We start from the raw sequence: 288,358 nt of genomic DNA, 5'->3' as shown, positions 1-288,358 counted from the left end.
TCAACTATGAGATAATCAAGTTTTCCTTCCAGTCGCCCAGGCTGTGATTCTAAGAGAATGCTCCTAAGTGTGATTCTAACATAATTGTTTGGCAGCCTTCTTACTTTCAGTCTATCCAGGTCACCTTTCCGCCTTTCTGGGCCTACTTGGTGTCACCTGAACAGAGAAGTCATGAGTAGAATCTGGGGACAGATAAAAGGGAAGAAATATGTGTGTGTGGTGACGAGGAGGGGGAATTCAAATATGGCTAAGTGCCTATTAACATATCAAAGAGGACGCTGGCCTGCTAGGCTCTCCCAGCATCCCTCAGTCTCTACCTGCTACAGGGCACTCCAGCTGGTATACCCTCATCCCTAACCCCTAACCTGAACGCTCCAGCCCAAGCATTGGGCTGGGCTTCCCTCCCCCCAGCTCCTTTGATCCTTGTATAACCCAACCATTTTGGCCCTGACAGTCTTTTGGCCCAGCCCCCCTCTGTAGGTTATCAGTTTCTCTCCTGTTCCCCATCTCCTCATGTGGCCCAGTTCAGTCTGGTCACGTTCACTCTGGACTCTCCCAGGTGTCCCTGCCTCTGACTATGCTCTCCCTTTTATCCACAGTAATTGTTCTCCTCCACCATACCTAGAAACAGTCACGTCCTTCTTTATTTCTTTTTTTCATTCAAATATTACCTGTATTCATTCTCCTATGCTATTGTTTTTTAAGCATTACTAACGTTTTTTGCTAAAATCTCAATTGTCACTATATAAATAATATATATAATATAGAATATATGTATGTGTGTGGATTAGGAAATACACGAAAGCAAATGAAATAAACAAAAACAACCTCTCTTCCTCATCCAGGCAGCCGTCATTTTTGTTTTGGTGTGTTCTTTAAGTGTGTATACACAAAAGCCCAGAGCTCCGCCATACTTGCCTAAGTTTTCCTTTCTCTTCTTTGATAAGCACACTTTCAGGAACACACTTGAGACCATTCTGGTGTCCCCCCCTTACTCCATGTTTCCACTCCGTGTTCCTTAACCCAAGCCTGTGCTCAGCCAAGTCTCCAACCAAGAGTCCATTTTCTCTCTAGCGGGGCTCATCTGGAAGGCCTGGTTATAGCACACAGGGCATAACCTTCTTGCAGAAGCTTCTTGAGCGCGGTTGATGCTTCCCCAGCAAACGTCGGACTTCCTGGTGCTAAGATTTCAGGTGTTACAGAGTTGAGTGCATTACACCTTTCCCTTCTTGAGTCACAATTACTAGCATTAATGCAAAGACCTTGTTTCCATACATTCTTTTCTATAGGACCCACACTCCCTTTGGTCTCCCAGAGTCACATCCCTCCCAGTCTATCCAATTTCTGTCCTGGAGTCTGTGTTGGGTGCTTCCTGTTACCCTCCAGCTTTCTCTGTTTCTCTTTACCCAGTTCTGGCTCCCAGGGGTGGGGTGGGGATGGGGGGAAGGGTTAGCTCTGTAGGGCGTGTGTACACCAAAGTGCAGGCTGGCCCTCTGTCTTCTGATTGGAGGTAGCATTATCAGGAGAGTCAGAAGAGGTGGAAAGAGAAGCAAGAGCATTGTCTCCTGGATGCCCTCACAGGTGGGAAGTAAGCCCTCTGAAGGGCAAGTGACTGCTTCGCTGCCTGTCTTCCTCAGGAAGCTGTCTCTAGGTGGCTCTCCATCGAATCTGGCTCCACCAATCAGGGCACAGGTGGTCACATGACTGCTGTAGCTCTTGGCACCTCCTCCCCATCGTCAAGCTCGCTGCTTGGCCCTATTGGCAACTTTGAAATTAGTCTTTTTATTCATTCCTCAGGTACTCAATTCTGTGCTCATTTTCCCCCTCAGGGACTGTGAGAGATAATAGGTATTGCACGCAGGAATCCTTATACTGAACATTTCTGTGTGCATCTACTTAACAAATGGGTTTTCACTGTCCTCCAAGTAAGGTCCTATGCCTGCGAATGTCCTGACACCGTGTTTCTGTGGTCTGCGTTGCTACGTAGACTCCAGGTTATGGCTTCCAAATGCAGCACACTGCTGCTCGACCTCATCCCTCTTTTCAACCCCACAGCCCTAGTGAGACCCTAGTCAGATCCCGTTTTCTGACATCACACTCGGTACCAGGGAGATCAGATGCTTTTTAATCCCACTTTTAATTTCCTTTTGAGCCTGAGTTCTAAATGTATTATGCCCAGCATGTTAATATCACTAGCGAACCATGTTTCGTGCACCACTCATACCTCCTAGTCCATAGTATGACCCTAACTTCATAAGAGATGCTTTTAAGTTGTATGGTTTAAGTCTGCAATGTCCCCCAAAGGGTCTTATTGTGAATGCCCAGTCCCCAGCCAGAGGTGCTATTTGTACGGAGGTGGTAGGACCTTGAGATGACATGTCCTGGCATCAAGAAGCAGGCCACTCAGTAGAGATAGATACTGAAGGCTACAGCTACTCTGCCTCCAGTCCCATGCCGGCTCCTTGATCAGCAAGGTGGGCGGAGCCTCTGCCGCACGTCCGTCTCTATCAGGGCTACAATACCACCGTGCACTAACATCTGAAACTGTAAGCCCAAAGACATCTCTTACCCAAACTTGCTTCCATTGGGTCCTTTGACACGGGAGGCTATGTTTTTTCATGGCTTTCTTTACCACCAGAACCATAGATTGCATACTAAAGTCCATAACGAGAATTAGATACTCCCTCAGCAACAGAGTACTGCATACATGCTGGGCTCTCCTCTAGGCCTCACTGAGCTTTAGCATACTCAACAGTATGTTGAGCCAGCTTGGACCAGCCTGCAAGAGCTGATTATTAAATTTTCAGGGACTTGGCAAGCTGCTTATGAGCAGCAGTTATTAAAAACTATATTATGTAAGCTCACAATTAAATCACATTAAAAAACAAATGCAGTAAAAGCTCATCAGTTGCTAATTACTTCACTGCCCTTAACTGTTGTCTAGGCTCCGATAACCTCCTGCGTCTGTGCTGTGGGGATGCTGGATAAACGGTGCCCATTTCTTCCCAACTCGGCATTCAGAGACACTGCGACCGACACTACCTTGAAATCGGCTGCTCTAGCAGCATCTGTACTGTGGAAAGGAGCACACTCTGCATGTTGAGTTCTGTCCTAAGAGGCGAGAGTGATCATGGCATCCTCACACCACCCCTACGGACTGACATGGTTATAGATGAAAAAGACAAGGCTTGGAGGAGATAGATAGTCCAATCTAACCCAACAGCAAAAGGTAGAGAGAAGACTGCCACTCTTAACTCATTAAACTCCCCAAAAGATACAGGCTACAGCCACTAGTCCTGGCGATCCCTCGAGCGGGACTAATGGCTGCTTTCCAGAGTGACACTGTTTGGAGATAATAGAACCTCCTAGAAGTAAGACATTTTTGGAGGTTCCTAGATCACTGGTGGGGAGAGACACATGTGGTAGTCCTCATGTGACTCTTTGGTTACTACCATGTGACCCCTCCGGAGAAGGCTGTTACTAAATAATTAACCTGGCCTAACAGACGCCATTTCTCTCTCTTCTGGCTGCAGATATGCTGGTTGCTACTACCTGAGTTCCAGCCATGATTGCACCACCTGAGTCCCACCACTTGCCACCCCCATGCTGCGGACACTTGGGTTTTGACCTTCTAAAACTGTAAACTAAGGAAACATTTTCCCGTCACAAAGTTGTCTACCTTGTGATAGTGAGGGAACACCCACAAATCTACCTGCAGGAACGCACCATAGAGCAGTCAGTGCAGGGACAGTAATCAGACAGTGGTTGTGGGTGTTCTGACCTTCGTGAAGACAAGGAAACTAAGCGCAGAGGGGTCGGTGTTATTGGTGCAAAATTACATAGTTAATCAGGAGAAAGTCAGTTCATTAACGCCAACACTTCTGTCCCCACAGCCAGCACACTGACCACATTCAGATCCTTTGAGGAAGTGGACTGGCCAGGACAGAGCCAACCATCGTCTCCACGGTCTCCATTTCCACCTCTCCATCCCCTCTCCCCTCTCTCTTGCCACAGGATAGTTTAGGCCCCATTCTCCCAAGGCTTACTCTGTTTCTCTCCTTCTGCTTTGGTTTGCTCATTCCCAAATTTACATGTCCTCCATTTAAGGACCTGCCCAGGCTTACAATGACTGTGTACCAGAAAACGCCAGCTTCCCAGGAGATAGCATCTTACTGGGACAGCTTGGGTTACTCAGCTGCCCTGGCTCAATCAATGAGCCCAGCGAGGTTGCTAGGCACGTACCCATGGGGACAAGATGAGACACTGAGGGTGTGTGGACTGCAATACCCTGAATGTACTACAGCCTTCCAGTGGAACCCTACAATATGAGCACAAGTACAGAATTAATGACTCCCTCGGTCTCAGGATGAACAGCACATTCACACTTAGTCATTTAACACAGTGACACTCCAAAGGGCATCTCATCATCCTCACACTCCCTTACTGAGAGAGATCCAAGGCACAGAGAGGTTTAGACACTTGCCCATTGATCAGCAGTCATCCCTCAGCATCCACAGAGAATGAGTTCCAGTCCATCCTGCAGATACACAAATCCCCGGGCTCCGAGTTCTTGCATGAAATTGCACATTGCTTGCATATGACCTACACGCATCCTTCCATACGTCTAACCATCTCCAGAGTAGCTATCCTATTGGTTTGAATGTTGTTTAAATGGCCATCATGTTGTTTCGGGAATAACGACAAGGGAAGAAGGGTGTATAAGTTTAGCCTGCATATATTTCTCTCCAAATACATTTGACCCACTGTTAATTGATTCTTAGGATTCTGAGGCTGCAGATAATAGATAACAGGGTGGATTTAGCAAGTGGCATGGCCTGAAGTCCAGCCTCAGCTGGCCAGCCTCTAATCTACTCTGTTCTCTGCCTATACCTGACTGTCCAGATGATGAGCTGCTATGAAGACCAAATCAGAGTTCTGTAAACTCCACTTAAAATGAATGCGTTCCTGTGTGTCTGTGTCATCTTTTATGATGAAATTAGCGCGGGAGCTGCATATAAAAGCAGACTAGACATGTGCTAGGTCAGCTGTCTTTCTAGCCTTCTCCAACATTCCTCCCAGAAAAGTCACCTTACACCGTCTCCCCGGGAGAACTGTATTGAACCTAAACATGACATTTAGAAGAGGCGATAATCTTCTGTTGGTGGTTCTTGTTTATGCACATATTCACACACACATAATTAAAATAAAATAAAACTTCTTGTTGCTGAACTTGGTGGGGAGGCTGAGGCAGGAGGATTGTAAATTTGAGGCCAACCTGGGCTACACAGTAAGACTTCTCACAAAAACAACAAACAAAACCCCATCACATTCAAAGTCAAGTCCTAGCGGTTTTGGCGGTACTCATCAGGCTCCTAATAGACCTGACCTGTTCTTTCAACCTTAGACTAGCAACTCCCTGCAGTCAGTTCTCTGCTCAGCCATGCTTAGATTCCCTCACTCCAGACCCCTACCTTCCCCGGCAGGGCAAGCCCTGTTCATCCCTTAGGAATCAGCTGTCCTCCTGGAGGTCTTCTCAGAGATCCGCTCCCCTCCCTCCCTGCTTCCGGATTTCCCCCATCCTTTCTTTGCCCCTGCATTTTTGCCGGGCTCTAACAAACATCTGGGACAAAGCCCAGCACCAAGATCCTCACCGGAAGTTCACCGAACATGTGTGCGCATGCGTGCGTGCGTGCGTGCATGCGTGCGTGCGTGTATATGTAATTAAGATGTATTTTATATGTGTCTTGGGGGGTGGAGATGTGTAGTGCCTGTATGCTGCAGTGAGCATGTGGCAATCAGAGGGCAACTTTCAGGAAAGCCAACTCTCCTTCTGCCGTGTGAGTCCCCAGGATCAAACGCAGTTCATCAGCCATGGTAGCACGTACCTTTCCTCATGAGCCATGGTAGGCTGGTGTGTTTTATCTTTAATCCCTAATTATTTTTATTAAAACATCTTGGAGTAATTTTTAAAAACAAATAAATATACCAGAAAAAAAATCGCTTGTAATTCTTCAACACATATAAATACAAGTTTCTTCCCATTTTTCAATGTACAAAAAAAAAAAAAAATTAGGGCAATGGGGATAAGGGTAAGGGGTGTGTGTGTGTGTGTGTGTGTGTGTCCCACTTCTCCACAACTCTGCTGGCTAAGTGACCATCACGATGACCTGCTGGCTTGAGCTCCCTTTTTTAAAGCCAAGAGTGGAGCTGAACAGAGAAGCCCTGGTGTGTTCTCAAAGTTAGTTGTCCTTCCCCACCCCCATGTTCTGGCTCACGTGGACACCAGCACAGAGCCTTACACATGCATCAGAGATCCTGCCTTAAAGAACAAGAGGAGCTGACACTCTTCAATAAGAAGCCTCCAGCGAAGGGTGTGTAGCTCCCTTCTGGGAAAAGGAAGTTTACTTTTACTTTTTCTGGGGCAGGGTTTAAGGAAATGCCCCAGCATCACTTGTCCTGATGACTGGGCTCTGAGTTCTGCACTTTTGAGAGTACGGGTGGAGTTGAGCTTAAGCAAGAGGGGTGTGTGTGTGTGTGTGTGTGTGTGATGTGTACATGTATTGTGTGTGTGTGTGTGTGTGTATGTGTGTGGGTGTGTGTGTGTGTGTGTGTGTGTGTTGGTGTGGTTGTGTGTGTGTTGTGTGGGTACAGAGTACCCTCCCAGCCAAACAACTGCCATCTTGGCAGTTCAGCTGAACCCACTTACAACAGATCATCCCACTGGGCTTGTGAACATCTCCTCATAGAGAGGTAGGGAGAATCACAAGGCCCTCATCTGTGTATCTAGCCATTCCCTGCCCCCCATTGCAGGCAATTCTGCTCTACCTGCCTGTGGTAGGGATAAACATCCACACTCCAGTCAGTAACCCCTCACATATGCTCTGGAGGATGCCCAATGTGGATGAAATCGTTCCTCAACTGTTGAAACCGTAGGAAGAAGGAGAGACAGAGGCCATCTACTTCTGGCAAGGAATTCTAGCAACAGGCACAGTTGACACCCCACATAGAAGGAGTTTGGTTCAACCTGACTTAACATCTCCCATTATTAACCTCAGAGGCTGACCACATTCCAATTAGAGCAGCTTTCTAAATGACGCTGCCTTTATACATGCTCCCCCATCCCCTGATGTTCTGAACAATTTGAAATAAGAGGGCTGTGCTGGTGGAGATCAAACGACAGAGCCAGATTAAATAGTCCAACCTGGGCTTGTGACAAGAGTGGGCTTCCTCCCTACTGGCCAAAGCGGCCTGACTCAACCCCTGGTTCTCAGCCCTGGTCTCCCCAGAAGACTTTATGACGTAGAGGAGCAGGGCAGAATTGATCAGGACAGAATGAGGCAGTAACTGAATTCTAAATGAGAGACAGAGGTCTGGAAATGATAGATAGATAGATAGATAGATAGATAGATAGATAGATAGATAGATAGATGATTGATAGATAGGTGATTGATAGATGCTTAATAGAAGATAGACCTTATGAGTGTGAATAATAAAGATATCTTTCTACCATTGTATCCTGTTCTCCCCCCCCCCTCTCTCTGTATGTGCGTGTGTGTTTTTATTACTCTAAAACTTCCTAACCAGGTAATTCACTCCTCCTCCCTAGAGAATCTTGAGCACAGAACAAGAAGGAAGCCAGAAGTGTTACATGCATTGATGTCCCCTCTTGTGTTATATGCATTGATGTCCCCTCTTGTGTTACATGCATTGATGTCCCCTCTTGTGGAAACACAAAGCAAGGGAAAAGGAGGTTCCATATTTGAGCTATTGTGCTAGGAATTTTAAGGGTTTTAATAATCACTAAACCTGTAAGTGTATTGGCCTGAACTGAGAAGAATAAAGTGTACAATGACATTCATACAGCTAGTGGTACAGCCAGGGTTTTAAAAATGCAGACTTGTATCTGAACCTATATCCCTTTCTCTTTACATCACAACACTGTGCCCTCCTACCTGCCTCTATGAACCCAAGCATTTATAAGCACAGCCTGCCTTGTCTTAGATCCCTGCTAACAAAAGCATACAGCCAATTCAGGAGAACTGGACACAGGCATCATAACACACACACACACACACACACACACACACACACACACACACACAGTTAAAATAATAGTTTTAAGATATCTCTCTTGGTGATCAAGCAGGTCCCAGGCTTTCTTTAAGCTGGGCAGCTTTGGAGCCTCAGTTTCCTCTTTGGCCTCATCCCGTGCAGCTTCCCACATCCTATGGACCACTGTCTTTTTCCCAAACACACCTCTTGGGTCCTGTGTCTACTTCACTATCCTCAGTAGTCCCTTATCCCGGAATGTCCTTTCCTCCACGATGTCCCCAAATACCCAAAGAAGCCCAGAACCTGTGGCCTGTGGTAGTTTGAATATGCTTGGCCCGGTGAGGGGAACTTATCAGAGGAAGAATGTCACTGTGGGCATGGGCTTTAAGACCCTTATCATAGCTTCCTGGAAGCCAGTCTTCTCCTAGCAGCTTTCAGATGAAGATGTAGAACTCTCAGCTCCTCCAGCACCATGCCTGTTTGGATGCTGCCATGCTTCTGCCTTGGTAATAATGGACTGAACCTCTGAACCTGCAAGTCAGCCCCAATTAAATGTCCTTTATAAGACCTGCCTTGGTCATGGTGTCTGTTCACAGCAGTAAAACCCTAAGACACAGCCTCAACTCATATTAGAAGATAAGTAAAAGTTGGCCAAGTCTAAGTTTTATTTGATTTTTAAGATCAAGATCTCACCCACCTCTCCCCTTCTTGCCACTCTCTTAGCTTGACCTCATAGCCCAGGCGGAAGAGAGGTTTGTCTCTCCCATTAAATTGCAAACATTTTGTGGGACGGTGTACAGATGACGCAGAGCTGAGCGGTTAGTAAACAGAAGTAAAAGTGAAGATCAGGTTGGGTCAGGTAGGTATTACTATCTCTGTTTTAATAATTCATCTTAGGCTCTAATTCCCGGAGGCCTTTGTGAATCAGACAGGAAGGTTGAGCAATCTGGGGTTCAGCTACCCTGGGCCCAAGGCAACCCCAGGTCCTGCACTGTAGCTGAGCTGCCAAGCCAGAGCTCTCCTTCGCTTTTCAGAAAGCATTTGTTTCACAGATTCTAAGTGCACATTTAAATATGTCAGAAAGCGAAGTGTATTTTCTTTAGTCTTTCTTGTTGTTGTTTGTGTGTTTTTGTTTTGTTCTGTTTTCAAGACAGGGTTTCTATATGCAGCCCTGGCTATCCTGAAACTCTTTTTTTGTAGACCACGATGGCCTCAAACTCACAGAGATCCAACTGCCTCTGCCTCTCAAGTGCTGGGATTAAAGACATGCGCCACCATGTGCTGGTAATGTATTTTATAACCAATACATCCTTAGATTTGTGTGAACACATCATTAGCCATAACTAGAAAAGAAGAAAACACACATGGTCAGTTCACTCTCTCTCACTAATAATCAAGAAATGCAAATTAGAGTGTTAGTGAGGGAGTAGGGCCATCCTATTATATGTGACAAAGATCCCATTCCAGAAATGTCCTGTGATTAGAGGCAAAAGAAATGTGATTCCTTACAAGATCAGTGAATTGCTGCACTGGTGAAAACTTAGGGGAATGGGTATTTGAAAACTTTTGACGCATCGAAAGGACCAAAACTATTCTCCTCATCTGACCTATTATTCTACTTGTATGAAGTTATCCAGGAACAGATGCCTGGTTGTACTTCAGAATTCTCTGCAAGCATTTTCTCAGAAGCCTCATCGATAGGAAGAGGACTGTGAGCCAACAGCATTCGGCAAGCTTTTGATTAAATAAGCGAAGGGTGATTTCATGATGTTGAACAATAAACGAGACAGTTGACAATCACAAGTAATTATAAACGTGCGTCTCGGTGTGTGTACAAGAATGGACATTTGCAAGACTTTGCTTTAATAAGGAACCTCAAATTCATTCCGATTCCATTTTCCCTTCAGAACAATTCCAGACTGAAAGGCACCGTGGTGCAAATGAGGAAGACTGAAGTTAAGAAAATTGCAGGTGCTCTGTTTTCCCAACCGAGCTAACATCTACAAACAGGTGAGCCCACTGTTACTGTTCCGCTCTCCAAGCCAGACTGTTCTGAAATTCTAACTATCACAATTTCTAAGTTTCAAAAATCAATACAAAACAACTCTGTGCATCACCCAGATCTTCCAATTTTATTACATTTATTTATTTACTTACTTGTGGGGATCGTGTACGTCACAGCACGGCGTGGAGGTCAGAGGTCAGATTTGGTTCTCTGATTGCACTCACATGGGTCCAAGAGATCAAACTGGGGTCATTCAGCTTGGCAGACAGCACCTTCATCCACTGAGCCATCCCGCTGGCCCTCAGTTTCCTCAGCTTTCTTTGCTATTGCTCTCACATACACAGCCCCACTCTCCCTCTTTGTGCTTGCAGGCCTTAGCTTCTTTTCCTATTGCTGTGATAAAAATACTCTGGCAAAACCAATTTAAAGGATAAAGGACTTATCTGGACACACAGGTCAGAGTACAGTCCATCAGCATGAGGAACCAGGAGCTAGAAGCAGCTGGTCTTACATGACATCTACCATCAGGAAGAGAAGGAGGCATGTTTGTTGGTGCTCAGTTCACTCCCTCCATGTTAGGCCACCCAGGATCCCTGGCTGGGGAATCAGTTCCTATAATCAGGAAGCCCAGAGGCTCACCTGCTGGACAATTCTGCATTCAGACAAGTTGGCAGTGAACACTGCCGATCACATAGTTACCTCTATGATCCGTTGGAGTTAAGTGATTGGAAGCATGGCCTTTTAGCCTTTACGGTTTCATAAGCATTTCTTTCTTTAAAATTACACTTATATGTGTATGGGGGGGGGGTCAAAGGACAGAGTATATGGTAAAGTAAAAATTAAATTATATGGTAAAATGGATTTAAGTGAGAGTAGAGCTGTTTCTCTCCCACCATGTGTGACCCAGAAATCTAACTCATGTTAGCAGTCTTAGCAGCAAGCTCCCTTCTCTTCTGAACCATTGTAAGAACCCAGTATGGATGTCTTCTCTCTTTCCTTTTCTTTTTTTCTTCCTTCCTTTTTTCCCTCCTTCCTTTCTTTCTCCTTCTCTCTCTTTCTTTCTTTATTCCTTTTGTTTTTGTTTTTTTTGGTTTGGTTGTTTTTGGTTTTCTTTTCTTTTTTTTTTTTTCTATTTTTCGGAGCTGGGGACCGAACCCAGGGCCTTGTGCTTGCTAGGCAAGCGCTCTACCACTGAGCTAAATCCCCAACCCCTGTTTTTGGTTTTCTGAGACAAGAGTTTCTCTGTATAACAGCCCTAACTGTCGCTTTGTAGACCAGGCTAGCCTCACACTCACAGCAATCCACCTGCCTCTGCCTCCTGAGTGCTGGGATTAAAGGCTTGTGCCACTGTGCCTGGCACAAGAGTCCAGTATAGATTTCTTAAGAACTGGCCAGTTGCCTCAAAGTAGGGACCGTGGCTTAAGTGAAAGCATTTCTTTAATTTGCTAGTGTTTCTTAATCTGCAAGGACCCATCAGCCTTTCTGGATGCGAATGACTTCCAAGGGCAAGGCCCATTATCTCACAGGCCGCTGCTCAGGTGATTTTCCCCATACTCTGCTTCTGTTCAAACATTTGGAGCTGACGTCACCTAGGTAACACGGAACCCTTCTCAGGGCATCCCATCCGGAGATGCACTGTGCTGTCTGCCCTTAGTAAACCCTCGTGCTGTGCCTACGTGTCTATGTGGGGAGGGGAAAGAGTAATTTAAGACTCCATAAGTTTCCTGTCCCTTACTAGACCTTTTCCCTCCTACTAGCATTCAATGATGAACCTTGCTTCCATCAGTTGCACTATGCAATGGCGTATCTGTTTCCCACGTAGTCTAATTTCCAGCGGAATCATCTCTCCCTGCCTTCTGTTTGTCAGTTATAAGAAAAATCTCCATGCATCTGGGTTTCTTCCTGAAACAGACGCTGGAATCTTCCTTTCACACCACAGGCCCTAGCTTATTATCATCCACATTTATCCCAGTGCTCAGAGTTGTCCTAGGTTGGCCACGGGGTTCCCTCCAGCTGGCTTCTGTGCCTTTCTGAAATCCTCCCTAAGCCCTTCTTCCCCTTGTCATGTTGCTTTGGCACAAGCAGACATTCCAGACTTATCAGCCATTTCTCCACGGGGACTGTGGTGGCCTGTGCTGGCTCATGACATTCGGGAGCTGAGCTCTGGGCTGCAGAGGCGTCTCATTTTTCTTCTCGGTTATCTGTGTCTTCTTTTTCAAAATAATCAAACTCACATGCCTTCACAGTACACCAGAGCTCAAGAGTAGAAAAACAACTCGGGGAGGGTGGGCTGTCACAGATCCCCCAAGGAGCCAAAATTCCTTGGCCTAGGAAGAAAAAAAAAATTCATTTGCCAACTTTTCAAAAGCCGGAGGAAGTGGCTCTCAAATACAGGGTGGCCCGGGAACTTCCTGGGGTGGGATGGGGGGTCAGTGGGAGCTGTCCTTCATCCTCAAAGGGCAAGGAGGCCTGGATAGGGTTCGTATGCCGGGTAGGAACAGCAGGCCCAGTGTAAAGACCTAGAGGGATGCCTCACAGAGACCACAAGGCCCTAACCCACTGCCAACAGGGGAAGATAGGGCCCCAAACCCAACCACTGACCCAACTGATACCTGACAAGCAGGCCAGCATCCTCTCCCGTCCCTCCTTCCAAAATGCCCACCTACCCTTGCCCTGGGAACCAAACTGACCTATAAGAGAGAAGGACCTGCCTAGGGGCTGCAGATACTCATGTCTCCTTAACTATTGTGATAAATCTGCTCAACCATATGGCCTACTTCTCTCTTTTGCCCAGAGCAACTGCTAGGACCTTTGCCTCCGCTCCTAAAGGAGCCTTGCCTGCCCTCAGAAGCCTCATGGAGGACCTGAGTGACGCTGCCTCAGAGCGGTCTGAGAAGAATTTTGGGCAGCAGCAGCTTTGGAGGAAACGATCTCAGTTCCGGGAGGGGTTGCTAAGGAAGCCTGCCCTCACTGTACCTTTCGAGAACTGCCTTGTGGTGAGTGAATTCTGCACATCCTCATTTTTTTTTTCATCTAAAACTTTTTCTTAAGGGTTGGGGATAGAGCTGGGCGGTAGAGCACTTGCTTACCAAGACCCTGGGTTCGGTTCTCAACTCAGGAAAAAAAAAACAAAACAGCCAAACAACAACAGCAGCATGCTTTTCTTATTATAGAAACTTTATCTGATGTGGAAATCATATCGCTTTTTATGAAACTTGCACTGCATAAGGGTACCTGAACTCCCAGTGGGATCTGATCTCGTAGCCGTGACTCCTTGCTTCTGTGTGAGCTCTGGAGGAGAGTGTTGTGGTGGTTCATTCCTGTTGCCTTTCTTCTAAAACAACCTGTGTGACAAAGTTCACTATGTACCAGAAAGGCAGGGAGAAGGGGACAGGCAGGGGAAAGAAGGTGATGAGCTAGGCAGATAGCTCAGTTAGTAAGTGTACATTGCACAAACACGAGGACTTGAGTCTAATCCTCCCTAAATAAAACCACTCTAATTGGACAGTTCCAGATGGTGAGAGACTCTGTCAGGGGGCTGGTGAGAGATAGACAGTCCCTAAGGAATGACACTTGAGGCTGACCTCTGGCCTCTACATGCATACACACACACACACACACACACGCGCGCGCGCGCGCGCACACACACATGCACACACATACGTACCTGTCAGAGGTATAACTGAGGCTGACTAAGGCCACTGCTGGTAAAAGGATGTTGGGACACAGCGACTTGCTTTGAGACAGAACTTAGTGATTAAGATGTAGTTCAGCGATGCACTGCTGCTTTAGCCTGGTGTAAGGCTCTAGGCTGTCTAGACCCTTGGTAATTTCCACAGAGCACAAGTGAGCACTTTCCCAGCTGCCCCAGGCACTAACACCCACTTTCCTCTTCACTGTCTACGATAGCATATATTTGTATACTAGCTTTCATTTTGTATCTTCAGTCTTGACTTTGCCTCAACCATTCCAGAACAGCACAGAGGAGCGTGTATCCCTGATTACTCTACACAGACCTGGCAGCATGAGACACACAGTAGGCACTTGTTGGGTCAGAGGAAGAGATGGAAGGGGAGGGGAAAGGAGTTTTCCCCTTTTGAAAGCTCATATTCATCTCTAAGGCTTTGCTTTCGACCCTTACAGCCGGCATATTAGATTAAGGGTACTGCCCTCCTTCCCTCGATGCCTCTTCAGGGCATTCTCTCTTCCTCTTTTCTCAGTTGCTCGTGTTGTCTTCTTTTTCCTGCCCCATATAAAATGCCGAGTGCCCAGTAGATGCCTCACATCATCCTGGGCCCTAGGAATACAAGCAGGACTTGGGTACAGGGTCTTGATGACCCCCCCCCAAAAGAGAGTCATGACCCAGCAAAGTGCTTCCTCTCCATCTAAGCCTGTTCTGTCTTGACCTGGCACTGTGCAACATGCTCACAAAAGCACTTAGAAGATGGCTCCAGGTTGAGCACGATGTGTGTGATGTAAAAGTAACTTTCATTCGCCTGATGTGATTGATGTCTAGGATGTTTACTGCTGAATAAACTCACCCTTTCTAGTTCCGTTTTAACTCTGGCTGGCCAGTTCAACTAAGCTGTTCTGGCCCAAACTCCTCTGCAAGCTGACTGATTCAATCTGACTTCTCCCAGCTTCTCACTGAATTGCTCTGCTTGGCCTCAAACTAACTGGCAATCTGATCTAATCCTCTGGCTCCTTATTCTCTGGCTTGTTCTCTCAGCAACCTGTCTCTACAAACTGTCACTGTGGACACTGCCTCTGAACTCCACAAACTCCACTCCACTGTGCTGCCCACTAACTTACTGACTCAACAGAACTGACTGACAAGGACTCAGCAATCTGCATGCCTCTGCCTGCTGGGTGCTGGGACTAAAGGGCTGTGCCACCACCCCTGGACTTAAGCTCATCTTTACTTGAAATTTGTTCTATGCCAGGCTGTCCTTGAACTCAGATCTGCTTCCATTTATCTCCTAGGATTAAAGGCAAATCTGCATTCCATCTGGATCACACAGACCTAGACGGTCTTTGGATGTGATCTCTTGCTGTAGCAGTCATTTTGCTGGATTAAAATTCCTCTACAGTGTGGTGGGATTGTGTGATAGTTCCTAACCTAGAATGGGCTACTTAATATAGAAGACAGCCATTTGAAATCATTGTGGCAAAGTCACTAACGCTGCTCTGGGTAAAAGGATGACATAGATGAAAATGGAAGGAGGGAGGATCCCTGCCCTTCTGCAAGATGAAATGTGAAAATACTTCTCTAGGAGTGCAGGAGAGGGGAGGGTGGAGACCAGCAGAGACTGGTATTTCTCAGTTGGTGCTCCACATGTCATTTCCTCATAACTAAAAATGTTTCATAAGCGATGAATTAATATTTCAGAATTATACATAATGTCTGGCTCAAGGAAAAAAACAACCCCAAAGCAATAATGTGAGCTTTCTATGCACACATGGGAAACATCTTTGTGAGACTCTGCATAGACACATTACAAACAGAATAGCAGGGAATTGTGATTGGGATATTACTGGGTATTAGAGTTCTTGCCCAGCATGGTCAGGGGCCTGGGTTTCATTACCAGATTTGCACATAAAAAATAATGGGGTATCTCTGGGAAAATGGAATGAACACTCCCGATGTAGGAAAACAATAAAAATATTAGCTTTAGCTGCAATGTTCAGAGAGACTTGGGTTCTCAAATATGACGTCAATGGTTGAACTTGTTCTTTTAAGATTTAAACTTTACTAAATTATAATTATACATTGCTTAATATTACACCATATGACCAAGTACCATTTCCCTTAATCTTTCCCCTAGAGGCAACATCATTTTTCCCCAAACATGTAACAATTCTAAATAATTCTATAGGAACCTCCTTTTTACAAATCTCTGTGCTGGTCTTTAGTGATTTCCTCTAGTGAATTCCCATAGTTCCTGGACATCAGTCATCAACTAACACACTTTTCTGAGCTCTACCTGCTGGTGTCTGGGCCGCCCGACCCACATAGCAACCAGAAACCAGAGTCATTGGTCATTGGCTTGGTAAATCATCACTTGGTACATTTGGTACAGAACCATTTAGTTTCAATGAGTATTTCTCTGTTATTAGCAGAGTTCATTTTAATTATTTTCGTGTGCGTGTGCGTGTGTGTGTGTGCACGTGCACGTGCTCGTATATGCATTGGTGAGTATGTAGAGGTCAAAGGACAACTTCCTGGAATTGGCTCTCTCATTCCACTGTGTGGGGCTCAGGGATTGAACTTAGACCATCAGGCTTGGTGACAATTGCCTTTGTCCACTGAGTCACCTCTTTGAAACTGAGGAAGGCTGTCATTGAAAGGAAGACTCACTTATGGGAGGAAAATAATAGAAAGACATGTTAAATGTAGATCTCCCCCACCCCCCACTGGAGGTTTTCTTTTTTCCACTGTTCAGGGCAGAAGGAAGCTTAGAAAAAGCATTCCGGGCCCAGCAGGAAGCAGGATATCAGATGTGACACTGGCCATGAGTCAGCCCAAAGCTCATAAAGTTAATCTTCCTCCCAAGCAGCCCTTGCTCCAGCACATGCCGGCCCCCACCCCACATCCGCACTGACTCCCGTCAGCCCGGGAAGCCCACCCCATCTTCTCAAGCCTGTCCCATCTTCTGTACTCCGCTCCTCTTCTACTCAACAGATTCATTGTCACTCTGAAAATACAACCGAGTCCTGGCTTAATCCCACCACTAACCCCCTCCCCCGCCTTAAGCTGTTATTTTCATTTAGAAATACATACATAAGCTGCTGGGTGTAGGTACTGAGCAACTGGACTCTTGTCCTCTGGAAGAGGAGCAAGTGCTCTTAACCACTGAGCCATCTCTCTAGCCCTAAACATGTTTTGTTTTGTTTTGTTTTTTCTTGCACTAGTGACTAAAACTTGGGCATGCATGGGCAAGTGCACATCTCAGCTGTGTCTCAGCCCCTGAAATACCCTCTCCACTTCATCGCCACATTCTTCTTCCACTTTCGACTACTCCAGAGGCCAACTCTCCATGAGCCGTGTTTTTTTTTCTCAACCCCTAAAATTTAAGTGTGTCCCCGTTCTTTTAAGGTGCTTGTGGACTGAGTTCAGTTCCCTCTGACCTCTATCGGGTAGATCACAGCTACCCATGACCCCCAGCTCCAGAGGACTCAAATGCCTCTGGCTTCCTTGAGGACCTACCGCACACCCACACCCACATACAGTTACACACCCAGTTACAGAATTCAAAACAATACAAATACATCTTTAAACTTCTATTTGTTCCCAAAGCACACATTGAGGGCTAAGGATCAAACCATGGTTTATTGATGTGATGGCTAATTTTAGGCACCAGCTTGACTGGACTGACAGATGCCCAGGTAGATGCCAAAACACTATTTGTAGATGTGTCTGTGAGATTGTTTCTAGACAAGGTTTCCTTATTTGTTGAAACAGGGTCTCCTATAGCCAATACTAGCTTTGAACTCAGAGAGTAGCTGAGTTTGGTCTTGCGCTTCTGAACCCCTTGTCTCCATTTTCTAAAGGGTGGGATTATGGGAGTATACAACACACCCTGCTAAGATGCCCATTTGAATCCATATACTGGTAAAGATCTCCCTTCAGCAAAGTGGGTAGGCACTGTCCATTCTACTGAGAGTTTAGAGCAAAGAAGTGGCAGAGATTTTCTCGCTCTATGTGTTGAGTAATCTGTCTTCCGCTGCCTGCCAACATCAGTGGTCTTGGTTCTGTGGCCAGTGAGCTCAGCCTGGAACTTTTTTCTCTTTGTTTTTGTCACTCTATGGAGTCCTGACTGTCCTAGATTTCTATGTGCTGACCAGGCTGGCCTCAAACTCACAGAGAACCTCCTGCCTCTGCCTCCTATGTGCTAGACTGGAACTTAACTATGTGTTCTCTGTTTCTCAGCTTCCAGGCTTAGATTAAAGCTACATTTATAGCTTTCAAGTGCTTCTAGCTGAGGATGACAGATCATGGGGCTTCTCACACTTCACAGTCATGTGAGCCTCTCTCATAAATCTCTGTTTCTCTGGGAACCCTCAATAATACAGCAGCCTCCTCCCTTTCTCACATGTGCACTGTGGACATGAAATTAAGGCAACAGACTGTCTATACCAGTGAGTCTCAACCTTCCCAATGCTGACCTTTTTTTTTTTAAATTTTTTAATTGATTTTTATTTATATGAGTACATTGTTGCTGTCTTCATACACACCAGAAGAGGGCACCAGATCTCATTCCAGATGGTTGTGAGCCACCATGTGGTTGCTGGGAATTGAACTCAGGACCTCTGGAAGAACAAGTCAGTGCTCTTAACCACTGAGCTATTTCTCCAGCCCCAATGCTGACCTTTTAATACAGTCCTTCATGTTCTAGTGACCCCCCAAGCATAAAATTATTTTGTTGCTACTTCACAACTGTAATTTTGCTACTGTTAAAAATCATAACATAATTATCTGATATGCAATCCCCAAAGGGGTCATAACCTATAGGTTGAGAACTGCTTCTATCTTACAATATCTCCTAACACACACACACACACACACACACACACACACACACACCACACACACACCACACACACACACACACACCACACACACACACACCACACACACAACCACACACACACACATGCACACACACACACACACACACACACCCGCACACACACACACACATGTACACACACAAGCACACACACATGCATAAACACACATATGCACACACAAATACACACACACATATGCACAAAAACACACACACACAAAAACACACACACACACCACACACCACCACACAACACCACACACACACACACACACACACACACACACACACACCACACACACACACACACACACACACACACACACACACACACACACACACACACACACGGGACATTAAACTAAACAAATCACATAATGTGTCCACATATCTTGATGCAGTAGAATGTCAAAAATGTTTCTTCCTCATCTAATCCTGTCTTACAGTATACTGTAAATCCAGTGCTCTATTTCTATAAAAATTACTATATTCAATACTATTTCTAAGCGCAAAGTACTGATTAGAAACTGGGAAGATAGTTTAGTTAGCAAAGCATTTGCCTTAGAAGCATGAGACTTGAGCTAAAGTTTCAGAACATAAAAATGCCAGACATAGTGGAACATGCTGTGATCTCAGCACTGGAGAGCCTGAGACAGGTAAATCCCTAAGGCTCACTGGTCTCAGTCAGTCTAGCCTAACTGGTGAGTTCTAGACCAGTGAGAACTGACTTTATCTTAAAAAAAGCTGGATCTCTGGCTCTGCTACCATGCACTCCCCTATACACCTGCACCCCTACACACACACACACACACACACACACAAACACACACTTACACACATGCACACATGCACATACATAACACTCACAAGAACACACACTCACATACACATACTCACACACACACTCACATATACACATATACACATGGACACAGACACCCACACATGCACACACACAAACACACACTCACAAACATGCACACACACATACACATACACTCAGAAGAACACACACTCACATACACATACTCACACACACACTCACATATACACATATACACATGGACACAGACACACACCCACATACACACACAAACACACACAAAGAAAGTCCAAACAGGAAGGATTCTAGTCTCTGCATACTTATATCTTATACACTGTTACATCTTATATAGTCAATATTTAATAAGTATGCATTGGGTTTGGATGAGGTCAATATTTAATAAATATGCATTGGGTCTAAATGGGCTCAATACATAATAAATATGCATGGAGTTTGGATGAGATCAAAGGCAAATCATTGAGGATCCACGCTTGACCTAAATTCAGTAGGTGAATGTGTGTAAGCTGGACAGATAGTTCAATGGTTACGAGCACTTGTTGCTCTTGCTAAGGACCCACAGTCAATACCCATCACTAACACAGTGGCTCACAACCCCCTGTAACTATGTTCTTGGAGATCAATACCCTCTTCTGACCTTATAGGTACCAGGCACACATGTGTTGCACATACAAACATGGCAGGTAAAACACTTATAGACACGAGTAAATCTAAGAAGAAAAGTGCACAGTTCCTGTAATAAACTAATCAAGGAGGCACAGAGAAACGAGGGAGTGAGCGATGGGGCTTTGAGACTAGATTTTCCATTCTCCGGCTGCAGGGTTCTGGAAAGGCCATTTGTTGCCTGTCAAAACCTTGGATCCTGTGTCGTTGAAGGAAGCTATTTATAGAACTTACCTCAGAGTCTCTGGGGAAGAAGAAATGAGCGTGTACAAGGCGTGGACAGCCCTTCATCATAACTATTTATGATTTTTGTGGTTGTAAGAGAAGACAATGATGATAGGATTAAAGTCACCGAGGAAAGACCTGGTGTGCATCTAACTCTATCATAGGCTTTAAATCCCTTAAGAGTGCTCTTTGATCACAGCACTTGTTGAAAATGTGACTGTTTAATTCAAAGAGAGAGATTTTAATATAATAAATAAGGAGAGAGATGCTGGGCTTGCTTTGAACACCAATATGCATCATCTTAAGTTTTATAGATAGCAATATCCTGCAGTTTGGATGCCAAGACTGGCCAGATCCTGTGTCACCCTGCAATTACCGAGTGTCTCATTTTTCCCACTGCATGTGGAACCTGCAAAATACAAGAGCCATTTCTGAGGACTTCATGGCTATGATTTTGTGTCCTCAAAGTACAAATATAATAGATAAAAGAGATTTTAAATGATTTCTCTTTGTATTAAAACTATAAAGTCAGGAAAAGAGATACACGAGCAGGTTTTCCTATTAGTCCAGTGGTAGGAAACAAAGCATCAGTTCTAGTGTACCCTTGCTGACAGCTGCAGAAGGAAAATCTGGGTAGAGACAGTTCAAAAGCATTAGAGAAATGCAAAACCGTATTTTGACTTAATCTGCCTAGCAGAGAATGGAGTTTGCATAAACGAGGTCCCAGGCAGTGAGAATTTAATGGGTCTGGACTCAGGAATCAAAGGCATGCAGAGAAGGTCTGAGGCGTTGAGCTTGACCCACCCATGACTTGGACAAAAGGCCAGGAGCAATAATAAGGCAGTGTGGGGAACGAGAGGCCACCATGGACCTGTGCCTAATACTCTTATGTGTGTCTAGCCTTGCTGGCAGCACTCGGTTAGTCTGAGGAGGGAGGATTCTGAACTGCAGATCACCCTGGGGCAGTGTGGTTCATTGCAAGGAGCTCTGGAAGCGGAGGAAGCCATCCTCAGCTGGACTGAACCGTCGCCCGGCCTGCCTAAGCAGTGCCTGTGTCTCCTTCACTGATCTGCGGGGAGTCCCAGTAGTCACCGCCCAGTCCACATTCGTATTTGCCCAGAGCTGTCCCATGGATGAGAATCCGTCTCTGCCTAGCAGCTGAGCATGAAGGAAGGTTGGCACGGCACCTGTCCTTTCTTTCCTTTGGCCTTTAATTATTTTGGCATATATTGATATGCCTATTATTGAGAAAGCAAAATAGGGAGATAAAGTTATACTATACCCCTCCCCTGTCTTTACCACCCAGATGTAATAGTCTAGTGGTTTGTTCCTCCTTTGGGGTGTGGATGGTATGTTGTGAACAAGAAAGGAAGGAAAGGGGAGTGGAGTTTAAGAATGCAAGGGCCGTGTGTTTTCTGAAAAATGATGAAGCTGTTTATATGAGCATGTGCTCTATTATATTTTTAAAATTTTGTGTGCATGAATGTGCGTGTGCGCTCCCATGCACGTGCACACTTTTGCCATGGCTTACATGTGGAAGACAGAAGAACTTTCAAATTGGTTCTCTCCTCCTACCACTGTGGGTCCCGGGGATCAAATGCAGACATGTTTGCCCACTAAGCCATCTCACCAGCCTGAACGTGTGCCTTACATTCAGAGAGACAAGGGGCTGGAGAAATACCTGCTGCTCCCGCAGAAGACCTGGTTCCCGGTCCAGCGCCCACGGGGTAGCTCATAGCTGTCATCCCAGTTCCAGGAGATCCGACTCTCTTTCCTGGCCCCCACCCAACCAGGTACGCACAGATACACATACATACTGTAGGCAAAATGCTCGTGCACATAACATAAAAAATAAGAAAATCTTTAAAAAGGAATAGTAAGTCATGTATATGTACCACATACGTGACTCACATTGCCACAGCACTGTTTATCATGGAAGAAAGTCAGGACAGGAACTCAAACGGGGCAGGAACCTGGAGGCAGGAGCTGATGCAGCACCCACGGAGGGGTGCTGCTTACTGTCTTGCTCCTCATGGCTTGCTCAACCTGCTTTCTTCCAGCACCCAGGACCACCAGCCCAAGGGTGGCGCCACCACAATGGGCTGCCCCCTCCCCCCTCTAATTAAGGAAATGCCTACAGCCCAATCTTGTGGAGGCCTCTTCTGAATTGAGGTCCCTCGTCTCAGACGACTTCGGCTTGTGTCAGGTAGACGTCATGGTAGCCAGGATGGCTGTTTCATACTTGTCTGCCTTTTGGCCTGAAATTAAGTCCCAATCTGTACCATCCGTATAAAGCAGCTAAATCCCTTAGACAATTTACAGTGTCTTTGAATTAAATAATTAGGAGTCTACAGTTCAGATCACCACGGCAGACACACAGTGAAAGATCCCAAGAGCCCAGCTAAGATTAAGAGAGATTCGGGCTCCCACTGACCACCTGGAAGACAGCTCTTAGTTAAGTCCAGGAATCAAGTGCCTGCTTTAAGGTGTTGATATGGTTGGTAGTAATGTAACAGAACTCAGAATTTCCACAGCCTACTGTTCAAAATTCCCAGCACATATAGCTATAAGGTTAACCTGTCTGGAGAGTGTTTGACAGGGAAAGACATTATACCGAGAGGCCATATGTTAAACTTAGCAGAGATTGTAAAGAAACTAGGCTCACAGACATAAGAGGAACAGACTTGGAATGAGTTAGGGGAGGCGTCCTCGGAAATAAAAACAACAAAAAGAACCAATTATTCTGCAATATATGCACTATCTGCAAAAATAAACATGCAAAATTTAGAACTAACGGGATGAACTGAAAATAGATTGAAACAATCACCCACTCTGAAGGAGAGAGAAAAGGATGAGGAGAGCTCTCTCAGCCTTGACTGTGTGGAGTGGAAGTCCCAGAGAAAGGAAGAGAAAAAACAATACCCTAACTGAGGCCAATAATCTGCAACTTGCTGGAAGGCATAATTTACAGATTCAAGGAACTCGGCAAACGCCACCGAAGAAAACTGCAAACGGTGGAATCTGCCAGATTGTCGAAAGCTAAAAGCAAAACAAAATCTTTAATTTTTATGGATAAAAATTCTATTAAAAAAACCCTGATAACTAAGCAACAATAATTTGAATATCTCCCGTGTGTTCATCAAAAAGTAAAGTGCGAAATAAAATAACATCTTGAGAGCGCTCGAGGGGAAGAGAAGAAACCCTGCCCACCCAGAATCCCAGTTGAGAATCTACCTTAAGCGAATTTGTTGTCAAGAGACCCGCATTACAATAAAGTAAAATGAAATAAATGCGAAACAGAAGCTTGTCTTCAGGAAGGAATAAAATAAGACTAGAAATGATAAATTGGTAGGTAACTGTAAATCGTTACCTTTTTCTGTTAATTTATTTAAAATACAAGTGCTAACTTAATAGCCATATAACATAGGCCTATCATTTGAACGGATACATTACAAGCGAGCAAAGAATGTGAGGGGGAAATGGATTTATATAAACATGAAATTCCTACATTCTACACGAAATGGTATGTATGACACTGAATGCACCAGAAACTGGGATGGACGTATATTTTATCCTCAGAGAAACCACTGAAATGCCAGTAAGAGGCTAAAGTGTCCATATACAGTGTTTTTTATTTTATTTATTCATCTCTCATACAAAACAGATATAGATTTAAACTATTTTCCCTCAGTAAGATTTGGAAATTGGTTCTTAATAGTAAGATAATCATTGTTTGGTTTTTGAGACAGTTTCTCTGTGTAGCCCTGGCTGTCCTGGAACTCACTCTGTGGACCAGGATGCTCTCCAAACTCACGGAGATCTGCCTGCCTCAGACTCCTGAGTCGTAATCTTCTTTTTTAAGGTACTAGGCATTAAAGGTGGGGATTTCTGCATATTAGGTAAGTGCTCTACCAAAGAGGCACATCCCAACTCCTTTTCACATTTTTTTTTTTGAAACTTTGAGACAGTCCCTCGAAGTTGCTTAAGCTGACCTCAAATCCCTTTTGTGGCCCAAGCAAGATTGAACGTGTACTGCTCCTTCCTCAGCCCTTGCCTACGTAAGAGGACTGAGCTGCACACCCAGCTTAATGTCAGCTCCATGTCTGAAGCCCACACTACACTGAGTGCACAAGCAAACGTTAACCGTGTCTGTGGCACTAGAATTTAAGATTAGGGGGAAATATCTAAATACCTCATAGGGAGGGTGATAACTGATTACATCTTAGCTTTTTATCTAAGATTAAGAACAGGAGGATGGTAATGGGGTGGAGGTGAGGAACGTTGAATTTAACCAAAAGAAAGCAAATGACAGAGCCTAGGAACAATAAATTAATTAACGTAAAGATGAGAAGTACAGAAGACATGTTGCTAAGCAACAGAGACACAGTCTGAAAAACGTGCGGTTAGGACATGCCTCTGAGAAGTACGTCATGAGGGAGCCTCACTAATATCTAAACATCAGAGTGCTTACTCAACTCAGTTATAGCTGTGGATTAGACAGCTTATAGCCTAGACAGCTATAGCGTCACTAGGCAACAGAATGTTATGGGACCGATTTGATACATGTGGTTGGCCTTTGATCGACCCATCATTATGTATGATTGTGTTAAAATAGTAGGTCTCACTCCACGCACATCAACAATTACACTACAGATTAATAGGCTGAACATAATACTGAAAGAATCCACCTGGGATGGGGTAGAGAGCTCCGTGCATAGGGAGCTTCCTGGACAAGCATAAGGAGCTGAGTTTGGATCTCCAGACGACATGTAGAGCTGCACACAATAACATGAAACTGAGACCCTGGGGTTCCTACGGAGAGATGGGAGGCAGGGACAAAAGAATCCTTGGGAGTTCACAGGGCAGCCAGCTGGCATAAGCAGAGACAAAAAGAAGAGCCTGTCTCAAGAGGACCAACACCCAAGACTGTCCTCTGGACGCCATAACACGTGCTTAGGCACAAGTATTCCTGCACTACACTCATACATGCACGCACATGCACACACATATACATACATACATGTGAACATGCACACACACACACACACACGCACGCACACACACAATTTTATCAGCACGCATGAAATAAAAATAAATAAGGGTCTACTTACCTATGATATAATGTGAAATGGACAGAGTTGAGACTTACAGTAAATCCAGCCTACCTGAGGTTGCCAGCTTAGTCTTATGTTTTCTCTGATGCACAGAGATGTGCGACTAATGCTTCCTTCACAGGACTAAGTAATATTCTACGTGGAGTGCATAAGCGGCTTGGATCTAGGCAGTACTTGATAAATGCTAATCCTTTCCCCTATAACCTAGCTTAACATAGAGGGGAACGTGGGCAGTTTCTTTGCCACATACCAGTATCGGGAAAGTAGGTTCATCTCAAAACTATGGTCACAGGCCAAACCCAAACTGACATTTGTTTTCACAGATATTTTCCTGGAACACGATCACATAGTTTTCTTATGGCCTTATGTCAAAGAAGACTAGGCTTATAAAACAGTCATCATGTGCCCTCTTTAAGTAATGTTTGCCCATTTCTGACTCAGAACATAATTATGAAATTTTATTTCTAAAATTCACACCTAGCTATTTTAAGTTTTGCTATAGATACTTATGATTCCATTTCCTTGGCACTCGATGAATCAACTTATGGCAAAAATACCAGGAATGACTTAGATGTCCATTTAGTGAAAGTGATAATCTATGCTTGCTGTCTGGTAGTCCAGCTCCAGGCCCTGTGCCTTCTATAGACCCTTTCATTATATTTCTAAAAACACACTGAGAGCTCTAAATCACTGGGATCTACTTTCTTGCTCCATTGTTAGAAATCACAATCCCTTTTATGTATGTAAATGTTAAGAGTCCCACTGGATCTTCTTTTTTTTTTTCTTTTCTTTTTTTCAGATGGATCTTCTCATTTAACTCTTCTTCATTTGACAGATGAGAAAACTGTCATAGTTACTTTTCTATTGCTATAGTACAATGCCATGACAAAGCCAACTTATAAAATAATTTACTTGTAGTGTCAAAGGATTCAAGTACACAACTATCATGGCAGATAGCATGGCAGCATGCAGGCAGGTAGGCAGGCAGCAGGCGTGCAGACATGGTGCTGATGCAGTAGCTGAGAGCTCACCTCTTGAAACACAAGCAGGAGGGGGAGAGAGAGCTAACCAAGAATGGTGTGTGGTTTTGAAACCCCAAAGCCCATCCCCCACTGACAAACCCCCTCTTGTAAGGCCACACCCCCAATCCTTCCCAAACAGTCCACTAACTGGAGACCAAGTATTCAAATACATGAGCCTATGGTTGGGCCATTCTCATTCAAACCAGCATAGCCATCTGTCAACCAATGGCAGCAAGAGAGTGTCTGGCATTCAATCTCGGATGTCTCTAGCTTGTTGGAGGACGAATCAAAATACGTGAGCGTAGCATCAGCCCCAACTCTGACTTTTGTAGGCGAGCAAAGCATACGGAAGCTGTAAGATGCAAAAGTTCCTAGAGCCTTTACAGGGAAGACTTGGAGCCTTTAGTTAAGTAATTAAAGCTATTAGCTCTGGCTTGCATGCTGTAAAACTTTACAAGGGCAGGAAGCATGTGATGCAGCCTATCAAGTTAGTGCAATAAAAACACTTGAACAAACCTCCCTTGTCCACAGAAAAGCCCCATGTGTAATGCTTGCACTCTGCAATCCAAACAGTGACTCCACGGACTCACACAGTGCTTGACTCTGCACTGATGAGGGGGCGGGGGCGGGAGTGGATGCTGAAGGTGATGTGAGCATCCTGTCATCCAGCAGGGAGGAGGAAGGCATCCATACACGTACTTAACCGTCAGTGCAAGGAGGGACCAAAAGGAAATTTCTAGTAACTAGAGGTACAAGGGACACTGTCATGGTGTAGAGAAGACTTACATGTCCAGAGTTTGGTCTCACCTGGGAGTGCTATTAGGAATGGGTGGATTAATCCATTCATGATCAGGTTAAATGGACTATCAGGAGATGGGTCCCAGCTAGAGGAGTAGCTCACTGCTGGTATAACCTTCAAGGGTGTATCTTGTTTTTCTGGTTCCTGCTAGTCTTGAGTCGGGCCACTTTGCTCTACCGCATGCTCCCTGCCATGATGTTCTGCCTCACCACGTACAGGCCCAGAGCAGAGTCACATGGTCATTCTGAAACCTCTAAACTGTGAGGCAGCCAGCCAATCGCCCAAACAAACAACCAACCAACCAACCAAACAAACAAACAGTCAGTCAGTCAACCAAACAGTGCTTTCTTTAAGCCATTTTCTCAAGAATTTTGTGATGAAATGACAATGTAAAACGAACAACGGTAACATCTAGTCTAGGAGTCCACCATGTTTTATTCTGCCAGGGATGTGGTACACACCTTGAATGCCAGCGTGCTCAGATGGCACAGGCAGGCCAATCGCTGTGAGTTCCAGGCCAGCCAGGGCTAACCAGAGAGACCGTCTCAAAAGAAAAAAAAAGTTTTGTTCTGTCTTGTATAAGACTCAAAAATGGCCTTTGGGAAGATGAAATTTGAGCTGACCGCTCGGCGACATATTACCCGTCTGTACCCTCGTACCCTCTGTCTACCTCCCATTCCTGTCCTGGCTTCATCTCCTGTCACTGAGATACACCACCAGACAAAAGGAACCCAAGGGAGAAAGAAAGGGCTTATTTTGAGTCATCATGGTGAGAGGTCCGGGCTCCAGAGACTGAGGCAGCTATGGTCATGTCACAAGCAGAGTCAGGAGGCAGAGCATGCTTAGGAATTGGTACCCAGGGTCTGCTCCTTTTCTCTCAGCCCAGAACCCCAGACTGTGCGAATGGTGCTGTCCACACTTAAGGTGTGGCTTCTCATTTTGGTTAAACTTCTCTAGAAACATTCTCACAGGCATACCAGGAATGTCTCCTAGGCAATTCCTAATCCCATCAAAATGGCAACCAAGAATAGCCATCAGTTACCTAAGCAAAAAAAGAAAAAAAGGAGGAGGACCAGGAGGAGGAGGAAGAAGAGGACCAGGAGGAGGAGGAAGAGGACCAGGATGAGGAAGAGGAGGACCAGAGGAGGAGGAAGAAGGGGACCAGGAGGAGGAGGAAGAAGAGGACCAGGAGGAGGAGGAAGAGGAGGACCAGGAGGAGGAAGAAGAGGACCAGAGGAGGAGGAAGAGGACCAGGATGAGGAAGAGGACCAGGATGAGGAAGAGGAGGAGGAGGATAAAGGAGAAGGTGACACTCATTCAGGCAGGGAGCAAAGAGGGCTGGCCACACTACCCTGGTTTTAATTGGTCTCTTATCTTGCATTTGTTTAACCTCTGGCTGCTGACCTTGGCCTTTTTGAAACTATGAATGTATTGCCTACATTCCTGTATCTATTTGCTGGTTCATCCATTCGCTTTCTCATAATTATTTACTCTTTTGTCTTTCCTTCCAGTCCCACACAGATCGATCTGTCTACTCACGGCTCACTAACCTACTCATGGATTCATCCGTCCACTCGAGGATGCATTCGTCCATCAAAAGAGCATTCGGTCGTCCTTCTCACTACCGTGTGCCAGGGGCTGACAAGCTCCCGTGCGCAGTGCAGCATCTCCAGACCTAGAAGGTTAGCAGGCCCTGGCAGTGTGCATGCAAGCAATGAATCAGTGTGGAGGAAGCATGGCTTGAAAAACATATCATCCTGCCTCCTCTGTGGGCACCAGCTCGTCCACTCAGTTCTCATTAGAAGAGTTTTTTGTTTGTTTTGTTTTTAGGAATATGATTCTGCTCCCGAAAGGTGAGACAAGGTTGGGGTACCAGAGAAAAGGCTAAGGCTGAGCCACGGAGGCTGTGAGAAGTGTGAGGAGTATTTGTGAGGAAGCTCTATCAGGTTACGTCTCCAAATCCCTTCTCGATAAAATGTGTTCTGCTAGAGAAATGACTGTACACGTGTGTTCCTCCCTCAGACCATGTTAAGGCCGTTACCCACCCCAGAGCAGTAGCTACTGTGCATCCCCTTCAGCTGCACAGACCAGAACGACTCCTCGGGCCACAGCCCCGCCGGTCGGCAGCCCTGAGAGTAATGAAGCCCTGAGCCTAAAAGGCGCTTTCTCTCTTCATTCCCGATAGAGAGAATCTTCAAGACGCTCTCATTTTACAAATAAGGAACGCTAAGTGAAGCCTCTTCAGGTGAAATCATTGTTCTAGCTCACACAGCCTGCAAGAGACAGAGATGTGTCTGGAGCCCATGCACACTGCCTGTAAGACGCCAGCCTCACTGCAGCATCATTAAATATAGGTTGGCGGCTGCGATACACAATAAAACACGTGAGATGCTACTTAGAGGTCAGATAGGCAAAAATCATTGCCATGTAAAAGCCAGCTCGGGATAAGATTCCTTTCATATTTTTAATGTTTATTTAAGGGCTTCAAACCAGAATACACTCATGGGGGGAGAGAGAGAGAGAGAGAGAGAGAGAGAGAGAGAGAGAGACAGAGAGAGAGACAGACAGAGAGAGACAGAGAGAGACAGAGAGACAGAGACAGACATAGAGACAGACCGACTGACAGACAGATAGGTGGACAGGTTTACAGACAGACAGATGGACAGACGGACAGACATATGGACGGACAGACGAGTCCAAAAAAGGCAATGCAAAACCCTTGGGAGTGCCATATAGATAAAACTATGTTTTGCAGGGACAGCACCTTTCCTATGGAGCTCAGTACTTTCTACTCAGTCGGGTCAGCAGTCTGTGGAATAGTCCTGTACACGCTCAGTGTACGTCTTCTCTCCTACCTCTGTGGAAACGTCCTCACACATAGGCAAGGTTAGTAAATCACAGCTAAGGTGACAATGGAGATCAACTGTCACCACTTCCCACGTAAGGGTCCCACTTACAGGCCCCACCTCCCAGGAGTGCCACTCTCGGAATCATGTGGACATTTGGAGGACACGTGGGATCCAAAGTATCTACAGTCAGGACCATGCCTATTGCCAATGCTGGATTCCGGGGCTCACCATGCCTACCGGTTGTCTCTCTCTTCTTTTTCTTTCTTTTTTGTTAGCTATCCACATTCCACACACAACAGCATTCCTTTTTCTGCATGTTTGCCTCCTGCCCTGGCTAATTTTATGTCTACTTAACACAGCCTAAGGCCATCTGAAAGGTGAACCCAAATTCAGAAAATGCCTTCATAAGATTAGGCTATAAACAAGCCTGTAGCACTTTCTAGTTAGTGATTGACGTGAAAAACCCCCGGTGTATGTGTGGCTGGGGGGGAGGGGGGAGAGGGAGGGGAGAAAGATCGGGGGGAGGGGGAGGGAGGAGGGGTCATCCCCTGTCCTCGGTTATATAAGAAAGCAGGCTATACAAGTCATGGGGAACACACCTGTAAGCAGACTCTTCCGTGACCTCTGCCTCAGATCCTGCCTTCAGGTTCCTGTCCTGACTTCCTTCAATGATGGACTACAATGTTAAAGTGTAATACAAATAAACCCCTTCCTCCCCAGCTTGCTTTTGGTCATGGGGCTTCATCACAGCAGTAGAAACACTGACTAGGACACCACCTATAGTTCTTTTCAAGGTTTCCCATCAATTAACCCTCAGATGAAACTGGGCAGTACAACCCACACCATGGTGGTTGCCCTAGATCATACTTCAGAAATCTTGAATTCATTCTAATCCTTTAAAAATTAGAAGAGTGGGAGCTAGAGAGATGTCCCCGTGGCTAAGAATGCTTACTCTTCTTCCAGAGGATCTGAATTTGACTCCCAGCACTCACATCAGGGGCACCAAGCCATCTGTAACTCCAGCTCCTGACTGGTGGCCTCCTTGGGCACCTGAACTCAAATGCACCCCACCCCCACCCCACACATACAAAGGCATAGACAGATTAAAAATTAGAATAATTGTTATAGTTCTTATTTTAAAAATCTAAATTTCTGGCACCTCTTGTAAATGGGAAAGTTTAACCAGGAGGGCTGCATGGCGCATGCAGTAATTGTCTGGAGAATACGCAGCTCATTCACTCCCATGTTCACTGCAGCCTTCAGCCATAACTTACCTGACCCTGAGGTAACTTACAACCCTGAGGCAGATACCCAGCCCCGTCCAAAGCAAAGCCCCCGTGTCCTCAGCATACACAAGGAACCAGACAGTTCACAGTGTGCACTTTTTTTGGTGTGGTTTGACTGGTACACAAATGAGTTTGACTTAGGAATAGACATCCGAATCAGACAACATTGCAGTTTCCAGGTATTGTCATGTTTTTCTGCTTTATGAGGCATAACTGACAGTAAAAAAAAAAAAATTGTACATACGCAAGTGTGTAGCGTGAAGTTCTGACTCATGTTTTCGGTGTGAAACGATTATCATAATCAACTTAATGAACATGACATCACCTCCCTTGGATACCCTTTTGTTTTGCAATTATAATAAGGATCATCTCACAAACTCCCATTGCCCTGCTGAGCGAACATAGCATTAAACCGATTCCATTGACTCATTGCTGTACCCAAAGGTCACTGTCTCTCAACTCTCATCAGAGAGGCTTCTTTGCACAGTAGACAGCAATTGACAGAGACCCTCAACTCGTCACGGGGCAGACAAGAGAGTGTGGTGCGGCCCATCTTGAATGGACATCTGTAGTGCACCCTCCACACTAGGCTCAGGGACCTTCCCAGAAGAGGCTTCAGGTAAGAGGGAGAGGTGACTTCAGAGAATAACGCTGTGTTTTCCAGACACAATGGAGCAAACAATTTAAAATATGGACTCACAGCAATTGTGACGGCCTATGAAAGACTGTTACAAGCACAAACCAAACAAAAATCCCAGCAAGGAGCTTTGGGAGTGGGTCACGGAGGTGGACACAAAGCCCCACTCCTAGCTAAGCTGCTATTGGTCATAATAACTACTGTGAAGAGGAGAGTCAATTCCCTTTAAGGGTGTGGCCTTTGGAAGGTCAATCACTCCAGGGCAGCCCCACTCCAGAGTGTGCTTAAGTAACACAAATTGGACTCAATGGGCTTTAAAAGAAATGGAGAGAATGTAAAGTTGGGAGAATAGAAAGGTGGGGATGGATCTGGAAGGAGCTGGGAGACAGATGAATATGATCAAAACACATTGTATGAACTTCTCATCATCACTATCATCACCACCACCACCACCATCATCATCACCACCATCATCATCATCACCATCACCATCATCATCACCATCATCACCATCATCATCACCACCACTACCATCATCATCTTCTTCACCATCATCATCTTATTTGGATTTTTCCAGACGTGGTTTCTCTGTGCAACAGTCCTGGCTCTTCTGGAACTCTCGTTGTAGATCAGGCTGACCTTGAAATTACAGAGATCCACCTACCTCTGTCTCCCAAGCACTATGATTAAAGATATGCACCACCATATCCAGTATAAAAGTATTATTTTTCAAAAGAATCTCTTCTCATCAAATTCCAGTCACAAGGCATGTCACCATGCTGTATATTACATGCCCAGAATCACCATACTATATATATTACATGCTCAGAACTTACTTAGGTCCTACCTATATGCTTGACATTTGACCATCCAGACAGAGCCATATTTTTAGAAAATTAATTTCAGTTTTGTGCTCTGGATCATTTCATGAGGTGTCAATGATATATATTTATTTTTTACTTTAAACATATAATTTCATATGAGTGGGAGGCCCAGGTCCAGCCCGTATATGTTGTTTGCTTGGTGATTCAGATTCTGAGACCCCAAGGGTCCAGATTAGTTGACTCTGTTAGCCTCCCTGTGGGGTTCCTATCCTCTTTGGGGCCCCCACTCCTTCCTCCTATTCTAAGAGTCCCCAAGCTCCATCCACTGTTTGGCTGTGTATGTCTGTTTCTGTCTGCGTCAGCTGCTGAGCGGAACCTCCATGCTCATATGCAGCAGATGAACAGCTTGGCCTTCATGTGGCCAACAACTGGAGCAGGGACTGTCCCGAAAGCCGTTGCCTGTACTTGGGATATGTTCTACTAGCGGGGCTGCCTTGTCTGACCTCAGTGGGAGAGGAAGTGCCTAGCCTCTCAGACACTTGAAATGCCGGGGTAGGGGGATACCCAGAGGGGTCCCTACCCACTCAGAGGAGAAGGGGAAAGGGTAAGGGGAGAATTGTGGCAACTGGGAGGGTGGCAGTGAGCAGGATGTAAAGTGAATAAGTAAAAAAAGCATTTCATTATAAAAGTAATGTTTGGAAGCTAGAGAGATGGCTCAGTGGTTAAGAGCATTAACTATTCTTCCGGAGGACCTGGGTGTGAGGGCTCACAAGCATCTGCAGTACCAGTTCCAGGGGATCTAATGGCTGCTTCCAGCCTCCACAGGCACCAGGCAACATGGTACACGGACACACATGCAGACAAAGTAGCCACACACATAGAATACTTTTTAAAATTATAAATACTGTATAGGGTTGGCAAGATGGTCCCATGGTTCACAGCATTTGTTGCTATGATAGAGGACCTGGGTTCTGTTCCCAGTACCCACCCGGAGGCCAAAAACCATCATTAACCCCAGTGCCAGGGCATTCAGTGGTCTATTCTGACCTCCAAAGGCACTGCACACACATGGTGCCTACATTCATGCAGGCAATGCTCAGACCCATAAAAATAAAAGTAAATCCCTTTAAAACTGTTAACAGGATAAACTTAGACAAAGGAGGTATGGTGTGACTACTGTCAACTCACTATAAGGCTGTCTGTTGACATCTATTCAGGGATTCCCAGACTCTGAAGGGGCACAGTGATGGAAACCTCATGTCTTGGTTCAATGGTATTTAAGAGAGAATTACCCAATGGTCAGAGATCTTCACAAATGGGAAATAGAAGTTTCTCAACAGATGTGAGACGCCTAGGATAGTGGCTGCCTCTGGGGAAATGGGGCCAGGGAGATTTACCATGGAAATTTACCCTTGTGTGTGTCACTTGAAAATAAATTTTAAGCCACAAATATAGATTCACTCTGTGATGAAGAAATAAAAGCAGCCGGAATTGATGGGGTAAGATTTGGTGGCATCCCTGGTTACTACCCAGAACAAATAAATCACAAAGGAGTGACAAGGAAGCATGCGGTTTCTCTCAGAACTGAGAAGTGGCTGAGTAAACCACAGGGGTCCCTGAGCTGCCTGGTGACCTAATAGGCAGTTGGTTATGTTATGATTTGGCTTTGCCTTTCCTATTCTGGGTCATTTGGTTCTCCACTTAGGTCCCCAAGAGACACAGACTAATTGGACAAACTTGGGATCATATCTAATTTTCTCACTATAACAAGGGCAGATGATTCCCCCAAGACACTTAGGATGATGCTACCTAAAGGAAGAGGGGACATTGGTCAGGCAAGATCTAGTTACCTCCATTTGTAGTAAATGTCATGAGGCACCTCAGAAGTTCTCACCCTTACAGGTTTGCCAGGACAGGTGGAGCACATGGTGATGGGACAGGAAAGGGATTCTCATCTTTGAATGGATTTCAGCATATCAGGATGCCTCCCAACCTTGAGTTTATGGCTCTGTGGGAAAACGCCATCTTTTAGAGAACACAGTCCTACTCTAGCACAGACCACATGTTTATAAACAATATACGCTCAAATTCTCTAGGGCCAGGGCCAAGGAAGACAAAATGACATTCTCCCTTGGCTCCTCTGTTTCTCAACTTTTCTTCCTCCCTACTGGTATATTTTCCTGCACTTCTGACCCTTCTTGTCGGATGGATTTCAAGACCCAAAGAGAATAAATGTGTCCCCTTTCAAGGTCATACTCCAGGCCAGCACTAGCCTCAGCCTGAACCAGATGCTTGGCCCTGAGAAAAATTACCCAACTTCTCTGGACCTATATTTTGCTTCATGGAGTGGAGAAGATGTTCCTCTGTGAGGTTGTGAGGGCTTAGATGATTCATCTAAAATGCTCACTAGAGGACTGTGGTGCTTTGAATGAAGACGGCCCTGTGTACTCAAAGGGAATGGCACTATTGGGTGTGCGGCCTTGTTGAAAGAAGTATGTCACTGGGAGCAGGCTTGGAGGTTTCAGAAGCTAAAGCCAGGCCCAGTCACTCTCTGTCCCTACTGCCTGCCAATTCAGATGTAGAACTCGCAGAACCATGCTTCCTGCCATGACGACAGTGGACTAAGCCTCTGACCTGCAAGCCAGCCCCAAGTAAATGCTTTTCTTTATAAGAGTTGCTGTGGTTATGGTGTTCGTTCTCAGCAATAGAAACCCTGGAGAAAGGGCCCAGTCTATCTTGTCTTCATTTCCTGAAACCCCCTTTCCATTCCACAGCAAGGTCATTGGTACTGAAACAACAAGCTTTGGAAATATTTGCCAAAAGCAACATGGAAAGGTAGGTCCATGCTTCCCAAGGAGAAGGCCCATAATTCCAACTCGTCTTCCATGTTCTCTAGTCCCCGGCAGAGTTCCTGGTTGACATGTGTGCCTAGCAGATGAGAGGATTGGTGACTCAATGAAGGTGGCTGAAGAGCAAGGAATGACTCTGTTCTGGGGTTCTACTCCTGATCCAGAAAAGAAATATGGCTGACTAGGAAGGGAAAACTGCAAGAGTGTGGATGGAAACAACAGTTAGTCAGCAAGTGGTTCCCAAATGTAACAGGGCCCCAGACCTTAGCACAACCTACTCCGAGAGAGAAGTACCACTCAGGATGTAAAACTCAGCACGTACTAAAATACTAAAATAAAGGCCTAATCCACCAAAGTCCATACAGTTCTGGGAAAGTCTCTAAATTTACTAATTTTGCTTTTTAGCTTTTGAACTTCAGCTTCTGGCTAACTGTTCTTACTAACTGAAGTGTGTCAACTCAGGATATGTTGTGTGTGTGAATGTGTGTGTGTGTGTGTGTGTGTGTGTGTGTGTGTGTGTGTGAGTGTGTGTGTGTGTGTGTGTGTGTGTGTGTGTGTGTGTGAGTGTGTGTGTGTGTGTGTGTGTGTGTGTGTGTGTGTGTGTGTGTGTGTGTGTGTGTGTGTGTGTGTGTGTGTGTGTTTAAAAGCTCACCCTGAGAAAGGCTCAGGGCTACACTGGGATCCTGAACATCTAGCATAGTCACCAACAGGCTAACAAAGACTCTTGTCCCAGGGAGTGGCACTATTAGGAGGTGTGGCCTTGTTGGAGGAAGTGTTTCACTGTGGAGGTGGGCTTTGAGACCCTCCTCCTAGTTGCCTGGAGACAGTCTTCGCCTGGCTTCCTTTGGATGGAGATGTAGAACTCTCAGCTCCTCCAGCCCCATGTCTGCCTGGATGCTGCTGTGCTTCCTGCCATGATGATAATGGACTGAAACTCTGAACCTGTAAGCCAGCCCCAATTAAATGTTGTCCTTTATAAGAGTCGCCTTGGTCATGGTGTCTCTTCACAGCAGTAAAACCTTAACTAAGACAACTCTATTGGCTTAACCCTGTGTCCAAGTAGTCTTTTCTGGTGTATATCCTACAACACTGAACAGAAGAAACTGGCCGACAGGACCAGCTTTGTCTTGGTGGGGAAAACTTCAGGCACCAGCTGGTGGGGTGGCCCCCAAGGATTATGTAGCCTTGATTTGGGCTTCCGGGCTGAAAGGACATGATAGAAGTTTTTTAGAGTGAGACATTTAGGTGATCTATTTCGGAGAATTCTCTGGAGAAATCGAAATGAGAACTGCTGGGCACCTTTGAGTGTTCGTGTTATTCAGGGATGAGGTGATTCCGGGACAGCCTCATAGCCTAGTTCTACAGGCCTGGTGCACCACAGGGTTAGTGCAAATGAGTATTGCAAGGTTAACGGTGTGTATTACCCTAAGATAGACCAGCAGCAGGTAGGAGGCATTGCTAGCAAACAGTCCATAACCATTGGAATGGACTTCTTAAATGAACTCAAGATATAATAAATGTGGACTCAGTCAAAACTGAGGCAGGAGATTGCTGTAAGTGTAAAGCCAGCCTGGGGTGCTCAGTGAGTTCAAGCGTGGACTACATAGTGAGACTCTGTCCCAAACAAACAAGTAATAGAACATAGGAAAAGGAAATGGATGACTGGATTTCAAAAAGGCAAATATACTCGGCTCATTAGCACCTACACAGGGAAAGTGTGTTTGGTTTTTTTGAGGCAGGATCTCCCTACTTAGCTCAGGCTAGCCTCAACTAGCCTCAACTATCCTCAGTCTCCTCTGTGCTGAGGTCATAGGAGTGCTCCACCATGCCCAGCTCAAAAGTAGATTTTAAATGGGAGTAGATAGAACTGGTGGTGGCTCAGTGGTTAAGAGCACTTGCTGCTTGAGCTCCCATTACCCACATGGTGGCACATAACTGCCTGTAACTTTAGTTCCGAGGGGCCCGATCCCCTCCCTCTTCTGACCTCTGAAGGCAGCAGGCATGCATGTGGTGCACATACTTACATGCAGGTGACCACTCAGAGACAGAAAATAAATAAGTAAATCTTACTTTAAAAAAAATAGAATATTTGAAAGCCCTTGGGGAGGCACTGAGCATAAAAGCATATTTCTGATCTCGAAGTCAGAAATTCTGATCTAACATGTCTACTACAGGCCCAGGAGCATGTACTCTGCTTGCACCCCCCTGGTTCCAATGAGGGCTCTCACGGACTACATTTGAGATGAGAATAAGCATTAATGTTGTGTAGATGTGAATTTGGATCCCTCCTCCTTCTTATTCTTCTGTGCGTGCGTGTGTGTGTGTGTGTGTGTGTGTGTGTGAGAGAGAGAGAGAGAGAGAGAGAGAGAGAGGAGATTTGTATGTGCACATGTGTGCCATGTGATGTGTGCCCAGAGGCCAGAGGAGGAAGTCCATGACTGTCCCCTGTATTACCTTCAATAGTGTCCCCTGGAGCTAACCAGGTGGCTCCTGTCCCTGTCTCTCACACGGCCAGAGTTACAGGCAACTGTGTGGCCACACCCAGCTTTTTTATACAGGCTCTGGAGATCTGAACTCAGGTCCTCACGTCTGTTCGGCAAACTCTCTAAGTCACTGAGCCATCTCCCTAGACCTGGATCCCATCTTGAGTGAAGGATCTGGGCTTCTCTCAAGGACAGTGGGACAAAGGTTTGTCTTCCTTGAGGGCTTGATTTGAGGATGAATATGGACATCCAGGGAAACTGCAGAGCAAGGTGACCATGCAAAGCTTTGCTAGAGAACAGAGCTGTAGGTGTTCAGGTATTGTAGAAAAGCAAACCCATACTCAGGGAGACTTTTAGACTCAGTATATGAAGAACCGTTGTTCCATGGCCATGCTTGGCAAGCCTATCCCATGAGCTGGGTCTGTGGCCGAGCATTCACTCTCACAACATGATGTTTATTTTTCTGAACCACCTTCGAAGATGGGCATTGCACACATTGTTCCAGGGAAGCAAGAACAAGTCATCAATTGCCTCCACCCTGAAAGGACACTGGACATAGGCCAACGTAGCTATTCAACCCATGTCTAGCTTGGGGAAACCAATGAATTCATTTGTCTTACGCATAGGAGCATGGATGACTGCAAAGTAACTGCCTCCCCCAAAAGTCTCAGCCCAGCATAGATGACAAACCCCTCCCCCAGAGCTGCATAGATCGAGTTATCCTCCATATCGCCTGAATTAATCTTATACTCTCTGTCAGTGGTTTTCAACCTTCCTAACACTGCGACCCTTAACACAGTTCCTCACTTTGTGGTGACCCCCAACCATAACATTACGTTGTCACTACTTCCTAACTGTAATTTGCTACTGCTATGAATTGTAACGTAAATACCTGATATGCAGGATATCTGACATGCCACCACACAGGATGAGAAACACTGCTCTATGGGCATTAGCATTGAGACCGTGTGCAGCGTGGGCAGAATTATATGCGGCTGGGAGGGAGGTGCAGGAGAGAGCTACAGGAGCCTCAGGTGAGGCTCTTAGGGACCTTCACAGCCCTCCTATGAAGGAGCATCAACTCCAGAGGGTCTTCTCAGGGAATCGCGGATGTTCTGATTAAGGTGGTAATGCCTTGCCGTGCTTGGAGGACAGTGCACCACATCAGTGGGTAATCCTGTGACCGCTGTCCTACAGAGCAGGAGTCAGAGGTTTGGAGAGGTAAATCATTTGTCCAGGACAGGTCTAGTAGGGAAATTACAATTCAGAAAACTGAAACCCTTTGCTCCCTTTGTCCTCTGTGAGGAAACAGATGGAATTGGACTAAAGCAATAGAACTGGGCTTACTGAAGCAGACTGTAACCCTAGCACTTGGCACTCTGGGTGGAGGCAGTAAGATCAAGAGTTCAAGGTCATCCTTGTCTACACAGCAAGTTCAAGTCTAGCCGGAGCTACGTGGCAGACATACACTCAAAACAACAATCAGACAAACAAAACCCGGTCTCCTTAAATGTAAGGCAATAGTGATGGAAATTAAAGGCGTTAGATTTGATCTCCCCTTGTTATCTAGGAAGGAAACTGGTTGCCGGACAAGCTATTGCTACAGCGGCAACTCAGCTGCTAATAAACACGAACAAAATCCTAAAGGAGACACAAGAAACTCTGCTATCCTGTGGAAGAAGGCAAAAGGTGTCGCTAGAGGGTGGCGTATATAAATTGGTAACATTTAATCTTGTTAATATTTAATTTCACTTTGTTTTACTGTGTGTGGTGAGGGAGCCTTCCAGCATGTTGCCATGTCACCTGCCCCTCTGTGTCCCAGCTTGGAGCTCTGGCTGTCACACAATCTCAGGTCCAGCCTCTGGATTTGGCTATGATTCAGGGAGATTCTCCTCTGACCGTGATCTAACCTGCCCTAACTGCAGTGAAGGCGGGCTCCAGTTCAGTGCTTTCTAACTGTCTTCCCTGGGTGCCACCCGCCATGAGGACTGAACCTGTGCAAGGGTTTGGCTACCAGGAAAGCCACCCTAAGGGCAGAACTGAAGCAAAGGGGACGGTGTGGCCAGAAGAGATACAGAGAGGTGGGCGGGGCCAGGGCCCAGGCTTCAGGCCAAGAGACCTGGGGACATTCTCAAGAACAGCTGTGTTTTCTTTGTCTCTTTAGCCATCTAGGAATGGGTTTTCTGCTGTTGCCTAAAACATCTCATGACCCAAAGTCCACTTTAAAAGTATATAAATAATATATATACTATAATATTATTACATACAATAATATACCATGTTGTATATTGTAGAAATTATATTATTTTAACAAATCATATGTGAGTAAGAATATATGTTATTACATATAAATGTTATATTATAGATATTTTATATATTATATAATTATACATTTATATAATAGAATATGTAATATACTTTATATATGCAAATATGTTATATATATGTGTATATATATATATATATATAAAACACTTTGTCTGTATGGGTTGTTTTGCCTACATGTTATGCATCATACGTGTGCAGTGCCTTGGAGGCTTCAGAAACCCTGGAACTGGGGTTACAGATGATTGTGGGTCACTATATGGGTGATAGGAATTAAGCCTGGTTCCTCTGCAAAAGCAGCAGTGCTCTTAACTGATAAGCCATCCCTCCAGCCCTTATTTTTAAAAATTTTAGTTTTAGTTTCTTTAGTTGGGGTGGGAGTTGCACATCACCTTCTGCAAATGAAGGTCAGAGGACAACCTGGGGAGTTGGGTCTCTCTTTCAACCACGTGGGTCTTCAGGATCCAGCTCGGGCTGTAAGTCTTGGGAGCAGTACACAGAGTCATCCATCCACCAGCTTCCAAAATCAATTTCTGAAAGTACACGAAGGGGGCTGAGGAGACGGCTCAGTGAGTAAGGCACTTGCTGTGCAACATGAGGACTAGAGTTTGGATCCCCACAACCCACATAAAGCGAGACACAGCAGAGCATCTGTCTGAGACAGGGTACCATGTAGACCAGGTTGGCTTGGAAGTTAGCTGTGTAACTGGGTATGGCTACAAATTCTTGATCTTTCTGTTTCTGCTTGATTGGCATTACGGGCATTCTCTACTGTACGGAGCTAAATGTTTTGCTTTTGGGGTCGGGGTGGGATCTTCTGGTTTCATAAAATAGAAAATCTAGCCCATTCCCCCCACACAATGGTGACTATCAGACTAGGTTGAGCTCCAAGCCGTAGCTGAAGGTCAGAGAAACGATCTGAACCTGTTTCTGTCTTGGCTCCGTTCCGTGGTCCATCACATGTGGGCCTTATTCTCAGATCTGACCTCTGCCCAGATCCTATGACTTCTCACATTTAAGCCTGGAGGGACAAACAACTCCATTATTACATTAACCAAAGAAAATACCCTTGGGTTTTCTAGGCAGGCTTTGACTCATATTCTGTTGCCACTCCCTGACTAGCCACTTTCACCAACAGGAGAACTTCCCCCAGGTGACTTGGGCCTGACTCTTGTGATTCACCACCAGAACCAACACAGAGGTCAGCATAAGTGAAACACATGGTTGAAAGTAAGGTAGGCAGTCCTTCCAGAGCTAAATCAGGCCACAGGAAGTGGGCAACAAAACAACAGATGTCCCCCCCTCCACAACTTGCTTAAGAATGTCCCAACCAACATTCCTAGCATTGTGAGCACCAACGACAGGTGGGATTCACAGAAGATGTTGTTTATAGTGACTAAGAATTCCCTTGCTGTGTTTGCCAGACTAAAATCAGAAATAGTTTCTGTTAGGGTCTTGTTCTTCCTCAAAGAGGCTACACTTTCTTTAATAGATGCTTTCAGAGTATAAATAAGAGTGTGACAGTAGTTACCACACTTACTAAACAATCACGCAATGTGCACAGTACCTCACCTCATCCTTACCGCTAACTAGTTTGTGGGTTCAGTTCTCCTAGGGACATGTAAAAATGTCTGGAGGTAGTTCAGGCTGTCAAAACTTTGTGGCTGCTTCTGAAGTCTACCAGGTAGAAGCCGCAGAGACTGAACACCTTATTTTGCACAGGAGGGTCCCACCCCCCAGCCAATAGACATCCAGCCTTCAAAGGCTATGGTTCTGAGATGCAGAACTCCTAGACAGGCTGGTGATATTCTCCTCATTTTAATAAGAGGCGCAAATGAAGCTCGCCAAAGATAGGCAATGTGACCTGAGTCTGTGAGACAGGAAGTGGTGGGCAGAGATGTCCATCCAAAGCCCCTGCTATCATCTGTTGATCATGAAGCTTGAAATTAGATCTCTGTGTCCTACTACCCCACTCCACCCACTCCATATCCTGGTTCTGTGGGCTGACGGTCTCAGGAGTGGGTCTATCAGGAATATGGGTGCGGCTGACAGAAGCAGATAACTCACTGGTGCCTCATGAGACAAAACCACCACCCCCTCATTAGAGTGGGGTTTAGGAGAGCCAGAGGGCCATCTTGGAGGGATACTCATGGATGACTGACATTTAGTGGGATGAACACAAAATACCCTGAATTTTTGCTGTTTCTTTGTTTTGTTGTTTTGTTTTGAGACAGACTCTTATTTTGTAGCCAACTGCAACTGTCAACATCTCAACTTCGCCCCTGGTGAAGAATCCACGTCCTAAACATGCCACGACCTCCCCCAAACAGTGCGACCAACAAGAGACCAAATGTTCAAATTTGCGAGTTTCGGGGGACATTTCTCATTCAAACCACCACACCCAGTAACCTCTGTAGTCAAATATGGACAAATGTGAACGAATGGTAGCAAACCAGAAGCAGGTGGCAGGATTATTCCGGGTACCTTAAAAGTCTGCGTGAAAGAAGCTATTACCTGGGAAAATCCCCTTCCCTCCTACTGTTTTCCTTCCTCTTTCCAAGGCCTTTGGTAGGCATCCTGGACCACAAGGGAACTCAAGAGAAACAAGACACAGGCTAGAAGGTAACACAGGAGCTGGAGTTCCTGGCTGTACCATGGAGCTGACATGGGTCTCCCACATGGCCACCCATAGACTTTTACAGAAGAGAAAAGTGAAAATTTGTCTTTGCCCATGGGGTGTGTTTACATCATTCTGTGTGGATGGGTCTAATCTTAACTGTCTATCAGCCCATGAAAACACTTGGCAAATATTTGAAAAGAATGCCTACAGTGCACACTACCACTGACGAAGTGAACAGTGCCGGCGGTTGGGGAACCATGGAAACAAACACCACACAGGCCTCCCCAGGCACTTTGTGGTTAAGCACCCGGGATGACTCATATCTCCTGTCCCCTTTCTTCCTCGTAGCATGTCCATGATCTGCTCTTCTTGATTCTGGGGCATCCTCTCCTCATCAAGATCTTCTGTCATAGAGACTCCATCTTCCTAGGGTGGATGCCACATTGTCCTTTGAAAGGGGTTTGAGTGACGGGGCACCAGGAGGCAGGAACAGAGAGTATCTCATAAGCAATAGCCGCAAATAAAGTAGATAAAGAAATGTAAGGAGTCTCTATTGTTTTGACCATTGGTCTGCATGCCTTTTCAGCCTGGAGGCAGATAGACCAAGAGGCCTAGCTCTGGCTAATAACCTTGGAATTGAATAATGTTACTTAGTAGCATGCCATTGGCCAAGTCGTCTGGGTTCATGGAGTGTTGTTTGCCCAACATACATAATAAGTCAGTAATAACTTTCTCTAGCCACATTCTGGGCCATTGTTGTAGAACACTGTTCTCTGGGCTGGCATAGTTGTTACCATCTTGAAAATGGAGAAGCTGTGATTCCACGTGCTAGACCCCCCACAGGACCATTAACACTCCCCTGTAGAAGGAGTAGGAGAAAGGGCCCTGCTACCCACCTGAGATTTCAGCCACTCTCTCCTGACCCCACTCAACTATATGTGATCCTAAGAGGTGTGGAATCAAGGACTCTGGTGAAATCACCTTTGTGAGCTTTGATGGATCTACTTTTAAGTCACTCACAATCCTCCTAAGTATAAATAAATAAATGAATAAATAAATAAGGAAGGAAGGAAGGAAGGAAGGAAGGAAGGAAGGAAGGAAGGAAGACATCTATTGATGGTTTCTTCTCTGGGATGTTCTGGTTAATTGTTGTTGTTGTTGTTGTTGTTGATGATGATGATGATGATGATGATGATAACTTGACACAATTCCTGGTCCATCTGGAGAAAGGGAACTTCGGTTGAGAAAAGTTCTCCAGCAGATTGGCAAGCCTGTGGGGAGTTTTCTTCATTAATGATGAATAAGGGAGGGCCCAACCTGTTGCAGGCAGTGCCAACCCAAGTGGGTGATCCTGGGCTGTATAAAAAAATTAGGTTAAAGCAGCCGTGTAAGCTTCTCACTCTCTGCTTCAGTTCCTGTCTCCGGGTTCCTGCCCCATGAGTTCCAGCTCTGACTTCCATCACTGATGAACTGTGACCTGGGACATGGAAGCCAAATAAATCTTTTCCTCTGAAAGTTGCTTTTAGTCATGGTGTTTTATCAAAGCAATAGATAGCAAACTAGGGCATGGGGTAAAGAGAAATATCCCCTCTCCAAAGTCTTGAAACTGAGGTAAATAGTGGAAGATTGTCTGCTACAAAACAGGAGCTCGATTTATACTTCTAGAAACTTCTCTCTGCCTACATATGCTGCCGACTGGAGCCATGATGCAGCAGAATGGCCACCTGGGTTTTGGGCAGATGCCCAGCCACTGCTCTGGGAGAACAAATCTTCTCCTCTTCAGCCTTAACACTTCCTTCCTTTCCTCTTAGCTCATTCCCGCACAATTGCTTTTCCTCCTTACTATTCCACCCCACTTTAAAATGATAGCAAACCGATCCCTAGAACTCTCCACCACCCAGTCAGCCTCAGTGGAATCCTGTGTGAACATCCCAAGTCACAAGGACATTCTCAAGGTCACACTGTTGGTCATGCCTTCTGGTGGGTGAAGCCTTGAGGTGATCAGTTGTCTTTAATGGAAAAGTTAAAGGCACTTGTTCCAAGTACAGGGTACTTGGAACCTGATGGTCTTTTCTGAAAGATGGCTTACAAACATAAAGTAGCCCACATCCCAGGAGAGTTCTGAAAAAGCTATTAGTGCCAAGCAGGAAAATGAACGACCCAAAAAATAACTGCGGGGCAGTGGAATTGGATCCCACAGTGTTCTGCCTATGAACTGGGTTCCATAGAGCTGCTGGGAATGGGGGTGGGGCTTCCTGGAAATGATGTCAGGGAGAAGTGGGTGACCTCTAGAGGAAGGGAAAAGTGAAGATGACCCAAGCGTGATGGCTGTTGGGAAGCCTTTGCGGGGAGGGACTTTTACTGGGGATAATCAGTAAAAATGGCCCAAATAAAATACAAAGCAAACCCATTACATATCTAAGTCTGGGTGGACAAGAAGCAAATATGCCCTCCTCCTCCTCCTCTTCCTCCTCCTCCTTCTATTTCTTCCTAGAACCAAGTGAAACAAAGCATTCTTTTCATCCAACAGCACATCCAAAACCAGTTAAAAACACTACTAGGCATCAGGCAAGAATGAACAAAAGCCAGATAAAGCAGAGTAAATGGTAGCCCTGTGTGTGTAGCCTTTCTCAGCTCATAACACTAGATGAACGAAACCAGGGGACTAAATGCAAATAGATTCCCAAGTGCTTGGGAGTCCATAGCAGACCCTGAGTGAGTTGGCAGAAGCTGTCTGACCTGTCAGTGGACTGTCACTGCAGAGCGTCAGTTCTCTACCTGCTGGTCCTGTTTGGAGGTAGACTGACCCTTTCACAGTGGCTGCCTAAGACTGTCAGAAAACACAGATGTTTACATTACAATTTGTAACAGTAGCAAAATTACACTTGTGAAGTAGCAATGAAAATGATTCTATGGCTGGATTTCACCACAACATGAGGAACTGGATTAAAAGGTCGCAGCATTAGGAAGATTGAGAACCACTGACATAGAGCCTCTGTTGGGTGGTACTGCAAGAGAGACCTCTAGACAAGCTACTGAACTCAGTGACAAGGTGCGCGTGCCTATGTCGCTAAACAAATGACGCTGTTGGCCTCAATCTGCAGCAGCCCAGGTTCTTGAGTGAAAGGGCCACTTTAGAGTCCTGCATCCATGACACCATGATGAGGTTGGACAAATGACTCACGATTTCAGTTCCTTCTCCTGTGGAAAGTGGGAACTGATAGCATCTGACCTCATGGGTGAGACAGAGACACATAAGAACTACAGGGACACACCAGGACAGTGATCAGCTGCCCAGTTTTTATCGTCATGCTAGTGGGTTTTGTTCTTACTGCGGGCCAGCCCTGAGCTAGTAATGATAAGAGCTCAGAGGATTGGGACAGGAAGGACAGAGCTGTGTTAACAGAACCGTTGAGAAGACCAGAGCTGCAGCTTCATTTGGACTGGGACCCAGGCTCCTAGGTTGTGATCTAGCCTCCTTCCCTAGACCCACTCAAACAGATCAGTGCCCTTCTACCCAGCCAAGGAAAACAGGGCTCATAGAGGTAACGGGTCAGCAGTATTTCCAGTGGAAGCATCTAGGCATGCACCTCACAATACCTTCACAGCCTTCTGACTGTCAGCAAATGACCTGGCTTCTTTTAATCTGTTGAAAAGAGTTTAGCAATAAAAACCCATCTCAGGCTTTCATATGAAGACTGGATGTTCAAAAAGAGCTAGCCACGCTGTGGTTACTCTTACCTGCTCTCATGCTCAGTTTACGCATTTGTTAGCTGTAACAGTTTGGGTATAAAGGGTCTCTTCTGGGCTGGAGAGATGGCTCAGCGGTTAAGAGCACTGACTGCTCTTCCAGATGGTCCTGAGTTCAATTCCCAGCAACCACATGGTGGCTCACAACCATCTGTAATGGGATTCAATGGCCCTTTCTGGTGTGTCTGAAGAAAGAGACAATATATTCACTTACATATAATAAATAAATCTATTTTAAAAAGGGTCTCTTCTTTTTTGGGGGGAGGGAACAATAATCTTTTATTGGATATTTTTTATTTATAAAAGTGTCTCTTCAAAAGGCTCATGTGTTAAGAGTTCCCAATGTCATGTACAGAGATGGGACTTATGAGGAGTGATATGATCATGAGGACTCTCACATCAGTGGGTTATGCCACTGATGGATTCACAATTTGATGGCATTATTGGGAGTGGTGGAAAGCTAGAGGTGGTACCTTGTAAGAAGCTTGCAGACCTTAACACAACTGACTCCATGATGGCAGTACGGCTCGGGTCATAGAACTCAGCACGTAGACGGCACCACCTGCCAAAACTAAAACAACTGACCCTCCCAAGTCCTTCTAGTTCTAAGATAGTCTCCGGGTGTACTAACCTTGAATTTTGACTTTTGTAGTTCCAATTTTGGCTAACGTTTCTTGCTAACTGAAATATGTCAACCCAGGATATGGTTTTTGTGCTTAAAAGCTCACCCTGAAAAGTCTTGGAACTACATTGGGATCCCAAAAGCCCAATATGGTCACCAACTGGGTGATATTTCCTTCCATTGACTTAAATCTGTGTCTGAGTAGTCGTCTCTGGTGGAGACCCCTCAAAAGCCTCACTGGAGGAACATTCCGGGGTGTGTGGTACTCTGAGGGCTATGTCCTGTTCCTGCCTCCTCTCTTGCTCTGCCATGAGATGATCAGGCCTCCCTTGACATGCCCTTATGCCATGATGTTTTTACCTTACTACAGGTCTACAGGCAGAGACTGAGATCTCTAAAACATGAGCCGAAGTCAGTCTTCTTCCTTTTAAGTTGTTGCTTCAGCTGTTGTGTGGTAAAAAGCTAACTGGTAAAGGTATCCCTCAGTTCCAATTGTTTACTTCCTCGTGGGTGTGGTCAGGGTTGCCTGAAGTAAGGCTAGGTCCCCTGTGGTCTTACCGACGGGCTCAGGCGAGGTGGCTGGGCTGCCCTTTCTTCTTTTGGTGTGTTTCTTGTTTGCACCAAGCAACTGCTGAGACAGTCTCCTCAGAATCTCCCTAAAGTAAACTGAAGGCGTGCCACTGCCTCTGAAGGAACCAGACATGGGCCCTTTAAAAGCAACATGACAACAGCATTAGGTAATGTTTAATAGCAGCTTTATTGCCATGTAATTTACCACCCTTCTGCAGAGGACAATCCGGTGACTTGTAGTCACCGAGTCCTGCAACTGTCACCATCAAACTCATACTTATCCAAGAAGAGAGTCCATCAGCCCTTACTCCCTATGCCCTCTAACATCTCAGCCTCATCCTCCTCTCCTGCTCCAAGGGATTATGAAGCTACATTCTGTCTCTAGATTTGCCTTTTCTGGAACAGATTGGATAAATGCAGTCATGGTCTACCTGGCATTTGGTATTTGCCTCCCCCCTTTTTTTTTTATAGTAGAATGTTTTCAGGGTAGATCTAGATAGTAGCTCAAAGTAATGTTTGTTTAGTTCGTTTAATGGCTGAATTATATTCAACTAACAGTTTGTTCATTCAACTCATGGACATTTTTGGCTATTACAAATAACACTGATGGGCTGGAGAGATGGCTCAGTGGTTAAGAGCACCGACTGCTCTTCCAGAAGTCCTGGGTTCAAATCCCAGCAACCACATGGTGGCTCACAACCATCTGCAATCCGGTACATTACGCAGCCCTCACTCTGTGCTCAGCCCCTTGAGAGAGCGCCAAGCTGTCTTCCACAGGCTGTGACACTTTTGTTCTTCCCTCGAACACATGAGCATCCCAGCTTCCTGCACCCTCGTCAATATGTATTATGGCCTGTCTTCTTGATTCCAGTTCTCCTGGTGGGCAGCCAGCGGGTCTTTAAAAAGAAAAACTAATTTCACAATTGCCTCTTCACAGTGATTAGAGCTGTGCCTGGCACACAGGAGACATTCTGTATGGGACTGTTACGTAAAGGAGTACATACATTTGTCATCTCGGTGTGAGCATTTCCGTTTTGTCTCATCCCTGTATAGACCACCTACAGCATACATTCTTCCACAGTTACAGCTGTATTTACATAGACATCGTTGCTCCCACCGTCATAAACATTAAAATACCCTGATGTTTGCACAGAGCCCTCATAATTATTATTGGCTTGGCTCACCTAATAGGCCCCACAGTGGAAGCAGAATAATGTACTAAGCCATTGGATAGCTGGCTTCCTCTAATGTTAAATGCTAGAACTATATTTAGCAAGTTATGGGGGGGTGGGGAGTGGAATGGTTGCTTGGCACGGCTTTTCTGAATCCCAAATGGAGATAGGATGGGGAAAGAGGGCAGACAGAAAAATGTCTATATTGAAGTTATCCAGAGAAACAAAACCAATAGGGCATATTTCCTGCAAGGAATTGGTTTATGTAATTCTAGAAGCTAGAGGCTCCCAAGTCTAAACCTGGCATGTGGGGGGTGGGTCTCTAGCCCTATATCATATCATGGGCATGGTCAGTCTCCCCAACAGATCAATAGTTTTTCTAGTCAAGCCTTTTAACTCTCAGATACGACCAACCCAGGCTGTGGAGGATAAACTTTAACTCAGTATCAACATTACCCTCCAAAACTGTATCTAAACTTGGCTATCCCAATACTGGAGTGAATCCCAGGATCCTCTCTTGGTTTCATACAATCTATGGATAATTTTCCTGAGGGTCTTGCCTGCTTCTGAACAATACTTTCTAAGCCTCATTACTTATAAACTAAAAATAAAGTGAAGAGGGAGAGAAGGACTAGGCAACAAAGACCACTAACTCCATATGATAATCAGATTTTAAATGGCCAGAAGTTGATGGGTATCTGCGTTCTCCAGTGTCCCACCATTGCCTGTTCCAGATGTTCCCATCTCAAAGATGTCTTTTGAAAGCAAGGACCATATCTGAGCTTCTCACAGAGGCTCTTACTCACTCGCCAGTTCAGGTCTTAACAATCTGGTCCTTTCCTTGCTTCTAAAGGTCTCCAGTGTCCCCACTGTGATCTCTAGGAGGTTTTGTGCAGGGCTTTGCATCTGACTGAAAACACTAGGGGTCAGAACTGTTCACACGTGTATTGTGGGATAAACCTAGAGACAGGGGATTAAAAGACATTTTTAGCATGCCAGTTAGGAATTCACGGCTGCTTCTCTGTGTCAGCAGGAAGTGCAGGAAAAACAACTTGTTAAACATCTTTTCTCTCCCTGCTATGGAGCACTTGAGGAGCCTCTTATCTCTGCTCTACTTCTATCCCTCAGATCTCTGAAGGAACCAGCAGACCACAGGCTGCAGGGGCTGGAGGGCCTAGTGACAGAGTGGCTGTAGATAAGAGAGGGAAAGTTCTAGATAAAATGGAGCCTGTGTCTGGTTCTCCTGCATGGTCATTCCCAATCAATCTTTCCCTAACCTTTCTAGCTTGATTCCAAACTGAGCTCAGTCAGACTTCATTTCTAGAAATATCTTACCCTGATTGATAGAATTCCCGTCGAATTGTCTCCCCTTGGCAAATTCACACTACCATAGCACTGGTCACTCACTGTGCTTTGGCTACATGATGGGCTCTTTCACCGCTTACATTTTTGCTTATCCGATATAATGCTAACATATGAATATAAGAATAACTGAATTAATGTACAGAGAAGATTGCTTTTGTGAGGTCTTTGGGTTTTTCTATGTATGTGGTAACAACAGCTTTCTTAGTGAGTGTTGTAATCATTTAAGCAGTGGTTCTCAGCTACAGGTCACGACCCCTTTTGGGGTCAAATGGTCCTTCTGCAAGGGTTGCATATCAGATATTTACGTTAGGAATCATAACAGTAGCAAAATTACAGTTATAAAGTAGCAATAAAATCACCTTATGATTAGGGGGTCACCACAACATGGAGCTGTATTAGAGGTTGCAGCATTAGGAAGGTTGAGAACCACCGAATCAAGCAGTTTACATTCTTTATCATATTATCTAGTTTAATCACCACAACAATCCTGACGTGGCATCTTTGATTCCTTTGGACAGCAGAGGAAACCAAGGCTCAGGGAGTGGTAGCAAAAGCTTGCCCAAGATCCAATTCAATACGTGGTGAGACAGAGCTCGAATCTCTGCAGGTGGTCCCCAGAGCTCACTTCCTCTGCCACTCCAATCCTCACTACTCTGTGTAGAATCTGGAGCCCATGCTGTGTTTACTGCTTTGCAACTAGCGTTTATGCTTTGTGTTTCCTTAAACTACCATGTATCGGTGCACTTTGTGATTGTCATTAGTTACTACACACACCGAGAACCAGAAAGTCCCACACAACTGGAATTGTGTATTCTTTAACGTGTGTGTGTGTGTGTGCATTCATGTGACTGCAAGTGCATGTATGTGTCCAAATATTTATACATGCATGTGTGTACTCATGGGAGAGGAGGCCAGAGGACAACTCCAGATGTCATTCCTCAGATACCTTTTTTTTTTTTTTTTTTTTTGGAGCTGGGGATGGAACCCAGGGCCTTGCACTTGCTAGGCAAACGCTCTACCACTGAGCTAAATCCCCAACTCCCAGATACCTTTTCTTATTTGTGTGTGTTGTATGTACTTTTAGGAATATGCATGTGTACAGGAGGCCTCATATGTATTTGTGTGCACATGTATGTGTAGGCCTGCAGCAGACTTCTAGTCTTTTCTCAATCACTTTGTGTGTGTGTGTGTGTGTGTGTGTGTGTGTGTGTGACAGGATCTCTTAATGAACCTTAAGCTCATAGATTTGACTAGGCTAATTGGCCAATGAGCTTCAAGGACCCACCTGTCTTTACCACTCCCTATCCCCGCCCAGTGCTTAGGCCGTGGGTATATGCCTGACTTGTACATGAACTCTGGAGATAGGAATTCTGAGCCTCATGCTTGCCCAGTAGGCACTTACTACTGATTGAGCTATCTTCCAGCCCTGCTCTACCTTTCTTAGATCTCTCACTAGCCTGGAATTTAACAAGTAGGCCAGGCTAGCAGGCCAGTGAGACCCAGGAATACTCCTCTCTTTTTCTGCCTCCTCACCACTTGGATTACAAGTGCATGCTGCGGGCTGGAGAGATGGCTCAGTGGTTAAGAGCAGTGACTGCTCTTCCAGAGGTCCTGAGTTCAAATCCCAGCAACCACATGGTGGCTCAAAACCATCTGCCCTCTTCTGGTGTGTCTAAAGACAGCTACAGTGTACTTATATATAATAAATCTTAAAAAAGAAAAGAGCAAGTGCATGCTGCCACTCCCAGCTTTTATGAGGGTTCTGAGGATCAAATCCAAGCCCTCATGTTTGAGATCTTTGCCATCTGCAGCACCTCCCAGCCTGGCATTGTGCATTCTAAATGAACGAGTCTTGTCCATCCCAACAGTGGCTACAAATGCTTGAAAAGAATAGTCAGTGTATAAATGGACCATAGCATTGCTTTGATTTGTACCACAGAAATAAAGACCAATGAGAAAGACACAGCCAGCCTTAAAGGCAGACAAAGGAGAAGTTCGCCATGGATGGGAGTTGTGGGGGCTGGGGTTGCCGAAATGTTCCCTAATTGAAGGCTATTGGCCTGGGGAATGTAGGTGGCACCTTAGGAGCTGGGCACCAACTTCTGGCTGTGCACCTATCTGATTGGTAAGGGTGTAGACTGGCTTTGTTTGCTCCCTGCTATGTTGGAAGTGAGGACAAAAAGTTAGGCTGTCACTTAAGTCCTGGCCATGTGGGTCTATTATTATAAATGCTATTGTTTCATTTCCTGGGTTGTCCTGAGAGATGTCTGGGCTCCTTGGAGGTCTGAATGAGAACAGACTGCTCCCCCGAAGACTGACAATTGTAGATAATAATGGAGTGTCCCTGGGCAGGTTGCTGTAGGTGAAAGCAAAGAGTTTATTTTTCATCATTATTTTTATATTAAATACAGAAGGCATCTTGGGCCATTTTTGTTGCCAAGAGTAAATGAATAGTTCAGATTGCATAATTTTTAAAGAATAGAGCTTCATTCAGTGCACACTTCTGGAGACCCAAGGTCAAGTGGCTGCATCTGGTAAGTCTTTCTTACCAATGAGGATACTTCGGAGTCCCAATGTGACATAGGACATCACAGGTAGAGACAGGATATACTTGCTCAGGACTCCTCTTTTCCTCCTAGAAAGGAACAGTCCCATTGGATCAGGGTCCCACCTTCATGTCTATGTCATGGAGGTCTCGCCTCCATGAGTGATTGGATTAAGTGGCTCTTGTTAATGCCCCACAGAGGGAAGGAAGTTCCAAAGGAGCCTTGCTGATATCCTGCTCCCCCTGAGGAGTCTGTTTCTATTCATCCCAGATATAGAGGACAGTTACAGACCGCACAAATGACTCCATCCAAGTCTGGCTTGGCAAAGCAGTAAGTTTACTGAGGTTAGTCCTATAGCTGCTTCATTGAAAGGCCCACCCTAACATGGGAGACAAGCCATGAAGCACGCATTACTGGAATTCTCTGTAACATGTAGGCAGTGCTACCATGTATGTTGTCCTGAATCCGGGCACTTGGATGCCCTCTGTAGTGGCCATCTGTGTCAAATTCCTTCGACTTTAGTATTTTGCCAGATGGGAAAAGATTCTTCAGTTGGCTGAATAAGTGGGAGATGATACGCTAGCATGTGATTCTGGCACTTGGGAGGTAGAAGCAGGAGGGCCACAAGTTCAAGGCCATCCTCTTGAGCTATAGAGTAAGCCTGAAACTAGCCTGGGCTACATAAGGGGGTGGGCTGGGGGAGGTGAGGAGAGAGTGGAGGGGGAGATGTGAAGTTAGACGTTTAGAAGGCATGAATGAAGATACCATTTCCGTCTCTAGCTCACTAGGAGCTCTTGGAAGGGCAGATGCTCCAAAGGCCACACATCTTGTGCAACATGAATCCTAGGTAGCTCTTTTCCAGCCAGCCTCACAGGTCACTGTGAGACCTGTGACAGCCTCTTCCTGAATCCTGTTGAAAATGCTTCAGAAACGTCATTACATTATGCAAATGAGGCTGTTATCAGGAGTACAGATGTGTTATTGCCTGGAGTCCAGCATTTTAAAGGATCTGTTCATGAGATGCAGTTACTTTGTTTGTTTGTTTGTTTGTTTGTTTTTCCTTGCTGAATTGGTCTCAGCCAGGCTACAGCGAGGGGTCTTCCTGGATCAGCTACCAAGACTTTAAAGAGGCACATGGTTTTCAAGTGAGTTATTCAATTAATCATCTTTGTCGTCAGGACAATGTCCCCTTCGGATTTCATGCTTACCGAAAGCCATCATCTGGAGGGGCTGCCCTGAGCAACACACACACACACACACACACACACACACACACACACACACACATCAAATGGCCTCAGGGGAAAGCTCAGTTAATGGCAAAGAGAATTAGTAGCGAGTCAGGAGCTGAGAGTGCCAAATGGGCATCCAGCTCCCCACCATAGTCCCTGTCCCTTACACAAGGAGGCGGGCCAGTCATGTGGGCTACACGGGCCTCCCACAAATTGAATCAAAATGGGGAGATGGCTATTTAAAAGACCCTGGGGGAAATTACTTGATAAAAGATCTTTCCATTTTATGAATGGGTCCCCTGATAGGATAGAACTGCACTTTCAAAATTTAAATTTTTATAATTGAGTGTTCAGCTTATTTTAAGGTGGCTTCTGTGACAGCGCTATACAGTCTTACCTTGCTGTCTGTGGATGTCCATGAATGCCAAGTCCAAAGTCGTTCAAATCTGCTGTGTAAAACAGCCCACTGTTTGCAAGCAAGCCACACACATTTCCATAGACTTAAAGCACCTATGGGTGACTTGCAATGTAAGCACTGTAGAAACTGTTGTCATGCTGTGCTAATTGGGGCATAATGACAAGGGGAAACCTGTGTATATTCAGTATGGGCCCTCTTGTGGGTTGTTGTTGTTTTAATATGTATAAACATTTTTGACCCAGGGTTACACAGTGTAGCCCTTTAAAGTTGCTTTAACAAGGGAAGGAAGATTTCAATTCTGGAGAGAGAGCGTATGTAGAGTTCTGTTAGCTCTGGTCAGTAATGCAGTTGCCATGTGGAATAAGAGACTCCCTTTCAGGAAAAATTAATTAGTGAGGTACTTTGTAAAAATATTATTTCATTTTCATATTAGGTACTAATTTATTCTAAAATACGTATCTGTGTAGGGGATATGAGATTGGAAGGGACCTCTTCTTCAACAGGCTTAGGCTAAATTAGTTTTAGGGATAAAATATGTGTAAAAAAAAGTTCGGGGCTAAGAGAAGTGCTCAGTAGGGAGTGAGGTTGGAAAAGATGAATGGGTTAATCATTGCTTTGTCCAGTGTCTGGAGGCTTTCCAGGCTTGCTGTGTTTGCACATCCATCAAGGCTAGGGCTAGAAGACATGTTTCTGTGCTAGGTGTCATCTAAGACTTCCTTCCACTCACTGCCTGGAGCAAGCAGCCTTATGCCTTTCCTAACCTCCCTTTGCAGCTGCCTCTCAGTCAACGCGCGCACACACACACACACACACACACACACACACACACACACACACACGCACGCACAGAGAGACAGAGACAGGCAAAGGCACGGAGACAGACACAGGTGAATAGGTATGCACATCTGCATATCTAACTTAGACAATGCAGAGAACCTGAAAACCTCCTGGAGACTAGCAAAGTACAGAAGATACCTGTGACATCACCTGGAAGGGGATGACCCTGTCACAGACTCCCATAACTGCTTAGCATTGGTCTTCCTACCTAGGGTGTCAGGGACTGGTATGCACCTTAGTTGAGCCATGGCTACCCCTGCCTTTGAAGTTGCTGAGCAGGATCTCGGGCATCATTACACCCCGAGGGTGGGTCCCACCTACACCTGTTTGCACTCACTGCCCAAGGCCACGGACAGCTGCAAAGATTATTCAGCTTATAAGCATTTGTTTGCTCCCCAGCTGGACCAAATAGGAGAGCAGGTCTGGTTCTTCTTATTAAAAGCAAACAAGCCCATTATTAAAAGTAAACAGGGCAGGACTGCTTTGAAACAATTAAGAAAATGTCTCCTGGCTCAAAGTCCTAAAGTCACCCTGCTGCCCAAACAAGGGTACCACCCTAGATAAGAGGTGCCTTCCCCCACATAACCAACAGGCGTTTCTTCCCGGTGATGTCACGGGCAGGGCAAGAGACTTGGGCGCTCAGGAACTTCGGTGAAACATGTAACCCTCAGAATTTGAACTCAAGTCTGTATGTCTCCTAAGTCCAAGCCCATTCCACTTTAGCATGCCACTGCCACTGTATATGAGTCTCCCCTGCCCTTATTTCTACTGAAATTAATCAAAGAAACTCTAAGGAGCTAAGGGAAAGTGGCCCTCAGCCCAGGAAAAACCTCTTGAAACTTCAGTCATTCTGCTATGGCTTATGGGGTCAGGAAAAAAAACAAAACCCAAGCCACTAGGTTTACTTAAACATGTCAAGTAGGTGACGTTTACAGCCCGAGACTGATGTACCACCAGAACAGGAATGACTACAGTCAGACTTGTAAGAGAGCCACATACAGTCAGGGCATGAATGACTGCTGTAGAATTCTATCAATCTGGGCAACTTAAAGCTAACAATACCCAGGACTGGAGAGATGGCTCAGTGGTTAAGAGCACTGGCTACCTTTCCAGGGGTCCTGAGTTCAATTCCCAGCAACTACATGGTGGCTCACAACCATCTGTCATGGGGATTCAATACCCTCTTCTGGTGTTTGAAGACAGTGACAATGTGCCCACATACACGAAATAAATAAAATAAATCTTTAAAAAAAGCTAGCAATACCCTTCAGTGGCACCTTCTAAAACAAATGATGTATGTTTGACTGGGTCTTGCAGTGTCTACCTATCAGCCCAGCTATCTGAGAGATGGAGGTGGGAAGACTGCAAGTTCAAGGCCAACTTCCGTTACAGCACATTCGAAGCCAAACTGGTTAACTTACTGAGATTCTGTCTCGAAATAAAAATTAAGCAGAATCTAAAAGGAAGACCCGGGATATAGGTAGCTCAATGGAAGAGCGCTAACCTAACAGGTAAGAGGCTTTGGCTTCCTTCCCTAGTACCAACCCCTCAACAACAACAACAAAAGTCATGTTGTTGAAAGAATCAATCGACAACCTGATGTGGGCGGAGGCTAGGTAATGGAGAGGTTAGTACGGCTCCTCCAGTGACCAGCTGGGGCTGGTAGAGGAAAGATATCTTTTGATAAGGCTGTGTCAGCTGTTACAAGTTGCTTGACAATAGGACCAAGAGTAATTTCATGGAGCAAAAGCCTCGTGCATTATATGGAATTTAAAAAAAAATTACTAAAAAGTAGCCTGGTCATCCTCCAAAACGTTATACATGGATTTTCCATATGACTCAAAACTCCACTATAGACACACATCCAAGGGAACTAAACCCACGCTTCCAGGTGCCGATGAGATGGCTCAGTTGGCAAAGTGCCTGCCATGTACTTCCCCATGCTGGAGCCTCATGGATCCGAGTTCACATCCCAGCACTCACATAAAAATCTGGGCGACTCTGTCAATTTATCCTTAGTTCTCGATAGGATCTTGCAGAGTCCAGGTTCCGGTTCCTAGCACCCACGTCATCTACAGCTTCAGTTCCAGGGTTTCCAGCGCCCTCTTCTGACTTCTGTGGGCACTTGCACACATATAGGACACAAACAGGCAAGCATACATAAACACAAATAGGAATAAAGTACACATCCGTGGCTACAACATGGATGAACTCTGGCTGCATCATGCTAAGTGAAAGCAGCCGCATAGTGTCTGAGTCATCGATGTGGTGTCTGAATAGGAAATCAGAGAGACAGAAAGTAGATCAATGGTTGCTTAGGTCTTGGGGGCTGAGAAGTCGGGGAGTGATTACTAGAATTGACTTGTGGAATTGAAAGGGGTGAATTTCATAGGTGGGAATTATAAGGCTTACACTAAAGAAAAATAATTTACCATTGAGAGATTCTCAGAATGGTGTGTTGCTTTCCCGGCCTCCAGTTTACATTCTGTTTTCTTCACATAGTTTCATTTCTCCAGAAGTTCCTTTATGTGGACCACAGCCAAAGTTGCCCAAGTGATTAAGCCATTTATCATCCAAACTGGACAGAATTTAAGGAGAGAAGTGGAAACGCTTGGGCAAGTTCTGTGGGGCTTATGCCCCAGGGCTGCAGGGACCAGTGGTGTGGTTCTGTGGAGGGCTGCAGCCCAGGTAGCTACTTCTGTGGCCCATGCTTCCTGCCTCCTTGCTTTTCAGGCCCAGCATGGTGATGTTGACTTCTTACCACAGACGGCCCCTGGGAGAGCACGGTCCCTTGGCTTCCCTAAACCAGCTTATATCCTTACAAGTTGTCTCTTTCTTAAACTTCCTCCATGACCCTGTTTGAGTCAGCCATCTGTTTCCTGTCACCGAATTTCAAACAAACAGCCCCAGAGACACTTTGAAAGGAAGAGTGCAGTCACTCAGTGACACAGTTATATCGCCTCCAAAAAGCCATCGCCCCAACTATCCTTGGTGTCAGTTACATCAGGTCCTGAGAGTACAGTATTCCACAGAGTCCCGGGGGAAATTCTTTGCCCTAAGCTCAAGTCCAGAGCAAGACTGTGGCACCCCAGTAGTGAGCATGCGCACTTTCCCTCTTATCGTTGTAGCCGTTCTCTCCGTTCCTACTTTAAGCAAATAGTGCAATTTATAACTTTCTCTGTGGGGAGACATATTTATTTGGTGTTCCTTGTTCAGAATCTGCTGTACTCCCAGACACTGAAGAGTCACACGCTTCGTCACCTCTGGAAAGTTCTCAGTCAAACTCTATTGGAATACTCACCCTTCCTTGTCGTCTCCCTTGTGTCCTAGCCTCTCTCCCTCCTGTTTTTTATTTACTTGGGGAATGGTTTCTTTCTGGCCCTAAATTCTCTTCGTAGCTGTGTCTTATCAGTTCTCTGACTCATCTGTAGAACTGAGTATATACGCTAAACTCCATGGCTGCATTCTTTGCTGCTAAACTTTCTGGTTTATTCCTTTTTCAGGATGCATGCTTTCTCTTTTTTAATAGCACCTTAAGCTTTTGCTTCCTTGATTGGTAAACTATCTATCATTTTAAATTAATTTCATTTATTTATTTGTTTGAGTGGGGGGACGGGCAGTGTACATTTTGTTGTATGTATAGGTCACTTTAAGGAGTTGGTTCCCTCCTGTGTGAGTTTTGGGGACTCCACGTGAACCATTTTAAATCTCCTTTTGTTTAATTGTTCCACTATTTCTTGGTCCCGTGGGTTTACTCTTTGTTTCTGTGTTTAGTAATTTTGAATTTGTGAACTCATTTTGTGGGTGAGGGGAGGATTGTTAGGGAGAATCTTAGGAAGGCTTCAATGAGAGTGAAAACCTTTCAAGTCGGGGTTTTTGGTCCCCCTTTCTTGTGATAGGGTCTTGAGTATCTCCAGCTGGCCTTGATCTCGAGCTACAGCCAAAGATGGCTGTGAACTCTGATCTTCCTGCCTCATATCCTGCCTAGCCTTTCGGCTCCTGAGGACTGAACCTAGGGCCCTGTACATGCTGGGCAATCATTCCGTCCACGGAGCTTTAGCCCAAGCCCCAGAGCTGTTTCTCATTTGTTTTTACCGGCTTGCCTTCACTTACTTTAGGACAGAAACAAGCTGTCACATGAATTTACATCTTGGTTATTTTGAGTCCATGCAAGACAAGGCAAATTTCAAACTCAAACACAGCTGTATCGAGGCTACCGGGTTGCAGATGCTCATTGGATGTTTCTTGTCTTAACTCAGCCAAGAACACCAGATGTCTGCATCGGCTTCCTGCCTTGGAGAGACAGGTAGGTATGGTCTTCCTGTCCTTGAAACTGTGTGGTTGTGGGACTCTGGATGAACTGCATGTCCCTGCCTCACAGGAGAGCACACAGTTCCTTTTCTGGTCCCTTGGTGGGTGAGCACTCGGACTGCTGGATCCTCAAAACTACGGACTCTCCTGGGTCACTGAAGCATCAGATTTCATGGGACACACGTGCCTCAGTCCACTTATGGAGCACAGGGGACACTTTGGGGAGATTGGTTATTTACTTCCGTCATGTGGGCCCCAGGGATCAAACTCAGGCTCCCAGTCCTGACGGCAGGTGCTTTTATTTGCTGAGCTATCGTATTTCTCACTTTAAAATGAACTCAGTTAGCTCTGATGGATTTAAAATAATTGCATGTTTCTCAATATGTGAATCTGAAGTTTCCAGAAGATGTGCGTTTCATGCCTTGCGGTCACTATTCTCGCACGCTCCAGTGTCTCCGTCACAGCTATTACGTCTCAAGGAGCTCTTAGGGAGCATTCAAGAGCTGAGCCCTGGAAATGCTGTCAGCAAAGAGGGTCGGGTCATACCGTCTCATTTCCTTATTTGTTGCAGGGATCTAGGCTCCTGAGAATCTCATTCTTTTTTTTTTCTTTTCTTTTCTTTTTTTTTCGGAGCTGGGGACCGAACCCAGGGCCTTGCACTTGCTAGGCAAGCGCTCTACCACTGAGCTAAATCCCCAACCCCGAGAACCTCATTCTTAACACCAGGATAAGGAGCTATGCTAATAGTTATCACAAGAGCATCCAGGTATGTCCAAACCAAAGGAGGGCTATGAATATATGACCTAGCACAAAACCAGAAATGTAATTAAATATTGTGAGGGTTTTGGTTGTTTTCTTCTTTCTTTCTTTCTTTCTTTCTTTCTTTCTTTCTTTCTTTCTTTCTTTCTTCTTTCTTTTTCCTTCCTTCCTTCCTTCCTCTTCCTTCCTTCCTTTTCTCTTCTTTTTCTTCAAGAGACAGGGTTTCTCTGTGTAGCTTTGGCTGTCCTGGAACTCATTCTGTAGACCATGCTGGTCTGGTAGTCAGAGATCTGTCTGCCTCTACCTCTGTTTCCCAAGGGCTGGGATTAAAGGCGTTTTGTTTTGTTTTGTTTTGTTTTGTTTTGTGTGTGATGTTTTTTGATGTTGATTTTTTTAAGTGTATTGTAAGGCTCTCTTGCATGGACTTTGTATACAATTACATCATATTTTGCACATTGCTAAAGCAAAGCACTATGGGAGCAGAAATGGCTTGGCTCAAGAAACAGGAAAGGATATGAAAGGAAATCTCCTCACCCTGCTGTAGAGTAGACAAATGTCCTAGAGATTTAGAATCCTCAGAGATAGCCTCTTTTCTTTGGAAAGTCCCAGAAAAATGTAGATTCTTCCTATAGCTCCCTGTAAACACCCTCATACACTTCACCCCTATAATGAGAACAAGTGTACCAGCTTGCAGATGATGCTTTTGAGTTGAGAAAACTAAAAAAATTTAAAAATTGGAAAATATGACACCAGCATATTACATCTTAGTCACTATAAAATGACATGATTAACACAGCTCACATTTCTGCCTATGTTTGGCCCTGGGGTGGCCAACTCCAGAAATAGGCCTCCGCTTAAGCATTGGTTATAGGTCTGTGGATGTTCTGACGTCACTCCAGCCTGCCACCAATCTATCACCCTCTTCAGTTAGTTTTCTGCCTCACTGACACATTCTAGACAGCCAGGTTAAACACCCACATTAAAGGGGAGCATTTCCTAGGCGGCTGTGCACCAAACACAAGCAAAACATCGCTTAGGGTGAGTCATCGCAGGGGATATTTTGAACTGATTTTTGCTAATTTTGTTTCAAAGCAGGTCTGTTTCTAACTCAAACCTTTTATATACTGGAAACTCCCCAGCTCTCTAAGCGATTTAGTGGCTGTTGGATTATAAAGATTTCTGCTTATACATCAGCGGTATAAGCTTGAACAAACTTACAAGTGAGGAACATTGACATTGTAATCTGTTTTTATTCAGTGTGTGTGTGTGTGTGTGTGTGTGTGTGTGTGTGTGTGTGTGTGTGTGAGAGAGAGAGAGAGAGAGAGAGAGAGAGAGAGAGAGAGAGAGACTGTCTAGCAGTTGGCTCTCTCTCACTATGTTGGATCCAGGAATAAACTTGGGACATCAGATTTAGCAGCAATTGACCTTACCCACTGAGCCATCTTGCCAGCCCAAGAATCTAATCTTCAATGAGTAGAGTAGCCCCTGTGACAAGTTCTGGTCTATGGTATCCCATTCAGTGCTCACCCAACTTGTCTATTATCTTTATTTGATTCTATTCTATTTTGTGGTTTGTTTTCTTTTGTAAGACAAGATCTTTCTATATAGACAAAGCTGTCGTGGAACACACTACATAGACCAGACTGGCCTTGAACTCACAAAAATCTGCCTGTCCCTGCCTCCCTAGTGTTGGGACTAAAGGCATGTGCCTGGCCTATTATGTTAATTTTAAAACAGTCACTTTAGGCTGAGAAGATAGTGCAGTAGGCAGAGTGCTCCGTGAGCACAAGGAGCCAAGTTTGATGGCCAGAACCATCAGGTGGCACATGATTCCTAGTGGCAGGAAGGCACAGACAGGATTCCTGGGGCTTACTGGCCAGCTACATGAGCCTACTTGGTGAGTGCCGGGCCAATGAAAGGCCTGGTCTCAAAAAACAAGGTATGGGGCTAGAGATATGGCTCAGTGGTTAAGAACTCTTGATGCTCTTACAAAGGACTCCAATTTGGCTACCAGCACCCATGCGGCACCTTGCAATTTCTGTGACTCCAGTTCCAGGGGCCCCATGACGACTTCTGGCTTTCAGGGGCACCAGGCACAGAGATGGTGCTGTTGTGGGACAGTTTCCTCACCGTTGAGACATCCCATCCTGCAGAGAAGCTCCTTAAAACAGGAAGGAAAACATCTCAAAATAGCTTCAAAAAGTCTCTGAACCGGACTAGATTTGCTAGGCTACTCCCTGTCGGTAAGTAATTAAAGTTGACCAACATTGCTAAACTGCAGAGAAGACTCTGAGAGCCGGCCTGATGCCTGGAAGATGCAGACGTCAAAGCTGCCTGGAAGAGGTTTAGACAACTGAGGCACCTGCTGGGCTGCCTGCAGGCTGTGCAGTGCGCTCCATGTTTGCAGCTTTGTGGGCTGTCACCTGTGCTGGGGCCGCCTTTGGTGATGTAGCCGTCTTTGAGCCATTTCTGCTCCTGTAAATAACTCCTCACTCATATTGTTCTAAGTAACCCCAATAAAAGTCATTGGTTCGCCGAGTTGGACTTTAGCGGTATCTGTACTTTGGTTTGTCAAGAGATCCCTACCTGAGGTGAGTGTAGATGTATGTTTTGTGTCTCCCTGGAAAAGCTTCATCACACATATGTGCAGGTGAACACTCACAGTCATACAAACAACAACAACAAAATAAACAACTTAAACAAATAAAACAATTCAAGATGGATGGCATCTGAGGAACCACACCTGAGGTTACCTGCTGGCCTCCACAAGCATGTGCACAAACTGGCCTACGTACACAAATGGGGCCAGGAGGAGGGTAGGTGTGTGGGGAGGAACAAAATGGGAGGAGCACAAGAGCTCACCAAAATCTAATCCAACCACATTGTCTTTGGGCTTCCACTTTTTTTTTTTTGCTACGTTGTTATTTTTGAGACAAGGTTTCTCTGTGTTGCCTTGACTGCCCTGGAACTCACTCTGTAGAGGAGGCTGGCCTCAACTCAGTGACCCACCTGCCTCTGCCTCCTGAGTGCTGGAATTAAAGGTGTGCACTGCCACCATCCCTGGGCTATGTGGGGTGAGGCCCCAGCTCTCAGGCTACTGTCTTAATCAGCTCACACAACTGCTTGTGATGAAAGACCCTTCACACCAGTCAGGGCTCTGCAGCCTTCCCTAAGTCTCACTGCAGTCTGGGAGGCCTCAAAGAGAGCAAAGTGAAGCAGTGAAGCATCACTCAAGGACTTTTAACCCTCGTTCCCCACCAAGGCAGAGCAGCCTTAGGGGAACCTAATGAAGTGTAAATGGAACAGCCTTAATGCTACTTCTGCAGCAAGTCTGAAATTATGTCATAAACAAAAATTTGAAAGGACTGAGGATGTGTGCCCAGCACAGAAAGGGGTGCAGGAAGAATGGATGAGAATACATACCAGCAGTTGATCTAAAGGGATTTGGGCTGAAATTGAATGTTAATAGCAAGATCCAGAAAAATGTGTTTAATGTGATCCTATTTTTGTGAAATAAACAGCATCTACCCTCTCTTGTATATCTTTATGAGGATTGAATGAAATGTTCATGGTAAACTAAAAAAAATACAGAGCCTAGTTCCTGATTAGTGTGGACACAGACATGGGTATAAGCACCTCCTTTCAAGGTCTCTCCAAATCAGGTTTCTTAACTTTACCATATATTAGAATAGCCCGGGGAAGTTTTAAAACGTTCTAAGGATCAGTCACAGCTCAGACCAATTAAATAAGATTCCTAGCATGAGTTCTTGGATGGCTTAAAACTTCCTCAGTAGCTTCTAATATACAAGTTCTCAGACCAGCTGGGTTGACCCTCCTGGAGGGTGGGGCTGAGTGAGGATCAAGGTGGGGAAGCAATGGAGCCCTCAGTGAGGAGAGAGAGAGAGAGAGAGAGAGAGAGAGAGAGAGAGAGAGAGAGAGAGCGTGCTAGCTCTGGGGAAACAGGCTATCTCCACAGATCACATAGCCCAGTGGCCAGAGCTCAGGAATTAGAAGGGGAGGGTACATTTTCAGCCAAGTTTACTCTTGGAGAGAGGGTTTGAAATTCCTCAGATTGGTTCCTGGGAGTCTGTCTGTCTGTCTCTCTTTAAATTTTTTTCTGAGACAGGATCTCAAACACACAGACACTCACACACCCCCCTACACACCACCACCATCACCACTACCACCACTACCTCCATTCCCACCAAAGAACAACCAAGAAGCAAGCCCTCGGTGCTAGAGGGGAGGAGAAAGAAAGCTGCTCAGATACAGCAGAATCTAATGTGTAGCTGAAGTCAGTCTGACCCTGTCATCTCCACCTCTCCCACCCCCCTATCCAGAGCAGCCAGATTCCAGTCTAAAACTTCCAAAAGCCAGGTGTGGTGGTGAAGCACCATCATCCCAGCACTTGGGAGCCAGAGGCAGGTGAAGAGCTCTGGGCTAATTCGACTGAAGCCGTCTCAAAAAATTCAAACACAAAACATGGGGCTAGTACATAATTCTCAGTTGGTCCAGAGTTTGCAGAGCACAGAGAAAGCAGAACCCTGAGTCCCCTCCTCCCTGCTTAATTGAATAGTCTGATAGAAGTGCATTTCTGTAATCCCACCTGGGAAACTGTCCAGGAAGCCCCTTTCAAAGAACTTTTAGCTAGTGTTGGGCTTAAGAGAGGACAGCTAAGTCAGCACTGAACCTGGGTTGAAGCCTAGGGGGGAAATGAGGCTAAAGAGTGGTGTGCGTTGGCAAACACTGCTAAGGTTAGACCAAGAAGGGGGTGGGGGCAGTTGAGGAGTATTATTTGGGGTTTGGTAGAAAGGTAGGTCCGACTTCTTCAATTAGATGTACTGCATAAAGTTGCAGAATGCACTCTGCAGCGAGCGAGACAGCATGCCAACACTGCAGGCTTGCAATAGGTGCTCTGGAGTTAGACTGTACTTGATTCTTGGCCTTTTATTGAGGATTTCCTGAGTGTTGACTTCCCATGTATCAAATACCACTTTAAGTATTTTCATTTATTAGCTCATGCAATGCTTAAGACAGCTCTCAGGTAAGTACCATGATCATTTCTGGTTACCGGTGAGGAAACTGTGGCTCAGAGGGCTTAGGTAACTTATTCAAGGCCACAGGGTTCATAGGTTTTAAACTGGAACTTGAACTAGCCAGTCAAGCTCTCCAGTCACCTAGGTCATTAGAATACCAGCGACATTAACATCAAAATAATAATCCCAGAGAAGCAACCACGTGTCAAGTACTAATACAAGCAGGGTAAGGATGAGGCATTTGCAACTGAATATCCTTAGGGACCGGAAGCGGCAGGATTGCCTCAGAGACCAGTGACTTACTGAAGGTTTGGCCTCTCCAGATGTCCGGGAGATGCTCTGAGTTGAGCTGAGTGGCCTGAAGGAAAATGCAAACATCAGCGTTCTGTGCAGAGTTTCCGACGCCCTTTTGATTAGTGTTTAAAGAATGACTTATTAAACTGAGTTAATAGGGACTACAGTATTTGACACGATCCTTTCGGTCAAGCTTGACAAGGGCTGCGTTTGCTCTTGCAAACGGTTCAAATAGGTGCTTTAAGTTCGTTTACAAGTTGCCCATTTGATCCCCTACCAGACACCGGAAGACTTAAGAATTAAGTGCTCCTGGCTATGGAGTTGGGCAGTGGAGCTAGGGACACAATTATCAAGTTCACCTAAGTCTTTGGTGCCCTTTGTTAAACTTCTCAAGGGGCTTTCTGTGGTTATGGCAACACTGGCTTGAAAACCATCAACCATTCAAGCCCCACGCAGCCAGCGATCTGTACAGACAGATGAGCAAGCGATTAGGAACCCTGATGCCCTCTGCGTTTACTCTGCCTCAGCAGATCAATCTAGCGCCCTGCAACTTTATGGAACTCAGCATCCCACTGCAGGATACTCTTCCTTAACTCTTCCCAATCTTGTAGCTGGCTCCCTGCAACCGTGACTCGGCGTTGCAGTCCTGACATCATCGAAGAGGCCTCTCCTCCTCAGGCTGCGGTAGCGGGAGCAGTAGCAGCTTTCCCGCCCGGCTGGTCGCTCACCAGGTGCGGGGCGCAGCGAGCAACGTGCGGACCTTGCACGAGGGGCGGGGCCAGCGCTTCACTGCAAGCTAGCTGCCATTGTGGGCGGTTGGGCGCTGCTTCTCCCTCCCCACTCAGAGGTCCCCTGCACGAGGCGCTCTGAGTGTCCGGGAGACGCACACCGGGCTCGCCTACCCTAGCGCCAGCTCCTCCTTGCAGCAGGCGTCTCCGCCGGCGCGCGCTCCCAGCCCCGCCCTCGGGCGGCGCACGCACGGGCCGCGAGCGCGCGCTTTCCCCGCGCTCCCGCGCCAGACTCACGGTCGCGAGCGCGCGTGCGCTCCTCTCAACAACCCCGGGAGCTCCGCCAGAGCCAGCGCGGGGCCGGGCGCACAGGAGTAAAAAGGAGGCGGCGGCCGCGTCTGCGAGCAACAGATCCGGGCGACGCGAGCTGACCTCGTCTGCTGCTGCCCTATTTCGTTCTCTCTTTCTTTATTTTGGAGTTTCGGAAAAAAATATATTTGGAAAAAATATCTTTTTTTTTTTTTTTTCTTAAATGGCGCTGGCCCCGGGTCAGCAGGCGGTTTTCTCTGCACCAAGATGGGCTTTGCCGTTTCCGTCATGGGCACCCGTGGTGGCTTGATTGTCAGTCTTCCCCGGGCATTTTTGAGGCCAGGAGCCGAGCACTGCACGTAGGCGACTCGCCCTCCGGAGCGGCTGGGCGTTTCGGATTGGGACTTGGGGGACAGAGTGCAGTTAATTGCGAGCACCGCGTGCTCTCTGCAAAACCGGCGGCGAGCCGGAGGCAGGTCGCTCCCAGGGTGAAACAGCTCCCGGGCTGAGCGAGCCCGGCCCCGTGCGCAGTGCAGCCGCCCCGAGAGCGTGTCCTGTCCCCGCCGCGCCGGGAAAATGGAGGCTGTGATCGAGAAGGAATGCAGCGCGCTTGGAGGCCTCTTCCAGACCATCATCAGCGACATGAAGGTAGGACGCCGGGGGCGCGGCTGTTTTGACCTCGCCGCGGGGCTTCCCCTCACCGCGGCCGGCCTGGCTCTCGCCTGCGCCGTGCTGCTGGCCACCTGCGGGAGCTCTGGCGACCCGGGTGTCACCTGCTCACCAGCCGCGCTGCTCAGGCTGTGCTGGGTCACTGGGCAGGCGACTTCCCGGGGGATAGTGGGGAGAGTCTGATGCTACTTGCCATCCCCTGCATTCATAATCCCAGGGGGCGACACCATCTTGTTCCTTTGGGGGCTAAGGGCCCTAGTTCCAAGTTTTCCATTGTCTGTCCCTGGACTGAGTGTCTGCGACCCGAGGAGGATGGACGCCCTGGAGGACACCTGACTCCCTGGGTTTGGGGTGGGGTGCTTGGCGCGGTGGTGGAGCGGTAGTGGGGGCTCTGCCTGGCTGCAGGAAGGAGTCTTCCGGCCTGGGAGATTGGATGGCAGGGTTGTTACAAGCTTGGCTTTCAGGTCTACCTGGAGTAGGGGAATCTGAACAAATTAGTTATTAATTAGTCTGTTCCAGAGCTGCTGGTGGTGCTCCTTGCCTTCCACATACCCTCCCCCGGGGCTCGGCGCTGAAGTTCCCAGGGTAGTCTTTCAGGGTACCCGAGGCTGAGAGGCTCACAGCGGGAAGGCAAGGTTGAGGTTTCCAAAACTACTATACCCAGTTCCCTCAAACACACATCCACACCCCACTCTTCTCTGGAAAGGATTGTGTATGCGTGTGAGTGCGCGCGTGTGTGTTGGGGGCGGGGAACAACACCCTAGCCTTTTCCTGCAAAGGGTGGGACTGGAGATAACCTGATCCTCGAATGTGGGTTTTCTGGTGCTCTGAGGTACACCGTGACTTAGGTTACCCACCCTAATAAATAGGAGCAGCTCCAGGAGCTGCCTGGAGGTGGAAATTGGGGGCGTTGGGGGGGATTTCAAGTGTATTTAGGGAGCTTCTCTTTGGCTCCAGGCCAGCCCCAGTCTGCCTCAACAGATCCGGGGAGGTGGTGTTTAATTAAAAGCTCAGCTTCCAAAAGAGTGGGCAGGTTTGGAAAGCTGTGTTGGCGAGTGGGTGTGGACAGCCCCTCTCCAGCCGCTGCCTGGCGCCTGGGGAAGCTTTTGTCTGATGAAGTGTAAGGTTTGGAGAGGCTGTGGGCCTTTACCATGGACTTTGGGGAGGAATGTTCAGCTGTCATGCCTGCCTCCTCCTTTTAGAAGCAACTGTCACCTCATCCAGTGTGAACTTTGCCAAGGTGCTTGGTTGGCCCTGCTCAGGTCCATTTTGCAATCCTACCAAGCTCGTGCCTTTTGTCAGAAATCCTTGTAGCCTAATCTGTAGCCAGAGCCTGTTCGCCCAGGAATGCCTCTAATCCAGTCGCTTGGAATTAGATGGATTAGTGTCTTCAAAGACAGCCCCTTTCATTCCTTTGCCCTCAATCCACATTGAATTATCCAAGTGTTCTTTTGAACAAAGATTGATGCCCCTCCTTGGACTCCGGTGTTTATTGTTAACTTGAATCTCACCCACTTTATTATAGTCAAAACAAGATTTGGTTTGAGGCGTACACTGTATGTTGTGCTGGGAGGTATTTAAGATGGGTTGGTAAAGCCTCTTTTTTTTGAGGAGGTAATGATATTTCCAGCCCCTGAGTAGGAATGAGGAATCCAGGGATCTAAACTGGTCCCTGACTTCAGTCACAGAGTAATAACACCTGGAGTTTTCCATGCCTTTGATGATGACTTGCTGTTGCCGTTATTATTTTAATCCGAATCCAGGGCTCAGTTCTTTGCAGTAGGTGGTTTGAACCCAAAGCCCTTCAGAAGGCAATCCTTCCCCAAGGATGGGCTGTGTCACCTTCCACCCCCCTGGCTGCCTGGTGTGTAGGCTCTGCCTAGACATTTGTAGGTGCAAAACCTCTTCCACACCACTCCCTCAGTGCTGCTGATTCTAGTTTCTTTCTCTTTGAGTTTGTTAGGGGTTTTCTTGGTTGATGTTTGGTTTTGTTTTTCACTTGACAGTAGAATATTTCAGACTGAAGATACAGCGGGAGATGACGTTGTGCTTTGGATTCTGAAGAATTTTAGGCTCTTTGGGGGGAAGAAAGAGGGATCGGGGAGAGTGTGCAGGTTGTCTGATTTCTAGGGTTATTTTATGCGTAACGGAACTGCTAAATATTTTCGTGGAGTTTTCTTCTTTAGAAGACTTCTTTATGGCATGGCCGGCAATGACACTTTGAAAGCGAAGTAACAAGATTAAATTGGGCTTTTTAGGACAGGTAGCATAGGATCTATGGATATATGGAGTTGTCAGCAAGAAAGTCAGCTCTTGGCGTTGCTTGGCACTGTGATGACCTCCTTGTCCTTCCTGTCTTTAAACTCATGACCAGCTCATCGAATTTTTGGTTCCCTTTCTGTTTGCTTTTAGGGAGAAGCCATTTGGATTGTCATCTCAGTACCATTTTTAGGTTATTTTCTTTTTAAGTGATGTTGAATTGGGGTGAGAAAGAGGCTAAGAACATTTTTTTTTTTTTTTTTTTTTGAGTAGCATCTGAGACTTCATAATGTACAGCAGCACAGGAAGGAGTCAATTTCCTCTTTGGAGAAAAATAAAAGATAACAAGAGAGTGGAATAATTTCCATGCCTGTGCCATCCATCTTCTTAAGCAAAAAACCTCAAGACACAGAAAAAAAGCTCCAGAGGGTTCTTTGTGCTTCCTGCAAAGATTCTCCATGGGCCTGAGTCCTGGGTGTCAGGGTCTGTGTTTACCCTTTTCAGGGATATGGCGAAGAAGAAGTTGTCACTTCACTTCCATTGGGATTAAGCTCCAAGGAAAGTAAGCAGCAGCTGCTAAAAAAACTTATTGATCCCTTGAGGAAAGGAGACCTCTGTTTTCCCCCTTCCTTCCACCCTGCTGTGGTGGTGGTCACTAATGAATGACAGTGTGCAAAATCACTTACTGGCTGTCTTCCCTGGGATTCACGTAAATCGCCCTTAAAGCTGCCTTGTGTGAGTTGGTCCCCCCCCAAAAGTGGGGGAGGGCTGAGCTTTTCATGTTGCCTCTAGGAAGGGCGTTGGTTTATCTGGGGGACAGTGGTCTGGAGGTGACTGTTGACTATCAAGGAGATCCTAGAATCTTTTTGATTTCTATCCAAGTTCTGGGCAGAATTGGCTCTTAGTAAGGTAAACAGATTAGTGTTGTTTGTTTCGAATCATTAGACCAGAATTCGACCATATTTCCGTACTTTCTAAGTTCCAGAGACTTTGTTAGCCAGACTTAAAGAGTATCTCGCCCTTGGGGACAGCAGACTTCTTTTAATAATTAACTTTTATTTAAAAAAAGAAAGACGCTAAAATCAAATATTTCCTCGTCCTTGTTGCTCAAGCACCAGGATGCCAGGGGTGAAGTGGACCTGCTGCAGGTAGAACTTTGCCCTGGGTTCAGGTTTATGTAATGTGGCTAAGCTAAAAAATACCCAGTTGCACCTGAACGAGCCGTCCCGTGTGTCGATTTAGACAGGGGTGTTCTGTTACAGGCACCTGTGCTGAGCAGAATAGCGGCCTTGTTCAGTTCCTCCCAGGCCGCCCCCACCTCTGCCGGCCACCAGTATCCTCTGTCTGAAGTTCTGTCTAAAATTAGCACTGCTAAAGGGACATCTTGAATTCCACAGGAATCTCGAGGTGGTTCAGAGACACATGGAGATGTTTCCCCTCACCTATCATGAAGTGACCATATCAGTAGCATGTCTGACGCTTTGCAGTGACTTTTCAGCCGCCCCGTTTGCTGTTGTGAGGGTCCTGTAGTAAGAGGGATTCACTTCCTAGGTCTTTATTGAGGCCTCCTATGGAGAAGGTCTTTTGCTAGGCTCTGTCCTTGCTGATATAATATGGCTGCAGGCCATGAAGGAAGGGCTGCAGTTTTGGTCAGGGGAAGGGTGTCAGTCTTCTTGGACTTCTCTTTCAAAATGCTTCAAAATAAAAAGGTTTTCTGTAGCAAGATAATGAAAAGCCAGCCAAGCGACCAGGTACTGGGAGGGAAGTGGGCTGCTCTGGGGAGAGACTGACAGCTACACAAAGGCAGAACAAGCAGAGCCCTGTAATGGACAGATGGCCCCATGTTGGCTTTTCTCTTGGCAAATGGTTGTGTTTGGCCAGGGTTTTACAGCTTCCTCATTTTGGGCCTGTGGGAGAAGAAGACAAAGTAAAGATGTCATAAAGTTGGCAGTGGAGCTGCCCAGAGAGGGCTCCTCGTTCGTTTGGAACGATAGGGTCTCTTCTAGGGAGATCAGTGTGTTGGGAGTTCTTGTCTTCCTTTGGAAATATGTCACTTTTTGGGCTTAACTTAGCTATTCTGTGGAGAAAGCCCTTTTATATTCTATCAAATAAAGTTGTTTAGAACTTGTTGCTTGATGTCCTGAATCTTTATGCTTTGGAATTCCGTACTTCATAGAGGCCCAGACAGAGGGATCATAGCTTGCATGGAAGGTAGACTGAGCTCACCTCTGGCCTGGTTTAGCACTCGGGTTTCTGGAATAATATACGTTCACCTCTACGGTATTTTCTTAGCAGCTTTGTTGGACCACCAAACTCCGCTGTGATGTCAGCAAGTCGGACCCAGCCTCTCTAGCTCCATTTGCACTGCATATTAACAGGGAGCACTTCCTGTACAGGCGCAGGATGTCTTACACAGGCCCTGTCTTCCTAGCGGCTGGCTGATCGCCTGTTTGGCCTTTGACGTCTTCTCCCTCATCTTGGACTGTAAAGGAAAAAAGAAAAAAAAGCCAGAATGCTACAGTCAGTTTGGCCAGCTCACCTGAGGTTGCTAAAATGCTCGGCGGGTGAAAAGGTTGAAGCTATTGATCCATTAGAGGCTTTATCGTCTGTATCGAAGCTGCTCCATCTTTGCAAGGATGGGTGAGAACTGGCAGGGTTCCCTCTGCGATGAGACCATTTAGAGGTTCCCATTGGGAAATGGAAAAATGAGATCATTTTGAGTTCCCCATTACTTCTTGGAATAGCCTTCAGGACACTTTCCCACCAAACCCCCCACCTCTGCAAAAATAAAAAGTGCCTTCCCCCAGACCAAACAGAAGTCAAACGACAGTTTTGAATGTAGCCGTTCAGAACACGGCGAGGACATATTTGGGGCCCCTTAAATGGAACTGGCTGATGGCCGTAAACAGTTTAATTCAGATTTGCAGATTGTACTGCTGATATGGCCTTATTAAATAGTAAATGGAGAGACAAACAGTAAATTAATTGGCAGAGCATTCAGGAAGCCTATTGTATTTGATTGCTGAGGCTCTCCCTTAAATCAGATGTAGAACGCAGGTTTCACGTGAGCGTGTGCTCCAGAGACAAGACAGGCCCCACGGCCCCCAGCCAGCCCTGGTCCAGAGTCTGTCCCGAGGCTGTGCGCCCACCTCTCAGCCCTCACGGAAGGCCTTGGGGTGGCTCATTCTCCACATCTACCCAGTGTGGGCAGAAATGGCTGTTTTTTCTCTCCATTGTGTGATTGTGACCGTGAGGTTTGGTTGTGTGAGATGCTCTGCTGTACCACCTGGCACGTAGTTGGTGCTCATTATTCATTGCCTATAGCGCACAGTGGGTGGGAAGGGACCACCGTGTGCCAGGCTTCTACTGACTGACAGGCATGCATGATTTTACTTCATCCACACACTTTGCAGATGAGAAAACGGAGGCTGGGGCAGGGAGACGCAGTAACTTGTCTGAGGCCGTGCTGAGGTGGAATTGGTGTTCAGACCTTGTCCTCTTTTAGAGTAGAGCTGTTTAAGAACTCAAGGTGTGGGGAGGGGCGTGGATATACTTCTAGAAGATAGCACTTCGTCTGTGTGAGCCCACGGGAGGGCCATAGAAGGATCTAGGACCCCTGACCTGGAGGCGTGGGCTCGAATGGAGATGTGGGTGGAGGTCTCTAGTGCAGCTGCTGCCTCTGGGAAGAATATTTAATTTGAGGAGAATGAAGAGATGTGGCTTCTCCTTTTTCCCATCTATCAGTCAGATCAATAGAAAAGTTTGCAATGTCCCTTTCATCCTGGCTCTGTAGGTGGGTCAGGGTAGAGAAGCGTTGGGGTCAGGCTCTCGCTGGCTACCCTCAATGCTTCTCCCTGTCCAGGTACAAAGCTCATGGGATGTCCTCACTGACTAGGCTTGAGCGTGGAGTCAAGGTGTCTGAGGCGAGGCTACACTCTCATAATCATGTGGATTAGACAGGTTCACGCAAAGTTCACATGACTCCTCAGAGTGAACTCCTTACCTCAAACTCATTCCGTGTCCAGCCCCGGAACACGCCTGTAAAAGAGCTTTCTGTGTTTAATTACGTCCTGGTAGCCCTCCGGTTTGAGCCGAGTTGGTAGAGCCCTTGCCCTTGAAAACCTGTTTAGATGGGCTCCCCAGAAAACCACCTTCCGGTATTAATTCTTGGCGTACACGGCCTTGGTCTTAGTCTATAAGAGGCTTCTTTTCCTGTCTTAAGTGGGGGGGAAAAACAGTTGAGTGCCTTTTAAGCTGTGTGTCTTTTTATTTGATTTCTTTGCCTTAAAATGGACAGGAATGGAAATGCTGGCTTGCTTAGTGCCAGGAGCTCCTAGGAGAGGTGGACAAGGGCAGTAGATAGTGTTTGGGACTCTCTTGCTTGCCACCTGCCATATGTACAGGGCTCTGCACAGGCCAGGGTATTGGGGTCTGTCCAGAGCAGGAGATCTGGACATGTGTGGTCGGGCATGGTTACAGGAAAGGCCCACCGAGTGCCCTGGGAGACACGAAGCCTGGGCCTGCTCCCAGAGTCTGAGTCAGTGCTCTAGGCGGCATCTTACTCGTTAGGATTTTGAAAGCACTAGGTCACCAGGGTTGAGGATCACTAAGCCATCAGGCCATCCCCTCCCAGTTACAACCCTGTCATGGAGCATTCTTGATCTCACCCAAGCAAAAGAAGAACCCATTTAGATGCTTGCTTGCACAAGGATGTGAATAATCTCAATATCACCTAATTTAGTCTTCCCGATAGCCAAATGGTATGTTTTGCTATGTGCATCTCGCCACTATTAAAAATTAAAATTAGAAATATGGCAAAATGCTAAGTCCAGTAAGACTCAACAAAAGCTTATCTAGAATTCCTCACAGGTTAGTTAATTAATTAATTGGTTAATTAATTAATTAATTTTTACCAATCTGTAATATGCCTGTCTAACGCTCCTCATTGTTTGGAAATTTAGATATGTTAGTGTGGCCAAGGTACTGAGCTTTTACTCTGATTTTAGCCAGGCGTAATGTTGCTGCGCTGTAATCCTGGTATTTGGGGGGTAGAGGCAGGAAGACCAGAAGTTCTGGGTCATTCTCAACTACATGAAGATTTTGTGGTCTGCCCTGGTGGTTATGAGACTGTCTTAAAATACAAAAACAAACCGCACAAATAAAACTACGTAACAGTAACAAATCGATTCTTTTAGTTGTTTGAGTTTAAATAGCCATGGGGGGCTAGGACTACTTCACTAACCAGCGAAGCTCTTAAATACACCCAGGATTTTCCCTGCCTTCCGGTTCTGCTTCCTGTCTGCTCACCTTCTACCTCTTGCTGGCCAGGATGTGATGCTTGTAGACATTATGGAGCCCTGCTGACCAGGAGCACAGGGAGCTAAAGGAAACCCTGCGGCGGCGAAGTTTCTCAGTCTCTAGGAGTCCCAGTTTTGTAGTTTTGTTGTCTGTAAGGTGGGTGTAATCAGATGTCTGCCTTTTAGGTTCCTCCTGGAGATTCTGAAATGCAGATCTATTTACCTGTGAAAGGTTCCCCTCTTCCGTGTAGCACATGTGTCCAGGAGTCAGTTACTGCTGCCTGTAGGTTGGGAAGGGACTTAAGATCTAGGCCGTAATTATTTCTTTGTTGCTTCAGGCAAACACTGTCTCACCTTTTCTTGAGCCTGTAGTGGAGCTTCTAGAAATGAAGTTAAAGTTTTTTCGTTGTTTTTCATAAAGTAGCCTTGAGTACGTTAGAGCCCTCTGGCCCAGCGCGGTCTACAGGTAATCCATTTCTCTATATGCAGACCCCACCAACTGTTGGTTAGAGGGTTGACCAGGAGAAAAAAAGAGGCTTTCAGAGCTCCTGAGGACAGGGTCAGGGAGGGGGTTGGGGGGAGTGGGTTGCTAAGCCATCTTTTGTGCCTTCGGGTTTTCTGGGTAACTATCACCTGTCTCTCAGTGGCTTCTGTCTCTGTCCCCAGTATTGAGTACATATGGAGTCTCTGTTCCCTCCCAAGACTTGGTCTTGATTTGAGCTTCTCCCTGCTATCTACAAAGCTGCCCTTTGGTCTGAGCTTGGCTGGCAACTAGGTCCTCTGTCCCTGGACCCCAGCCGATTGGCCCGTGTGTGCCCACGGGCGCACGGACTCACCATGGCTCCACAGTTTCCCACCCCATCCTCTCTGCCTATTGAAAGCATTCTCAATTGTCGGGAGGGGTCTTCTTCTTGGGCCATTCCTCCTAAGACAGATTCTGTGAGCTCATCCTTCATAGTCCACTGAATAGTTACTAACTTCACAAAGTGGGTTTTCTGAGTGGTGGTGGTGTACACATTTAATCCCAGCCATCAGGGTGCAGAGGCAAGTGGATCTTTGTGCGTTCGAGACCAGCCTGGTTTACAGAGTTGAGTTCCAGGAGAGCTAGCTATACACAGAGAAAGCCTGACAAAACCAAAAAACCAACAAAAATGTGGTTTTTTTTTTCCTTTGAATTTTAAAAGCCTGGGTCTGCCTTTTTTTTTTTTTTTTTTCCTTTATTCTGGAAAAATTACTTTCCTGAGCCTCGATTTTTTTTTTAAATTTACATAATGGGAGGTGAGGGAACAATATTTATCTCAAAGATTAAAAGAGAAGGTAGATATTTCGCACCAAATGGTTTGGTGTGAAACACATGCCAAATGAATGCTCTTTGTGTCTGTCCAAGCTACCCAAGTCTGTCTCAAGCATCTGCAGTCTGCAAGTCCGAATTCTGAAGCTTTATTGGGCATCAGTATGAGGACACTCCTCAGATTCCAGATTTTAGGACATTTTAGACTTGAGTCTTTAGGATTCAGGGAAGGCTATGCAAATCTAAATTAAAAGTCTTGACATTTGGAAACAAGCCTGGTCTTAAGCATGCACGTTCACACACACACACACACACACACACACACACACACACACACACACACACACACACAGCGCGCTTCACACTTTAAAAATCAGAGTTCCTTGCTGGTGGTGACATTCAGAAAAGTACAAGATCACTCGAGTTTTGATACAACAATCCATATTGTGTTTCAACTTTCAACATACAGATAGCTTTCAAGAATGCAGTATGTACATTGAGGGACACTGGCATGGCTGGCTGGGAGAGTTGGAGCTGTGAGCAAGCCTGACACAGGCCTTGTCTTAGGTTCTTTACAAGACTCACAGGCAAGACACTGCCTGGTGCCAACACTAGAGTTTGTGGGGTGGTTGAAGAGTGCCTCTAATTTCCACCTGGGGTGGGAGGACAGAGTGAAGAAGGCCTTTGGCCTGGGTGACACCCAACTGACAATTCAGGCTCATTTAACTTGTGTAATAAATGTTTCTGTGGTGGGAACTACCAGGCACTAAGTGTTTGACACTCTAACCCAGCTGGGTAGAGACTGCCGTCATTCCCGTTCTACAGACGGGGCACAGAGCTGCAGAGAGGCTCAGCCATTTGTATAGCAGGTGAGGGGTCAAGCCCAGGCATGTGACATCCTATGACATCTGCTCCAGTACTGTGCTCTGTGAGCCACTCTCTGTTGTCTCCCATAGCGTGGCATTTCAAATTTTTCCCTTCGTGCTCTGCGGCGGACGCACCGCATCGGTCTGATGGGTTTCAAGTATACCGTCAGGATTCTGGATCTATCACATGTGGAATCTAGATTTGCCTCTGGGCTGCTTCAAGAGGCCTTGTGGGCTAGGGTGGTGGCGTGAGCTCAGAGTGCTTGCTGTGCAAAATATGAGGACCAGAGTTCAAATCCCTAACGCCCACAGAAGACACTGAGCATGTCTGCATCCTCCTGTACTATTGGAGGCAGAGAGAGCCGGACACCCCAAATCCACCTCTGGCCCGTTCATGCTCATGGGTGTATGTACCCACACGTGCATACTTGCATAGCACCCTACACCCTCAAGAAGCTTCGAGGGGCCTCAAGGGACAGAATCCAATGGCCTGAAATTCTTGAACAGTTAGATGACCCATCTGTTGGTGCCTCTAGCTTATCAGCAGAGAGATGTAAGTGGAGAGTGATGGAGTCCAGTGTGACTACCTCAGGATTCATGCTCTACCTGAGTGGCTCACTCCAGACCAGGAGACTGAGTGCCAGCCAGGAGCCGGGCAGATCCTTGCAGTTAGGGGCTGGCAGTGGGGTGGATTGGTTTCCAGGGAGACCACAATTGCATTCTGAAGCCTGGTTTCTTGTCCCTGAGCAGCTGCCATTAAGGAAGTCTTTGAGTTGGGTTTAATGGTTGTTCTTTGTTTTGAAGTGACTGTTTACTGAACCTTCAAAGCCAACGCCACAGCAGGATGTGATCTGGGACCTGAATAATTGCATCAGACACCCCAATAGGAAGCAGGTACTGAGGAGCCTAGCCAGGAGTAGCCCAGGGCCAACTCCTGAGCCCAGCCATTGCTGGGAGGACCGAGGTCCTCATTCTACAGCCAGGAGGCCCGCAGTCCCATGGAACTTGGGTCCTCAGGAACTTGGCCCGTTTGATGGTGCTGGCCTTAATTAGGGACACCCTAATTAAGTCACTGAGGAGGCAGGGTTTTTTTTTTTTTTCTTAAAAAAAAAAAAGCAAATGTTTTGAGAACATTGCATGAGGGATTACTTCTGAAAGATTATACAAGTTATATAAAATTAATGGAAGAAAACCTAGAAACTTCAATTAAGTGAAGTCGTCCAAAAGCACCAATTAGAAAGTGGGTTATGTACTCAGGCTCACGGGAGCCCGACAATTAAAGGGCTGTGAAACCTCCTTTTCATCCCATCTCCCCTTCCCATGCAAGGACTTATATAAGCTATGCAAGGTTCTGTGACGGCCACGTGACTTTGTTTGTATGTCTATAGTAAATTCTACTGGGGACACATTTGAGGACCTACTGTGCGCAGGGTCCAGTTTGAAGGGCTGGGGATACAGAGCAGCAGCCAACAAAAGCGACAAATTCCTGCCTTTCTGGAATGTCTGCCCAGTGGAGTGGGCGACAGATAAAGCATTGATACATGGCATTGATTCTTAAAAAAAAAACAAAACAAACCCTTCCCCAAACCAATCCCTCTTTTTAGTTTTCATTATCATTTATTTTATGTGTATGGGTGTTTTACAAACTTGGTATCCCAGGATGGCAGAAGAGAGCATTGGATCCCACGGGACTGGAATTACAGTGGTGAAGCCCCATGTGGGTGCTGGGAATTGAAGCTCTGACTTCTGCAAGGGCCACTGAACTCTCTCTCCAGCCCCCTTCCTCTAAGATGCTCAAAGGAATCCATACAGCGGCACAGTCAGACCTGGATGTCTTCAGGAGTGGTGAGGGAGAGGAACGTCTCCGGGAAGGGGACACTGAGTAACAACTTGTGTTCTGTGGGAGAGTGGTCCAGTCTGTGCGAAGACCCTGAGGCGGAGAGCTTGCCTCTTTCCTGTGTTAGGGCTAGGCCGGTTTTTCACTGTTAGAAGCAATACTGCAGCATGCATGCGAGGTGGTTTTTTTGGTTTTTTTTTTTTTTTTTAGGTTTGTGTTAATCATTGAAGGATTTATCTGTGGCCTAAAGGAATGCGCTTCTCAAAGCTTCTGGAACTGGTGCTGAATGTCTTGCAAAGCATGTCTCTGCTTACATTCCTGTGTCTGAGCACTCATCTTCCAGATTATGTTGAAAGACGCTCAACGTGGTGGACATTAATGCCAAGAGCTTGCTGAGTTCCCAGTTTCTTAGGGCTTAGGGGCAGGACATACTGTCTTATCTGGTGCTGAGGTCCGCCAGTCTTGCTGTCTGGGTAGTTCTGAGAAAGCAAGAGTGTCTTCACTTACAGATTCCTAGGCCCACCCTTAAATTCTTTGTTGATCTGGGGTGGGGCTCAGGAATTTGCCCGTTTAATAAACCCTTACTGATTCTCTCTAGGTTTTGCAGGGATTGCTTTAGGGGTTGCTGGGAGGGGAGCACAGGCTGACCAGAGCTACCAGAGGATTCCTCTGTAGTTTGTGAAGCAAGAGGTGTTCTCTCTCTCTCTCTCTCTCTCCTCTCTCTCTCTCTCTCTCTCTCTCTCTCCTCTCTCCTCTCTCCTCTCTCTCTCTCTCTCTCTCTCTCTCTCTCTCTCTCTCTCTCTCTCTCTCTCTCTCTCTCTCTCTCTCTCTCTCTCTGTGTGTGTGTGTGTGTGTGTGTGTGTGTGTGTGTGTGTGTGTGTGTGTTTCATTCCACCATGGATATATCTGGAATATATTTGGGTGGACATTTTGAGTCACACTAACTGTGACTCTGGGAAAATGCTTACCTTCTTGCTTGCTTTCTTTCCCTTTTTGCCAGGACTATGTCTGCTTCTTCTTTGAGAGCCTGGTGAGACATTTGGGAAACTCCCTCCAGTCTTTCCAACTTGGTGAATGCTCCCATCTGCAGCTTTGGCATCAGTGCACCCTCTTGTCGCTGCATGACTGGCCCCTCACTCAGTGCCTGCACATAGTAGATACTCATTTAGTGCGCTGTTCAGGAAGGCTGCCATTGTGTGCTGACTCACTAAAGCAGGGCTGAGCTCTGTGTGCTACTCAACCCTTCAAGCACAGTGGCCTCCTAGTCATCCTCTGGGGGCAGGAACTGTCCATTAGCATCGTTTGCAGATGGAGACAGAGTGGCACCAGGTGATGAAGTCACTTGCCTCTAAGGTCACTCAATGAACAGATCTGAAGTTGGGCCAGCTGACTCTCTGGTCATGCTCATACTCTTGAATGTTTGTCAGGGCCCTCTGCCCCTGCGTGAGCGATAGCCACTGGAAACACATGCACACATGCACGCACTCAGGCACATATTGTAAAAGTAAACGCAGTACCTTTTGTGGTCCACCAGGGCATCTTTCCCGACTGCTTGTGGTAGGAGTTGGGCGATGAATGAGGTGTGGTCTTTGCCCCAGATGGAAAGGTATTCAGCACAGTGTGGCCAAGGCTAGACCCTGGGGTGTGTTTGATGAGTTTGTGAACCTGTGCCTGCCTCCTGGAGATTGGGCAAACAGACATGGTAGTTAGTGAGGGGAGCAGAATCTCAGAGGTCAAAGTCGTTTTGGAGTTGGTGGAAGTAAGTCAGAGAGGGTCCTTGGAAGAACGAGGTGGGAGGTATGCATGTGCCTGTGTGCAGTTGTGGGGTCCAGACTCCAAACTGTATGGGGGTGCTCGGGCTATGGCGTGCTTTGCTGGTCGTCTCTGGGATGTTGACAGACAGGAACTGATGAACGAAGTAACAGCTCTGGACTCTGCCCCCGAGGGTTCCATGAGGCAGGCAGTATCATAGGAAGGCTTAACTAACAAACATTTCAGAAGTAAGAACAGTGAAAACCTGCTTTAGGTGCTAAAATGATGAGTTCTCATGTTTCCTGGTATGGAGAGCCAGCCATGAACTAAGTTCCCTGTCTCAAGAGCCAGCAAACCTAGCAGCAAGTAACACAATCAGGTGGGAGTCAGGGCAGACCCTCTGACTTTGCACAAGTCGCTCACTCCTTCAGTATGTACACAGGTACATGCCACGCTAGGGTTTCCAGGAAGCCCTTTGTGCTCCTTTTGGTGCTGTTCTAATGTTGCTCATGGGTCCCTCTGCACTCCTAGGGGGCTACTCGACCCCTTTGAAACTTTCTCAGGCCATGTAAGGTGCACAGGCTACCTTTCCTCTGGTGGGAGGGACTGTCTCAAATAATTATTGAAAGAAATATCAGAGCAGTGAAAACCTAGGGGGGGGGGGGGGGGGAGGGAGGGAGAGGGAGAGGAGAGGGAGAGGGGGAGAAGGAGAGGGAGAGAGGAGAGAGAGAGAGGAGAGAGAGAGAGAGAGAGAGAGAGTGAGCTTTGTGCACGTGTGCAAAGACTTTGGAGAAGGTAAAAGGAGAGGGAGAGGAGCTCTGTTTGCAGAGAAATCTGGAGTATGGAAACACATGTGCTATACAGGGCGGAAAAGTCAAGACCCACAGTGCTGCGTGCTATGCTCCCAGCACGTAGGATATCAAGTTGGGAACATCACAGGTTCCTCAGCCTAGTCATGAAATCAAGTTCCAGGCCAACCTGGGCTACATAGTGAAAGCCTGTCTCAAAAGGGAAACAGACAACTAAATCAGATCCTGAGCGCTCTTTGCAGTTGTGAAGCACAGTGCACATGTCCTGGTCTGGCCAAGGCTGACCATCGGAAGTTTCCACAGGGAGAGCCTAGATCTCCCAGGGCCATTGACACTGAAATCTGTCAAGTGAGCCCGAGGGACTGATGAGCATGCTTTAGTTCCTTGTAATTTAAATTTAAATAACCCTCAGTCTCTAGTGTTAACCCTGTTGGATAGCTCACGATAGATGGATGGATGGATGGTAAAGAAAATTAAAAACCAAGGCAAATTGAAGATACAGCTGACAAATTTACGTAGTTATTTTCATCGTTAAGTGGAGACATACCCATATTTTAGAAAAGATCCTGAGCATCTGACCTGGCAGTGTAGGGGAAGGGGGAGCTCGGTGCCCTCGATTTAATTAGCGTGGTTGAGCTGCAGAGGGAGCATTCTGTGAGGGGCCAGCCGGATGGGGACCACCTTTTGTGGGTGTGCCTTCTCTTTCACAGGCAGATTCATTGTTGGTGTACTTGGGCAAGTGCGTGAGAGTGGGCGGGGGAAGAAGCAACCATTGATTATCCCCAGGCTGTCATCCCTGATGGACAGGGATAATTAGTGGATGAGGCAAGTCCCAATCAGAAAATAAAAGCCCAGGACTGGTATTTAGGATGGATGGGTTCAGCTAGTGCCTTTCATCTGAGGCTCTTCGGAGACTGCATCTCTCAAGCTAGGGTGAGGAAGTTTAGGTTGGGAGACAGAGGCTCTGGCAGGCATTCCTGAGCCCTGGCGCTAATTATGCACACCCACTTCTGGAAGCTGAATGCATTCCTGAACCCAGAGATGCTCAGCTCGGGTCAGAAGGGCCAGATCCCTCTCCATGCTTCTTTACTTTCTTATCTCCCTGGAGGCTGAGCTCACCCAGGAGACTTAGGAAGGACCCATGAAGCTCTGAGTAATGACCAGCTCCGAGATCCATTCCAGTGCCCATGGAAAGTCCGAGGACGAGATAAAATCACTCACATCCGTCCAAGTGGCTGCAAGCGAGCGTTCCTGTGTGGTTCAGGCTTTTCTCTGTACAGAGGGGTTTCCACAGCTGTCCTGACCGTTTGTCGGGTGACATACACTTCTCCCTGGGCCTCAGCGTTCTGTCAGTGTGGCTCCAGAGCCGCGCCTCTGTTCTGCCTTGCCTCCTGTAGGACACATCTGAAGTAGGCTGAGTCACCGCCTTTCCCCGAGGCTTCTCGGAGTCCCTGGAAACTGTCGTCCCTGTAGTCAGATCTGGCGTCAGATAGTTTTTAACCTTTCTTTGTGTGTCTGTGCCTCGGTTTCCTCACATTCGAAACAGAAGCAGCACAAGCCTTGCTGTGCATACATAATGCGAATGCATCGAGGATGGACTCCTCAGGGAGTGTTCAATGCAGTCAGCAGCCTCAGGTTTACACGCCTCTCAGGTCCCTCTTCAGAGCAAGGACAGCAGAGTCTGCATTTTTGCCAAACCTCCAGGGTCGGGTCCATCAGTTAACGCTTGGGAAGTGCGGATACAGACAGATATCTGGTGCCTAGCAACTGTTTAGAAAGTGCTGATGCCTGACATGGCTGTCACCTGTGATCTCCTCCAAAAGAATCCAGGACCTATCAGGTCCTACCTGCCTTGCATTGTCTTAGCTGTGACTGCTAGTAAGCCAGCCTCTGTCTGACTCCTGGGCAGGACAAAGGTCTTTGAGCTGGACCCCAGTTCCCTACAGCCAGACCCCACTAATCCTCATTTTCTTCTCAACTGAACTCCTCGTGAGGGTCCCCTCTGGTTCCCCTGGCTCCTCTTACGTTGTGGGTTTTCTAACCACAGTCTCTGCCCTCCTGTGTCCCTTGAGTGTCACTGTGCTATCGAATTCCCTCAGCTGTCCCTTGATCTCAACTGTCACAGTGGGACCAGTATGGCAGAAGCAGTTGGTACATTATTATCGAGCGAGCACCAGTAACCAGCCTTAGGAGGCCAGGGGGTTACACAGTTTGTCTTCTGAGGGTGGGAAGCCATCCCTTGTTTAATATGGAACAGAATCAAGGGAGGCCAGAGTGACTTCTGTGTTCTGCTCCCACATTGGGTGACTGCATGGCTCCTGGCTTGGGACAAGTGGAGGTAGAGGAGGAAGGCGAGAAGGACTCTGACTCCAAGGGTGGATGTGGAGAAGCCATTTATGGATTAGCTAGTGCCCACCAAATTCCCTAAGGTGAAGGAGAATTTCAGGAAGGCTTCTCCCTAAACAAGGAAGAATCGGGTTCTATTCTCTTGTCTTTCCCGAAGGGCGCAGGTTGCCCCCACGTATGTGACCAGTGAAGCAGTTTTGCAAATCACCTGGCCAGCTTGGAATTGATGTCATCTGTCATCTGAACAAGGGTCACCCTGGCTCCCTCTGCTGTCCCGTTTGCGGTTCAGCTGCGGACTTTGCCCTTGAAGGCTGGCCTCAGCGACCTTGTCCATCCTGCCCGGTTTTGCTCCTATTCAGCAAAATTGTAGTACCTCAGTGTCCCCTGGGTTCTTTATCCCCTGTCAGCTGTGTCCGCAAAGTCCTTGCCTCGTGGTTTAGAAGGGGGAGACCCTGGGTCGTGGCTCAGAGATGAATCACATGATGTACTAAGCTGAGGGAATGGACACAGCTAGGACAGGAGGGTGGGGGATGAGGGAGTGTGGCAGAGAATGTTCTGGAGGAAGCAGCATTGGTGTTGGGCAGTGAGTGAAGTCCGTAGGATTGCTGAGCTCCAGCCTCCACCCTGGACTTCTGAAGAGAGGATAGTGTTGGGTGGTGTTTGGAGCGTGAACCCCACGAGGTGGCCACACGAAGTTATGTGATCAGGAGAGACCCGTCTCCTGTCTGGTGTGTTTTGGTGAATAAATGGGTTTTCCTTTCCTTAGGCAGGGTGCTCCCTCCTCTTTTAACGCTGGCGTAATCTGAGTTTAGTATTTAAGGCTTCTAAAAGCTCCTTCCCCACTTCGGCAAGGCCTCAAGGGGCTGCTGGGGAGGGTCTGACTTTGCCTGTGACTTTGGGTGCTGGGTGGAGTCTGGTTTTCTTTGATTGTGGTGTCTCTGTAGTTCTGAAACCTACACGTGTTCTCTGATGAGCCCCATGGCGGTGGGCGTGGGCACGTCCTTCCCACAGCTCTGGGAGACATTCCTGAAGGGTTTTCCCACTGTGCGCAGGACACCTGTGAAAACACTTGGGACCCAGGATCATCTTCCTGAGGCTGCATGGTGCAGACTGAATGGAGGGCTGGGTTGGCATTGCTTTGCAAAGGGTTCTGAGTGCATCCAGGGCCTTCTGAAGCCTGCCTACCACCTTCCTCAAGTCTCCCAGTAGTAAACAACCCCCAAGGCTTTTAGAAAACTCTCTACAGGTTCTTCTTCCCTGCACACATCCTCCACACCTTTGGCTTTTGTAGTAAGGCTCCTTTTAGGTGGGTAGAGACTATTTCCCCGAAAGAAACATTACAAAAAAAAAGTACGGTACAACCTGCTACCACCTTGTTTTCAAGTTTGAGTATTATTTACCCCCCCATTTCCTAATAACCAAGTTTCTGTTTTATGTTCTTAGAATCTTTTTTTTTTTAAGACTCCATTAAATTGCAGATTGCCTAAAATGGGTGGGTTTGATGCTCTGATGGATCGTCGCATAGCATTAGATCAGGAGACAGGAGAGAGCCGCTTTGGCAGCCTTCTCCTGGCTGGGTGGGCGTTTGTATGTGGGAGGCCATGTGCTATATCCCTTGATGAGGAAGGGGACACTCCTTCCCCCCTTCTTTCCTTTTCTAATTTAGGAACAATTGAAGTGAGGTTCCAGATAGGTGCAGATCCTCCCCACCTCCCCCCAAGCCCTGGGAATTAAACTTAGGGCTTTACACAGGCGAGGCATACACTACCACTGAGCGGGCTGTATTTCCATCCTACATGACTTTTGTAAGTGGCTATAGCTATTCCAGTTCCTAGGCACACTTCTCTCGGCTTGGGCTGAGTACCTCGGAGTCTGTTTAGGATACACTGACAAACCTGCTGACACTGTAGACACTGTAGCTGCCTTGGTCTGTTCTTCCCAAATAAGGTCAATATATCTTGAGCCACCTCTTGCCTCCTACCTTGGCTGCTTCTGCACTGGGACCAGGAATGAGGGATCCCAGCCTGCACAGCTAGCTGGTTTGCCGTGTGGCTCCCAGTGAGCACCCTGAGGGAGCTCTCTCAGAGTCTGCAAATGCCGATAGCCATCTCCTCAAACATGTCCCTGTCTGTGTGCCAGTCACCACAATGAGTCCCTTTAGGTGTGACCTTATTTATTTATTTGTACAGCTTTTCTGAGATAGCATGTACAAATCTTATAATGTGCCCGTTGAAAGTGGATAGGCAGTTGGTTTGTAGTATGTTCTTAGAGTTGCACAACCCCTAGCACACAGTTTTTGAGCACTTTCATCACCCAAGAGAGAAACTCCCTCTTAGCCATAAATCCCTATTTTTTTCCCCAGTGCAGCCACTCCCCATAGCTCCTGGCAGTCCCTTGACTGTCTTCTAGCTCTATTTCCCTCCTACTTAATTATAATTGAATATCCTTGACCAACCCTATTCATATCCCCCTTCCTCCCACCATTGGATCGGATTCCACTGTTTCAGGTTCCACTTTGGTAAGAGTGATGTGTTTATAAAAAGATAAACAGAGGGGGGATATGTTTTGGCGGATGTGTGGTGAGGTATGGGGAAGGGGATGCCCCTGCTGGCCCATGCTGAGGCATCCTTTCCACCTGAGGGGAAACACAATGGTATAGTATAGAATAGAGTTTATTCAGGGCATGGGAGGGGAGTTGAGAGGGTAGTAGAGACTGAGAAAGTAAGAGAGAGATTAGAGAAATAGAGGCTGGCCATGATCATGTGGAGAGAGAGGGGGAAAGGGAATGGGGACAGAGAGGAGAAGGGAATGGAGAAAGACTAAGAACAAGAGAGTGAGGAGGGGGCAAGCACCCCCCTTTTATAGTGAGTCAGGCATACCTGGCTGTTGCCAGGTAACCGTGGGGCAGAGCTTAGACAGAATGCTAACAAAGAGCATATGGGGTTTGTCTTCCTGTGTCTAGCTTGTTTCCTCTAATCCTACACTCTAGCTTCATCTGGGCTGTCTCTGACAGGATGAACAGTAGTCCGTGTTGCAGATGCACACCGTCTGTGACCCACCAGCAGTTGATTGACACGTGGGCTGATGCCTGTGTTAGCCAGGAGTGCAGGTGTCTTCTCAGTGCTACTATGACCTCATGCATTCCCCAGATCAACCTGTGAGTTAGCGGTGTCTCCATGCGGACATCCAATGACTGACATCACACAGCAAATGGGGGAACTAGTAAGGTTCAATCCAGGTGGTTCCCAGGAACTCTCTTCTCTATTCCTCTCCCACGGTCTTTCAGTGTTAATAAGAGGTGCTGCTCCTAAGGGTGGTGGAATTGTCTTATACCTGATCTTAACCAAAGGCAGTGATGTGGCTGAGCTGTTTTAATTATTATTATTATAGGGAAATGGGCTCCCAAGGGTCCAGTGATTTCTCCTAGTAAATGACTGGCCTGGCTTTGCCAGAGTTTAGGTGATAGGCCCATGCCTCTGGCTAATCCAGCATGTTGTCACAGAGTAATGTAGCCCAGGGTGTCCTCAAAGTCATCATGGCCAAGACTAGCCTAGTACCCTTAGCTGGTTTCCAGATACTGGATTATAGGCATAAAGAACCACCCCTGGCCTGATTGACTCAAAGTCTTGATCGACTAGGCGCTTGGGTGAGCAAGGACTAATCTCGAATCCTGCTTTATATTATAGATGACAGTGGTGCCTCCAGCTAGAAGAAGGCTGGTACATGGCCTGTTTTCTCCAGGAGCTTCTTCTCAGGGCTTGTGGATGAGAAAGAGGGTCTGGCTAGGCAGACAGTAATGAGTTTCTATCTTCAGTGCTCCTGGAAGGTACATCTGTCAGGACAGAACCCTAGTGGCCTGCCATAGGTCTCAGAGTTAACTGAACTCTAGTTACAGGGCAGAGTAGTCCCCTACAGGTTTGATAGAGAAGTAGTGAATATGGAGGGGTCAGAATAGATCTTTATGGTGTTCTGATGAGACCATAGTGGAGGCTGGAGCACCCTCAAGGTAGATTGGTCTGTCTGTCTGTCTGTCTGCCTGCCTGCCTGCCTGCCTGCCCGCCCGCCCGCCCGCCCGCCCACCCACCCACCGACCCCCCCCCCCACCTACCTACCCACCCACCCACCTATGCATCCATCCATCCATCCATCCATCTATCATCTGTCACTTTCTTGTCTTTTTTCCCCCCCTCCTTGCCTTCCCCCTCCTTTCCCTCTGTTGCTTCCTTGAGCGTGTATGTATACCTGTGTGTGTGTGTGTGTGTGTGTGTGTGTGTGTGTGTGTGTGTGTGTGTGTGTGTGTGTGTGTAGTGTGTGTATGTAGGTGGGCCAGAGGACATCCTAAGGTATCATTCTCAGGAATGCTGTCTACTTTGTTGCAGAGTAGGTTTCTCATTGGTTGAGCATTCACTGGATAAGCTAGAATGGCTGGCCAACAAGTCTCTGGGATCTGACAGTTTCTGCCTCTTCAGTGCTGGTATTCCAAGCACATACCTCCATGCCCTGAATTTTTATGTGCATTCTGAGGGGTCCAACTCAGTTCCTCCTGCTTGCTTGCTATCTTTCCAGTTCACTTTTTTTTTTTGAGACATCATTTTTTGTAGTTCAGTCTAGCCTTGAGTTTGCTAAGTAACCAGGGCTGGCCTTTAACTCCAAGTGCTGGGATTATAATTGTGCACTACCATGACAAGTTCATTTATTATACTGAGTTCTGTGGTTGGGTTGAAGACACCCCCAGGGCTCAAACACAGGATAAGGGCCATTTTCAAGAACCGTGTCAAGAACCGTGTCTAGATGTTGGTTGCCATGACTCAGATGTAGCTGCCAAAGGGACTGTACCAAGAGCCCTGGTGCAGCTTAGCTTTCCGTGGGAGCGAATGGCAGAGAAGAGACCACGTGGGTCCCAGATGCACCATAGAGGAGCAGCTGGGCTTGAGCTAGCAGCATATGCAAACCAGACTGCAAGGCTGGTAGGAAATTCATGGTCTAACTGTTGCCAGAACCTCTAATTTGGTCTTAAATTTTTTTAATGTAATGACTTTATTGTTTTCATTAAAGTGATACATGACCCTTATAAAAACAAAGCAAAACAACATTCCGTAGAGGAAAGTACAAAGAAAAAAAAAAGCAATATATCGGTCCAAATCTTCGCTCTCAGAAGCAACCCATTTTAATAAGACAGCTTCCCATGTATCCCCTCTGCACGTTTCAGACAGAGTTGATGGCTACAGAAATATATACATGCGTAATTTTTAACAAGGTGTTAAGTCTTATGCATGTAAGTTTCAAAATAAAACCCTTTTAAATACTGGAAGGAAGTGACTGAAGAAGCGTCTGTGAACAAGCAGCTAGACTCTCTTCTTTCCCAGAGAACTAGGTTTTCAGGTGTGTCTTAAGGCTGGTTCGTAACCAGGGCTGGCTTTGCCTCCATAGGATATCTGACAGTGTCTACACATAGTTCCATTGGTCATAACAAGGGCTTGGTGGCTTCTGGTATCTCGGGAGTAGGCAGAGGCCAGTGATGCTGCCTGCCATCCTGTGAGGTGCAGGCCAGCACCACAGCAGAGATCCACACAACCAGAGTGCTGGGAGTGCCGAGGCCAAGAGACAGCAGCGAGGTCAGGAGGAAACACTCCCTGGCAGCCGGGAGGAGGTGATAGCATGGTTTCGCTCCACTGCACCTTTAGACAGTCTGGGCTCAGCAGTGGTTAATTTAATCCCTCCCACCCCTGACCTTGCTCCTCTTAGCAACAAAAACAAGAGGCAGCACAATACTATTTTTACTTTGTCAAGAAGCCTACCGTTTGTACCCTCTTCTGGGACTGTGACCCCCGGGTGAATGATTCAGTGATAGATAACACGTCCCCACCGTGTTTTACCTCTACTGGGTTCGTTTGGAGTCACGTCTTGGTGGATGCCGCCTCATCTCAATAAATATGTAATATGTACGGGGAGGGAGGTGGCAGGCTGCATGCTGGCTTGCCCTGCTCAGAACAGAACCTACTCATTTGTGTCTTAGTACTGTACTCAGGAGGAAGAGACCCGCTGTGCTCTAGGTTACGGAGGGACTGTGTGGTAGGGTCCCTTGGTGAAGCACGGTTGGACTTCAGAGTTCAGTATAGAGCAAAGATTATCAGTGTGGATCGTAAGGGCTTCTGGAAGGTTAGACCTAGAGCCGTGTGAACGCTATGGACAGATGGCTTGACATAGGCAGCCCGGGCGTGGGATGAGCCCTGGCTGAAGTTTGCTGGGAAACCACCTGTTGCCATAGTGCACACAGATGCCGGGGTTAAACATCAGCTGGGAGGCTATCTTTAGGTTATTTTTGAGCCTTGGGATTCTGATAGGCTGGTACTACTTCTCCATAGTCACCTGTCCTAAGGAGAGGTTCCAGTCATCTGGCTCTGTGACAGAGAGTAGACGGAGCCATGTTGTATGCACAGGTGACCCAGGAGAGAGCTGTGTATGTTCTGGGCTTTTTTTTCTTTTCAAGACAGGGTCTTTCTGTTTAGCCCTGGCTGTTTTGAAACTCACTCTGTAGATGAGGCTGGCCTCAAACTCACAGAGATCTGCCTGCCTCTGTCTCCCAAGTGCTGAGATAAAAGGCATGCACCACCACTGCTGGGCACGTTCTGTATTTTTAAAATTTGGACCCACCGTGTACATAATGCAGACTCCAAGGTGTAGGTGTTAGCTCTGCAAAGCTAGTTCCTGTTGGTGTCCGTGGCTATTTGCAAGATTATAGGGACAGGGCGTATCCGAAACAGTTCCACAGCCATTGCCTGTCCAGGGTGTATATACGAAAGAACCCTACGGAGGAAGATCACATCTGTGGATTGTTCTTGCGGTTGGAATCGGGCGCTTGACTCACCACACTGTGACTGATTGCTGGCTTTGTTCTGTCGTAGGGGAGCTATCCAGTTTGGGAAGACTTCATAAACAAAGCAGGGAAGCTTCAGTCCCAGCTTCGGTAAGTAGACACACGTGTTCTACAGAAAAAGGCGACATCCTCAGGCAAGACAGAGGGAGGCGGCTCGGCACACACGTCTGGCCTAAATTTAGAAGCGTCACACATAGAGAAGCTCGTAGCAGGCACGGCGTAGAGCTGTGTCGATTCCCAATATCCTGCCCTACCCCCCAACCCCAGTGAATTCGAACTCAAGTCTGCTCTGCCTCCTGCCCTAGGAGTTTTCAGAGTTTGATTCCATAGAATAACCGTGGGCAATGTTTATGTGGCACCCACTATGTGCCAGGCGCATGTGAACTTGGTGGGAAATCTCAGCCGCACAAGGCTAAGTACAGGTTTCAGTCTTCCTGATCTGGAAGCTGAGGCACAGGTAACAGCCTGTTCATAGAGAAGCCACTGGTGACAGAAACAGAGATAAACAGGAGCGGTCTGGTTCCAGAGTCCCAAGTTCGTTCTCATCCTCCTGTATTGTCCTCCACACACAGAGTTTAAAATCTCAGTGTACATTGGTACACAATTCCATTTACATAAGGATGAGCTCAGCAGCGGGAGGCTGGGCCAGGGGTTTAAAGGGAACTTACTACAGATGAGGGACAGGAGTCTTTGAGACGGTGGAAATGTTCTCACGTGGGGATTTGAAGATGGCTGCCCAAGTCTACATTTACTAGAAGCCACGGAGATAGGCGCTTAGACACTTAGAAGTACGTTTTACAGTTTGAAGGTTATACCTCACACAGTGTGCGTGCCGATTTTCTCTAAGAGCCCCACGTGGCCCAGTGTACCTGTTTCGTTATTGTTGCTGTGATAGACGAGATGCTCACAGGTTGCAGCTCCACCCTTCCTGAAGTCAGTGTGAGCAGAGATACGTCTGGGCTGTGCTTGGTGGATACCCCAGGAAGCATGGGCACTTGAAAAGGACTGTTTGGATAGTCTTCGATGGCGAGATTGAGACAGATGAGACTGGGTGAGAGGGCAGAGCAGTGGGCAGGAGGTAGGGGTGTTCTGGGAAAAAGAGCCACCCCTGATAGACAGACAAGGGAGGGTGACTTGTCATGTCTTAGCCTATGCAGGGCTGCTGCTCAGAGCTGTTGCCTACAGGCACGTGGCTCCTCTGTAGTGTAGAACTTGGCCAGAGCGTGTGGGTTTCCTTCAGCTTTAGTTGTGGGGGTATGTGTTTGCAGCCTTTTATGTGACCCCCAAGTAGACATCAGACCCTGGATATATACCTTCTCCAGTTATCGGGTCCTTGGCTGTCTCCTCAATTTCCGAGCTCACTGGGCCATGTCTGGGTCTTCTTCTGAAGGCTTCACCGGCCTCCCATCATGGGGCTACCCTGGCCTCCTAGCCATTTGTCATCCACTGGGCTCATCTCACATAGGTTAGCGTCCCTCCTGTAGGAGGTCTCCCCCTGAACTAAAGCATTTAAGTTTCCCCTTCCTTTTCTTGTCCAGCCTCTGATTGTTTGAGGGCTGTCAGCGTGGGCTTGGAGAAAATTTGTTCTCCTTGCCTTTAGCTGGTGAGAATGGTGGAGCTTGAAGTACTGAGCTCACTCCCTGTCTTGAACGTAGAAAGTAAAAGTCAAGGTAGACTTCTCAGCACCTGTCCCCGCCATGTCCCCAGTCTAGGTCTTCTGAGATCAGGGGCCGTTTCTTTGTCAGTTTATCAAACTGAGAGTTTAATTCTGAGTCTTGGAGAAAGGCTGCAGTTACCACTGCAGAAGAAGCACGTCAGTCTGTCTTGGAGTGTTTAAGCTGAATTATCCTGTTAGCTCTTAGTGGTTCCCTTTTTTCTGTGTGCTCAAAGAAAGGGCCAAGATGTCCTTTGTGCTGTCAGAAACTGCAGTGTGACAGTCATTTAAAAGCTCTTAATTCCTCAAAATTGACCATCGTCCTAGTTTGCAGTAGAAGTCTACTCCAGTGACTGTAACGGACAGGACTTTGTCTGCCGCTGGCTCATAAAATATGGTTGATTGGCACTGAGTTGAATGAGAATAAATAAATCAAGCCAGCTTGTCAGATATTAATCGTAAGTCAGAGTGAGCTATTTATAAGTCTCAGGATGTCTGATAAAGATAACTTTTTCAATGTTTGCATTTGATGTCAGCACTTTAAAAATGTTTCAAATGTATGCTCATGTATGTGTGTGAAGGGGGAGGGGGACGATTGTTTAAAATTGAACAGAATATATTCTTGATCTGCTAGAAACTCTCAGACCTGATTTTGAAATTTGGCTTAAAGGACCGTATTCAGAGCCTCCTAGAAATCTTTCGTTGCACAGACACTGTCGCTGTGTTTGAGACAGACCATTTCCTTTTCTATATTCTGATTCTGTTCTCAAGTCCTTCTCTTGTTGTGACTTTGCCTTCTTGGGAGGAAGGCTCAGTAGAGACTGGCATCATGTAATAAACACTTGAAGACTGCATCAGGCTTCGAGTTCGTTTTGAAGTCCCCGAGTGATAGGCGACTTCTGTTGGTTTGTCACAGAGCAGCCTGGGTGGGACTCTGGTCATTTCTCAGTTCACAGTGTCCTAAGTCACCGAGTGACCAGTGCATCCCGCTGGTTGTGCTTACGGGAATGAGTAAGAATTAAGGAAGATTCCCAAGGCAGGAACTGAGCTTTAATTCTCCCCTCGGTTGCTTTTAAGACTTCAGAAGATGCAGTTGAAAGAGCATCCCGGGGCCGGACAAAACAAAACAAATGAAACCAAACCCCAGTATTTTAGTCTGGTATAGTTGAGGATTTAGGGAGCAAAGCTGTGCCTAGCTAGTGTTGCAGTGGGTCAATCTGGGCCTTGAGTCATAGTGGCAGGGCATCAGTCACTCTTGTATGAACCAGTGACCTCTAAAATGTCTTTCGACTTGTGGTCTCGGTTTTCCTTTTCTTTTCCTTTCTTTTTCTTTTTCTTTTTCTTTTTGGCAGTGAAATGTTGAACTTTCTGCTCTCCAAGATTTGGTTCCCTGCCAATTCACGTGCACATAAATTACTTCCCTATTCTAAGGCTGATGTTACCTGTACCATCTACATTTTAATAATATTTTCTTCTTTAGGGTAGAAACACACCTCCCTTTTATTTCTTTGCTTAAAATTTTGCTCAGTAGTTTCCGCAGTCGGGCCATCTTTGCGGTTGAGTGCGAGGGAGAAAACACTGTCTACCCCTAGACTGCTTCCCTGGAGGGTTCTGCTCCCGGTGTAGCAGAGGTTTTAGCCCAAGAGCTGCGACGAATTTGCCAGTGAGACATTCCTCACGCTTTTGTTATCTGTTTGCATTTCAGGACAACAGTAGTAGCAGCAGCTGCCTTCTTGGACGCCTTTCAGAAAGTGGCTGACATGGCCACCAACACACGTGGTGAGCAGATGGGAGGCTGCCTTCCAGCGCTAACTGGATCCAGCACGTGGGCTCTCCCCCTGGGTGGCTTCCCGAGAAGATGCGGCTCGAGTTATCAGAGCCTGGCTGACTCATAGTTTTCATATATTTTTAACTCTGTGGGGTTGTGCACGTTAGAAGTTGTAACTAGTTCCCCAGATAGTGAAGCGTGCGTGGAGACTAGACAAGAAAGGGGAGGAGCCACTGTTCCTTCCTGAGGCGGCCTGCTGTGGGTGTGACTGGAGTGATGGGCCTGGTATAGAGCCTCGAGCTGCACCTTGGTCCTGCTGTGACCCCTCCAGCACAGGTGGCTTTATGCTCCCCCACGGTACCTCCTGGAATGGGCAGTCCTGGAGACAATTACATGGCTACTGTCCTCGTCAAACAAGGAATCCTTTTATGATAGGAGCATCGTCCTGTGGGCCGTAACCATCTCTCTGACCCTGTGAACAAGAGATCGATACAGTCCTGATGGTACCACACAAGACAGAGCATCCAGAGCCTAAATCATGTTTAAAATATGATTGGGAAAGCAGTGACCAGAAGGTGAAATCTTTTGAAAAGATTTCATGGCTCAGAGTCCCAGGAATATCTGTGACGTGTGAGAGGCGCCAAGGGAAAGGGGATACTTGGAGGCCTACCTTCCTCTCATTCCCACACAGCCTCTCTCTGCCTGTTCCTTGGCTGGTCATTCTGGGCTCCCTCGTTGCATGGATAGCTATGAACCTGCTCTCACTGACACTGGGAACTTTGGGCATTTAGGGCAAGGCTGAGTCTTGGTCCCAGTCCCTCCAGTGGTCCATTGAGACCCACTGTGGGCACTTAATTAAATATTCATAGGTTGAAACTCCTTTTATTGCAGGACTGTCCACAAGAATCAATATGTTTCCCCCTTGTCCCCAAAAGGCACATAGTTTGAGTAGGGAGACTGAGATGTGTAAATAAGGAATGTCTATGGTAAGAAATAGTATGTGTAATATGTGTTATAGTATGTGTATGTGTAATAGCTGAAGCACACGGTACCAAGGGACTGTCGGAGAATGAGCTATTACCCAGCGCAGGGGATCCGGGACATTTTCTCAGGGGAGGTACCATTTCTCCTCCTTTCTGAGATGCCAACAGCATTGCAAAAGGTTCCCACGGAAACATGGCAGTGACGTCAGCATCAAGCTTCCTTCATCTGGTTTGTCTGTGTGGTGAAGGTCCTAACCCGTATAATTTGGAAATGTCTTTAAAATGACTTAACTTCGATCTAACCTGTTGTAGGAATCGGGGGAACTTTGATTCTACAGAACCTAACGTGCAAACCAATGTTTAGTGATGTGAAAAAGAAAATATCCATCCACGATGTTTTTCCTTCTCCCCTCAGCCGTGTCTGGAACTGTCAGCCATGCATACCTTATTTCCCTGTGCAAGTGTGTGTGGAGGTCAGATGACCGCTTGAGGAGCTGGTCCTCTGTTTCTAGAGCTCAGACTCAGGCCTCCATCTTTGGCAGCAGGCGTTATATCACCTGCTGAGCCGCCATCTTTTTTTTCTCCTTTGAGACAGTCTTAAGTAGCCAAGACTGCCTTGAGCCCATTATGTAGCTGAGGATAACCTTGAACTCCTGATCCTCCTGGGTGCTGGGATTACAGGTGTGAGCCACCATGCCCAGTGTGGGATTGCATTCCCAAGGCTCAAGAATTCAGAGTATGTTTTTAGATTTTACTGTTAAATTGCTGGGTGGATCATAAAGGAGCAACGGGAAAGGTGACCCTGATTGTCTGTGATTTCCTGTGGTAAGAACCTGAGTTTTTGAAGTGGCAGCTCCCAGGGTACTTCTTGGGGTGGGGTGGGGGTGGGGGATTGGAGGGCCTGGAAATTCTCATGCTTCCAGGGGAGGAAAAAAATGGCATTGTTGGAAAAGAAGCAGGAAGAGGCTCTCTGGAGGTAATGAGTTAGAGCCAGGCTTGGGGCGAGGGGGCGGGGCAATGTCACTGTGAACAGACTCCTGTGTGACACATCTTTAAGCCACTTGGTTTCAGGTCGTTCAGCAGCACAGTTTGTTTAGGATCCAAAGCATGACTGCTTTCTTTCATTGGATGTGGGAGCCCGTATGCCTTAAAGAATATACGGCCGACAGGAACTGTTTCCATGGTGATATGAGAAGCTTGGAAGTACTTCTTATGCCAACGATTTAATTTCTTAGTAAAAAGAAAAAAAATTGGGAAACTTATCGAATGTTCTTCAAAAAAAAAAAAAAAAAAAAAAAAAAAAAAAAAAAGAAAAAAAAAAAAAAAAAAAAAAAAAAAAAAAGTTTAGTGTCCTTTTGTAAACATTTTGTCCCTCCCTCCCAGGAGGAAAATGTTAGCTTCACATCAGTGTGTATGCAGTTCTTTCTCAGATGGCCACTCCTAGGAGACATTAAAGCCACTTGGGCTTCTGCTCCACACTGTGGCACCAATTCCTTGCCAGCACTGTAGATCCAATCTCTATGTCTGGTAGACTCGATCCTGCATAGAGCGAGTTCTAACTATTATTCTGTGGCTGGATTTGTGTCTCCCCCAGGTATTTGCTGTTACAGGCTATGCAGCAGATGCATCTATGAATGTCTGGTGTGTGTGTGTGTGTGTGTGTGTGTGTGTGGTCTGTGCCAGCATGTGAGGGTCAGAGGTCAATGTCAGGTACCTTCCTATGTCACTGAGCCTGGATCTTATCATTTCAGCCTGTCTGGGTTCCTGGCTCATAACCTCCACCTGTCTTTGCCTGTGTCCCCGCTCCCCATTACAGGTTCCTGACATTGTACTCTGGCTTCTATGTGTTTGCTGGGGATCCAAACTCAAGTCCTCATGGTTGAGCAGCAGTGCTGGCTCTCCAGAGGAGTGCCCTGTCTTAGTGGTCTATGCCTCACTGAGGAAAGGATGAGTCTTTAGAAGGCTGTGGGCTTCACAGTGGTACACAGCTGTGTACTCTTAGCCTCTCTCCATTGGCCTTTCTCGCTGCTCTCCCCAGCCCCTGGTAACCACCATTCTATCTTCAATTTCTTCCCTCCCTCCCTCCCTCCCCTCCCAGTAACCACCATTCTATGTTCAGTTCTTCCCTCCCTCCCTCCTTCTGATTTATTTATTTATATATGTGAGTACACTGTAGCTGTCTTCACACACACCAGAAAAGAGCATCAGATCCCATTACAGATGGTTGTGAGCCACCATGGGTTGCTGGGAATTGAACTCAGAACCTCTGGAAGAGCAGTCAGTGCTCTTAGCCACTGAGCCACGTCTCCAGCTGTGTGTTCAGTCCAGTTGGATATCTGTACCATATCTTCCCCCGCCTCCCCTTGGTTGACGGTGTCCGTTTCTTGGCCATTGAGAACAGTACTGCTATAAACAGCTGCAGATGTGTCTTCCACGTGCAATTTCCTTCCCTTTAAATATTACTCAGGGGGCCTTGCTGGATCATATGCTAGCTCTATTTTTAATATTTGAGGAACCTCTGTGGTCCTCCAAATGACTGTGCTAATTTATGCTCCTATAGAAACAGGGAAGAGTTCCTCTGCCTACAATTCTGTCAGCACTTGCTTTTGTCTTTTCTTTTTCCTTTTTCTTTTTTTTTTGTCTTTTTAGGAAAGGGTTTCACAGTGTATGTAGCCTTGCCTGTCTTGGTACTCTCAGCTGTAGTCCAGGCTGGCCTTGAATTTAGAGATGCTCCTGCCTCTGCTTCCCAATGCTGGTATTAAACTTGTGTGCCACCACCGCGTGGCAGTCCTTTGTATTCTCTGCAGTGGCCATTCCATAATGCTGGACGGTGCCATCCCCTTGTCATGGTTTGCATTTCTATGGAGCCTCTCCCTGCGTCTCACAGTGGTGTCATTTGCAGACCGTAGATTCACATCTCTATTGCACCAGTATCCAGAATGTCAAGATAATGCTAACTCGGTTTCTGGCTCCAGAATATTCACATTTTTGTGTTCTCAAAGGAAAGAGCTCTGAAAGATTTTTGTCATTCATGAGATCTTTAGCATGAGTTATCAGCAAAGTTTATTTATGAAAATCTTCTACAAGTAGTTGCTATGAGGATCAAATCAATCTTCTCATAGTATACTTATCCTTTATACAGTGTTGAAATCTGGGCTCTATTTTGATCCTGTTTTTCTAAATAAAAGCATATAACTTGACTGTGCTCATGTATATATTGATTATGTATGATATATATATATATATATATACACACACACACTATACAATGTGTATAATGAAATGATGGAATTTGAGTTTATTGGCAATAGGCACAGTTCTATATGTTTAGTTTATACTCTGGAATTAATATCTCATTTATGTAAGATACAGAAACATGCTCTCTTTCTCTGGATTCACTGGCCACAAAAGATTAGTTGATAGGTGTTAACTGTCTTAGATTTTGTGGCTGTCTCTGGAGTTGAAAGATCTTTGAGTTGGTGAGTATGCATTTTTCTGGGTCAGTTAAAAACCAAGGAAAGAAAAGAACAGGGAATGAATACAAGGTTTCTCAGTATGCTGCAGCGGGCGGCCATGTGTGCTGGGGAGAGCATCTGCACACCTGTGAGTGCTGTCCGATCAGGGTGCCTACGGTGTCTAGCCTCTCAGTACTGGTCCTCACAACATTGTTTGCTAAGGTCAGCAAGGGCCTTTGAAGAACACAGTGCTGTGTGACTTGTTTTTTCATGTTTTTGTGTTTTACTGTAATTACATTTACATCTTTGAAAACCCATCCTGGGCATGTGCCAAGCCCATTCACAGGAGCTCAAGGTTTTCAGAAGGAAAGAAATGGGTTCCAGGAACACTAGATCATGTCTAAAAGTGAGTATGGCTTTAATATGGAAAACCATGATTGCTAACAACCTTTACTACGTCCTGCGGGCTGGACTCTGCTTTGAGTGGTTTACATGTAGAGTTGTCTCTTCTTTGTTATTGGGGATCCTTCCCAAGACCCACATCAGATGCCTGGTATGTATGCTTTCTCACATACATACATGCATGCATGCATACTGCTTTCTCACATACATACATGCATGCATGCATACATATATACATTCATACATAGATACTGCTTTCTCACATATATACATACATGCATGCATGCATGCATACATAGATACTGCTTTCTCACATACATACATTCATACATATATGCATACATACTGCTTTCTCACATACATTCATACATACATGCATACATACATGCTGCTTTCTCACATACATACATGTATGCATATATACATAAATATATACATACATATATACATACGATAAGGTTTATTGTGTAAATTGGGCACAATGACATTAACAACATCTAATAATGAGAACAGTTACAATGATACTACAATAAAAGCTATTTGAAACTTAGGAATTCTTTATTTCTAGAATTTTCCATTTCATGTGTTTGGATTGTGGTTGACTGGGTAGTGAGTAGAGCTGAGTAAGAGGACCCAGGGTCTTTTTGTTCTCACAACACCCTGTGATGAATATTTCAAGGGATAGAGTCAAAACAGGTCATTTGTGGACACTGAGGCAGGTCATTGGCCAGTGAATGGGAGCTCCTCCCCCCTAACCAGTAAGTTAGGGTTCCTTACATAAGGAACTCTGGTCTTAGCATGTGCTTATAATTGGTTTTAAAGTGACTTCATTCCAAAGGCATTAAAAATCCCAATCCAGGGGCTGGGATTTGGCTCAGTGGTAGGCCACCAAAAGGCCTGGAGGTTGGGTCCCCAGCTCGAAAAAAAAAACAAAAAAAAAAAAAAAAAAAAAAAAAAAAAAAAAAAATCCCAATCCATGCAAAAACCCTGGTTGGGAGCTGGGATGTCTGGGTTGGACTTTTGGCTGTTCTAGCTGTGTAACCCCAAGTTTTAATTTCCCCACTGTAAAAAGAACTGGGGTGTGTGTGTATGGGGGGGTCCCAAGAAAAGACCAACATACCTTTCTTCATTATCCATGGTTTTAAACACTGCGTAAGTCTTGTTAAATTGGCTACGTATGAAGTTGGGTGGGGTAAACTTCCTTTTCTAATTTGTCCTTGTAGCTTCTGCTTTTATTCCAGAGAGAACAGAATCGAGGAGGCAGAGTTAATCAGACTAAAATGGAGGGTGGGAGCAAGAAACTGGGTTCCAGAGATGGGCATTTAGGCTGCATTGAGTTGTGGGAATCCCCCTGCAGTTAGAGTTGTGTGTGGTGGGACAGGTAGAGCTGGGACCAAGTGTCTGTCAGGGGTGTGCTTTCATCAGTGAGCCTAGGCCTCCAAGGCAGGTGAGGAGAATCTCTGAGGCTTAGGTTTGGTCAAGCAAGTTTGCTCCTTTAGAAAGTGTCTGTGATGTCAGTGGATGATACACACTTTTGGGATGTGTTGTTTGTTAAATGCCACTGTCTGCACTTTCTGGGCATGAACCGTCATCCCTGAAGATGTTTGTGTTCAGGTGCAGTCTTGAGGGCTGTGGTGACAGTCCGGTGGGACTCTGGAGTCTGTCTAAAAGCTTCCTAGGAGACTTTGCTTCCTAGTGAGGTTCATTTCTGCTGTCCCTCGGGGCCTCTTGCCACCTTCCCATAACCCACCTGTCGAGTGGCGTCTCCACCCACAGAGAAGCTCCCGAGAGCCTCAGGACATTTGGTTCCTCTGCTTGTGCATTTGCACACTCTTCCAGCCTTCTCCGGGCCTCTGTATGAGCTGAGGATCTTCCCTGAGCTGTGTGAGTCCCATGACCACCGAATCCTTCATCTCTCATGCGGGACTGCTTAGGGCCTCCAGGGCACAGGCTGCTGTTGGAGCCTTGCTGTCACCATTATCCCCACACTGTGGAAGCTCCAGCTGACGACCTGTGTTGTCCTCCTTTATGGGGAGCCCTGAGTCCCAATATCATATATGAGCTTCTGACATTGTTGAACAAATGAGTGACTATGGCTCACCTCTCAGGGGCCTTGTTAGATTCTGGTGAGAATGCTGGAGTCCTCTGGGCATGGGGGCCTGCTGGGTTGGACATCTGGACAGAGTGCACCTGAGAGTTCAGAATTTGAATGTTGGTGACCCCTCTCTGAGAGTTCCAGTGTGTCTTCATATTTCACCGTAGCCGGAAGTCCCCTGCCCCCATGAGGAGGTCATGGTACAGGGAAGGTGGCCACCTGCACTTGGCTGGTGGGGGGAGGGAAGGAATCTTCCGTGGCTGGGCAGACGGTGCTAGGGAATTTCTGAGCTCCGGCCGGGCTGCTCTTGTTTGCCCCAGAGTTTTACTTTAACCAGATTGTTTGAGATGTTAGTAGCCTTTAACTTCTGGATGAGCAGAGTGTTCCACTCTAGAACTTTCTTGTTTGTAATTAGAGCCATATGACTACCGTGTACAAAGTACTTTAGCCTCAAACTGGAAAATAATAATAAAAAAAAAGTTAGTTAAAAAATAAAAAGGTCCTTCTTGCAGGCTCAGCCCTGAATATTTTAAAAAAGAAAAGCTTGAAATACTGCTTTAAAGGAACGTGTTTGCATTCATTCATAAAGCACAGAGGTTTCACACTGCCTTCAGACAACCCGGAGCCAAGCCCGTGGCCACTGTGGAAAACGCTTTGGTGTTTTAGACCACATCTTCTGTGGTTATTTCCAGGCAAGGGAAGAACTCTGGAGCATTTGAGAAGCAGGTTCCATGCTAATTTCTCCTTAGGAGGCAAATTGAGCCAGCCAGTCAGCAAACTCAGGGTCAGCATGTTCTCCTTGCAGTCTTCATGCGACTGTTTGTGGCACATCACGGGTTAGCGCTGAAGTCTCTAATGGGAGGGGTGAAGAGGGTGTGTGTGTGTGTGTGGTGTGTGTGTGTGTGTGTGTGTGTGTGTAAGAACACTAGATTGAAGATGCATTGGAAAACACTGTTGAACTTGGTTTTGCTGTTTTCAACTTGACCACTCAGTTATGGTTCACATGAGGTATGTGGGTATGAGGCGGAAGAACAAAGCTATAAAAAAATAAGAATTTTCATGCAATGTTTCGTGAAAGAGGAAACTAGCTGGCAAACTCAAAACAGTTTTGTTTTGTTTTGTTTTGTTTTTTTTGGTTCTTTTTTTTTCGGAGCTGGGGACCGAACCCAGGGCCTTGCGCTTCCTAGGCAAGCGCTCTACCACTGAGCTAAATCCCCAACCCCAACAGTTTTGTTTTATTTTTTTCTCTCTTATTCGTTTTGTTTGTTTGTTTGCCTGCCTTTGCTTTAAATCGAAGTCTACTGTGCTAGGACTTGGTGGTCTGTGTCACCACAGTAGCAGACATAAAGACACTGGTTGCTTGGTCTAGGTAGGCTCATCTGGCAGGAGAATTTCTTTGATGGTAGAAATGTGTGCGTGCGTGCGTGCGTGTGTGTGCGTGCGTGTGTGTGTGTGTGTGTGTGTGTGTAAGAGAGAAAAAATGCTCAATACAGTAGTTACTGACTTCGTGTAGACAGTATATCTGAAGAACTATGTTTGTTTGTTTATGTTTCTTTCTTTTTATTTTATTTTTTTGTCTTTTGTTTTCAAGACAGGGTTTCTGGAACTCACTCTGTAGACCAGGCTGGCCTCTAACACAGAGATCCTCCCGTCTCTCCTCCCAAGTGCTGGGATTAAAGGCATGTGCCACCATTGCCTGGCTTTATCCTCTTTTAAAGGATGTCCATTCTTGTGTTGAGGGACATGCGTTTTATTTTGTTAAAATACTGGCTGAGCATCTGTTACTGCCTTTTGAATCTGAAATCCAAAATGCCTGCACAAACCTTTTTGAGTGGTAATGATACCACAGTGGGAAATTCTACACTACAAAAATCAGTTTCATGTTCAGGATGATTAAAAATAACGTGAAGCTACCCTGAGACCATGTACAGATCAGGTGTATATGAGACAAACGAATAGTATGTGTAGACTTGTCTCTAGTAGGGTCCTGTCTCTAAGCTTGGGGAAGAAAAAAATCAGCCACCCCTAATACTTCTGGCTCCAAGCATTCCTTTCAGTCCCTGTAGCTGGGGACAGACAGAGTGATGCTTAGGGAAAGCAGTGGCCCAGACCGCATGTGGATGCAATAAGGAAGGCGGCCTCTGAGCAGGTGAGCCTGACCTGCTGTGCATTCCAAGTACGGGGAGAGGATTTGCATACCCTGACGGGCGTGGCCTCTGAGCCGACGGATCCAGAATAAGGAAGCTGGCCATGTGCATCCCTGATACCGAGTTCTGTAAAAGTGCCCTGCGGTCCCCTCCTTTGGTAACTGGATGAGAAGCAGGCACGCCATCATATCTGAATGTATTGGCCATTCCTAGCTACCGTTGAGTCACGGGAACATGGAGAGTGACTTCAGTGTCCGTCATACCAAATAAACAGCTCTTTGTCGATTGAACTTTCTAGCTCCAATCCTTTTAAAGTGTTGGTTGTCAGATGAAGAAAGAACTGAGGGTTCAGACTTAACTTAAGAGTCCTGTCTAAAATACGGAACTCAAGCCTCTTCCAGGGTGGCCAGCTTCTGTTCCCATCCAGTCTTCCCTGTGCTGACAGCTTGTGCTCAACACGACTTGGGAGGCTTCATGAACCTTTGCCTGACCCTCACACCATCCTCACTTTATGCGTGTGTGTATACGTACACACATGTGCATGTTTATATACGTGCACCTACCTATGTTTTATAGTAAGTATGGCTGTGGTCTCAATTTACATAAGGTGCGAGTAAAGAGTGTCTCTGTGTAAAGTATGTACAAAAAATCTTGTCCAGGTTGTTGCTATTTATAATAAGAGCTAAAGCCCGTGGCCATTAATAAGTAAACAGATTCAAGATAAATCCCGCAGCTCCTAAGCCTTCCTGTCCAAACCCTTTAGAGAGAGCAGAGACTGCACAGTCTGCCATGGCTCCAGGCTCCGAATCATACTTACAGGCGCACTCTCCTACTGCATTCCTGGATTGGAGGATTTCCCATGATTCTCGGAGCCATTTTGGCTCGTCAGCATTAAGTCATGTGCTTTTGGCTTAGGACCCAGCACTGCTAAAACCGGGCCTGTGGATGCAAAGCTATCTTCTTTTTTCTGTTCTTTACGTTCTGTGGTATCGAATTTGGACAATAGGAGATGATGCTTGACTTTGACCTTATAAATCTCACTATGACATTATACATAAAGACTAGAACGATGGGAACTACTTTATTAATGCTTTCGTTTATATATAAGTATACTGAAATGACTCTTACAATTTTTGCGCAGCCGTATGTGGTTGCTGAGTTCGGAGGTGGTTACATTAATTACGCATTCGATTATTCTGGAAGGCAAGTGTGTATGTTCTGGAAAGCCGTGAACAGCACACTCGCGGCAGTCAGGTGGCAGCCCCTTTACCTTCCCCTCTACAGCACCTGGTCTTGTTCTGCCCGTGGCCCTTTATTATTGATCCTTGGGTGGGAAGTCCCAGTGGCCAGAGACATAGTGTTCGTGGTGGTTAACCAATTTGTGTCTGGTTAGTGTTTGCTTTGAACTGTGTGCTCCTGAAATACCTCCTGAGAGAGTAGTGGTCTGTTACTCTGCGTGTCACCTGAAACCTCACTACCAAAGCACTTGACGAGGGCAACCAGGTTTGTGTCTGGTCCTCTTGTGGGCAGCAGCAGTACTGACAGTGGTGAGAAGAAGCATTTGCCTTCACTCCGTCCAGTGCTGTCTCCCGTCTCCCTGGGTGTGTTTATTCAGGTGACACCTGTTAGGATGTGTGCCACACTCTCTGCTGCAGTGGAGAGGAAGAAGGAAGGTATGCATTTGGAAAGGATGTGTGTGTCTTTCTGGGTGACCAACCTGAGCTGTGCAGAGCCGTTATCCATCTTAGGCAGTATGAAGTAGTTTAGTCAACTGGTGACCTCTTCCCGCTTACAGGGCCCTGAGCTGCTAGGAGCTTGGCTCTAAATAGAGACCACTGCCTTGCCTTCTGCCCCACCCTTCCGTTCCAGTTCACTAACTAGCTTTTCCTCTGAACCACCCCACTCAAAAACTTTTGCAGCTACTATCGGTGAAACATTGGTTAATGCTCGTGGGAGAAGATGCTTGCTGTAGTTCATACAGATGAGGCGAGGTATTTTCTGTGAGGTAGAGCTTTCTTGGAAAAGTCATTAGTCACGGAGGCATTAGCTTGATTTGGTCTGAACCCTGCCCATCTCAGATAAAAATAACAATTTGGGAAGTAAACTCGACCTCGAAGAGACTTGACGTTGTGCCACCATGTTTTCTCCCATAATGCATAGCTTCCCCGTCCTACCCTCCAAAGTTCCAGCTCAAAGAAACATGTCAGTGTGGCAACCACTTATGATGTTATAGTCACTAAACACTTGCAAGCTGGTTTACTGCAGGAGAAAATGGGTTATTGGGAAATAATTCATGAAGTAGATAATGAATATTCAAAAGCTCTCCTGCCTCCAGGAACCTGGAGTAAATTCTTCGTATGCATAGTATGGAAACTTGACAACTGAGAAGTCTTACTGCACTCAGTTTGTGGGTGTGAGCTTTATTTGTGTGGTGTGGGGGAGCCTGCTATGGTGCTCAGTTGGAGTTCAGTGGGATTCATTGACTTTCCCCTTCATACCGCGTGCATTCGTCTCAGGGAACAAACTGCAGGTGGTGAGGCTTGGCAGCAGGTTTTTAACCCACTCAGCCATCCCACCAGCCCATCATTTAAAAAAATTTAAAATATTAGTTCTCTAAAATGATGTGCACCACATTCATGCCCAGTGCCTGTGGAGGTCAGAAGCGGTCATCGGGGTCTCCTGGAACTGGAGTTAGAGATGCTTGTGTGGGTGCTAGTGGTGGAACCCAAGTCCTCTGCAGGAGCAGCGGGTGCGTTTAAACTCGCATCTTTAAACTCGCATCTCCCTGGCCTCCTATGGTTTTTTTTTTTTTTTTTTTTTTTTTGGTATTGAACCCAGGACTTTATCATACTCTATTGATCTTTTAGTAGAAATTTGATTGTAATGTTCTAATTTTTAATAGTTTGAAGTAAAATTTAATTCAAGAAGGTACATGTTTCTGCACTTCCATTACTCTCCCTCCCATGCCTGTCTGTCTTTCCTTGATTGCTCTCCTCTCCCTCCCCCTTTATCCTTCCCCTTCCCCATCCCTTTCTTCCTGGAGAGATAGGGTCTCATGTGGATCCCAGGCTGCCCTCAAACTCACCGTGCTGCCAAGGAGGACCTTAAACGCCTGGTCCCCCCTCTCCCTCCTGAATGCTGGGATTTCTGGTGTCTAATCTGCTCCCAGGGATGGAGCCCAGGGCTTTAATGCATGCTAGGCAAGCACTCTATCAGTCAGGCCCTTCAGACCATAGCAGTGCCCAGTGTGCGCTTTTGTTAGGAAAGTGGCCAGTGTTAGCAGAGAGGTCACTTGCCCCAGGCCACAGGCTAAAGAGGAAGAAGTGGAGATTGCCCAGCTCTTGCCTTGTCACTAAGTAGTTTGCTTTGCCTGGTTGGTTTCATGGTGACAATGTGCAAGAGGGAAGTGGCGAGGACTGTGGATAGACATCTGTCCTCTGTTTTCCATGATTGTGACTTAGGAACCACCACCCCACCATCACACACACACACACACACACACACACACACACACACACACACCACCATGTCTCTCTCTCACACACACACACCTCTCTCTCTCTTACACACACACACACACACCCATCACACACACACAACACCATGTCTCTCTCACACACGCCCCCCCCTCTCTTACACACACACACACACACACACACACACCTTCTCTCACACACACACACACACACACACACACACACACACACACCCCGCATCTCTCTCTCACACACACACTCTGTTTATAAGGAATTCTTGGTCATCTGGTATTACAAAGCAGTTTTTCTGCTTCCTTCTGGATCCTTTTTTTTTTTTTTTTTTTAATGGAAGCTATTTTTGTTTTCTTATAGCCTTTTTGGAGGGGAAAAGACAAGTTTTGCTTATCTTTTATTCAGTTATAGTTGACATAAGCTTATTAACAGTAAGAATGGTTTGGCTCTTATGCTTGCATTACATTGTCTTGGTACAATAACACACACACACACACACACACACACACACACACACACGGAGAGGTGGGAGAGAGAGAGACAGAGACAGACAGAGACAGACAGAGACAGAAAGACAGACAGAAACAGAGAGACAGAGAAAGATTCCCTAATGTTTACACTCACCATGGACCTCTGCGTTCTAATAAAAGACAAGGTTCTGGAAATCTGCAGCATTTCCTGCTGTGTGTGCCAAGGCCTAGGGACCTAGGTTACCATGGAAACGAATATCCAGCCACTGGATGGCACTTCCGTTTAGAGCCGCATTGGAGTGCATTTCACAGTTCAGTACAATGGTGCTTCTCCCTCCTCTTAAAATACGGGAAGGGGGAAGGTGGAGGTTGCAAAGAAGATGAATAAACCCCAGCGCTCGCCCGCTCGCTGGCTCGGCTTTAACACTCCGTTAACACAGTTAACACAGCCCTTTGAGCTACGGTGGAGCAGCTTCCCAAAGGTTAGCCAGGGATACCTCATCTAGTACAAAAACATCGTGGAGGGACCATGGTGATCCCTCTCCCTCTATTGCGCTCTGACAGGAGGACTGACCCCTGGCATTGACCTGCTGACTCCAGCTGGTTCTGCCCCAGTCTGTGCCAGAAGGGCTTGGTGGCAGACAAAGACTGCGGCCAGCCTGAGCTCCCTGACCCCCACCCCCAGCCGCCCAGAACCGTGCCAGAGCCCCCGCTCTCCGACCAGGATCTCAGCCCTTGATCTGTGATTTCGTCATGTGATCGCCATCTGTGCCCTGGAAAGGCAGATGCTAATTATGAGAGCAGCACTTCGTTCTGATGATACGGTTTAGACCCAGGGGCAGCGTGGGTTCCTTGTACTGGAACTGGAGGGAATGATGGGTTGTGTCAGCAACCCTTGGCCTCCCCGGGGTGGTGGATCCGGGTGGGTTCACGGAGTGGGGGCGGTCTGTGTGGAAGAGGGCGGGGAGCCCAGGTTTAGGTGGATGCCTGTTGCTTTGGCATTTGCCTTTCCAGATGAATTTGTATAAAGCAAACTCGGGGTGTCCATGTCTTCCAGAAACAAGTGCCTAGAGCCTTTGCCCATCACAGATGGTAAGAGCCCAGCTAGCCTCTGCTTTGAGACTTGACCTGGAAGGTTCTTACCCAGCTCGGGTGGTAGGGACCTGATTTGTAGATGAGGAAACTGGCTTGGTGGTGTTCAAAATGACATGGCCACACAGTTGTGAAGCTCTGCAGTTTGGAGTTCTGGGTCTCGGGGGTGTTTTGGCTCTGTGTTCTTTCCACCCTTGGGATCAGTCATACAGGACTATTTAATTAGAATTTAGATCAGGGGTTCTCAACCTCAGTGCTGTTGACTTCAGGTGAGATCATTCCTTGTGATGAGCTAGCCTGTGCCTTATCAATCATCCCTTGTGATGAGCTAGCCTGTGCCTTATCAATCATTCCTTGTGATGAGCTAGCCTGTGCCTTGTCTTTCCTTCTGGTTGATAAGTTTAAAAAAGGCCTCTGACCAGTGCCAAGGGCCTCTCAAGAGCCCCTAGCTGAAAATCACTGAATTGGTTTTTTTTTAAAAAAATGATTTATTTATTTTATGTATATGAGTAAACTGTAGCTGTCTTCAGATACACCAGAAGAGGGCATCGGATCCCATTACAGATGGTTGTGAGCCACCATGTGGTTACTGGGAATTGAACTCAGGACCTCTGGATGAGCAGTCAGTGCCCTTAACCATCTCTTGAGCCTCTAAACTGCTTCTTTTAAGTGTTGTTATTAGGCAATTTAATGGAAGAAAGGCTATGCCTTTTTCAAAGCAATTGCAGACAAGTTGGATCATTGTGCTAGGCCTGCTTTTGGTTTTGTTGTTTTACATTTTATTCATTTGATTTGGGGGAGGGTATGCCATAGCATCCATGTTTAGTTTAGGGGGCAACTTAAGGGTGCCGCTTCTCTCCTTATATCAAGTGGGTCCTGGGGATCAAACTTGGGTTGTCAGGCCTGGCGGGAGGTGTCTTTACTTCAGCAACCTTGCTGGCCCTTCGAGCAGGGTTTTCAGTTGTGCATAGCTAAGTTGGGATTTTAGCCATTTAACAATTCTAAGCCGTATTTCGCTGGAGAAACCACTACAGTTAGAATTCCACATCATACAAAAAACAAGCACTTGCTCTCATGAGTAAGGGACTAAGTGAAATGACAGCGGTGACAGGATGAAGAGCACCTGGTGGCTTACATGAGAACAGCCCCCAGGGCTCATGTGTTTGAACACTGGGTCCCCCATTGGTGGAAGTGTTTGGGAAGGATTGGGAGCCTTGTCGGAGAAAGTGTGTCACTGGGGCTGGGCTTTGAGAGTTCAAAAGACTCAAGCCATTCTTAGTGCCCTCTCTGCCTCACGACTGTGGATCAGGACGTGAGCTCTCAGCTGCTGATGCCACCACGCCTTTGCTCCGTTGTCACGGACCCTGACCCTTTGAACCGCAAGCCCACTTAAACACTTAGTTTTCTATGTTGCCTTGGTCATGGTGTTTTGACACAGCAGACACAGAACACAGACACATAACTAAGACAGAATGCTTGACAACTAAGGCCATGGAGCTGCCTTCCTGACATAGCCTGGTTGGCGACTGCTCCAGGCCTCTCCTCTTTCCTCACTAGGTGGCCATGGTGTGAGTCCATTCTGACACACCTAAGCTTCATTGTTCATGAGATGACTGTAGGGTGGCCATGCCTGCCTATCAAGGTGACCATGGACCTCAGATAAGCTCTTGAATGTGAGAGTGTCATAACTGGTGAAGCTTGAGCAGGTCTAACTGTGGAGATTAATGCCCTCCTGTCAAATGACTTCTGTGCGATTTTCTGATCTCATTCTGCCCTGCCTGCCCCAGCTCTTCAGCTTTCTGTGTACACAGCAGTTCCCGTTTTATGTCTCCCAGCCCCTGACTGACTTGGACATTTGTAAATTCCTCTTGATTCTGTGGGCTAAATTGCTGTTATGTTTATGATTTCCAGTTTGTAATATACAGATTATCGTTATCATAAGTAAATATTTACACACTGTAAATGTGATAACTATCAGGCTAATGGTATTTGTGGTCAGGTCTGGGCCCTGCACGGATGTGAGTGAATTTGGAGTTAGTGTTTGTCTCTCTTGAGTACTGACTGTGTTCAGGTCTCTGTCAGTTTGTGCTCCAGCTTTCCTCCTAAAGGTCTAGCTGTCTCCTGTCAGCTCCTCTGAAACCTAGGCTTTTCTGTCACATCACTGGTCCTGATGTCCTGGGCTCTGTCACTAGCCCTAGAGCTGCTTCAAGGTGAGGAATTTACCTGTTAAACCATAGCAACACAACTATTTTCTCTTTCTTTCTAAGTGAGTTGAATTGATAGAACCTAAAATTAACCATTTTAAGGCAAACAGGTCAGTAGTACTTAGTAAAGTGCACGTGCCCCAGGCATCATGACACTGCGCCCTCTGGGCATCAAGCGTTTCATTATCTTAACAAGACTGAATGCAAGACATGAAGGCTCTGGTAGCCATGATGTTTCTTTCCACAGCCTCATGAATGTGCTCCACGCTGCAGACAGGTAACCTTCGGGATGTTAAAAAATGAGTTTGGGGACATGTATTTAATCACAGACAAAAGCTCATACCATGAAGCAGGCATTTCCTGCCATTTCCCTAACTTGTAGCCCACTTGTGTTCCAGCCATCATTTTACCCCTGGTTTGTGACCTAGTTGCTGGATGAAACTCGATTTCTGAATAAGCACACAGAATTCCAGGTTTCACTATGGTATTTCCATCTTTCCTTTACGACGAGCAAATGAAGTGGGTTTTGCTTTTACATTTCTTCTCGATGCCCATTTGAAGACCCCATCCTGGCGGTATTATCATTAGGGAAACTTCTTTCAAGCATTTCACTAGAATTTATTTAAGAGTTTTCTAATTTTATTTCTAAAGCTCCGTAGGAATGACTCTGAAACCAAAGAGTATTTTTTAAAATTATCATTATTTTATTCTTTGTGCATGGGTGTTTTGCCTGTATGTGATCCACATGTGTGACTAGTTCATGAGCCACCATATGGGTGCTGGGAATCGAATCTGGGTCCTCTGGAAGAACAGCCAGTGCCCAGTGTTCTTAACTGCCGAGCCATCTCTTTAACCTCATTTATTTTGTTTTAATTAAAACAAAGCCCAGTTTTATCCACGTGAATATTTTGCTTGCTTGCGTCCATGCACCACGGGTCACCTGGTGCCTGTAGGGGTCAGAAGAGACAGTCGGGTCCTCTGGATCTGGAATTGCAAATGAGAGCCATTATGTGGGTAGTGGGAATTGAACCTGGGTCCTCTGGAAGAGCATTCAGTGCTCTTATCCACTTAACCATCTCTCTGACCTCTGGAATCTTGTGGTAGTTTATCTTTAGTATCTTCAGCCAGTAGATCATTGCCACTCTGCTCCTGACTAGCACACTTGGGCATAAAGAACCAGGTCTTTGAGGCACTGTAGTGGTGGGCACACATGTCCTGTAGTATGGGAGTTTTCGGTTAGTGTTTATCTCATGGGAAGACTGAAAGTCCAGCGTTTTATTTTTCCAGAAATTAATGTTTCTAGGCCTGTTTCATTCTTGAAGCATGGCTGCTTTGTTCATCTAATTTTTTTTTTTTGTCTTTTTTGTCTTCCTCACAGCTGACAAGATGTTGTTCTTTTCCTCTGCTCTATAATTTATAAAATTGTATTGCAGTTGGCTTGAGGAGAATTTACTTAAGCATAGTTGAGCCTTTAAGTTTTCCTTCTGGCGTGGACAAAAGCATCATTAATTATGAATATGAATTCCTTTTGGAAGTGACAAGATTGAACATTTCCTCCTGCCAGCAACCAGCTGTCTCATTCTGATGCTCAACAAAGGCGGTTTAGAGATTATTTTTCATGGCCGTGGCATCACATACTAAAAAAAAAAAAAAAAAAAAGATGCTAAAGAAAGTGCAGATAGTTTAATCGGTTTCTGTAAAGAATATAAAAGGTTTTTTTTCTTTTCTTTTTTTCTGTTTCCGTTCATGAGATGCATTTGTGGTCTTCAGCTTTGGTGCTGGCTACAAACCAGCGTGTGGCTGTGTCCGTCTATCTATCCAGGTGGCCCAGGTTCAAGAATCCCAAGGCCTGGATCACCTTTTGGCACGCCAGAAACCTTGAGCACCCTCTTTGTTTGGTGATGGGGTGGGAGTAGTGGCAGCCTCCATGACGTGCTGACCATTCCCATGTGTGGTCACACACAGTCTGCCGTTAGCACCAGGAGCTGATGTACTGGGCGCAGCTTAAAGAGCCTTGGAGCCTTGACCCAGTATCTGGGCCCTGAGTATGTCCACTGGGCTATCGTCTGTCTGTCTGTCTGTCAGGTAGTTTCTGGTGTTCCTGTTCCCTGCAGGCTTTGCTGACAGAGAAGGCAATCCTGATATGGCACATTGATGTCATCCTGGAAGGCCATGCCGTCCTAGGTGCGTCCTGTCTGTGGGTGACAGCTGGGGCTTGGCAGGCTACGGAGGGACCTGGATTGTTGTATTTCTTTCCTGGGTACCAGAAACCAGCACTGTTGAGCATTCTCCACAGAGTTTGGAACCCAAGGGCTCATATGTATGTGGATGTGTGTGGATGTATATATACATACACAATACATACACGCACATGTATGTGTGTATACAGGTTGACTCAAGATAGAGGTCCACAGTCTGGAGTTTTTCACTCACTCCAGGTCACAGATCAGAGTTTTGTCCTTTGTAGCATTTTGTGGGTGATTTCTGAGTAAGAATGCTCAGTCTGTGTGCAGCGTGCTTCGGGCTGTTGGCAGCTGTTGTCTCTGCCTGTAATCTTTGGATGGGAGTTTAACTTCTTCACTCTTTGCCTTTTGTGGTCAAGTGTATTTATTAAAAATTATTGTCAAGTTTGAATTGTGTACTAGTTCCTGTGAGTGGGATGTGTTTGTGTTTTAGAAAGTTCTCCCTCCACCTCCTCTTCCTTTTCCTCTTTCTCCTCCTCTTCCTCCTTTCTCTTTTTCCTGTTCCTCTTCCTCCTCTTCCTCTTTCCCCTCCTCCTCTTCCTCCTCACCTTCTTCTTCCTCCTTTTCTTCCTCTTCTTTTCAAGATAGGGTTTCTCTCTGTAGCCCCCGCTGTCCTGGAACTCACTCTTTAGACCAGGCTGGCTTGAGCTCACAGAGATCCCCCTGCCTCTGTTTCCCGAGTGCTGGGATTAAAGGCATGAGCCACCACCACCCAGTGAGACATTTCTTCTTAAAAGAAAAATTCCATAATGCTAAACGCTGGGCTCAAGTCATGTGGAAGTAATACAAAGCCAGACAGTTTACATTGTCCATTCACTCCTTTAGAGAGCGTTCAGAGCAGCACAGGGCTGTCTGCAGAAGCTGTGTATCGGGAGAGGAAAGGGCCAACATTCCGATAACAACACAAGTTGTCCTTGAAATGCTATTCAAATTCCATTGCCTAGTATACATATCCTGGTGTGTGTGTTGTGTGTGTATACACGATCATATATCGATCATATATGTTCTCTATGGCCACCCAAGTCATTTCCTATACCCCTTACTACACTCAGGAACTACTGCATCTGTCCAGCTGTCTGTCCCAAGCTGGCCTTGGCCTTTGCACTGCCCCCAGGGGTTGGGCAGGGCCGGAATGTCCACTGTGGTCTCAGCCCTTTGTGTTTTCATTTTGTACAATGAGGCTTTGACATAAAAGATTTTTGTGATTGCTTTTAAGTGGGGTTGGGGTTGTTTATGAGCCCATGTGTCCACCACCTCCTCATCTACCTTCCTCAGGCAGTGTATCCTCCACCCACCTCCTGGCTGAATAGTAGCTCTCAGGGGTCCAGAGACAGCATATGGCTACCCTCCAAGCCATCTCTTCACTCTGGGTAGATATGTAGGTGATCCTTCAGAAGGTGAGCCCACAGGCGTGTAAGAGAAAGGAAGGTACTAGAAGACGGACGTCAGTGTTAGAGCCTCACAGCTGTGAGCCCACAGGTGTGTAAGGGAAAAGAAGGTACCAGAAGATGGACGTCAGGGTTAGAGCCTCACAGGGTACTGTTTGGCTGCAGCCTCGTTGCAAATAGTTTCACTCCTGAGGTGAGAGCTGGACCTTGCAGTTTCTGAAGCTCCTAGTCTTAGTCTTAGTTTATCTAGAGAGGAGTCTGGACCCTTCAGCTTTGGAAGGTGACCATGCATGATCCTTGTGAATTTTTACACACCAAGAAGTCATCACCACAGACGGTTCTGCTCAGATTCTGTGCATGTCAGTAAGGGTGGGCGTTTATGTCACGCCTGAGTTGAGATCAGGCACGGCTTCTGCACTACTGGTTAAAGGACTTGCTCACACAAAGCAACGCTCCATCTAAGGGTCAGACCCTGTGGTGGCAGAGCCATGAGTTAGCATTGGCTGTGGACCAGAGAGTCTTCATGGACAAGGCAGCCAGGAGAGGTCAAAGGATTCTTAGAGTCAGGTCCTAGTGCAGCATTTGCAGATACTTTGAGTTGAGGTAGGTCTGTGGGGTTCTGAGGCCACCACCACCTCAGATTCTCAATTAGATACTGGTGGATTTAGGGGTAAAGAAAGTAAGAGGGGACAGGGTGTTATTAATAGCATAAGGATGTGTGTAAATGTGTGTGAATGTGTGAGTAGCATAGAATGTGTGTGATATCTGTGTCTTTGGCCATCTTGCCTGAAAGTGCCGTGGTGGTTGTAGCATGGGGGCTCATGAGGGAATTAGTGTATTGGGGTTGTTTGGGAAAGATATTTTTAGTTCTATTCTTTTAGGATGGAAGGCTTGGAGAGGTTAGGTTCTAGAACTAAAAAGCAGAGCTAAGCTTCTAGTCTGGAACCATTCCTGAGAGAGCGAGACTTTCTTATTATAAAAACGTGGATCAAAGATGGACTAGTTAAGGTCCTGGTGTGAGGGATGCCTGGTCCCAGTGTCTCACATCCACGCCAAAGCTGTTAGAGCTTGGAAGCTTACAGGGTTCAAACCCTTGGTGGGACAAGGTACATTTTGTGCTTTATCTTTGGCAATGTGTCCTGTACTGAACGCCAGGTGTTGAGAGGATACCTACTGACCAAGTTGCACAGGTCAGTAATCTTTTAACTTTTAGCTTTAAGCATCCCCCCTCCCTCGTCTGTCTTCAAACTGGTCCTCCAGGAAGATGAAATTAAATGGGTCTCTGAACACTCGTGGGATTCGAGTAACAGAGCGCTGCTCTTGGTCTCTGCTGCGTTCTCACTGTTTTGCCCTCGCTTGGTTCTCTTTTGGTTCCCTCAGACCTCTACATTTCCCTCCCTTATTAACAAGAGGAACTCTATCTTGAAACTTAAGTGCCAGCAATTTAGAGCAGTGCTCCATAAAGCCTAGAAAACCAGCTTGCCACTTGCCCATCAGCTGAGAGAGGTTTTCAGGTCGTTGGGATGAGAACGGTGATACTCCGGACAGACTAAAATGACAGGGAATTTACAGAATTTAAGTTGAAATGTGTGCCCATTTCTGGGAAATGCACCTGACTGGTTGGCCCCGGGGCTTTTCTGTGGTCACCATTGTATCCTGATGGAGCTGAATTGTTCAGGTAGAGACTAAATGGCCATTTCTGGAAAAATTCTGGTTTCATTTACCTTGGAGAAGGGTAGGGGTGGACTCAGAGATAGAAAAGAAGACATTTATTTCCCTTTGTTCAGTAAATTGAAATGTTTGCAATGAAACTGTCTTTAAGCACCCCCTCCATTGTTTATTCTTAAAGTGAGGCCCTTTGATTGGAGAAAACAAAAGAACAAAATCAACGACAGATGTTCACAGTGATGTTAAGGGAGAAGACTTCCATGTTGTCCTTACAACTGTGACGATCTCTCTCCCTTCCCCCGCCACACCCCTAGTGCCTTTACAGTTTTCAGTGGTCTTTTTGCCTTTACACCCCATAGGGAGGAACAGTATGAGAATGTTCATCTGCTCTACTCTATTATGTATACGGTGAGGAATATTTGAAGTGACATGTGGCGGCCTGGTTCTTTAATCAGCGTGTGTTTGGCACTGTGCTGGCTGCCGCCCAGGGGCTGAATCCCCAAAGGCTTGTTTCCCAGAGTGAGGCTGCATTTTGCCCCCTCGATACACCCGTTGTGATTTAATTCTCTTTATACCAAATCTGGAACCCAGAAACCCAGACTTTAGATGGGAAGAGGGTCTGAGGGAAGCGGGACATTTTTCAGGATGACGTAAGACCCTCCACATGGAGAGAGGATTGGTTCATTTTCTTTGTCTGATGAGGAATGGTCTTGGAAGCCGAACACTGAGGATATTAGTGATAATATCAGCCTTCCCCATCGACGGGGTTTGATATCAGGCACATTGTTCTTCAAACATTTACCAGGATGCTGAGGGTTGTAGCAAAGGTTCACCGGGTTTCTACATGTGGGGCTTTGAGGCGAGTATCGTCTCTGGCTGGTTGTGGGACGATTAGCTTTGATACAAGGGCAGCCAGGGTGTTCTGAGGTCACCTAATTAGACAGCAGTAAAGGAAAGTGTCTGAGTGGAAGACATGGCCCGCCCTCTCCTGGTCCTTTCCTCCCCATCTCTGCATTCCTGTAGTGTCATTTTGATTTTTAATTGGGCCTTTCATGCCACCTTTGTGTCTCCCACGCGTATCTAGAATAACGTCCAGCTGCATACAAGCCCCGCCGCACGTTCTCAGTTATGAGTAAGTTTTAAAAGTCTAATAATTGGCAGTCACCTTCTCATTCCTTTGTGTCTGACTCTGCCGTGGAAATTCTGGGAATTCTTGGCCATTTTTCTTATAGAAAGGTTGGAACCTGATAGGTTAATGAGGAAGGCAGCACACCCCAAATACAGCCATGGCAGCAGGGTTCACATACGTGCTAGAGTGGAATGTAAGAGTACTTTAAATGCTAACAGCCCGCCACGCGAGCTGTGCTGTGCATACAGAAGATGGAAGCCAGCCACCCTGCTTCTGTTGACTGACTGCAGGAGCCGATCGTGATATCTAGTTAATAGAATATTACCCAAGCTTAAAAAGAACGACGTGCTGGTACGTACTGCAGTTCAGATGACTCTGAAAAGCCCCTTAAATTCAGACGCCCTTGTCATACAGTTCCCCTCGTGTGAACCGGTCTAAATAGGTGGACAGAGAGCCAGGAAGATTCATGGTTGCTGGGGTCTGGGGAGGGCGAATTGAAGACCCACTGCAAAGTGAGCCTGGGGCTCTCCCGAGCCAGTGGAAATGTTTTGGAGTTCGTTAGAGGTGATTCTTGAGCACTATCCCAAGTGCCCTAAGAGGTAGTGACCTAATTAAACTAATCTACGTTCTTGCAGTTGACCCCAGTGACCCCACACACTGCACTTGTCCGTCTTTGACATAGCTGTTCTCCATCCCTCGGATGGAAAGAGAACCAAACACAGTCTTGCACACCAGGGCCTGCAACAGGGCTCAAGGGTGATAGACTTTGCCCCAGGCGCACCCGTGACGAAGTGGAAGTCTGGCCTGGTTCTTGGGCTACCATTGTGAATTCATTCATTCCTCCCTCATGATGCTTCCTGGTGACACATCTGGTAGACTGGTGGAGAATCGGGGTCTTCTGTAAGCCTCACACCTTCCCCCCAGAGGAGGGCAAAGCATTTGAATCCTGTTACCCTCTGATGGCTGAGGGCTCGCTTGCTTTGAGTCTTACCAGAAGTGTGTCTTCGTAGCTTGGCTATTGTCCCAGCTCTGTGACTTGCTTCTCTCTTTGGGGATTGGAAGCAAGAGGGATCGGAATCTAACCTCCTAGGATGGTTGGGAGTTTTAAATAAGACTGACGAGTGCCTGGCAGAGGGTCAGTACACATACATATAGTCAGTCCTGTGGCTGTCCCTTGCTCCTTTGGGTTCTCGGAGTTCTTGGAAAGATAGTGGGAGGGAACCCTGTGCCCCAGAGTGACCTGTGGTACAGGAGTCTACCTCACTGCTCAAACCCTCAGCCTTTGTCTCTTCCACTCTGCTGAGGAAGAGTGTTAGGAGGGGAAGAGAGGTCATGGTTAGGTGGAGCTGATCACAGCAGAAAGGCTTCCTGGCTCTGGCTGCAGCTTCCCCAGTGCCATTGTCTGGGTGCCTGGTGGTTGCTTCCATGAAATGTGATACTTGTCAAATACCCTTAGGTTTGGGAAAGACAAGAAATAAAAGAAACGGTGCCTTCCCACCCCACCCTGGTGCCAGGGCCCAGCTTCAGGATGCCCTAACACCAGGCGGGACAAATGAGTGGCTTCCAGTCTGGGTCTCCCTCCCCTGTGGTGACATGAATTGATGGGGCCCGCCTGTCTGCTTCAGCAAGCAGGATGAAGTCATAGTGCCTAAAATAGCTCGGAACCAGCGCAGTCCCCTCTCCCTCACCCCTTGGGGACTTTCACACAGGAGTTTGGAATCCTGGCCTGGGTTTCCTTGGTGGGCCAGATGTGATACTTGTCAAATACATCTGGGTCGTGCGTGCGTGTGCCCAGTCTCCTTCATGCCCCGCCTTCTGAGAATGATTCCTTTCAAGGAGGGTCTCTTCCGATGCACCTTGTGTGGTGTCTTGTCATTTCACTGTGTGTAGTTTTCCTGCTCTTGTCTCTTCCACACTGTCCTTATGTGGATAGAATGAGCAGAAACTTCCTTCCCCAGCTTAAGGTAACCCCGAAGAAGTCTTCGCTTGCTTGGCACAGAGCCAAGTGCTTCAACTCTGTTCTCGGGGCTCAGCTAACTAGGAAAGGAAGTAGGAGCCAGCCCTGGTCTCTCCTGACAGGAAGCAGAGGACAGCGTTCTTCCACCATGCCTTTCTTCCTGCTTTGTACTTCCAGGTGGATGAAGGACGTATGGATGTCCCTTACCGTGGTTATGGCCTTGTATTCCTTAGAGACTGGGACTGTCCTTTGATTTTACTTCACACTTGATGCAAGAAGAGCCCTCCCCCCCCCATTTTATAATGCCTTTGAAGAGACTTGCAATGCGTGTATTCCAAATGACTCTCCAGAGATTGCAGCTTCGCTGTCTCCCTTCAAACTTCTACAGAGTTGCAGCCTCCTGTGCCAGGAAGCATGCAAACTTAGTGTGTTGTTACACTGGTTGGGACTTGCTTTGTCCACCATTGGGAAACCTTGTATGCTTGTTTTTTATTTTACAAGGAAATGAACATTAGACGGGGGTGTAAGCAATGAGTCAATTGCCCTACTAGACGTGTTCTCTGGCTTCACTGTCTCATGTGTAATGTTTAAAAAGGACTCAGAGCGAGCCCCTGGTAAGTCCTGGGTGCTGTGCATGTGGTGTTGACCATGAAGCCCGCCTCTCAAGGGGTCTCCTCAAAGCACATAAACTTGTTCATACAGTCATTTGTACTTTAATTACTAGCTGCTGTGGACTTGTGAAACTCCATCTTAGGTAGAAGTTAGAAATCTGACCATTGCCTGCAAGCTCGCAGGCTCTAATTTCCCGTTCATCCCAGAACCGATGTGCTTGCTGTTCCCTGCTGGAAGTCTTGTTCTCCAGACCTTCCAGCTTGGAGAACCCTTCTCCAGCAGTCCCAGCCGGGGCACCCCTGTCCTCGTCCCTCTGCATCCTGGTTCCCTTCTCTTTCTTTGTTCTGCCTATCCCACTTTATTTTCATGGCTTCTTCCTCCCATGTCCCTCCCTGCAGCCTGGAAGCTCCAGGAGGGCAAACTTGTATTATTATTTATCTCCGTGGTAACTGTTCCTCCGTAAATAATCACTGAGTGAATTAATGAATCAACACAGATTTTAAATTAGTTTATTAGTTAGTCTTCTATTGCTGTGATGAAATACCAGGACCGAAAGCAACTTAAATAAAAATGTTTATTTTGACTTAAGATTCCCAAGGGATGAGAGAACATCACAGCGGAGAGGCATGGCAGCAGAAGTAGCTTAGTAGCAGGAGCAGGAAGCTGAGCCCACCATTTTTCAATGAGCACAGAAAGCAGAGGACGGAAGTGCAGTGGGACTATATACTCTCTAGCGATGTACTTCCTCCCGCAGGGTCGTTACCTCCTAAAGGCTCCATAATATTCTCAAACAACGCCACCAGCTGGGATCAACTGTCTAAATACCTGAGCCCGTGGAGGACATTTCTTATTTAAACCACCATAATTAGTGAATTTAAACACAGCCTGTGCCTGCAGAAATGTCCTTCTGCAAGTGCCTGGAGCGAGATGCTGGTACCGTCTTCCTTTATAGAGTGAAGGGATCTTCTTGTGTCACAGCCATTTTTCTCCCCGTGACCAGCTCTGAAGCCCTGAAGAGTAAACATTAACTTTGTTTAGCCACACTGAGTCAGGAGATTTTAGCTCGCCATCTAGGAAGGTCACTGCTTGCTTTGTGTCTATTGAGTTTGCTGAGTCTTACTGGAAACCCACTAAATAGCACATTGTAAAACGAGTAAAAACAGGACAAAATTACCTTGACTGTTTTCCGGAGCCTGCTCTTAAGAATGTGCATTTCCGGTTTGGTCCAGGCTGATGGACCTCTCTGTTTGTGCAAACATTAGGAGCCCAACTCGTCTTATTTACCCCTTGCTTGGCACCTACACAGTTTCTCAGGCTGTGCTTTCTACTAATTGTTTGTTTAATTAGAAAATGAGTAAGTATTTATAGAGAACGTAGAACCCAAAGCTGTGGGGATGAAACCTTCTCTAATTGTGCAATCAGGATCTGCGGAGGACTGCACTTTTCGTGTGTGTGTGTGTGTGTGTGTGTGTGTGTGCGCGAGCGCGCTCGGCAAGCCTTATTTTCCTGCTGCTGTTTACGGAGAGCCCCCCTCCCCCCAACCAACATTTCAAGCAGAACAAAAGGAAATCCAGTGGCGGGAAACTTCCTTGGCAACAGGGGTTGCAAAGCCAGACACAGTCAAATTATCCATCTAAATCGGGAGATCTGCATTCATTCATCATTAGATGTGTGGGAAAGGGCCTGTGTGTCGCAAACGGGGTCTCTTTCACGTCTCAGGAATGGAGTGAGTCAAAGCTTGATAGATAAGCTTGTGGAATTTGCTTGTGTTGGGTGGGATCCTGCGGGAAGAGCTAAGAATGGAGCAGGGGGTTCTTTTGCCCTGGCTTTGGCTGGTGACTGCCACCTTAGCATGCCCTCTTACACTTTCTTGTCTGTTTTCTGGTCACATCCAGTGGTATTGATTTTTCCATTCTCTTATCATCAAGCCAGGCTTGCTGTTAGACAGTGTCGGGATGTATGTGATGTTAATCCTATGGGTTTGTTTGCCATTTTGAAACAAAATGGCCACTTAGTATGTTCTTAGCTGCCTGTGGTTATAAGAGGGAAAACCCATTTGTAGACCCACCGCAGGGACGTGAAAGAGAAAGGGCAGTTTGAAAACAGAGACAAGAGGGCAGTTTGAGCTAAGCATGGAGGGCCAGCCTTCTGTCTTTGGATCATGCTAATCTGATGGCACCCTGCCTCCAGCATCAACCTTCATGAGCCATTTTCCCTGGCTGTGGGCTGGAATAAACATGTCTGACAGGATGGGACATGTGGATTTTATTGTGCCTGTAAGAGAACAAAGGTGGATAGAAATGCTGCCTTCCCTCTTGGTAGGGACTCACACGGCTCTTTTCCTGAGGCCCCTCAGACATTGCAGACTCTCACCACCATCTTGGGTTTAGACTCTAGCTGCGGAGGTGAATGCCCTGGAGACTTTGAATCCTAGCTTAGTGCTTTGCAGCTGTCAATCTTGCTAATTACTAATTTACTGTTTGAACCATTTTTTTAAGTAGAAAACTAAACGGCATTAAATCCATTCAGGGGTTGGAGAGGCGGCTCACAGGTTGACTGCTTGCTGGTCTTCCAGAGGACACACCCACTCAGGGAGCTCACGCTTGTCTGTAGCTCCAGATCCAAGGGATCTAGCCCTTGTCTGCCCTCCTTGGGCACATGCTTACACAGATGCAGATTTGTAAATTCACATCGTTATGCAGCCAACACCAGCAGAACTTTGTCATCTCCAAAATCAAAGCTCAGAAAACAAAAGCTCTCCGTGTCTTTAGCCCGCAAAGAACTGAGATTTAAACCTGGGATTTTCTGTTCTGTGCTCATCGTATTTCAGTTCGAGGGGTCACTGTTGTAAATGTTTAAGATGCTTCCTGTAAGTCCACTGGGTCCACTGCTACTGTCTACAGAAATGCATTTCCTAGATGAGCCAAGGCTTCTCCGTGATCTCTCGCTGAGGCTGGGTTAAGGGTGAACTAGGAGATGTGCCTCACAGTTCATCTGGACCCTCCCTGATGAACTCGCTCACCCCTCCCTGCTGACACTCTTCTGGGCTCTGTGACAACATCTGACCTGTCACCCAACCTGAGTGTTTCTTACCAATTAGCTTCAAGCTGCATCTGGTCTGGTCTTGGTTTCCCTCTGGTCTTTGTTCTTGTTTTAGTCTCTTCCTGGACTTTTCCTTTTGTTTTCCTTTTTAGTGTTCTTATAGAAATGTGTGAGATGTCTCATATATCTCTTCCTTGTCCTCAGAGAACACCAGAATCAACTCACATCTCTGGCTGTCATCCCTCCCTAACCCTCTCTCACAGAGAACCACATGGAGGCTGTACCTTTACCTCAGCCTATAGACTAAATGCAGATTCCATGAGAAGAGGAAGGGAATGAAGGCGTCTCCTTCTTCTCTTCCCAAATTCCAACCTGCTTCTAAAATTTGTTCTTTTCCTTTATTAGATCCAAGAAGACTAGACTTATGTCTTGGACTCTGTTGAACTTTCCTTTCCTAGGATCCTTGGGTTCTGCCCTTCCTCCCACCCCTTTCTTTATCTGATCCTCTTGCACTCCATGGTGGCCCCTAACTGGCCTGGACTTCTTTTCTGCAGTTTAGATCTGGCTACCCTATTTCCTTTTTTTATCCACCTCTGCCAGATGGGCTGCTTCTGCATTGACCAGCCTCTCTCTCCCTTCTATGTGTCCTGAGCCCCGGGATGGCCGTGTACATTAATCCTGCTTGGCTTTGCTTAGGCCAATTTTTTTTTGACTTTGTTCTTTTCTTTCTTGCCTTCCATTCCTCGTTTTTTTTTTCAGCTTCCTCTTCTCCCAGAATTAATTTTCCTCTGGTTGTACATCTAGTTAGCGTTTGTAATCGGGTTGCATGGAGTCCCAGAGAATGATGCCTTCCATGTGTGATGAACACAGACACATGGCCATTAAACCAGGCATCTGACACCATTGTCATCCATCGTCGTCATCATCATCATCGTCATCATCATCTCATCGTCCTTATTATTTTAGCTCTGGTGAGGTAGCTGTAGTGCTTGGCCCAGATGATGTGCTGGGAGTTTGCTCCGATGTCTCAAGCTGAGTGGAGGATGTCTACAAATAGGCAGGTTGTTAAAACGCAATGGCAACATAATAGTAGCTTAGTTTGTTGAACATTTACCGTGTGCTACGTACTAATGAGCATGTATGTGTGTCATCTCTAAAGCTCCTGGAAGTGGGTCGTTTCATTTGACAGACAGAATAATGGAAGCACACAGAGACACAGCAACGCTCCCTCAGAGCACAGAGCCGGTTTGTGGTGGAGAAGGGCAGACTGTCCCTCGGAGGTCCGTCGGCACAGGCTGCACCTCTACCACCATATTTCATATGGTCAACCTGGTAAAGCTGGAGCCCAGGAGAATGAGGGAGGTGAGAGGGAGAGGCAGCAACCACAGGCAGCCACAGGCAGCTTCCTGGAGGAGGACGGAAAATGGAAGCGGCCTAGAATGAGCAACAGGCCAAGGTGTCATGGAGTGACTGAGTTTTGCAGAGAACTATGAACTGATGTCTGTAGAGATGGAAAAGGGGGGGAAGGCAAGGTCAGTAAACTGGGGGCGGAACAGGGGTAGAATTAGCCACTTTACAGGTATTGATTGAGCGGAGAAATCTTTGGAGAATCCCAGCGACAGAAATGTCCCAGACACTCCAGATCTAGATTTGACTCATGAAACTCATGACACTTAAGAGCCAACCTCCCCAGTTGTCACCATTGGCATTAAGGGTTAGTGCTCCTGTCTGTGAAAATACTAGTTTCCTCAAGTCCCCTTTGTTTTATGTGATACCGAGAAAAATAAAATCCTGCCACCTCAATCATGATGTGTCTCGGATATGTGTGAAACGGGTTGGCTGGACTTAATTCTAGGATGGGTGAAGGCTTTGTAGGGTTCTTGAGAGGGTAGTGTGCAACACTAGGCTTGTGGGACTGGGCAGCCTCTCAGTACTGTCTGTGGAGGGAGGCATTTACTTAGGGAGGGAAGCAGGCCTTGGACTCAGTGACTAATGGCTTTAACGTGGAAAGAATTCTCGCAGCAGATTCTACGGATTTCAGATGGGTCTCCTGACAAGCCGAGGTCTGGGTTGCCTCAGGGGTTGTGAGCATGTTCTAGTCAGAACACAGCCCAGTGGTCATATGCCTTTTCCAAACCTGAGGGGAAATGAAGGGCCCTGTTGTAGCGTGCAGTCTCTAATCCTGTGTATCCCTCAATCCTGATTTATGTATTCCCAACGATTAGAGAAAGGGTTGGCAATCTTAAATGGCTGGGTTCAGACGAGACTGTCCGGGTACCGCCAAATTAAAGGGCAGCAGAGAGCTGCTTGGAGAACCCAGCCTCTGGCATTTGTGGTAGAGAGGCCTTTATCTAGAGGCAGGCCTTGCTGGAAGAAGGTGGACACGCCTGTGTCTCAGGCAACCTTAATTAGGGCCAGTGACTTGGTGGCCCCCATGATGACGGGTTGAGCCTGTGCCTGTGGCTTTAAGTCCTAAAACCACTCCTGGGAAAAACCCAGCAAGGCCCTGGCTGACACCAGGGACTCTAGGGGCAGTGGCCCCACAGGTGTTGCACTCTGCTTTCCGGTTCATCTGGAGTCTCCTGAGGGCCCCACACTGAAGTGTGCAGTCCTCTCCCACCCTGCCGGCTCCTGGTCGCTTCTTAGCTCTGTTCAGCTGTACTTCCCAGCTGTATGCAGAGGCCTCTGGGGACTTGTTTTTTGTGCTGTCATCCAATCGGATACACTAAGTCCGGGTCCCAGCTCTTAAGGCCTCCCAGGCTCCCCCCTCATCCCCCTGTTCCCATGATACCCTGGGTCTGTCTCTGTGTTTGCCAAATTGACTTTCTGAGAGCAACTTTGCCCTTCTTGAGAAGCAGGGCACTGTCTTATCCCACCTAATACCTGTTGAGCTGTGTGGGTGCCCAGCCATTTATAAGAGTGAACTGAAGGGACAAGGGGGACAGTGTACCCAAAGGAAATATTCCCAAAGCCTTTGTGTGCAGGAGGATGAGAAGCTACAGGTACAGAGGAGCTAAGGAAGGGTAAAGCATTTGTAGCATTTGCTGGGTGAGTGTAGGGAGGCAAGGGGTGGTGTTCTGTATCTATATTTAAATAACCAGGAGCCTGAGGCAGGAGGACTGCTTTAAGACATTCAAGGCCAACCAGGGCTATATAGTGAACACCAGGTCAGCCAGGTCTCCAGCAGACAGAGGGTTTATGGGGAGAAAGTGAGGTTCCTACCTCAGCCTTGATGGTAGCATGGTCTAAGTAGGTGGCTGATTCTGGGTTGATAGTGTAAGAATGCCATGGGGTTCCTAACTCATTGCCTGAGTTCCCCGTGTGTCTCTCAGAAGCACAGAGAGGAGAGACTTGGAAGGACTAATCGAGCCTACGGCCATGGGGTTTCCCTCTGCCCCAGAGCATTGGTGGCTTTGACTTTACTTGTAGGTCTTTGCCAAGGCCTAGGTAGCACACAGGCCTGGAGGCTATGGATGTTGTCAGTGAGGTTAAGCAGGCAACTGGAGTAGAAGCTTACTTCGTGCTAACCTGCAAGGAGAGGCTTTCTGGCCTCTCTGAGTGGATCTTTTTCTAAAGAGACATTTGTGCAGACTTTGCACGCACTGGGAGCGTGGGCTGCCTGTTTTGTGTCAGAGGCAACGTATCCCTGCGTGGGGGGGGGTGTTGGTGGGGGGGGTTTTTTTTTTTTTTTTTTTTTGGTGACTGGGATGTCCTGGGTTTTGACTTCTTCATGTCATTGTGTAGCTGCAGTGGAGCAGCCAGCCCTTGGCTTCTTAATTGACATGGACTAGAAGTGGCTGGTGGTTACACATCTTGGTCACTCAGACCTTTAGAAATTGCCTGAGCATTTGATCTATCTGCACTCTCCTTATTGGAGAGTACTGTTCAGTTTAGGAAAGCTGAGGTGGAAGGGAATATGGACGCCGGGGGATGAAAAGCATACCTGTCTTATCATCATCCGTCCGTCTGTGTCCCATTCTCTTAGCCCCGTATTTAAACATACAGTAACATTAATGTGCGGTGTGGGGCAGTGGTTCTGAAGTGTAACAGCGCATGTTTAAATAAGGTAGGTATGTATACATCATTATACAGGTGGACCTCATCCCCTTTCCCAGAGTCAACATGGCTTGCAAACGTAGCCCCCTGGAATACTACAATAGCCCGAAGAAACCATATATGGGTCCGTCACCCTACCTGTCCCTTGACTTTTCCGCTCAGAAGGAGACTGTAGATAGGCCCAGGAGGGAGCCTTCTCCTTTCTGCCTATTTAATAGGAGAAGAAATTTAATAGATGAAAATGGAGGTGTCCTCCGTTTTCTCGTTATGAGTAAAAGCTTAGCCCATTCATTCAGCCAGTATTTCTTAAGCACCTACTGTATGCTGACACAGTCATAAAGATGAATGAACAGGGCTTCCACTTACAGATTACGAAGTCTAAGAGTAGGGTCAGAGGCCAGCAGGGTGTGTGTAGCAAAGCTCACTGGGTTCAGATACATGTTAAGTAGAGCGTGACCAGCCTACCACTGCGTAGGCTATGGTGGGTTTGACAAGCAAGGAAACCCTTTATTAGTCACTGTTGACTCTGCTTCTTTCAAAGGGTTATGGGTAGGGCCATTTGGATGAGGAATATAGCCTAGCTGTCTCTCTTTGAGGCCAGGACAGTGTGTGTGTGTGTGTGTGTGTGTGTGTGTGTGTGTGTGTGTGTGTGTGTGTGTGTGTGTGTGTGTGTGTAGATCTGTGGTTCTGTTAGCTGTGTCTACCCTGGCTTTGTGAGGACCCCACCTCTTCACATTCTTGCCCATCCAGTTCCTAGTCATGGTTTCCTTCCAAGTTAACTTGTGCCAATGATAGCCTTTGTTTCTAAGAGCCAGTGGGAAACATGGATCATCAAACTTGCCTTTGTCTACATCATTGATTCTTACCCCGTGGTTCATGACTCCCTTGGGGGGGGGGTGTCAATGACCCTTTTACAGAAATCACAGATGAAATTTACATTATGTATGACTCATAACAGTAGCAAAGTTTGTTATGAAGTAGCAGTGGAAATAATTTTATGGTTGGGGTTGCTACAACATACAGCATGAGGAACTGTAGTAAAGGATCACAGGGTTAGGATGGTTGAAAACCAGTATGGATGCTGGGACTATGGGTTGAGCTGGTGTGGACTGTTCACAAGAATCCACCTGTTTATAGGAAGAAAAAAATCGTGGAAAGAAATGAACTGACGTGTAACTTTGCTGGTCTTTCTGCATAGTAGGTTTTATGGCCATTCGTTTCTTGGGTTTCCTACTTTTCCAACTTTAGAAAGAGATAATCTTTTCATTGTCGCTTTTGAGACCTAAATAGGTTGGTAAGTTTCCCTTACTGAACTCCTTAAAGGATGAAAGTTCTCAGAGGTTAACTCTTTAATGGGCAAGCACTTCCTGGTACCCTCGGGCATCTTACTGCCAGCTGGGTATGGGTTGTACTATTTACTGGATATTCTCTTTGTCTCTGTAGACTGAAAACAGTTTCAGGTCTGGAGGACTGAGGATGATCCAAACATGAAGTGTGCGTGTGTGCATGTGCATGCGTCTCTGTGTGTCTGTCTGTGTATACACTGTGACTTCAGTCAGTGCCTCTCCCCAGTGCTGCTGCTTCAGAGAGGAGACAGCAGCAGAAAGCCCCTGAGCGTATCTGAGAACTCAGCCCATCCCTGGAGCGAGAACCCAACAGAAAGGAGGGCTGGGAGAGCGGGAGGGAGATCTCTCTGTGAGTGAGTAGAGCCATCCCACGTTCAGAGCTTTAGAACACCCATCTTGTAGGCTTTTGTTGCACATGTTTCACAGAGTTATTGTGGCTGTGTTGATTCCTTCACTAAGCCAGGGACTCAGATTTAGCACAGGATGGGAGGCAAGTGGGAGGAAAAGTTTAACTATAACCCAACAACTTCCTGTTCGGTTAGAGTCGTGGGTGAGTGATCTGTGCTATTGCGGGGGAAGGCTTGGCTGATGTACTGCTTTGATTTTGTTTTTACCCAGTCGGGGGTGGGGGAGACAATGAGTGTGTGTGTGTGTGTGTGTGTGTGTGTGTGTGTGTGTGTGTGTGTGTGTGTGTGTGTACATACATACGTACATACACATACACATGCTTATCTACATACATACCTTTCTCAATACCCAAATGAATGGACATTGTACAATGTGTCAGCAATTCCCTGTCCCCTCTCTCTTGGGTTAAAATGCTGCCTTTTCTGGGCTCCCATTTCTGTGGCCCATCTGATGCCAAGTCCATCAGATTGTGCGGTGCTGAAACCTAACTCTAGGCTGCACAGGGCGCTGTCCCCACAGCCGAGCTCAGAGCCCGAGGGGGCTTCTGTGCATTCGTGTATTGCCTTGAAGCCAAGGGTGTTTTGGGGACAGCTGTATGAGTCCTCCAGCTGCCATGATTTGGGGGCGGTGCCTGGGAGTGTATGCAGACAGAGACCTCCCTGCACTCAGGCCCTTTGGATTCCATGGGAAGTGAATCACAAGGTCACTTGACGGCAGAGGACAGGAAGAGGGATTTTCACGCAGTTGGGTATGCATGTCTTTATTCCTGACCGCTTGTTCCGGGTGGCCTGAAGTTGACTTCGTTGCTTGTCATTCTGATAGCCATTCCTTTCGGTGACATCTTATGTTACCTAGATTGGAGTAGAGCAGCCCAGGTAGAGAAAGGGAATCTAGGATAGAGGGGAGGCTGCAGACAGTAAACCTAACCTAGACTCATTCCTCCCAAGATTCCTGTGTAATTTAACCGGTAGAGCTGACGTAGGTGAAATGGATGAGCTGCTTGCCCAGCTGTAGCTCAAGGTCTAATCACTTTAGAAACGAGCCAAGTGATTCCCTGTGACTTTCGGTAGCGTTTCTGGAATAAACCTGTTGCAATCCAAGTCATTCATTTTATTTAACGGGCGACCCTCCCCGTGCTGTGGCACAAGGCACATACACATGCACACACACCGTTCACAAGGTGCAAGCCAAGGACGTCGGGAGGAATTGGTGAGGGAATCTTCAATGCTCATACGGAAACTCTGACCTCAACACAGAACACGAACTCTTTATCATCAGGACAGTTCGTACTGTTTACTTTAACCACTATCGATGTTGGAAAGAGCTGCTGTAAACAGGCAGGCAGGCGAGTGTAACTGTGAATTACCCTTTACATCTGGGTCAGGATCTTCAGTAGTGTGGTTCTTGCCAAGGGAATTGCTCACTGGGGTTCCCCTCAGTAAGTTATTAGTGCCGTGCTTATTAACAAAGTTCAAAGTGCCAGGGGCTTGTTCTCAGTCCTTTGAAATAATGCAAAGATGCTGTGTTGGTTTAAGCTGCAGTAATAAGAGAGACCATTTCTCCAACCTTTAGAATCTGCAAGACCAAGAAGAAGCTACCGGGAGGTAGCTGGCGAGGGCCTACTTCCTGATTTGCAGACATTGGCTTTGATGCGTCCTCACACGGTGGAGAGAGACTCTAACCTCATATAGAGCTCAAGGACCTAACTCTGAAAGTTAGAATTTCAACTTGTGATGATTAATGATAATTATTACAGACTCAGAATTGGTCAAAGTGTAGAGAGTGTCTGTGGAGTTCCCAGCTACAGGACATCCACGTTGCACACCCCTTCTTCCCAGGGCTCAGGGAACATCATGGAAGAAGGGGTGGAAAGGTGGAGGCTGGGGACACCTGGGACAAGTAGTGGTTTCTGATGAGTGTGTGTGGGAGCTGTGACAAGACTGTTACCTGCACTAGAGCAAGCCAGTCAACCTTCCAGCACGGATGGAGAGGGACTCACAAGCCACTACCCTAGGGAGGAGCTGCTGATGGTTGATGGTGACCGTTTTCCCTAGGGTGTGCTCTCTGATAGGTTGGCCACAGCATAGTGAATATTCCACTCGTGAGTCACTGGGTAGCAGTGACTGAGTGCTGGTTATTTAGCTCTGGGGCCTAGGCGGGGAGTCGGGGAAGGATTGGTGAAGGGGGTTGAGGAGAATGGTAAATGTGGTTAAAATATGTTGCATGTTTGTTTGTATGAGATTCTCAAAGAATAAATCATAGTTTTTTAAAAAGGAAAAATGAACTAGGTGGTGGTGGCGCCCATCTTTAATCCCAGCCCTAGGGAAGGAGCGACAGGGGGACCCCTATGAGTTTGAGGCCAGCCTGGTCTACACAGGGAGTTGCAGCCAAGTTGTAGCCAAGGCTATACAGAAAGACCCTGTCATGAAAAACCAAAAAGAAAAAAAAATGGAAGAGGAAGAAGGAAGAAGGAAGAAGGAAGAAGGAAGGAGAAGGAGAAGGAGAAGGAGAAGGAGAAGGAGAAGAAGAAGAAGAAGAAGAAGAAGAAGAAGAAGAAGAAGAAGAAGAAGAAGAAGCAGCAGCAGAAGCAGCAGCAGCAGCAGCAGCAGCAGCAGCATGATCTGCCAGCCTCATGCCCTATGAAGAGAGTCACTGTGAACTCAGAGGGGCTTGCAGACCGCCCTAGCAATAGATTTTCTCGTGATGGGTGTGTGGTGTGTCTGGCTGCTCCTCCGCCTGGTGTGGCCACTGGGCCTTAGCTTTGTGCTCTGCCCCTCCTCAGCGCAGGAGAAAGCAACTTCCCCACACGCTGACTCCAGCTGTGACTGAGCAATGGCTCTTTGTCCTCAGTGCTGATGCTGCCTCTAACAGCACACGTGCCGAGGGGAAGGACAGGGGTCTGTCCTCATTTCTGTGGCTTCGGAATTTCAAACTCGCGCGCGCACACACACACACACACACACACACACACACACACACACACACACACGCACACAGAAGGAGACGATCGTAGTGAACCATCACCTGCCCGTTCGTTTCAACAACTCCCAACCTTTCCTTGTCCTGATTTTCAGACATGTTGCCGTATTTTCAAGCAGTGTGCAGACCTCTGTTACTAACCACACATTCAAACCCAGCGAAGGCGAGTGTGAAGCTCAGGGATCCAGAAGTGCTGTTCTTCCTGTCATGGCTGTTGCAGCAGAGCCGGCATATTAACTTACCTTTCGGTACTGTAACCAAACACTCAAGGCCCCATAACTTTATTGAAAATACAAGGTTTATTTAGCCCATAGTTCTCTGGGAGCCATCAGTTTGGCTCTGGCGAGGTCTTGGCAGATGATATATAATGACAGAAGCCTGTTCTCATGTGGGGCCGTGTCCTCATGTTCTCTCCTGTGGGAAGCTTGTTCTCAGGAGGCCCATGTGAATGCTGCCTTAATTCTCATCATTTTGAGGGCCAGTATCTCCCACAGGGTCTACCTTTAAAGGACCCAACACTTCTCACATTGCATGCTAAGGACCAGGCATCCAAGACAGGTACCATACATTTGCTTGTGTGTAACACACACACACACACACACACACACGCACACGCACGCACTTTGCTGCACACACACACACACACACACACACACGGTGGGGGAGGGAAGGGAGGAGGAGAGAGAAGAGCCATGTCACATTGAGTTGGGGAGGCTTTGTGAACTCTGCCATATCTCACAGACAGCTGCTGTCCACTGTAGTCCGTGACATCTATTTAGGCTTTGACAGTAGTGGTCTGTTGATAGTTGGTATCTTACAGGTACTCACTAATGTACCAGCTGATTTGTGGGAGTTTCCAGTCACGGCATAGAAGACACTGCACAGCTCGGTAGCCATGGCTCTCTACGGTTTAGAACATGTCTGCTCAACTAACATCTATCTTCCAGCGGAAAAGACAGTGGGCTCCACAGACTGAACAAATGAAGACATACCGTTAATACATTTCTGCTGGGTTCACACTGACACGACTATACTGGGCATGGATTGGACTTGGTGAATTGTATTGTTAAAACATTTTCCTTTTAAAAATATTAAGTTAATAGGATGGTTAATTTCTTATTGAAACAATAGTTTTTATATATTTTGATCATACTTTTCCTTTCTCCAATCCTACCTCCTTCCCAGATCTTCTCCTATTTTATTTTATCATTTTATCTTTTAAGGCAGGCTCTTAGTGTATAGATCTGTTTGGCCTGGAACTTACTATGTAGATCAGGCTAGCCTCAAACTCAATGGGGATTCACCTGTGTTTGCCTCCTGAGTTCTGGGATTAAAGGCTTGCCCTTCCACACCCGGACCTAAAATTGCTTTGATTCTTATTATTTTTTCCTGCACATAAGTAGCACGGCTCACACTGGCTTGCCAACGCCAGCATCGTGTTTTCTACTGACACGTTGTTAATGCATAGAAGGCATTCCTACAGGAGCTGTGAACTGGGGGAGATGTTCACAGAATCCCATCTAATTATGAAAGAGTTAATGATGTATACTAGGAGGAGGGAGCTGCTGTGTTGCTTGAAAGAGGTGAATCTAGGCAGAAAATGTACCCAGGGTTTGAAGCTGGGGAGGACCTTGAAGGACAGAGAAAGGGACAGCATTGGATGGGTGGGTGCTGACTGGCTTCTCTGTTTCTGAGGGAGGCTGGGAGGCTGTGGGAAAGGTATAGAAGGCCTTCTCATGGGAACTAGGTGGCAGCTCTGGTGTCCTCAAGCCGCTAGGTCCAGCACTGAGGCTCGCTCCTTTCCTGTCTTGCGGACCCTTTCTGAGGAAGAGACAGCTTTCCTGCAGATCGTCTGTTGGGCCTGTGTGACCAGCAGGAACCCTTGTGACTTTTTTTCTCCCAGAACACTTATCTGTTATCTGCTTGTGGTTTGGGGGAAGGGCCTTCTGCATTTGGGATTGGCCCACTGCCTCTACTTAGATGACAAGACTCTAGGGAAATGCTTTAAATATAACACATTCCCAGTTATAGTAATCTATGCCCAAAAGTGGCCACATGGACAGTACTTGGTGGCTGGAGAAAGAGAGAACAGGCTGACGCTGTCTCTGAATGTAAAGAGCCACTCTCCGGGCAGGCATGCACGCACTCTCGTTCTCCTTCTAGATCTCCACATGTGACCACTGTCAGTTTGCTCGGGCGTATTATCAGCCAAAGCCAGATGTCCTTTAGAAAAGGCTGTTACTAGCCGAGGCCTCCATGCTGACGTTAGGAGCTGGCCTTTCTTAGGTCATGATTGTAGAAGGTGCTAGACTCTGTGTCTGTGAATTGAGTGTACGGGTGAGAAGCATAAAGGTGGTGCAGAGACTGAGTGTAAGGCAGGTGGATTTGATTGTCTGCAGAAGCCGACACTTAGCGAACAGCTCTGCTCTTAAGCCCAGCCCCGTTCTAAGCACCTGAACTCTGTCAACTCATTTAGGCCTCGTGACAGTCCTGCAATGCTGATGGCGATGCTGATGGTGTGGACCAAAAAAAATTGTAGACTTAGTTTTCTCTTTTTACCTTTAGTTCTAGGGTTCAAACTTGGGCTGCCAGGTTCCCATAGCAAGCACCTTTTCCTGATGAGCCACACCCCGTGGCCCTGTTTTGTTTCTAGTTAGTCCACAGCATTCAGACATCAAAATTTGCCCCTGGAGGCTCATTCTGTGGCTTGATGTTCACCCATTAAAATTAAGGTCCCATCTGCCCCCATCCCCACCTGCTGTTTAAGGGACCTGAGGTAGGTCAATATTTAGACATCGATGCCATTTAGCAAAACAGCAATCTTCAATGTAATTTCCCTTCTCCCTTTCACTTAAGGAGAAAGATTAATTATGTTTCTGTGATGCTAAATTAAGACTTGGGAATGTGAAAGTCAGATGCTTCAGAACCGCAGTGGCAAACCTGTTGGGCTCCAGTGGTCTATAGTCTCTGGTGGAAGAGGGTGGTGTGAGCACATTAGCTGAAACTTGTTTCTCAAATAAGCTAGCTCTCTGCTGGGGGTGCGGTGGGGTGCGGTGGGGCATGGCGTGGGGGCTGCTCCACTCCAGCTGCCAGCTGATTTCGGGGGACCTTGGAGCACCTAGACGCTTTCATCTGAGGCCAAGATGAAAGAAGACCCAGATAAGGTTACCAGGGAAACAAAAAATGCTACCGGATCCCTTGCCGTTTGAGCTTTTAAATGTGGCCTGAGGTTTGGGCAGCCTTTTTAATGCAAATGTTGGGATGTGAAAATGAGCAGTGCTCTTGTGCCAGGTCTTAAGGAAATGGCTGTGGGCTTAATGTAACGCCAGCTGCAGGCCTAAGGGTGGTGTATTCTGTCCTTTGTACGTGCAGAGCCCCCTGACAGAAGGGTTTCTTGGAGGTGGACTGGAGAGCGCCTGCTACCTCTCTGCCTGCGTCTCCACTTCCTGCTCATCCCACAAACATCTCTTCTGCAGTACTGGAAACTGAGCCGGGACTCGCACGTGCCAGGCTCTACCTGAGCCTCCCTCCCCCCTTCTTTTGGAACTTGACCTTGATAAGTTGCCGTGAACTTGATCTGGGCCCAGGTTGGTTTGAGCTTGCCTTTCCAGTAGCCTGCACCACTGGGTCTAGCCATGCTTGTCAGTTATGACCTGTTCTCTGATTTCAAAGTTAAACAGATCCGCCATTACAAATTCCCACTTGTGTTGTTTAAAAAAACAGTTCACTTTCCTGTAGTTTTCACTATCTGGAACCACGACTTGGATTTCCCCCTATATTTATATACAAACATGTACACAGCTAAATTTAGTTGCATGAGTTCATACTATTTTAAGAATAGCCACCTGATTCTCACAGTTAAGGGTAAAAATTGTGCCTTTACGTTTTTAGTTTTTTTTTTTTTCCTTTTTTTTTAAACACGGCTATGTGAAAGTTGGCCAGGCTGGCCTTGAACTCACAGCCTTCCGGTCTCAGCCTCTGGAGAGGTGGAATTTTAAATGATTGGGCTGTGAATAGTTTTCTGTGGCTGACTTCCAGGGATGTGATGATTGCTCAGCCGCTCTCCACTCTTGGCTATTGCTTCTTTCTAGGGCACAGTAGTATTCCCAAGTCTGTTCGCATCCCTTAGCTCCTAGGCAGGATCAATTCCTCAGGTGGCATTTAAGTAGGAGACGCAGCACTTTAAGGGCTGTAGCTCCCTAGGGCCAGATACCCTCCTACCAAGAGGAGGGGATGTCTCATCAACACTAGGTGTTAAACTTTTTCTTTTCACTCTGCCATATTTATAACTCAAAAGTATGTCCCCTCCTTCCCCCTCCCACCCCAGTAGAGAAGATTAGCAAGAGCAGCTCCTGTGGTTGAAGAGTTACCATCTGTAGGATGTATAAATCTCCTAAATATCTCTCGGCCTCACTGAAACTGGATCCTATGTTCCCATTCACCAGATGAAGAAACAGAGGCTTTGAGGAAGCAAAGTCATGATTGACTGTTTTCATACGGTTTTTAAAGAACACCCAAGACCCTAAGGTTGGGAGGATCACTAGTTTAAGGCCAGCCTTGGCTACATAGGCTAACCCAGGCTTCATGTCTCTTTGTCTCAAACAAATAAACAAACAAACAAATCTGGATAGAAATGAGGCTATCTTAAGTGATGCATGGTTTCAAATGGTAGGGACAGAGGGTTTGTCACCAGCTGGTGGCTTAACCATTTGAAGGCTGGTTGGACTGAATGTGCACTTTTGGAAGGAAGATGGGAATTGTGACCAAACTGGGCTGTCTGGCTACTCTGTTTAAGAAGATGGCTTCTCTATGTGGAATATCATCTGTTCCTTTAGACCTGGGTGCATCTTCTTAGCACGTCTCGGCTTTTCAGGAGTGAAAGCTGTGTCTGCAAATGTGCCAGGAGAAACCACGCATGGTGCAGGTGCGCCCGGCTCCAGGTGTGCCTTCTGGCCTACTCAGCCCTGTCACCTCCACACAGGCATGCATTCTGAACCCGCCTCAGTTCAACACATGCGCTTGCCGGACTGGAGTGGCTTTCCTCTTACCTCTCTGTGACTTGTTTATTGAAAACTGAAGGTAAAGATCTTATCTTCCCGCTGGATTTAGTTCCCAGTTTTCTGTGTATCCTAAGGAAGAATGCACACTTGCATCCTCATTTTCAGGGACTACAGGAAGGAGGAGGGGGAAGGATTTCCCTACCAAGGAGCCAGTAGTTTTGTTTAAAGCCTGAGCTGGTGATTGCTAAGTTCTCTGCTTGTCTCCCTTTTTTGTGTTCATTTTGGTCTCTCTGGGCTCCTTGGCGAAACTAGAGTTCATTCATCTTTGGGGGAGGGAAATGCACTAAGGATTCTCGACTCATTTTTGGAGGCCATTTGAGCCAAATAAGTTACTTGACTGAAGGATTCATTTCTGCTACATCATTAGTCTTTCTGTCGATCTAAAAAAAAATCCATCCATTCATCCATCTAGACCTATTAACACGCAGAAAGCTCAGGTAATGGAAACCTGGTGTGGTCCTGGTGGGGACAGAGTGACCTAGTTCCTGCCTTTGGGGCAGCCTCCTTCCTACCTGCAACCCCCTGCCATGGGAGCCTCCAAGAGTGTTGAGAGTGTTGATGGCTGCTGTGGGTGTAAGGCTTCTTTGTGTAATAATGTATACATTTTCACATTCCTCCAAGGAATGTCCTTATTAACATCAATGACTCCACGAGAATTAAAGACAGCAGGCGTCAGGAGGCGAAGGTGTGACCAATGTCTCAGCAAAAAACGGTAAATGCTGGGACCCCCACCCCCCACCCCCGGACAGCCCTTAAGGCTGTGGGAAAGAGCTCTAAATACATGAGTTCAAAATATATATAATTTCTCAACCATGCAAAATGACTTCCTGTCCATTGAATGGGCTCCATGTGTGAAGACCTGGGCCGTGTACTTTCTATACATTTTAATCTGATTCTTGGGCTATTTTACCTTACTATTGTTGACAAAAGAATCGGGATCTTGGGACTTGAGAGGGCTGTGGTGATTTCAGTGGTATTTGTTGTTTCTCAGTCCTTTTGTCCTGCTTGCTTTCTGGTGGACAAACCTGCTCCTTTCCCAGAAGGCTTACAGGTGGGGAGGTGGGAGGAGGGTGAATTGCTCTCAGTTGCTCTACTGGGGCTGCTGACCAAAGTAACTGCCCCTGTCAGGTAGAGAGGTCTGCTTGAGCCATAAAGGGACTGTGACTCTCTGTCCCCACCCTCTGCTAGGTCTGCTACCATAGGTGAATTCCGCTGCTTACTGGTCAGCTGTAGCCCTTCTCAGCTTGTTTCAATGGATGAACTTCCTTGGGTGATTATGTTATATGAAACATCGCATGAAGCGGTAGGAGGCACTGAATGTCAAGTGATGTTTTCTGAAAGCTCAATTACAGTTTATAGAGACTTGAAAACAGCCTGTTCTAAAAAGCCAGTTGCTTTAGGTGTGGCCGAGGCTTGGTATAAACAACTGGGGAGCTGGTGGGTCACCACCTGGAGAGAGCCTCCCGGAAGGAACTGGACATTGACCTTGTGGGGTGTGGTTCCACCCAGAAAGATCCCAGAGCTTAAGTCAAAGACCCAAATTCAAGAGAAGGTTTTGCACCATAGTTTACATGTCTTCGAGATGAGTGGTTGTGCTAAGGTAAACTGTCAAAGATTTTTAATTTAAAATAAATTGTTTAAGGTGCACGGATAACATTTTGAGTCCTTCTGGGTTTGGGTTGAAAATAATCACACACCGGATGGGTGGTTTTCTGTTGAGCTAGAAGGGAGCCAGTCTCAACTCAGCTGTTGAGTGGGGGTGGTTGGGTGGGGTGGTGACTAAGAATCAGCTTATGATCAAGGAAGCTGGGGCTCCGTGTGCCTGCCCTTGAGCTGCCTCCTGGCTGTGAGGCCCAAGTGAGAATGAAGTGTGTGCAGCAGCCATGGGTGAACCAGTGCACGCAAATGTCAGCACAGCTCCATGGAGTAAACGAGTGGACGCAAATGGACTTAAAACCAAACAACCACAATTCAGCCTAAGATGGTTCAGCTGTTACGAGCACTGGCTGCTCTTGCAGAGGATTCTGGTTTAATTCTAGCACTCACATAGTGGCTAACTAACAATCATCTGTAATCCAGACTCAGGGGACCTGACACCCCCTTCTAGCCTCTGCAGGCACTGCACAGACATACATGTGTGCAAAAGACCCACATGCATTGAATAAAAATCTCAAACAAAGAAAAAGCAGTTAAAAATTCACATTTGCATGCGTGCCAGGGCACCTGTGTAGCAGGCACACGGTCAGGTGTTCGTGTGGGTGAGGAGACCAAAAGTCAGTCTTAGGTACCTCAGGAATAGTGCACCTTGCTTTCTGGGAGACATTTCTCTTAGACCTGGGGTTCACCAGGCTGACCAGCCAGGGATCCTCCTGGTGTTGCTTTCCAGCACTGATGACACAAGCACATGCCTGACTTTTAAAAACTGTGCGTGTTGGGGATCAAACTTGGGTCCTTATGCTTGTGTGGCAAGCACTGAATCATTTCCCCAGGACAGAAGGCACCCGGTTATGGAGTTGGATGCCCAATAAATGCCAGCCAGTTGTCCTTGCCTTGTTATGTTGGTCTGTTGTTACATTGTTTTGTTTTAAGATTTGTTTATTTCATTTACATGAGTGCACTGTATTGCTGTCTTCAGACACATCAGGAGAGGGCATTGGATCTCATTACATATGGCTGTGAGCCACCATAAGGTTGCTGGGAATTGAACTCAGAACCTCTGGAAGAGCACTCAGTGCTTTTAACCACTGAGCCATCTCTCCATCCCCTGTTACATTGAAAAACCATTAGGTGTTTTCATTTTGGGGACAAGAAACAGCAAAAGTGAGTAAATCCATCCATCCATCCATCCATCCATCCATCCATCCATCCATCCACAATCAGTCAGGTCAGTGGGATGGCTCAGACATTAAAGGTGCTAGCCACCAAGACTGCTGGCCTGAACTAAGCCGGTGAGACACACAATAAGAGAGAACAGACTACGTCCAGATGTGTGCAAACACACATGCGTGCACACACATGTACATCAGGTCGGATTTTCAAGATCCAAGTGCATAAATAGACACTAGCACACAGAAGAACATATGCAAAAGGAATGTAAGCAAATTGATACAGCAGAGTATTTGACGGCATATGTTCCTATAGCACTTCCCCGTGAACCGGTTGACACAGTATTACACACTGTTACACCTTTATTAAGTATTCCGAGACCTGCCTGGGGCCGATTCCCTTCAAACCAGGCTCCTTAGTATTTATGCATTTAAAATATAGAAGGGCTTTGTGTGTGCATGTGTGTGTGCCCTGCCCCCTGTGTGTATGTGTGTGTGTGTGAGAGTGTGTGTGTGTGTTTGTATGTGTGTGTAAAACGTTTAGTAAATACTTGAAAGTTCACCAGATCCTTTTGTTCAATTCAAATTAACCTTCCCGGTTAATTAAAATATTTTACCTCATGGGGACTGAGTCCTGTGCATTTCCAAAATGACATTTCCCATTTGTTTACATTGCAATGTTAGATTGGTAATGACTAGCGATAAGAAGAATCCGCCTGCCTTCCTTGCTTGTAGTTCCTGGGGCCTCTGGGTTCTGTCCCCTCCGGTGGCATGACCATTGACTGGGATGAAGGCTCCTCAGAGGACCCTCAGGTTATTAACTGCGCTGCATGGAGGAGCTCCATTGGCTTCACGCTTGGATGGTGGTAATGAGCTCTGAGGCCCCTGCTTGTTCTTTTAGAGCTCCAGGGAATCGAGTGGCCAGGAAGGAGCTATGAGGGAAGCGGGTGTCTGTCGACCCCACCCAGCCCCCTCCCAACACCCGTCTCTTGGCCATTGGACCTGAGGGTGTGGCTCTCCACTGTGGAGGGAGATTGGGAAACAGATGCCTCTTCCTGCTTCAGATGTGACTTTTCCTGTGCCAAGCTTATTTTTCTTAGGGGTTGGGGATTCCTTTGAAGCTCCACTCAGCATTATTAATTCAGAAGTAGGGTGGGTGTTGGTGGCATTTGTGAGGCTCGTCTGAGCATTTGCCTTCCTTGGTGGAAGAAAGGGCTCTTCGACCTCCAACTAGCAAGGTCACAACCCGAAGCCTTTGTCATCCACAAATCTGAAACGCTATTGGTTCTCTCTGGTATGGGTAGTGACTACCAAACGTATTTATTTATGAGATTTCTGCCAGGGCCTTCTTTCTCCAGCTTAAAGGACACCATCAGCAAAGTCCTGCTATTCTGATCTGAGAAAGCGTGGGGATTGCAGAGCCTTATGGAAAGGGAGAGACCCCTGCCTGTACCAACTTTAGAGTTTCTGGAGCTCTCTCTCTCCTAGTCCCCTATTCACAGCCAGAATGTGTCTGCCTCCCTTAAACCCTGGGCTCCAGCCGCCTCCCTCATTTACCTTTGGTGAGTGCACCTAGAAGACCACAAGTGTGATCGCAGGCTCAGCCTCAGTTACTCTCCTGCTCCCAGGGCAGCCCTCATGCTTGGGTTTATAGTCTGCACGGAATGCAAGAAAGGCAAGTGTGTATTCATCCATCCCACTTGTGGGCAAGGCAGGCTGCTACTCCCGGGGAGCTGGTCTCTCCTGTGCGTAAGAGACCCCCCAGAAGCGTGCCGCCCTGGCTGAGACTCTAGTGTGCCATTATCTCCTCCCTTCCAGGGTGTGGAGGGAGGCGACTGGCCACCTGTTTCCCTTGGCAGCTGGGCTAAGGCCAAGGCTTTGCAAGTGATCCACGCCCCGCCCGCCTGCATTTCTGCAAGGGTTCACTGTTCAGATGACAGATGGTGAGCCCACCCCCAGCTGCCCTCACAGTCCCCTTCCTTCCTCCTCCTTCTCAGGGTTCATCCCACCCCCACCCTGGTCAGCTTTCTCACTGACTCCTCCCTCCACATGGGAAGTGACTCTGCATGTTCTTTAAGGCCACTGCTGAAGCTTCCCTTGATCCCACCTCCCCTTTCTAATCACAGACCCATCTCCCTCTTAATTAACACTTAAGTTCTTTGAAAGACAGTGCAGCCTTGGCCTGACCTCTGTTTTGAAGGGGAGGACACCTCTTTGGAAGAAAGTCAAATATAGCTGGGCCCAGCCCACTCCTCTCTTTCCTAGGCAGGGACCAGATTTCCTGGTGTTCTAACTCCCAGAATGGTTAGGGTGAGAATCACCGACATGGGAGGTGAGGCGAACGGCACAGGGGGAGAGTTAATTCTTTCGTCTGCTGTTTTCACGGGTGCTGCTTAGTTCCTATTGCACTCATATCCCTGAAAGGCAAAGGCGGGGTCACCCAGAGAGGCTGTTTGCATCTGCTCAAGGCAAATGCTGACCTTTCGTTCCTTTGCAGAGGTTTGAGGCCATTGTGCAAGGTTATGTTGAGGCAAATAACCCATTGGCCATCCCTGGCCAACAGCAGTGGGCCTTCAGGTGTTTTCTCAAGATTGTAAAGGAACTTTACAACTTTAAGATGGTGTCTGTGGAGGCAAGAGAACCAGGAGTTCAAGGCCACCCTCCCTTACATAGTGCCTTTGAGGCCAGCCCTGCTGAGGCTCTGCCTGGGCGGTGGTTCTGTTTCCTCAGTGGAATCATGAAGCCACAATGCCCACAGCTAAGGGACAGCCAGGCTTGCAGGCAAAGAAAGCTTCGTTTGTTACAGTTGTCAGAAAGCTCCCCTTGTGCTCTCTGTGCTTTGAAAACTTTTGTGGATAAATTCCCTCCACGAGTGACTGTCATTATATTTTCCGAGTATATAGATAATCAAAACATGCCTAGGAAAGACGGTGTAGCTGTTCAGAGTGTGAGCTGTACTTTCAGAGGACCTGGGGTCCCTTCCCCTCAGGGCCTCACATTGGCAGCTCAGAACCACTGGTGAGTATAGTTTCATAGAATCTGTCACCCTCCTCTGACCTCCTCAGAGACTGCATGCACGTGTATGCATGTGCACACACAGCACACATGCACACACACACACACACACACACACACACACACACATAGACACACACACACACACACACACACACACACACACCACACACACACACACACACACACACACACACACACACACACACACACACACACACACACACACACACACACACACACACACACACACACACACACACACTTTGCCTGAGCCTGAGTTGGGCGGTAAGCCTCTTTTTTGCTTTTGTATCATGTAGCTCAGTCTTAGAGACCCTCTGTGGACGCTCGGTGCCCGTTTCAGGCCCAGGAGGGACTCCTGAGAAAGATAACCCTTCCCTCTGTTTTGTTTAGCAGCCAGTTAGCAAGATGTTAGCATCCTAATGAAATTAGAAGCCAAGGAGCCATAAAATAAGGTGTTTCCATGGAGAAGCAGAACACTTGTATCAGAGACAGTCAGAATGGAGGACACTCTGTTGGTCTCAGACTCCAGCCAGTGGTGATGAGAGGATCACATTATAATTAGAATAGGTGACTGCTGTCAAGGCTTTCATGGTCCTGGGTGAGGTGTAGGAACTGACCCATTGAGGCATGAGGCTGGGCTACCTTAATTGTGACAAGCCCCCCTACACATACATACACAATATATAGCCAACTTTGATGCCAAAGGCACGGGACCATGCTGCCCATGGCGCTGTGGCCAAATGCCGAAGTGCCACCTGACAAGTGGGTCACACCAGCAGGCTGTGCGTGCAGTGTTCACGAAGGTTTATTTCCCAGCTCGTCTCCAGCGTCCTCCTTTTCGTCCAGTTTGTTTTCTCTGACATAATGTTCTCCTGTGTCTTCTCAGTCACAAAGTGAGGTTTACTTATGGGAGGAAAGGAGAGGAAGGAGCCGTGTTCGGAGGACGGTCGGTAAGGGGATGCGCACGCCTTGACGCACCAGGCTTTGGGGGAAGCGTTGGGCTTTGACCCCCAGAAAATTGTAGCAGAGGAGGCGAGGTGGAGAGTGGGGGAGGGGGGCACAAAAGCCGTTCACTGGGAATCTTTAAGATCAGCTCTCTCTTTTTTTTTGAAGTCAGAACATCGAACAATTTCTCCAACTTTAACATGCATAGGAATTTCATGAGATTTTGTCAAATTCAGAGCCAGGAAGCCTTAAGTGGGGCCCCAGATGGTGTGATTTTGGCTCCTTAATTGTGAGGGTCACAACTTTTTAGATTTTTCCCCCCAAGGGTTTTGTTGTTTGCTTTCACTTTTTTTTAAGGCAACAGGAGGAGTAAAAATATTTAGGTTAAGAAACTTGAAGGGCTGCTGCTCCAGTCATAAACGGGCCTGGTGGCTCTGACCTTCCAGTTGTCCGGATAGCAGAACCCCTGTGTGTCCACGGTAACCGATGAACCGATGAAGTTCTCATCAATCTGTAAATCTATGTGATGGGATTTTTGGGGACAGAGAAAGGAGGTGCTGAGAATCAGGGAGAGTTGGTATTTCTCCCTAGTTTTGAATAAGGTCAGATTTCTACTTCTTTCTGGAGCTTCCTGCAGAAATGAATTGTTCACTTGTCATGCTGATGGATTTTCTTGCTCGCGGGTCTGGCAGATCTGGCCGGTCTGGACCAGGGTAAACAGGTCTGGAGCACAGCCTGCAGTGTGAATGAGATATTTGCATCGATTACCTTCAGAAGCCAACTCCACCCACTCCATCAGTATAGACAACCCTAGACCTGTCAGGGAATCCCTTCTACAACCATCTAAAGACATTTAAACAGCCTCGACTCAGAATCAACCTTGACACTGTTTTAGGAAGCATTTGTTGTGACATGTTTTTGCCTCCTGAAGTGAACTGAAGTTTCCTTTCTAGAAATAGGAACTAAAGCCAAGTCTTAGACCTACTTGGGTGGCAAAACCATTTCAGACTGATCAAGGTCAGAAAAAGGGTTTGATTATGAAGAGGAGGTGGTGGGCTTACTTTTCTTAGGTTACTGAGAGAGATAAACTCTGAATGCTGTTATTGTTGGGGGCGGGGAGCAGGGTCTCTAGACCAGGCAGGTTTTGACCTCCCTCTGTAGTGGGGGAGGATAACCTTCTGGTCCTCCTGTCTCCCTCTCCCAAGCACTGGGATGTAGGCATGCACTTGTGCACCTGGTTTCGTGCCTGGCCGTGCGGTGCTAGAGAATGAACCCTGTAAGCTAGGCAAGCAAGCTACTGACTGGGCCATGTCCCCAGCATCCTGAACATTGCCATTAAGGTCCCAATGATATGGGAACTAACAGGTCAGCAGCATAGACAGGTTTTCCCTTCATGTTTTCCATCCACGCTTGGCGGGATACATGGGAGATGAACCAGAGTTTCCCAAAGGTTTTGGCCATCAGCGAGAATACGAGGACAGTAATACGAAAGTCTAGAGAAGCCGTCGGCAGAAGAAGTCTGCAGTTCAAGACTCAGACTTGGGAGATTGCTGGTATTTTACTGAAAGTCTTCCGGGGGTGTTTCTGAGTGCATTTTCTCTCCCAGGAGTTAGAGGCAGATGCTGCCAGATCTGTGAGGATGGAAGGACTCAGTTCAGTTGTCTCCTCCTGCAAATGAAGCTGTTAAACCAGGGAAAAGACTGGTTGGTCGTTAATGTATGTGTCTTAAAAAGCAGGATCAAAGTGCCGGAGAAGCAGCTCAGCTGTCCCGGTAGAGGACCTGGTTCTGCTCCCAGCACGGGTAACTTCACTTCCAGGATCCCATGCCCTCCGTCCTTTGAGGATACCAGACATACACCTGGTACACATGCATACTCTTAGGCACATACACAAACATAAGATACGTAAACGGATCTTTAAAAAAAAAAAAAAGCGTTGCTTATTACCTTTTCCCTTGTTCTGGCTGTTTTTATTAAATGCTTTTAATAAAACAAACCAAACAAAACCCACAGCCACAGCATGTTCCAAGACGCGGTCCCGATGTCCCGGTAGCTTCAGCTCCAGCTCTGGCCTCATTGCTGGGCCGTGGAGGGAGCCATAGTCTTACCCTGACACGATGAGACAAGGTCCCTGGGGGAAGCTGGCAGGGGCCCCATGCTGAAAATGGCCCTGGTGGTGGATAGGTGGGCGCTGGTAGACCGAGGGCTTTCATGACAAGAGCCTGGACAGCAGCTTCAGGATAAAGAGAAGCCAAGAAAGGCATCTTGATAGACACTTAGCTAGGGATGAGGCGGAGGGTGGAGTTAGTTGACCACAGCTTGAGGTCAGGTGGGACTGTCATCCAAGGCTGGGGACGTAAGAGCAGCAAGGCCAGTAGGGGGGATGCCGTGCCGCAGGATCTGATCTGGGCGGTGCACTGGTACCGGGGCTTCTGCACGCCTGGCCAGGTCCATGCTCTTCAGGTCTGGCAAAGCCCTGGGATGAAAACAGCTTTCTGTGTTTGCTGACTCTGGAGAGTAAAGGACATTTTGTGTCCATGGAGAGACAGTCTGGTCAAGGGAGTAACCTTTGGTCTTAGCTGTCCTCAGGGACACCAAGCCTGCCTGGGATCTAGGTCTGGAAGACCTTCTCTGGCTCCCCTGGCAGCTTACTTCTTGCCTTTGACCTCATTTCGGGGTGCATGTGCATGCACATGTGTTTTAGAAGCAAGGGTAAGACCTTGGAGTGTGGGCTGGGATTATGGCGTCGGCTGATGAAATGTTTACACTCTACCCTTAGTCATTATTTTGTTTTTTCTCAACTGTACTTTTGGCTCTAGGCATGGGTTAGGAGCTTAGCTTCAGTGGTTCTGCGTGATTCGGGAGCACGTTGGTGGGCAGCTGAGTGTTACAACACACCAAGCAAGTGTTCTAGAACACCAGAGCCAAAGGTTCCCAGGATTATGAAAGAAACGAGAGGTGGGAATTGGCACTTGTTTCTGCCTCGGAGAGCTGACAGTCACGTCTCCTGCACTACCCTTTTTGATTGGATCTCGTGCTTGGTATGCATCACCTTATGTCCTATGTACACCTTGTAACCAGGAACTTCGAGGGCTGAGGCCACCTGACTATCTGGAGTCACACAGCAAGGACACTGTGTTCTTGCTGGGCCTGGGTCCAGAGTGTTCCAAAGCCTGTGTGTGTTCTTGGTACAGCACTGGTTCCATTCCAAGTGCCTGTGGGTGCCCTGGGTCTTGTTAAAACTCCATAAGGCAGAGGTTTGGGGGATTATTCCTGCCTTGCTGGGGGCCCCGATTCCCTGACATGCGGGGGTTTGTTCCATCTGATAGATGGTTTACTCTTTCTGGTTCTATCTCTCCAGGTTCCCCAATCCAAGGGCATCCTTGTTGTATACCTTCACCCTCTCCTTCCTCAGAGTTGCTGTGAGGAGAAGATGGATGAGGCTGAGAAAACATCAGTGGCTTCTCATCCTCTCTTCTCTCCCTGCCCTTCCTTCTCCTGAGGGAATTCCAATTCTTTCCCTATTTCTGCACCAACACCACCTCAATTTAGTTCCCACATGGTTGGCAGCAGGAGGAACAGGCCAGGCCCAAAGTAATCTCTCGATGACTTTGCTGACAGATGGCTTATCAAGAGGACAGCGGCCCTCATTTAAGTCCACCACCTCAGGTCAGTTAGATTGGAGTCTGCAGGGCCCACAGCCCTTTTGGAATGAAGGCTCATACAGGTCACTTCTGACAGTAACCTCTCTGGGGAGGTGGGAGGTGGCTTCCTGCCCCCACTATTATTTCTGGGACAATTATCAATGTGTGTGAGAAGTCTGGAACCTTTTAAAGAGAGGACTCTTATTCCAGGACACAGATGGAGGCCTGAGGCAGAACTGACTGAGCGGGGCCTGGCCCACGTAGCTTGGCCTTCCCTTCTGTCTATCCTTACTGACTCCCTACCCTGAAGGGTGAGTCAGCAGCTCCTGGGCAGTAGGCTCTGCTTAGGACTGTGTGATGCATGTAACGTGCATTTAAAGGATCACAATTAGAGCAATGAGTACTAATTAATAAGGTGATTTCATATGGGAAGACCCCCTGCTCCTCTGGGGTTCAAGGGAGGCTTTGCTTGTGGTGTCTAGGGGAACAAAACAACAATTTGCTTTCTAGTCAGGTGAAGATAGGGCCATGTGTTGACTACCTGCCCAATCAGCCTCCCACAGGCCCAGAAGCCACTCACTTGGGGGCGCTCACATGCCTCTATGATTGGTGGCTTGGATGGGAGGCATCTGCTAGAGCCACAGCCACAGTGGATGGTCACGTCTTAGGCTACAGTGTTAGATATCCACAGAGCTCAGTATCCTGCTCTGTAATTTCATAGCTGTGAGCTGTAAATGACTTAGTCTTGAGTCACGGTTCTGTTTATATGTAATGTAAGCACACCAGTGCTTACTCACGCGGTCCTTAGAAGAATGAGAGGAATAGCCATGCATGCAGTACTGCAGCCTGCTCACTGTTGCATGCATGGCCTCAGGATGTGTATAGAAAAGGGTTGTTAGTTGGGTTGTCATTGTGTGAGCATTAGGGTGTACTTACACAAAATAAGGTGGCTGTGGTGTTTCTAGGTGGCAACATTTTATGAGATCACCATCCTGTCATTGACCAAATTATCACCCCGAGGCCCAGGATTGTATATGTGAGCTTGATTTATTAGCTCATTTCCTTCCTTGCCCCACGACCCTCTTGATGAATAAAACAAGAAGACCCCTCCCATTCCCACCAAGACACATAGAAACCACAGAAAGGTACTGAACTATATACTTTTTCACACACACACACACACACCCCTACATACATACATACCTATGATAAAGTTTAGTTTGCAAATTAGGCACAGTAAGAGTTCAACTACTACTAATAAAATAGGATAATTATCACACAATACACCGTATTGAAACTCTTATAGCTTTCTTTCCCTCCTGCCCACTGTCCCGGTTCTGAAATGCTCTGGGGCCAGTGTAGGTCTCTGTAACTGAAACCACTCTTAAGGGAAGAACTGCTGCCCACCGTAGGTAACTCAGGATCTGTGACAAGTGTCTGTCAGGTCCAGAGTGTGGTAAGAAGTAGCAGGATAGTTGCCAGTACCAAACGGGCTTGAAGTCTGTATCTGCCCGGCCTCTCCTGATCAGTGTTTTAAACGGAGAGTGGGCAATAGCAGCAGCTGTTATAAGACGGCTGTGAAGATGAAAAGAGATTTCACACAGTGCCTCTGGCGGGGTGTGGCCCATCACATGGCCTTGGTGGTGAGCAACTGCTATTGCTTAGCTGATAAAATGGCTGTGCTGCTGATGCTGGGTAAATGCTATCATGACACTGTTGACTTTGGCATCCCCAGAGTCTTCTCATTCAGGACAGTGAGCATATCATCCTGTGGTCTCTATAGGCTCTGCTGTTATTTCCTTCCTGCTTTTCCTTGAGTGCCTGTCAATGGCTTGGGGGCAATGGTTGGGGTGTGTGTGTGTGTGTGTGTGTGTGTGTGTGTGTGTGTGTGTGTGTGTGTGTGTGTGTGTGTGAAGGGGCCTATGAGGGCCTGAGGGGACCTGTGAGGGCCTATGGGAGCAGAGGCTGTTGCTTGAGGTTCGACATCTACATGTAAGCCCTGGGAGCAAGAGACAAGCCTTCTTACTAATAAGGCCATAAATGCCATCTGGGGCTAGGAAGGCCCCCCGCTGCTGGTGTATATCATCATATTTAGTATCCTGTGGTGGTGGTTTAATTGGAAGAGATAATTTGTGCTGTGTCCTAGTGACTGTGATTGGGGGTGAGGGGAAGTAAGAAGTCCAGGGGAGGTAGACATCCTGGAACTCGTCTCCCACCCCCACTGCTGGATCCCAGTTTCGGCAGCGCCCTTTGGTAGCCTGTTCTTATGTGTTTATAAAAAGATAAAGAGAGGGGGGATATGTTCTATGGAGGCGTAGTGAGGTGTGAGGGAAGGGGGTGCCTCTGCCGGCCCATGCTGAGGCATCCCTTCCCCCTGAGGGACCAGCCATAGGACTGAGAATAGAGTTTATTCAGGGCATGGGGAGGGGAGTGAAGAGGGTATTAGAGGCAGAAAAAGGCAGAGAGAGGGAGAGAGTAGAGAAGTAGAGGCCAGGCATGAGCACATAGAGAGAGAGGGAGGAAGGGAGTGGGGAGAGAGTTGGAGCAGGAAGGGAAGAGCAAGAAAGCAAGAGAGAGGAGGGGGCAAGCAGCCCCTTTTTAGTGTCAGGCACACCTGGCTGTTGCCAGGTAACTGTGGGGCGGAGCTTAGACAGAATGCTAATATGTTCTATGCATCCCCCTTCCACACCCCGCTCTGTCTATGACCTCTTCTCTGTCATTCTCCCAGGAAGCATCAGTAGCCTGTTCTCTGATGTGAGGGCGTGGTGGGCTCCCAGGGGACTGTGGTAGTTCAGATGCCTCACGCTGGCACCCAGGGCCTTTCACCTCTCACCTATGCCTCTGCTCTTGAGCCACCTCACTCAGTAACCCTAAGGATATAACAACCCCAACTCCAGTGAGCTGCTGATCTCACCACCCCACCCCACCCCACCCCACCCTACCCCGCCCAGTGACTACTTTCAGGTATTCTCATCTAATTCCCTGCTATTCCCTGCCCCTGTTGTTTGTCTCCTTGCCTGTGGCTCTGACCTTAACTCATTCTCCTTCTGTGACCTTGCCCTGGGGATCTGTCCCTTCTGTGTTTACTAATGCAGCAGAGAGAGCTTTGTAGTGTCCAGGGAACAGGTGCCTAAGCAGGCCCTGTGCTGTGTCTCAGTCCCACCCGTCTCTCTGCTGGACACCCCCCCCCCCCCCCTGCCTTAGGTGCTGCATGGCTGAGCTATTTTAAATAGCATGCTGTGATTCTATGCCTTGAGGCAGCACTGGGCTCTGGAGATACCTGTGTTGGAGCCTCATGTCCAGCGTCATAGGGGAAAACAAGATTCTTTCCCCTTGAATCACCGGAGGGAGCCTCTGCACGTACCTTGGCACAGGCCACACGGATGCTTCTTAGTAAATGAGATGGCCATGTGCAAAGCCCCCACTCCACCCCCAAATAAAGCAATATCACACCACATCTCCCACCCTCCTCATACGTAGGCTGTGCTGGCCAGGAGCAAGCTACTGGCTCAGGGGTCACGGCGCCCTGCTGCCCAGAGAGACCTTGGTTTGAGCTGGGTCAGCATGTCTCAGCCTAGAACTGTCACCATGGAGACACAGGCTTTCTGCCTTGCCCTCTCATCAGGTCCACTGCAGAGGCTAGGGTGACACCCAGAGGGGGAAGTGTACAGCCAGGAGTCCCTGTACAGGATTTGCACAGGCTTCTTTCTGATGGGTCCTCTTCTGGGCTTTGCCATTCCAGCCAGGAGATTACCTTGATGCCTCCCGCTGGCAGAGGAATGGCTCCTAGCAAACTGCCTGTTAATGGAGTATTGCTAGAGCCCCACTCCATGTCCACCTGCTGCTCTGTGGTTGACTTCATGCCTCACCAGGTGCTTTGGACTGAGGCAGCCTCTACCATGGGGTCATTCTTTAGCTCAGCATTCTGGCAGAATCGCATCAGTGCCCTGTAGCATGCATAGAACACCCAGAAAAGAGCCGATGAGACCTTTTTTTTTTTTTTTTTTTTTCTCTTTTTTCTTTTTTTCGGAGCTGGGGACCGAACCCAGGGCCTTGCGCTTGCTAGGCAAGCGCTCTACCACTGAGCTAAATCCCCAACCCTGAGCCGATGAGACCTTAGGATGCCTTGGTGTCGTGAGAAATAATTCCAGTCTTGATGGACCGGAGCTATATAGCTATGGCTGGAGAGATGGTTCAGGAGTTAAAGGTTCTTGCTGCCAAGCCAAACGACCTGAGTTTGATTTGTACTTCAAGTTGTTCTCTGATTTCCACGCTCACACTGTCTCTACCCCACCCCCTGTAAAATTAAGACTCCCATACCTAACCCCCAGTCCTTTATAACTGCTGTGGTCTCTCTTTTGTCCCGCCCTTTCGTAAATTTTAATTATCATCACCCTTTTCCTTACAGAGCTTTCGTTACGTGACCTGGCCCTGGCTGGCACTTTCCCTTTTTGAATTTCAACATCCCTTTTCCCTGCAGACTCTGGTTTCCTGCTGCATACAGTAGACGCTCAGTACACTAAGCCCAAGTCATAGACTGCTTTGGCACTTGATTGGTGGTAGAGTCATCTAGGGTGTGAGGTAGGAGGTGCATTGAGAGCTATTATGAAAACAGCTCTGTTGACTTGCAAGACATTCCTGGGGTCCAGGCTGCTGGCTGTTGACCTTCCCTCACAGGAGGAGCTGGAGAGGGTCATTGGGTCCTCACCTGAAATTCCAGTGTCTCCTTCCCGTGTCTCTCCACTCAGCTTACGTGATTCTATACAGCTCGTCGTGTAGTCTTGGGAAGTACTGGGGTATATATAGTGTATGGAAGGGTAATGGAGATGGGGGTTCAGCTATAGGGAAGAAACGAGACCTTTCTAGTAGTACAGTTGCTTTGGGGTGACCTATATGCAATTCTAAAGGTGCCACCCTGTGACTTTGCCCGGGGTCTGTTTCCAAGGAAGTGAAGGGAACTTGATGCCTGTGAAGAAGCTGTGCTCAGGGCTGGAGCGCCAGGTCTCCTCCCCAGCAGCCCCGAGAGCTGCAGGGTTTGTGCAGGGCTGCCTTAGCTGGCCTTTTCTGTCAGGTACTGGACTGTTCGGGGTGGGGAGGGGTGGGTAGAGCTGCCATGCTAGTTTACAGTACACACCATTTGGACTTTGCCCAAAAAGCTATCCCATGTCAGAGAACTGCAAGTCAGTCCTAAGAAACCTTGTCTGTCTAAAGTTTTATAATCTTTACATTCTCACCTGAACACTGTTTTTCCAGACTCTAATTTCACCTTCAAGAGTAAGCTCGTATCTTCACACCGTAGGTCTATGGATCCCACTTCACAGATGAGCATGATGAGGCTCAGAAAGAGCTGTTGTTTGCCAGCCTTGTGCAGCTCCTGAGAGGTGGATCCAGGATAGCAGTGGCACTGGCTCCTAGACAAGGGTGTGGGCTTTTTGCACGTTGTCTTTTCCCTCGTTCTCCTCTGAGGTTCCAAAGCCCAGTGCTCTGCCTAGAAAGCCATTTCCCTGAAAAGGAGAGAATGACATTTTTAGATCAGGAATCCAAGCACTTAGGGCCTGACAGACTCAGGGCCATGTGTTGTTACAATTGCCAAAGTCTGTCTGTCGCTGGGAAAATACAGGCACAGGGAGAGGAACATTTATCTGTGAAATAGCTACGGCATGTGTCAGGCGATTTTTCAGGTACTTGCCAGACTTCTGCCATTTGAACGTGGAGGTGGTGAACTGCTTTGTAGAGAGGCCTGATTCATTCCCATCCATACTCCCCGTGCTGGGCTAGTCTACCTCTGCTGACTCCATTTTCCAGTGCTTTCTGATTGCTTGCCATTCATCTGAACAGACATTTATGACAGTGCCGTCCATGTGGCTGGCACAGTTTGGGGGATATTTGGCTGTCCTCATGGCCCCTGACGTGCAGCCAACCCAAGCGGCCTCCTCCAGATTTTTGCATCTGTTTTTTTGTGTGGGGGTCCCTGGTGGAGGTTTCATGGGCCTCCAGTAGCAGGCTTGCATTTCTCTCACATCCTTACTCTGTCTCACCACTTTCCAGAAAGCACATAGTCTAAAATCCCTCTCCCAAAGGTCTCTCCTGAGTCAAACTCCCTCTCCCCCCAAGATTTATTTATTTATTATGAACACACTATTCTGACTGCATGTATGCCTGCAGGCCAAAAGAGGGCACCAGATCTCATTATAGATGGTTGTGGTTGCTGGGAATTGAACTTAGGACCTCTGGAAGAGCAGTCAGTGCTCTTAACCTCTGAACCATCTCTCCAGCCCCCACCTCCCCAAATATCTTAATTGCTACCATTTTACCTGGGTCCAGACCCCTTCAAGTCACCTGCTCTCTCTTTATCTAATCCATGCCTTATCCGATTTTTTTTTCTTTCTCAACCTGGGTTGAACATTTTCTGGGAAGCTCATTCCCTGCTCAAAAACACTATTCTTCTGCCCTCTGAACTCTGCGCTAGGGTTAGAGCACTTTCCAGTAGAGGACAAAGTGTGTGCATGCCTCCTTCCCCATTCTGGTTGTGAGAGCAGGGACTGTCTATTTCTTTTGCCTTATACAAATCCTGCAAGGTGACAGTGACAGGCCGCCTTGAATCTGTGCAGGAGTGAGTGCCAATGGCCGACACCCTCAGCATTACAAGCCCTAGGCCGCCCTTCCCATTTGTACCCCGAAGTGCAAGATGGCCGTGTTTTCCGGTTGCTTTGAATATTAGGTGTTTTGTTTGTTTGTTTTTAAGCCAAATGTGAGTGCTTGACTCAATGAGTTTCATCATTTGAGCCCATTTGTGGACTCAGCAAATGTCCAGTATGCAGATGAGGGGTTTTACGGGAACAATCAGAACACAAAACTATTTTAGGAAATCAGATTTATTTATGTTTACTAAACAGATGATGTGGCGTTTTTCAGTCACGGCAGCCTTTCCACGTGGTTGCTTGCAAAGGTGATTGATCAGTACGTTAATGGGAAACATCTGGGAAGTAGGGCAGGTTTAATGTCTGCACGAATGTGAGCACATGCGGTTGCATTGCATGGGGTCTTTGTAAGAGGATGAACATTCGTGGGGTTCCCATGACAACAAATAAGGTTGGAGTTAAGCATTTGCAGCAGGATGAGCATATTTTGAAACAGCCACACTAAGGGGATGCTTGTGTTATTATTACAGTCCTTCAGAGGGTCTTGAATAATCTAATTTTGGGGATTAGCCATCACTTGAATGCTTTGTCTAAGCCTCCTAGAAGGACTGGTAAAGGCCAATGGGGTTGCACTGTTCTTGCTCCTTGATAGAGGAGGGTTCTCAGTCTCTGACCTTGCCATAGGCCTCTCTGTTTTCTCTATGTTGAAGATTGTTGACTTTAGAAAGAGAAAAAAAAAAAAAACTAAACTAAACTAAACTAAACTAAAGTGATCTGGGCATAGTAGTCCTTGCCCAGTAATCCCATCACTGTGGAAATTGAGTCCAGAAGTCCAGAATGGCAGCCGGTTCAAGACCAGCCTTGGCTGCAGTCTGAGTCTCTGCCTCAACAAAACAGAAATATACTTATGAACACAGACACACACACACGGACACACACACACACACGCATAGACGCACACACACAGACATGCACACACACACAAACATGCATACACACGCACATACACACACACACACCTGGAATGTCCAACAGGAGGCTTTGCTAGACATAGTGAGATGATTACTACCGTTATGCCAGCTAACCTATCCAAAATCTCCCATAGTTACCTGTGTGCATGTGTGCGCAGGCGCCATGGTTCACTCATTGCTGGCCCAGGAGGGGAGTCTTAGCTGAGAGAGCCGGGCCAGCACCTGGTAACGTGTTACCTGAGACGACAGCAAGCTGGATCCAGACCTGATGCCCGCTGTTCAAATGTGCTTGCGAGTCTTTCTGACTCCTCCATGAATGGTCAGGACTTTCCATGGAGAAGTGACCACAGCAGTCCCAAAGAGGCGGTCAGCGCAGCCCTGCCATTCCTGTCAGGCCTGGAATTGGGTCCACACAGGCCTGCTCTCCCAAAGCTGTTCTTTCTTCCCCCTGAGAGGCAGGAGACCTCTTTCTACCTTTGCTCAGTTGAGACCCTGGCCAGGTTGCATCATCTCATCTCAGACATCTCAGACGAGACCCAAGGCGCTAAATATTTAATTGAATTGTTTCACTGAGGGGATATTGTGACTCACGTGGAAACTAATCGCCTGCCTTTTCATCCAGCACTTAAATAGATCCCTGCTTAAACATTTAAAGGTCAGAGTCCCTGGGATGATTGTGTGGCTCCACCAGTTCCCTTGCTCTGTGGGTTTGGGTGGGGAGTGGGAAGGAGTTGCTGGTGGAGGAAGCCTGGCTGGAAGAGGGATTCCAGGGGCTTGGGAGCTTGGCCTTCCTCCCCCATTCTCAGAAAGAACATGGGGAGGCTGGACCTTGAGCCACTCGGTGCCTTAGGCCTTTCTGGCTACAATTCCTTCATCTGCAGAGCTCAGGGGAGCAGTGGAATTCAGTGTTCTGCTTTCATTTATTTATGTTAGAACTTCAAGGATTTATGCATTCGACTTTAAATTTTTATTTTTCATACAGGAGGAACCGAAGGTCTTTTGAAATTCTGGATCTTTCCTCAGTCTGATAGTGCTGTCAACAGCAGGGCCTTCCTCACCAGCTCTTGATTTCCTCAGAGTCCCTTGTGGAGTCTTCTCCATTTCTCTAGGCAGCACACAGATTGAGAGACTATCAGCTTTTCAGGTGACTGGCCCGTGCTCCTCTCAGAACCACTGGGTCTGCGTCCCAGGAGGGCGGAATTGAGACCCGGAGCTATCCAGGCCTCGCACGTACACCTCTGTGGGGTTATGTGGGTCAAAGGCTGGAAATGAGTTATTGTGCATCCTCTGTGTGCTGTGACCTCTCTCAGGGTCTTTGGGATTCACTCAGTCCATTGCTCTCTTCGAGTACCTCAGCATTTTAGAGGGGAGAACACCTTCTGTTTGCCAGAGACAACAGGGACCGTCTTGGGGGTGGAGGGCCACCTTCCCCTCGCAGCTTTGCATCTGTTGGAGCTGAGGACTGGGGGACATAGTGGAGCAGGGGGAGACAGGATGCTGCTTTCCTGGTGTCCTTCTGGAAAACAAGCCCAAAGCTTATGTCCCTTCAGGGGGAAGTGGCTGTCAAGATGACAGAGTGTCAGCACGTATATGACTCGTCCTGGCCAGATGCATGTTTCCCGTGAGTTGCTGCTGTGAAGCCATGTGACCTTAGGGACCCTCCATCCTGGAAGTAGGAATCGGTGATCCTATCATCCAGCTGCAAGCGACTTCAAGAGCTACCAAACTGCAAACAAGTCTGAAAAGATGAACTGAGTCTATTTTGTGTAAATTTGTGGCACTCCCTTGCCCTCAGGGTATCCTTCCCTCATCCTTCCTAGTGATTTGTTCCTTCTTTTTTCCCCAACACTCAGCAAATATTTTCTGAGTGCTGTTCCGTGCCAGGCACTGTACAAAGAATGGAGCCTCCACCTGTGTGAAGCTCCGTTCTAGAGCAGAGAGAAGTGATAGAGGCAGTGGGACTGCCCTCGGTGTCACGGTGCCATGGAGTACAGATCTGGCTCAGATAGAGTAAGGCCTCTGCAGACAGTTCAGGGGTGCTGTTCGGGCTGGATGGCACCCCACAAGGCCCTGGAAAGGTTTGTAAGCCGGCAAAGAAGACAACAGCCTCTCCGGGGAGAGGCAGTGCCTCCAGACGTCTACAGGAAAGGGATGCTGTCACCTGTGGTGTTGGCAGTCTGTGACAGCTCTGTTTCCCGAGAAGACTCAGGCGCCGGGTTAAAAGAACACGTTACAGCTCTACCCTGTTAACTTCAGTAGATGTCAACTCCATGAAACTGGGGCGAAATCTACCTTGCCCAAATATCACCCCTGCTAAGCACGTACAAAGAAAACAAGAAAAGCAAACTTAGCAAACATCTGTCTACATCATTCACAGTTTTGAAGCACTCCATCCTCAGGGCTCACAGCCGTCGTACCCTAACCTGCCACACACCATCACTGCAGAGTGCCATCGAAGGTGTGCGGGTGTCAGTTAGGCTGACTGGTGTGCCATCTGCTCTCTTTGTTCTTCCAAACCATACATCAGTGAGCTTGTTAACAGATGATCTTCCTGCCTCTCCTTTCTCATCTGGAAGGGCTCCTCTCGTGTTTGCCTCACTGCTTACAGGCAGGCAGCTTTGTTAACAGAGAGCTGCCCCCATCCAGGAGGCGCATGGAAAGAGCCTCAGACTTGGTGTCAGTTTTAAGGTGGAAAGAAATGGCTTTGAGAGTCCCAGTCCTCTTTAGTCATTGCTCGGACACGGTGCAGGAAAGCAAACATGACTTTGGAGCCACTCACTGTACCTCCTCCACCAGCCGCCCCAGTCTTAGTTTGGTCAGTTGTAGGTCATGAAAACACTGTGCGTGGTGGAAATCGGTCGTGTGATAATGGTGAGCGGTGTGGCCAGTGTCCATTCATGGCATGGACGTGCTCCTGAAGTCTCATGAGAAGAGAGCGTACTAGGGGCACTTTGCTGTTTGCAGAGTGGGTACATGGAAGGTGGTGGCCAGCTCTGCACTGTCCCCATAGAGACCAGCAGCAGCTCCACTGACTTACATCAAGCAGCGATAGGTCTGACCCATGGGCTTTGGAAACCCCAGGACCCTATTGAGAGCTCACTGGTTCCCTGTTAGCTGTGGGACTAAGGTGGTTTAAGGTGTCAAGAATGCTGTTTTCCGAAGAGTTCAGGTTGAGTCTGTGCAGAAGGGACACTTTCACAGAATACACAGGACGGAGAAACCATTCAGGCCCACCTGAAGGACCACCACACCATGGTCTCTCTACCCACTTGTCTTCTAAAGTGGAGCGTTCCTCCCCAGTATGACTGAACTACTCGTCTATCGAGATTGCTTGGTGTATGTTGCCGCAGGGCGACCGAGTACAGCGTAGTGGGAAAGCTGTGCAGAGCCTCAGGTCAGGAGGATGAGGAAGCCTGAAGTGTGTCGTCTTTGTTGTCTGTCTGTCTGCTTGTCGGAGATCTAATTCCTAGTCAGTTACTCCCACCTGACATATGGCTTCCTCAGGCCTTTGAGATCTATAAACTTCTGGCAAGCTCTGGTACGAGTCTTGTGTAGCCCCCAGGGGCTTAGGGTGAGGCCGGGGACCAGAGGCCGTGCAGAGCCTTACTCCTCTGCCCTCTATCTGGAATGCCTCAGATCAGAACAAGTTTAAAGCATTACACTCTGGAAGATTTCTTTCTGGTTTAGCTGAGATCCCTTCTGCAATACCCTGATGACTTTTCCAGAACGTTCCAGGCTGTTCATAGGTCTGCCCTAAGAAGCTAGTGAACTGGATGGTAGGTCTTTTGTAATTGGCTGGCTTGGGGTAATTGAGGTTAGCGAGTTTAAGAAGTGAATGATTATTTACATGCCACGTGTGTGAATGTGAAACTTCTGGGGTCTTGTGGCTCTTTGGTGGGGACTTGCTCTGTAGGGTGGAGGAGTAGAGGCAGAGACCCCACCCCCTTGAAGCTGCTCCTGGCTTCCTTCACCTGCCTGAAGGTCACTCCCTCGCTCCCTCCCCCGCTGCACTCTGACCTGACAGCCTTTCTAGCTCTTGCTCAGCTGCTTACATAATCCGATGGGGAAACGTCAGGATTTGCTGCGGACCAGAGGTCAGCTGGAATGCTCATCCTTAGGCGTGGATTTCTGATTGTGTGCTAACTGATCCCTGTTCTCACAAAGATTTCAGAATTTGAAGTGACAAAGCAATCAAGATTGCCTTTTCAACAGCTCAGTGCTCAGGGAGTGGACTGAGAAAGGCTTAATTCTACCCCTGATCCTATCGCTGCCGGTTCTAAGTTGCCACTGCAGAAATCCCTCTCCTCAGAAAGGGATGCTGTGGAAGAATGGGAGGCCATCCTGCTCCTCTCCATGTGCCTGTGATCCCCTTATGTCTTAATGCCCATGGCATCACACAGTGGCTCTCAACCTGTGGGTCCCGACCCCCTTGGAGAGTCAAATGACCTTTTACAAAGGTCACATATCAGATACCCTTCATATAAGGTGTTTACATTACGATTCACAATAGTAGCAAGATTACAGTTAGGAATCACAATGGAGTGATTTTGTGGTTGAGGGGTGACAACAACTCGAGGAACTGTATTAAAGGGCCACAGCATTAAGGTTATGAACCACCGTTTTAACTGCTTCTTTACACCTCGACTACGACTGACAGCAGGGCTGGCCTCATCCACTTCTGTCCCTTCCATGTCCTGCACTGACCTCCTGAGATCTAGTCACATCATCCAGCCAAGCACAGGATGTCAGAATGCACTGAGACATACTGCGGGCTAACTTCAGGCGGTGCAGAGCGAAGCAGATGGGGAGTTTTTACTGCCTGGAGCAGGAGACTGACAACGACCCCAGAAGCACCAGCCACAAGAAACACACAGGGAACAGAACCTGAGCCAGTGTCCCTCCTCCACACTCACAGCAGAGCAGTGCACACCTCTCAGAGTGTCACAGTCACAGCAGTGCACACCATCCCAGACTGTCACAGTCACAGCAGTGCACACCTCCCAGACTGTCACTGTCACAGCTCCATGATGGAAGTCGGGAGCTCACAGTGCTTCTGACTTCATGCAGATCAGCTGTATGATATGGGCAGAGATGACGTGAGACCATGAAGACCTTTGTGCAAATGGGAGTGAGAATCCAGGGAGCATGGAAGGGCCTAGAGTTGAGACCCTGGGCCCAGCCTACTGAAACATCAGGAACCCTGGAAAAGGGTCTGTTGCTGTAAAATTATATTTTAAAAAAATGCTTTCTTTTATCCCGTACTAGGTCTGTCACTATAGTGCCCCAAGACATCTGGTAGACCTCTTCATCTCAGTCAGCAAAGCCTCTCACCCGCTTTGCTCCGTCCCTATCACACTGCCGATGACTTCTCTCTGAGCCTGGCAGCAATCTCTCTGCCCATCCAGTTCCCAAGGCAGGTTCCCACCATGCCAGACACACACATGCCAATTCCATGGCGGCTCAGTGTCTCCACCACCACACACTCTCTTGAATTCAATTAAATCTCCACATGAAAGAACACACAACACAATAACCTCTGATATAATTGATAAGATATAATTGCCCACCTAGACATACAAAGCCCTGTCCACATCCATCCCTTAAGAACATTCATAACAACCTGTAAATGTGCAGAGAGGAATCTTAACATCCGCCTCCATGTTCTCTCTGCTCCTCCTTTTCTTGCTCCAGTCTCCTCCTCTCTAAAGCTTTTCTCCCGCCCATCCTTCCTTCTTGTCCAATGACAGGCCTCATTCTATCTTGTACCTGCCTTCACCTGCATAATGACATCATCCTACAAGGGTCAATGTCTGTAGACTCTCCCATTACTCTGAATATCAGGATCCAGCTCTGACCAGCCTGGGGAAGGAGGGAGAATCTTCTTAGTCTCCCTCCAGCTTCTCTTTCCTAGCCATCCCAAGAGCGGAGATCAAAGCTGTGTTGACAGCTGAGATTCTTTGAGGCGCTAACATTTAATTTTTAACTGCAAATGCACATATGGTTAACTTTACGTATCAGCCGTTCCTCAGCACTCAGTCACAAGTGGTTGTCGTGTGAACGGTGCTGAGCCTCACATCTCCAGAACTTTATCATCTTGTGGAATCAAGATACCATTGCCCAGAATCAAAATTCTTCCCTGGTTCTTCCCCCACCAGGCCTTGGTATCCACTATTCTCCTTTCTGATTCTACGGGTCTGACAACTCTGCGTGACTCAAACAAGCAGAAGACACAGTATAGTACCTGTCCCTTAATGAAGCGATCCTTTTACTGACAGGATGTCCTCATCTTTAAGGCCTCCTCAGTAAACTCTGCCCCCTTCCTTAAGGCTGAATGGGTATCACAGATGTTCGCTATGAGACTGCAGAGGTGACTGCCATGCATGCCGCTGGGTCTCTGTGGCCATGTGTGCACATCCATGTGCTCTGTCACGTGGATAAAAAGCGCACAATTGCATTGTTTTCCCTTCTGTCCTTCCTGTTTGGTTCACAGACTAGCATCAAGTGGCTTGGTGCTGTTTCTCTTTAGAACAGCTGTGACCATTGCAAAGTTCTCAGTGGCATGGATAGCCAGAAACCAGTGGTGTGGTGTATCTGAGACCTGGAGACTAGGCCTTCTGTCTGACTCTCTGTCTCTCTGTCTCTACCTATCTCTGTGTGTGTGCACATGCACAGTTACCTGTGCACATCTGTATACATGGAGGCCAGACGTTAATGTCAAGTGTTCTCTGTTGCTTTCCATCTTCCTTTGTGAGATGGGATTCTTCCTCAGAATCCAGAGTCTCAGGTACTCTGGCTGGCCAGTGAGCTCCACGTACCCTTCCATATCTTGGGACTTCCCTTTTGTCCTCAGTCATCAAGCCTGGGGGAAGCACCCCAGCCGGCAGGCCAGGTAACACCTGTCACGGATGCTGAAGAAGTTCTGATATCATTCTAACGCAGCCTCACCCAGCCTTTGGCTACCCCAACTCCAGATGCTGAAGGTTCTTTACAGAGTGGCAGCAAGAAACTGCAGGCTCACTGTTGAGAATACCATTTGGTAGGTCCCTCGGCCGCCCTTGTCCTCTGGCTAGCAGTTGTTGTCATGGTAACAGATCTACTCCCAAGCTGGCTTTCTAATAGCGTAGAAGGGACTTGACACTTCTTCCTGAGGTTGTTGGTAATTATCTTCTCAAAAAATAAGTTCTGGTTATTGGAAACATTTTAATGGACCTGGTTCTGTCCTTTGGGGGAACACATTCTCTGAGCTGCTCCCAGTTTTCTTTTTCCCTGTACATGTTCTTTTAGGAAGAACTGTTATTCTCTTGTTAATACCCTGCTTTTAGTAGGTGTGTAAATACTTAACTTTATTTGGAAAGCAGGCAGAATAGCCTATGTTGAGTATCCGTAATTAGATTAGCTATTATGTGTGCACATTTTCCATGAGTTTTTCTCTCAAACTTAGGGTCTTGAAATCCTTCATCCCTTGGTCCTCCCACAAGCAGATGGAAGGGTCTCCTGGGTGAGTCTAACCTGTATTCATCACTCTTTCTAGTAGCGCACTTTTTATCCCAGCTGCCAAAACATTGGGAACATGTTTCCCATGTAGTTAATTTCCCTGACCCCTTTTACTCCTGTTTCTCCTCAATTTGCAAAGGCCTATTGAGCCTTCCTCCCAGCCCATATACCTCAGTAGACACTCAGAATTCAAGGATGGCTTGGAAGCAGTTGCCCTCCTAGGAGGTCACCATGTGACGGAGGGCATGGGCCCCCGGATCAGGAAGTCCAGGACAACATGACGAATGTGACAGTGTGCGCATAAGAGGAAAGGTGCAGACCAGCCACCACCCTGGTCCCTCTTGTGACAGTTAACACCATCATCTTGACAGAATCTAGAATCACCCCAGAGACAAGTCTCTGGGCATGCCTTTGAGGGAGCCTCTTGAGTAGGTAAATGGCAGCGAGAAGACTCACCCTACCTGTAAGAAAGAAAAGAAGAAAAAAGCAAGCTGAGCACTGGCATTCGTTTACCGCCTCCAGATCGGACACTGTGACCAGCTGCTTCAGGCTTCCAGTGACACCATTTCCTGGCCACCCTGGACCCTCAACACCCGAACGCCATTAAAGCCTCCCTTCCTTTATTTGCACCTGTCACATAGGACTCTATAATCTCTTGATTATAGCAGCAAGAAAAGCCACCGGCTCCTCCTCCCCCATCTTCCTGTGTTATGTGCAGGCACCAGAGGCCTCTGAACTGACCTGATCCTCTGCTCAGCACGGGTGGGGGTGGGGACAGCCCGTCTCTGCATCACTCAAGACCACAGAAGAAATGAGAGTGGAGAGGCCGCCGGGACCAGTGGCTTTCTGCTCAGTATCTGTCTTCCACTGAACCACTTTGCCATCAGGCAGAATCTGGTCCCTGAAGCTTGTTTTCTCTAGACCAGAGTTGTAATTTCCGCCCATTGGTAGGAGGGCACCCTGCTGAGAGCTCCCATCTTGTTTGGGCTGGGACACTAAAGCGAGGGTGGGGGAGCTGAGGCAGAAGCCTCACCCCTGCAGGCCCATGTTTTATGGATCACAGCCTGGCAGTCAGTCACATTTGCTGTTTCTATTTCAAAGCTAGGGCATCTGGTCACCTGCACATACCTCTGGGGTTCCAGTGTTCTCAGAATTGGCAGAGCTGACGGGCTGATGAAGTACTCTGGCCCCTCCCATCACAGGGTGGTTACATACTAGTGGTGTCTAGCGGTGAGTCGCCATCCTTGGAGAACTGGTTAGAAATGCTGACCCTCGCACCCTAGCCAGCCTGACTGCCGAGGAATGGCAACCTTTATGCAGATTGACGTCTTTAAGAAACTGTTCCCTGATTCTAGTGCTAGGGCTGCAAGCCCAGGGGACGCAGCCTTGTGCTGGTCCTGCATTTGTGCAAACAGACTCTCCAACTACCCAATCCCTGGTTTGTCACCGGGTTATCTGGATGCAGCCATTGCTACCCGATGATAATTAGCCCAAGATATGAAAACTCACTTGTCATCCTTGGTTTTGTCTGTGTTTGACTTTAAAAGACAAACGAACAATCAGACCAGATGAGTGCATTTTTGCCTAGACCTTAACCTTTCCCCAGGGCTGGGGCAGGAAGCAGTAAGACTCCCTGACAGTATGGCTGTAGGGAGCCACTCTACACAACCCACAGTGGCCATAAATCAGACCGGACTTGTCACTGGGGTCAGGCCATGACCTTGACAGAGCAACACAGGCCATAAGTTACTCTGCTTCCTCTTAGAACACCAGGCCAGTCCGCGTCCCCTCCCCCAATCCCAGGGCTTCTGGCTTCCTGTCTTATAAATGAGTGCTGAGCAGTAGCCGGAGTTAAACCATTCCCAAGGGATCAGCCGCTAGGTGTGCTCCGCGTTCGTGGGGATCAAGGGCTAGGAGACATTTTAGGAACTGAAGGTAGAATTTTTCTAACCTCTATGGTGGACCCACCTTAAACTCTGTAAGCTCTAAATCCCTGAACAAATACGTTTTAAAGGATTTTCACTTCTATTATTTTTTATTTACGTATTCAAGTGTGTGCATGTGTATGTCTGTGTATGTGAGTGCAGGTGACCTTGGAGGCCAGGAGATTCCCTGGAGCTAGAGTTAGAGGCAGTTGTGAGCCACCAGGTAGGGGTGCTGGGAACTGACCTCAGCTCTGTATGGTCAGTACTTGCTCTTAGGGCCTGACAGTCTCTCAAGCTCCTAAGTTGTAGGTTGTAGTTCCTCCTCCTCCTCCTCCTCCTCCTCCTCCTCCTCCTCCTCCTCCTCCTCCTCCTCCTCCTCTCCTCCTTCAGAGACTGTCACATTGCAAACACTCAGGAGACAGCAATTCTGGTAAGCTAGGTGAGAGACGACTAAAGTTTATACACACTGGCCCAGTTCAGGGTGCACAGAGGCCCCTTAAACAAGCAGAATCACTTTTCGCCTGAAGCACATGAGTGTGACCTCTGATGAGTAGGTGTTGGAGGTTTCAAAGGCCCATGTTGTCACGGGGTATCAATGTTGACCTAGTCACTGATCCCAAACTTCTGTTTCAATCACGCATCTTCCAGCTACCATGTAAATGATCTATCCGATCTTACACGCCATGAAGGCTGCCCGGGAGATAAACCCAGAGCTGGCTACTGTCAGCCTCCCCAACAGTTACATTTTGGCAACTAAGAAAATGACATGTGGTTCATCCATCAGGCCACATCTGCTTTGCTGGCCGAGCAGGCGTCCTCCAGTCTCCCTTTCCTGGCTCCAGGAGGAGCCTTTTTCTGTGCCCACGTGGCAGAGGCTGACCATGGCAGTGGGAGCAAATGTCGAGGAGCCTGCCACACCTCCTGGGAGATGGTCTCAGGGTTTTCCATCACGGAGGCAGCCCCACATCTTGTTTGCTCCTGTCCTGGTTTGCCATGGCATGAGCTTGTCACAGCTCCTGTTTCCGTAATGCCATTCTCAGGTTGCTTTTCAACAGCAACAAAGAAAGCAGAATATTGGTCTTTGTGGCTGCCAGTACCGCGCAAGCCAAAAGCTCGTGCCTGCTGGTCTGAAGGCACCAGATGGTGGTGGAACTGTGTGGTTTTGTTTTCTGAAAAGTTGTGAAGTAGGAGACACTGAAGTGGAGGACCGGCCGAAAAATTGTCATCCGATAATAGCTGGCAGGATCTTCCAGCCTGGGTGGGGGCACACCAGTGCTTTCAAGAAATGACATGCTGACCGTCCATCCCTGATGTGCTGAACGCACAGAACTGGTGTCCCGAGCCACCAGCTGGGTTCTCCATCCACACTCAGCTGCGTACAGTTGCTGAATAACAGGTTTTTCTAAAATAAAAAACGGGAAATTCCACAAGTGTCTCTCTTCCTTGAAGATTGGAACAGCTCCTTAGGATTGCCATTGTGGTCAAGAGGAAGTAGCAGTTCCTGTGTGAGGGGCTGAAGTGATTTACTTTTGAAAACCTGTTTTTTTCTAAAGTTTTGCCTAAGGAGCCTTTCTCTGTAAATTTAACACTCACATGTCCGATGTACTCATTTCCTTGGCCTCAGACTGTCTGCTGTAGGAACATTCTAGAGCATAGCAGTACCCAGGGAAGAGCTCGGGTGGTCTTAGAGCCATTGTCAGGGCTGACCTGGGTGTGGCCACTTCTGCTGAGGCTCCTGGTCTAAGGTAGAGGGTCCGTGTGATAATATGGACTCCTAGAAGCCGGTTCTTTCTTCCTCTCTCCTCCTCTGAATCAAGGGTACCTGCTGATCACATCTGCCCAATTTTACACCTAGCCATCACAAGGAGCTGCCCCACAACCTCAGGCAGGAGCATGGTGCTGGGGTGGCAAGCAGCTGCTGGCGCTGTCGCTACACTGTACATTCTGGTCTCAAATCTGATTTGGTCTCAAATCTGGTCTCACATTCTGATCACTCTGAAAATCCATCCCTGTTGATCTGCAGGGATGAGACGTTTGTTGTCAAACTAAGGGCTGTCTCACTCTGTATAGCACTGTAATTGGGCTAAGGTGCATTTCCTAATGCTGTTTTGTGGTCACTCTGCTTTTGCCTGGGAAGAGGGGTCACCTAGCCTGGTTTGGGGATCACCAGAGGTGCTTTATAGAGCCTCTGTTTGTACCAGCAGCTGAGGTCTGGCTGGGTTCCTTGCCTGGAGCCCCAGAGTGGCCCTTATAGAGCCGGTGTTCAGAAGCCATTGCTCTCTATTTAGTCATTCACTCCCCTGCTGCCTTTAGATTCTGTTCTGTGTACTCGGTCTGTAGGCAAAGCAGGCTCTTGGCTTGCTGCAAGCACGAGAACGGAGCTCCCTTCCTTTTTGCTGCTAGAGGTCAGGCTCACTATCTCCTGCCATTCACACTCACTCTGCATCAAAGCCTTCATTTGTGCTGTGGTGAAAGACGCCCAAAAGAGATCAGAAGACTGGGGAAGAGAGTACACCTGGCTTCAGGGTCGAATGAGTTTATGCACATGGATGTGTGCCCAGAGGTGTTCAGCCAAGGTGCGAGCCGCCCTCCAGGCATCCCCTGCGTGGCAGATGGTACACCCAGCCATGCTCTCCAGAGCAGAGCTGATGCACATCGAGGTGGCCTCTGTTGTGCAGTACTGGGCAAAGCTTCCAGCTGCTGCCGAGGTGACAGAATACCTGAAACGTCGAGTCTTTGGTGCTCCCTGAGAATGGGCTTGTATGTGTGAGAGAGAGAGATCAGAATAGCCACAGCCCGCCAGGCCATTGCAGAATTGAGCCCGAGTGGCCCATGCGTCCCACAACCGCCTCAGCACTCATTTCAGTAGGAGCTTCCCTTCTCCTTGTTGGCTGGAGGGAAGCTGGTGATGTAATCGCTTGGAGCTTTGCAACATAAAATGAACAGCCAAGGAGGTGCAGAGCTGGGGTCCTCGCAGAGCCGGGGTCCTCGCAGGGCCGGGTGAGGGCAGCCACCTGCCTGGTTGGAGGGTGGGGCAGAAGGGTTTAGGGGATCTAAAGCAGGCGGGCCACGATGCCTACAATGTCTGTGAATGAATGACTGTCAGGGCATCTTTTCCAGTGGGCATAGCAGATATATAACATGGCCTGAAGGAATGATTCTGGCTTTCTCAGAAACCAACCCCATCCTGTCCATTTCTCTTCGGTGTCCTGGTTTCTCAGCTCCTTGGAGGAGAGTAATACCACACGCAGGGCGAGATAGGCTGCTTACCGGTAGGTTGGCTGGTGCCTTGCAGCAGACGTGAGGCAGCGTGGCCCGAGCTAATTGTCCTGTCATCCTGCTTCCTAAGACTTGGCCCTGTGTAATTGGCCTTGATGTGGCTACTGCTCCTTACTCTGTATAAAATACACCACTGCCACCTTTTGTGCACTCAAAGCTGGACATTCCGCTAGTGTGTCTCAGCTTCCCCCACCCCAGTTGCAGGCTTAGCAAAGAGTCCCAAACTCCCAAACCTGTAGGTGCCAATCATAGGGCTGTTGTTCAGGAGCTGGCATGCAAGATACAGAAGTCTTGGGACGTTGGTGTAAAGATCAAGATGTGTTTCTTCGTTTAGAAAGATATGATTTAAATCAAGTTGCTTTCAGAACAATTGTCATCAAAGTATACATGAGGTGTGGTTGAAGGGGGTTAATCCGTCTAAGGGCAGGGCTCAGCAGCAGAGAGCTTGACGTACATGAGGGCCCCGGGTTCTATTGCACACCCACGTGTGCATGCACTTGCTGGGAAGGCACAGGAACGTTGTACAAATTTACGTTGCTCAACATATTTTGCAAGAAACACAAATTGGAAATTATAGCTGATGTTAGGGTGTGAGAGTCTGAGTAACATTAAAACAGCAATAGTCAGCATACTGCCGTGTGTGTGTGTGTGTGTGTGTGTGTGTGTGTGTGTGTGTGTTTTAAGATTACAACTGTCAGCATTTGAGTTGAAACAAGTCAGTACCTCACCGATGCCCCTCATCCTTCTGTACTTAGCCTCTAGCCTAGCTTAGGAGATGGCAGGAAGTCGTGTGGAGACTGAGGATCAAGCATTGTGAAGGGTGCGGCTGAAATCCTGTGGCCATGGGCCTTGTAGATCCCTCGAGGTCTTAGCAAGGATGGGGCACTTCTAAGAAATCACCAAACCCCTGGAGGTCAGTGGCCGGAGGACATTGTTTACCTCAACAGGTACATTTCGGTTTGGATGAAATAGATCTGGGAAAAATATTTCTGGTGAGGTGTGTTGCAGATGGCCTCACACCTCGCATGTATTTGGGGTTTGATGTATTTGGGGTGGGTGGTGGTGGTAGCCATTCCTTAGATCTTTTTAAGTTTATTGCCAAGGAAGCAAGTCCACCTGTGTGATGGGTGACCTACCTCTCTGAGCGTGCAGTGCAGGTCCCCATTGGGCTCCAGCTGGGCTTCCGCAGCCCCTGTTTTGGTCTAGTGCCAAGATCCTCAGAGGGGATACTTGGGGCTGCCTGTTCCTTGCTAGCTAAGTGTCCAGATGGTAACCCTGACTTGGAGTGGCTGGAACTGGCTTCCCCCCATCCCCTCCAAGATTTTGGGCTCTATAATAGATGTTTTCCAACTTCATGAAAGTGAGTCTCTTCTGACTTAGATGCTGCCCACCGTGGACTCCTGTGTGTCTTTCACAATTTTCTGGCCTGCCCTGATATTTTGTCCTGCACATAAGCAGCAGAGATGTTGGTCATGTGCTTTTAAGTCCATGTTTCTTTAATGATAAGTGGGTCTCTTGCTTCATTGCAGAAGGCAGGTTACCTCTCACTTCGGTTCTTTTGCAGCTAGCGGTGCTGCTGGCCTACTGGCTTTCATGACTTTGTGATGACAGATTGTGGGAGGGACATTTCTGGCTGTCATGGGGGATGCAGACAAGTACACCTATCATCTCATGGAGAGACCCGGGGTGCTGTGAAACATCCCCTAATGCTCAGAGCATAAAAGTGACCACTTAGAACCAGGATGTTTAGTACACATGAAGGCCCTGAGTGTGGGTCCCAGACTGATGTATTCACACAGGCCTGTAATCCCAACACTTGGGAAGTAGATGCAGAGGGATTAGGAGTTCAAGATCACCCTCGATTACTTACCAAGCTTGAGTCTAGCCTAGGCTACAAAAGGTGATGTCTTAAAAGACAAGATGGGTGGAAGACTGCTGTGAACTGTAAACAATAATCCAGTCCAGAGATTATGCCCTGTGGAACTGCCCTGTACTGAGTCCTGCTTCTGGGAGGTTCCAGAGCCTGTTATTCTCCTGTCTAGTGGGCTCCTAATTAGCCTCCTAACAGCACGAGCCTCTGGCAGGGCAGCCACAACACACAGTAGCTTACTGTACCCTCACACTTTGGCCAGAGCAGTTCCTAATTCTATTCCTCAGCTCTTCCCAGCCCCACTGCAGAACCGGCTTTGAGTCTTCGCCTGCCACCTGCCCACACTGCAGGCCCAGGCCTCCTGCCCCACCGCCCCTGCTGTGCTGGGAGATGGAGGCGCCTGCAAATGAGGCAGCTTGGAGGGATGTGACAATGCCACTTGATCGACACCACCTTTCTAGTGGCCTCAGCCACGTGGGCCACTGTTTGGAGGAACAGTGGCTCGGTGGCCTTTGCCCTCCGAGTTTCCTTCCCTCCCTCTGAGAAGTAGTCATAAACAATTTGTATTCTGTCTGTCACGCTAAATGCTCCTCTTTGTCCTCAGTTGGGGATGTTTGCTGCTTGTCATAGCCGGAAGAAGTCTTCTGATATCAGCCGAACAAAGCAGGGTTTGGGTCTTGGCTGTTCAGTTTAGCTGCTGTGTGGCTGATTAGCAAGCCCAGCTGAGGTGCAGTGAGGGTGCCTTCGTCCTAGGGCCGCTGTGTGTGTGTGTGTGTGTGTGTGTGTGTGTGCCTTGGTCCACTGTGGGTGTGGTAGCACATGCCTGTAATCCCCTCTGAGGACAAGAAGCCCTGGGACTCACTGACCAGCCTCCTGGTTCAGTGAGAGACCTTATCTCAAAAATTAATTAAAAAAAAATAACACAGAGAACAAACTGAGGAAGAAGATACTTAATGTAAGCCTCTTGTGCACACACATATCCCTAGGGAATAAAGGAAAAACCAAACGGATTGTTGGTCCAGCCTCCAAATAATAAATATTCTCTCATTCAAGAAGTAAGGTCTTGCCCACCCTGCGAGGGTGGACAGGTGCCTAAACCAGCCATTTGTGGTTCCATAATCCTCGCATTGTCAGATTGGACCTCTTCCAGATGTCTCCTCCGTCACTGGAGCCCCCCCAGCCAGTTTCCTCCAATTCAAACCTGCAGAGATTTTTTTTTTTTTTTTTTTTGGGTCAATAAAGTCCTAGCAGAGATCAGGAAAGCATCAGCTGTTGCTAAGCACTTAAACAGATCTATTTTTAGGGTGACCCATAAATGCCAGGATCGACAACAGTGGGTGATAGGGCCCACAGGGAGGGTCACCTGCCTCCTGCTCCTGTGCCCGCCCACAGACACTGCTGGCAGGAAATTTTCTTTATGTCCCTTCATTTCCTGTCCGCTCTGTGGTGAGGCACAGTGGTGGGCACAGGCGTGATGTTCAGAAGCAGGTGGGGCTGACCCATAGCTTGGCTGCTCCTGGAAGGCCTGGGAGCGAAATAAACCCATGGAAGAGATCAGGAAGGCACTGAAATATCAGGACAGAAAAGTGGAGTGCAGGGACTGCCCTTCAGCGTGACCCCTTCCAGCCCTAACTCTACCTCGAGGACGTGGAAGTGGAGTTAGCCCTGAGTAACGGAGTCACATCACCTAGCTCTCTGCACTGGCTTTGCCGGGACAGTCCAGTCATTCAGCACCAAGTATACTTCTAGACGCTGGAACCAAACTCTGAGAGCTGGCTGAATAAAACGTTACTACCCGTGCTGGTGGGTAGATGGGAGTCCTCTGCTATCTTTTTTTGTCTGTATGAAGTGTCATGTAGCTGACTATGGCTGAATACACAAGCCTGGGATATTTAGCCTGCCTGAGTGGCATTTACTAAGTCTGTAACCTTGGGCAGGTTGCTTAAAGTGCTTCTCCTGTCTACGAGACGAGCACAGCAGCATTGTCAACACAGGGGAGGATATTGTGAGGATTGACTGATTTAATATGTGAAAAGTACTTAGGCGCTCTAAGCAGCACCCAGGTGACACATAATTCTATTTTTAAATGGCTGCGTCCTGTTCGCTTGGGTGTCTGTGCCCTATGGTTCATTTAACTAGATCATTATAATGGGATTTTTGAGGATGTAAACATTTCAATCATTGTCCTCCCAGGTAAGGATTCGCCATTTTTCTTCATTATTTCCTCAGGTTAAATTCTCAGTATTAGAGTTGCGGGGTCCAGGAGAGTATGCTATTTTTAGGACATATCTTGATAGCTGCTACTGATTTCCCCCCAGGAAAGCCTTAGTCTACCTTCCTTGCAGCAGTGAGTAAGTGGGCCAATATCCTGTGTAGCCACACTATTAACTTTTAATCAAATGAAGGCTCAGGGAAAAGCGATCTTTTCCTGGGGATAAAGTGTTTCTCATTCCTCACCTTTGTTCACAAGCAATAAAAGCCCTAAAAACAGCCAGATGGGGAGACAGATGGAGCATGTAAGAATAGCGCCCTCTAATGGAGGTTCCTGGGAAGGCACAAACACTTCGTACAATGCCTGCAGTGTTTTGGAGGTCTGTGGGGGTGATGAGTTGCAGTATCCTTCACTGGACTTGAACTTGCCATGTCGTTGAAAATGACTTTAATTTTTGATCCTCTAGCATCCTGAGTGCTGGGTTTATAGGTGTGTGCTACTCTGGTACTTTCATGGAGCCCAACATACTAGGCAAAGAACTTTTCTGGCCGACCTCCATCCTCAGCCCCCAAAGGCACCATTTCGATGCAAACCAGCCTTGGGATTATATTTGCTTTTTGCTTCAGCTTTTACAGCAATGATTAGTAGTAAAGTGCGAGTTTTATTCTTCTGGGGAAATCTGAAGGTATTTTCAGTCCTCAAGTCTGAGTATAGAGCGGGAATCCTGCTACTGACTCTGTGTGGGTCCAGACCTAGATGTTGCTGACTGAGAAGACCTTGTGAGCTCCCTGAAAATGTAGCGCCCCCCCCTCTCTCTCTGTAATTATATATAATTTTTTTTTAATGACAGAGTCTCATCATGTCTTACCAGCGGGTCTAGAGCTTGTTGCTGTGCAGACCAGGCTGGCCTGCAGCTCACAGGATCTAATGGCCTCTGCTTCCCAAGTAGGATTGCTACCCACTCATTCATTCATTCATTCATTCATTCATTCATTCATTCATTCATTCATTCATATTTGGTTAGCCCCAGCTGGCTTTGAACTCACAGTGGCTGTGGTGGCTTTGAACCACTTGCCTCTGCCGCCCAGGTGCGCTGAGTAACCTTGTGTCACCATGCTCAGCTGAACCATTACTACTTAGTGGCCACTATTTTATTGTCATTTGCTCATGGAGAGTTCTTAGCTGGCAGATGGGGGCTGAACCAACAAACATTTCTGCAGAGAGGACAAAACAACATGTAACACGTGTAATGTCATGGGTTTCCATAAGAGGGATTTACCCCCCTGGTGGTTTGGTTTGACGTGTCATAAATTCCTGTGGGCCAGAAAACAGTGTTTTATTGGACACTTCCCCCAGTTTCACAAGCTACACATTTGTATTTTCCTAACATCATTGACTGCCTTCCAGGGTCCTTATGCAGTTCTGATCTGAGGCTACAATTCATTCTCCACACAGCCCAGTAAATAAATTCTGATCCAAGAGTTTTTCCAGAAGCAGGGAGGAACAGAAGAACTTAAAAACTAATCTTAGGAAGGGTGTGGTGCTCCCAAAGGGAATCTTGGGAAAATCAAAACATGCTTTAGCTCCCTCTCACACTCACTGAACGTAAAGATCTTGGTCACCAGTGCCCAAAGAAGAAATATGCTGTGACTTCATATAATTGTAGAAGTGCATGGACCCTGAAGTGATGGACCAGAGTAGCCCTTAACTACTCCAGAACAGCCTTGAGGGTCGTTTGGGCAGACGGGGTAGGTAGAATGGGGTGGAGGATCTTGGTCATCTTTCACGAGCAGTACGTGCGTGTTAGACAACAATCTCAGAAGTCCTTTCTCTCCGTCTACCACATATACAATTCAGGTCACTGGCCTTGATTTCTGACTCACAACCACTAGGACAAAATGAACGGGGAATCTCAGAAAGGAAACATTACATATGATTATGGTAAGAATAACCTGTTTGGGTGATATGCCAACATACCATGTAATATAGATTTACATGTATGTGTCTGTACATACTCATTGCAATGAGAAGTTCTGAAGGCAGTTTCTTAGGTTCTGCGACGGCGTGATGAGACCTGGCCGTGTTTGGTCTTGGATTCCCGCTCATCCCCCATTCCTCAACCGGGCCTCCTTTGCTTTTCCAGGTGGTACCCGGGAGATCGGCTCAGCGCTCACCAGAATGTGCATGCGACACAGGAGCATCGAGGCCAAGCTAAGGCAGTTCTCCAGGTGAGGAGCATCCCCTGCCCCTATCCCAGGGGGTTAGGTTAGGGACGTGGTGACGTGACGTGCTTCCCTTTACAGCACCAGTCTCCCAGCAGTGTTTAAGTCCCTGGACCCATTCTTTCCCCTACTGCTCAGTCACTGAGTAAGTTGGGAAAGCCTCTGTGTGCTAGAGATGGGTCTAGGACTGGGTCGCAGTGAACAGTCATTAGTCCAGCCCCTGCCCTCACGTGCCCCTCATGGGTCTTCTTACCAGTTGTGGAGATGATACACGCTGCCGAGGCTTCCTCCTCACAGGAGCCTCTTAGCAGGAATGAGGTCAGCCTGCCCCACTGCCCTGTCCCCCAGGCTGATTACAGAGCCCCCAGGACAGGATGGCACCACAGAGCTGTCTTCCAGTTATTAAGCATCCATGAAATGGCAGCAGCTGCTGGCTCAGTGACCTGGAATCACCAGTCAAATTCAGATGGCCCTTGTGGCCCAAGCAGATCAGCATAATTGTCCTGCCACTCTCTTGGAGGGGCTGCCCAGGGTACACAGGTGCACCCAGACATCTCCTCCCTGCCACCAGTTAGAAGCGGGTACTTGCAGCGTCAGAATGCTCCAGGTCCCTTCCGTCTTTCTCCTTGTCCAGGTTGTGCAGTTACTGTATCTTTATAACTTTAGGTCCCGAGTGCCTGACAGCACCCTGGAGTCCTTAGAAAACAAATTAATGCTTTCCCCACACCTGAATTTTAAGGCAAATTAAGCTCAGATGTCTCTGTCCCTTGGTGTTTCCATTGCTTGGCTTAAGGGGTGACCCCAGCTTCCTGTAACCTGGCTTTTAATGTGGGCTGGAAAACAGCAGAGTAAATAAAGAGAGAGGTTACTCTAGCTCGGCACCCTTATGTCGTTTTGAGTGGTGTTTTTATATTTTATTTTATTTATTTAATTTTGAGGCTGGGTCTCAGTAGATATCTCTGGCTGGCTTGGAGCTCACTGTGTGGACCAGGTTGTCCTGGAATTCACAGCGATCCACCTGCCTCTGCTGTCTCAGTTTCTGGGGTTAATGGTATACACGCCCAGTTTATATTTCTGTCTCCTGAGTAGTCATCAAAAGTGTCCCGAGACCAAGGCCATGCATCCCGAAGCTGGCCCTGCTGAGCCAATGGTGGTTGCTCATGCTGCCTTTACTTGTTTAAGTATGACTCGACCACTAGGTGGGAACCCTTTGAGGTCTTGCTGGGTAATCCAGGCTGGCTTCAAGCTGCAGCTCCCTCTGTGTCGTCCCTGAAGAGCTGGAATTGGTGCAGTGCGCATCTGGAGAGCAGGAAGCACCTGCTTAATCTCTCCTGTTCTTTCTCTTTTGGCAAAAGCGCTCTGATCGATTGCCTGATAAACCCACTACAAGAACAGATGGAGGAGTGGAAGAAAGTGGCCAACCAGCTGGACAAGGACCACGCCAAAGGTACAGCAAGAGGCCTGGGGCCCCGCGGCCGTGAGTGTGGCTGCGGCAGGTGCCACAGGCCTGGCACCGCTGCGTTGCTCCTGTCTCTGTCTCCGCTTGTCCTGTGGGCATTTCAGCTTCAGGGGAGGAGTGGTCCCGAGTGTCCCCATTGCAAGAGTGAGTGCTGCTGTCTGACATACAGCACTGCTGAGCACCGGGTCTCCGACTGCTCTGTGGTTTTTCAGTCACTGAAATCAATATGTATTGCAGCCGTGGGTTCGATGCCAAGCATGCATACTTAAGGCATTTTGGAACATTTTGAAGGCTTGGACCCTCATGATGTAAACAGACCTGGGGTCACCTGCCACGTACTGGCCATTTTTCTTTAGGTATTGTGTTGGATAAGATGGCTTTGTGGACTCCTTAGCTAGTCATGAGGATCTTGATGGCATGAAATGCTAAGTGCTCCCTGCAGAAGAAAACCACTGCTCACTGTCGAGTGATGGTGTGTTATAGTCTTATCACAATGGCGCCCGTGTAGATCATTCTGGCTCATTGGTGGCTTGGTTTTGAGATGAGGTCCCCACTACAGTGCCTAGGCAGCTCTTGAACTCCTGACTTCAAATGATCCTCCTGCCTCAGCCTTCCAAGCTCTGAGTTAACAGACGTGTGCCACTGCAGCCCACAGATTCCGAGGTTCTTCACTTGCTGGGTGTTGTGGGACGTAGAGAAAAGTAGGTGTGTTATCTCCTAATGCAGGAGTAAGGAGCCCTGTGACAAGACACAGCAAGTAGGGCTTCAGTGAAGACAGCCTGTGTTCGGGAGCGTAGGTGCACGGTGTAAGGTGGCTGGCTCCTGAGATAGGCCACCTTCTGGTCCCGGGGACGGTTGATTGTGCTTACTTTAGGTGTGGCAATGAAGATTTTTTTTCCCTCACTCCTAGAAGCTCTCTATGACCCCTGGGGGCCTGGCATTCGTCCAGATCATTCATTCTTCACGGTCAGGCACCCAGAGTAATCGAATTCCCCTGCATTCCCGGTGTGGCACCAAACACATCAATCCATCATGATTTTAGATTTTCAGTTGCTGATTGGCTCTGGTGGATATGTGTTCCTTCTTACGAGGAGCCATGTTGCCGAAGGACTTCAGAGCTTCAGTGGAGCCCTCTGACAAAAGGATGTTGTAAAACGATAAAGGCTGTGTGCACTGAGTGACAGTTGTGGGCCGCCATTGTAGGTGCTGGGCCTTCAACCGGGGTCCTCTGGAAGAGCAGCTGATGCCTCTTTTTTGGATGGCCCTTATTTCCAGGCTGGCATCCAGCTCCTGTGTTTGAAACAATACTTAAGCCTTAGGCTTTTCAAGACCCATCAAGGATGAGTGCAAATGTGTAGAACTTATATGTCCAGCCGTGGTTTCATTTGGTGAAAGAAGGTAGAAATGTGTGATTGTTACCTACAAATGGAGAAAAGAATGGACAGTTTATGTTTAACTGGTTCAATAAATACACAGCAATGCTAACTATGAAAGAGATGGGAAGGTCAATGTGTAGCGCTTGTCTAGGAGCGATTTTTTTCTGAGCCCCATTGCAGGGAGAAAGAGGCATGGGTCATACTTGACCTGTGCTTGTATAGTAAGGCAGAATCCCTTGATTGGCACTCAGTATTCATCCACTTCCTGTCCATCCCAAGTCTATGCAGAGAAACACTGCTCAGCTCCTGTTTTCCTTAATGTTCCCAACGAAATGGAGTCAGCCAGGGCCTGAGGACAAACATAGGTCCTTTGTCGGTCTCTGCATTACCTGTGAGGTGGCCTCTTGTCTGGACAGGCCACGGGGATCCGAATGCCAGCCTCTTCAGGCATAGGGAGACAGTATCCCCTTCACTTCACCATCAGTGGTCATGCATGCTACACGTCCCCGGCATCCCAGGGTGTGTGGAAGAGACCAGGGCACTGCCACTGTCCTTGGGGATGTGGACACTGCAGGGAGGTGCAGGCTAGGGCAAACCACTGTTCCATGATGGCACAGGTGAGCAGGTTGAAGAATTAGAAAACACAGTGCTGTTTGAAGGGATCCTGTCTCGTGGCAGTGAATGCTGGGCAGTGGGGAGGAAGCCATTCAGAGAGTCAGGGAAGGTGGGAGAAACTCAGAAACGAACAGAAGAACAGAGAGCCACCAAAAGTGGATCAACCCCCAACATGTGCTCCCTGCATGGACTTCCTGTTCCCCCAAGAGGAATTGCAGGAGAGTGTGTGTGTGTGAGTGAGTGTGTGTGTGTGTGTGTCTTGTCTGTTACATATGTGTGTGTGCACGTGCCCATGGGTACACCTTAGAACACTAGAGTCAATGTCATCTGTCTTCCTCAGTAGCTGTCCACCTAGTTTTGGATAAAGGCTCTTTTCACGGTAGCAGACTCTGCCGTTTCAGCTGGACTGGTCATTAGTGAGCTCCAAGGATCCACCTGTCTCCTCCCCGGCACCTTCCCAGGTGCTTGGGGACACACCTGGCTTTTTACTCTCTGAGAATCAAAATGCTCACACGGCAAGTGCTTTATGAACTGAAGCATCTCCCCTGCCCATGTGTGTGGGCTTGGATGTGAAAGGGACGTGGACGGAATTGGGCTCTAGGAAAATTCTTCTGGCTCTGGCTCGTTTATGCCTTCACCAAATGCATCTTGGGATCCCCAAGAGCCTTGGGAAAGTAGGTAACATTGGCATTGACGACCTTCCCCGAATTCTAACAGATATATTGTGATTTTTATTTTTTTAATTAAAACAATCCCCGATGGCATGTGTTCTTGGTGTTGGCAGAACAGGGAAAGGCTTCAGTGTGTTTCGCTATTTGTTATGTAAACAGCTCCTTTGTCGTGAAGTGTCACGGTGACATTTATCATGTGTGTATTTGCAGTAGTGTCTGAGAGTGTGCTTTCTAGGATAAAGATTGGGCAGAGCGGTAAAATTATTTAATATTCTGCTTTCTCTTAGAATATAAGAAAGCTCGCCAAGAGATAAAAAAGAAGTCCTCTGACACGCTGAAACTGCAGAAGAAGGCCAAAAAAGGTAACTGAAGAGTCTGCGTCCATGTTGTGGCTCTGAGAGTAATCGGAAGTGTGCAGATGTGTGACGCGTCTCGACCAGGAGCTGTGTGATTCCGAGGCCTCCTTAGATATGGAGGGATGAGAGCAAGCCCCACCTACCCGGACGGAAGGAGAAATTACTTTATTATTTTATGTGTATTGGCGTCTGGCCTTCATGTGCATCTGTGCACCGTGTGTGTATGTGGTTCCCATGGAGACTAGAGGAAGGCTTAGCTCCCCTGGAAATGTAGTTATAGACAGCTGTGAGCTGTCACGTCAGTGCTGGGAATTGAACCCAGGAAGAGCAGCCAGTGCTCGTAACTGCTGAGCCATCTCAGTCCCTGCACTTAGGTTCTAAAAGTGTAGGACATGGGTGGGAGTTAAGCCCTTGGTTAAGTCTTTGTCTTTACCCCACATCTGTCTTCAAAACCGGACAGGATTTACAGACTGTACTTTATAATAATAATAGAAAAAGTTAATGGAAGCCCTGAGATAGTACAGAGAAGCCTTATGCAGATGCTCTACAGTCATTGTCACAGAAGCAGTGTCCCCCTCTTTCTCCATCATTCACAGCCTGTGATCTCTGACATTCTCTCCCGGGTGCATGAGCAGTGGCTGTGGTGGAAGCTATCTCTTCCCTACCTCTGTCTCCAGTTCCTCACAACAAACCAGAGGATTTGTCGTATTCAGGAATCTTCTTTGCTTCTCCAGATTGGATGGGACTTAAAGAGAAAAGGTCTAGCTCTGTCTGCCTACACTGCAAGCCTTTGTAACATTTCCCAGAGTCTGAAAATATGGGAAAATCTCCCTTTAGCAAAGAAAGCAGCAATTCTTGTTAGCTTTATATATATATATATATATATATATATATATATATATATATATATATATATATAATGTACATTGGTGTTTTGACTGCATGGGTGTGTGTGTGTTGGGGGGTGGGTAGTGAATCCCCTGGAACAGGAGTTACAGACAGTTGTAAGCCGCCATGTGGGTGCTGGGAATTGAACCTGGGTCCTCTGGAAGAGCAGCCAATGCTCTTAATCACTGAGCCAGCTCTCCAGCCCCCCCCCCCGCCCCTTAATTTGTTGTATCTCAACCGATAAAAGGGGTTCTTTGTCAGGCTGTTTTATGGGTGATAATGAGCTTTAAGGTTGTTCAAAGCAGCTTTTATGGGGAGAGAACCCCAGCCCCCCAGGTTCCCCCTTCCTCAATAAGCAGTGATTGTTTGGAATGAAAAGATAACGTATTTCAAGAGATGATGGAAAACAGTGGAGACCGCAGACAAAGCTTTACAGACTTTGACTTTTTTTGTCAAAAGGGCTCCTCTTTCCCTTCAGTTCTCACAAATACCCTATGGCGTTTCAAGATGAATACAGCAGTGTTTTCAGAGACACTAATGGCTGCTGCAGTTTCTCTGGGACATGTGTTGAGGGGCGTGTGTGTCGCAATTTCATTCTCATGAGGGCACCTGGGAGCTAGCATCTGACAAGTCATAGGGTCTAGAGCTTGTGTCTACAAGTAAGTGTTGGGAACGAAGTACCACAGTCCATTGATCTGGGGACCCCCAGAAGCACAGGCTGTCTGCATGGTGGACATCTGGGCAGCTCTGAAAGAGGGGTGATAATGGACTTGAGGAGGTGGTCCAGGTGCGATGCTAGGTTTGGGAGGCCATTGAAAAGGATAAGCAGGAAAGTAGCTGACTCCCCTCAGCTCTTTAAAGAGTTCCCTTGTCAGAGGCCTCAAGTCCCTGGATATAGAGTCCATCCATTTTGTCTAAGCCCTTCAGAGAGGCGAGGGGCTTTCTCCTGCCACTCAAAGCCCCTGGCATTGTCCAATTAGCAGAATTTGGACCTCAGGGTGCAGCCTGATGGCTTGGTCACAGTGCACCATTAAAGGAAGCTGTGGCAATTAGACCTCCCTGGCTGCCGGTGTAGGCTGCCTAGACACTAATGAGATACACATCCAGGCTACAGAGGATGATTCGGGACTCAGGATGCTGGCTGCATGAACATGAAATGTGCCTGGCCTTGGAACTTAGGAATAATTGGCATTGGATGGTGAGGTTTCGTGGGGTGTTTGGGCCTAAGGCTGAGAGAGCAGCGGGGGCAGGGCAGGTGATCATGGGGTTCTGAAGGACTGCCTTTAAAGTCCTAACCATGTCCTCTTTCCTGTGCTGGTACCCTTAGAACTAGTTGGTCCAGCTGCTTGCAGCATTCTGGGTGATTTTCTAGTTACAAGGACAGTCAAAACTCAAGTTTGATTTCTTTATCATTCCCCCTCCCCTAATGTACCTAAGTGTATTTTTAGATGTACTGTTGTATGACTGGGGAGTGCAGCCTTCCAGAAGGTTTAGGGTCATCACTCTGTCAGGATCTTGGGGTGCTTACCTAGCAGGCGTCTGACCAGAGACTGGGATGGAAGGGCCATTGTTTAAGGGTGGGAAGAAATCTGAGAGTTATCAGGGTTCTGGTTAGATGGAGTTTCCCATTCTGATAGAAAACTTGTCGAGTTGTGACTGCCCACATACTTCAAGTGATATGCTTTAACTGTGCCTGTGAGATATGAGTGAGCTGGGGCAGACAACGAATGTCACATGGTGTCCCGTGAGACAGGACACAGGAGCCAGGGTCACTTTGGTGGCTCTCGGGTGCTGACAGGCAGCTCTCTGTTGCCTGGTCTTTGGAAATTGATCTGCGACCTGGTCATTCTTCTCGGGTTCCATTAGAAGAATTTTAACACCTTTGTGCAGATTAGCCTGGCATTAGCTGGCCCTGTCTTTGGCAGAGGCAGACATACAGAGTGTGGCTTGTAAACAACCTGTTTACTTCTTACTCTGCAGATATAGTCGTTTACAGCATTGTTTTACATCCAACTCTCTTTTTACTGTGGAGCTTGGTGACCGGTAATCTAAAAGTACGTCAGTATTTCTGTCACAAACACTCTAAGTGGTTTTTCTCCGGTTAGGTTTGTTCCAGCATCATTTTACATGGACCCAGGATCTATTCCATCCCTGGGTAAATGTACCAAGCTTTCTCATTCTTCAAGGCAGGCTTGTCAAGTGCTCACAAAGCTAGGAGTCAGAGACCAGAGAGAGGTGGACCCTCACCTCAGAGAAGTTCTAGTCTAAGCACTGGGTCAAGGGCAGAGCCAGCATTCATAAAAAGTGAAGGAGACCAACCCCTCAGGAAGCTGGAGAGGTGGTGGAGCTAGCCCAGGGGTCTTGACCTCTGAGTGGGGTTACTGGGACACACTTCCTGCTCAAGTCTTTGGGATCCCAGTTGTGAAGTAACAGGGTCAGAAATGGGGCGCTTTAATCTGCCTACCTACTTTTGACATGTTACTGTGTGAAACCAGTGTCCTTACTGCTCATGACTAGTTTTCATATATCATCATTTCTTATATGTTCATGCATCCGTGTGTGTGTGTGTGTGTGTGTGTGTGTGTGTGCGTGCACACGCGCATACAGGCAGGTTTTTGGCAGCTTAGTAATATCCACACATTTTTTTTAATTTAAAAATTAAATTAAAATTAAAAAAAGTTAAAAATCGGTTTGAGAATGTATCTCAGCAGGAGAGCAGTTAGCTAGAATATGCAAGGCCCTGGGTTCAGTCCTCAGCACTATTAAAAAGTAAAAGTAAAATTAAAGATTGAGTTATGGTGAGTCCTTCTGTTTCTAGCTGAAACCACTAAAGGTTTGTCAGGGACTTGAGAAAGAAGGCTGAACGCTGGTTTAGCTCTTTAAATTGGCTGCTGCTGTTGTTGTTGTTGTTGTTGTTGTTGTTGTTCTTTTGTTTGTTTGTTTTCACTAGTACCTCCAAAACCAAGACGATAAATGCTGGGGAGTGGGTTGTGTGTGCACAGAGCTCCACATCAGTAGAACGTTTACTATTATATTAAGACTTTAGACTTCTAAATTTTTATGCTTTCATCCCACTGTGATGTTAGGACTCTATAGATCCCTCCACCCCCAAGTTATAATAAATCATGTTCAAAAGGTTTTCTTGCTAAGGCATCTATTTAAATGGCTTCTTCTGGGTTCGTATTATTCTCTCTTATCCTCTAGTGGTGGCGATTACCAAGTACAAGGCGAGGAGGAATGACCAAGACGAGAGGAATATTAGGCAGGAGGGGGAGCTTAGAGGTGGATCTTCTCATGAATGTGAGCGTGCTGGCCAGCGGCTGTCACACATGAGCCAAAGGTTAGGCAGGCGCAGCTCAGATACCACTTTGACCTTGTGTTTTCCTTTCTGTGTCAAATGTGTATCCTGTACTTCCTCTCCGTGCGCCCTTGCCAGTGGACGCTCAGGGTAAGTGTACACTGCAAATCTCTGGTGGCTGGGTACGCCGTGGTCCTTACTGTGGGCTTTTCACTGTTGTTCGGACCTATGCTAGCCATCCCTATTTCCTGCTGGCTCAGAATAATCACTCGTGCCTACGTAATTTTCCATAATTTTAAGGAAATCATTTGTGTGTGTGTGTGTGTGTGCGCGCGCGCGCGTGTGTGCGTGCACACTTTAATCATTTCCTTGTTTAGGCCATTGTTCACTGACACTGCTAGCACCACATTCTATGAGCTGTTTTGTGTTCACAAGTCAGTATCAGGTTCTCAGAGAAAGAAAATACCACGTTCTTTAAATGCATGCGTGCAAAGGAAGTCAGTACATTTCTATATCTATGTCTATGTACCTGAGTAGATATGAACATATTTGTTGATTCCACATGCAACACGAACGTGACACTAAATAGCACCTCGGAAGGACTCTTAAGGCAGATTTGGCATTGCAAAGCCTGCAGAGTGTCCACGCTTGTCTGTACAAGCTCTACGGCTCTCCTCAACCAGTCATCTCACCCGCAAGAGCAAGAGCAGACGTATTTCTTACTTCGGCAGTTTGTAAAATGCTTCTTTTCTAAAGTTTCGTGTCTTTAAATTCAATTCTCAAAGTGATTTTCTTGGTTGAACATGAACCTTACCGTGGGTGATCAGGGACTACACTGCCAGTCGCTTTGATGCCACCTTGGAAAAGCATCCTGTCCTTGTGGCTCTCTTGTGTCCCACTGTTCTCTGAGCTCCCGGGAAGTATTTACCTTGGATTCTGTAATCTACAATCTCCATCCAGGGGTCTCCTTTGACAGGGGGTCTTGGCTGGTTGGCTCTTGTTCAGGACACAGTGTCGCCTCTCTTTCCTTGTGCAGTGGTGGGGTCAGTCATTTCCTAATTTAAGAAAAGATAATCCCTTCCTGGCCTCAGTATTATGACTATGAAATCATACAGCAAACAGATTTTTAGTTAACCTTTGGAAAGAAGAAAGGCATGACACAGCCATATTTAGGCTTATAACAATAAAAATGTATGAAGCGTAGTTATCGTTTTAGATTCTCTCTCAGTGGCTTTTTTATATTCGCAGTGTTTGTGCAGCCAACCCCACTATCTGATTCAGGACAGTTTTATCCACCCCACAGACACCTCATACCTTTGCGCTGTCACTGCTCTGCTACCCTTCTCTGGCTTCCCACTTTGAAAAGCACTCTCCTGCTCTCAGTCTTTGGGGTTTCCTCTCCTGGGTATTTCCCATGAACTGAATCACAGCGCATGGTTCTTTTTTGATTGATCATCAAGGTGTAATCGGTGCATGGGGCAAACTGCGTTTTATTTGTTCGAATTGATACGAGGTAAGTTTGGAATGGATGAAAACCACCCACCCTTCTGGCTTTGTGTTCTGAGATTCTGCTCACGTAGTTGGGGTGAGGGGGTGCATCTCTGCAACCCCTGTTAGTCCCCTGTCTTGTGCAGGTATGTCCCTAGGCAAAGCCACAGAGCTCTGTGAGTCAGTCACAGTGTCGTGGGCATAGAACCAAGGAAAGACCAAAAGACTGCTGAATGGGGCAGTTACCCACAGAGAAACACTCTGCTCCGGGCAGTTGACTGTGGAAAAACAAACAGCCTAAGTGCAGGGGATAATAGGTGGGGCTGGTAAGAGAGTGGCCACAAAACCTCTAGGTTGTCTCATCCAAGCTCCTCAGTATATTCACAAGCTAAGATGGTCCCGAGGGGTTGTGGAGATTTGGGGAAACTTGATTATGTGGGTGGGATTGAGCATTGTTGACTGAACTCATTCTTTTAGCCCTTCCTTTCCTGAGGTCAGGGTTAGAGCTCAGTGATCCAACCTTCCAGTGAAGTAGCTGATTTTCCTGGCAGGCACCCCCCTCAGGCTGAGCCCTCTTTCCCACACCCACATCACCTATCATTCAGGAACTCCAAGGGTTTTCGAAGCTCCGTGCTAGGAACTGGGATGAAGATCAAGTTGAGTATGTGTTATTTTCTAAGAAACTCCAGCGAAGTAACATCTTACAAACCGTGGTCTCTGTGGTCCAGCCTGCCATGGAGGGGAGGTATCTGGGTGTGTGGAGAAGGAATTGTCTGGGCTTCCAGGAAGGAGCAGCAGCATCTAGAGAGCTTGTGACAGTGGAGAGAAGGGTGGGTGAGTGAACTGTGAGTGTTCACAAGAATGAGGGGTTGAGCACAGGGGAGTCTGTAGCTGAAAGCTGGCTTGGCCCACATTCCCATGTCGTCATTTATACCTAATGGGTGTCTTATTACGTAGAAGGGTTGGATCTAATGGCTGCTAGGTTCTGCTCGGATTCTCCATGGTCCCTCCGTGTAGCCTTCCTTCTTCCTTTAGGCACGTTTTCTTTGGGCAGTCATCAAACCTGCTGATGAGCATTGGGTGTAGGTGGTGACTTGGTGTAGGGTGGTAAGGACGACTCTCTTTAGAAATGTAAATTCCCAGTGTCACCTTGCTTGTCCACTTCAGTATTTTTACCCTCGGTTTATATCCTGCATTCTGTTGCTGCCAGTCGTTAGATGGACCAGGATTTTTCTGGATCACTGCAAGAGAGGAAAAGGACGGCCTGCGGCCACTGTGGGTTATGAGCTAAGGTGGTCTGGTTCATGAGGGGTAGGGATCAGGATCAGCGCCTCTGTGTATCAGGATGAAAGGAAAGTAGTTTGTAGGATTCTGGTGGCTTCTTCAGCATCGGTCTCGGGGAAAAAGCAAGGCCCTCGGCCATCTTGTCAGTACCCAGTGACCCATTCGGCCTGGGTTATTTATTCTTCACGGTCTCATGAGCCTCCTGTGTGCATTGTGGGCTGCAGTGTGGGGCATGGGCCGTCCCAGGTCACCCTGATCACCTGGCCTTTGGGTCTAGCTGCTTTGTTGAAGAGCCGTGACCAGGAATCACGTCACGGTGGGTCTGGGTTTCTGACAGAGAAGACAGAAAGCCTTGCCGTGTTGTCTGTAGCTCAGCACTGGTGATTCTGGCCCAGTGCAAGACACTTTGTTCCATTTTCCCCATGAAAACTCTACTAATCCCTGCCTTCAGTGTTTATGTAAAGAAGGAAGACACATTGTAAATGCTGAGATTTCCAGAGAGCTTTGTAGATTCTCCCTGCTTAATCCCAAACCCAATGCTTAGCTCCTTCCTCCTTTGGCTTACGATGTGCCTTCCATTTATTGTAGTGTGGTAGCCCAGGAGTTTTTCTGAAAAAAGTAGCCATGATTGCCCACAGAGGACTCCTAAGGGGCTCCTGACTAGTGTTCAGAATTCCCGTGCATGAGTAAAATCAAGACCTGGAATGTAGAGGAGGTCGGGGCTCTGGGGGTTGTCTTGAGGCTGGGGTGATTTATAATGTACAAAAAAAAAAAAAAAAGGTCAAATGCAGTTAGTCCTTTGCTGGGAACTTTGTCTGGAAAGCCATTTAGCGCATCCAAGCTGTCCATTTGGCCTCTGCTTGGTCCTAGAATCTCCTGTCTGTTAGGCCATCTAGGGCGTGATGGTTGGGCTACTTGAGTAAACTCAATGAAGTTACTCTGTTGATGTCTCATTCCTTTGGAGCTTCTTGAGAATCTACAGACTTCCAGGCAAGTGTGCAAAATTGAGACACTACAACTGGCAAAATCATAGATCTGCCCTGGTTCTCCTACGGGCAGGGTGGACTGAGCTCAAGTTAATAAATGACTAAGGGGAGGTGATACAGAAAATCTGAAGGAGAGCCCCGTGCTGGAGGACAAGGATCAAGAACTTCTGAGGGCAAGAAGAATCCTATGGGGACAGTGCCTAAAGACTGGAGAATTAATGAGGGATACAGGGCAAAGCAGCGGGGGAAGAGGAAGTGGAATGCCCAGCCCTGAGAAGAAGGAATGAGTGTCAGGAGAAGGCGGGGCTTGTGAGAGGACAGAAGTGACCCTTTCCAGCCTTGCAGGGCCACCTTTGTTTAGGATCTGGGACATCTGATGTTGACTTTTCTCAAGAGCAGCCAGAGCTACTGAGAAAGACTGCAATACTTGCCTTGCAAAAGCAACTCAGGCTGTTCTGAGCAGGCTGGCTCCAGGGGACTGGAGAGACTATAGAAGCTTTTGCAGCTTTCAGAGATCTTGGTGGCCCAGCCAGCGTGGAGGGAACAGAAGTGAGACAAGGGGATGGAGTTTGTGTGGGAGAGAGAGTGGTCAGTGCCTTGCGGAAAGAGGACTTGGCAGTTAAGAGCACCAGCTCCTCTTACAGAGGACTCAGATTCAATTCCTGTCACCCACATGGTGGCTCACAGCCTTCTGTGATTTCCAGTGCCCTCTTCTGGCCTCTGCCAGGCACTGCATGCAAATGGAGCACAGACATACATGTGGACCAAACACTCATACAGAATAAAAATAAATATGTCTTTTAACAAACCCATAAAGGGGTAAGGAGGCAGTGTACATCCCTCAGCAGCGCTGAGAGGAGGGACATGAGGGGCTTTTGCAGATTAACCCTCTGTACTTGCGGATTCCAAGTCAGTACACAGTGGAAATGTTAAGATTGTTAAGATTCACCTTTTCTTATCTCCTAATTCACTAACTGTTGCTACCACATGTGCTTTAGGGATGATGTGTAATCTAGAGACGATGAAGTATATAGGAGAATGGGGGTCTAATCATTTCAGTCAGAGACTAAGGGACTTGGTCACATAAGGAGAGGTGTTGCAGCCAGTCCCTGGTGATGCCAAGAGACAGCCTTAATACAGTTTAGGGTTTGTGGAGCTCAGAGATGACCATAGTCTCTATGTCCCACTGGGACTTGAAACAATTTCTTCAGCAGTTGTGTGTGTGTGTGTGTGTGTGTGTGTGTGTGTGTGTGTGTGTGTGTTAGTGTGTTATATACAAATGCTTTATATATCATATATAAGAATAAATGTTTTATATATACATATAAATGTATAATATATATACCATGTGTGTAAAATAAATATAATTGTATGGTATGTTAGAGAATTTAAAAAATAATCATTGTGTTTTGGTTTGATAGATCCTAAATAGAAAAAAATTTCCCACCATAACCATAATTAGAGCAATCTTTACAGCTCATACTTTAGAATGCTGTAATTTTAAAGCCCTCTAATTATAATACATATTTAACATAATTTCACTATAATCATAGAGTAATTTAGATATATATGTATTTACCAATTTGATCATACACTCATTTTGCTTTCTTATTATTTTTAAAGCATTTTTTTGTTTTGTTTTGTTTTGTTTTTGGGATAAGGTCTCAGTATGTAACCCGGTGCATTAGTCAGTCTTCTCTAGAGTCACAGAACTTATGGAATGTCTCTAAATATTAAGGGAATTTATTGTAACAACTTACAGTCTGCAGCCCACCTAACCCAACAATGGGCAGCTGTGAATGGGAAGAATCTAGTAGTTGTTCAGTCCCAGGCTGACCTTGAACTCAGAGATCTGCTTGCCTCAGTCTCCCGGTATTAAAGGCGTGCATGTACTACCTTGCCTAGGCCTAAACTTTTCATGGCCACTGTGCCTCAAGATGTGGATTAAAAGATGTGTAATCCGATGTCAAGATCTGGGTCAGAAACCCTGCCTTCAGCCTCAAGATCAGGATCACAGGTGTGCCCTCCATTTCTGGATTGTAGGTCATTCCAGATGTGTCAAGTTGACAACCAGGAATAGCAGTCACACCTAGGTTGGCCTTGAGAGGATTGAAGGCCCATGCCATGACATCTGGTACAAAAGGGTGTTACTAATTACAGCTAGACACATGTGTTACAACTTGTGACACGAAGAAAAAAAATGAAACTTTACAATTGCAGACTTTTTTTTCTTTTCGTGTGTGTGTGTGTGTGTGTGTGTGTGTGTGTGGTGTGCATATATTCATGCATGTGCACAGGCACATGTGTATGGACTTTGGAACTCTTTCTGATCGCTTTCCCACCATACTCTTGAAGCAGGGCTCCTCAGTCAAACCCAGAGCCAGTCCCCATGGTTAGTCTTACTGGACAGCTTGCTTTGGATCCCGTCTCCACCTTCTGAGGCTGGGGCTAGAGGTGGGCTGCCCTGCCCACCCAGCATTCAAGTGACCTATCGGGGATTTGAACTCCAATCTTGCTTGGGGGATGAGCACTTTAATTTCTGAGCCATTCCCTCATCCCTAGTCTGTTATTTTAAAGTTTATCTACCATAAAAGCTGGAGACATGGGTCAGCAGAGGGTGTGATTCTGTTCCCAGAACCCACAAGGCAGCCCACGTCAACACTCACTCCAGTTCCAGGGATCCTGACTTCCTCTTCTGTCCTGAATGGGTATTGTATGTATATGGTGCACACACATACATGCTGGCAAAATTCTCATATACATACAATGAAATAAATAAATCTTTAGAAAACTAAAAATAGATTTTTTTCTGTAATTAAAACATACTAAGGTATGTGTGGTTAAAACTCACACATGGATCCTCTTTCTCTTGCAGCGAGCTCTAGCTCCTCCCACCCCCCTTCCACCTGGCTCCCCAGTCCCCCAAGTTAAGAATGGTCTGGTCTGGTGTGTTTCGCTGCTAAGACAGTGTAGAGCATACTGAGTGACAAAGGAAAGGCCCTACTGTTCCCACCATCCCTGTGTTGTGCAGCCCAGAGAGAAAGCGGGCGTCCACGAGCTTCTGAGCTCTGCTCTCAGCGGGTTGTATGGCGGACGTGGGCTTGTTTGCACGAGTCAGCACTTCACCACAAACAGAGGAAATCTGTAGTTGTCAGAGCATTGATGGTTCCTGCTTTCCCTCCTTGAGTTTGGCCCCAGCGGGGTAGGTGTCCGTGAGAGGGAGAGCTTTCAGTGGAACATCCCGGGAGAGGATGGGAGACTGACTTCACGGTTCAGGCTGGATGCCTGGTTCCCTGTGCCCTCAGTGAAGGCAGAGGATCCTCTGGAGGGACAGGTAGTGACTAAGTGGAAGACTGGGTGAGTGGTCACCACAAGAATATGGGAAATTCCTTAAGAAGCAGGTTTGTCGTAAGGTGACTGTTGGGGGCAGCCACTTATGCTCTCAGATGCTCTGCGTTGTCTGTGCCTTATGCTACATTCTTGAGCTAGTGGAGGCCGTTTATGTACAAAACCGTGAACACTGAGCTTGTTGCTCATTGGAAGTATTTTCAAGGGTGCGTTTTCACTGTACACGATTTTCCCATCATGCACTAATTTAGGACGTCCCTGTACAAATGGCTCTTTCTTGCCAAAACACGGCTACTCTTCTCTTGGACTTTTAGTAAGTCTAGAGTTTTATGAAGTTCTATTAAGCATTTTGGTCCAGATTCAGCATCTTCCGCATATGAGAGAAGGTACAGGACATATTCCTGCAACCAGGCAGGCTTCTCTGGCCTTGCCTTTCTCTGCACCAAATGATGGGCTGCATTTGCTGTCTCTCATGTTGTTTGTAAGGGGGCGGCCATGGGAATGGACCCAGCAGCTGCCTGCATGGCGACTGAGTTCATCACTCAGCCTGAGACGGTGGACAGAGAGGATAGGTCAAGGGCTCAGGGAGTCAGGCTGTCAGGGCCTTAGCTCTGATCTCTACCTTGGATGAATCTTTAACTTCTCTAAGCTTTGATCTCCTCGTCAACCTGAACAGTTAGGATAACCCTAATACCCCTTCCAGTTCTGACTGTTTTTAAAATTATGAAGTAAGTGCTAACGTAGTGCTTGCCCTGTACACATGTGGATACTCTGAGGGATATGAGGGAAAGGCTAAAACCTTGCCCTGCAGGAGCTTAGAAATTCTTTCTCTGGCTCAAATGTAGGTAAAGCCTATTTGTCAAAGGTCCAGTGTAGAAACTTAAGAGCTAGTGTCCTGTGTGTGACCCTGGTGGTCCCCAGCAACAAGTCAGATCTAGACTAGTGCAGCAGGACCAATTCTGCAAAAGGTCAAATATTTTTGGTCTCTGGGACACATTTGTAAATGAGTAGGTATGGCCGTGTTCTAATAAAACTTTATTTACGCCGACAGCTATTCCTGTCCTAGAGTCGTTTAACTGCTTTCTACTCTATCTGAAACAGTAAAGTGGTATTTGGATAACTAGAGTCTGGTGGTGTGGCCAAATAAGTAAATAATGTGGCTCCTCTCATTATAGCTTTGTTCATTTTGTCACCAACAAAGACCTAACTATACACATCTGGTTACTAAGCTCCTTCTACAGGAAGGGCTTTGGAGCCCTCCACCGGGGAGTTAGACTAACTGCCAAGGATTCCCAGGTCCCAGGGCAGAATAACACCTACCTTTGTCTTCAGGGACTGAGACTTGTACCCAAACAAAGGCTCTTTGATTGAGGTGGACCTGACAAAGCCAGCTTGTATCCATTTTTGGAAGCATCCCTAGCCTCTCACCTTGCTTCCCATCCCCAGTGGCTTCCACTGGAGAAAGGAATGCTGTAGCTCTGTCCCGAGGTTTGCTGGCACAGGATCTGCAGGCTTGCACAAGGCATGAATGCTAGGAGTCATCCCAGGAGATGCTCCTCCATGGCAAATCAGCCATATAAACAAATATGCCCTCAGGTGTCAGAAACTGTAAGTAGGTGCTCCTAGAAAAGCAGCCGCTTTCAGTCTTTTTGGAGCGATGAGTAACTAATGTTTTTTTAAGTCCTGGAAAAGGTCTCTTTGCCTCCACTAAGGACTTCAAAGAAGAAAATTTATTCTCGAAGTTGACATTTCAGCAAGCTGACTGTACAGCCTTGTTCTGTTCACAGGGAGAGGTGACATCCAGCCTCAGTTGGACAGCGCTCTCCAGGATGTCAACGATAAATATCTCCTCCTGGAGGAAACAGAAAAGCAGGCTGTGCGCAAAGCACTGATTGAAGAACGTGGCCGGTTCTGCACCTTCATTTCTATGCTGCGGCCAGTGATTGTAAGTCGATGGAAACCTCTCGAAGGCTTGAACTGTGAGTGCGGAGGGCTTTCCTTCTTGATTTTTGCATCCGCCAGCCTACTGACAGCCACCTATTGCTGCCTTGAATCTGGATGGTGGGAAACATGTCTGTATATTAGATTCTCAGCAAGGAGCTGATGTCCATGCGGCCCATTCCTCATCCACAGTTTGTAGCAATGCTTGTCCTACTTGATTGTTTTTTCTTTTTTGTATTTAAACTGAGTTAAGGTAGAGCATATCTGGCATGGAAGCACAAGCCTGTGGTCCCAGCACTGTGGAGGCTGATGTAAGAGGATTACTGTGAATTTAATTTCAGGCCAGCCAGCGCTATGCAGTAAGTTCTAGGTTACCTTGAGCTACAGAGAGAGACTCACTCTCAATACTCACATCTCTCCCCCCCTCAGAAAACCAATAAACAAAGCGGCACTGAAAGGATCTTCAGGTAAAGTTCCAGGGCAGCACCAGCATCTGTCAACTACATACAAACGCTCTGAGGCTCACTGAATCTCAAACTCTAAGCCTGGGACCCCATGCATCTTGTCTTAAGCCCCAGGAAGTCTCGGTGGTCCAGCTCCCACTTAATTTCTAAGTAAACCCTGAGCTGTAGCTGAGTTTGCAGCAGCCACTCTCAGAGGCTGCAGGGGGCTCTGGTACACGTCTCTCCACCCGAGCGGAATTGTCAGATTTGAGTTGTTCCCTCGGTCTGTCCCTGTGCCCTCTGTTCCCACTAGCACTTGGGAAGGCGACTGAAATGTCCGCAGTCCATGCATCCATCCTGCTTGCCAGTTCTTAAGATGGGGCAGGGGGCAAGAAAAGGGGACAGTTAGCTCTGTCGAACACACAATTCTGTCATTAAGATCTGAACCCAAATATCCCTACGGCATTTCGGTCACCCGGGGCTACCTCAGCCCATGGAAGGATCCCTGGAAAGACCATGGGCAGGCCTTCCCACTGAGTAAGGCTGGAAGTGCCAAGCATTGTAAGGATGCTCGTGTCTCTCCACTGTCCCCAGAACGAGGCCACTCCATGACTACCATTTTACACACATGTCACTATTAGCTTACATTCCTGTCTCAAACGCCTTTCATGAAAGACTGAAGATGCCTCGGAGTGACCCAGGCAGAAGTGTGTTGGAATAAGCCAGTGAGGGACTCCGAGTGATGGTGTACACTAATTGCTCCCCTTTAGGAGGAAGAGATTTCCATGTTGGGAGAAATTACCCACCTTCAGACCATATCAGAAGACCTGAAGAGCCTGACCATGGACCCTCACAAACTGCCCTCCTCGAGTGAACAGGTAGGAACTGTGGGCCAAGCCAAAGAAAGATACGGAATTCAGGGTTCTGGTCGTCCTTGGGGTACTGATGTATCTGAAATTACACCCATGGGCGACCGTGGCGCTCACATCCTCACTGTGGTCAGCCCCTAGGTTATGCCTCGTTTTCATGTGAATCGCCGTTGTTCGCCTTCACTATTACGGGAGAAGATGCTGGGGTCCTGAGAGGCCAGGGCCCTTGACCATCGCTCTAATAAGCGATGACACTAGGTTGAGTCAGGTGATCCATGACCAAGATCTAGGTTCATCCTCTCTGAGCCGTGAACTATCAAAGGACCCCATATGTCATTCTGTTATGATGGTTTGCAACCCTCTCTGGAGCTAATCAAGTCGTTCATGAGAACCTTTCCCGTCTGAGGAAAAGATGACGTATTTGTGTGACAGTACTGTGTGTCTTCGTTAGGGTTTTACTGCTATGAACAGACACCATGACCAAGGCAAGTCTTATAAAGGACAACATTTAATTGGGCTGGCCTACAGGTTCACAGGTTCAGTTCATGACCGTCAAGGTGGGAACGTGGCAGCATCCAGGCAGGCATGGTGCAGGAGGAACCAAGAGTTCTACACCTTCATCTGGAGGCTGCTAGGAAAATACTGACTTCCAGACAGCTATGACACAAAAAGCCTATGCCCACACCGACACACCCACTCCAACAAGGCTACACCTCCTAATGGTGCCACTCCCTGGGCCAAGCTTATACAAACCACCACACTCCATCAAGGGGGAAGAGTCATGTTTGGGGGAGCAACTGGCCAGTCACATCTGATTTGAGCCCTCTGCAGGCGCTTCTTACTGTCCGCTTGGACAGTTGTCTGAGAAACTCAATTTGGAAGCTTTGTGGTTTTCCGTCTATGAGATTTTGTATTAAACTCGAGTATGTGTTGACTCTATAAGTAGACATTAGTGGAGTGCCTGTTAAAGAGAGCACTCAGTGTCTCTTGTCACAAGGGCGACACACAGAAATAATTGTGATAGCATCGGCTCACTCTTATCCTGGGAGGTTTTCAGGCTTCTAGCCCTGGCCAAATAGGACCCAAGTGTCAGCTGAGCATCAGGTGGTTAAGGTGCAGTCAGCGAGCTCTAAAACCATTATTGTCTTTACGGAGCTGCAGGCTGGAAATACCGCTGAGGTCAGCCCGCATTAAAAATAGCTTTTAGGGGTTGTTAATCCATCCTGTAATTATCTCCTTCTCCTGGTCTTCCATGGTTTTCCTCTTCTAACTCCCCTCCCCACTAACTTCGGTTTCTTGCTGGTCTTGAAGGACCGTGACACTGAAGAATCTGTAGTGTGGCCCTTCAGTTGAAACGTGCATTTTCTCTTTTAATTCTGCCTCTGGGAGGGTTGCGTTTTGATTGCGTGGTACACATGGAGATGTGTGTGGACGATGCCCCTGTCATCGTCCCTCACGCAGCCTCTCTGTCCCTTCAGGTGATTCTGGACTTGAAAGGTTCTGATTACAGCTGGTCCTATCAGACGCCACCTTCTTCCCCCAGCACAACCATGTCCAGAAAGTCAAGTGTCTGCAGGTGAGTGAGCCTCAGGGCTCCTGATGCTTTCCATGACATATTTACGTGAGTGTGACGGAGAGCCAGGCTGTATGTCGAAAAGGGGCCCGCTTGAAATAGGAAATAGTAAGGCAAAGGATGTATCACTTTTTAGTCTGTCCCTGGCACCCCACCCCACCCCACAGTGTTCCACCAGCAGGCCCTCGTCTGTCCTTTTAAAGAGGTTGATCCAACCGTGGTTGCAACAGGAGCCGAAGTGGCTGTACTTGGGAAGTCCACGCAGTTCTCGTTTGGTGTCTCCCACCCCACACGCCTGCTCACGCTGTTACCTGTGGGGTACAGAAGCATCTGGAATGGCCCTGGGGCCTACAGGACGAGGCAGCTGTTCTTGGTCTGTGGAGGGGAAAGGTTTACTCTGTTCTTGAAAGGTGCATCGCCTGGCATGGCTTCCTGCCTTAGTGCAGCACTACCCCTGCTGCCAGGCGTTTGACTCACCGTTGCAAAACCAGATGGCTGGGAAGGAGCCTGGAGAGGAGGGGGCAGGAGGTCAGCTCAGGCTGTTAGGGAGATGTGGCCCAGCGTCCCGCTGTGCTTAGTTCCACCCTGAAGCTTGTCGGGTGTGTATGTGGCAGGCAGTTCCAGTCAGGAGTCTGTGTCCTCGAATGTTCCCCAAAGACGTTGCTTGGTTTCTTGCCACCTTTAATGGGCTCTGCGTTTACTGAATGGTGGAAAGTCCTGTTTTTTTTCCCCAGTGGCTTAGCAAGGTCCGTCTCGTTAGCGCAGAACAAGCTACCCTGCCTTCTCCTCCTGACCTTATTCAGTTACACTGACAGGAGCCGTTGAGAGCGCAGTTGCTGTGAGCTTTCCTTTCAGTCCCCAAATGCCATCTTCTGGCTAAAATCGCAGCATTTATCCCGCCGTGGTGCACACATCCTCAGCAGCTGTTTGTTCTCTCTGCTGTGCTCACCTGTGTCTGACAGAGCTCACCTCAAGTCATCTTAGCATCAGCCAGCCACACAGTGCGCTCCCCTACCCCATCAGCTTTAAAACAGAAGCCAAAAGTCTGCAAACCCTGAGGCCTCCCCAGGCTGCTACAGGCTGGGTTTTTGTAACTGCCTTTCACATTTTAGCTCTGCTTGCCTGGACCAGGGTCTCCACTCATCTTTCCAGCTTTTCAAAGGAGTGCGGGTAGAGCACTTCTAGGGTGTGAGACGTTGTTCCACTTCCTACTTACTGGTTCACCTTAGAAGTGAGCAGCTTAGCATTGACTGGCTCTCCTCATTGAAAGCTGCCCATGCTGTTACACCTAGCCCACACGTGTTTTATCAGGGAACACCCATGAAGGAGGAGAGCCAATAGTCAGCTCCACCAGCTCTGTTAATAAAATACATAGGGCTGGCACTCAGTCCCCACTCGTTGATTGGCCCATATACTTTGGTGGATGGAATCCACCTTAAGAGGGACTCCACCTTAAGTATAGGGTGTCTGCCAGTTCTATTAAGCTGTGTGACCTCTGCTCATCTGGACCCAGGTAGTCCCTGCTGTAGACCTAGTGGGTTATTGCTGCAGGTAGCAGAGATTATCCCCACTTCTGTCTTTATATCACAAGCGTGAGTCCTGCAGTTTCGTTGTGTAGGTGGCACAGTAGAGTCGGGCTCTGCGTGTTTGTAAAAAATTATAGACTTGCTTACTAAGACTGCCACCTTGTAACCTCAGAGACCCGAAACCTAGCTCTCTTGCTAGTCACCTAAAAGAACAATTCATTATTTGGTCTTTGACAACATGTCCTGAGTTTGTATGCTTCTTCTGGGCAAGGAGCTGACATTTTCTTGAGCCTTTGCTCACGGCTGCCCCTTGTTGTCCATTGCCCTCTTCTTCTCACTACTGCCCCCTCCTCTCCATACCTGCCCCCTCTGCTTGTCCCTTACAGCAGCCTGAACAGTGTCAACAGCAGTGACTCACGGTCCAGCGGTTCCCATTCGCATTCCCCCAGCTCGCATTACCGATATCGCAGCTCCAACCTGGCCCAGCAGGCCCCTGTGAGGCTGTCCAGCGTGTCCTCCCACGACTCAGGATTCATATCCCAGGACGCCTTCCAGTCCAAGTCCCCCTCTCCCATGCCACCTGAGGCTGCCAACCAGGTAAGGATGCTCTTGACCCAGAGAGCAGCAGGCACACAGGGTGCCCTGACCTGATGGGTCATCTAAGATAGACCTCCAAAGGGAGAGAGTGTCTAAGTTGGGCTGGAAGCCCATCTCAACACCAGCAGTAGTTACAAATACCATGTTGGTCTGGCAAGCTGTCACTTCTAGGTAGGTAGCCTCAAAGAGACTGGGTCTATCTCCTGCATTCTTGTAAGTACCCAGGTTGGTGTGATGCTTTGCCCTGCAATGGGGACACCCCCTCCTCACGTCATCTCAGGTTTTCCCCAGTGACAGAGACCCTGTCGATGAACAGTGATCTCCCCACTCTCAATTCCCTGTCATCAGCTGTGCTGATGTTAGAGCCCCTGTGGAGAACTCTGTTGGCACTTTGATCCCAGGAGAAGGAAAGATGGCCACCTCTCCACATACTGTAGTTTGGATGGCGCTCGCCAAGCTAGACCAGGCATTGGGTGCCCCTTGTGTGTGTTGCTGGTGTATAGAATCCTTGGGGTGCCTGTTGCTTAGGGCCAGTTGGTCAGCTTTGGTTCAACACGTAATTAGGACAGTGTACCCCAATGGCAGGGTGATCGGAGCCACCATCGATTGGGCCCCACAGCGCCACCTGCTGCGTGGGGAGGCTGAGCCAGAGCACCTGGTTAGCAGAGCCAAGGTTAGCAAGGGCAGAACCTCCTATTTAGAGCATTATTTAGCTGTGTGAGGTATGGTGGTCTCCCTCTCCCCTCTGTTTTTCCCCCTTAGAGATGCAAATTTGCACAAAAAGGCTTGGGCCTGAGAGAGCTGCATTTACCTGTTCTTGTCTCAGTTTGGTTGCCTTGGCTTGGCCCCAGGGCCGCCATCCCTATGATGTGCTTCACTAAACTATGCCTGCTGTGCTCCTACCAAGCTGCATGTGGTCAGAAGGGGGCCGGAACCACTGCTTCCTTAAAGGCCATTGGAGTGTGGGGTCTAGCTCTGTCTCTAATGGATTGAGAACTAACACAGTATTGTACCCCGATAACCCTTGCTGACAAGGGTTCCCTCTTCTCATGTTTCTGTTGGCGGCCCAAGTATGATTTTTGCCCCAGTGGTGTCTAGGAGAGCAAAAGGTGGTGAAGTTTGGGGGTTTCTGAAGTCTGGACGCCTGTACCTGCCTGGATAGTTCCCAAGAGTAGAGTTTGTGGGGTAGGGAGAGTGCCTGACACTCAGAGGCAAAGTTTGAATTTTCAACACTTAACCGGTGAGGTGGCCTCTCACCTCAGTGAGCCTCAGGGCTGCTGGCCAGTTAATGTGGCCCATCAGTGATTTCTGGGTTTGGTGAGAGACCTTGTCTCAAAAAAGCAGGGGAACAGCAGAAAAGGGAGACACCAACACTACCCTCTGGCTGCTTCACACACACACATAGCAGGAGGCTTTCTGTGTGTGTGTTTGGTGCTGGATGTGGAACCCATGGTGTGTTCTCTCTCTCTCTCTCTCTCTCTCTCTCTCTCTCTCACACACACACACACACACACACACACACAAAGCAGTTCTCTGTATGTTTTGTTGGTGCTGGGTATGGAATCCAGCCAGGGTCTCTCACAGGCAAATGACCGACCGCTGTCTCCCACCCCCAGCCTTAGGGTAGTTATAATAAGCCAAAAGATGCTGCGGAATTGAAAAGAGAATTATTCTTTTTCAGACAGCACAGCTGCTCGCAATCAAGTGGAACTTGTAAGGCAGTTTCCACATCACACCAGCCAGAGGGTTCCACCTCCCCTTGGTGTAGATAGATACTGTTGATCTGGTTCTCAAGGTGAAGTGCACAGTTCCACAGCTGGGGAGTGGTAGAGAGAAAGCATTATTCAACCCTTTACATTTCTGATCATGGCCAAGCATTTGGTGCTTTGCCCTTCCAGGAGGGGAAGCTAAGCCTCAGTCCCTTACAGGAATCCTTTTGAGATGGGAGAAAGGGATAGAAACTTGAATCTGGCCTCTGTGATGGTTAATCCAGGCACGCATAGTGTGGAAGGACCTGGTTTATGTAATCAAAATGGAGCTAGAGTTTGTAGGTAGTAGTGAGGAACTTGGAGCAAGAAGCTTTGTGTCATGAAGCGGAGAGGGCTAACGGGGAATGACGTGGGCTTTTGAAACCTCAGAGCCTGTCCCCAGTGACATTCCCTATAGCAAAGATTAGATTCAAACACAAAAGCCCAATCTCATTAAAACTATCACACCAGGCCACCAAATTGAGGTATACCAGTGACCATAAAAGCAGAGTAGTCCCTACTATTAGCAGAGTGTCAGAAGGGGGCCAGGGACTGTCAGGCACTTGGGCCTAGTGCCACCAGCTCTGGCACCCGTTCCCCACATCTGGTCCTCTCCAGATGCTTCATCCTGAGGTGTTAATATCACCGGCTCATCACCGGCTTCCCTGCTCAGAATCTCCCAAGTCACCGTCCAGACAGAGAACCTCAATGTGTCTTTAAGACTGGCCACTATATGGAACAGATGCAGTGCTGGACCCAATAAGAAGCTAGGAATTAGAAGCATCCTTCAGCCACTGCTTGCCTAGGGACAGATTGGTGCAATGTACAATGCCTGTGGACCTACGAGGTCTATCCCGGCTAAAAGCGCAGAGCTTGCCAGGAGGCCCAGTGTGATGACCCAGTATTGCTCTGTCAGGCACAAGGGCCAGCTAATGTCTGCAGGCTCTATATGCAGCAGGACCAGAGCTTGGCCAGGTCTCACATCGCTTTCTTAAAATCTGTGTGGGTGAAAAATAAACCTTAACTCACTGTCTGCTTCTCTCACCCCCCTCTTCTGTGTATGTGTCTGTCTCCGTCTCCCTTTCTGTACATGCCCTTCCCGCCCCGTCCTTCCTCCTTTATTTTAATTATGATTTCTGATGGCCCATGGTTTGGTTTGTTGGTCCCCTCGTGTGGCTCTTCCCCACTGCAGAACTCATCCAGCTCAGCCTCCTCAGAAGCATCGGAAACCTGCCAGTCAGTGAGCGAGTGCAGCTCCCCCACCTCAGTCAGCTCAGGCTCCACCATGGGCGCCTGGGTGTCCACAGACAAGGTGACCGGCCAGGGTTGCAGTCACAGTGGGCTGTTCTTTCTGACCTGCCCCTGCCTGCCTGCTGCACACACAGCCATCACAGCTGTAGGAACCTGGAAACTCAGGATCTGCTCCAAAAGCTCCTCTTTGGGATAGGGCCTGGATAGGTGGAGGGCTCCCTAGCTGCCTAATGACGTGGTCTGTGAGGGAGAGAGGAAAGGGGTCTGGGGGATTTGGAGATGTGAAGGCTTCCTGCCCAAGACAGGGTCTGTGTTCATCCTTTCTCCCTTCTTCCTCTCGAACATCCCACAAGACTGTTGGATGTGACATCTCACTGTGTCGGAGGTCGCGCGCTTTCCCGCCTTTGAGTTTGCACCCCCATCCCTAAGCTCGATGCAGAGCCTGCTCCTGGGCAGCGTGCCCATTGGGAAACCTAGAATGAACACCTCCAAATGCCCTGATTTGCATAACTTGATGAGTCTGTTCCCTAGTGCTGTGAAATCAGGCTTCACTGGTTTACAAAAAAATTAAAAACACCAGCAACATTACAAATTAAGGACCATGGTCGATTCCCAGACTGCTCTAAAGCACAGGGCGGATATTCCCCTGACTGAGCACTTACTGGGTTCTTTGCACCCTGGCTCTCCTCCTGTGTTGAGTATCATTCACAGGCAGAAGAGCACCAGTGTTGATTTTATTTGTAAATATTCGGGTTTCCCCGTGCCCTCGGTGTCAATGCCATCTTGTACCTCAACACTCATCCTGTTATATTAATTTTTTTCCTTTTCTCCTCCCCTTTTTTGTTTTTGTTTCCAGTTGTCTAATGGGTTTTCTCACTATAGTTTATCAAGTGAGTCCCATGCAGGGCCCGTGGGTGCAGGCCCTTTCCCTCATTGCCTGCCTGCCTCCCGCCTGCTCCCTCGGGTCACCTCTATCCACCTTCCTGACTACGCTCATTATTACACCATTGGGCCCGGCATGTTCCCGTCATCTCAGATCCCTAGCTGGAAGGTTTGTGTCTCCCCTCCTCTCTCCCTCCCTCCCTCCCTCCCTCCCTCCTTCCTTTCCTCCCTCTCTCATTGCTTCTGGGCTCACCCCTCTAATGTTCTACCATCCTCCCCTCCACCTACCATCGTCCCCTCCACTCTACCCGTACTTTCACACTCTGCCTTCTTCCCCACAACCCTTCTTCCTCAGAAAGCTCCCTCTCCCCAGAGGGGGCACCAAAAAAACAGCTAGAGATATTTTCCACATGGAACAGAAACCTGAGTCTTCCTTTAGGAAACTTTAGCGCTGGAGACTAGAGATCAAGGACACTGCTAGGCTCTGTGTCTGAGTGGAGCCTGCTGGGTGGCTTCCTTCCCTCCTGGGCCACCTGCAGTGTTTTATCAGAGCCCATTCTGTCCTCCTTGGCCATATGCCCAACTTGTCCCCTGACAGTCCTGGGGCAGTAACAGAACGGCAGCCCGGAGTATGCATGGGATCATTATGCCCTCACTCAGAAGTATGTGAACTTTGCTTTTGATTGTTTTATGTTAAAGCACACTTGTTTCAATATAAAAACCAAACTTTTAAGTGATTTCCACCAGGGTGGTTGAGGCTCCAGGATGGTAAGTCAGTCCCTGGGGCTGCCAGTATTTTGAGCAGCTTATAACCTCATCTCACAAAACCCTGCTGCAGATAGATCCCAGAGCCCTCCCTGTACCACGGATGGCTGGTGGTGCGCTAGGGCCCCCTGGTGGCCACTTAGCCTTGACTAAATCAATCAGCCTCTCTCAGAGAGGGAGTGGAGTCCCTTCCAGCAGAAGGACTGGCCAGGCTCCTTCTCTCTCTCTCTCTCCCTCTCTCCTGGCTGATGCTCTAGTATATAGTGACCACCTGTCAGGTAGCTTCTGCTTACCCAGTTGTTGAGAGTTTTTAATCTCCGGGCAGGGACGAGGAGAAGGTTCTGGTGGAGGCAGGGGTGGGGGTAGGGGGTGGCGGGGGTGGTGCTAAGTTAGTGTGAGCAGACAGAATGGCTAGGGGCTAGCGAGCGCCTGCTAGAGCTGCCTTGTGTGGGCAGCTGTGAATGGACGGCTGTAGCCTTCTCTCTGGGTTGGGGCCATGGCTCCTGACTACACTGTTCTACTCAGGACTGGGCAAAGCCAGGACCCTACGACCAGCCACTGGTGAACACTCTCCAGCGCCGCAAAGAGAAGCGCGAGGCGGACTCCAGTGGGGGAGGCCCCACGGCCACAGCAGGTCCACCTGCAGCTGCTGAAGAGGCACAGAGACCCAGGAGCATGACCGTGTCAGCCGCCCCCAGGGTGATTATGCCAGTTCTCTCTATCTGGTGGGATTCACAGTTAGGCCAAAATGGGGACCAGGGACCATGGCCTGTACTCGGGGTCCACACAGCCTAGCAGCCGAGGGGTGGATTGCCATTCTTCTTCCCCAGCTCCACAACGTGTAAAGGACAGGAGGAGAGACATGTTCAACTCTCTAGTTCCTGCATGAGAAATATGCAGGTCGAAGCAGCCACCACCGACTACTGACGTGGTGCTCACAGGGGTGATCTGGGGTTCCACCTAAAACTGGGGTATGTCATGGCTCTGGTCTCTTTGAGTTTACATGTCCCCCATCCTGCAGCCTGGCGAGGATATGGAGGCCTGTGATGAGCTGGCCCTCGCCCTGTCACGGGGCCTCCAGCTGGATGCGCAGAGGAGCAGCCGGGACTCACTACAGTGCTCCAGCGGCTATAGCACTCAGACCACCACCCCGTGCTGCTCGGAGGATACCATCCCCTCCCAAGGTACGAGGCGCCCAGCTTGCTGTCCGGCTTTCCGGGCGGCTCCAGGTGAGGAGGCAGAGAGCCGCGGCTGTTCTAACCACAGCGTAACTCCTGCTACAGATGGGCTTTGGAATCTCTGTCATCTCTGGGTGCCTCGGGGGCAGTGATCTATAGTTGGCAGGTGACCCCAAGCATAAGCAAATTTTGCTCATTTCTCACCCTCCGTGCCTGATGCTCCCCAGCCCAGAATGAGGCTTAACAGTTTTGTGGTTGCTTGGCCCTTTGTATGAAGCACCTCTTTTTCCTTTTAATCTTCACATTCGAGGGAGATTTATTTATCCCCATTTTACAAATGCGGACACTGAGGCTCGGTACCTTGACCAAATCCATACAACTCCAGTCTAAAAGATGGAATCCAGCCCTTACGTTCTTAATCTAGTCTGAGGTGGGCACCTTCCCTTCCTCCCTCATCACCATACATACCGGGCAGGGAAAGCAGGCATCTGACAGCGAGAATCACTGTGGGATGGTTGGCTAAAGGCTGCCTGTAACCCACAAGCTATTTAAGATCTGAGTCAGTGAATCTCAAGTAAAGGCACGCCCTCCCACTCCCTCAGGGACGTTCAGCAGTCCAGACATATCGTTAGTAGTCAGAACTGCAGGGATACTACTGGTGTCTAGAAGCTAGGATGCTGGGAGTTATGCTACCCTCTGACACACTAGCCCTCCAGACCTCACCCTAAGAAAGAATTACCTAGCCTCAAGCCTCCAGTTTCAGTTGGCCTGCTGTTCAGACACTTGGCCCCTCGGTGTTTACTAAAAGCGTCCCCTCCCTCGCTGCCCTGAGATATGCACAGTGCCGTATTAAAGCGGGTGTGAACACGACTTTGTACTTGGTTTTCAGGAACTCCATTCCTCTCTAGCCCTCACTTGAGCTGTTATCAAGGAGATGGTAAAGCCAACACTGCTGGGTGACTTTTCTCATGGCTAATTGTGGACCAGAGGTCCTTGGCAGCAGCTTTGTCACAGCTCGGTAGTCTAGGGTTCTCCCCACCTCACAGTTCCGTGCTGTGGTAGATTAGTGAACAGAGCAAAGGGCAGTGTTTTGGCAGGGGAGAGTGATTCCCATCCTCTTACCATGGCATGGGAAGAGAAGAGCTGTTGCCTGGGACCTAGACCATCTAATCAAATCCTATCCTCAGTTTCAGATTACGATTATTTCTCTGTAAGTGGTGACCAGGAGGCAGAGCAGCAGGAATTTGACAAGTCCTCCACCATTCCAAGGAACAGTGACATCAGCCAGTCTTACAGGCGGATGTTCCAAGCCAAGCGTCCGGCCTCAACGGCTGGCCTTCCCACCACTCTTGGACCTGCTATGGTCACACCAGGGGTTGCGACCATCCGAAGGACCCCTTCCACCAAGCCTTCTGTTCGCCGGGGGACCATTGGAGCTGGTCCTATTCCTATCAAGACACCAGTGATCCCTGTCAAAACCCCAACTGTCCCAGACCTCCCTGGGGTTTTGCCATCCCCTCCAGATGGGCCAGAGGAGAGGGGTGAGCACAGCCCTGAGTCTCCATCTGTGGGGGAGGGACCCCAGGGTGTCAGCAATATACCCTCTTCCTTGTGGAGTGGCCATGCGCCGATCAACCCTCCACTTCCAGGCCCAAAGCCCAGTATACCTGAGGAGCACAGACAGGCGATTCCAGAGAGCGAGGCTGAAGACCAGGAAAGAGATCCCTCAAGCACCAGTGTCTCCCCAGGCCCGATTTCAGAGAGTGACCCAGCAGACCTGAGCCCAAGGGAAAGCCCTCAGGGAGAAGACATGCTGAACGCCATCCGGAGGGGGGTGAAGCTGAAGAAGACGACCACCAACGATCGCTCAGCCCCTCGATTCTCTTAGGTTCTCATAGTTCCCAGGAAATGCTGCCAGTGGGAACGAACTCTAATTAATAAAGCCTAATTTGTCTTGATCCATTCCAGTCTATAATCAAGCAAAAGATTTTGTAGGCAATTCGGAATTCTGCTCTTTTCAAAGTATTCAACATCTTTAGATAAGAACTAAAAGCAACATATGTAATTGACATAATCTTGATCTTTTAATTTGTAAATATTGACGATTTCTTTCTGCATATTTTAACCTTAGTTTCCCTTTTGATTTTTCTGAAGGTGCCAAATTCCATTTAACTTTTTTACAGGTCTTTGTAAAATTTTAAAAGCATAAAGGGGAGGGGTGGGTTGGGACAGGGAGCCTTGGGGTCATTTCACAGAAGGGTTACTTACTTACTTAGTTCTTTTTCTTTCTTCCCTCACTCACGCTCTGTAGATGCACTGTAGTCTAGTTTAGAAGCAAATCAAGTTATTTTAATGGATAAACACAACGGATAAGAGGTAAACGCCTCATTCACATATACTGTGTTCTGGAGGAGAAATGCAGATAACAGTTGAGCAATATGCAGAGAAGTAAACCTGGACGTGGTGGATGGACTGTGTTGGGATTGGGGGGAGGGCTGGGGGAGGGGCACACTGTCAACATAGCCAATCCTGTTACATTTAAGAGTAGCCTCGTAGGTTGAATTTCCAGTAGCTTCATGGTTAACGCATCTGATTAAGCCATACTAGATTGCAGTGTTTGTTTCTGTAAGGTTTTTAAGGACATCCTTTCTCCCAGCATTCCTCTCGACCGCACACACGGCACCCACATCCAGTCCTGCGCATGCTGCTGCCACGGGTAGACATAGTCCCTTCCTTACTTTCTCGTCTCTTATACTCACTTCCACTGAATCCAGATACATCCAGAGGGGTAAGGCAATTCAGAAAACGTTAAAACATTTTAAAGTAATAGCAGGGAATTCTTAGATATAGAAGATGCCTTTTACTTAACTGTGCCCAGCAGGCTGGGTGCGTTGAAAAGCCCAGATATTTTGAAGAAAAAAAAAATTCAAACAGATTTATCAAGGGTAACCAGCTTGGAGTCTAGCAATTCTGCCAATGTGCTTACCAATCTGGGGGCTTGTTTTTCTTCCCTTCCTTAAATAAGGGCAGTTGATTGGCTTCTAAACACCGGAGCGAAAAGGATTTATTTACTGTCAACTGGGAGCCTGATTTCAAGTCAGGCAACGTCTTTTCTTTGTTTAAAGATGAATGTCTTTTTTTTAAGTGGAAGTTAAATTTGTTACAACGCCCATCCCTAAAGTCAACAGAGATTTGTAGATCCCAAGAGCTCACATTTAAAGACCGCTGTTAAGAAGGCAAGGCCCTCAGCAGTTCAGTAACTGATAGTGCACGTTTGAAATTTGGGCAAGAAAAAGGGGGGTCCTGTGTGCTCTGCAGATCTCGGTTGGCTCTAGCCTCTGATGACATAATCTTATACTTTAACACATAGCCACATTGGATGTGAGAGTAACGTTCCTCTAGTCATTGTTCTATATATTAACATTTAACACTGCTGTGATTGCTCAAAGGACATTTTATGTTATGGCTTTAAAGCAAAGGCATGATTATTAGAGATGACTTAAGCTCTTTTCTTTGAAAAACAAGCTCCTTTTACAGACTATAAGCAAACAGTAGTGCCTGGGTTTAGCCCACCAACCTTGATGACTCAAAGTAGCTGATGCATTGTGCATATGATGCTTGAGATGGTTTTTGCAGATGCAGAAATCGCTGCGAGGTCATTCTAATAGAGACAAGTGGTATTTTAAACCTTTGAAAGGAATGGGTGTAACTGTACCTTGGTACAGCTTCTCACTTGTTTAGTTTTTAAACGTTAGTATAATCTGAATAAAGTTAATATAAACTGTTGCCAAATTCAATGTAGAAAGAATGTGACAAACACCTTGGGTAGTTCTGTTTGTGTTTTTGCACATTGTAAAAGCAGTGTCACAGCTGAAAACAAACCCTTTCTAAAGGTAAATTATTGTGGTTTAGTTGCTAGTTTGTATTGAGAGTTGACCTCTCCCTGTGCAGTTTTTGTTTGAAACTTGTATAGATAACAGCGTGTAATGTGTCTCCCTTCTACATTGTAACAGTTGCTTCTGCCTACCTTATAAATAAAGAATCACTAAGAAAAAAAGTCCTCAGGTCTCCTTCAGATTGCTTGGCGTCTCAGTCAAATGTTAGGACAGAGCCTCAAACTGAGCTTAGAAAACTCAGGAAGTTCTATCTGTGGCAGTTAAGAGATTTAAGGGCTAGAGCAGCCTAATTATTTGAAAACAATTCCAATGAGTTACCAATAAAAGCAACTTGTTTTTACTGATAGTAAAAAAGAATGCTTTACTTTTTTTTTTTTTTTTTAAGTTTCGACTATGCAGCCTTGGCTTACCAGGAGCTCTGCAAACCAGGGTGGCCCTGAGCTCAGAGATCAAGTGCTGAGTTGCAGGCGTGCACTTATAAAAACGCCGGCATGAGTGTGCCGTGGTGTGCAAAGGCCGTCGGACAGTCTGTGGGCAGCAGTTCTCTCCAAGTACATGGGTCCTGGGGACAAACCAGGCTTGACTGCTAGCCTTCTCTGGCTTACCTTTGCTAACACTAACGGGATACTTAAAAAGGTCTGCTCTATCCTGACCTTTGACTGCTCAGCAGAGCCACAGCTGGAAACCTGTATCTAAAGTTTGTGTCCCACATTAGACCTGAGCCCCGACCTTCACACCTCACCCCACCTCCAGGAGGCCCTGGACTCTGCCTGCTCTGCTGCTTCAGAGTTTTTTTCGTGAACACTAAAATCCCACCAGCAAAGCCTTTAGGAAGGGAAGAATGCAGCCAGGAGTGGCAGGTACCCCACAACGTGAGGGTCACCAAAACCACTTGCATCTTTTGGCTTTAATTTTTTAAAAAAAGAATTCTACATTATGTTTTTATGTATTTGCGTACACTGTAGCTGTCTTCAGATACACCAGAAGAGGTGCCAAATCTCATTACAGATGGCTGCGAGCCACCATGTGGTTGCTGGGATTTGAACTCAGGGCCTCTGGAAGAGCAGCCAGTGCTCTTAACCACTGAGCATCTCTCCAGCCCTCATTTTTCCTTTTAAAGCCTTCTGTACTTTTCTTCTGTTATTCCTTCCCTTTACTAGTCAAGCCTTTAGTCATTTGTGGGCTAGGGAGATGGCCCACAAATCCTTGGAGCCCCAGCACCCAGGATGCTGGGCACAGTAGTGCACCAGAGACCTCATCTTAAAGTTGGAAGGTGAGGGGCGCCACCCACAGTTCTCCGCCCTGCACGAGCGTGTCCGTGTGCACGAGTGTGCTCGAGTGTACATGTACAAAGACAAAAGCCCACCTAGCCCTAACCCTCAAGCCTGTTCTGTGAATCTTCTTGACGAGCACATGTGCTCCCAATGTAATTCTACAGGTAACTTGGAGAAAACAGGCATACACGATAAAAACCAAACCAAACCACAATGCAGGCAAACACTTGGTGCCAGTGATCCTTGGAAGAACACTCCAGTCACAGCTGACTGTCTCCAGTTACTTTTATTAGGGCAAGTGTGAATGTGTTCTGTAACTCTCACTTGCAAGCATGAACAGTGTGGTGCCTGTCTATGTGGGCCGTTCCCGAGGTCTGGTCACAATATGCCACCACAATGGGGGCAAGTCACCTTCCTTTCTGGCAGGAGGCAAAGCTTCAGTCATAATACCATCAGGTGACGTTTCTTCCTCCAGCTGTTTAACCTAGAAGGGGACAAGGAAGGAAGCATTGTAGAAGGCATCTCAACGGTAAGACCTGCAGGGTCAGACGACAGCCTGCGATATGTCTCCTTCCACCCTGAGTCAGCATCAAGAAATGCTTATCTCCTATAAACCTGAACTATTTCTATGCCTGAGTCTACGAATCAGGACATCTCTTCTCTCCGAAGAGTCTTTGTTTTTTGAAGTCTGTATCTTTTATGGAGCAGAGTTGACTGGCATGGAACTAGACCAGGCTGGTGTCAACACCACGGTCTTCCTGCCTTGCTCTTCCCAGGGGTGTAATCATAGGTGAGCCAGGTGGCTGTTCTCACTTCTAGCAGGGCAAAGCTGAGCTTTCTACCTGTCTCTTACTCCTTCAGCAAAGCCACAAGTCTTCCTAGTTCCCTTTGTCATGGTCTCCCACTGGTCCCCAGGAAAACACTCTTGTCTTATCTAAGGCTCTCCAAACGCACTGAAAAGCCCAGCTCAGGTGTATTAGAGATGCAAATTACCAAGTTCAGCAAGCAGCCAAGACATGAATTCAGGTGAAGCCACATGAAAAGTAGGCTCTGCCCTGCCTGATATTGCCCAACAAGATTCTCACCATCACTGTCCTAGGGAAAGGACCTAAAAGTAAAAGCTCATTCATGCACAGCACTGGATAACATTCAGGAGCTGAAAGCAGAGAGAGAAGGGAGGAATTGAGGAGAGGTCCTCAGTGGTCATTGGCAGAATAAGCCTGCTACTCACCACACAAATACATTTTAAGCCTCAATATGCTGTCATACTTCTTACAAAACACGATGTCCCTTGGCCACAGCTACTCCACCTTGGCTAAGAACTTCTAAAACCAACATCCTGGGCTTTATCTCCCAGAACCAGTACAACTTTCAAAATGGTGGCTTTAGAGACCAGTATCTAGTTCCTGCTGCCCACATGAACATTTTTATAAATTCCCTCAGAGACTCTGAAGGAACTAATTTACACATTTCTCCTAACCTGGAGTTCTCTGCATCAGCCTGTCTCAACTGCCTTTTCAATTCAGCTTAGACCATGTCATGACCCTTCTCCTGTTGTTTTGTTTTATTTTTCCAGACAGGGTTTCTCTGTGTAGCCCTGGCTATCCAGGAACTCACTTTGTAGACCAGGCTGGCCTTGAACTCACAGACATCCACCTGCCTCTGCCTCCTGAATGCTGGGATTAAAAGCATGTGCTCCCACTGCCTTGCTCTGTAGTTCTCTTACTTGGCTGGAGAAACAGCTCAATGGGCAAACTGGACTCAACAGGTCAGTATAGCTAAGGAGAAAATATTAGAACAAACCAATGTTTAATATATCAATTACCCAGTGTCAAATGGGCCATCACTGTCACTTGGCAAGCCTACTTTTCCTAGCAAACTTACCCCCTCCAAGGCCAACACAGTTCTCCCATGTGCTCCCCACCCTCCATACCCACTTACTTCCCTCGGCTGTCCTCCTAGGATACTGAAAAAGCAGAAGCTGTTACACAGAAGCCTCACCTACAAACCTTTAACCTGAATGCATGTATGTAGATACGTGTACCTACAAAACAATGAAGAACCTTTTCTAGTTTCCTCTCAAGGATCTCAGCTGTTTCTACAGGGGTTTTTTTTGTTTTTTGTTTTTTTAAGATTTATTCATTTATTCTATATAAATACACTGTAGCTGTCTTCAGACACACCAGAAGAGGGCATCGGATCTCTTTACAGATGGTTTGTGAGCCACCATGTGGTTGCTGGGAATTGAACTCAGGACCTCTGGAAGAGTAGTGGGTGCTCTTAACCGCTGAGCCATCTCTCCAGCCCCTTTCTACAGTTTTAAATACAACTGAAAACTTACAAATTGCCATTTCTAGACCAGATTCCTATACTTGAAGTTGCCAAGTGGCATGTCTACTTCACAGATGCCCGATTCTCAAGCTTCACCTTCTGAGTGTTGGATTATCCCTGACACGTGGGGTACCCTCCACCTTACACCAGTCTTCCCTATCTCAACACCAGCTCTGAACTGCAGGCAGTAAAGTTGAGAACCTGGAAAGTACTGATTTCTCCATGTCCCTTACCCATCCCCCACACAGCCAATGACGATCTGCCGGTCCACGTCCCTTCCACAGCTATTGCAGTACTCTGTGGGCCACACAACCTTTTCCCTAAAACTACCACACAAACCCTAAACTGGACTCCTGCTTCCTCCTGGCTTCTCCAACGTATTGCCCACGCTATGACGAGAGCTGCCAAAATCCAACTCTGAACATCCTAAGCTGAATGAAGAATGCCTAGAGCTCTGGGTAGGGAAAGGGAAGGAGTTTTATAGAACAGGAAGAGTAGGTGGAGAGGAAGGAGAGAAAGAAAGAGATCACAGAGGTTCAAAATGGTAGAGACAACAAATCTGGAAGGTGGCCGATGTGAAACCGAACACAGTGAGAAACTCAAAGTCCAGCTAAGAAGCTGGCGTAACCATCACGGCTGGACAGTGGACCTCAGCCTGCAGACGCAAACTCTGGAGATCCCCACGCTGACCAAGCAAAAGGCTACAGTGCACTGTCAAAACACTCACCTCCCGATCCCAGCTCTCCATCCTCAGTTTCTTCCACTGCTCTCTCTTGGAAAAGTAATCAGGATACACTGCTTTCTCAGAAGGATGCCAGTAATCTAAGCACCATTCTGGAACCTGCCAAAAGAGAAAAGCACGTGTTATTCCACAGGTGAACTATAAATACTATGGACAAGTGCTTGCCAGTAAACCATGAGAACCCGAGTACAGAGTCCCAGTGCCCACTGAAGCAGGCATGGTGATCAGCACCTGCAAACCCAGTGGTAGACAAAAGGTAGGACTTCCAAAAGGATCCCTGGAGCTTACTGACCACCCAGCCTAGACTGAAAAAGGCGGAGGGTGTGTGTGGTTCCAGGTTCAGTAGATAAAGAGCAACTGAGGAAGATCCTACAATTGATCTCTGGCCTCTACCAGTATACCCACCAACACACCAACACATACATATATCACACACCACATATATGTATACATTAGAGTGTGTGTGTGTCTATGTCAAACAGTTATTATTGGACTGCTTCTGTAAACAATGAATAGTAGAGGGCAAGCAGAGACCAGAGGTGAGAAAGAATGCCTTAAAGAGGCATGTGGCCAAAACATTAAAGGCAGGCCAAGAGAGCTGGCAGCCCTCCTCTCACGCTCGAAACTACTAAACGCCTAGAGTTAAGGAAACATTCCCTGAGTATCTCACAGCGCTCAGTACCAATGCTAACTGGCTACTTTCCCAAATGAGCTGTGTACCAAATACTTTAGCACTGTGCTTTGCCAAAGGTACACTGTACAACCTCAGAGCTGAATTTATGAAAAGAGGGACAAAAAAGTTGAGCTGTCAGGGACAGAGGTCTGGGACCGGGAACACGAACTCCCACCTACCTTGTAGCACTCATATCTCTCATAGGAAGTACCCCCAGGAGAGTCTGGGAAGATATACGGCTGAGGATGCTGGTTTTGCCAGAATTCTTCTTCCGCCTGCCTCAGCAGCTGGGTGGCCTTCATCATGTCCTTCTCATTCTTATGTTCTTCAAACCGGGCTCTCATCAAGCAAGCAAGGTACCGGTATTTGTCCCTTAAATCGAAATGGTTGTGGATATCAGAAGAGTTATCTACTTGTGGGCACTTCCTCTGTAGCCCTCCAAACAGAAGCAGACACCATACGTACATACAGCCGAGCCACTTCCCTTTCATCGGTAACAGACACAGCACATTGAGGACAGCCTAGCTAGTTTCCTCTCTCCTACAAGGACTTCCACAGGAAAGGGAAGGAAAGGTGACACTCTGCAGGTTCATTCAGTATGCACTCATTGACAACTACCGCGGGCCCTCTCATCTTCTGCTAGATCACCCGTACATCTCGGGGATTCCGCACAGCATCTAGCAAAAGATGGGAAGACCTGCGGTGGTTGCCAGACAAGACGCAGGAAAACAAAACAAAACACCCATCCAGACCACCAAGTCACGAGAGGGGGCCACTCTAGAGTACTCTAAACTAGCTGTGTGTACAGTCTGGGGTACGTTACTTAATGTAAAGACTGACATACACATTCCAAGAGCACACATACAAAAGCACACTTCACAGAGTGGTTGGTATGTTTCAAGCGCTCGGTGATACAACAGGCATTATACCAGAAAAGAGTTTACAAAAAGCAGTGTCCAGTAAAGTCTGATGCATGAGGATGCGTGTTAGAGGCAGAAGGTAAACTAGGGGACCATTGAGGTCAAGTCTAGACTGCTGAATTGCTAGTAATGTCATTAGCTGAGACAGAGAATTTGAGAGTAGAATCAGTATGAGGAAGTTAAAAATAAAAACTTTGGTTTTAAAGAGTTTAGATAAATTCAGTTTGGCAGAAAGTCTCACAGACAGCTGGAAATATAGCTAATTCAAGCATCAAAACTGAAGACATCCATAGGAGACACAGTACCTAAGAGAGAGCCTTAGGTGAAGCCAGAGAATGTCCTAGAAGATACATGAGGGCTAGAGAGATATGGCTCAGTAGGCAAGTACCATGTAAGCATTAGGACCTGAGTTTGGAGCCCAAAACCCAAGGGAAGCTGGACATGGGAACACATACCAGTGGTCCCAGCACTCCTTCTCAGGATGAGAGCATGTGACAGATTTCCACAAGTTTAGAGGTCTGCAGGCCTAGCATACCAGCAGTGTGCTGTCCCAAACAAGGAGGAAGACAAGGACTGACACCTGAGGTTGTCACACAGTTGATAGCCACACTGGGTTTTGATTTGCTTTAAGGGAACTGATTCGGACAAGGACTAAAAAAGGACGTCAGCTTTTAAATATGTTAGCGCTGTTCCAGTAGCTGGTTTGATTATTCCCTCCATGGGCATGAGCTCTGACATTTCCAGTTGTGTCATAGCATTACCTGAATTCCTGAAGGCTTAGTTTCTTTAGTAACCACTGCCAATTCTGTTACTTATGAGTTTATCTGTCACTTTCCCCACTAATCCATGGGAACTGCAGCTCAAAAAAGAGGACTAACTGTCATTTATTTGCCATCCAGAATGGAAGCTGAATTGCAAATTCTGTTAAATAAGAAAAACTTAGGAAAGAAGCTAACAATGGTACAGCATTGTACACTGCACCTCCTGGCATAACAAAGAGGTGTAACCACAAACTTGCATTCTAGGACTTGGGGTTACCCTCTGCAGTTCTGACAGGTCTATTTGACTTTCCACCTTTTTATTGCAAGTCCTTCATGTGGGATTAGATTTGAGGATAAAAGTGTGGAGGTCTGGGATTTACACATCTTGGGTTGTTACTGCACCCTGCATTTCTTTTAGGTCAGGAAAGCCTACATATTCTAACACTATATTGTTGTTTGTTTATTTGTAAAAAGCATCTTTTTTGGCCAGCCTCAAGCTCATTATGTAATGGAGAATATCTGTCTTCCCCAATATAGGCCACCATATGAGACTTACTTAACACGAAGACTAGTAACAATGGTTAAAGGAATAAAATTATGTAGGAGGTGAAATAGACATGATGTTAATGAGAAGGGTCGATCCGATAAAGCCAAATAAAGAAAAACCGATGGGAAGGGGGAAAGAGAATAATGTTTTGGAGACAAATCCTAAATTTTAACCTCGACTTGGGCACGCAGAGGCTGCAATCTCTTGGGCAAGTCAATCCTGAGCCTGCTTACCTATAAAATAAGGCTAGAATAATCACTAGTTCCTCAGTTAATCTGCAAACTAAAGATCATGGACAAATTACTGTTAAGGTTAGGGACAAGAGTTATAAAAACATTAGCGTTAGATTCATGACAATGACAGTCCTGGGTATTTTTTATTTCTTCATGCATCCTTCTACGCTGGGTCCTGGTCGCGCCGCTCCACATAATCATCTCTGCCAGGTAAAGAGGCAGAGAGAGGACTGCATCAGGACCCAGGTTCAAGGGCGGGCTCCCTTCACTGTGTCCCTAAGTCCTTGATCAGATCAGTCCACAGGGCCCCTCGGCTTCCGTCCCCGAATCCCGGGTCTCTTCTCCCTACCTGTGGATACACCATGACTCGAGGTGGCGCAGCGCGCGCTTATACAGCCGCAGCACCTTCTGCCGGTGGGTTAAGTAGGCCGGGGGAGCACAGAACGCCATAGCGCCCGGCTCACCTTCAGCGGCTGCCGCGGGGGCTGCCGGGAACCCGGAAGCGAGCGGTTGCGAGACGGAGCCGGAAGAATGAGCGTGCTCTACGCCATTTCCGCCTTTTCCTGGGAGGAGTCTGCTGCGCTATCATGAGTCTCTTCAAGTTCGTGGGTAAGGGCAGGATTTCCTTGGCCATGGGTTTTGCTGGCTGTCCCGGGCCCCCTTTTCGCGGCTTGGCTTTTCCAGGGTACAGAAGATTCCAGGAGGCCTCGAGTGCTTTTTGCTCGAGGATGAGTTCCCGAATGCATATTGATTTATGAGAATTCACGAGCATAATTGGACTTGTGCATTTTTTATGTGTAATTCAACTGAAAATAGAGGTATAGGTGTGGGATGTGCGACAGCGGTAGACTGCCTAGCATGGGCTAATCCCCGAGTCCTCCCACCACCCAAAAAAGAAAAAGAAAGCACCCCGTATTTCGTGAACCCTCCCTCCCTCCCTCTTCATGGCCGGCTGGACAGTACCTTGAAGATACAGGTTCACTCAGTCATCCTTTCATACCATAGATAACTCTTGGCATTGAGTCCTAGGAATGTGACGAAGTCCTGCTCACTTACAGGCTTTCTAGACATAAACAGGAGCCCACAGACGGGAGGGGTGGCAGCTGGAGAGTGTGGCAAGGATTCAAAGTGGTACTTAGGAAAACTTGGGGGACACTGTAAGAGGTAGGGTTGGAAGGATAACTTGGAACCCAAAAGCCTCGATTACTTAAATTTCACTCCGTAGGGAGTGGCGTTTCGAAGAAGGCTGAATTTTCAGCAAATCTTTGAATGCCAGTTATATAGAAAGGATCTTGTCTTCTGGGATGCTGTTGTGGATAATCTCAGCATGAGCTTTGTCTCCGTGGAGTTTCCAGCGACTTAAGGGTGGGAAGTGACAGGGAGGAGGTTACCCTGATAGTCGTTTTGTAGATTTTGTGGCAGATAAGGAGAAGCATGGAAGTATTTCAGGTTTTGCAACAGGGAAAATAATAGCAAAAAGAGAAGCGAAATGGTTGTGCACAGCATTTAGCATTCACTGTTCATGTCTGCTTGTGGAAAATGAGCACCCGAAGATGACAGGTTAAGAAATACCTATAGGTGGGAGGGCTGGGTCTATTGGATTAGGTCCATTCGAGAATTAAAGGACATCTTAAGTGGAGACATCATTCAAGCACTTTGAAGTGTAATCAGGAGAGTGGTTAAGGTTATACAGTAAAATCCGAGAGATAGTTGTTTAAGCAGTACATTTTCCCAAGACACTGTATTTAAAATTGGAGCTGTGAGAAATCTAGTTGTGAGCTAGTTTTCACACTAGAGAGGTTAAGCACTATGACCAGGCAAAGCACATGTGGGGAGAATGTCAGCAGGTTCTTTTAAAAGCTGTGTGAGAAAACCTGAAGTGAAGGTTAGGTGTTCTGAGGTCTTGACATGATGTGCTAGGAAGTTGTGTGTCCTGGAGAGGGCACAAGAGCCCTCACTCCTCCCCTCATATACTGTTTGTTAGAGTCTAGGCTGGGTGTGTCCAGGTTCTTGATCTCAGCCTAAGAACTAAAGAGAAGGGCTCACACAGATATACAAACAAAGCAAGGAAACTTTATTTTGTGGAGCGATAATGTATATTAAAATAAGTATATGAGTTTTTTTACTTGAAATGTTATTATAATGAGATTTAAAATATATTTAATGTGGATCTGAATGTAGCAGAGAAAGCAGTTTTTGGCTTTGTATTTTTTTCCTTTCCTTCTTGTCTTACACCTTGTTATTTGAAAGCTGTCTTAGTATATAAACAAGTCAGTGTGTCCGTGCTCCAATAAAGTTTTATGGACATTAAATGTTAAACTTAAAAAAAAAAATAGTTGGTTTATTTTCTCCATGTGGGAGTGGGTCTGTGTGCAGATACCTGCGAAGGCCAGAAGAGGGAGCCAGGGTCTCTGAAACGCCTAGTGTCACTGGCAGTTGTGAGCTATCTGATATGGATACTGGAACCAAACCTTGGCCTTCTGGAAAAGCATCAAGTACTCTTAACTGCTGAACCCATCTTTCCAGCTGCTGAATTGTTCTTTTTAATAATTTTTCACAAGCAGAGAAATATTCTATTAATTTTTAAAAACAATTTAAAATGTCCAACTAGTACTAGGATAGGAACAAACAATAACAAAATGGGCAGTAAGCCAAGTAAGGTAGTGCACACCTGTAGCTTCAGCGCTTTGTGCCAGAGGCAGAGGCTTGTTCTGCATGAGGAGGCCCTGTCTCACAGGAACACCATTAGCAAGAGGACAGTGGCTGCAGAAGGAGTTCTGGCTCTGCTGTAGCATCCTTCTGTTCTTAATTAATGTACTTTCTGGCACTGACTTGCTGAAGAAACTGGGCTGCTTGTATGACCTTTAGGATTTGTCTTTTTGCTGAACGGTAGTATGAGTCCCTTATTCTCTAATTATTGAGAATTCTTAACTTTGAAATTATACCTTGAAGCTAACAAAATCCTACACCATTTTAAATCCCTGTTTACAGTGTTTCTGTGTCCCTAAATCATAGGCGACAGTCCTTTGACATGATCCACTAAGCCCAAACAGTTTTGCAGATACTGCTTTCTATCCAAGAGCAACAGAACACTTTCCTATTTTGTTTGGTTTTGAAAAATAAACTGGGGCTGGAGAGATGGCTCAGTGGTTAAGAGCACTGACTGTTCTTCCAGAGGTCCTGAGTTCAAATCCCAGCAACCACATGGTGGCTCGCAACCATCTGTAATGGGATCCGATGCCCTCTTCTGGTGTGTCTGAAGACAGCAACAATGCATACATAAATAAGTAAATCTTTAAAAAAATAAACTCATTGATACCAGTAGTTTGTATTAAAGACAGCCATTTTTAAATGTTAATGAAGTGGAGACATTACTGTACCGTATAGAAGGGCTAGCCAGTGTCTTGACTCCTTCCAACAGAAGAACATAGTGACTGATTGCTAGTGTCACTGCGTTTGTCTCTTCTCATTCCTTCTCACTTGGTGTCCTACTTTTCAAGATATTTTCATCTTTGACTGACCTGACTAAAGTTGTTTTTTATATACTATTTATTTGATTTTGAGTTTACTTGCCAATAAGCATACTTTTGATAAGAATGCCTTTGGTTTAAAAGGTACCTGTCATGGATCAACACATTCTGAGGAATTGAAATAACTAGGATTTTTAGCTGCCTTTATTTTTGATGGTGGGAATAGCAGCCTGTCTGTAGTTTAGGAGCTTGGAAGGCTTGGGCAGAGGGCCTGTAGGCTAGCCAGACACTGGGCAACACTGCCCAGTTGGGAAACACTGCCTTAATGAATGAAGTGAAAAGTAAGGAGGAACTCCCAATATCAATGTCAGGCCTACACAAAATGTGCACATCCACCTGCATACATGTGCGTGAAGATGAATATATATTCATGCATGCACACTGCACACATGTACACACTAGGGGAAGAGTCAAACCACTTGACTCCATTGGCTCTTTGATAACACTGTTTTGCACTGGGAGCAGTGCATACTAAAGATGCCAGGACAGTATAGCTAAGAGCTGGAATTCCATATGCTGTTGGCATGGCACAGTCTCCGTATTATGCCAGGTAATAGTAATAAATGCTTGTCATAGAGCTTTCCAGGTGCAAGTTCCTTTCATCTTCATCCTTGGGTTTGGGTCATATTCCATTGCCAGCAGGAAAATTGTGTTCATCCACCAAGAAGATAATGGAGGCTCAGCAGGGACTAAGACTGTTCACTAATAGCTGGCAAGGGCAAGGATTCCAAAGCCCACGTTTGTTCCACTACTGAGTAATTGTAGTCATCCCATTGTACTGTACTCTCTGGAGCTTGTTCATGAATTGAATTCTCTCTAGTCTTATTCGAACCTTTCTTTAGCTCCTCTGTTTCAGAATACTGAGTTATTGTTGTATTTCCACAGATGTTTCTGGTGGGTGGGCTGGTGAGGAAGTGGCTTCTGTGTGAGAGCATTTTCTGTGGGAGACTTGGAGAAGGTCTTAGAGGAAACTGGTGTGATTCACATGGAGTTGAGGGACAGAAGTCTTTTGTCATTAAACTTGATAAGATGGGGACGTGAAGAGGCTGTCCTTAGTTTATCAAGAACCAGCAGACTGATCTCAGAACTCTGAGGAGGTAAGTCATGGGGAGTCCGCCTTCTGCCGTCTGCCTCAAGGTAGGTAGGTGCTACAGAATGTCCAAGAGCAGCTCTGTCCAGAGTTGAGAAAAGGGTGTTCCAAGATGAGCTTCCAATTCATTTTCACTTCTTTTCAGTTAGAATGGGTTGTTTATGGGTTTCCTTTGCTTTTGATTTCATTATGTTGGGAAAGTTCTGATCACTTTGCTGATGACAGAGACCTTACTTGAAACTGGAGCCTGGCTGCCCTTAAAGTAATTTGTTAACTTGACCCCAACATTGAGTTCTTGCTTCAAAAATCCAGTTAGGTGAAAATCCTCAGTTCCTCATTCCTTACTCTCAGTATTCCTGTCAGGATGGATGTGATCGGTTGACTTTAGTTGGAATCCTTCCTTCTACCTTCTAGACCTCTTAGGAACTTACCAACGGATCCTTTCCTTTTCCTGGCTCTTAATTCTCCCCTTAGACTTGTTTTGAGGTTTCAGCCTGATCTCTGCTCTACTGCAGTGCCCTCATTACAGCCAGGTGTGGCCATGCCTCCAACCCCAGCTGGGGAACACCCAGGCAACGTCAGAGGCTAGCCTGTCAGAGAAGTGAGTTCACCACTGCTGAGTAATGAATGAGTCCTAAAGATCAGAACAAAACAAAACCTTCCATTGTAATAACTCCTTTGAAATAAAGGTCCCTGGATATCTTTAACAGGTGTCACAAATACCTTAATAAATTTATCTTAATTTTTAAAGACTATTTAAAAGTGAAAAGAGAGATCAAGGCTAATTTCGTCCATTGGGTGTTAACTGGTAACCATAGTCCAAACCCATGGGCAGAATTATATAGGCTGAAAGGTCTCTTGCCTCCCTGCTTCTTTCTCAGTTTGCCTTCTTTATTGTCCTCTTGTTGTATTTGAAGAAAAACTAGGTGACTTCTTGTGAGGGCCAATATTTCATAAACCCATTGTATTTGTGATGTGGATTTGTGTTAAGTGGGCTCTGTCTCCTAGTAGTTCTTCTAGGTTATGAACTCCTCACCTGGTCCATCTCTGTTGCTATGCACAGACATTTGGAATATTCTGCAGTGTGTTTTTCTTCCTGGTTCAAATGCCTAGTGTAAAAGTAACTTTTATTCACCTGATGTAATCGTCCTCTCAGCAGAGGTTTACTGCCTTCGTCTGCTAGCCTAGGCCTAGTCCTGGAAGCTTCTAGCCTCTGAATGCTCTTATCTAGGCCTAGAATGTATCAGCCTCCGAGACTTACTGTTGAATAAGCTCACGCCTTCCTAGTTTTCCTGAGCTCTGGTAGGCTGATCCAACTCAGCAGTTCCGACTCAAACTCCTCTCCAAGCTGATTCTGGCCTCTCTCTCTGGGCCTCTGACTGTTTGCTCTGCTTAACGTCAAAACTACCTTTGTCAATCTGTTCTAATCCTCTGACTCTTTCTCATTCTCTGGCTCATCCTGTCTTCACCGTGTCTGTCTTTCGTGTTCTCTCTCTCTCTCTGCAACCTCTGTACAACTATCCCAGTAAACCTGCCTCCTCTCCTTTTGCACCGCCCCTCAAGTGGCTTCCCTTTCTCCTCGTGAGAGCTGGGCGTATCTTATTCTGTCAAGTCTTTCTCTGATTCATCACTTTGTTTGCCACTCAATTAAACATCACTTTCACACATGGGTGCTTCCTTCTACAAACTAACTTTACCTTCATTGTTTGGGATTAAAAGTACTTTAAGAGAGTGGCTGTATTCTAGCCAGAGGGATAAAAGGTGTGTGTGTGTGCTAAGGCTAAGCACAGCTAGAAACAGGTTTTTCCAGTAAATAACACAATCCCAGGCTTCACAGTGTGATCAAATGTCCTGCAACAGCTTAAAATTCTCTTCTTACTATCTCTTGGGTTATCCAAACTCCTAGTCCTCTCTCAAGGTCTGTCATGGTGTTGGAGTGGCACATCCTGAGGTGTGGCTTGGCATTTGACAAAGCCAGCCTCAGGTGCAGTTGGTGAACAAGGAAGTAATCTATTCCCCTCTCTACATCTCCACACTCCTCTCCATTGCAGACTGTCTTCACTGCACATGGGCTCTTGCCAGTTTCCAAACAAGAGACCCTAACTTCTGTTGCTCCCTTCACATCCCAGCTTCCAATATGCCGGAGTGAAATGTCTTCAATGCTAGTCTTTCTTACCCCTTTGATTAAAAACCATCAGGCAGGGATTGGGGATTTAGCTCAGTGGTAGAGCGCTTGCCTAGGGAGCCCAAGGCCCTGGGTTTAGTACTCCGCTCCGGGGGAAAAAAAAACATCAGGCATCATATTGAATCCAGTATTTTTGACACAAGTGTGTACCATAATTGGTCTATCCTTCCTGGCTTAACCCTTCCTGTGCTTCTCTTTAGCAACTACAAAACCTTAATTTCCTGAAGAACTGTTCTATTTCATACCATAAAGGCTTGGTGTCTTAGTTACTTTTCCATTGCTGCAAAGAGGCACCATGATCAAGGTAACTTACAAAAGAAAAAAAATGTATGGTGCTCACAGTTCCAGAGAGTGAGTCCATGACCACCGTGGTGGGAGGCATGACAGCAGGCTGCCAGGCATGCGGGCCTTGGGGGCATCACCCCATGGCAGACAAGTGTGGGGTCAGTTTTCCCACACTCATGCCCTTGGGCTTGGCTCATGCACACCCCCAGCACCAGTGCCAGCTCCACTGTGCTGCCTCTCCCGAGTAAGGGGTGGTGCCATGGGCTTTAAAAACCTCAAAACCTGGGGTTGGGGATTTAGCTCAGTGGTAGAACGCTTGCCTAGGTAAGCGCAAGGCCCTGGGTTCGGTCCCCAGCTCCAAAAAAAAAAAAAAAAAAAAAACAAAACCTCAAAACCTACGCCATGATGCACCTCCTACTACAAAGCCACACCTCCTAATCCCCCCAAACAGTTCTACCAACTAACCCTATAGGGGTGATTCTCATTCAAATCACCACATTGGGTGATTCAAATTTATCCTGTAATATTCAGTTGTGGATTATATCTTTCTGGGACCTTCTTCTGAGCCAGCTACCAAACTCTGGTTTGTGTCCCATAATAACAGTGGTTTTAATTTTATGTTTTTAGTATTTTGAGACATTTATTTACAATTTCACATGTATATATGATATATTTTAATTCAGTTCCCTAATGAACTTTCCTATCCCCCTCATTGTCTCCATAATTGCCTGTGAATGGGTCTGCCCCGTACACTTCTGAATGTCTAAAACTCCCTTCTGCCACAAGTCTTTAAAGAGCAGAAAGCACATCTTAGTCCTTGTATCCCACAGATCTATCATAGTAGTTGCCAAGAATCGACCAAATTACTTAGATGAATGAATGTGTGAATTAAAAGCTTGTTTAGAGATATTTCAAGGAAATTTTGTTTTAATGATTATCTGTTTTGCTTTTGCTTTCCACAGATATTGGAATCAACCTGACAGATCCTATGTTCAGAGGAATTTATAGGGGCGTGCAGAAGCATCAAGGTGAATGTCTCTTTTACTAAGGTGACTTCTATGAAGACAAACTCTTTGCTACAAGGTCTTGAAAGCATAATCCACTCTTAAAAGTGAAATCTTAAAGAACTCTGTGTAGCTGAGTGCAAGTCTAAAAGCCCAGCACTCAGAACATAGAGGAAGGAGGATAGCAAGTTTAAGGCCAGCCTGGGCTACTTAGTGAGAATTTGTTTAAAAAAAAAACAAAAAAACAAAAAACAAAGCAAAACCCTTATCATTATTTGTCACATAAAACAATAAACTAAATCAGACAAGCCCTATTGGTAAACCATTGTTTGAATAAAAGGCATGGAACCCAACAATTACTTTCTGTGAACACCAGTTTATCAAGTTCTTAAGAAACATTTTCAGGAGCTATAGATGGCTCCGTAGTTAAGAAGACTTAATGCTCTTACAAAGGACCTGAGTTTAGTTCCCAGCACCCATTTAGCAGCTCCCAGCTGCCTATAACCCCAGCTGTCTTCTGGCTTCTGACAGCATGTGCATTCATGTGCACATGGCAATGTATACACACACGGGAGGGGGAACTAAAAAATAAATCTTTTAGAAAGGAAGAGAACATTTTTCAGCCAAGGACAAAGTGTGGTAGAAGAAAGGTGTGTTGTCGTATTCCCCCGTCTTCCCTTCTCTTTCCTTTGTATCTAGAGACCTAGCGTATGGGTGGGGCTTCACTGGAAGCAAGTGGTTGTATTATCATGTAAGTTCATATTCCTCTCCAGTCCTAAGAATCAGCCCAGGGCTGGGACTGATGCAAGCTTAGACAAGTGCTGCCCCACTGGGCTGTGTCTCCCATGTACAAGTACGAGTTCGTTCGTAAGGCCTGCTGGGTTAGCTGAGAAGTGACTAAGCAGGAAATGGTGGTGACACCAAGTTTTAAAAGCAGGATGTGTCTGTACACACTACTTGAGAAGAGAACCTGTGCTTTATGCACATGCAAGTAGGGAGGGCGAACTGTACCTCCTTCTCTGGATGGCTTTCCTGAACACACATAATGCTTGCCCAGGTCTCACTTTAAAACTTACCTCTTATCGTTCATTTAGACATTTGGATGCTAGTTTTATATGTTACCTATACAGTAAAGTTAACTGCTGAGTAAATGACATTCTGCTTTCCTTGCCTTTGTGGTGCTTAGATTTCAGGCTTTGCCTCTGCATGTATATATGCATGTGTGCTTGTGTATGTGTTTATGACACAAATTATGCAGTAGTCAATTATGACTGCTACTGTAGTTTATAATCTAGCAAACTTAGTTGCTATACTCAGTAAGTAAAAATCACTAAGGTGGTTTTTGTCTTTTGAATTCCAATTATTTTTATATTACTTTTAATATATATGTGAATATAATTTTGAATTTTGTTTATTCTGAAACTGAAGAATGAAATTAGTAACCGAGTTTTTATATTTTATTTTGCTGCCCATTATATTTCTGGCCCTAACTGGGTTGGGGAGGTGGCTCAAGGTAAAGGACTTGCTGTGCAAAGCATGACAATCTGAGTTTGGGTCACCAGCACACATGTTAAAGCTAAGAGCAGCAGCCTGTGTCTGTAACCCCGTGTATGGCAAGGAAACACATGGATCCTGGGGGCTTGCTGACCATCAGTAGCTGACACACATATGGACACACACATGGACACACACATATAGACATATACATGGGCACACACATATGGACACACACATAGGCACACACACATGGACACACACATATGGGCACACACATGGACACACACACATGGGCACACACACATGGGCACACACACATGGGTACACACTCATGGCACACACACATGGGTATACACTCATGGACACACACACATGGACACACATGGACACACACATGGGCACACACACATGGGCACACACACATGGACACACATTTACACACACACATGGGCACACACACATGGGCACACACACATGGACACACACATGGGCACACACACATGGGCACACACACATGGACACACACACATGGGCACACACACATGGACACATGGACACACACACATGGGCACACATGGACACACACACATGGGCACACACACATGGGTACACACTCATGGGCACACACACTTGCATACACAATTACAAGCTTTGGGTTTAAGGCACATCAACTGATTTGTAGTCATTGGGTTCATCTTTAATTTGGACTTCCTGACTTCTGTCATTTTCTCCTTCTTTGTTCAATAAAATAAAAGTACAATTAGATCAATTATTAATTATTCAGTTTCTTGTTTTATATTTTTTTAAGGTTTTATGACTCTAGTGTCACTGTATTCCAAGTAACTGGCACTGATTAGACTGCGTTTAGTACATGATTATTTCTGTGCAATTTTACTTTAGGAGAGATAAAAATTATAGATGTATAACTATAGATAATATCTCTATACTTACCACACTTTCTTAATATGTGATTTTTCTTACACAGATGACTTACAAGATGTAATAGGGAGAGCTGTCCAGATTGGTGTTAAAAAGGTAGCGTCTGCATTTTGTTACTGTTGAGTTTGTTTGTAAAATATTGTTAGTTAAGATGCTACACAGTAGAAGAGAAAGCCAGTGCCACACACTCAGTGTCTCTCCATGTGTAATAGAGATAATTATTCTGTCACAGTCCTCGGTATGCCATCAGAAATGTAACAAATGTGATAGAAAAAACAAAACTATAACCAGTGCTAGTCTTAAAAGACAACCTTCAAAATATGTTATAATCTTGCTTGGCATGTGTTGGAAATAGTTATCAAACACATGCATGTGTTACCACAGTTAGCTGTGGGTATACCATTAGATAACTAAGAAAGCTCCTTAGTTTTAACAGTAATAAAATGCTTACAAGTATTTAGAATTCTAATTAGAAATTGAACATTAACTAGCTTATGTCAAAGTCTTCAAGTAAGTATGTCTTTAAATTAGTTGAACATATGGCGGCAAGGCCACATATATGAGAAATAAAGTTATATTCTATAGCATAGTATCAATTCACTTTGTAGCTATTTCTTCTAAGCTAAATGTCGGTTCTAAAGTGTGACACTAGTTAAATAAACTCTGCAATCTCTAACCCTATATATTGATTGGTCAAAAGTAATGAGAAAGGACCAAAGGTGTGTGAACTTTTCATCCTATGTTCACTCCCTCATGATGAGTCACTTGTATCCGAGGCTTTCCTGCAAACACTGAAGTATCAGGCCCTGAATTTTCCCACGTCAGCAGGAGTACTTTCCTCATTTCTGATTGAGTTCACATGTGTGTGTGCGAGTGTGCACAAACACACACACACACGCACGCATGCACGCGCACGCACGCACGCACGCACGCAAACGATAGACAGAAATACTAGGACAGAGGTAGAGTTCACATGGACTTACTGAGTTCATGACCAGCAGTTTTGTTGTATAATTAGAAGCATGGTTTTGGCATCACAAACTTGGCTTCCAGCCTCAGCTTCCTCCTTCATGGCTTTGAAACTTGTGGTATTCTAGATCTCAGCTTGTTCATCCATAAAAATATGGATGTTTTAAAGGTGTTTAAGAACATTGTTGTGAGAGTTAAAGAAAAAGCTGCTCTGAGCAGGCCTTCATTATGTATGTGATGACGTCACCACTGCCAGGTCAGGAGACTGCACGCTGGGAGAGAAGCCCATGGCCTGGCCTCGCCCCTCCTTTCTTAGGTTATGAGGAGCAGGGGTAGAGAATGTAAGTAGATTTGGTTAGAACCTGTTCTACAGCACTGAAGTTCTTTATGTGGGCAACTGGTACAGTTTCCAGGACTTAGGCAAGATTAGGAAAGAAGAGTTTTCCTGATATCTTAAAATTTTCTTAAATCTCACATTCTGTGGGCATTCGAAGTTTTAATTGTGCCTGTATATTCCGTTTAGACGCTCAGTGGCTGGTCACACTGTGTTGCTGTATGACAGTATCTGTTCCTCACACACAACTCCACCTTTCTCTGTGTGCATTCTCTTTGGTGTGTACCTACAATGAGATATCTTTACTTTAGCTTAGAGACACTTAGAAGTATGTTTTAAAAATAATAATAGTGTCCTTAAACCATATACCTTTATGAAACTATACCTTAAGCAGCACTGTCTTGGTAGTCACCTTTGACACTAGGTTCTTTAATTCCATCTACAGATTAGGAAAGATGGCCTTCTAACCATGGAGTGACTCTAATGGCTGTCTGAAGTATGCTGGCTTCCTAAGAGCCATGAATTCCTTCATCATGACATTAATATATTAGTTTTTGATCTTAGGATGCTCTGTTTTCTTTAGGATCATGGCAAACCCTCTAAAAAGGTTTTTTGTGGGTTGTATGCATTATATATGCTATTTTAGCAATTAAAGCAGAAATATTTTACATATCAACTCATTTCAGAGTATGGTAAACTATAACCCAAACAGAATATTTTAATGAAAAATAACCGGTTTCCAAATAAACCTTAGCAGCAAGGGGATTCTGTTACATTCTGCCAAGTGTCTGAGTGACAGAAGACTGCTGCATTTGCTTGTCTGTCTCTGGGTCACTCTGTTGTGACCTGTACATCAGATAGTGTGGGTGACGCCCCGTACATGAGATTGGGTGGAAGTGGGGGAGATGAAAAGCCATTGCTGTTCTTACAGAGGAGGTTTGACCTCCTACAGTTCCCAGCCCATACTTGAACCTGTTGAATTAATCAACACTGTTCAGTTACGCATTTACATGGTCACTGAGTTCAGTGAACAGAATTTTAACTAGGAGGTCCTCAGTTATTTTGTCTTCTATAACAGAACAATTGTATCCTCAAGAGACTTAGAATTTGTCACTAATAGAGACAAACATGTAAATGCATGCTACTTTTAACACAGGACTCCTGTGGGGGAGGGTATACATGGGCAGAAATCAGGTAGTACTCTGTAGAGATGATCTTCGTCATGACCATAAAGGAGTGGGGGGAGGGGGAAGAACACCTTGCGGTGACCTGGAGGGAAGGTGTTTGGTCCCTGGAAGTCACTTCTTTTACTTTTTGCCATTCCAGTTTATGATCACAGGTGGAAGTCTACAAGACAGTAAAGATGCACTGCGGTTGGCACAAACAAATGGTACCCTCTTATTCCTTTTACCAAAACAAATGTGAATTGCTTAATTAGGAAGAAGTCTTTCTCAGAACTGCTTCAGGTACAAATACAGTCACTCCTGACAGAGACATACAGGAAAATAAATTGATTTCAGTGGAACATGCTTTTAAGATGACAAAGATTAGAGTACTCTTTGGTATATCAGATGTTCAATAAAGTCTTATAGTACTTAAGATGATTACTTCAGTAAATAATAGCAAAGTTACCTACATACATAATTTATCTTCAAGTCATTCTGATGTAGAGTTTTTATGTGCATATTTTAATGTTTGATATGAATTGTTTTTATTTAAAATCTTTTAACTTAAATTGAGAAGGATCATTGTTATGGAACATTTATTTTGTGAATCAGACTTTGTGTGAGGCCCCATGAGTTGAGGTAACAATATAATATGTTACTTACCGGGCTAGAGAGCTGGCAGAGAGTAAGAGCACTCACTTGCTGCTCCTGCAGAGGATCCAGTTCAGTTACCAGCATCTGAGACGAGCAGCTCAGGGGATGTGGCATCCTCTTCTGGTCTCCATGGGCACACTCCTCAACACACGCTAACACAATTAAAATATGCTACTCTCTGGCTGCTTACTTCATGCTCAGACACTTCACGCTTATTTAAAATCCTAAAAGTTTATTTGACATTCATATAGTATTTTTGTATGCATACCTTGCTAGACACCTAGAGATTAGGCATCCACATAGTTTTTTCAAAATACAGCTGTGTTTCTTTTTGTCTGAAATCTTACCAAAAGCTGTTTTTATAGCAATCTTTATAAAATGCATCATTCTCTTCAGGCTACATTGACTCTCAATGTTAAACATGAAAACCATCATCTTCCTGGGACTTTTTGAAGTACAAAGGGAGATTTTCTTTCATACTTTGTAACCTCTAACGGCTGTTGTTTGGAAACCCTCCCCTGTCTTTATTATTGCCCTTCCTCCTCCTTTTTTTTTTTTTTTTTTTTTTTCGGAGCTGGGGACCGAACCCAGAGCCTTGCACTTGCTAGGCAAGTGCTCTACCACTGAGCTAAATCCCCAACCCCCCTCCTCCTCTTCTTTAAAGGGCTGTCTACCGCTTCCTGTGGCAGGCTCTCTACCCTCATGGGCTCAGTTGCAAGTACTGACCCATTCTCCCAGCGCTTCTGCTGTGTGTTCCTGGCTATTAAAATACTAAAGTCTGACTTCCAATGTGAGGTGTTTTTTTTTTTTTTTTTTATTAGCAAAAGAGATTCCCTTTCCTTCTCTTTAAGCCATTCCTACTATTAACCTTTTCAAATTTTTAACAATTATTTTTATGGTATGCTTGTGTGTGTGTGTGTGTGTGTGTGTGTGTGTGTGTGAATAGGTTGTACACATGAGTGCAGGTGCCCACGGAGGCCAGAGATGTCAGACTCCCGTGAAGCTGCAGTTACAGGCAGCTGTGAGCTGTCTGGTACAGGAATCAGACTCTCATCGTCTGCAAGAGCAATCAGCACTTATCCGGTCTCTACTGTCAACCTTTTTAATGGAGGCACATTGTGGCTGTTATATTAAATATATGAATTGTATTGCCATGTAGACAGTGGATATAAAAGATAAAATTAGGTTATTTTAAGAAATCGTTTCACAGGTGGGTGTAGTGGTACAGAGGCAGAGGCAGGCAGATCTCTATGAGTTCAAGGGCAGTCTGGTCTAGAGAGTCCAGAACCGCAAGGCCTCTGTTACACAGAGAAATCCTGTCTTTAAAACAATAGAGAGAAATTACTTCACTTCTATCCTAAGTCGTGTGTTAAATGGCTAGCTGTGTAAAGAGTTGACTATTTTATTAATATACAAAGTCAGTTTTTATATGCATCTCCCACTTTTAACATTTTAAAAATGTTTGAATGATGCACACGATTCTGGACGTTTGAATTGTTTGTGGCTTCAATTAAAATTAATTCATTCACTCGTTTTTGTGTTAAATGTTAACATGGATGAAAAAAATCCTGAAAATAACCTAAGATGTGTTTTTCTGCTAGACATGTTTTTCAGTACAGTGGGGTGTCATCCCACGAGATGTGATGAGTTTGAGAAGGACAGCCCTGACCAGTACTTAGCAGGATTGCTGCACCTTGCTGAAAACAACAAAGGAAAAGTTGTAGCAATAGGGGAGTGTGGACTTGGTGAGTGCCAACCTCACCACTTAATATTAACTTGAAAATATCTACTTGTTATGTTCAAATCCTGAGTGATTATTATTCTTTATCTTTTAAAGATTTTGACCGACTTCAGTTTTGTCCCAAAGATACTCAGCTCAAGTAAGGAAATTTGTTGACTTTGAAAATGGTTGTAAACTCCTAAGAATGATTTTTATTTTTTCCAAATAACATCGATTGGACATGTGGGGTTAGATACCAAGGTGTGTATGTTTTCCCTGGCGTATATCAAAAGTTAAGTGAAACACAGTCCATACATGTTTGCATGTAATAACTATCCCCAACTGAGGAGCCATTGGATGGGATCGGAATGGAGAAACAAAGGACACATTGTATATTATACACACGTTTTGGTGGTGGTGGAAACTACATAAGAATCCCAATCAAATTATCTCTAAATAAACTTTGTAATGGGGGTGGGGGATGGGGTGATGGCATCTGTGACATCCGATGCCACCTAAGGGACTTTCCACATCATACCTGCCAGGAATGTTAGTAATGTTATGACTCTGTCTCTTGAACACCAGGTAATCAGTTCAGCTAACCTAGAAAGTGCACAGATTTGCACTGGACAGAAGCCCATTGTCTCCGGCTTCTCACGCCATCCTTCCTCTGCTGTGTCTGCCTGGGCCAGGGTGAGCCCCCTGGGCCACAGACGGGCAAGCCTCAGCTCATGACAAGCGCTGTTGCAGAGCTCCACACGATTGTCTTCCCTGTGTGGCTTTTCTTAGAATAAGTTAAAAGTGATTCTCAGATGCAGCCTGCATGTTGCAGACTCATTTTGGTTCCATGAAAGGACTGATAGTATAAGTTCTGTCTAATGCTCTGGATAGAACTTCCGTCATCAGTCAGTGTTAGAACTCAGGATGTACAGCAGGGTATACATTATGCTGTAACACGCATCAGATGTCCCCAGTCTGTCCTGTACGTGATTGCCGAGTGCCTCCTCAGTGTGGTAAGAGATAGGCTTGGGTCTTTGGCCTTTATTGACAACACAGTCCCTAAGTATACTAGGCTAGTAAGTGCTATCAGGAAGGTGTGTACACTTGAGGACTTGTGTTCAGTTCCTACCACCACCATTAAAAATTTGTAAGTGTATGGTTGGGGGATAGAAGGAGAGCCGTCTACAGGTAGTCTAGGAAGCCTTTCTGAGATGACAGCATAACGTAGGTCTCCTCAAAAGAGGATACTCAAGGACAAACTACAGTGAAAACATTGATAAGATACATCAGTTGGCAGTTTTTAACTAGATTTTAAATTGTCTAAAGTAGTAATAATCTTATCTGGATCGTTGTCAAAGAGACAGATACCCAGGGACCCCCTGTCCCACTTGGCCTTCCCCTGGCATAGGCTAACCTCTTCTGTGTCCATCAATTTCAGTTTATTTACCTGAGTGTACTGAAGATAGGCAGCAGATTAGTGTCTTCCAGTGTGTCAAAGGAACACAGTGGATCTGCTTGTGCAGTTCCTCTGGTGTCTAGTAAAGGTTTAATAAGGAAGAAGTCTCTGTCTCTCTGTTTCCTACATGGATAAAAGGGCTGTAATTTAATATCTGCTATTGAACTTATTGTTGGAAGAATGTAGATCTTGGTCAGTTCTTTGTGTGCATATGTGTGTGCACACATGCATGTGTGTGCGTATGGAGACCAGATGTCAATCCTGGGTGTCGTTCCACAGGAGCGCTCCGTCATATTGTTGAGACAGGGTCCCTCCCTAGGACCTAGGGCTCTCTTTTACATGGTTACTGGATATCAAACTCAGGTGCTCGTGAGTGCATGGTGAGCCCCCTCCCAGCCCCTGATCTGTGCTTTCTTTTTTCCAATTTTTTGTTGTTGTTTTTGGTTTTGGCTTTTTGAGACACTATCTCCTTATAGCCCAGGTTGTCCTGGAACTCACTACATGAATTCACTGAAATCCTCCTGCCTCTGCCTCTGCCTTTGCCTCTGCCTCCTGAGTGCTGGGATTAAAGACATGCATTACCACACCTGGCTTCAATCTACATTTTTGTAGCATTTTTGAAACATTATCCTACTGTATGATTTGTTGGTTTTATAAAACACATTTCCCCCCTTTTCAGTGTACAATAGTTATTGAATGTGAGAAATGGTAAGTGGATACACCTATAATGGGGTTAAAGTGAACTGTCCCCAGTGAGCGGGCCTGGCCTGCAGTGTGACTTAGTCTTGCTATTCCCTGCCTGTCTACATGCACAGCTCTCCAGTCTATGATGGGTAAAACCCATAGTGGCATGTCCAGACAGACTGGGTACTCAATAATTAGAGCTTCGAAAGGAAATACCAGCTGTGGCCTTTGAGAAATGCTTAAAAAATTCTATCACTGTGTCTGTGCATGCGTATAGGGGAGTTAGAAGATGATGTCAGAGTCTCTGTAGCCGCAGTTACAGACAGTTGTGAGCCACCATGTGGGTGCTGGGAACTGAATAAATACTGCTCCTTTGCAAGTACTCTTTAACCACTGAGCCAGTTCTCCATCCCTGAACAAGAATGGAAACGAGGAAAAGACCTGACTAGCTTGGTTATGGAAAGTTTATCTTGAGTCCTAGCAGTATGTCTAACTTCGCTGTCCCATTACACTTCTTCCTTTGTATATCGGAGTTCTTTTTTTCTTATGTAGGAGGAATTTGCATTGGAGTGTTTGCATTTTTCTTGGGGCTTTAAAATGTTGATACTGTGTAGGTCTTTTTTAAAAAGCAGATATCAGACAAGATTTCAGAATGATCCCTGGGATATTTAGGGTAGCCTGGGCAAGGATGAGGCTGGCCCGGCTGTCAGCCAGCTGGGAGACGCTCACTGCTTCTGTGTCACTCACTGTTTTGGAGCCTCAGCCCTCACTGGTAACAGCTGCTCTGACACTGACCTTTTCAGTCTGTCCTTAGTGTTGACCCAAGCTCTCAGAAAGCAGTTATTCAACTGGAGGAAATCGGAGCGTTGATAAAATGCGCAGATGAAAGTTTTGACAGTTGTCAGTTCTGCTCTGTTACATGTTATTTGGTGGTCGGTTTTGTTTGTTTTCCTTTGAAAGATGCCAGTTATTTGATGTTATATACCTCTTATCCTCGGTTTGTACTGTTACAGTGTTTCGATTTGTTTTGCCACATGGAATGTTTCTTACTTTCCTCTTTTTGTGAGGGAGCCTGCAGCCATGCTGTGCAAGTGGTTTCTGAGGGCAACTTCCTACATAGAGTTCCCGTGCCCTTCTTCCATGTGGGTTCTGGGGGTGAACTCGGGTTCACCATGCAGCAGGTGCCTTCCCTTCCTGCTGAGCCACTTTGCCAGCCCCCACATGACTTCTTAAATATCTATCTGTTTTTATGTAAGTGTTCTGCCTGCATCTCTCTGTCACACATGTGGAGTACCAGAAAAGACCAGAAGAGGCCATTAGATTCCCTAGAACTGGAGTTACACGTAGTTGTGAGGCATCTGTGGGTGCTGGAAAGTGAACTTGTGACTTCTGGAAATGCAGCCATTGCTCTTAGCTACTCTCCATACTCTCCCGCCACCTTTCCCCACCCCCATGACCTCTTGATGTCTAGCTTGAATTTAGGGATCTTTCTTTTCTTGAATTACATAAAATTCTCAGGGCACATTATATGTCCTTCTGTTACTTATTTTGTTCTCGGCTTTTTAACACAGGGTTTCTCTCTGTATCCCTGGCTGTCCTGGCCCTCACTCTGTAGACCAGGCAGGCCTTGAACTCAAGACACCCGCCTGCCTCTGCCTCCTGAGTGTTGGGATTAAAGGCATATGCCACCACTGCCCAGCATGCTTCTGTTAATTTTAGTGACTTAGATCTTTGGCTATTCTTATGGAACTGTAAAACTGTGACTTGGTCATGCGGCTGGGCCATGGAGTTGTCCATGGTGATATTTACTCAGTGATATGGCACACTGGATGTTGGCATATGTACTACGTTAGTGGCTGTGGAATAGGTGGCTCGTACTTCTTGTGTTTTGGGGTTTTTTGGAAATAGGTTTCATGTGGCCCAGGTTGACCTCAAGCTAACTAGGTAGTTGAAGATCACCTTAAACTTCTAATGGCTGTCTCCACCTCACGGTTGCTGAAATTACAGTCCTGATCAACCACCCTTGCGTTCATGTAGCGCTGGAGATTCAACCCAGGGCTTTGTGCATGCTGGGCAAGGACTGCACTCCGGCCCTGTCCCTAGCCACTACTAGTAATTCTTAGTCTTTTCTCTCAAGGCTTTCTGTGTTCTAACCTCACTTCAACTAAACAAAATTACTTTAGTGTATTCCAGCCCAACAGAATTGGAAAAGGTGATTTAAAAACTCAAATATAAGTTAATAAAGGCATTGTGAAAATAAGTTTGTAATTCTGGTAAATGAAGCATCCCTAGTAGCAGGAAAGAATCTGATGTTTTTATTTTATTTATTTATTTATTTATTTTGGTTCTTTTTTTCGGAGCTGGGGACCGAACCCAGGGCCTTGCGCTTCCTAGGCAAGTGCTCTACCACTGAGCTAAATCCCCAACCCCCTGATGTTTTTAATATCTGAATTCACTACTTTCATATTGCCATTTCCAGATAATAAAATTCCTTTAGTCAAAAATTATTTGATACATGTCTCATGCTAAAATAAAAATTTTGGTGTGGTAATTTTTTTTGCTTTGCAGATATTTTGAAAAACAATTTGAATTGTCAGAACAAACAAAATTACCAATGTTTCTTCATTGTCGAAATTCACATACTGAGTTTTTGGGTGAGTTAAAAATGAAATATCATTACAATTTAAAAACTGTGAGGCAATTAGGCCACTTGCCTGAATTTTCCTTTTAATTCACAGATATTATGAGAAGAAATAGAGATCGGTGTGTGGGTGGAGTGGTAAGTGTACAATACTTGTTTAAATATGGGATAGATAAGAATGTCTTTGTTGTTAAGGTTGGCTTCAGCTAATTCAGATAGCAGAGGTAAAGTGATTGAGGCTCTTGGTTGAAAGACATACAAATTTGCTATAAGATTTATGGGCCAGATGGTATACAAATACTTTGAATTACATTTCTTTTGCTTAAAGTATGAGTGAGTACCAGATTCTGCTTAGAAACAAATGTGAATTGTACTCTGTAACTGTCTTTGCTTTCCCAGCACTGTCCTTTTTGGTGCTCTTCTTAAATTTTAAGGGAAACATAAGCCAACCTTTACAGTGTCTTAAAACATCCCATTGTTTCTTTCAGGTTTCCTTTCCTAATTTGCTAGCTGGTAGTCATTCTTTTGATCTCTCTACTGTCACTGCACTCTGATGGCTGTGGTAGTGGTTTCTAGTCAGTCAGGTCATGGGCTCAAGTAGATAATCTGTGCTTAAAAAAATGCTCACGTATACAAAATTTCATATACAATTCAGGAGAGGTTCAATGACCATCTTTGGGGATAAAAATTGTTATTTAGGTATTTTAGTCACAGTTCTATGGGCCAGTAGAAAGTTGAAAGTTGACCTAACCCTAAATTTTCACAGTAATACGTTGCTTTACTTGGATACTTTTACATGTTTCTTTTTGGAATTTTGAGGAACACACATGTGATTTTTATTATATTTAATGTGTGTGGTGTGCGTGTGTGTGTGTGTGTGTGTGTGTGTGTATGTGTGTGTGTGTGTGTACATGTACACATATGTGCCATGTGTTTGTGTGGAGGTCAGAGAATAACTTGCAGGGGTTGGTCATCAGGACTGACCCAGTCAGCCATGCTGCTGACTGTCACCATCTATTTTTGGGGCTTAGCTCTGTGTGGCACTGCAGCCCACTAGTGATGTGGGTGCTCTGCCTTGCTGTCATGTTCATGTTACTTTGCACATCTCTGTAGTTTACTGACTCTGTAATCTTCCTGTTGGCAGCTATGCTTAGGAGTTGAGAAAGGCTCTAATTATTGTCCTGGGCATTACTGACACCATGCATTGTCATTCTAGACCCCACCACTCACTCACCCTTATTTCTAAGTAAGACTTACTTGGATGAGTCAATAATTTCAAAAAGTTAATACCAGGAACAGCAAAGGCAACCAAAATATTTGGCTTTAATAAAACAAATTGCTAACTAAAGTAATAAATAGTTCTCTGAACTGGTTTCTAAGAGATCACAGTTTAAATTATCTTTATATTAGTGAAGGAATTTTTCGTCGTTGTTGTGCACTGGACACGTTGAGGGCTCAGCACCTTTACCTGGTGAGTTATCTTGCTGACCCCCATGTAATTTTCAATGCTTTCATCCATTTGATGTTACAAATCGTGTCGGCAGCTGTATAACATAGTTATCCATGGACATTGGCGATATGACTTCATTACTAAAGGAGCCCTACTGTTAGTTATGGGTCTTGATTACACACATAGACCTAAAGCAGGGAAAAAGGTCTCAGTCTTTGTTGCCTGTTTACTGATGTGGATAATGGAATGATGGCCTTTTCTTTTACTTTCTTATTTGTGTTTCATGTACACACATTCCCCTGCCCACTGTCCGTCTCCCTCTTTCTCTGTCTCTCTGTCTCTGTCTTACGCTCTCTCTCTCTCTCTCTCTTTTCTCTCTCTCTCTCTCTCTCACACACACACACACACACACACACACGCACGCACGCACGCACGCACGCACGCATGTACACAGAAAGACTCATTGAGGCCAGAAGCATGCATCAGATCCTCTGGAGCTGGAGTTACAACCCCAGCTGCAGAGAAACCTTAGGCAGCCAACTTCTTGCTTGTGTCACCAGAAATAATGACAGATTGTGATTATCAAGTCTGGTTTGAAAGAAAAGCATGGTAGGGACTACCATATTAAAAAGACCTGTGAAACCCCCCCCCACACCCTGTATGGTTTTGCCTGGAAAGTAGAGCACTGCTATTTCGTGTTTTAATATTTTAATAAAATAGTATATGTACATCCCTAGGTGCATTCATTTGATGGTACGAAGGAAGCAGCGGCTGCTTTGATTGACTTGGACCTTTATATAGGATTTAATGGTTGGTACGTTCTCACACTGTTTTGGTTTTCCTTAATTTTTATATTATCAGAGTCTTTAAGTTGTCTTGTTGAGAGTTTATTCGTATTACAGTCTGTATGTTTGATCTTTGGGAATTTTAGTAACTACTTATGAAGAAATTGAACAGTAGATTGTTTTCAGTCCTTACACGTTATTTTGCTGCCTTAACCGACTTGTGTTGCGGTCAGCAGGTCTTCAGCTGTCCAGCTTGTACTCAGGTTATCTCGTGCTTTTCCAGAGACATAGTCACAGCTTTGTATGTGATGCCGCACACATGCTGGCCACGGAAAGGAGTATCCTGTGGCAGTCATGTGTATTTCTTAGGCCACAGACGTTAGGAAACAGGTGTAAGGTTACCCCGAGTGTGAGAACCTGTCCTCTGGCTCATTGCTCAGTGACCTTTCCTCTGTAACTCCACACTAAACCTCAGACCTCCTCACAGGTCAGCCAGTACAGCAAGGTCCTGGCCTTGCTTTCTGTCAGATATGTTAGCGTTTTTCTATAGTTGTTTTCTTAGGAAGTCAGTGAAGATAAGTTTCCCTCTGCAGTGCTGCCCTTACAGTGATCACTGGTGACCATATACTGTTCTTCGGGGAACACAATATTGACGTTGCATATTCGTATAGATATACCCCACGATTATTCTAAGTAATGGTTAAGTTTATACACCGATTGTCAAACAATATACACATCCTGAGAGAAGCAGCTGTTGCTCCCTCCCCCAGCATGCCTCCCAGATTTTGCAGAGACAAGTGCTTAGGTATCTGCTGCTATACATCCGTGTAACATTTATATATTCTAAACTCTGATGCCCGCCTTTGTCTGTGTCCTTAAGACACACACCATACTGTTCCCTGTCTTCCTTCCATTGTGATGTCAGGACTCTGGGTTTGGTGATGTTGTCACTGTTTGTTTCTCTGCTGCCCATGTGGTGAGCCGTGCTCACCTGCCACACTTTGACTTTTGGAGTAATTAGCCTCATATATTTCCTTGGCCTCAAAACTTGAAGCACAGCCAGGCGCAGTGGCTTAAGCCTGTAATCTCAACACTGGGGAGGCTGAAGCAGGAGGATCATGAATTGTAGGGTGGCCTAGGCTACAGTGAGTCGCTGTCCTTCCTATGGCTCCATGCAAATGCCTTACTTGGTTTTCTCTGAGGAAGCCCATTTACTGTGTTAGTTCCAGGCCCTTCTGTCTGGACTATTGTCTCATCTGGGATAGAGCCCCCATAGTTTTGTTTCTCCAGTTCTCATGCATTCTGGTGTGGGTTTTATGGTTTTGGTTTGTTCTGAGATAAACTCTGGTGTAGATGATAATGACCCTGACTATCCTGCTGCCTCAGCCACCAGTGCTGGGATTACAGATGTTAGCTACCATACTGTCAGGCTTGGTTTACTGAACTCTCTGCTTCCTGAGACAATGTTCATGAGAAGTAACTTTTTTTATAAAGATTTTTACATATTTGGAAATGGATTTATTTTATTCTTAGAAGTGTGCTTGGATAGTTAATGAAAGAAAGGGGAACCCATTTCTGATTCTCCAGAGGTGGGCTCCAATGCTGGTGACATCTGATTGCCACTCAGCCCCAGTCCTGCTTTACCTGTGTAGGGTTTACATTAGTTTATATGAGATTTCAGATGTCTTTTTGATATTGGAGACTATGTCGTGTTTTTTGGTCACTCATCCTGCTACTCTAGTACTGTCCCCAAACAGCTGGAGCCTCTTTTCTTTCCTTTCTATTCATTTCTTTTCTTTCTTAATCACTCCTGGGAATAGCTTTTTTTTCTTTCCTTTTTTTTTTTCTTTTTCTTTTTTTGGAGGGGGGATAACTCAGATAGCTGATATTATCTTTTCTATAATTTCCATTTCTACTTTATCACCTTCTAAAATTTACTTTATTTCCAACTTTTTAAGATGAAATATATTCCAGCCTTCATTTCTAGCTCTGAAGATCTCTCCTCTAGCATAGTCCTAGCAGATGGAGTGAGGGCCTTCTGTCTGAAGACACCATAGCTGGAAGTCAGATTTCTAACTGTTTCTAACTGTTCGGTTGCTTTTATTGTGGTTCTGTCTCCCTCACGTGGTTGGCCTCTTGATGGTGACTTTCTTCAAATGCCAGGCAGTCCTTATAGCTGGACATAGTGGTACATGCCACTGAAGCTGAAGTAAGAATTTAAAAGGCTAGCCTCACAAGGCAAGTTTGAGGACAGCCTGGACTATATAAATCGCATCACAAATAACTTTTTGGAAGCTCTAGGTGAGTCAGTCAACTGGCAGGTTAGGTCACAGCTGGGCTTTTCCACAGTGGGGTCTCGCACAAGCTCTCGTAGAGACCTTTTTGGGGTTATCTTTTTCTAGAAGGATATCTTGTGATCTTTGCTAGGAAGGTAGGTGAGAGATTTGTAAATGTACATGGAGTGTTCTGGAGCAGAGTGAGATAAAAGGGGGACTGTCAGTTCAGTCTACATCTTTAATTCCACCTTCCTGCTGGGCTGGGTGTCCCTCATTCCCTCCCTTGTGCTTTCACCCTTTCCTGTCCTAACTGCATTCTAGTTACCTCTTATGGGATATTTCTTGGGTGAATCTGTTTGAGAGTTTCTTTATGGGCCTTTAACATTTACGTCACTTAGCAATTAAGTTATTAACCATTTCTCCTTTCATGTTTTGCTTTATAACAATGAGTAGGGTAACAGGCAGCTACTAGTTTCACTGAAAAATGTTGTTGGGTGCAGTGATTATCAAGGGACAGTAAAAACATCAGTGTTGCAGGACCAAGAAAGTAGGGATGAATACACAGCACACAGACTGGGAAGCAGTGAAACTACTTTGTAAGAAATTTGCAGTCCCACAGAGGATGAGTCAGGGGTGACCAGCATTACAACATGGGCTTCAGAGGTGGTGATGTGTCAGGGTGGGTTTATCAATAACACATGTAAACACTGTGTTGGCTTTAGTGTGTGGGAGGCTGTGCTTACATGGGGGGTGGGAGTGGGTGGGTGTGATTTCTGCTTTCTGTTCAGTTTAGCCACAGGCCTAAAATTGTTCTAAAATGTCTTTACAGTGAATTTGTGATTTTTTTTTTTTTCTTTTTCCGGAGCTGGGGACTGAACCCAGGGCCTTGTGCTTGCTAGGCAAGCACTCTACCACTGAGCTAAATCCCCAACCCCGTGATTTATTTTTTTAATACAAGGACAGTACTTCTCATCACTTTGAATACTGATTCATTGTAAAACTTGCTGGCAATCTAAAGCATTTACATTCCCACTTGTGTCTTGGGCGAGCTGGGTCTGGCCATGCTTTCTTTCTGGACACCTAGCTGAAAAGATAACTGTCAGTGATGCTCACAGAAATGGCATCATCCTGTTCTAACCACAAAAGGTTCACTGCTTATGGCCATGCCATCTCGTTATCTCAAAGCAGGGCCTGAGGCCAAGGCCCTTCAAGAACTAGAGTCTGACCGTGGGCAGTGAGGGTGCAAATATGGAAGTCTGTTCTTACAGGACAGTGAGGCCGTAGAAGCAGGAGTGGTCTGTTACAGTGGCTGAAAATAAGTTTAAAAAGTGAAAGTTAACAGATCATTCTAAGTTACACAAATATCTCTTTTGTAACTTAAAATCTTACTTATGCCAATAAAGTTTATTAAAATGTCAACTGATAAGTATGAAAAACAATCTCCTAAGAGCAATGTATATTCAATATGCCACATTCTAACTCCATTGTTACATCAACCTTTACATTAAAGTAGTATGTGGGAGCTGGGCAGGTGGCTCAGTGGTTAAGTCCACCTGTTGCCCTTTCAAAGGACCTAGATCTACTAGCCACTGGAGTACCTATTCACACAACATTCATACACAATGTGCATGCATACACACAGAAGTAAAAATAATATTTTTTAAATGTTACAGAAGGGACAAAAGTAGAGGTTGATTTGAAGTTGACCATAATATGGGTTCTGTAAAAGGTAAGGATATATTCACTAAATATCATTTTAAAATACTGTCTTCAAGCTCTCTGAAAACTGAAGCTAATTTGGAAGTTCTGAAGTCAATACCTAGTGAAAAACTAATGATTGAGACAGGTAAGTAGAAGTTTCCAGAAATTCAAGTTCCATATTGAATCAGATTTTCAGAGGTTATTATTTATGGAAAAGTAATTACAGATTATTTTTATTTTCAGTTTGGCCAAACCTCAAAACTTATAAAAGGGGGCAGAATCTGTGCACTAGAATCGTACTTATGAAAATTTAGCGAAATGAGTCCCTTAAGCAGTTTAATGAGGGCTCTGAGATACTCTTTTATAGTGGTTTAATTCTATAGCCTCTAAAAACAAACAGCAGCAATTGAAATAGTATAGGATTTTAGAATGTTATCTCTTAAAATAAGTTTAAAATCTAGTACTTGGACCGATCCCCTGTAACTCAAAGGATTGCAGCTTTAAGTCTCTCTACTGAGCCACTCTAGAGACACTAACTTGATCTCCTTAGGCAGTCACAAAAGCAACTGCACAGAGCCTATCTAATGTGCAAGCAGTGCGCTGGCCTGGGGAAAGGCTGGTACTCACGACCACGCATGAGTCAGCGGTGCTCTCACGTGCAGTAGAGCACAGAGCAGGCTTAAACATTGAAGTGTGTCAGTGATACTTCTTCAACATTTCTTTTTTCCCCAAAGTATGTCATATACTAGCCACATTAGTAAGGAAGTAGATACAAATCAGTCTTTAAAGTATAGGTTGGGATTTTAAGCTTTCCTCAGAACTGTTTTCTGTTGCATTCATTTTTGTAATTTTAGGTTATATACCAGTTCATGAAAAGTTTTAGAAAAGTAAATCCCTTCCTTAACACTTTTCTCCCTTTCCCATGACTCTAGATGCACCTTGGTGTGGAGTTAAAAGTACACATGCTGGATCAAAATATATAAAAACCGCATTTCCTACCAAAAAGAAGTGGGAAGCCGGGTGCTGTTTAAAAGACAGGAATGAGCCCTGCCACATAGTGTAAGTTGGTTTGTTGATGACCTCGAGGTCATCAGAGGTGACTGCTGACATCCGCTCGGTTCACGATAGTTCCTAGGAGCTAGCACTGGGCTGTGTGATAAGCCATCCCTTGGCACTTGGCCCAAAGTCAAAAACCATGTGAATAGTGGTTTGGAATATGTGTCATCTCTGAGGTTCCCATCCTCTTAATCCAAATGTTACTGCCTCAGTGAGAAGTCTATGGTTCTGCTCCTTTGTCATTTTGTAGGAAAAGGAAAAGACCTCAAAGCTTACCACAGAGGTGCTCTAATGCACCTCTCCTGCCACTGTTTATAACCAGTTGGCTGACCTTCAACTATGGCCTGATGGTTATCTGCATATTAAATGTGGACAACAGCAGCAACCAGGAAGACAACATAGGTCTCTAAACCTCACAGTGAAATGACAAGTGGTAACATGTCCTTTCCTCAGCCCCCAAAGGCAGTAATCCAGAATGGGATATACATAGGCAGCTTGAAGAATCTCTGGGCAAACAGGAAAAGTTGGTCAGATCATTTTATGGGCACCTATCCAGAATAAGTTTAGATTATATTGGTTTAAGTGTGGTTTGCCACTATAGGCTTCCCCCTAACATTTATAAGGTTTAATATCACAGATTGTTAGAGTATGTCTTGAAATGTGCCTTTGAAAAAAGTACTGTGTAGTAAGTAGAGTATAAGGCAGGTCTAAAGTTCAGCAGGCAGAGAAGTCAATTGAGTGTCCTTTTATATACACATAAGGGTTTCTTTTATTTAACATGTTGGTTTTGGCAGAGTCTTGAGCTCAGGCTTTAAAGCCTGAGGCAAGGACTCTTTGTACTGCTTGCTAAAATACTTCTCTTTTTTTTTTGAATGGAGGAATTTGCAGATTCATCTAGAAGACATTATTTCGCATAAGTCTGACAAGTTAAGGGGACACTAGAGACCCTAGACAGTAAAGACAAGAAGCTTTTTGCCACAGCCACTTGGCAAGCACACTACTTGGAGGACGTAGTGCCAGAGTATGTTTTCTCTACTGCCTTAATGCTTTGTAAACTTGTAGCTTTTGGATTTTCCTGTAAATCTGCAAGACAAGATTTCAAGTAGTTTTTAATGCAGACTTAAGACCTGAAAGCTTGTGTGTCAGCCTGTCTTGCAGTTAGCTGCATGGCAGAACTTGGGAAAATCGCACTCAGTAGAAACATTGAGATACACCTGCTCTGCTACTTATCATCTGTGCCAGCTGCTACTCCACTGAGCTTTCCACATTAACTGTTCACTCGCAGGCCTTCCTTTCCTTTTGACTTACATTTCTTCAAACACACGTTAGGGCTCCTGCTGTGTCAGGAAAGGTGCAAGTAATTGAGGCTAGCTAAGAGAAGCAATTGCTGTTGTGCTCACATGCATGCCCTGGGACAGACTGTGGCAGGAGTTTTGATAAGGAGCCTGTGCTCCCTGGAGCAGACAAGCAGATGCAGTCTAAGACAATAAGCTGCTTCAGAGATGTCAGCAACTGTCTGCCCAGACACTAGGAGCAGGCTTTGCCAGTGTTGGATTTTAACTGTTTGGTCACTAAGTGTGGCTGGGAGTCAGGTCAGATAAAGACAAACACCCTGTGCTCTGAAGGCAGCCTGTAGAAGAGCCTTGGCAGTGTCAGGGAAACAATGTACTTAGTGTAGCAGAAAGTAGGATGAGGTGAGTAGAAGAGAAATCTGGGACAGCAAAGTGAGACCAGATCCTTGGGGCTTTTGTTTGCCAGCCTTATTAGTATAGATTTCACCGTGACCTGAGGAGACTAAGAGCAAGAGAATAGTGATTTTTGTTTTAGCCAGAGTCTCCTGTAGCCCAAGCAGCTTACAAGTGGCTGTACAGCAGTAGGTGACCTTGAATCTCTATCCCCCCGTGCTTCTATCTCCCAAGTGATGGGTTAGTCTTGAATCACCATGTCTATGTCCATTTTATTTTCAAGACTTTACTGCTTGTCATTTCAGTACTGAAAGGTGAAGGGTAGACACTTTTAGACTTTATTTAATACCTGTGCCTAGTATAAGGATGTCACAGTAGGAGCTAGAGAGATGGCTTACAGAAGAAGGGCACTTGGAGAGAATCCAAGTTGTGTTCCCAGCACAGTGTATTGGGCAGCTCACAACCACCTATAACTCCAGCCCCAGGGAATCTGATTCTTCTGGTTCCTGCACTCATGTATGTACGGGTGTACACACGTATGTACACACACACACACACACACACACCACAGTTGAAAAAGTAAACAAAACAAGCTTAAGTGTCACAATACCCCAGAATGCTATATTTAAAAATAACTGTAGCTTTATTCCTGAAAGTACAGAAAAACCCACTGAATAAAAGAGGGCTGCCCAGGCTGCTGGACTGCTGGCTTACTAAACAGAGTGCTTCGCTAAGCACAGGTGACGTTGAATAGTAAATGACTCTGCTGCCCAAGTCTCAGCAGAGCAGCCATGCCCTTCGCCACCCTTCTGTCAGTAGCAGTGAGTTCACTGCACAAAATGCATTTGAATGTTGTGTACACTGAGGACAACTTTTAAAGGTCCAGCTGACCATAAATCCCCATTCCTATTTATTTTGGGTATTCACAATTAGGATCCTCAAAAAGGGAACAAAAGTCTCATGACAAAGAATATTTAAAGGTTTAATTTGAACTACTACTTTCTAATCCACGTATAAAAACATAATATTCCTAGGAACCCACTGGTGTTCATCATTTTGAGCAAAGAAACAAAGAGGGAGCCTCTGGGCTCTTCTCCCGGCTCTGAGTCCACGCCTAGAGCCCCTCCCATAGCCACACCATCTATACTTGTCATGTATTTAGCATGCACACGAACATTCCTTGCTGTCCATTAGAGACTAGGTCAGTAAGCAGTGCCTTTCAAATTTTTGGCCCTATTCTCCCCAATAAAAAAATATATACATACACATATATATATATATGTATATATATATGTATATGTATATATATGTGTACATATATTTATACATATATGTACATGTGTATATATGTTATAAATATAATTATACTATAATAGTAAACAATATAAATAAAACTAAATTCAAAGTAGAAAGGTATTACTTAACCTGTTTTATGTGCAGTATAAATTTCATTTTTAAGATGCTTATGATCCAGTAACAAATGTGCTATGCCTTAGAGTTTTAAGGACTCCTACCCTCTGGGACAGTTCCATTAGTGGTGCATTTACATGACCCTATAACTTTATATTCAAGTTAACTCCAGAATCTTCTAATTGACAATAAGTGGTGATGCTTTCCTATGGATAGTACTGGCAACTTTTATAACTCTTAAACTTCCTAATAACTCTTAAACTTCCTTAGAAGAGGTATTTAGTGTAAGATCTTCTCTTACATACGAAAAGGTGATTACCTCTCAATATATTCTGAGTAAGTTGATCCCTTGTTTTTTGTTTTAGTCAAATATTGGAGATAATGTCAGCAGTAAGAGAAGAAGATCCACTGGAATTAGCTAACACGCTATATAACAACACCATTAAAATATTCTTTTCCTGATTTGTGTTTTCTTTTTATGATGTGGAATTTCATGGTAAGACTGTGAGCTTTATTAAGGAAATCTTCCCAGTGGTTCTTTAAAGAGGTAGCACTATACACTGTGCCTTGATTTTACTCACAAAGTCAGATCAGCACTGTTTAGGCTGCTTAATGCTTTAGGTAACAGTGACAGCCTTTTTATTGTGTAATCTCATCAGAAGTCTGAAAGGACAGTTTTACGCTCTCACTGCAAACACAGTGATGCTTCTACCTAAGACTTAGACAGCACGTCCTGGTTTATGTCAAAGTTTAGTTGATAACAAGCCTATTTCTCAATTCTGTCCTTGATTTGTGACTTTTGAACCTGCCTCTAAGCTGCACTCAGATTTCAAGTTTCTCAGTTGCTTCTAGCAGGGTATCTTGCCTTAGTTTTAGAAAACATTTTATTCAGAAAGCCTTTCTACTCAAGATTATTTTATCTCCTGTCTCTTATACTAACATTCCTTTATTTGGCATTTTCATTTTCCCTTCGTTTTAAAGAAAAACTAGAGTGCAGCATCAGACAGATTCTGATTTCATGGAGGGCTCTTTGGCACACTTGACGCACCGTGTGATCATTATCTCTATTAAGAAGTTATTTGTTCAAATTTTGTCATAAAAACGTGAAAACATTTTATTCTATGTACAATAATGTACACAAATTTAAATAGGTCACCAAAGAGACCAGAAGTAATTAAAGAGGTATATTTACAGTAGCACATCACAGTAAACGGAAAATCATTCACAGTTTCAACATCGATACTGTTTTTGTGCTTGGTTACACACTGACGTGAAGCATATTACTCCATTTTGGATGAACTGAATTTTAAACAAATACCTCAATGATTAGTAAATGCTACTTTAATCAGTGTCATCATTAAATTCTGCTGCTGCTGCTGCTGCTGCGCCTGTGTGCTGAATCCCCCCGTTTCTTTCTCTTTGAATATCATCATCACAGTCTGTACTGTCATCCTCGTTCATTTCTCGGTCAGATCCAGCAGCATCTTCTCTTAAAGCTTCCTCTGGGTTTTGATTTTCATTGGGTGCAATAAATCCGTTGTTGTTAGATACATTTGAATTATCCTTGATATCGTCTTCGATGTACACTTTCTGATGGCACATTGGACAAGTATCTTGAATGTACAGCCATTTCCGAAGGCAGAGTGCATGGAAATAATGGTTACACGGTGTAATCCGAGCAGACGTTGTGAACTCATGATAGCAGATGGCACAAACATCATCTATTTCTTGCAAGTGGCTCCCTTTTATTTCAGGAAGTGAATTAATTTTCTTAACAGCAGTTCTACGATTCATGAATGTCTTCCAGCCATTTTTTACTTGTAAGTAGATGTTAAAATATGCATGTAGGCACATCATACAAGCCCGGATTTTACTTCCTGACTCAAACATCATGGTATAGGCCCCATTCCCAAACATTACTACTCCAAATATAAATTCGATAATATTGCCTGTCGAGCGAACAAAGTAGACATAATCATCAAGCTTTTCCCAGAGGACATTATAGTAGCCATCAATCATGAATAGCGTGTAGACAGTGAGGGAAACTATTACTTTCAAGCAGAGTTCCACACAGAAGGCTGTAACTGCAAACAGCCATGTGTTTAGTGCATAGTGGTGCCAAAGGACATAACTGAGTAAAACAGGAAGAATAAACAGGCAAGCAGAGACAAACAGCACAGGAAAATGTCTGTGGAAAGATGACACGTGGGAGGCACTGAGAGACATTAACACGGGGTCTGTCATTCCGTGGATGAAATGCAGGACTGCAGTTAATAAAAGGCACATGTTTCTACTTAAGCGAATAAGTCTCTCTTCAGGTCTCAGCCCACTTAAACCAGTCTGAAGAGCCAAAATGAAAAATAAAACAGGTGCTACAAAGCCAAGCCGCCTGTCATCTTCTTCAGTTGATCCAATAAAGGCCAATATTCCAAGGCCCAAGTAATGGGCTATTGAAGAAATTACAGCACTCATGCCTAGTACAGTTAGTGTAGAATCGCACCCACTAATTATTAGATTGCAAATGATGTCCCAGAAATCATCCCAAGAAATAAGGAAGGACTCAGTCTCATTCGCCATCCTTAAAATGTACATCAACACTGTAGCCTGAGCTGTAATCCTTGTTAGCCAGAAGACCCGAAGTATGTCTGGGAAACGAATCCGCTTCCATGTGTCCTCCATCAATAACTGTAATCCATAAATTCGGTACATGTGCCTCACTAACAAGTAAACATACCGAGTAGAGTAATAAAACCACTTAAGTTTCACTGCCAAGACAAGCACTGTGTTAAATATGAGAATCAAGGAAGACATGAAAACTAACGTCTCTCTGATGTGTAATGGTAGCTCTGTGATTAAGCCGATTACAGGAACCAAGATATTCAGAATAATCAGCTGTGAATAGATAGACTGAATGTGGAGTAGAGTGACGTATCCGATTCCAAAGGTTAGCTGCAGAACGATGAGTGCCATCCACAGTGAGGGCCCTTTCCGAGGAAGCAACTCGATTCCAAACGCTGACGTGTTGTAGGCACCGTAGAAGTCAATGTGCAAAGCAGCATAGTAGTTCACCAACACTGAAGTTGCAGCTAATAGAAAAGCTGAGCTGTACATGTAAAACTTGAAAAGTGATCGCTGTGACAAGATCAGAACAATACTGGATACAACTATACCTACGGAAAAAGAGAAAGGGTATCCAAATCAAACATTTTTAAGCATGTTTCTTTATGCTAGCAATCACAACAGCTATTTTTTTGTAGTTGTAAAACCTCAAGACAACTTATTTACTGCTCACAGGGCAGTGAAGATTTGAGAAGTCAGAGTTCTAAACCAAACCAACTAATACATTTTTAAAAACCTGGCCTCTTTATTTTCTGGTTTCTAAAGTAATTCTGTTTGTTATGGTATATATACATCCATGCATGAGATTAGTAAATTGTCTTCAGGAAAAAATTGTGATGATATACATGCACCTTTTGATAAATTTAAACTCAAAAGAATACTTCCTATATAATTTCATAATCATTAAAACGTTTAATGTAATACCACCAAAATAATAAGGCCATTCAGAATGAAAATTACCAGACTGAAAAGTTTGTTCCTATTGGCTTCGAAATCCTTTCAGACAAGGCGAAGCTTTATACTCTTATACCAACTCCTTTGCTTCCAGGTTCTTTCTTGGATAGCATATTCTCTAGGGGTCCCAACTCAGGCCCCCATGTATTCCTTTACATTTCTGAAATGCTCTCCAAGTTCCCTTTTCCTACAAATTGAATCACATCTTTGGAAAACAAAAGTAACACTCAGAAAAACAAACCATATTTCAAAAGATGGCTGGCTATAGGCATCATTCCATTATCCCATGTGTAAGTACTGTGGGTACACAGTCTGATGGTCTCTGTCAAGTGCCATCAGCACATGCTGTTCATTCGGCATACCTACAGAACTTTTTTGACAGACTTAGTGTACATACATACTACCTAGTACTGAGGTTTGTACTCACTAGTTCTCACCCCGTTACATAGTTCTATCTCTACCTTATAAATCAATGGATTACACAATGCTTTATACAAAAAGGTTATTTATTGGGCAGTGTTTCAGTACCATATGTATTATGCTCTTAAGAATGATCACAAAATACAGCCTGAGTAAGAAACCTAGGAAAGGGAGTCAAAGCTAAGAAGCCAAAGACACTTGAGGTGCTTTCCCTGCAGTGTGCCTGCCACAAAGAAGAATGCTGTACTTCACGGCCTGCACGGAGTTAAAAAGGAGTGATGGCTAGTTCCTTTAAGGGATTACCCTGGGCCTAAACACCAGGTCCTTTGTGAAAAGAAAAAATAACACATCTGGAAATCTGAGTAAGATCCACCTGCTTTCCCAGAAAATGGACTGCTTGGAGCATTATTTCTAGAAAAAGTCAAAGTATTATTACTTTGCCTACACGATACCCAGATGCTATCTATCTAGCTCTTTCTATATGGAAACATCCCAAGCCTAACTCATCTTCTAAGTCAAATTCAATTTTATGCCACTTAAAAAAGAGAAAGCAAAGCAGCTACTAAAAAGCTGGGTGGCAACTCGCTATTCCGAGTATCCATCAGCCCTCACCAGTGACTATTCATGACCGTAGTTGACCTTTTATAGTTCTTTTTTACCCTAATAACTTCTTCTCTGAATCTTATGGGTTGGCTATTAGGAGTGCTGTATAAAAACAAGTGCCATTTGCTAGATGTGTGTACCAAATGAACCAACAACTGGGAAATGGTAGGAGAGAGGGATATGGCCCATCAAGCAATCTGATCCTTCCCTCCAAATCAGGGCCTCACTATCTATGTGTGCACGCAGGCCCCAAACCTGTACCTGCTTCAGCCTCCTAAATGCTGGACTGTAGGCACAGGGAACACACAGACCATCACCCCGAGCTTCACACTCCTATTCCCTAAGGAAAGCTATATTCTCAGGGTAAAAGCAGTAAACACTCCAAAAGTACCATACACTTGTTCTGATTCCTTCACAAAAGCTATAGACAGTTCTCTTATAACCATGCTCTCATGGAATATGGGGAGAACCAACTCTCACTTTACAGAAAAAAATACCAACTCCTCAACTAGTAAGTCTCCTGGGAAGCACTGTTCTGGTTTCCTTGCATTCCACAGCTGAGACGTGAGGATTTTCCCCTTAGGTTCCATCTTAAGGATCCAAGGAAACCCAGGGGTAGTTTTCATTAGGTCTTATAAGGAACCTGCTTTCTATTAAAACACCACCTTCAGACACAGAAAGAGAATTGAATTAAACCACAACCTGAGAATTTCAGTCCTAGACTCCAGTGTATTACTGGAGTGTTTTAAGTTCTCAAGACAAAAAGAACCAAGTACCAAAATCTATTCACAAACTTTGAATTCATATATGAACTGAATGCACCAAAGAGTTCAGGACTTTTTTTTTTTTTATTTAGATTTCCAGAACCAAGAAGTAATAACAGGAAAGGAAGGAGAAGATCCATGCATTTTACACGCCATGGCATAAAGTCTTCTTAGGAGACGAATTGCTATATATGTAGTTCAAACTAGCCTTCCACTTGTGCCCTCCTCCTTATACCCAGAAGACTAAGATTAAAGGTGTGTAAAGTCTGTTCATTCTTAAGTCTTCTGCAAACTCATGACTAAAATTTAGAAGGAAATAAAATAACATTTATATCTCTCCATATTCCTAAGTACCTTTAAAGCATTCAAAAGCAGACAAAGAAACACAGTAATAAAATACATTACTCCTTTACTTCAAATGGAGTCCTATCATTCGGGGGGGGGGTACTGTGAAATGATGTTAATCTGTTAGCATACTTAACAAATACATTATACCACAGAGAAACACGTTCTAAGCTTGGCGTTGTGGCACTTACCTCTAATCCAAGCCCTGAGGACTGAGGCATATAGAACCATGCTGAGCTGTGTGAGATCCTACCTCAAAACAACAAAATTCTATCCAACTTTCATTTTAGGTAAAACAAAACCAAAAACAACAGCAAGAATGATATCCTAGCATGTTTTATTCATGAAGTTAAATTTTAACAAGTATGATTTCATTACCATATGTGAACAGCCAAAAAATGATCAGAGGCCTGAAAGTTCTGGTCCCATTCCTACTCCTTTGGTCCTTTCCTACTTCTTAGGAGAGAGCTAAAGGCTGAGTAGCTAAGCCGGAGGCGACTATTTAACCAACAGTGCCCACACAAGGAAGCAACAACCCCCAGCAGGACTGAATTCTGATGGCTCCAGAAACCTTAGTTTGTGGTTCCAGAGTCTGGAAGCCTGATAGGCACGGACACTCCTCAGTACTCTCCCCTTCACCTCAGTAGACCCTACACACCTATCTCTTCTGTCTGTATCCTTGGATAAGTGGACTAGTAGAGGCGTTTCCCCAGATTCTGTCTGCATTCTAGCAATGAAGGGAACACGAAGAATGGGTCAGGAAACAATCCCAGGTGAAACATTCTGGACTGAATGTGGAGGGGGGCGGGGCAGGGAGACACACCCACACACTGTCTTACTGGCACCAAAGAGGAAGAACAGCTCTAATTTCACATACATCCTGACCATTGATTAAATATGCACTCATACAGACATATGGACAGTGTGCCCTTTAAGGTTTTAAGTTTTTAATATTAGATCTCTATCAATATTTTATAACTTTTATATATTTCTGAGGACATTTCTGCACGAGTTCTAAATTCAGCATTAATTTATTTAGAACTAATTCATAAATATAAGGTAGAGGTCCAGCGTGATTTTCTCCACATTGTTTTTTTTTTACATATTTTAGTACTTATAAGGGTTTTCTATGAACAATGTAATCAGAGTAACTACTCCTCAAATCCTAACTTAAACTCATTTTTTTTTTCCTGACTACTGATTAAAGATCCTTCTATTTCTACTGACCACTCAGGGTTCTTCTGTGAAGGCCACTTTACCTTCTGTCCATTTCTTATGGTTTGGACAAGAGTCCTTACAAAAGACTATGTTGAAGACTTAGTCCCTGTCAGGTAGTGGGGGAGACTACTGGATCATTAGAGTTCTAATTCCAACAATGTGCTAAACCACGAATAAATTCACTCCTGAATGGAGGAGAGAGTACTTAGCTGGAGGCAGCAGGTCACTTGCGGGGCTGGGGGGTGGGTGGGAGTGGGAACAGTGGGATTTTGAAAGGGATACCTGGAAAGGAATAGCTTGTCTTGGCTCCTTCCTGCCTGCCATGAGACAAGCAACTTTCTCTCCCATGACCTTTGGTCATTATACTCTGCTTCACCACAGGCCCAAAAGCAATAACCAAGTGTCACAGGCTGAACCCTGTGAACCTAGGAGTCAAAATAAACCTTTCCTACCACAAGTTAATCTTAGGTGTTCTGTCCCAACACAATGACTAATACAATATGGCGTTGGGAAGTGTTTCCTATTTCTGTGAAATTAATAACACATTATTTGTTGGTCATAATATCCAGGTTTACATCCAGTCTTTTGGCTGTCTAGATGCTGATTATAAGGTTTTTAATCTTAAAACTTCAATTCATAATCCTTCTATAAATTGATTATTCATATAGATAACAGGAAGGGAACAGTAATTTTTCCATATTAAGTAAATGCCACTTCATATTACTTCTATGAATGTCAATTCAATTCTACCTCTAAAACCTACCAAGTTTCTATTATACCTGTGTCTGTTTCTGAGCCGTGTTTTTTATATTCCTAATCTATTCGTCCATCCCCATGGTTCTCAACCAGGATTGGATTTCTCCTTCCTTGGGAACACTTGACAATATCTAGAGTCAGATTTGGCTGTGACAACTGAAGTGTGTGTTACAGGGACAGAGTGTTACTGGCAGCAGGTAGAAGAGAAGAAAGGCTAGATATGGCACTTTGTAGATAGTGCCCCATTCATAGGTTTATGCTGTCCAAAATGTCAACAGAGCTACTGCTGAGAAACCGTCTCTTCCCTGCCAGACATAATTACTTCTGCCTCACTCTTGCTTTCTCACATCACAGGTTTCTCCACTGAATGGATGGTCTCATTCAGTATCAAAGAAAATCCTCATTCCTTTTACAATGAAGATATTACCAACTAACACACATTTAGAGTAAGTCTTAAGTTTGCTGTTTTGTTATTTTCAGTGCTGCTATAATGAATATCCTTACTCATAATGTGGTATAACTATAATCTCTAAGTCCTCACAGCTAGAATTGTGAATCAAAAGGTATATAATACATGCCACTCAATATAGCTAGAGATATAGCTCAGGGGGCAAGGATACTTTCCTACCTAGCACACATGACAGCTGGGTTCAATCCCTGGCATCTTATAAAACCAGCTACAGTCATACAACCTTTCAATCTCATCTGTACTGAGGTAGAGCTAAGAGAATCCAAAGTTCAAAACTTGGGGTCAGCATAGACTACAAGAGACCCTGCCTCAATCAGTCAATTAATCAGTATCAGTTGATAAAGCCAATTGGTTTATACAGAGGTGATGGCTTGCCAAATTAATTTACCTATTTCAAATATGCAAACACCTTTGCCAAATACTTTTAAATCATGTTTTGCATTCTTCACCAATCTATTGATAGATAAACTATGTCTTTCATTAAAAATGAGGCTAGGAACTACTTTCCTTTACTGGCCACCTGAAGTTTATACTATGGGAGCATAAGTCTTCTTTTTAAAGGACTTAATATACATGATATAAACATTTTCCTCTCGATTTATCATTTTCAAAAGATTTTCAATAAAGGTTTTTTATTTTGAAATACTCAAACTTATCTTATTGCCCTTTGTAATTTCCCAGTTTTCTTTTATGGCTAGAGAATCCTTTGCCACTTCAGTCACTGCCACCATATGAGTAATACTGTTAAACACGTTTCTATGCTTGCTTCTCTTTTGTCTTTAAATTTGCTAATTCAGCATTATGCTGCTGTGGGTTGAGCTTCATTTACTACCTTAATACTAGCTAAGAAACAGCTGTGTTCCCATCACTGTACACAGTGCTCTGGTTTTCCTTATATCTCTAAAGGAAAGGCCTTGCTTTCTGACCTTTCGAGATCTCCAACTGGTCTGACACTAGGTGAAGTGCAGCTGCTGAACATTCTGCAGTTAGAGGGGGAGGCTGCAGGCACTAACACAGACAATTAGCCATGTTTGCAAAGGGTGTGCTGGGCACATACGTCCTGAGGTCCATAGGCTTCAATAATGACAAGTCCCCATGCGGCTCCACTCACACCTTTCATACACATACATGTTGCTACTTTCATTTAAGGTGATTTTTTTTTTAAATCACAACTTTCTTCAGATTTTATTTTTATGAACAAAAAAATTTGCACAACTATTGTGCTACAATTTAGTGAATCATTAGATGATGAATTTAGAGGTCAATTTTTCTTATAAAACCTGACTCAAGGGGGTTGGGGATTTAGCTCAGTGGTAGAGCACTTGCCTAGGAAGCACAAGGCCCTGGGTTCGATCCCCAGCTCAAAAAAAAAAAAAAAAAAAAAAAAAAAACCTGACTCAATATTCTGAGATAATTTATTTCAAATAAATATTTGATGATTTCAAAAGGATGAAATATCTATAACAAAGTAAAGTCAAATGCTTTAAAGGGTTTTTATCCTAACTCATTTATTGTCCTAAACTCCATGATAAAGATGTTGTGAACTTCTTAAAAAGAAGTTGTACCTTCAAAATGAAACCTCTGCAAGTCTGACTGGAGAGGCTGGAATGTTGCAGGTCAGAGCCTAATTACAATTTATCTTGGACTATCTTTAGCCCAAGTCATAGTGAGACCTAACATCCAGCGACTAACACAGAAACCTTTCGGAATACATGAACTTAAAGCCTTAGTTCCCACAGCCAGAGGTGTCGAGTACCACCAGACAGCATCTTGGGTCTACAACAGGAATCCGGCTTTGCTCTCACCCGCCTACTTAACATTCCACTCATGTTTTTAAAGTGTTGTGTTAGATCATATTTGTTTTAAGAATAAGCTATCTCGTCTCATTTGAGATGAGTTATGGTTTTATGTTGACAATACCACATTGTCCGTCTTTACAAAGGTAGAGAAAACAAAACCACGACCACTAAATGGATCACCAGAGGCTCTGGCTGAGATCCTCAAATACAAACCTTCTGTGAAGAAATAAAGTCTCAGAGTGGGCAGGGGGAACAATTACTTTCTTAAATGTTTTTCCTATAAATGACTGAACTAAAGAAAACTCCTTTCTTTGCATCTACCTAGTGCTGAGTACTCCAACAGGAAATGAATTAAACCCCCAGCTTCCCAAAAGTTGCTAGAATCTGCAATTATGGTGTCATGAAGACACTCAAGGCAGTGGCTATATGTACGGTCTCTGAGATGACTATGCAGACTCCTCTCACACACTCCTGTACGACAGAGAATGGTGGAAGTAGCTTTAAATGAAGAAAAGCAGAATGGCTAACGCGTGTACCCAGCAGATTACTCCTAAGTCCTGTGTTTGCAGAATATCACTCCCGCTTTTTTTCGTTAACTTTAAGGTGAACACTGCTGGTTAATACACTGCTCTGTACCGAATTTCAACACACTGAGGAAGAAAGTAAACAATCCTTGAAATCAGAAGGGTTTTTAATGCTCTGGGCAAACACCAGCTGTGCACCAAAAACCAAACACTTAACTTCTACAACCTCCTTTCTCCACTTGTAAATTAAGAATAACACTGTTCACCTTTGAGTGACTGACAGATTAGATAAAACCTGTGAAACTGCGTTATAGCAGACAAAGTAGAATAGTTACTGCTAAGAACAAAACTGCATCCTTAGGGACACCCCTTTTCTGTGGGAATAAGGCACCAGATGCTTGTTACTTCTCAAGGTCTTGGTCAAGATCTCACTACCAGCTACCCCAACCCACAAGAACCCACCTAAAATTTCATCTAAATGATCTTTTCAACAAAATCTGCCAAACTGTAATTATCAGAAAAAGATCTCTATATATGTTCCTCACTCTGGTGATGTAGCAGAGAGAGAAATAGAAAGTGAAATATAAAATACTTTTAGTACTCGATCCATATGAAATGAAGACTGATTTTCCTAGGTCTCCTGCAGATGTCTCTTCAGCCTGGGGGCAAGTTTTCATAGTCACATTCAACACCTTATTATTTACTCAGAAAGAGTTTAGGGTTCGTTATAAGTATAACCTTTCTCGCGGTGACTTTTGGAAATGGTTTCAAGGACTGACATTCAAAACTCTGTCTCATGGCTTGTGCGTCCATTTATCTCAAATACTTCATGATCCGGTGGACTCCAAGACACTGAAGTGACAACATACTCTACATTGTGAAAAAGGGAAGACAGGGGGCTCAAGCTTTGGCTCAAGTCCAAGGTCACACACGACGAGACCGGGACAGTTGTTTTTCCAGGGCTGTCGCATAGGACGCGGTAAACCAGCAGTCATTCCCCAAGAGAAACAGCAGGCAGACAGCCGCATGCTCACACAGCCGTGCTTTCTCCTCGCCCATCCAGATGCCAACCCAACAGGACACAGACCCGCCAGAACCACTCCGCTGTCAACGCTGGCACGAGTACCACGGGTTCCCTCACCCGGCCGAAAGGCCCTTTTGAGGAATCAGACCATGGTTCCCCAAGCCGCGTGCTACCAGTGCCCTGTCGCTCCCGTCCGCCCCGGGCAGGGCACGCCTTGGCCCGCGGGCTAGCCCGCTGTCCTTACCGAGGAGCCGGAGAAAGATCTGAAGCCCGATGCAGAACCGGCTTTGGCTGGAATCGTAGTAGGAGTTGAAGATGGCGTCGATGATGTAGAGGCAGGGCACCCGGAGCGCCACTTCGAGCGCCGCCCAGACCTGCTGCTGGGCCATCCGCACCTGCTGCTGCGGGGGCCCCACCGCCGCCATGAGCCGCTGCCACACCGGGGCTGGGCGGGCCGGGCAGGGCGGCGCGGGGGAGGCCGGGGGCCGCGGCCGGGGCGGGCGCTGAGAAGAGTGGCTCCGCCCCCGCCCGCCTCCTGTCCTGTGTCCCGGCCCGCCCCGCCGCCCGCTCGCGTCCCTCGGTGGAGCAGGGGGCGGCGGCAGCGGCTCCCGGGAGGCCTCGGGGCGTCGGTGTTTCCGGCCGGCTAGGGTCTGGCTCCTCCTCCCTCCAGCGCCTCCCCCGCCAGCGGAGCCACCATCTTGACCCCGCCTGCCTCGGCCGTTGCTGCCGTTGCGAGGCCCCGAGGCTGCGCCCGCGGTCACTCGAGAACGCGAAGCCCGCGCCGCGGCCTGCGTCACAATCGGGCGCGCCGCGCAGCGTCAGGACGGGCGGTGCAGCGAGCCTCGTGCGTTGCCATGGTCCCCGCCCGCCTCGCCGCGGGGTGGCGCTCGCGTCGCCGGGCCGCCGCGCCCTCGCGCCTCTGAGTGGCTGCCCCTCAGCGTTGTCTTGCGCCGAGCGTGGGATGCTGAGTTCCTGCGGACCGATAGTGTTAGATGTCTGTTAGAGCCCAGTGAGTACCCCGTGAACTTGCTTCATACTGCTTGGGAGATAAAAGGACGCCGCCCTGCCTACCTGCCTCTCCCCACCAGAGGCCAGGTCTGAGGAATGACAGGGAAAATAACCTGAGAGGCTACACAGAGCGATCACAGCCAGATTTGGCACTGGCCTTGAGTTGCTAGGCGTTGCCAAGAAAAGCACACTCGCATCTGTTTACACATCTCCCTTCCTGTCCCTGCGGACGATCATGAGCACATTTTATTACTGGCTTAGGAGCCTGAGTTAGAGCAGGAACCCAGACCTCTCCGGGTTTGATTTATCCTTGTCCTGGATAATTCTTAAAGTAGAAAGTCTCCCATTCTTTCCCCGCACTTTCTTGCCTATCAGTGGAATTGATATGGCCTGGCTGGCTTGACTCTGTTCCTTTTCCAGCAAATGAAGAGTGTAAAGTCAAAGGCTAAACTGTAGACTTAGCTGTTTTGGTTTAAGGAACACAAAATAGCAAACCAGGAAGCCTGGTTGACTTAGGCTGCTAGCTCAAAGCGCCTTTGCCAGTTTACAGCAGGGCTCCAGAAGTAGGACCGACCTCCCCATCCCGCCCCACTCCTGCACAGGGAGGAGGTCTGTAAGTAACATTATCAGACTTTAACAGAACCCTTTTGGGTGAAGGTGTTTGTAGTAGAAAGATTGCATCCCCACCTAGTATCTTTATTGCAGTTTTGTGGTTTGGGTTTTGTTTGGTCACCTTCCCCTCTTCCATCTGTACACGAAGCACTGTGGGCTACTGTTTTCTGTTACCAAAGCCTCTCCATCACCTATTACGATGGGTATTAGTCTACCTGTTTTATCGAGGTTCAAACTGAGGTTTAGATAAAATGAACTGCAAGATCACAAAGATAGTAAGGTGGGGCTGTGCATGTCCCAGACCAGCAAGAATCAAAACTAGAGTTTGAACCCAATGCTACCTTGAGGCTCAAAACTTTGGTTTGCTTTGCTTCTTTTCACCCACAACTAATTCTGTCACTGAGTCATAGCCTTCTTATTCCTATTGTCCCTGTCACCATCCTAACTCAAGACCCCCCTCCAACCCCCATCCTTTCTCTGGTTTATCGTGATACCATCATATGGTTGCCTTTTCAGATCTACTCTTTAGTAACTCTGGGTAACTTTCCTAAACCGCATAGCTGGGGACTAACTTTGTGATTATGACAACGTTCCCAAAGGGAAGCAACCTTTGTGAAAGAATGACACAGTCTTACATAGGCAACCTTGGGGAGTAAATTAGCTACTCAGCCCTCTCTTACTATGCCTCAAGTGTAATTAAAATCAAAAGAGTGAAGCTATTACTGAGAAAAGGGTCCAGAAACACTGAAGTAAAAATGTGATAGAAAGAGAGGGAGAATTGTATTATCATCCTACAAAAATAGAGAATAAAATATGATCTGGAAGTACAAACTAATACACATCTATCCCATCTGGTTATGACCAGTATTCACATAGACACATAAACAATATACACAGAATACCTGTGTTCAAAGATAACCCTGTCATTAATGATTCAAAAGCCTTTTGGCTGTCATGAATTATTCAAATGCCTCTCAGCTTGCTTAAAAAAAAAATCAGGGTCTCGTTGTATAGCTCAAGCTAGCTTGGAACTGGCTTTGTAGATCAGGCTGACCTTAAACTCTTTCTATATATCTACCTGTGTCTGCCTCCCAAGTTCTGGAATTAAAGGTACTCTAAAAGTAGGATGTATAAAAGTTATGTTAGCTTTTCTCTGGATATCAATCAGTCAAGCCTTGTCAAGCAAAGAAAGAAATAAGACTCTAGGCTCTAAAAAAGGAATTTACTAGTGTACCCTTAGGTGGAGGGAGTAATCAGGAACAAGTACTTGAGCCTCTCCCCTCCCCATCCCCTTCTGCTCTCCCTGCCCCTGCCCCTTCCCCTCCCCCACTCCTTCCAATAAGGTATGTATTTCCTTCCAATGGATGATGCCAATTTCAGAAGAAGAGTGGGAAACGATAGTTACATGTACTGTAACTTCTACGTCCCTGGGAATTGCTTTAAAATGATAGTCTCTAAATTGTTTTTTGGTTTTTCTCTTTTGTTTAAAGTAAAATTCAGATATGCCTATTGAATTGCAAGTGTTGACATTTTCTGATTTTGTAAGTCCAAACAGACTTTTTGTAGTTAACAAAGGAAACAAGAGGGGTCACAGTGGTGTTTGGAGTAAATGTTGAGCCTCCATTCCTGACTTTTGATTATTCCTTTAGTAGGCATTTACTGAGCACTTTATAGGTGCTTTATAGTTTGCCGGCCTGCTTCAGTCTCTGGGTAATTTATCTATCTAATTCTCAGAATGCTCATCTAGAAGATAGAAGAACATAAAGATGAGAAACGGAATTGTTACACACACCATTCAGATGTTGCTGACTTGTTGAAGGGCACTGAACTAGACAACAATAGTGATGGAATCAAGTTTGCAGTGTATAGTTTTCATTCACGTTCCAGAGGATGAGACTAGTCTCCTAAAAGTAACTTGATGGTATCTTGGGGTCTGGGGAGCTGCAAATCCCAGACAGGGTTTCTCTGTATAGCCCTGGCTGTCCTGGAACTCACTCTGTAGACCAGGCTGGCCTCAAACTCAAAGAGTCTCCCGCCTCTGCCTCTGGACTGCTGAGATTAAAGGCATTCACTACCATCTGGCTTTATGTTTTATTTTTACCAACAAACAAACAAACAAACAAACAAGTTGAGTGTGGTGGCACAAGCCATTGATCCCAGCACTTAGGAGACAGGTTGATCCAGTTGGGGCTACATAGTGAGAACCTAAATCCACAAACAAAAATAATTTATAGTCTGGGAAGTGTGTGTGTGTGTGTGTGTGTGTGTGTGTGTGTGTGTGTGTGTGTGTGTTAGAGTACTTCCTTAGAATGTGCTAGGGAATGATCACCACCACCATAAAAATACTGAAAATAAAACAAGAAAAATGTAAGTATGGTATGTCATAAATAAATTTTAGCAAAAATATCCTTTGGAGCTACTATGTTATTTCAACACTCCAATATTCCATTTATAGCTTAAGAGTACGGTAAAGATACTCAGTTTGTTGCAGATGGTAACCATCAAGTGGAGCTCAATGATTAAAATATGTCAGTCTAGGGTCGTGGTCAACCGTAGTGTGAGGGCTGAGATACTTCTGAGAAGGAGAATGCAGGCAGTACTTAATTTTAAGGCCACGTCAAGGAGGAAAGACCACAGCAGATGAATAAATGAACATATATCCCATAAGGCTCAGAAATGTTGTTAGGGAATTTCATGGTTGTGCAAACACAAATGAAGGTAGCTGTGTTGCTGCTAGGTGTACTCTTATAGTACACTGCCCACTGTTAGGATGTGGTGTGTCTCTGGTACCCACCGGCAGATGTGTCCTACCCTTCGCCATAGGACCCTGGTTCACCTCTCATTTCACAACTGCCTTGAGTGGAACAAAAGTTTCGAGGTAGACACTTCAGTGTTGTAAAGATTTCAACCTTTTAGATTCAAAATATCCTCAATTCAGAAAAATAAATCTGAGTAGGTTCATGTTTTTTAAAGTGGGCAAACTGACTTTAAAATTCAAAAGAAAAAGGAAAGTGTCAACAATAGCTAAGACCATCTTAAAGAGTAAAGTTGAAAGAACTTTTTGTTTTGTTTTGTTTGAGACAGGGTTTCTGTGTGTAGCCCTGGCTGTCCTGGAACTTACTCTGTAGACCAGGCTGGCCTCAAACTCATATAGATCCGACTGTCTCTACCTCTTAAGTTCTGGATTAAAGGTGTGCATTCTCCTCCCCCGCCCCCACTTTTTGCTATAAGCTGTCAAGTCCTCATTCAAAGCTATAATAATGAAGACGCAAGGTGTGGTGTGTGGCTAAGGGTAACTAACCTATGGCCAGAAAGAAAATGTCGGGAAGCCAGGCATTGGTGAGCCAGCCAAACCTTTGATCCCAGCACTTGGGAGGCAGAGGCAAGCAGACCTCTGAGTTTCAGGCCAGCCTGGTCTACAGATTGAGTTCCAGAAGAGCCAAGGCTACACAGACAAACCCTGTCTCAACATACAAACAAACAAGAAAATGTAGGGAAAGCCCAATATAGAGCTACCCAACTCCTGATGAAAGTAGCATTACTATACAATGGGGAAAGGATTTTTTTTTAAAAAACCCTATTGAATAGCAGGACAGCTGGTCTTGCCTAATGAATTACAGCATGCTGTCTAATGACGAAACCCAAAGTTCATTGTGTGGAACTGTGGGTCATCACCCCACGAATAATTGTGTAATTGAGGTAGAGGATTGTGAAAATGTTTGGCAATAGTGAAAGATTTCTGAACATGGGATGGCCAAACAGTAATTCAAAGTTAAATGTGTAATGAGCCAGACAGGTGTTTTGGAAGGGCTCATCCGTGTGAGCCACAGGACTTCACTGCAGCCTTGGTTTTGCACACACATGTGTGTTTTGCATGGCACATGCCGTGAAGCACCATCAAACACGGCCTGGAACACCAGGGCTCACATTTGAGACAGATTTGAGAATGTGAATGACATTCTTTTATTGGACACACAAAGGTTTTTATCTTAAATACAATAGCTTATTAAACAAAAACCAAAATGAAACAACAACAACACCACCCAAAGAATATTTTTTCCTACTGTCGTTCCTCAGCATGGATTACCAAATCGGCACCTGCCTTTGTCGAGCAATTGCTGGCTTGCGTTTCATAAAAAGCCACTACGTGAATTTTGGTTTGATATTGGGACAGAATTTCAGCAGTTTTTCAAATGTTTCCAAGCACACACCAGTCAGTTTAGGCTTTACTTGCGCAAAGCTGAATTCTCAGTGTTGACCATGGTAAAATCAGTCTAAGAAAGAGGCTGGAGATAGTTTGTGGCCTGCGGTACCCTCAGGCCTGGTGGTGTTAGGGTCTAAGAATTGCTGAAGACTGATACCCTAGACTTCCAATTGTACATAAAAGCAAAGAGCATTTATTTACCTGAATTTCCTGCATGTAGGGGTCTCCCCACTTGGGAATGGAGACCTCTGATGGACTCGAAGGCCCAGATTTTACTGTCAGTCAGGGTAAGTCCTCGGAGGGGTGTGTGCCCGTTTACCTTGGTTGGTTAGCACTATTTCTAGGGGTCTGACTGAGTCAATAATTGGTTAGGCTCTAGAGACCTCCCTGTGTGTGGGGGGGGAGGGTGTGGGGTCCATTGCTTATTCATTCTAGCTACCTAGTCTTACTTCAAGCCAGATGACAAGGTGTCCTGGAATTGGCTGCCTGCAGCTGTGGTTGGCTGACCACAGGTTCCTGGATCCAGGCCTCATTATAAGGAAACAGAAACTTAGGCCTAGTCTCCCAAATTGCCAGTTTGTAGCCTGTCTTGAAGTCAGCCTGGCACTGGCTTACTCAGCCCCCATCAGTGCCGAGTGCCTTTACCTACTGGTCCATCTTACCTGCCTACCAAGATTTAATTCTTTATGTAAAAAGAAACATATCTCACTAGTATACAAACTTGCCTTTGTCTTTAATAAATGGAAAAGTTTTGATACTTAAGTTTTATTTTTAATTTTCTAAAAACGTATTCTTTCTAAAAACGTTTACATCCTGCTGTCTCCACCCTGGTCACCCTCTCCCACAATCCTTCCCCCCTCCCCTCCCCTTCTTCTCTGAGTTCCCTCACTCCCTCCCTGGGTGTTGCCCTACCCTGGTACTTCGAGTCTCTGCAAGGCTAGATGCTTCCTGTTCCACGGAGGCCAGACAAGGCAGCCCGCTAGAACATATCCCACATACAGGTAGCAGCTTTTGGGACCCACATGAAGACCAAGTTGTACATCTGATGCATATTTGAGGGGAGGCCTAGGTCCAGCCCATGTATGTTCTTTGGTTGGTGGGTCAGACTCTGAAAGCCCCAAGGGTCCAGGTTAGTTGACCCTGTTGGTCTTCCTATGGAGTTCCTAACCCCTTCAAGGTCCACAATCCTTCCTCCCATTCTTCTGTAAGAATCCCAAGCTCCAATATATATATATATTCTCCAGCTGCTGAATGGAGCCTCTCAGAGGACAACATGCTTCTGTCTACAAGTGTAACAGAGTATCATTAATAGTATTAGGGATTTGTGTGTGCACATGGGATGGGTCTCAAGTTGGGTTGGTTATTGGTTGGCCATTCCCTCAGTCTTTGCTCCATCCCCGTGTCTGCCTTTCTTGTAGGCTGGATAAATTTTGGAAGGAAAGTTTTGTGGATGGGTTGGTGTCTCTATTACTCCACTGGGTTCCTGCCTGGCTACAGGAGGTGGCCTCTTCAGGTTCCATAGCCCCAGTGTAGTGAGTTATAGCCAAGGTCATCCCCCATAGATACTTTAGAAAAATTTTAACTTCTAGGGCACACTTATCAAAATGTGCAAGTTTTTTTATTGTATGTAGGGGAGTGGGGGGTGGGGAATATTGTTCTATGACTTCTGCCCATTTCTTAAGGCCTATAGAAATAAAACTTAAGGTGCTTTAAGTTATAAAAACAAAAATAAATGCGAAACTTAAAAATTAATAGCTCAGTGGTAGAGCGCTTGCCTAGGAAGCTTAAGGCCCTGGGTTCGGGTCCCCAGCTCCAAAAAAAAGAACAACAACAAAAAAAAATTAAATAAGTTTCTTATGATTTAATATAGAAAAAAATTGACATCTAGATCTCTATTATATTGCTATATAAATGATTTTGCATAAAAATTCTGGAGCAAAATGGAGATAACAGCTTCTGGTTTCTGCCAGCACCAGGAGCTGATGCAGTCCCGCAGCTCTCTGTACCCGAATCCCACAGGGGAGAGAGCTGGACTTTCAGAAGTGCAGACAATCCTGAGAGCTCAGGGGAGACCACTACTTCTGCTCACATTCCTGTCCCAAGAGGAACCCGCCTTGAGCCCTCTGGACACAGGAACCTAGGAGCAGTCAGGGAGAGAGGATCCTTCCTGGTCTCTGCCTGTGCTCAGATCTGAAAGCCAGTTGCCAGGAGCACTGACATACCTGAAAGCAGAGGTAAGACCAGAGGTAAGACTTCCTCTCTGAGGGATCTGCCTGGAGTCCTCTGGACACACAAACCCAGGAGCAGTTTGGGACAGGACCCTTCCGGTTTCTGCCTGTGCCTGGAGCTGACCTCGTCCCACAGTTCTCTGTACACAGATCACACTAGGAGAAAACAGGTCTCCAGGAGTGCTGACACACAGGCTTATAAGAGGGTTAAGCCACTGTCAGAGACAGCAAGACTAGCTAACACCAGAGATAACCAGATGTTGAGAGGCAAGCACAGGGACCTAAGCAACAGAAACCAAGACTACTTGGCATCATCAAAGTCCAGCTCCCACCAAAGCAAATACAGGATATCCCAACACACTGGACAAGGAAGATTTGGATTTAAAATCACATTTCATGATGATATTACAGGACTTTAAAAAGGACATAAATAACTCCCTTAAAGAAATACAGGACAACACAGGCAAACAAGTAGAAGCCCTTAAAGAGGAAACACAAAAATCCCTTAAAGAATTACAGGAAAATACAACCAAATGAGTGAAATAATTGGGAAAAAATCCAGGAACTAAAAATGGAAATAGAAACCATAAAGAAATCACAAGGGGAGAAAACCCTGGAGATAGAAAACCTAGGAAAAAGATCAGGAGTCATAGACATAAGAATCACCAACATAATACAAGAGATAGAAGAGAGAATCTTAGGGGCAGAAGATACCATGGAAAACATTGACACAAACATCAAAGAAAATGTAGAAAGCAAAAAGCTCCTAACCCAAAACATCCAGGAAATCCAAGACACAATGAGAAGATCAAACCTAATGATAATAGATATAGAAGAGAGTGAAGATTCCCAACTTGAAGGGCCAGTAAAAGATAATAAAATCATAGAAGAAAACTTCCCCAACATAAAGAAAGAGATGCCCATAAACATACAAAAAGCCTACAGAACACCAAATAGATTGGACCAGAAAAGAAATTCCTCCTGTCACATAATAGTCAAAACATCAAATGCACAAAACAAAGAATATTAAAAGCAGTAAAGGAAAAAAGTCAATAAAAAGGAAGACCTATCAGAATTACATCAGACTTTTTACCAGAGACAATGAAAGCCAGAAGATCCTGGACAGATGTCATATAGACTGTAAGAGAACACAAATGCCAGCCCTGGCTACTATATCCAGCAAAACTCTCAACTAACATAGATAGAGAAACCAAGATATCCCATGACAAAACCAAATTTACAAACATATTTCCACAAATCCAGCCCTACAAAGGATAATAGATGGAAAACTTCAACACAAGGAGGGAAACTACACCATAGAAAAAGTGAGAAAGTAATCTTGCAACAAACACAAGAGAGCCACACAAACATAATTCCACCTCTAACAACAAAAATAACAGGAAACAACAATCATTGGTCCCTAGTATCTCTGAACATCAATGGACTTAATTCCCCAATAAAAAGACATAGACTAATAGACTGGATATGTAAAGAGGATCCAGCATTTTGCTGCATACAAGAAACACACTTCAGTGACAGACACTAACTCAGACTAAAAGGCTGGAAAACCATTTTCCAAGCAAATGGTCCCAAGAAACAAGCTGGAGTAGCCATTCTAATATCAAATAAAATTCACTTTCAACCAAAAGTTATCAAAAAAGATAAAGAAGGACACTTCATATTCATCAAAGAAAAAATCCACCAAGATAAATTCTCAATCCTGATTCTCTATGTTCCAAATGCAAGGGCACCTACATTCATAAAAGAAACCTTACTACAGCTCAAAACACATATTGCACATCACACAATAATAGTAGGAGACTTCAACATCCTACTGTCATCAATCTACAGATCATGGAAAAAGAAACTAAACAGAGACATACAGAAAATAAGTTATGAACCAAATGGATTTAACAGATATTTATAGAACATTTCATCCTAAAACAAAAGAATATACCTTCTTCTCAGCACCTCATGGTTCCTTTTCCAAAATCGACCATATAATCGGTTACAAAACAGGCCTCAACAGATACAAGAAGAATGAAATAATCCCATGCATCCTATCAGATCACCACAGACTAAGGCTGGTCTTCAATAACAACAAAAACGACAGAAAGCCCACATACACATGGAAGCTGAACAACACTCTCCTCAATGATAACCTGGTGAAGGAAGAAATAAAGAAAGGAATTGAAGACTTTTTAGAATTTAATGAAAATGAAGGCACAGCATACCCAAACTTATGGGACACAATGAAAGCAGCGCTAACAGGAAAACTCATAGCTCTGAGTGCCTCCAAAAAGAAACTGGAGAGAGCATACACTAGCAGTTTGACAGCACACTTAAAAGCTCTAGAACAAAAAGAATCAAATACACCCAAGAGGAGTAGACAGCAGGAAATAATCAAGCTTAGAGCTGAAATCAACCAAGTAGAACAAAAAGAACTATACAAAGAATCAACAAAACCAGGAGCTGGTTCTTCGAGAAAATCAATAAGATAGATAAACCCTTAGGCAGACTAACCAGAGGGCACAGAGGGCGTATCAAAATTAACAAAATCAGAAATGAAAAGGGAGACATAGCACAGAATCTGAGGAAATTAAAAAATCATTTGACCCTACTACAACAGGCTACATTCAACAAACTCGAAAATCTGGATGAAATGGACAATTTTCTAGACAGATACCAGATATCAAAGTTAAATCAGGAACAGATAAACCATCTAACCAGTCCCATAACTCCCAAAGAAATAGAAGCAGTTATTAAATGTCTCCCAATTGAATAAAGGCCAGGACCAGATGGGTTTAGTGGAGAATTCTATCAGACCTTCATAGAAGAGCTTATACCAATACTGTCCAAACTATCCCACAAAATAGAAACAGAATGAAACTGAATTCCTTCTATGAAGCCACAATTACATTTATACCTAAACCACAGAGACCCAACAAAGAAAGAGAACTACAGATCACTTTCCCTTATGAATATCAACGCAAAAATACTCAATAATATTCTTGCAAACTGAATCCAAGAACACATCAAAATGATCATTCATCATGATCAAGTAGGCTTTATCCCAGGGATGCAGGGATGTTTCAGTATATGGAAATCTATCAATGTAATCCACTTTGTAAACAAACAAAGAAAAAACACCACATGACCATCTCATTAGATGCTGAGAAAGCATTTGACAAAATTCAACACCCCTTCATGATAAAAGTCCTGGAAAGAATAGGAATTCAAGGTCCATACCTAAACATAGTAAAAACCATATACAGCAAACCAGTAGCCAACATCAAACTAAATGGAGAGAAACTTGAAGCAATCCCACTAAAATCAGAGACTAGACAAGGCTGGCCACTCTCTACTTATTCAATATAGTACTTGAAGTCCTAGCCAGAGCAATCAGACAACAAAATGAGGTCAAAGGGATACAAATCGGAAAGGAAGAAGTCAAAACACCACTATTTGCAGATGCTATGATAGTATACTTAAGTGACCCCAAAAGTTCCACCAGAGAACTCCTAAACCTGATAAACAACTTCAGCAAAGTGGTTGGATATAAAGTTAACTCAAACAAATCAGTAGCCTTCTACTCAAAGGATAAACAGACTGAGAAAGAAATAATACACCTGAAATTATAACATAAAATACCTTGGTGTGACTCTAATCGAGCAAGTGAAAGATCTGTATGATAAGAACTTCAAGTCTCTGAAGAAAGAAGTTGAAGATCTCAGAAGATGGAAAGACCTCCCATGCTCATGAATTGGCAGGATTACTATAGTAAAAATGGCTATTTTGCCAAAAGCAATCTTCAGATTCAGTGCAATCTCCATCAAAATTCCAACTCAATTCTTCATAGAGTTGGAAAGAGCAATTTGCAAATTCATTTGGAATAACAAAAAACAAAAACAAAAACAAAAAAACAGGACAGTGAAAACTATCCTTAACAATGAAAGAAATTCTGGGGGAATCACTATCCCTGACCTCAAGCTGTATTACAGAGCAATAGTGATAAAAACTGTATTGTATTGGTACAGAGACAGACAGGTAGATCAATGATTCCATTGAAGACACAGAAATGAACCCCCACACCTATGGTCACTTGATCTTTGACAAAGGAGCTAAAACCATCCAATGGAAGAAAGATAGCGTTTTCAACAAATGGTGCTGGTTCAACTGGAGGTCAACATGTAGAAGAATGCAAATCGATCCATGCTTATCACCCTGTACAAAGCTCAAGTCCAAGTGGATCAAGGACCTCCACATAAAACCAGATACACTCAAACTAATAGAAGGAAAAGCGGGGAAGAGCCTTGAACACATGGGCACTGGGGAAAATTTCCTGAACAGAACACCAATGACTTCTGCTCTAAGATCAAGAATAGACTAATGGGACCTCATAAAATTGCAAAGCTTCTGTAAGGCAAAGGACACTGTCATTAAAACAAAATGGCAACCAACAGATTGGGAAAAGATCTTTATCAATCCTACATCTGATAGAGGACTGATATCCAATATATACAAAGAACTCAAGAAGTTAGACAGCAGGGAGACAAATAACCCTATTAAAAATGGGGTACAGAGCTAAACAACAAATTATCAGCTGAGGACTATCAAATGGCTGAGAAGTTCCTAAAGAAATGTTCAACATCCTTAGTCATCAGGGAAATGCAAATCAAAAGAACCCTGAAATTCCACCTAACACCAGTCAGAGTGGCTAAGATAAAAAACTCAGGTGAAACAGATGCTTGTGAGGATGTGGGGAAAGAGGAACACTCCTCCATTGTTGGTGGGATTGCAAGCTGGTACAACCACTCTGGAAATCGGTCTGGGGGTTCCCCAGAAAATTGGATATAGTACTACCTGAACATCCAGCTACACCACTCCTGGGCATATACACAAAAGATGCTCCAACATATAACAAGGACATATGGTCCACTATTCATAGCAGCCTTATTTATAATAGCAGAAGCTGGAAAGAACCCAGATGCCCTTCAATAGAGGAATGGATACAGAATATGCGGTACATTTACACAATGGAATATTACTCAGCTATCAAAAACAATGACTTCATGAAATTCATTGTCCAATGGATGGAACTAGAAAATATCATCCTGAGTGAGGTAACCCAATCACAAAAACCACACATTGCTTACACTCACTGATGAGTGGATATTAGCCCAAAAGCTCAAAGTACCCAAGATAAAATCCACAGACCACATGAAGCTGAAGAAGAAGGATGACCAAAGTTGGATGCTTCAGTCCTTCTTAAAAGGGGAAACAAAAATATTCATAGGAGGAAATATGGAGACAAAGTGTGGAGCAGAGATTGGAGGAATGAGCATTCAGAGCCTGTCCCACCTGGGGATCCAGCCCATATACATACAGCCACCCAAGCCAGACAATATTGCTGATGCCACGAAGTGCATGCTGGGGTTGGGGATTTAGCTGAGTGGTAGAGCGCTTGCCTAGGAAGCGCAAGGCCCTGGGTTCGGTCCCCAGCTCCGAAAAAAAGAACCAAAAAAAAAAAAAAAGAAGTGCATGCTGACAGGAGCCTGATATAGCTGTCTCCTGAGAGACTCCGCCAGAGCATGACAAATACAGAGGCGAATGCTAGCAGCCAACCATTGAACTGAGAACGGGGTCCCCATTGGAGGAGTTAGAGAAAAGATTGAAGGAGCTGAAGGGGCTTGCAACCCCATAAGAACAACAATACCAACCAACCAACCAGAGCTCCCAGGGACTAAACCACCATCCAAAGTGTACACACAGAGGGCCCAGTGGCTCCAGCTGCATATGTAGCAGAGGATGGCCTTGATGGGCACCAATAGGAGGAGAACCCCTTGGTCCTGCCAAGGCTGGACCCTCCAGTGTAGGGGAATGTCAGGGCGAGGAAGCAGGAAGGGGTGGGTGTTTGGGGAGGGGGAACACCCTCAGAGAAAAAGGGGGAGGAGGGTGGACAAAGGGATAACATTTGAAATATAAATAAAAACTATCGAATTAAATAAATGGATATAACAAGGGAAAAGTTTAAGAAGCCTTGTTTTAGGGGCAGTTTCTCTACTTAGGAACATCCCCAGGCTTTCTACTACCTTTTAACATCGTATTACAGGTGAGGGGAGCCGAGTGAGTTAAAATACTTCTCCGTTTATTATAATCTAACTTTAAAAAATGCTTTGTTCGATTATTACAAGACCAGGAATCTTCAGACTTCATAAAAAGCTCACATGTTTGGAGAGCATTTTTGTGTGTTTCCATGGAGAAGATACTCCTGCCACTCTGGAAGCTGGTTTTTATTCCTGGCGTTGGGTAGGAAAGCCTGGTTCTAATGCTAATGCATGTGCTAGGTATACAACATACCCTCATAGAATGCCAGTAGACCTGCTTCTTCCTGATGGAATTAGTTCCCTCTGCTAGGACGTTACTGCTCCTCGCCTGTTGCTCTCTTGGCACAAGGGACCTGAAGTGACCCCCAAGAAACTCTCAGGTTTAAAGAGTTTATTATTGTTATTGTTGTTGTTATTGTTATATGTTTTCTGATGAACTAGTTCCTATGTTAGAATCATGACCTCTAGACCCAGAAAGTTGTAATGAGAGTGACAGGCTCCCCTCATGGCTTACTAGGAGAGATGGGATGAACGCGTTAATTTTCTATCGCTGCTGTTTTCTACCCTGAAAGCTGTGTGCCTTTTCTATTACTGTACAGAGACAACATGACCAAGGCATCTTATAAAAGATTTGTTGGGACTTACATTTCCAGATAATGAGTCCATGACCATCATGGCTGGCATGGTACTGGAGCAGTAGCTGAGAGCTTACATCTTTCTACAAGCACAGCTAGAGAGAGCTAACTGGAAATGGCTTGGCCTTTTAAAACTTCAAAGCCTAGTCACACACCCTTCTTCAACAAGGCCACAATTCCTCGTCCTTCACAAATGGGAGCCATTCTCACTCAGATAACTACATTGCCTTCTTAAGTGTAGTGGCTGTCAAGGATAATTTCCCCATCTTGACAACATTATTTTATCATAACATTGTAGGTTCCAGATATTAGAATATGAACTTATTCCGAGCCATTATTCAACCTATCCTTGTGAGAATTCTCTATCTACTTGCCATCCCCAAAAGTGCAGCAGTCTATCTACATGGAACACAGCGCCATATAATGGTGTTGAGAGTGGATACGGCCCTCCCAAATGGCCGTAACTTGAGCTGAGGGAAGGACGCTGGGAAGATTTACACACAGGGCTCTGGAGTCTGAACGTCTTCCTGTGCCTCTTGTTTCTTCTGACTTTGGAATTTATCTTGTATGATCCCTGTCATCGATTCTGGATGAGGTGGATTAACTTGAGTCTGACAAAACCCAGTTCCTAATGGGAAGCAAGCTGTATAGTCACCAATAGCCCACTAGCACAGTCCCCACTAGCACGCATAGAACTGGTTTCCTTGTCACTATGGCTGTCCCCTGCAGAGATGGCCTGACCTTGCTGTAGGTCAGTGACTCACTTATGATTCTCCCATTAGAGCTTGCTGTGAACTTCGGATTCTTATCACAAATACTCTTTACCACAGAATCTCCTGGCTTGAATGTTCCAGACAACAGGGCTAAATCACACTGCAGCCTGGACAAGCCAGAGGGCCTCCCATTCCCTGGATCCCACCGAGAATGTCAGACTCCCTGTCAGACAGTTTATGAATTAGAACCAAGATTTCCAAGTTACAACTTACCACGGAGACCCACAGAGCTCAGTGTACTTTGGTGGTAGAAGAGTTCTGGTGAAATGACTGAGTAATCTGCTATAGTTAGTTTTGGCTATGAGGAAGATACTGTATCATTTAATCAAACTTCTGAGGCAAAAATCTTTCACTGACATAACAGGCTGCTTGTCTTTTGGGGATTATCTCCTCTGACATGTGACATGCCGTTTATTGTTTATCTAGGCCAGTTGACACAACACCATCTGTGGCACACTCCCGACGATCCAGATCTCATCAGTCTTTATCCATTAGAGGGTAGGAGAGTTAATTTAACTCTATGACAGGATTAGACTTGTGCACTGATGTCTCTCCAGCATAAAATCAAACTTCTGGTCCAGCAGCCTGTGGACTTAGCTCCACACATACTGTCATGGCTTCTGGTGGTGTGTATAGGCTAGGTCTGTCAGTCTCCTTTGGCATATAGGCTCATTTGGAAATGTATGTATTGGAATGAATTTCCTAAGTAATTATTAAAGCTCGAAATTTTATGTGCAAGTTACTAAAATATAAATAGTATTAAGAAAACTAGACATAAATGGTTAATTCATTGGTCAGAGTGAAGAACAGTAATCCATGAAACATGGAAAGCAATCCAGGCAAGTGAAAATCACTCCGATTTACTGCTGTCTGGAGAAAGTGTCCAGCTGTGGCCCAGAGGTAGAGAGTCCAGGTCGACCAGGCTGGGATCCCAAGGCAACTAGTTCACAGGGTAGACTGTTAAAAGAGTGTGGAGAAAAACAGTTGTACTCAAACTTTTCCAGAAAATGGAAGATGGAATGCATCCCAACTGTTGGCCTCATCATATATGAGGTCAACAGTATTTGCATAACATTAACACAAAAATTCATCATATGCTAGTATGGGCTAGTTCCTTTAATAGTACCTTCTTACCACCTGTGGGAAACGTGGCCAGATGAAGATAGGACCATGATCATTGTGGGAGTGTGTGTGGGGTGTGCATGCCTGTATGAGAGTGAAAGCAGGAGTGAGAAAAAGAGCGAGAGAGAGTGAGAGAGAGAGAGAGAAATCTTCCAGGAGCAGTGGGGTTACAGGTGTGTGCTACCCCTGACTTTCTGTGGACTCTAGAGATCTGAACTCAAAATTGCATGGCGAATGCTTTAACCATGGAAGCATCTCCTGGCCTGAGAGCACATTTTAAAACACGAGGGAGCCAGGCATATGTTGGTGCACACCTACAATTCCAGAACTCAGAAGGCTAAGAGGATCATATTGCGACCACTCTAGATTACAGAGACTTTAAAGGGGGGGGCATTCCTAGGATATTAACGAATGTATAAAATTTATATTAACCATGTTACATTTTCATTTTAAATCCTCCAATAGTATCTATTTAAATGCTCTTGAGATGGGGACTCACTTAGCACTGTGCATGTAATCAAGGCTTGTCTTCAACTGCTCATCCTGCTCCTCCTCCTGAATGCTGATATCCTAAACCTGTGCCTCCACACTTACTCCACCACATTCCTATTCGGCCTTCAGCCCTTACTCTTTCCCCTCCATACACTTGAACTTGTTTTAGCCCCTCAGACTCCTCCACAATGCACTTGTGTACTTTATCCTCAATTATGGAACGATGTCCCAGTTTTGTCACTCAATGCCTATGCTCCTTGGACCCCATCATCACATATTCTAAGTGAGTTGGACTTGTTTTTTGAGACAGGGTCTCTCTACATAGTCCTGGTTGCCCTGCAACTATGTAGTCCAGGCTTTCTTCAAACTCACAGAGATCCACCTGCCTCCCAAGTGCTGGATTAAAGGCGTGTGCCTTTAATCATAGGCTCCTATTGCACCAAGATCCTTTCCTCCCAGGGCTTGCTAGAATGTGGATGACACACAAGGTTAGCTGTGGAGGTTGTGTAACTATTTGGTCTTCCACTATAAGATCTGTGGAGTCTGGGTTTGGCGTTGTCCACTGTTTTATTGCACTGTCCAGTACATTGCTGGTTCTCAGTGTTATCTGTGAATGGTCTTCCAATAACAGTTGGTGATGGATTTTTATTTCCATGGCTTCTCCACTAGGGGGCAGCATTAACAGCAAACGAAAAAAAACTTGATTTCAAAGTTCTCAATTTTAGGTGTGAGCAGTGCTAAGCTGCTGTTTATTGATTTATTATCTGCCCTTACTTGCCACACTTCTGTGTGGTTGCTTATTTATTGTGTCTCTTATATTGTATGCTACTGTCTGTCAAATATGTCATATGGATATTTAGTCCACCATTCAGAATACAAGAAGAATTTACTGCCTATAAGAAAGAATCCCAACTGAGGCATAAACAGATCTGGTAGCCAGGGTCAGGGGTTAGGAGTTGCAGATTTTTTTTTTTAATGACAAAGATTAGAAACACTTTTCAGGGCGAGTGTTGCTGATCAAGGATCTCCTTAAGAAGTCCTGTAATCTCATCTTGGCATACCTGGATAGTACATCTCCAGAGTAAAAACTCAACAGCCTCCTGGGAATGCCTGCTCTGTCTCGGTGCTGACACTAGCTTGCCTGACTGTTGTAGAAAACTTTACTCCCAGTCAGGGGTTTCGAGCCTGTCTTTGATCACTTCGTTCTCGGATAACCGGAAACCAGTGCTTTGCCTTTCTGACTGTCTTTATTTCCCTTCCTGTCTTGTTATGTAACCCAGGCCACCTGGGACTCAGGGATTGAACAATGTTTAGTGAAATGAATTCCACCAGCTTCACCTGACACCAACTGCCTGGCAATAGCATATGACAAAAGGCAATCCCTTAGTTCCCAAGTGGTGCTCTGTCTCACTTCCCTTGTACTCAAGCCTCAGGTTGGTTTAGTTCCAATACAGCAAGCTGTTGGCACAGGAGTTCAAAGGAACCCGGCCAATGAGGAGGAAGTACGCCAATTCAGGTCTCTCTGAAAAAGGAATGTTACAAGCAGGTGTCTGCAGTGGGGTCATAGGATAGCATTTCCTTGGGAGCTTGCTGTGTGTACAAGACACTGCTCACAACAGTCTTATCGTGAACATGCACATCACCATGTTCTGTTACAAGCAAATCACAATGGCTCACTTCTGGGTACCAAAACTCTGGGGCCTACCTGTGCCTCCTTGCCCACCCAGCAAAATCTCACCCAACCAATTCAAGTAGCAGTTCCACATAGCGTTCCTATTCTTCCCCGGTTTGCACCTGTCCAGCAAGTTATCGTGTGGCAGCTACTCCACTCCAGCACTGAGGACTTGTGTAATTTCTGCCACCAAGTTCTGCTCCTTGGTGAGAGGACTTTTTTTTTTTTTTTTTAAATAACCTAATGGACCGTTATTTTCTGTACCGATTGAACGTTTGTGCTTAATGGGAAAGGCACCAACACAGTCCTTATTGCTACTGCTGCAAATAAGAATAGCAGGCATGCACAATGTATGTAAGCCCAGGTATACAGAAGACAAGGAAGGAAAGACACCCTGTTTGTTGTCTGTCTCCTTTCATCAAGCAGACCAGCTCACAGGGCTTCAAGTACATCACAACAGAGCTCTATGTGACCCTCAGCTATTAGCTGTGTGTGTGTGTATGTGTGTGTGTGTGTTATTTTTTTAATGAAAAAGACTTTTCAGGTATAGTGTTGCTGATCAAAAATTTCCTCAATAAAAAGTCCTGTAATCCCATTTTAGCATACATACCTGATGCTACATCTCCAGGGTAAAAACTCGACAGCATCCTTGGAATGCCCGCTATGGGTCTGTGCCAACACTAGCTTACCTGACCACCACAGGTACAAGGAATACTGTGGGAACGGTGACTTGCCTATCCAGCTGTCTTAATTTCACGTAACTGGTCTTCGTGGGACTCAGGGATTGAACAACTCTTAGTGAGCTGCATTCCACCAGCTGTACCTGACACCATCTGCCTGTTCACAGCATATGACAAAAGCCAAGGTCTTCCTGTAGCTTCCTCACCAGGAGAAGAGAAATCTAAAGTTTAAGGTCTATAAAAATCTTAGGACTTTGGTACAGCTACTGTACAGTCCAAGGCTAGACCTTTAGATTCCCTACAATTCCGAGAAGTGACTCTTGGTTTTAAGACGAGGTCTCACTCTCTGTACCATGACTCAGGTTGTCCTTGAACTTACAGCAATCATCCTGCCTTCAGCCTTCCAAGTGCTGAGATTACAGGCATGAGATATTGCACTGGGACAGACAAGTATTTCTTAACCCTCTTTAACATAAAGTAAAAAAGATCTAATATTTAATACCCTCCCATACCCACACAGACGCTCCACTGAGGAATGCTATGGATTTGAATTTTGTCCGTTTATTGTCCCCTTCCTCTGTAATTTAGTCTCAGTAACAAAGCACCATCACATTTAGAGTTCAGAATTTGGTCACACTGATTTTTTTCCAACCTATTATTTTCCAAGTCCCCACTGCTGCCACCTTAGTGCAAACCACTGTCACTTTGTACTTGTACAACTACAAAACATCTGTAGAAATGGACACTGGTCTCCCTATGTTGATCTTGTCTTTCCAGTTGATTTCTCATGATGGGACCAATACTGTATTTCACTGTAATGTCTGTTTGACTTATTAGAAAAAAGCCACACAACCTAATTCAAGGAAACTCTATATGCAAATAAATCCAAGACCAAATGAATATTAAGACCATATATTCACTGAAACTAAGGCAAAATGCAGAATTCATGTCTGTACAGATGAATCTTATTTTAATGAGTCATAGTGTTTTCCTCTGATACTTTAATACATTCTCAATGTGATCAATAGAAGACAAAATTCTTTGGATCAGTCTGGAGTTCATTTTCAGACCATAAATCACCTTTAAAAGTCACCAGAAAACAGAAGGGTGAGAATGCAGCCCTAGCTGATGCACTAAGTGCCATTATCTGGCTCTATTGTGTCACTAAATCTACCCTTCTAGCCAACTAGAGGGCAGGGGCGGCATTCCAGATCTAGGACTATGTGATCCACGTGGGGGGCGTAAGATTTCACTGGGTGGACATGTAGGATTCGTGTCCTCCATGGTTTCCCATGTACTTGATGAAGAAGAGAGGCGATCTGACTTTCTGCAGATTCTGCCCATCTTTGCCACTCTGGTTTGCTGGCTGATGACATTTCCCCCATGCAACTCCCAGTAGTTCTATTTCCCTGTTTATCAGTGGTAATTTTCTGGGGATGAGGCCAATGCTCCTTTTCCATGTTACTGCTTCCAGGTGGCTGTGGATTCTTTCCCGAGAAAGATTCCACATTTTGGTGGATATGCAGAATACCCCCAACATCCTTCCGCAGCACTTGGCAGGCAATGGGCCAGCCTTCTTCAGAACTGGGAATGAGCCCCAGGTTCACCCTATCTGCAGTGTTTGAGAGTTTCAGTTTCCTGTTGTCCCCAAAATGTATTTGGCACCGGTCTGCCACTCCATTGATCTCCAAATTCTTTCTTAGAGCAACTACTGCATGAGGATTCCATTCACAAGCATGGACGAAAGCAGCGCCAGCATGAACTAGGAAGGGCAATGTAAAATAACCAATCCCTGCATAGAGATCCACCAGCACTTCTCCAGCACAGGAGAGTGAGGCCACTCGAAGTTTCTCAGTGATGTTTCCGAAGGAGAACATGCACTGTGTCACATCAAACTTATACCGGATGCCATTATCTACATGCTCTACCCAGCCATGGTCACCGAGCAGCAGAGTCACTGTCGGAGTTCGAGTACCATCAGGTAGCACCCGCCCTCGTTTTGCCAAACGCTGAACTCCAAGGGCTGAGGCAACAGTCTCCCAGAGTTCTGGTTCCAGCCTTTTCCACTGCGTGGCTTGGAAACAGTCTTCACTAAGCAGCATTAGGTCACCATGCCGTTGCCAAGACCGGGGCAAATCTGCCTCCAATTCAGTGGACCACGTCACTCCGCGGTCCTCTACCCAACGCCTCACCTCAAGACACAGTCTTTGGGCAGGTGAACAAACCCGGGCCTTTTTAGAAGGAAGAGGATCCAGGAGCTGCGTCAGCTTACAGGTGCTGCCGGGGGCCACGCGATTCTTCAGCTCCTGCAGATGATGTTCAGACAGGGTTTCTGCCAGCACCGGTAGCGCCACCGTGCCATCCCGCAACTTTTCCACATGGTACTGTCTATCCAAGAGTTTCTGCTTCTCGAGATAGTCTCTGTATCTCTGGGTAAACCGAGGCTCAGTCACAACTGCGACAACTACAGACTTCTCACATTCTCTCTCCATGTCGCTAGCGTTTGCATCCCTTCGGTGTCCATCAGCGAGATTCTCCTGTGAGGCTGGTCTCTCTTGACAAGTCCGCCGCTACAATCGGAAGAGCTAATCCCTATCCGCTGCGGCGCACCGGAAGTGACGCCAAACAAACGGGTCAGATCCAGATGTATTACTGCGATCAGTGAATAGCATTTCGGGTGTAGGTTGCTCTGTGAAGCCGTGGCCGCCATGTTTGTTATGGTTATGGTCAGCTTGTACTTGCTTTCCCTTAGGAAAAATTAGTAATTCTAGGAACTGAAAGTCATGAAATGAGTCGATATCCTCTGGAAACTTTATACCCTCTCTTTAGTGATGCTAGTATATTTTTTAAAAGTGAAGTAGAAATGGATTGAATTTACAGAAAGGATTCCAAAAATCTAGCGTTGCTTATAAATTAGTACCAAGGGCCACCTTATTGTGGAAGTGAAATATAATACAGCTTCCTTATTTCCGTTTCTTGCAAAGATTTTCGTCTCGGCTGCCTCGTTATCCAAGGGAAATGTGTTTTAAAATAAAGAAGCATGTGAGTAGAGTAAATTCTGTCAACTCTCAAAAATGGAAATCTTCATCTAGAAAATGTTGATCACCCGAATCATTTTGAGAGAATTGCTATTCTAATGAGAGATGGCCTGGAAGGTAAGGGAGTATTTGCCACCAAGCCTGACAACCAGGATTCCCAGACCACACATGGAAGGAGAGAACCAAACCCAGGTCTTTTGCAAAATCACCAAATGCTCACAATTGCTGAACTCCTTGTCTTTTGTCAAAATCATTTATCATTTAGGGGAGAGGGCATTCATGCCATAGTGCAGGTGTGATGGTCAGAAGACAATTTGCAGCCTCTCTCCTCTATTTATACCTTGTGAGCTCTGAGGGAGAAACTCAGGGTGTCAGATTTGGCTGCAAACTCCTTTACTTGTGGAGCCATCTTGCCAGGCCATCCTTGTCCTTTTAAATATTAATAGTTCTGTAAATATAAACAGGGAAATGAATACTCATGAGGTATAGCCATAGCACATTTACTTGGCTCCTTCTGAAAGAAATATGAATGTGAGACTTTTCTATCAAATACTAGAAAACTTCTGTTTAGGGCAGGAGTGGAAATCTTTTTATGCAAATGATTGTTTAAGACCGCATTGCTTTATTTCCATATACTTAAAGTTTTTCAAATTCTTGTTTTTATTTATTTCAAAGATTTACTCTATCATTGCCATAGAGCATATTTTTTTATGACTTAGGCTCCTTTAGACTTATTGGAGCTTTTCTCATAGGTTCGAATAAGGTCTGTTCTGGAGAGCGTTCTATGTGCATTTGACAGGAGTGTCTGCTCCACTCTTGCTGTGTGGAATGTTCTATCTGCTAGCAGAAATCTTTTCAGCTCATGCTCAAGTAAAACAGCTCCCGGGTGGTAGAGTGCTTGTCTAGTATGCACAGACCCTGGGATCAATCCCTGGCAATACATATCCCTATAAGCCCTCCAAACATAATACTCTAGAGTCTTCCTTACCCAGACCACACTCTCTATTCAGAAATGCTAAGGTATCTAGTACAGGTCTTAGCATTAGAGAAGATCTTATCACCAACACACACACACACACACACACACACACACACACACACACACACACATACACACACACCTTCTTCTACCCCACTTCTGTGATTACCTTACTTCCCAGAAAACTGTTTTTCTGCCCCGTTATTTCACCATATCTGTCAGACCTGAGACAATGGGTGCCTTCACAGAACTACTTTCTCCCATCTTGTCCTTATTCAGGAAGACAAGCCTGTGTTCCACATCACCTTGTAGAATTTTGCAGTCAAAATCTTTTCATTTGATGCTGGCTGTCTTTTCCCAAAGTGGATTGGTTTGTTCCCAAGAGCTGGGGGATGGAGCTGGATTTTCTCATTATTACTTCATGAATACTGCCACACATAGTTGGTCATAACGTATTTACAAAAAGAACGTGTAACCTGATAAATGAAAACCTGGATAGAAGGAATATCTGAAGGAAAATTACTTCATAGTTTAAGTGGTTTTATTTCAAAATATTGTCGCTAGAGGGCAGCGATAGCCAGGACAGAGCCTCAGTCAAAACCGACTAAAGTCTTGGAGGGTTTGTCTTCTGAAAGATCACACAGTTCTTCCACTAACTTTATTCGACACCATTAGATACCCTTTAGGGTCAGGGACTACCCAGGTGAGTAAACATAGCTCTTTCCAGGAATGCACTAATAAAAGTTCACCTAGAATTCTCTGTGTGATAAACATAGCTATTTAGAGCCTATGGCCCCTGAGTAAAGTGGTGCTCGGAACACGTTTTTTAGTTGTAGTGCCATGTCATTCTACTAGGGGGCACGCATGAGCCACTAAACCGGTGACATTCCCCAAAGAAATGCAAAACAAAACAAAACAAACAGACAAACAACAACAACAACAACAACAACAAAAAACCCTTTCCTTACTTCTGGCCATAGAGCTCTGTGGACATTCTTTCCACCTTCCTTCTGCACATTAGTTGCTTTGTACACATCTGGCCAATCCTCATATGAAAACTTTCAAGAGTCACTAATGATGATGATCTATCGTGTCCTAGGAGAAGGCTGAAGGGCACTCCTGTGTTACAGGTAACCTCCCCTCATCTTTGAATTTACCGGAGTATAGCCCCTATGTTTCCAGTCACTTTTCTTTGCCCCTACCCACTTCCACCATTAAATCTATAGGAAGTTATAGCTCTTCCTTAACATGCTGTCAAGTTTTCTGTTCATGTCTCACAGGTGGCACAGGTCAGAGTGGATCTTTGCCAATCAGTGGCCTCTTCAGGAACAAGGGCCCTCACTTCTCCCTCCTTTGAAGCTCTGCACACAGTGCCTGGCTGAGAGGGTGCACACAGTAGTGAGGCAGTGACTGTTGACCAGTGACTTCTCAGAATGGGCTATTTTGGTTTCAGGATCTAAAACAATCTTCCCTGGATGAATTGAAGGTTTGAGGGGGTTTGCTTTAGAAAAAACTTTTTGGGGATGCTGCTTCTGCTTCTGCTTCTGCTTCTGCTTCTCTTCTTCTTCTTCTTCTTCTTCTTCTTCTTCTTCTTCTTCTTCTTCTTCTTCTTCTTCTTCTTCTTCTTCTTCTTCTTCTTCTTCTTCTCCTTCTTCTCCTTCTTCTCCTTCTTCTCCTTCTTCTCCTTCTCCTTCTCCCTCCTTCTCCTCCTTCTCCTCCTTCTCCTCCTTCTCCTCCTTCTCCTCCTTCTCCTCTTCTTCTTCTTCTTCTTCTTCTTCTTCTTCTTCTTCTTCTTCTTCTTCTTCTTCTTCTTCTGCTGCTGCTGCTGCTGCTTCTGCCTCTTCCTCTTCCTCCTCCTCCTCCTCTTCCTCTTCTTCCTCTTCTTTTTATTCTTCCTTCCCCGTCTTCCCCTTCCCCTTCCCCTTCTCCTTCTCCTTCCTCTTCTGCTCCTCCCCTCCCTCCCCTCCTTCTCCTCCCCTCCCTCCTCTCCCCCTTCCTCCTTTCCTCTCCCACCCCCCCCCGGACACATTTCTTTGTGTAACCTTGGCTGTCCTTGAACTCACAGAGATCCAGTTGCCTCTGCCTCCCAAGTGATGGGACTAAAGGCATGCACCACCACTGCTTCACTCTTGCTTTTAAAGTTTGCTTTGAAACGTTCACCTGCATGAGTCCTTCCAATTGTGTGTGTGTGTGTGTGTGTGTGTGTGTGTGTGTGTGTGTGTGCTGAGTGAGCAATCTCTTTACAAGGTCATATGGGTCATATATTTGTGTAAAGTTTACAAAATAAGATGTTCTAACCAAGTCTTAAAGATCCCTGTGCTGTGTTGTTCACTCTCCCCTCTGACCCACTCCCATTTATGTAAGGTAGCCCTGGGGAGGCTGCTGGCATTTTGGAAACCTGGTAAGCAAAGTCAAAATAAGAGCACATTGAGTTTTGACTCAGTGGGGGTACATGCAAGAGAGCAACCATCCCCACATGTATAAGGCTATTGGTGGCTATTCCGCTTCAGGGTCACCTTTTGGTAAAATTCCAAAGCTAGCTGAAAACCCACTTGACATCTCAGCCAAAAGGTGCAAGGCCAGATGTCTTATGACTCCGTAAATGTGTGGTGCTGAGCACCAGAAGGGCAAAGACTGTGCAAGGATCATGAATTAGAGGGTAAAACAATTCTTTGGGTGGGGCTTCAGACATTTAGATTTTTTTAATATTTATTTTCTTGTGTGTGCGTGCACACGTGCGCATGTGTGTGGACAATTAGAAAGGCCAGAAGAAGGTGTTAGATCTTTTGTAGCTGGAGTTACAGGCTGTTTCTTGATAGGGTGTTAGGAAGTGAACTATGGTCCTCTGCAAGAGGAGGGCACACTCATAACCACCGAGGCATCTCTTCACTTCCCAACATGTAGATTTTGAAACAGAATATGGTGCTGCCAGAAGTTCTAAGCATGTAAGCCCTGGGGATGCTTAGAGGTGATCTGAGCTTACATTACCCTCTCTTCTGCTGGCTCATGGGTTCTCACTGGCAGTGTATTTGCCTGTGCTGTACAGTTCCTTCCTTTGGGCTGTAAGTGGTTTTGGACACTCAGCCACAGCGTTTGTAGAGAGCACTGCTTCTTTACCTTCATCAATGCTAACCCTGGCCTCATGGTTCTTTCTCACAGCTGATGGAGAATTAGCTTCCTTTCTGGTGTCCTCCTTCCTCATGCAGACTCTCTCATCCTGTACTTGTGATTTCCCCATGATTTTGGGAAAGTATAAGGAGGTGTTCCTGGTAAACTGTGGCCACTGCTGTCTGCATCTGGTTCTCCATTGAGGGTTCCCAGCATTATGGTCCCTTCTTTCCAGACACATCCAAGGACTAGGAAGTGTGAGCCCTGCTTCCCTTCCACTCAGGACTATATTTCCCCCTTTGTCTGTTTCTTATCTCTAAAATCCTTAGTCCCCAATGACAGCATTTCTTCTTGCTATAGCTTTTCATTTATTCTTGGATCCTTCCTTGACCCCAAGGTTCAGGCTTTGGAGGAAGGTGTTCAGGGAATCAGGCAGGTTACTCCTGCTGTTTTTTGATCCATCCTAGAGTGGTGGAGAATGAGCAGAATGTTATTATGGACGAATACAAAGAAGGAAATGGGAGAGACATAAGTTAATACTTTAAAATATAGCCAGAAGCATGTGTTTATTTTGAATATTGTATCAAGTTTGGTCTTGTGAAAATGTTATGTACTATGTTACTTGGTCTGGTGGGTTGAATAGGTATGCCCCCACCCCCTACAGATTCCTGTGTTTGAATGCTTGGTCCATAGAAAGTGGCACTAATAGGAGGCATGGCCTTGTTGGAGTAGGTGTGGCCTTGTTGGAAGAAGTGTGTCACTGTCGGGGCAGGCTTTGAGGTCTCCTGTGCTCAAGCTCCACCCAGTGTGGACTCCAGTCTTCTTCTGCTGTCTGTGGATTAAGATGTGGAGCTCTCAGCTCCTCCAGCACCAAGTTTCCCTGCTCTCTGCCATGCTTCCTGCTGTGTTGATAATGATACTGTTTGTCATGATGTTTCTTTCCAGCAATAAAACCCTAAGACAGTCTGCACGACAGCCCTGAGTTGAACTTCATTCTTGGTCTACTGATTGCTGGGGTCCAGGAGTCACTTCACAAACTTCATGGACACAATCTCAGTCTGACAGGGGTAGTTTATTGGCCTCAGAACTGATCAATCTGGGCCATGGTTCAGACTTAGGAGCTGAACCATGAAATTGAGTTAAGATCCTACAGGGCTTTTAAGCCTAAAATCCACAAAAATCTGTGCCAAGTTATTTCTCTATTCAAGATTTAGGGATGGGGACTTCCTTAGGAACATGTCTTTGCTGTACACTTATCCTGCTCCATTGGTCGGGGTACTCAGCTGTGGCAGGGGACCTGCTTTGCTTAACATTCATGTCTTAACTTGCCAACCAGAATGTCAGTTACCCAAGTACCTGTCTCTTTCTCCTAGGTAGGATGTCAGTTTCCAGGGAGGTCTTGGGAGCTTAAACTTTATTGAATCCCATACCCAAAATGGAAGTCTTATTATTCCAAATAGTTTCTTATGTTGGTGCAGATGTTTTTCTTATATTGGGGTCCAAGCTTATTGTGGGTAATTATACAAAGTAGTCCTACCGACTTCTACTATGATTGGTTTCCAAAGGGCATAGAACATAACAGAATATGTAGTCAACTTGGGCATGAGAAAGTTTCCTAGTAACAGCAGAAGCAACACAGATTTTCCTTACAATATTAGTAACAGCACAAAATGGCAGGCTAGACAGGTAACAGTTACCTGGGCCTTACCATTCCATCTAGGCCTTAATATTTTAGCTAGGCCTTATCATTGATGAAACCGAGGCCTAGAGAGACTTAGCACCTTGCACAAGGCCATCCTCACTTTGTTCTGTTATGCATTATGCAGTCAGGACAGGGTCACAGGACTCGTCATTATGGGACCTAAGGTAAGTCTGGTCTCGGAAAAAGGTGCAGCTGTCAGTACTGCCAGTTAATAACTTCGTAGCTCCAGGCACATCTCTTAATTATCTGGGCATGAATTTCTGTATCAGCAAATTAATGATGTTGTGCCAGAGTCTCAGGTTCTAGGTTCTGCATGAGGAAATTAACAGTGCAGAACTGAATGACTTCAAGTACTCTCCCTAATCCAGAGGGTCTGTAGCTTCAGTCACCAAAGCAGCTTCTCTGGAGGCCCTTCCTACCCAACCCTCCACCATCAGAGTGCTCTGAGAGAGCATATCTAAAAAGCAGATTCCTAGCATCACTCATGATTGAACATATCTTCACCCAAATGTCTGCAATAGGATCCAACAGTCTACTATGTATATTAAACCACAGTTTAGGTGACTGAGATTGTATCTTATGTTACCAAGGGATATGAGAGAAGGTAAGAGTTTAATAATGGGAGAGAAGCAGCTAATGCATGCTCTGAAAGTGTGGTGGTTTGAATGAGAATGGCCCCCATAGGCTCATATGTTTGAATGCTCGGTCCCCAGTTGATGAATTACTTGTGAAGAATTAGCATGTGCGGCCTTTGAGGAGGTGTGCCATTGGAGGTAGGCTTTGAGGTTTCAGAGGTCCACACCATTTCAGGTTAGCGCTCTCTCTCTCTCTCTCTCTCTCTCTCTCTCTCTCTCTCTCTCTCTCTCTCTCTCTCTCTCTCTCCTTCTTTCCCTCCCTCCCTTCCCCCTGCTTCATAGCTGTGGATCACATATAAGCTCTCAGACACTGCTCCAGCACCAGGCTTAGTTAATTGCCTGTCTGTCTGCTGCCATGCTCCCCACCATGATGGTCCTGGACTCAACCTCTGGAAGTGTGAGACCCCACATTAATCACTTTCTTTTTTACATTGCCTTGGTCATGATGCTTTGTCAGGGCAATAGAAAAGTAACTAAGACAGACAACAATTGTCTTAAAGCAAGAAGATTTAAAACCAGACATTGGTGTTTGGAATCCGTGAATGGGTTGGCTTGACTGTAGAGAAAGGGTGCTCTGGTTTCAATGTGGCTTGATCCTCAGAGTTTTATATACACTGGAGACCTACATGGTTTTCAGTGTGGAGGTGGGACTTTTAAGAGATGGGTCCTAGTGAGAAGTGTTCTTAGGTCAAGTGAAGACACATCCTTGGGAAGTCTTGGCTTTCCTCTGACTTCCTTTCTAGTTAGGTTCTTATTTCTATACACCTTTGCCATTTCTATCCACTGTGAAGTGATTCAACTGAGGGAGGTTCCTCGTTATGCACAGGATTATGCTGTTAGACTTTCAACCTCCCAAAATGTGAATACACCTCTTATATTCATAAAGTTAGCCTGCCTCTGATATTTCACTGTTGTTATGCCAAATCAACTAATCCTAGGTCATTGTCAGTAGCAGAAAATTACCTACATTACACACTCACTTCATGATTCTAAGCTACTAACCATGTATAAAGTCAATCTGCTTTGGTCCTTAATGGACAACTTATGAAAATGTTAGCCTCTGAGAGTCCACCCCTCTCCCCAGGGGAGGAGAGAGCCATTGGTTCTGGTGCTTCAATGGGAATATCCAGTCAGCTAGCTCACAGTCATTCACACAGCTCAGGCAGAAAACATTAGTTTCCGAGTTTTTCCTGTTTCCCCATTCATCTTTTGCGGTGGATGCTCTTCACATTCCTAAGATGCCCTGATTGATATCGGCTTCCTAACCACATCCCCGAAGTTTTAGTTCCCCTGATTATACTTCATTTATTATACATGCCTTCTTATGATTTGTATGGTTTTGTGTATCCTTTGAGATACGTTGAGTTGGCAATAACATGACGTTGCAATTCATATGAATTGTTGAGCATAAACTGGCATTCTGAAGGATGCCATGCAGGCAGAGGAAATGGATGGAATAGTGGTTGGTCCCTCTCCTCCTAGAATCTCGTATGACCTTATTTGGTCATTGCAGACGTAATCAGGATGAAGCTACACTGGATTAAGACGGATTATTAGATCTGATGTCTGGTGACCTGATATGAATAGAAAAATAAAAATACTTGAAGAAGGAAGAAGGGATCGTGACTTTGAGACAAGCTAAAGGATCAGAGCCACCCGAAGCTGGAAAACTCAGGGAGGAGTTTCCTCTAGACCTCTCAGAGACAGCATGGTCCTACCGGCATTTTAACGTTAGACTTTAAGCCTGTAGGATTATGAGGAAATGGGCTCTGATCCTTTAAGCACTTAGTTTGTGGCAAATTGTTGCTGCAATCTTAGGAAATGACAACCAGTATTGGGGAGAATGTTTCCCATGATTCATCTGCTCACACATTCACTTACCTGGTATTTCTGTATTCTGCGTGCAGGGGGACACTGACCTGCATCTAGAGAATGCACGATCACTGGGGCAACTTCTGTCCCCACTGGCCTTAGCTGATAACATTAGAGTGAGCACTGGCTTCAAGATCTCTCTTCAAGGTCTTGTGGCCTCTGCAGTTCTGAGTCCGGCCCAAGATTCGTTGCGTTAAGCACTCTATCATACTTTCTGAACAAGCAACTCTCCATTTTCATTTTGTGCTGGACTCCACTAATTGCTCTTCTGTGTCTTGTCTTACTGGGGTAGTTATATAATTACACGTGGTATCAGGAGGACCCAAATGAAGACCCACCAAGGTAGTGAGAGACCAAATTTTGGGGATTCCTATTCCATCTTACATAACCTGACTTAAGGTTAAACTCAAGTTAATTAATATCCGTTTCCAGGCTACCCCCCAATAAGACCTACGTCACCAGGTTACCCCCAGCTCCACCCCCTGCAACAAATCCTGCGACTAGCAACAGTTTCCAGGTTATCCCCCAACCCCAACAAGACCTGGGTCTAGCACCAATCTCCAGGTTATTCCTCAACAAATCTGCACCTGCAGGTTACAAGCCCGCCCCTGGCACTTTCTAACAACCACCAATCAGGAGGAAAGTTTAAGTTAAGTTTATGGTTTGGCTCCCAGCACCAGCCAATCACGTTAAAGATCACAGTAGCTGTCCCCCGCCCCCATTAGATGCTTGTGGGGCTAGAAACACTCACCCCTCTCTTGCCATTTTCTATCAAACCTTGTCTAGATGAGTGTTTGAGGCTTTTTTCCACCGGAACCGTCCTGTAAGGTTGAAGGCGACTTAAGCTGAAGCTCGAGCTTGTGAATAAAGACTCTAGTGCGATTACATCGGATCGGCTCCTGATTGGTCTTTTGGGGTTCACGCATGCCTCCTGGTACTACAGTAGGAGGAGTTTGTTCTTCGAGTACATTAGAAAAGCAGGCACTTACAAAGCTGTATTGTGTGGCTTTGTAAGCAACTACGTAGAAACAGATCTTTAACAAATATGTGAAGTCATTATATTTGAAGTTCTCTTTTTATGTGTGCGTATAATATGCAAAATATGGTAGAAAATAACCCATGCACACATGTTAATATACGTCAGTCATTATGTATATCGGAGTTCTCACATATACTAATGGTACAGTGGAAGCAGTTTTCTTCAATAACCCTTCCCATTTCCCCTCCCGGACACTACCTCTCCTTTCTATATCCCAATTGTCTTTCTTTGACTTTTGTATACTTCCAGGACTTGTCCTTCTGAATCTGGCTTGGTCTGTGTATGTGAAAGGTTGTGTGTATCTCTCGTTTTATGTACCCATTCATTCATTGATGGGCTTCCTTGCTGGTGACACCATTTGGCCATCGTGGCCAGTGTAGCAGTAATGATGGATGCATAGATGTATCTATAGTAGACGGGCTTTGTTCCTCTTGAGGAATTCCCGGAGTGAGGTAACCAGATTATATGGAAGTTCTTTTTTGTTAATTTCTTTTTGAGGAAACTTCATACTGATTTCCACTGCAGCTGCTCCAATTTACACCAGGCGTGGGTGGGTTTTCCCCATCCTTGCCAACGTTTGATGATTTTTGTTTCTTTGTTTTTTCCTTGATGACAGCCATTCTGACTGCGGTGAGAAGGATTGTTCATTCCCCTGATGGCTAAAACATGTTGATTATTAAAGTCTTTTCTGTT

The 288,358-nt window shown here is 46.0% G+C and overlaps 5 protein-coding genes across 17 annotated transcripts; 2 read left to right on the top strand and 3 right to left on the bottom strand.

Moving 5' to 3' along the window:
• The first annotated feature begins 67,127 nt into the window (after window positions 1-67,127).
• On the top strand, window positions 67,128-206,427 carry Mtss1 (MTSS I-BAR domain containing 1). Of its 9 annotated transcripts, XM_032915856.1 has the most exons (16): window positions 67,128-67,761; window positions 91,145-91,206; window positions 94,476-94,549; window positions 173,750-173,834; window positions 175,184-175,275; window positions 178,237-178,311; window positions 182,630-182,641; window positions 191,385-191,542; window positions 192,752-192,859; window positions 194,329-194,426; window positions 196,336-196,546; window positions 200,402-200,596; window positions 201,718-201,891; window positions 202,214-202,421; window positions 203,558-203,911; window positions 204,020-206,427. In XM_032915856.1, the coding sequence occupies exons 1-16, from the start codon at window positions 67,690-67,692 to the stop codon at window positions 204,256-204,258; spliced, it is 2,217 nt and encodes a 738-aa protein (XP_032771747.1). In that variant the 5' UTR covers window positions 67,128-67,689; the 3' UTR covers window positions 204,259-206,427. The 9 variants fall into 9 exon arrangements, with proteins under 9 accessions (XP_032771747.1, XP_032771701.1, XP_032771714.1 ...); XM_032915810.1 differs by having other exon boundaries at window positions 67,129-67,761; window positions 203,558-206,427; XM_032915823.1 differs by having other exon boundaries at window positions 67,130-67,761; window positions 202,214-202,376; window positions 203,558-206,427.
• A 1,380-nt stretch (window positions 206,428-207,807) lies between these two features.
• Ndufb9 (NADH:ubiquinone oxidoreductase subunit B9) lies at window positions 207,808-214,275 on the bottom strand. Its single transcript, XM_032915805.1, has 4 exons — window positions 214,097-214,275; window positions 211,466-211,658; window positions 210,599-210,712; window positions 207,808-208,024 (listed from the first exon to the last, which is right to left on the bottom strand). The coding sequence occupies exons 1-4, from the start codon at window positions 214,195-214,197 to the stop codon at window positions 207,893-207,895; spliced, it is 540 nt and encodes a 179-aa protein (XP_032771696.1). The 5' UTR covers window positions 214,198-214,275; the 3' UTR covers window positions 207,808-207,892.
• Window positions 214,261-245,257, top strand: Tatdn1 (TatD DNase domain containing 1). Of its 4 annotated transcripts, XM_032915809.1 has the most exons (12): window positions 214,261-214,356; window positions 221,800-221,865; window positions 224,324-224,373; window positions 226,907-226,970; window positions 229,002-229,145; window positions 229,238-229,280; window positions 233,829-233,914; window positions 233,999-234,039; window positions 236,089-236,165; window positions 240,188-240,258; window positions 241,046-241,172; window positions 244,630-245,257. In XM_032915809.1, exons 1-12 carry the CDS (start codon window positions 214,335-214,337, stop codon window positions 244,724-244,726), a joined length of 888 nt encoding a protein of 295 aa, XP_032771700.1. In that variant the 5' UTR covers window positions 214,261-214,334; the 3' UTR covers window positions 244,727-245,257. The 4 variants fall into 4 exon arrangements, with proteins under 4 accessions (XP_032771700.1, XP_032771698.1, XP_032771697.1 ...); XM_032915806.1 differs by lacking the exons at window positions 214,261-214,356; window positions 221,800-221,865; window positions 229,002-229,145; window positions 229,238-229,280 and adding an exon at window positions 225,770-225,858; XM_032915807.1 differs by lacking the exons at window positions 214,261-214,356; window positions 226,907-226,970; window positions 229,002-229,145; window positions 229,238-229,280 and having other exon boundaries at window positions 221,828-221,865.
• A 95-nt stretch (window positions 245,258-245,352) lies between these two features.
• Window positions 245,353-256,523, bottom strand: Rnf139 (ring finger protein 139). 2 transcript variants are annotated; one of them, XM_032915803.1, is made up of 2 exons: window positions 256,004-256,523; window positions 245,353-247,434 (listed from the first exon to the last, which is right to left on the bottom strand). In XM_032915803.1, the coding sequence occupies exons 1-2, from the start codon at window positions 256,182-256,184 to the stop codon at window positions 245,606-245,608; spliced, it is 2,010 nt and encodes a 669-aa protein (XP_032771694.1). In that variant the 5' UTR covers window positions 256,185-256,523; the 3' UTR covers window positions 245,353-245,605. The 2 variants fall into 2 exon arrangements, with proteins under 2 accessions (XP_032771694.1, XP_032771695.1); XM_032915804.1 differs by lacking the exon at window positions 256,004-256,523 and adding an exon at window positions 255,553-255,939.
• A 19,310-nt stretch (window positions 256,524-275,833) lies between these two features.
• Window positions 275,834-277,890, bottom strand: Trmt12 (tRNA methyltransferase 12 homolog). The gene has a single exon (XM_032915802.1). It carries the CDS (start codon window positions 277,782-277,784, stop codon window positions 276,471-276,473), a length of 1,314 nt encoding a protein of 437 aa, XP_032771693.1. The 5' UTR covers window positions 277,785-277,890; the 3' UTR covers window positions 275,834-276,470.
• Window positions 277,891-288,358: the final 10,468 nt, after the last annotated feature.

The sequence above is a fragment of the Rattus rattus genome, chromosome 1 (assembly GCF_011064425.1).
Source record: "Rattus rattus isolate New Zealand chromosome 1, Rrattus_CSIRO_v1, whole genome shotgun sequence".
NCBI classification, from domain to species: domain Eukaryota; kingdom Metazoa; phylum Chordata; class Mammalia; order Rodentia; family Muridae; genus Rattus; species Rattus rattus.
The sequence above is the reverse complement of the archived record's forward strand: the minus strand, read 5'-3'. Positions and strand labels throughout refer to the sequence as shown.

Coding starts and splice junctions, on each gene's coding strand:
- Mtss1 (XM_032915810.1), top strand. CDS start 67,690: ATGGAGGCTGTGATCGAGAAGGAATGCAGCGCGCTTGGAGGCCTCTTC. Junction 200,597..201,717: donor CTCAGATCCCTAGCTGGAAG/GTTTGTGTCTCC, acceptor TGTTCTACTCAG/GACTGGGCAAAGCCAGGACC. Junction 202,422..203,557: donor GGCTTTCCGGGCGGCTCCAG/GTGAGGAGGCAG, acceptor TCCTATCCTCAG/TTTCAGATTACGATTATTTC.
- Ndufb9 (XM_032915805.1), bottom strand. CDS start 214,197: ATGGCGTTCTGTGCTCCCCCGGCCTACTTAACCCACCGGCAGAAGGTG. Junction 211,659..214,096: donor GAGTCATGGTGTATCCACAG/GTAGGGAGAAGA, acceptor TTTCGATTTAAG/GGACAAATACCGGTACCTTG. Junction 210,713..211,465: donor AGAGATATGAGTGCTACAAG/GTAGGTGGGAGT, acceptor CTCTTTTGGCAG/GTTCCAGAATGGTGCTTAGA.
- Tatdn1 (XM_032915809.1), top strand. CDS start 214,335: ATGAGTCTCTTCAAGTTCGTGG. Junction 224,374..226,906: donor TCCAGATTGGTGTTAAAAAG/GTAGCGTCTGCA, acceptor TTGCCATTCCAG/TTTATGATCACAGGTGGAAG. Junction 226,971..229,001: donor GCGGTTGGCACAAACAAATG/GTACCCTCTTAT, acceptor TTTTTCTGCTAG/ACATGTTTTTCAGTACAGTG.
- Rnf139 (XM_032915803.1), bottom strand. CDS start 256,184: ATGGCGGCGGTGGGGCCCCCGCAGCAGCAGGTGCGGATGGCCCAGCAG. Junction 247,435..256,003: donor GATCTTTCTCCGGCTCCTCG/GTAAGGACAGCG, acceptor CTTTTTCCGTAG/GTATAGTTGTATCCAGTATT.
- Trmt12 (XM_032915802.1), bottom strand. CDS start 277,784: ATGGAGAGAGAATGTGAGAAGTCTGTAGTTGTCGCAGTTGTGACTGAG.